General features: G+C 39.3%; 1 protein-coding gene across 5 annotated transcripts; it reads left to right on the top strand.

The window, feature by feature from the left end:
* Positions 1-107,662: 107,662 nt before the first annotated feature.
* On the top strand, positions 107,663-243,557 carry NYAP2 (neuronal tyrosine-phosphorylated phosphoinositide-3-kinase adaptor 2). 5 transcript variants are annotated; one of them, XM_027650571.1, is made up of 9 exons: positions 107,663-108,912; positions 115,523-115,765; positions 168,438-168,736; positions 184,630-184,683; positions 188,509-189,606; positions 206,787-206,996; positions 215,576-215,679; positions 239,505-239,778; positions 241,826-243,557. In XM_027650571.1, exons 2-8 carry the CDS (start codon positions 115,560-115,562, stop codon positions 239,730-239,732), a joined length of 2,199 nt encoding a protein of 732 aa, XP_027506372.1. In that variant the 5' UTR covers positions 107,663-108,912; positions 115,523-115,559; the 3' UTR covers positions 239,733-239,778; positions 241,826-243,557. The 5 variants fall into 5 exon arrangements, with proteins under 5 accessions (XP_027506372.1, XP_027506371.1, XP_027506370.1 ...); XM_027650570.1 differs by having other exon boundaries at positions 107,663-108,168; positions 239,505-243,557; XM_027650569.1 differs by having other exon boundaries at positions 239,505-243,557.
* The last annotated feature ends 44,801 nt before the right edge of the window (positions 243,558-288,358 follow it).

The following is a 288,358-nucleotide window of genomic DNA, read 5'->3' as shown; positions in this document are numbered from 1 at the left end:
AGAAGGGAGACTACTTGCAAATAACGTTGTGATAATGCACCATTGACATGAAGAAGAAAAAATAATAGACTACTGCCTTGTGTGCCCAATGTAAAAAAGAGAGGACGGGAAGGAAGGGGTGGGAAGTGAAAAAAAAAAAAAAAAAAGAGAAGTAGAAGTAGAGAAAACCTTCCCAGCTCTTTTTTTTACCTTGTCCTTGACCAGGTAAGGGATATTGCACAGGATATTAATGAAAGATAGATTTTTGAGTGTTGATTCATGAACAGAGTTCACAGGTAAATTTCAAATATAAACAAGTTGTTTAATACTTCCACATTGCACTACATTCCCAGAAGGTTGCTAACATTCTAAATATGCCTGGCAAGTTGTCTGCCCTGAACAAACCAAACCAGTGCAGCACACCTATGTACAAGTATACAAAGTCTATTTTGTATAGAGTGGTGTACTCACTGTCTGTATAAATGCCTTACTTGGGTTAACCCTGGACAGTAGACATCAGAACATCCTCAGAAGAAAGAGAGCCTTTCACAGCCCGGTGTCTGTCTTTGAAATAGCTCAGTTAACATTGTACCTTCACAACAGATGAGGTTTTCAGCGTCATTTCTTTCACAACATGAAAGTCCAATTCAAGCATGATCATGCAACAAGAAAAGGCCATGCAACATGGTCCTACACAGTATGCAGAGTCAAAGCTCTGTTAAGGCAGTGGTTGCACTTTGTGAGACCGGAAACGACTCTTCTTGAGAGACTACAGTACACCACTGAAGTCACAAACCACTTTATTACCTATACAAAACTAGAAATATACAACTACAAATAGAGGCTTTATTATTTGTAAAGAACATGCTACATAAAATACACATTGGAAACTAAGCAAATTTATTCTTTCAGGGAGGAAGTATAGTGGCCCCAGCCAACGTAAAAAGGAGAGAAACCCATTTTGCAAGGAAGAGAGAGCCATGTAATCCAGCCTTCCACTCGAGAGAGACTGCCAGTACTCAGCCATTGGACACCACTACTCTGTGCTTGGCTGCAAAGCAATGGAAAGAAACCTCTGCCAAAAAAAAGACACGTGGAGCAACAGCCCAATTCCAGACTACTATTAACTTGTTTAACTATGGAAGAGAGATGAAGAGCAAGACCCGCCGCAGCTTTTTTATAAAAAGAGTGTCACAATACTTTATGTAAAGGATGAGGACTGCAGCCAGCAGTACTTAGCCAAATTAATTGAGACCTGGAAATAATAGCATAACATGAAGTTTAGTATTAGCTAAGCAGCTAGCAAGCTGATTTCTAGGAGCACTGACTGGCCCATCCCCATTTTAAAAACTTACAGTAAAACACTGCTGCAGTTATAGACATATTAATTTCCCTTTCTTGTGCACAGCTATTCAGCTCTCCTGGGCAGTGGCAGTGAGTGTTCATAAAGCAACTTTCAAACAAGCGTTTTCTATTAGGAGAGACAAAGAATTTCACAACCAAGTCTCAAAATACAATAAATTATTCACCTTCTAGATGATACTGATCTGTTTCACTGGCTAGTTCGGTGAATTGCCATTCCTACTTGAAAGCTTAGCAAGGCACTTATGGAAACTACCTGAAGTACTGCCACACACCACTAACACCTATTAGTACCACTCCTTCCACCTGCTGAAGAGTTGGGTAATTAATGTAGAATGTGTCACTTATGCCAAAGCACTGCAGTTATGACCCCCTACCAGCACTATACACACATATATTCCACCCTCAACCTCTGTTTCACTCTCTATCTTTCAGGGCCCTGCAGATACAACACCCAATAGCAAACATCCTTACTTTTGCAAACACATTTTTCCTGATTATCACACCTTTTTCTTTCAACAAACAGATTTGTTTGCTGAATACTAGCAACTGTTTTTCCCCTATTAAATGGATAAATATCAGCAAAAGTAAATGTAAAGTACACAAAAGAAGAAGCAATATATATGAAGACAGAAAAGAGCTAAAAGACAACACTACACTTTTCTCTAAGATAGTTTAGACATTTGATCCCTAGGCTCTTACCAAACTTCTAAGACATGAACAACTCCTAGCATGAGTGCTGTTCAAATTCTATTAACAGAGGTCCAGCTGCAATTCAATACAGGGCATATGCAAAAGCAGTACCAGAAAGCTTAATTCTTTACATGTTACACCTTTACACTTCCCCTGCTTTGTAGCAGCCAATTCTTTGCATAGTCTTGACAGCAGCTGTGCCAAATTTCAGGACGCTCCAACATAAGCCAGACTTAATTGAACTGGAATATAAGGTGCTGATACATCCAGGGTAAGATGCGTTCAGAACCAATACACCTCCCTGAATACACCCAATTTTTCTCTTCTGCAAGAATATCTGGTATATTTGGTACAAAAAGTCAGCTCAAGTTCAGCCAGAAATTTCAGGTCCTGTGGGACTTTTTTCAATAGCAACAAAACAATTTACAAAAATGGCTGCACCAACCCAGTGTCCCATGTGCAAGGCACAGAGGCCAGATGTTATGGATCCAAAGGCAACAATCACTGCCCAGTACAGAGCATCACAGCTCTACATGGCAGCCCCAAAACTGCAAACCTAGTTAGCCAAGATATAATGGTTAATTCTGCTCATTCTTAGCTGATGCAGCATGAAAAGATTTAACCCTGAAGGCAGCTGCTTTGTAATCCATCATGAAGCATAAAGTATTGTATAAAACTTTGCCTTTCACAGACAACATTACTAGCAGCCCAAAAAGGTATGGTAAAAAGATGGTAACTTCATTAAGTTCCCCAGAGCCATACATATTCAACACAGCGAGCAACCCAGACTTCAGAACCATCGTGCCTGCTGGTGAATAAAACACAACATCTGGAAGTCCCTAAGTGCTCCCACTGAGCAGCATAACTGAAACCAGAATTTTGCCTGGTATCTTCAAATTTTAACTTCAATATCTTTAAAAGACCATCTTGCAGATCTGACTGCATTTGCCTCAGATATTGAATCAAAAGCCCTGATGAAATCCAGCACCAGTATGTTTCATCACTCAACAGGAAGTCAGACTCTCAGAAGTGGCAGATGACTTTTGTCACCCAACAACTGAAGTCTCTATGTTTTAAAGACAGATGGAATAAAATACAATGCAAATACAGGAGCAGTAATTAAATACTATATTCTTAAGTTAGCAGTATAAGATTTGTTAGCAACACATTAAAACCCCCACTCTTCTCAAGGGAACCAGACCATCAAATTCAGATTTGCTTCATCAATTTCATTCTGTTATTCTTCTGCATTCTTGCAGCAGAGACATAGCAGAGTAAAATATACCTCTAACAGAACTTCATTTATAATATTTTAAGATGCAATAAGACAATACAATAGTTTAGCCAGTACGTGGACCCTCTTAGGGGACAACTACTCAGCGCAGTGTTTGGTAAGAGCCCAAACCAACAATGATGGTTCCTAGAAAGTTTCCACCAAAACTTCATCAGCACAGTATACCCCATTTGACCATGGGCCACATTCTGACCTCTGTGCCCAGAGGGCAGGACCACATAAATCTGTCAGTGGTGCAGTTGAACAGACTTCAGGATTTGACAAGGTATCACATACAAGATTTGTGGGAAGTCAGGAGAAACAAGTAAGCTCTTTTAAGCTTTCACATCCCACAAGTTTGAGAATGCTTTATGAAGACCTTCAAAGCTGACTGCAAAAGCACTTCAAACCCAGCGAGGTAAAGAAAATAACTCACATTTGGTGTACAGATAGCTAGGAACCATGAACTGGCTGCTGTCTCCAAGTGCAGCAGTCATTTTAGCCCTGCTCTTTATTTGTACTGGGTGAGACACCTCAGATGGAAAATGCCCACGAACTTTATGGGAATACAGTTGAAAGTTACTTCCTGTACTTTTACGCAGAGAATGCATTGCATTTAGGCACTGGAGTAAACTTTGGTGAACGATGACCTTTCACTTACAACTTTCTCTCTTTCAGCCTTTTAGTCTATTTCACGAACTGTGTTGCCTGAAAAACTAGAAAAGGAAAATATTTATCTGAATTAAAATGATTCACAGAAATAATATGCTTAATCATCTAAGAAGGAGTCATATATCTCTCCTAACACATAGCTTTAAGTCCAAAGGGAATTTAATACAAGAATGGCTAATAAATGACTCATAAATGCCTAGTGATTTGAAAAGGCTAGTCGATATTTCTCTGTGAACCCTAACAATTCGACGTCTATCCCTATCAGCTAAGGACTTACATACAACTGTGCAAAGGGAAGAGAAAATACTGTGGTAACAGTTTACAGCCCTTTTGTGCTATTCCACTGATGGAGAGACACGGGCTGAACGCAACGCGTTTTAGAAAGGAACGCTGCTAGGAAGAGCGGAGTCAGTGTTTCTGTACCATTTCAGGTTTCCTCCGTGGGGTTTCCAGTGGAAATCACCAGGAGCGCACACGCATCTCAGTAGCGATGGTTACACACGGGCTGTGCAGCACCGATAACTCACGTGACTGGCACACACCGGGGCAGTCGGAGCCTCTGTCCCGGCCCCCGAGCACCGGCGCTTGTGCTGGCACCGGCAGTGCGCTCTCCGGGATTCACCGCGTCTGCCCCTGCGAAGCGCAGCCAAAGGAGAAGAAAACGGGCGCAGCCGAACGGAGGATGCCGGGCAGCTGGCGTTCACCCCCGAGAGGAGCCAGGGCCGCCAGCCGCCGTCCGCAGCATCGGCGCGGGGAGGCGCGGACCGGAGCACCGCAGCACCAGTCGAGCGGCTCCGCTGCCGCGGCGCTGCCCGCGGGCTGCTCCGGGCGGGCCGGGGGGACCCAGCGCTGCGCCCCCCGCCCCGGGGCTGCCGCCGCACCGCGCCCCTGTCGGCTCCCGAGCGCGCTTCGCACCTGGGCCGGTGCCCGCCGGGCGGTCCCGCTGCCCGCAATCCCGCTGCCCGCAATCCCGCCGGGCGGTCCCCCCACACTCACCCGCAGCTGCAGCCGCCCGCTGGCGGCGGCGGCGGCCGCGCTGTGCCGCAGCTCCGCCGCCTGCCCCGGCCGCAGGAGGCTCCGCGTGAAGCGCCGCGTCCGCTCGCCGGCCATGGGCGCCGGCAGCCCCGCGCTCCGGCCGCCGCTCCCCGCCCGGGCCGCGGCGCCGTCAGGAAGCGGAACTGGGGGTTTCCCTCCCGCTCCCCCCGCGCGGGGGAGGTGTGCGGGGCGGGGGCCTCCCGCTGCCGCCGCCGGGATCGCAGACCCTCCCCGGGGGAGCGTCGCGCCCCCGCCGCGCTCGCTGGACATGTGCGCGGCGGGCCCCGGGACGGCGCCGCGGGGATGGTCCCGTGCCCGCCCCGGCTGCTCCGGGGCGGCTCCGCACCCAGGGGGAGATGGGGGCCCCCGGGGGCAGCTGCGGGGCCGGGGCAGGAGCCCGAGAAGGGCCAGCGCAGGTACCCCTCTCTCCGTGCATGTGGTCACCACCAAAGGATGCTCGTTTGGTTCGACAGGGCAAGAGCTACTCGTGGTGTTAACCACTCGCCAAGGTGGGAACCCGTCCTCATCATATGAAACGGGACCCTGGTTTCATGAGAAATCAACTCTCTGGTCACACCCATCGTCCTTGGAGCTGGTAGGAAGCATCCTCCAAGCAGCAAGGGTTGCTGTAGACCCTGCACGGAGTGAGGCTGGATGTCTCCCAGTCCTGCCAGCTGGCGTGGCATGCTTATTTCTTCAGTAGGGAAAACTCAGCCAATTCACAATTAAGTTTAGTCATTTAAGCCCACCGAAGTTATACAATAGTCACAGTTCTGCCCCCCAGCAGAGTGATCACACCTTCTGTTAGTAGGAATACAGCTTTATGCATTAACACCAAGCTGCAACGTGGAAAACACAAGATTGCTCTGAGAGCTGTGTCTTAATGTCTTTGCACAAGAACACTTACATTCTCCTCTGTGGTGCAGAATTTTCCTTATTCGGTTAACACGGGCAGACGTGGGAAAGGAGACAGCCATGAGAGATCACACATCTAAGTGCATGGCAATCCCTGTAAAAAGAAATTGAAATCAAACTTGAAGAACTTCAGCTGTGACCCTTGAAAGGCAATGGTACTGCACACCTGTGAGAGTAACATCTCTCTGATGAAGCTGAAAAGGTGCTAAGACATAACACCCAAGAGGGTCAGTTAACATTTAGTTAGACTGTTGTACTGGGGAATTAAATGTTGCAAGAACTCCTGGCTTATGTCCTGCCCCAGGAGCACACTGCCTGTTTGGAGGTAGCTGGCTGTAAGACACAGCAGGTAGCAGCATGATACAAATTCACTGCAGCTTCTGCATGGTTCCTAGTACTGTCCTCCAAGTTAACTGAAGATACTAAAGGCAGCAATGATAACATGACATCACAGCCCAGAGTTTAAGTATTCCTCTGCAAAGTAAATATTTTCCAATAAAGTGAATTATCTGAAGTGTTAAGTGCCCCAGAATTGACTTAAAACTATTAAAGACATTATTCTAGACATTTCTGTCATTCAACAGGCATTATAATAACTTGGAGATGACATTTGCTTGGAGCTAAAGCTCAGTAAGGAAGTACTACTGGATTGGAAAAGCCTTCTTGCTCTTGAGAAATTTGACCCAAAAAGCCACTGCAAGATGGAAAAGAAGACTCCATTCACTTTGCAAACAATCCATGTAAGGCTTATTTTAGGAAAATGCAGTCTGATGTTGCAAAGAAAGAAAAAAGAAGAGTAAGTAGCCTCATTTACCAGGGAAGAATTCTGCCTCAACACAAGGATGTAATTTATGACAAATTTGACTGCCAATTTGTTGCAGACAGCAAAGAAAACGCACACTGCATTGGTGAGAAAGAACAAAGAAAATGAATGGTTTCTTCCATTTGACATGTGCATGTATGTTCTGGAAAATGATTTTAAGAAAATCATCACCATAATCCAGGTCAGGAACCTCTGGCCGTTCCTGGCTTTGGGCACAGTGCTGTTACTCATGCTCAGATGTGGTCAGGTCTGTGGTCAGGCAATAACAGCCTGTGCTCTACAATGCTTCTCCCTTCACAGCTACTCATGGGCGAGCTAGGGGTTGAGCGAATATGCAGATACTTGTGGCAGTGAGCAGTTGGCTGCTGAAATCTGTTAGCAGACATCAAGAAATTAAAGAGCCAGCTGTTTCTACACCACAAACATTTTCAAGGCTGCAGGAAAGCAAGAATTATCCACAAATACTGAAATAATGAGCAAAAAAAGTGCAGTTGGATTAAATATAACACATTTTTTATCATCTTCCTCTTAAGTAAACATTCGGTGTTAGTCTGGGAAAGGAGCTCTGTCAAAGGTGAGCTGCCTGCTGCCTCTCAAATTGTTACGCACAATGCAAAGCACAAGTGTCCAGGATTTTACATTCATGTGGTTGTTTACCAAATAGCTATTATGCAAAAGTAGTTGTTTTGGTTTGTTTCCCAGTTCCTCTGTGTTTAAGAAGTTTTTTAGTTTTCACATTTCAGTCAGTTGTTACACAAAGCCACTGTACTTACTAAGAGGCTTTCCATTAGATTTTGAGTAACCCCTAGTGTGGTTTTGCTAAAAAAAGTATCTATGCTACAGCTCTTAGTTCTCCACCTTTAAAAAACTGTTAGCTTGATAAACATGTATTTGGTATTAGTAAAATGGCAACAACAGCAGAGTTGTAACCTTGTATATACCGTAAGTCTTGGGCTGGAGACGTGGATTTATAGAAAGAAGTCATTCTTACAACCTGAGTTTGAAGTCTATTCCTACAACTACTTAAGACTGACCCCAAGAGATGGAGGATTGTAGCATTACTGATGGAGAGCAATTTTAGCATAGAATATAATGGCTGGCAGTAACTGTTTGGACTGGGTTTCCAACTGAACTTTTGCTTAAAGTTCAAGAATGTTAGGAAAAATTTTGTTTCAATACCACTGCTAATCAGAAGCAAAACCTTCAATTTGCAGTTGCATTAAATAGTAAGACCATATGAATTTTCTCTGTTTAGCAAGAACATGAAAACTATTTTAATTCACAACTGTGTGTGAGCTCCAATAGATAATAGTTTCACTTTCTCAAAAATGCATTAAAGAATCAGATCCCCCAGTGGTCATTTCCCACAGCCATATAGAAAAACAAAAGATAGTGAAACTCTGGTTAGGTTTACTTTAACACGTTTGGTAATTTCACATTTCTAGTACTGCCTTTTGAAGCAAATTACAGAAATGTGTCATTTTATATACCTGTACTGGCAAGGTTACCGAGTATATGGTCTTAGTTTTCTAATGTAGAGATCTGATGTCATTATCTGGGAATTCCAGTTCATGCCAACAGGTTACTCTCAAGTGTAGTGTTTAAATATTTTCTTTGTCCCTTAAATGGTCATTAATTTGATTAGTGAAAAAGTCATTGTATTTCTTATTCCTCTAAGCTGATGCACACGAATTTCAAGACAAACATTTTTTTCATTGACATAATGTCTTCCCCCTGCTGCTGCCTCTTCTGTTGCTGACCACAACTGCAGTTCTGTCCTATTATCAGTACACAGTAACTGTAAAATGAAACTAACTGCTGTGGCTTTTTATTATCTGAGGTGCAAAAACCGGAAATGTACTGTATAATGTAGCTTCATTTTCTCTTAGGCTTTGAAATTTTTCCTGTGTGCAATGAAATGCATCTTCCCGTCCCTATGGCCCTTCTTAGCTTATAGTACAATTTTAATTTTCACTATCTGCTGATGCAGTTATTTGCAAAACATGGAATTTAGCAACTTCCATTGCTACTGATACCACAAGAAAGCTGACTCTTTCAACATGATTCTAAATGAAAGTGCCTTTTAGATCAGTCCAGCAATTTAGAAACTTTTAAGACCTTGCTATTCACTTCCCAACCAATTCCCACTCCGTCTGGTTTGTTACAAATGACAGCATTGCACAATATTTAATGATTCTGCTACCTGCATAACACAACATACAACCCACTCACAGGCACCTGCCCTTACACTTCGTGTAACAGTGGATCTATTTGAAGTTTAATGTGTCACAAAATAATAACAGAAAGAAATAAAAACAGGCAAACACAAAATATCTCACTAAATACTCAAAAACTACTGAAGTAATAATCTTGCAAATGTCTCTAACATCTACATGCATAGGCCCACTTCACTGCAAAGGTTATACTCAGTAAAAACAGGCTTATATCATGAAGGATATTAGGAGAAATGTTTCCATCCCTTCAGCTAGCCCCTCTCTAAGGGACCAGGTGTGGTGTAGCTGCCTGATAGAAGCATTGTTGGCATTGATAGGGCTATTTCAGCAAGGCAAGTAAGAGAGTTACAAGGTGGCTCTAAATATTTCAAGCTTCCTGCTATGATCTACTCTATGTATGCTTTCTATATAAATTTTACTGTTTCTGCTAGATTTTTAAGGATGTAGGTTCATCATTGAAGAGCTATGACTGACTGAGTGGAACTGTTTTTGTTAATCAATTAACATATGTGTGTCTTTAATGAATCAGGATCAAGTAGGTGATTAAGTGTAAACCTCAAACACCGGGCAAACATTGATCCTCTTTATAAAGACTTGTTACTAGAAAACACACTGCTTGTAGAAGACAGGCTTTGTAGGTGTTTTACAGGTTCAGCAAGGTCAGAATATTTTTCCTCAACTACAAAATACTAAATCTAATGTATTTATTTACATTGCAGGGGCAGAATTCTGGTCTGTTTAGAGTGCTAATTATAAGAAGTTGAGAAGAATAGAACACTGCAGGGGAAAAAAATCTGCTGTGTTGAAAGACCACCATAGTATTCAAGTACACAATTTCAATGGAAACAATGGATACATATTCATGGTATCTCTGACCAGGACATGAAATCACATAAGTAGCCAGAAAAATTGAGTATGTCACGTGGATCTGACCTCATTCATGTTTGAACACAACACACTTCTCTCCCATCCTGCACCTCCAAATTTTGTATGACAAGAAGTATTTATTCATCCAAAACAGTTTCTTTTGGGAAACGTGGCTTTGCTTCATGAATAGGCATAAATTTTACTGACAGTTTTTATGTGGCACTATTAGACTGCTTTTAAACTTGTATAATGCTAACTGTAAAGAGAGCACTACCTAATGGTTAAGGCAATAGTCTGGACACCTGAGTTGATTCCTATTCTGCAGAATTTATCTTTGTCTGACTTTCCTCTGGAACATGGGAAAGACTACATCCTCACCATGGATGTAGTTTAAAGGTGTTCAAATGTTTAATTCATAAGTTCCAAATGAGTAACAAGGGTAGATAGGGCTTTAGGTAAATCTTTGTAAGAACAAAAGGAATTCATACTAATTTAATGATTTAAATAATTTTAAACTGTTTATCAGTCTCGTTCAGATCTGGAGTTTCACTAAGAGTTTTCATTTAAATACTGTATTCCATTTTGTGATCAGCTGTGTAATTCCCACTAAATCATTCTCCCAATAAATGATTTCAATACTTTCCCCTTCAATATGGTACAAGTGTAGGAGCAATACTGTTTATAAGACATTCAAACATTGCATTAAGAACAGCATTACAAATACCTAGCTAGAACATAAAAGAATTGTTCTTTTCACTTCAGCTGTGCAAAACTAAACCCTTGAATTTGTGACAGCTGTATTAGCCTCTTAGGAGAAGATTCACATGTATTTAAGCACCTTTATGGAGCAGAAGCATTACTCAGTGATTCAGAAGACACTCATTCTGTAAGTGCTCTGGCACCCACAAGGCTGCAGATATCTTTAAATTCAGAGTGCTTTTTTTAAGTGTGCAGAAAATAACAAGTTTGGTGTTTAAACCTTTCAGTCTGCAAAGCTGTTATGAATTCTCAAGCATGGCAGCACTGAGCACTGCAGCCCTTCTAAGACTCATTCTTCACGTCCTCTCTCTGCTGAGTCATTAGGTTCATTTTAGAAATTCTCATAAAATTCTAACATGGAAGCTGCAAGGAAAATCATGTCAAATCAATTTCAAGTTTAGCTTAATCACTGGATGACTGATATGTTCTCAATTTCAAAATATTACTCCATTATCAATTACATTAAACATACATTGCTGAGAGACTCCATTTGGTCTGACTGATACAACGTCATGCATGATTTAATTGCAACACCAACCCATTTGTAAATAGGCTGAGGTCCATTGTCATGAAAAGCAGACAGCTATGTCATATTTTGCATTGGTGAAAGTGCATATAAAAATTAAACTACAGGTCAAGCAGGCTTTTCCGTTTTAAAGTAGAAATCCTACCTCTTCCATGTAGCACTTGACAAGTGTGCACCATTAGAGCCATCTCTTTTGTTCGAAAAAGTTAAATATAAAATGACAGAAGCTTAAGGTAATTCCTTAGACTGTGATCACAGTCCTCATTTAGGAATATTCAGAGCGACTTGAAACTTTTAGTAAGAGCTCCACCTGCACATTTTTCACTGTACTTATAGATGATACTAAAGGCAAGATTAACTGTCTTCACGCTATTAATTCTCACTTTTATGTCCCCCACCTCCATAGCACATACTCTTCTTCCACAGTAAGCATATTTTACCATTTGTGGAAGTCAACCAGGTCAAAATCCTGACCTTTCCATTTTTAAATGCTGTTTTTCCATGATACTCTATACAAAGTGTACTTGGCATTGAGGATTGCATTCCAGGAGCCTTCTTTTTCTTTTCTAAACACACAGTCTGCTTGATTTTTCTACTGCCTGAAATGATAAATAGGATAGGTCTCATGACCTCTAAATTTTATTTTAAAATGCATTTGGCCTGCTACCTCACAGGTACAAATTCCCAGTGGAAATGAACTGAGGTGAAACATGAATGCAACCATAATTGAATGGGTAATGCTCTTGGGTGAAAGCTGCATGCTTTGTCATATCTTCCTTTTTTACAAGCAGATGCTGCGCAAATGTCTTTTCCTTCATGAAAATGCAGAGCACACAGACTATAAGGTCTATGGTATAAAAATAAACAGCAAAACCAGCCAACCTGTTTTTACCTCTGCCAAACCTCTTGGGCACTGCAAATGCTGCCAACTCCTATGAAAAGGGAGACAATAACCATAACCAAAGAATGAAGCGGGCAATGGAAGTAAGGCAGAAAGCCCAGGATATAGTTCAGACATTTTAATAAAGGTTTCAATAGAGTAGAGGTCCAGTTCAGAGCAGCAGGAAGTAATGGCTGAGCCTACCACTGCCTACTTCATGTGGTGTTTGCTTGGGATGCAGAAAGATGCCTATAGTGAAGTATTGCTGCCCTAGTGGGAAACAACTGCCCTGGAGACTGGAAATTCTGCATGGCTGAACAGGAGTGAAAAGGATAAATGTATGGGACAGGATTCAGTACCTTCCTTTGTGGAGGAAGAATATTTTTTTTTTCTTGCTCCACTTGAGCAAAAAACCAGAAGAGAAGATGCAAATCTGCCTGCTGGAGTTTGCTGTCAGAGCACTAAGCCTGTGGGAGAGACTGAACAGGGAATGCATCCACCATCTCGCACATCCCTAACTACAGCCAGAAACTGCAGCCTGTGGCTCCTCCCTGTATCTTTGCCTTCTCCTCACCATTGAATTCTACCTGTGCAGGTGAAGGAACTGTCCTCAAATGTCACAGGAAAAGCAGAGGCTTTTCCTCTGCTCCCTCTTAGGCTGCTTTTCTACCACCATGCCAGAAAAATGACTGGGTATCCCACAGTACTAACCCAAGCCCCCAGGACTATCTGGCTAAGCCACATCAGGCTCTGTGCGTCCAGTGCAGTCTAGTCCCTGGCACAAACACTCACACACCAGCTCTTAAACCCTGTTCCTCGGAGTAGAAACATGGTCACATCATGTGGTTTTGGGGTAAGTTTTGTTCTCTATTTCTCCTCCTGCCTCTCACACAAAATAACTGAAACCACTTTTGGTTTAGCTACACACACAAGCGCTCAGTGAGACCAAGTCTCCCCACTCACTTGGCCACCAAAATGCAAAACAGTTTAAGATGTCTCTGACAGCCCCTCTGTAATCTCATCTGGACACTGCAAAAACACTATTGCCAGAGCTGGTTTAGTTGTGGAAAACACTTAAATGGATGTAATCTGGCATTCTGTGAAACATCCACAGACCTGCCTTTTTCAAGCAAGAACACTCTTGGTCCCACCTCCACTTCTGAGTCAGAAGAATTGAACAAAGTGCTACACCATAAACATGTGTCAGAAAAAAAATGTAAACAGGCATTCTGAAATCTACTTTCTAGGGTTTATTTTGCCAAAGTTTACCGCTTTGTTCTCCCCTTACAGAGGAGCTTGTAGAATAAAAAGGGAAATAATTATATTCCCTGTCCCCCTCCTATTCAGTCACAAACAGGTAAAATATATATAAAAAAATCTCAACAACTCACGAGGATGCAGGAAACAGTCGTCACTGAAATATAAACTCTCTGCCTAGAAGCTGATTATAACCAATTTATGTAAGCAAAAATCCAGAGTTTAATCTAGTTTCTGTAAATATAGAACATGCCACTGTGTCTGATTTTCTTGCACCACATAAAGTTTGTACATCTTCAAGCAATCACTTGATGTTTACAAACAGCAACAATAAATTGGCAACGGGCTTAATTTTAAATTAAATTTAGATACATAATAAACTAAAAATAATTTTATTTTAAACAAAATTCCTTTTCACCTATCCAGCAATAAGGCCAATTTGAAGTCAAGTTCAGATTGTAACTCATATGGTGCAAATGAAAGCAGCAGGCTGTGTGAGCATATTACACATTGGAGAATCAAATGCCTTCTGATGGATTTCTTGATTTTTTAGGGTGTATGGTAACATCTATAAATAAAAGTTCTTAACAGTAACAGAGTACAAAAATACTAATATTAGAAAGTAATTTTTTATAAAATGAAAGCACAGATGGGCACCATAGCTACATAACATCTTATGGAGACAGCTACCCATGGAGACCAACTGAAAATCTGAACAGGAACTTTTGCCAGCATCAGACAATGTAAAATAATTCTGCCCCATGGACTGTAACAATGGCAGGTGCCAACATATCTCTCCTTTTTCTGTACTCATAAATAAACACATTCAACAAGATGGAAGAAGAAGTACTCTGCTTAGGGTAACTATATACTTCATGTAATTAGAGAAGAGTGTTAAAACTGGCTTGCAACTGTACTCTGAAGCTGTTATCAGATTCTTGATTTTAGTCGATAGTAACGGTGTTACCATCCACACGTAGTCGATCATGTTATTGAGACTGACTAAATCTCATTAAAGTTAATAGGACTAAATCCACTAACTTCACTGGACTCTCCCTGCTGCATAAGCAAAAAGATTCCAACTTACTTACTACTGAAGTATATTTTCAATATGAGGGATAAACTCTCTCCTGAAATGTACACACATTTGACTTCCACAGATGTTAAATTAAAGTGGCGGGGGGGGGGGGGGGGAGGGGAGGGAGGGAAGATGCAGCCATAACATCTAAGAGAAGATTTTTACAATAATTACCATCTCCTTTTATATATATATATAATACCTTTTACTTTACAATCTGTGCAGTGGAACACAGAGTCCCTCATTTCCCCAGGTGCAGAAAACCAAGTTTAGAAGGAGGCCTTCCATGTTACCTCCTACAGTGGAAACAGTCATGCAGAATGTTCTTCGTCCAGTTTTTGCCCTCATAATAAACCCATTTTACCCATAATAATAAACCACCTGTTTTTTCAAATTTACTTACTTTACCCTTATTATTAGCTGTGACAGGTCACTGTAGCATCCAAGCCCAAATGAGGTTCCATTACAGACCTACTGTTGCTCATGAGTTTATAAGTCAACAAGCTACTGGGAATGACTCATGGGTGGATCAGAGACAAGGAAACAGAAATTCTTCTACCCACATTTGGAGAGCTGATGGGACAGGAAAACTGGAAACACTTTGGCACTACAAGCTCTACAAGCAGCAGGTACTGTTCAGAGAAGGTACTATTTTCATAAACAACAGTTCTTAAAAGAAGACTACATTCAGAAAGCTGAAAAAAGACACAGCTTTAAATGGTAACACCTAAAGGAGCCCTAAAACCATCAGAAAATACAAGTATTACAGGCTGCATTAGTGTACTACCTGGGACTTGATACTGCATATGCACACAGGCATTTACTGTGTATGTATTTCTCCCAGAGCAGCAGGCTTAGTAGCCAGATATCAAAATCTAAAAATAAGTCTCTAGCATCAGGATCTGCCTACATGGTACACTGTCCAGGTGGCTTTGTCTGCACCTCTGGGCCCATCACAATTAGACTGCTGCTCTGTTTTCTCAGTTGCTCTGTCTTCTTTAAGGTCATTTCTTCAGCTTTAGAATAAGACGTTTCTTCCCTGCTCAGCCATAAGATGATGGGAATCTGTGATGCTTATTAACACCTTTGAGAGATAATAACAAAAACATCAGGGGCTAACATCAGGATTACTTTTACGACTAGAATGTAATTATTTATGACTAATGACACATTAACAATTATAGTTCTCTGAATTCCCAGTTTAACATGCAGGGAGTCTCCGACTGTGTCCTTGAATGTTGTTTTACGTGGACCCCAACAGCTTAAAACTTCTAGGCCCACTGTCTCATCAAATCACACTTACATAGAAGTGGAATGATGCATGCAAATCAGACATAACACATGCCATAAACAAAACCATGGATATTACAGTCATTCCCTCCCCATAGGCTCACACTGTAAAGTCCCTCTTTAAAGCTCTCTCCCTACACAGATTTCACTTTGGGGGGTGACACTTGAATTTTTGCCAGCTGATTAGTCACAGGCGGGAGAAAAAACTCTATCCCTGTAAATGGTTTCCCACCTATAGTGAAACTTACAATTAGATGATTAAATCAGAAAGAAAATTAACAATCCATTAATACTAAAACCCCAATTCACTTGTCATTATTTTTTCCATTTTATATTCTCTTTTTACCTCAACTTGCCTCAGATTGGGTAAAGAAGCCTTTGTGTAGAAAAGGCACTTACAGTCATAGGGGTCATGAAAGTTCATCTAGTTTACCTTTTTTTTTTGGAGGCAGGGCCAAGGATATCTCCAGGGGTTGGTGTTATGTCCCATACCCTCTGCCTTTTTTTCTCCCTGGACTAAACTGTCTAGATTTTCTCATCACTTGGAGATTTACCTTTACAGTAACATCACCATCTTGGTGCTCCTATCTAGGTACCAGACACGCCTATATCTTTCTGCTGCTTACCTGGTTACTCTCCTGTTTTGTATTTGGGCCCCTAATTTCTCCAAAATGCAATGTTTTGGACCTGGACTGAATGCCAAGTGGTGAGTTTCAGACCATTCCTTAAATGTCTGAATATTGTTATTTTCTGAATCTAAGCACTGCAACCCTTTCCTGCACAGCATCGTCTACAAATGTTAATAATCTTTGTTCTACTCTTACATCAGCAGTGAGGATGTTAGTTACAGTTAAGCTGAGGACAGCTTTCTCTTGAAGTGTCCTTCTGTTTTAGCCAGCCAATTGACACCTAACCTTTGGACAGTTTTCAACTGGTTGTGTACTCAGCTAACGATGATTTCATCTAGAGCCTGCTGCCTTAGTCTGTGCATGAGAATGTCACGTGGTAATGTGTTGTGAGTGTGCCTCATATCAGATATAGCACGACCCTGCTCTGGAAGGTCAGCTGGTCTGTCAAAGAAGAAAATTTCACTGCCTGAATGCAAATGCTTTGACAGATCTATTGCTCAGACAAACTGGGTTACACAGTGCACAGAGAAGAAACAAGATGCAACACCCCCCCAGATTTATATGCCTCTCCTCTTCTGAGTAATTGCCAGTACCTCCAGTTTTTCATGCCCTCTCTGTCTCAGTTCTTATTTGATTGCTGCACACACCTAAAAGGCAACAGTATTCCAGTTTTCTATTGCTGCAGTCTATTGCTTGGGGTCATATGCTCCCATCTCTCCCATGTCCTCTGCCCAGCCTGTGCCCATGTCCAAGTGCAGCTCCAGAACCCCACTGCTTTTTAGTGACAGACACAAAGACACACAGTAATAAGGGACTGAAGAATCCCCAGGAAAAGTGGAAAGGTGATGCAGACTGTAATGTCTTACTGTGCTGCAGACACTCTGGTCTGTAGGCTGAATATCTCAACCCGTAGACAGAGATTAGGGCTTCATCCTGGGAGAGAGAGATTCATATGAACTCCTGAACAGAAAGCTGAGCTGGGCTTTCCAGCATTTCAGATGCATGTCCTAGCCATGGAGCTGCTGGATGAGGTGTGCATGCTGTTTCCTTTCGCTGCTGAGGGATGCTCTCCACAAGAACCATGATTCAACCTTTCAGGCAGACTGTGCTCTGCAGGTGAGTAAGTCAGAAGGATGAAGGCTGTGAATTCTAAAAGGGTCTAAGCATTACTTTTGTGCACTGGTACATAATACTGCCTAAAATGGGAGACTCTGGGGCATCTCAAGAAGCCAAAATGTGATCACTTAGGGCACTGGTATAAGTTTAGACAGCAGCAGGAGACCAGCAGAGTCAAAGTCTTCTGAATGTTAATTTTGTAGGGAAGTAGCAGTCAAGTATTTCAACTTTAAGTGGTGTTAAATTCCATTGTTGGTCAGTGAGATTTTTATGCTCTGCTGCTTTTGTCTCATTTGCTGAGGGCAAATACAGGGTAAAGGTCCAGAGTGGAAGCAGAGGCCTGGAGGGGAGAAGAAAGTTAGGTTCAAAGTAGTAAAATGGGCAGAAACATCTAATCAGTGATGTACCTATCCAAAGTAGCTAAAAAAGGAGATAGAGCAATAGACAAAACAATTTCTGTAGAACTGTGTTAAGGAATAGCATCAAGGAACAAACAAAACAAGTTTGTTATGTTCCTGTTAAGGTCAAAATCTGTCTGTTTTACAAGGAATATTGAGTATGTCACCTTCTGAGACCACCACATACACTTTTCTCCAGTTTGTAGCCAAAACTCTATTTGTCCATGAGTGGAAATGGCACAGAAGGGCTGAAAGGAATCTAGCACAGCTCAGCCACTCGAGAGCTAAAGCATTGATCATACCTATGCTTCAAGTTAACAGGTGTTCAGGTTTCTAGAGATTCTATATTTCTGTGTCTACCAATTAATGGAACTTAATCTACTGGTTAAGGATTTCCATAATAAAAAAGATTTTGTTGAGAGATGAGGGCAACAGGACAACAAAAGGCCTGGAATGAGACAACTTCTATTGAAAATGGAGAATTCAGGATTATGGTGGAATCATATCAAATACAGAACTCCTGCACACTTAAATGCAGGTATGAGATCCTGCACTGCACCACCAAGAGAATGGGGTCTGTTTCCAAAAGAGTTTCTACCATATGATTCTGTATACCTGCACTGTTACCATGCAGTTTGTAGAGTCATGGTAGAAATCGGTGTTTGTACATGTGTTATAGCTGTAAAACATGTAGCTAGGATGTTCCTACTGTAGCATTTCACTATTCTTGTATATGGCTCCTGGAAGATCAAGGATTTTAAATCAGAGCCTAAAAAATATACCCCTCTCCCACACACATTGTCCTTACGTGTATATAGGACAGCAACATTCAAGAGTTGTCCTGCTGGCAACACAAACATTGGAGATTAAAGTAAAATGCAATATGCTGGAAATAAATAAAAGTTTAAGAGTTCTTCCCAGTGAAGGCTTTTCAGATAGAAGTATCATACACTTTAAAATTCCTTTCATTTAAAATCAGAAGGAAAAAGTCAGACTTCTTAGAATTTGGAATGTTCTGCAATTATTATTTCACATTAAACTTGGCATATCATTGGGTAAATTAGCCCTGTTGATATCATCTTGCTGCTGAGATGTTTCATGTCTAGTTTTACATTAGACATCACATAATAGTCACAGTAGCCCACTTCCAGTCTTACTTACGAGTATAATTGACTACATTTAGTCTATATTTAACTCTCCATATTGTTTGTTGCCCAACCTATAGATACAAGTTGCCTTCCCAGCTCTTCATTAATGTTTTCAAACTTTCTTCGAAGTTCTGAAGCTACATACACATAAACACAAATGCCATATGCACACATATGCAGCAGAAACATCAGTATTTAAGTCAGAAAATAACACTAACAAGGTGAAAAACAAGTGCATCAGTGGGGCATCTCCTTTTAACATGGATTGATAAGAAAAAAGAAGCAAGATATTACTTTTCAAATAGTCAATACTGGAATACAATACTTTCAGGTATGAAGGGAAGAATTTAAGGCAGGAAATTTGGTTTGGGGTTTCAGCCTTGGCATGGATTTTTATTGCAAAAACAATAGTGAATTACTTTAGAAAAGATCAAAATCCAGTTAAAAAAGCAGCTGTACTATTTGACATAGAATACTCCTGCATTCTTGCAGAATACCAAAATACAAGGATATGTTCACTTTTTTTTTGGTGCCTGTTCTCTTTTCTGTTTTTCCAGAGATCTGAATTGGTTTTGTACAATAGTAGGGCTTCACCAAGAGTAAGAGGAGTTCCTGCTGCTGACAGTATAGCCAAAGGAATGGGAAACATGGGTTTGAAATCTCTCAAGAAGGGAAAAGACTTTTCTAATCCACTATTTTCTACACAATCAGTCCAAATGCAAAATACCAACAGGCAAAATGGTTTAAAGAGGACAATTTAAGACAAGGAATTTCTGAATACCTTTCGCTTCAGAAAAGTGTCTTGAAACAAACACTTAGCCACAGTTGACTCTGTTCCTAGGCACGCCATGTGCTCTGAGGAACTGGTTATTAGACCCATTACCCAGTTGAGCGGGGCTGGCTGTGTTGCTCAGATGCTTCAGCAGCAGTTTAGCAGGGTTTGCAGGATCACAACTTTGCACTTCAGTCACCCAAGCCCCCCTGGTTACATGCTGGGTGGCAAATCCCTTTTTAGGCAGTAGTTTTAAATTGGTGCCGTGTTCAGACACAGTTGATGGCCAGCAGACCCTCCAGGAAAGCCCATAGGCTTGGAATTTAACAGGCAGGGTGGTGACACTTCCTGCTAACTCTTAGTATCCTCCAAACAGACAGAGATTTTAAATTACTTGGCACTCTGTTTTCAAGAGAAAAGATGGGAAAGAAACAATGGTCTGTGGTACTACAACTGCTTTTTCAGAAAGGCAGACATTAGAACGTTTATCTAGAGTCAGTGGCCTAGAAAAATGCATACATCATCTTCTCTGCCAGATTTGCTACATGTTCTTAAGGAAGGTGTAAACCATTACCAACAGTCTATCCACAAGCTTTGCTTTTTTAGGACATCTTTTTCCTCCCGTGAACAATTTGCAGGCATTCTTTTCTTTCACAGACTTAAAGTCCTCCTTATTTCCAAAATGAAATTCAATCCCTCTCTCAGCTCTTCAGTAGAAGTCGAAGTACTATATAATTGTGCTTACAAAACACGTAAATCACACTAATTGGGAAAGCTGGGCTGGGTGCAGGGTGGCACAGGGGGGAAAGAGAAGGCCTGCTGCTTCAGAAGTGGGAAGGAAGAGACATTTGGCACAGCTGCAGCCATGGGCTGGCACTACTCTGTGCCTGGTTGTGACCTGGGTGTTCCCATAAAAGCAGTTATTTTATAAGGAAGTGAAGAAAGACAGAAAAGAACAAAGGCATAAACTATGAATTTTAAGGTCTTTCTTTAACTTCAAAACTCTTATGCCTCACACAGTACATATTTTACTTCAGATTTGATCCAGCCATTTTCCCCCTTCATAGTCTTAAAATGCTTTCCATATGTTTAACATTCTTCTAATGTATTTTCCATCTATATAATGCATTGTCTATCCTATTTCTATTCAGCCATTTTGTCTAATCAGCAGGACACTCTCTCTGATCCAATAACTAATTTGCCAGCGTTAGGCTCAAACTCCTCTGTTATCTAGGAGTGCTCCTATTACTAAGAGTAATTTGCTAATATACTAAAGGTAGCACTGCAGATGCTGGTGTCCTTGCTTTTGCAATATTAATTACTAAGAATCATATTCCACAATGCTCTAGGTTACAGCTGCCCCAAAACATATGCTTATAATTTCCTCCTGGGTTGAAACTTCTCCAGCATAAATTATTTTCTTGTGATCCCAATCTGTGTAAGTGTTCTGGTGCCCAGGACAGTCTGAAGTATATTGGATTGCATTTGTTTCAATTTAGCAGTCCTTGTTGATTAATAGCTCTTAACTCATCTCTTCACACAATTTCCTCCAAGTATTCAGATAATCCATCTTCCACTGCCAGTGCTAAATTAAAGCATCATCTTCCCTTTAGAGAATATCATGGAGAGGCTCCCACTCCCCAGAACTAATACAGTATTTCATACCTCTGTATCCTAGTTCTTCTTACTCAAGCCATCCACAGCCTATTGAACTTCTATTGTTCCCCTTTGGGAGTTTTTAATCCTCCAGACCATTCTGTGCAGAACAGACTCTTGGAGGTCCAAATGGGGAAATAACTGGTTTACTTTGGTTTGGTTATTGGTACCAAAATGAGCAAAGAACGTCTCAGGCTCAGACATGTAAGCAGGCAGCAGGGTATGGAAGTACTGTGGGAAGAACAGGACTTTTCAAGCATGTCCTGCCACCTTTGGCTGCCTTCCAGACCCACAACGATCCTGCAACTACACTCACATGAGCTCTCCCTTTGGAGCACATGGTCTGTAAACCACTTCCTTTATGTTTCCATCCAACTTACTGCTTTCCACACTTAACACGATGCCAGACAGACTTCTTAATATAACTCCTCAGAGAGATACAGGCTGCTGGCTTCAGCTCCTTGAAGGCAGTCTTCAGAAAAGGAATAACATTATGTGATGTATCTTGAGTGGGCTCAGTGTGTGGGCTGAGCCAAACAACAATTAATAGCAAACCTATCACATTGGGCTCTTCCCAGGAAATCACTGCTGGGCTGACAGCAAGGTCTGATCAGCAGAGGTGATTGTGATTGGTAAGTCAAAGTGTGCCAGCATTAGGTCTTGAGATGGTGGGGTGGACCTGTATGAAATACTGAGCACCCTCATCTCTGACAGACCCAATAATCAGGGAAAACTAGTGCAGGTAAGGATCACTGGAAGGAAGTGTCCATGTCCCCTCTCTGGTGTGGAGGCAGACTGTTGCATTCTCCTTTCAGACTAAACCTAAAAAATGCTTCTTCCTTCTTTCTTTTCTGATGTCCGTTATAGGAACTACAGAAGCATATTCTCATTCTCTCACTAATGCTGAGTGTGTAGGAACATCAATCAGCTCCAGATTGGGCTCTGCTATTCCAAAGGACTTCACACGACGGCAGGTGTTACTCAATAACACTGTGATGGATTTAACATGTAAAAATTAGACATAGGACAGAGAACTACAGTTAAGATTAGTGATCTGTGTGGCCCTAAAATGAGAAATTTTTTTAGTTCGAATGTGAAAGGCAAAATAAGTTACCCAGTAGAGTACTTATGAGCTCCCTCTTGAGGTCTGAGACTTGAACTTGAATGTGACTCAGTAGACTGGTCAAGTCAGAACAGGAGAGCAACACTTGTCTTTCGAGGTTTTCTCTATGCTATTTTTTTTTTCTTCGGCTCCCATTCAAGTACACTGGATTAGAAAGCATGAAACTCTCTGGAGTAATTTTCATAGTCTATAATTTGGGAGCTGTTTTAAATGAAGTACACCAGGACAGTTTCTGGGAGATTATGAGCTTTCCCAGATCCTTTGACTAACACTGACTTAATTTTGAAGAGTAACTGGTGTTCTAGGCTGATCTCCAGAACATGTGATTACCCTCCACTAGCAATGAGTGTGATCAGCTTGGTGACTTGCAAACTGGCATTTAAAGAGACTTGCAGAAACACTGGCTGTGTCACTACTTCCTGCCAGACCCTACCTGTCCCACTGGACTGTGGCAATGTGATCCCAAGGACCTTCCATATGTGGCACTAATAATCCACATAATTAGTGGATAATCCACAGCCCAAGACCTACTAACAACCACCACTCTAGAGTCTGCCCTCTCATCAACTCCTTCCCTTCCCACTAGGGAGAGCCTTGATTCAGGGATGGACTTCAGTCAGGTGAAACATGCAGACAGTATGTAAAGAAAGACACACAGCAGTGATGCTCTAGTCATTCAAAAACACACCATAAAGTACAACTACCAGGGTGTAGATCCAAAGCGCCAAGTCCAGAGTTACCTTTTCCACTTATTTAGTCACCCTTCTTTAACACATTTTCCTTATAATCACATGCTTCAGCTCCCATCATCCCCTATCATCACATATAGTATAATTTGAAAGTTGAATTTGGATATTTCCTCATCTACCTATCATATTTGTAGAGGTATCTGTGGTAGATCTTTGCTAGACATCCTACTTCTTAGTCTTATCCTAACACTTACCAGTCATATTCTTAATCACCCATCACTTCAGCTGTCCAGCCAGAACAGTTATCTTCCTGTCTCTTGCACCAGCTCGGTGTTGGGTTCCCCATTTCTGCTAAAATTAACAAGGCTTAGCAGCTATGTGCCTTTGAGAATTCCAGTCTATCTTTGCACAGCTTATGGAGACAAACCACTAACAGGGCACAAAGCAATTGTCATGCTAGAACAAGTAAAACCCCCAACACCTCAGTATTAAGGTATCTTAGAGAGGAACTCTGCTAACCTTCTATACACATTATCATTCTCAGTAGCTTAATAGAGCAAGTTCCTCCTGCACAGTGAGTGAGTGCTTACTAACTGTTATCAAAGCTGATTTTATTAACTGTTCTGCATAAATTCTGACAACTTACTGAAGCTCTGGAAAGAACGTAACAGTGAAGGAAACAATTCTGTGTGTTAGTGGCTTTACAATCTGTTCATCCTGCTGTGCTCATCAAACTTGACAGCCATTTTCAGAACCAGTAACTCACTGTAAGTTTGCATTATAGGAAACTTTCAAATATAGAAATGCCAAATAGAAGAACGTTCCCCTCCAAATAATGATGGCACAAGTGCTGAAAATGGACTGTTTCAATTGGGTGGGGTTGAGGATGGATTGCCCAAAATGTAGTTCCTCGGAGCATCAGTAGGTTGCAGCAGAGTGTTAAATACAACCTGAAACGAGGGTGTTAAAGGACAGGAGCACCACTGGATACTGCTGTGACAAAATGTGCATGAAGTCAACATGGTGATACAGAGGCATCTGGGAGAATTTTGCTCAACAGACTTGAACAATAAAAAGGTGGGCTTAAAATTACCATATACCCAGATCTTGTGCTTTCTTAGGATGTCAAAGTTAGTCTTTGCGACTCATCATCAGCCAGGGACATGATGGGTTGACATCACTGATTTGGAAAGTGATGCTTCATTTCTGTGGTACCAGCTCTGCAGTATGGTTTTGATTAAGGAAGGGGAATGCTGGGTTTAGACTCTTTTCATTTTAGAGTACCACAGTGATATCCAGCAATTTATGGGAGAAAGAAGATAAGAAAAATAAAAGCAACAGATTAATATGAGACAGTAGATGTATAAAAGGGAAAACAACATAGAAAAAAAGTAAATTTTGGCAAAGAAAAAACGTCATAATCTAGTACTCCAATAATAAAGCCACCACACAGTATTGTTTCTCTCTTGATGATACATTTGGCTATAAGAAAAAACAGTGTTTCAATCAAAGCTCCCAGCAGTTATTAGTGGGGTCTCTGTTCCCTTCAATTGTCCTTTTTCTCTGATTTGATTGTAAATAATAACTCCACAGCTGTGTCTTCTGTAACGAGTTCCATGTCTCTGGGTTCCTATATTTAGACTACATACAAGCATGCGCAAAAAGTAACAAAGACATAAAGAGTACTGCTTAGCCTTTAGCAAAATCATACAAAAGAGCTAATGAAGCTCACTCTAATAAGCTTTACTGAATGACCAGCTGTAAACCTTCATTTGTATTCCATAACAGGAATACTTGGTGGTGAGGAGAATGTTACTCTTCCTCTAAAGGTATCCAGTTACTCCATTTCCAAGTATCACACTTCAGTGAGCAGCAGAGATTTCTCACACACTGAAACCATGCCACTGCAAGAAATGATCCTGTGCAACTGCTCATACAGAGAAATTTCAGCTGATAAAATTTTCATTGCTTTTTCTACTTTAAGCCAGCCAGCAGGCTACCTAAAAAAATAAACATAACCATGTTGGTACAGATAACAGCATCATGCCCTCCCCTAAAGCCACTACTTCTGTGCTGTTGTGCTACCAATGAAGACAGTGGGCAGCAGTTATTCCAGCTGCAAGGGAAACAGTCAAGACTTTGGGACTCATGCTTCTCTACTATCAAAATATGGAGCCTCTGGCCAACATCATTTTATAGAAACCTTGGCACATCCCCTGTCCCAATAAACAAGTGGTATCCAAGAAGCCAGGTACTGTGTTATTCAGGAGTTTACACAGCAGTGTTACAGCATTAACACTTGTCTGAAAGCAAGGCAAATACAGAAAGATACAAATTCCTCTAAGAAGCAAGTTATACCTGTCCACTACCAGTATTGCCTACTCCTGACAGAGCATGGGACCAGAGCACACCAAAGGAATGAAGGCAGAGGTGATGGCTGCCCTTTTTCCAACCACCCGAGGGAGCAGCTGTCAGATACAGACATCTGTTCCCAGTGCCAATGTGGCAATACCAGAGCACATTTATATTGTACCATGGAGGGCAGACACACCAGTTAGCCAGACTTGTTACCTGTAGCTGGCTAGGAGACCAACACAGCAAACTAAATACACTCAAAAAATGAAGTGAGCTTTGCGGAAGGCCACTAAAATGGTCAGGGGGCAGGTGCGTTTCCTTCCTCTATGTTCTGGAATTGAATGTGGACTGTTTTCTGGAGCAACAAGAGGACAATAATTGCTGCATATTTGCACAGACCAAGGTAAGAGTTAAGAGACCTAAGCTAACACACTTCTGTTTGCTAGTTAGTAATGCACTTTGCAGAGGACAATCCTGGCCAGGAGCCTACCAAGACACTCTGTGCTTATTAAATGCTGAGGCAACATGGGGAAATGAAGTACAAACCCCTTAAATAAGGCAGCTATATTTAGACAGTAGAAGCTGTATTACTGTCCTCCACTTGGAGTTATTCCAGTTGTGCATAACAAGAGCTGGAAAAGAGCCCAGATAGACAGAGTAGAGAATTTACCCCCTCACCCCCTCCTAGTAACATACTTCTCTGGAATTTTCATCAGCTTCTATGGCAAAAGGTGTGTAGTCATGTCCAAAGAGGCTTGGAACAGTGGTTGACTGAAAAGTACCAGTAAGTAAAAGCTTCCATCCACACAGGTAACCTACCAAGCAAATACATCCTGGGGGAAATATCTAATTACTTTCTTTTGAACGAATAAAATACTTTTTTTAGGCCTTCTATACAACTGCTAAGATAACTAATGTGTAATTTCTGTTTCTGGTTGAATATTGAACTTTCTTCCTCTGGAAAATGCAGGCTCTCCAAAACTAGAATTTCCCCCTTAAAATAATAGCCTGGTGGGAAGGAACATGGGAGAGAAAGGTTCATATCCCCTTCTGTTTAGGTCAGTGTCCTGAATATGAGTTCACACAATTTCCCTTACCATACAGAGGCTCTTACCTGTGTCTGTGATGTGGCACTTAGCAGCATGATTAAGTTCAAAGGCAGATTAAATGGTCCATTCCACATAGAAACAGGAACAAAAACTACTCTTCTCTGTGAAAGGTTTTTAGTGTGAAAGCTAGAAGGGACAGAAAACACATAACTGGCATTTGAGAGGGAAGTATCAGACCTTTGTGAGTCGTGGTCAAACATATCTTGTTACCAGAATTATAAATTCAGTGTATTTTTTTAAAAGGAAGCTATAATATTAGCAGTAGACTTTATAGAGTCTGCCTCTCTCCTGCTAGAACTGTTTCATTTGGGTATGTAATTAAATATTCACTGAGCCAAAGAGGACTACAAAGAAAGAGAGAATTGTGAACAGGAAAACCAAGGCAGAAGAACTCTTTTCAAAAAAAAAACATGCTAAAAGAGTCATGCAGAATTATGAGAGCATTTAATTTTATTTTTTAAACCGAAGGGCTAGCTTGGCCCTGGAGTCCTCATCTGAAAGCTTTACATTCTTGAAATTCAACAGCCACAAAAAAGGTAAAGAAACAAGGGGAGCAGCATAAATTTAGTCTTAGTAGAATACTCAGTTCTGGTTACCATAGCAGTATCTACGGTATTTTTCTGGATTTAAAGTACACAGAGAAGGAACAGCTAGCTTCTCTTTTATTTTATATAAGTCTTTAATAATGCTATACTTACTAACATGATTTCATTGTGAATGCTCCCTGTACCACATTTCAAACTAAGAATAAAACTGTCCCCAATCTACAGGGTAATTTGAATACAGTAAAGCTAAAACAAGCCCACTCCCTTTCATTATGAAAGGCAAAAAAATAACAATATTAATAAATTGACTACAAGAGATGAAAGGGTTTTATTCCATTTCTTTCCAAAATAAATGCTTTATTCAAGATGTGCATATTTTCAAGATACATTTTTTCCCTTGATGAATATTCCAGCATGTTTCTCAAAGTCCTGGTTTAGTGAATATGACAAGATGTTCACACACTTTTTATGGTAAGGAAGAATGCCAAGAATACAGCTGAAGAGGCCAGATCTGTAATATGGTAGGAACAGTCTGGGAATTCCGAATTTCTGTCTTATTTATTGGCAAGCAATACCCGATTTCCAGCAGAAAAGACCTTTCATCCAGAATTAAAACAACTCTGCCATAGCTTCATACTGAGAACAAATTTGTGGCTCGTAGAGGCAACAGTAATTCTTCAAAGGCTCCTCAGTACCCACATAGATCCTTGGGAAACATGAGGGGTTCACTGATGTTTAATAACTACATGAGTTACAAGGAAGACAGCCTTATCTGGGGGCCCACGCTGGCCACGTGCCTCTCAGGAGAGACACTGCTGTAGCTCAAGAAGAAAGCCTGCATGTTGGCAGGCTAGAAAATGAGAGAGGAGAGTCAGATTCAGAACAGTGCAGGTCAGAAACGAGGCTCCAGAAACATAAATCAGATATTTGCCATTAAAATACCAGATAGGAAAAAAGGGACTGAAAACTAGTGAACCACATCTCATTCTTAGCTCCAATAATAATTTGAAGTTCTAGCTGTTCACTCCATTTGCCCTGGAAGCTTGCTTCCAGTAATAGCAACACCTAGCTTAGGATACCCACTGTTGGAATGTGCCAAGTGCTTTGCAGTGCACATTAATACCACTGTAGTTACTTTCAGTACTGGAAAAGTACAGCCTGAGACACAGAAGTGCTTTGCCTTACATATGGGACAAGTTACTACAGCTGGAGTTCAAGTTTCCTGAGCTGAACCTATGGCTCTCTTCCCTTGGCCTACCTGCTCTGTGAGTGGAATTGCTTTGCATGTAGAGAAAGAAGAAAAAAATTGACAATGAGTTAAGCGTCACTCCATCTATATCCACGTTTGTGGGCAATTATGGAACACTGAACTAGAACACACTGCCACAGGCTCTCTCCAGGTTCAAAAAGGTAAACTGATGCTCTGTTGTCTGGCATTGAATTCCTTCTCTGCCTCATGCAGGATCAGTGTAATCTAAACCACTGGTACTGAGCTCCTCCACAGTAAGATGTTCTCCCCCAAGAACAAAACAGTGCAAAGATCCCAAAGACCAGTCCTTGAATGGCCAAAGGATATCTTGGATTCCCTGTTGTTGTTTTGTGCTTGTGAGCCTAAGGCTTCTATACAAATACATACTTGAAACCAAGCTTGAGGAGAAGTAGAACAGGGATTTAAATATCACATTATATTATTTGGACTGCAGGACACTGAATCAAATCACAAATGCCTCTAAGCAAAACAAATCAAAAGCAGATACTGCAGTCTTTCAACCATAGATAGCTTTTACCCAGGTACTGGCACAAAGTTTCTCCCACTGAAGTCCTCACTGTAGCAGTTACCTTCAAAGGGAGATAAAACCCGAAAAAATACATAAAAACTAACAGATCTTATACTGCTCTGTAAAGAAAAAAAAAACATTTTGTAGAGAAACATATTTCTCCAGAAATAGCAGGAAAATTATTAAACATTTTTGTACTGTATAAGAGAGAAGGTGTCACACTTGCTCTAATTGTTGCAGGTTCTAGATAAGGCAGTATCTGCAATTCACAGCTGAAAGTCTGGAAAATGTAGCAGCTGAAAGTCAAAGGTCTTATTCTAATAGTTATGTGCATATTAGGTGTATATAGTGGAAGCTGGCATACAAATCTTGCTCAAATCATTGACAAAATATAAATCACACTTTAAACATACTGGGCCAAATGAACTCTGAATTTAAGTCCATTTCACTACCTTGTTCAAAACAGTAGATATGGAAGATATGTGTGATAAATATTAAATTAGACAATTATTAAGTCCTGTTAAACTCTTTTGCACCCTTTTATTTTGCACCCATATCCTTTGTACCCTTACCCTTTTGGATACCCAGTCACTATCTAAGTAATTTAAAGTTGCTTCTAATTTGATTTTCCTTTGTATGCTTCATCTGTGTAGTAAGTAGTAGAGTACAGAAGTAAGTAGTAGTAGAGAATCTTGCCACAGAATTCTGTTAAAGTGTGATTTCACAAATTTATATTAAAACCTACTTTTTGCCAGTACATTTGATGGTGATTCTTTAAGCCACCTAACCCCTCATTCACAACAGGAACACTTTTATAGGTGTTCCCATGTGAAACAGAACTAATTTGGTCCTCAAAAATGCAGTTGTAAGAGGCTAGAGGTGGGATTACCCTATATAAGTTCTTCTATGCCCAGTGGGTTAATTTTAGCCTCATTTTTTGTCTTTGCAATAGTCTGCATGATATAAGAAGAGTGTGTTGGGCACTCAGGACTCCAGACTAATACCTGACTTCTAATCACTTGCCCCAAGACAGAATTAATCTTAATTCTTTCCAAGCTACCTTCCTACTCTTTTCCCTCTCGAGACTACTCAAATTCCAAGATTTGTGTTTTCTAGAAAATGTCTATTAGTAAAACAGTGATTAATAATCATCTTGTCCCAAATCTTGCCTTTTGCACAGCATCTTCATTTACTTGGGCAAGTATTAGTCAAGTATCTTTGCAAAACTCTAGCATTGCAGTAGTTTGTTGTCTTTTTATCATGTTTTGAATTATGGATGTCTGACAGGATTTTTTGAAAAAAGCCAGTGTTTAGTGTAACTGACAGAACAGATCTCACGATGATGAACACTTGCTCCATAAACTGGGGCTGCAGCAATCACAAAGGTCAAACTGTAATAAGAAAAATGAGGAAGAAAAATATATTTTTTTCCTGCCTCTTTCTCATCCTGTGTTCCTAACATCAAAGAGTGTATGGTTATCACATCTCCCTGCTCTCTGAGAGAAAATGATTTTTGGTTTGATAGCTGAAAGAAAAAAAAATATTCTGAAAGAAATTTGATTCAATGTTAAACATTTTAGATGCCAACATTATTTTGGACTCCAATAAAAGGAAGACAGTTAAAACAGTTAATTTGACTCAAACATAGGTGTTTTACTTATAAATGTACAGCCTCATTTACCTACTGATATTATTTAAACTACACATTCAAATGACATCTCAGATGTTAAAATCTGTTCTTTTGTCAGCTCCAGAATGAAGCATTAAATCTAACATTTTAACATTCCCACTTCTTTTTCTTAAAGAAAATGTTTGCCACATTTCACAAGTGTAGTTTTGGTTTTCCGGAATTTTTCTGCTTTTTGAAGTATTTATTTAAAAGTTACACCTGGTATGACAACACAAACAACTTTTCATTGTGTCCATGGATATAAATAACTGCAATCAGATCAAACAAACAAAACAAAACAAAACAAAAATGGGAAAGAAAAAAAAAATTTACTGCTGGCCTATCTCAATCCTTGAGTTTTCCTCCCTCTTACAGACCAATCAAACAGCAAAATCTAAAGAGCAGCAGCACATGCACCTGAAGACAGTAAGGTTGGTGCAAAGTTTGCAGACATGTTCTGTGTCTGTAAATCTCAGCAACCACTTTGGAAAAGAATCTGATTTTTAAACTGGTAAGGAAATAGGAGTGATGGTCTTAGAGCAGATGTGGTCTGTAAATCACAATGAGTATTTTTTTAGACATGGCCTTGGTTTCAGAAACAACATAAATTTCAGGTGAATTTTAAGTTGACATGAAGAAGATGTATTTCTCCAAGCTTTAAGCTTTTTATTATGACAATTCAGATACTCCATCTATAAAATTAAGTTTACTAATAATTAAAAAAAACATAATATTGCCTAGAATGAAACAAAACTTAGCATAAGAATATCCAGTGAGGCCCCATCTGTTCAAGAGGAGAATGCTAATGAAGACTGAAAAAGGCAATTGCACTTTTATTTTGGTTTTAGTTGCTCTTTTCATCTATTCATAAATTGTAAATGAGAGAATTGGAATAAACTGCCAGTATAGTACACTCATGTCCAAGACCTCCCCAGCCAAGTATCCCACTTCTCCCTATGGGTCTTTCCAGCTCCTAGGAAAACCCTCTTAATATCATTCCCACATTATCACACTAATACTTTGCAATTTGGCTTCTGGCCCCACTCCCTGTCTCTCAGATGTCTTTATCTGCTCTCCCACCTCAAAGACAGCACATTTTGTAACACTAATTAGGACTGGACTGTGGCAATACAAAAACTGCATCTCCTCTAGGAACTCTTCTATGCCCTAATAACCATTTGTTTGGGAGATTTTGACTGCCCAGCAGGAGCACATGGCATTTGTTGGCATTGGGGCTCTGAACTGAGACACCATAAGGCAACAGTCTCCATACACTACAGTCCTGAAAAGCCCTATTGGAAACAATTTTGTCTCTCTAGAGTGTCTTTCACTACAAGATATTCTTCTTTTTTCTGATGCTCATCTAGCAGAAATAGGATTTCTACTGCTCATTAGAAGTAATTTTTGCATCCAATTCAACTCCACATTTTTATGTCCCATTGCACTGAAATCAAGGGAAATAACTGAAGAATCCAGTGAATATTTCAATGGCATAAGGACACAGAATAAAAGAAAGATGACAAAGCAACAACTTTACACTGTCACTCTCAAGTTTTTCACATTAGTAGTAATGCCAAACCTTTCAGTTTAACAAAATATAGGCAGAGAGACAACGAAGGCTATAAAACTGTGAATTTGCGTTTAAGAGGGAAGGTTCACAAGTCCTGTGGAGTTGGTGGAGGGCACATTGACTACTGTATAATACCTGATCATCTGAAGATATGCTGTGACCAGCAGCAGGTTTGGGAGCTGCAGCTGCCTGTTCTCCTTTATATTCCTTGTTTCTATTGCCTGCTTAAACTATGACCTGTGCCTGTCGGGAGCTCTCTCTTCCAAGAAGCTCTTAGGCCCAGCACATCGGATTCCAGTCTTGGGGAAATTTGCTAGAGCTTGTTATAACTCCGACAATAATAATATGCTGCATTCACAAGATTTTATGTTAATGAAATGGAAAAAGAATTAGGTGCCTGTCTTGATTTTAGCCCATGGCTTTGCCTCAAGCTAAAATGCACGCTAAGTGCGCTTGAACTAATAATGTCATCTCTGTGATTGCTAATGATTTAATTAAATGACTATAGTTACATTCAAATAAATATCTGAATCTCATTTTGTGAAGTACAAAAAATTGGTTTAATTAAACCTGATTACAGAAGTCATCGAAGGAAGCATTCTCTTTAGTACTTCTGCAGTGAAATGGAATCCATTAATCACTTTGATCTCCACATTTGAGATACTACAAAAATAAGTGCCTGTAAAGGAACTGTTGTCATGTTCTATAGAAACACAGTGGTACAAAACCCTATCTTAATGGGAAATTATAGATGAGAAATGAAAGACTACTGGAGCTCAAAATTCCATAGTTCTGTTCCTTCAAAAATATCTCTCTCACTATGCATGTGAAATCACTCAAATTTTTTTACAGACAATGGTAGATTTTCAGTTTTAGAAGAAAATTAAGAATATTGTTGTGTGTTCTGTGGTGGGACTACTGTTGCTGTGGGAACCACCACACTGAATTTCCATACAGCTGTGTTTATATCCTCAACCAAACAGTAGAATTAAAATATTTTTCAGCATTTGTATATTTTTTAAATAAATAAATAAGAAAATTCCATTAGAGTAGAATCTCAGATTCAAATAAACACACTACTCAATCCTGACAATTTGAAATTTTTTCACAGTTAGCAGGTTTTCACCAAAAATAACTGCAACCAAAAAGAATTTAATTTCTTTGACACGTTGACCTAAATAGGCTTATTTCAGAAAGCTCAGTTTTCTACCTGGACTGACATGCCTCAGTGTATTAAAGTTACTGGAAAAACATATGGCACATGTTCTGGAACAGTCTGATTCTGCTGTGGCTGCTTGATTCCTTTTACTGCCATTAGGAAAGTCTGAGGAAAATGCAGTTTGTAAGATTTTAGTACCAAACCATTCCAAACTGGAACAGTATAAGGCTTTAGCTTCTGTACAGTCCCTTTCCTTCAGGATAAATCCTGAAGACAAAGGCCTAGAAAGCTGCATACAAGAATTGCTAGTAGGTGAAAGTATGTTTTATTCAATTATATGAAATGGGTAATTTCTGGGCAGCTTACCCCAAAATTTTCGGATCTGGACTGCTGCAGCCATGATCTGGCTGTGTACTAAGCATAGTTTGCTTTATGATCACATCATCCTACAGTTTTTATTACCCTGTGACATCCTACTTGCCTGAATTTTGAGTGCTCTTCCCGTGCTGTACATTTTATGGTTTTAGATCTGGAAGATTCACATTTTCCCCAAGTAACTAAAAGTAAATATGCTCCTTTCCTTGAATTTTGCTAATTTTTTACTATATTTACAGTTATAAAATTGTATATACACAAATATACATTTCCACAGTTACAGACCATGGTTAGGTGCTAGATAGCCACACTGCATCTTCAATGTACACCTCTAAAGGTACAATCAACTGTAAGATCTTTATATTTGTAAATTGTAATAAAAACAGCTGATGATCTTAGACAAGCTTAATTTTCTGCAGATACAGCCAGGAGAATGTTCTTTCAGAAAAAAAAAATAAGAAAGAATAAAGGATTTCTGACATGCTAAAAAATTTTAATACGAAATTTCAGACTTGTGGGACAGGATCTCAGCTGGTAAAAATCCCTTCTGTTGACCTTAGTCTAGACAATTCGATTTAGGCTGCCTAAGAATCCAGACCAGGGTTTCCTTCTCTGATTAATAGCTATCAGATGCAGTCTTGCAAAAGGATTGATATGTTCCTACTGTTGTCCCCTTGTTTTTTGTATCTGTCATTTACAATCTACACTGACATATTCCCTCCAACAAAAAGATTCTACTTTAATTTCCTGTACATTGCCTGATTCACCTGGATTATACACAATTGCAGTTATGAAGGCTAAGAAATTGATAATTAGAAAGATTGGTAAGGGAGACTTGTGATGATTACATCTTGAATACTTCTTTTGTGCTCTTTCTATTCTAACTGGGTGTGGGGGTGCATCACCCCCTTCCCTTGGGCCACTCTGTGATCTTAGGCATTCTCATTAGGCCTTGGCCTTGATTAATGGCCCCTGGGCAGTTAAGCTCCCCTTGAGTTTATCAGAAACACTGTCTGCACCAGGAACTTCTGTTGCCTAACCAACAAAGAGGACAAGAGATAATCAGTCATCCCTGGATAGCCTTGGAACATTACTTGCCTGAATCATAGCTCAAGACGAATATACAATTGTTACTGGACTTCTGGAAAATTCCAGTAATTACTGTATTGCATTATGGCCAGGATGGACATTGACTGATGACTAATGTCAATCATCCTGCAACCCAACAAACAGCAGTGTCAAGTGAGGCTCTTTGAGCTCTCCTGGGCTGTGGCAGCACTCCCCTCTGAGTGGGAAGGCTCTCAGAGCTCATCAGCAGTCCTGTTTGCAGCACAGGGCCGGTGCCAGAAGCTACCAATGGAACCTGCCATGTGTGGGCTCTGGGTCACCCCACCAGTGCTTGAGGCTCTACCCTTGCCTGTTGAGAAATGCAAAGGCATCCAAACTGAGTATTTCACTGAACTTGATGTGAGTTTTAAAAGGTACCTTTGTACACACACGCACACACACACACATATATATATATATATGCACATATACAACCCTGTGCCTGTGTGTTGCATGTGTAAATTGATTTAAATGCCTGGTAGTGAGTATAGTGGGAATATTGCCATCTCAGATCTATAGTTACTGCTGTGTTTATAGTAAATCCTATTGAATCATTTCACAAGTGTTAAATTAGTCATTGAGTAAGAATTCTTAAATCCTTTAGATATAAACTCTTGACCAAGCTGGTGGCTAAGTCTGGGCTCAGACTCACTTAAGCTCCATCAGGGGCACAGAAAGCAAGGGGGTCTATTCTGAACTTCATGACTCAACAGGAGAGTCTCTCACACCCCTTTGCATCCTAACCAATTTGTGTCCCTACTCCTCTGCATCCTTACCCTTTCGCATCCCCTGTCTCTCTAAATCATTCTAAACAGATTCCAATCCAAATTTCCTTTGCATGCTTCATCTGTGTAGTAAGTAATAGAGTGAACTGTGCCATCAAACTTTGTTTCACAAAGTTATATTCACTTTCACAAATTTATATTAAACCTGCTTTTGCTCATGCCTTTTATGGTGATTCTTTAAGGACCTAAACCACTCATTTGTGATATTGGGTCCCTTTGATAACACTCTTGGCAAACATTTAAGGGCTTTCCTAGTATCTAGCTGATATTTATACTAGACAACACATTGTACTCAGACAAAACCCAAAAAAGGAAAAGGCTCATTGAGAAACAGAATCAAACCTCTCCAAACATACATCTCCTTCTATGTCTCCTCTACTGACATCACCAAGCGAAGCTGACAGACATAACAGCACAGTAAAATTACATAACATATAATTTTATTTTAGGGATTCCATTTGACCTGCTGGCTGCTCCGCACTGAAATAAGAAATGAGATAAAATAACACAAACCAAGAAACTTTCATTCAGACAGCATCTTATTGACAAGCTATTTAAACTTTTTCCTGCATTTCACTGCTACTCTGTTGCCAGCTGCCTGAACACATGGCAGAAGATGCATCTAGACATTCCAGGGCCCTTCTGCTGACGTTTCCATTAGCCTCAATCTCCTCTTGACAAAAGCTTATTAGCCACTTCACCCCCGTCCAACCCAAACTTTAACTTCCGACACTGCTGTGATTCTGAAAATTTTTCCTTTGTCATTACTCTGCCTTTACACTGAACCTTGTTAATTAAATCATCTTTCTGATACTTTTAAAAATTGCAGGTTTGGCCCTTCCCACCACAGACTGAAAAGCCATATGATGTTTATTAGCATGCAGCATGTGTTACTTTGAGTTGGCTGTGAGGTTGATGGAGTTAACTTGAATGCCATACTGGTATTCACGCTGGCAGAGCTCCAGCTCCTCTTTGCCACCTGCAAACCACATCCTCCCTCAAACAGAATGCTCATTTCACCATCCCCTGAGGGAACACCAGCTTCTGAACATATTCCTGTTTTCCTTTATTTTGCAGGTATGGAAGGTGCTCATACACAGAAGCAAGGCCTTTGTAGAGCTTTCCAGATGAATGACTTTGACCTGTTAAATAGTTTACCCCTCATTTAACTCAGTGCAGCCTCTTAGTCTTTTTCAAGCGAGTCCTTTCTGAAGTACTTTTTACTATAATTCAGTATAAGTAAGGCTACAGGTCTTCATTCAGCTTACACAGGAGAATCAGTGCTTCATCTTGTACTGTAAGTTGAGAGAGTTCTTTAAGAAAATTATGGTTTTGTTGAAAGACAGATTCAGGTTGGCCAAAGTGACTGGAAATTTGCATTTGCTGAACTGTTGTGAAGTTACTGGGGAGACAGAGTATTAAGAACATTTAGGAAATAAAATTGATGACAGTATGACAGTATAGTCTGAAAAACTTTAACAGAGACAATAGGGGGTATTCCAAGCCAACCCTAAGACTCATATTTTAAGGGTTTTCTGTTAATTATCACGTGATTTCAGCCCTTAATCTTAGTGGCATTTGTTAAAAACTAGTAAAATGGCAGTTCAGCTAGAGATGTTGCTGCATTGGAGTTTGGCAAGATTTTGTGTGAATAGGAAAGCAAGAATACTCCCTCTTAGAGGACAGTGGAATAACCTCTATGATTCAATTAGCCTTAACAAAAGAGGTGCCTAGAATTAGAAAGAGCTACCTGAATCTTGAGTTTAAACAACTCTTTATAGGCCAGTACTGCACTCTCAGGTTAGTGTAACAAGCAATTATAATTATTGGGAGACCAGTCTCTCTATTAGAAGGTCAGGGAAGGAACACTACAGTTTCAGCTATGAATATAATTGGATATTTAATGAAATGTGTCTACCCAGTGCTCTTTTCCTTTTTAACAAATTCATTTTAGAATTAAAATGCAGGACAGCAGTGCACCGAGAGATATTTCTAGGAGAAGGATGACTATTTTATGCTAAGCTGATTTACTTTTTAAAAATCTGACAGTACAATTAACAACATCTAAGAGTTAAAGTACAAAGCAACAGAAACTAATATTACAAACTATGTATAGCACAACTTAAATTTTAAAAAATGGTGACTAAGTTGATCATTCTGTATTTGAACACTCAGACAATCTGAAAAGTTGGAAAGTTCCCAGTATTGGTAATTTACTTATCTCACTGAAATCTACCATTTCTAATTTTAGATTTACAAAAGTAGAAGTGCTGTATGCTTCCAGAAGTTAGGTGTGCCGGAGAAGCCTTGGCCATTCTCAAACCTTTAGCAGGAGAATTCTAACACATGAGATTCCTGTCTGCTGCAAACCAGAGCTCTGGCAAGACCCTGATACTCAAATAACCAGACTTCTTAATTAGTATTTACACAAAGGTTCTTAAAATTTCTACTCACATCTGAGTCTTTAATCTAATCTAAAGGAAACAAGCATAAATTCTCTGAGCAAAATTAATGATTTACTGTATCTTAAATTGTGTGAGAGGAAAGCTAATTCATCCTTGGAATACAGTGATACATCTTTGCTGGAATTTGCCACTTTCAAATGAGAAGGAAGAAACAAAAGAAATTGTTTGATATCTGTTTGAAATACGAGAAACAGAGTGCTGGAATCATTTGTTACCCTAAGTCAATAAAAAATAAAATTTATATGTGGTCTGTAGCTAAGGCTAGGCATAGCTCCCTCTATATGGAGAGGAAGGGCTGATACATATGAGTGCAGATTGCTGTATCCCAGATTCAAGGCAAGTTTTTTTAATAAAGCATGTTCTGTAGTAAGGCTAGTTTCCCATTTTCACTGTGATTCCATTGCTAATATGTATGGTTAGAAAGGGTGAAGAATTGTATCAGTTTCTCACGTGGTGGAAAGAATTATTTTCATATTTTAAAAGTAAAATATTTAAAGCTTGTTTGATCAAAGTTTTCATGGTGAAGCAGCTATAGCAGATAGTCTGCTACTGTCATTTTTACTCAGAGATATCCTTGAAATCAGCTCTGAGTTCAACGGGAGTTCCAGGACCTCTAAAAGCCAGTGGTCAGAGACATCATGTGAGAGGACCCACATGGCTCCGCTGGGAGACAGGGACAGGCAGGAGAGACTGGGCAGCAACAACAGCAACAATTCATGCCCAGGGCCAAAGGTAACTGAGCTTGCTGGGGCACCATCAGACACCCCCCAGGCTGCTGATTTGACCCCAGCACACCACAACAGGGTCCTGCCCTGAAGGAAGGTTTCTGCTCTGACTCCAGCCCAACTGGGAAAACACAGCCTGGTTGTAGATCTTCAGTTTTCTGCGAACACACACAGAGATGGAGAAGAGAAGAAAAATGCCAACTACAGGAATGGCAACAAAAGAAATGGCTTTTGTGTACAAGTTTTTAAGGACATCTGCAAATGTTTTTAATCAGCATAACTGAATGATCTTGCTACATCTTCTCTTGAAGGATGCTTTTAAAGTAATCTAATAGTGTAAAATAGTGTTCAGCTTTCCTGAACAAGACTAATCTCAAACCTGCCAAATATGTCACTCAATATGCATTCTGTGGAGCCTATAAATGTGGTTATTTAAAAAAAAAAAAAAATCTCTTATTTTGAGTCAGTATTATGAACTCCAGGCTGGATCCAAGAACAAATAAAAGAACTGAATCAAATTCTTTTTTTAGCTATTTTCACATACTTAGTGAAGACAGAATAGATTGTCATTCAGTCTAAATTTAGCAATTATGTAATGTGAGACTAAAAAAACCCCAAACCTGTACTAGATCTGTGCAGAACCTGATTTAGGCCTCTACACTTCATGCTGAAGTGGATTAGTAAGTGTTCCCATGTTCTGATCTGCTGGTAGAGCTGTGGACTGAATGTTCAGCTAGGAGTTGTTTACTGAGTTAATGGGTATCTGTTGCTTAATGCTGCCCCTAATTAATTTAAGCCTAGCAAAGTGAATTAATTTAAACTAAATGAAGTGTACTCCTGACTTGGGGCATAAACCTGATACTTAAAACCACCCTAAACAGAAAAGTCTTCACAGAATTACTATAACCTTTTCAAATATACATCATTACTAATAACTGAGAACTGATCCTAACATAAGCTTTCTGCATCTATGGGCAGAATTTTCCCACCATCGAGTTAATTTTAATACATTACTTAGGGGTAGACAAGCATTAAAGAATAAATCAGACTGCAAAGTCATATTAAGCTTGAAGCATAGGAATGAAACACCTAGTTACTCTAGACAGAACAGAAGATTCTCTAGCAGAATTGAAAAGGAGATGGCAGAAGCAAAGAACTCCAAACTGGCATTGCATAAACCAAGTGAAACACACAAGTGTGTCCTCAAGGATGGGGCCAGGAAGAAAAGCGGAGCAACGTTCTCCTCTTTTGATCAAAATATGAAAAACAATGAACCACAAAGTTCAACAAATCCCATTCTCCATGACTGAGTTACAACATGCTCCCTTCTCCTTTTTCCTTCACTTCTCCCCAGCACTTTAAGTGATCTACTAACTCAGGTTTAGATCCTCTGGGAAGGCAGGACAAAATAATGTCTCAGAGGACAACAACTTTATTCCACCTCTGTTGTTACAGGAGGACAAATAATAAAACCTGTCTTCATATTTGAAACCATAATAATATGGATATTACCATATTAACCAAGAATGCTACATAAATTAACAAGGGGTCCTTTCATTTGTAAATAAAATGAATCAAAAATTACTGAACAACACAGAACACAATGGTAAATAAGATGCTTTTCTTGCTGGGAGTGATTGACTCAGTTAATGAATTTTTTTCTTCCTTAACTAAGGCAAAACTCTGTCTGTGATGCATTGAATTATTTTGCATATTGCTATGAAAAAAGAAAGCCTTAAGGGATTGCATTACATAGTGTTATCTAAGGATTTTCTTTTTGTTTCCTGTTTGGGAAAAGAACTAGGATGCCATCCAGCTATCTATCAACAGGATCCCTTGCAGATTTAACATCTGGGGTATAAAAGAATTACAATTTTGTGCATATTTTGGTGAGAGGTTTTGTTTAGGATCATCTTGTATTTGCACATATAGAGCTGTTTCACATGTACACCAAGAAACCTACCCTACCTAATCTGTGTTTCTAAATTACTGTCATTAAAGTGCATGAAAAAAATGTTGTCCTATACCTACCAAAGGAATAATCACAGTGAACAAAATTTGGATCTGCTGTTGTGGTATGTTAGGAGAGTCAAACAAAAGAAGAAAGTATTAATATTCATTTGTATTTATTTAGCTAGGAAAAGAGGCTGACATTGTTAAAGAAAGAGACACTGGGTTAATGAAATCTATAAATGGATTTGATGACGTGTGGGAGGAAATCAGCTGGGGCAGTAAAGTAAGGAGAAAGAATTTGATGTTTGAATCTTTCACAGATGAGAAAATTCCATCTGATGCTGGGAAAAAGGTCTGTATTCTTGCTTTTTTTCATTCAGTTTTTTTTTTTTTTTGGTAAGAAAATTTACATATGTTTATAATAACAAGAGATAAACTTTATCTGCTTCTGTAAAAATTCTGCACATTAAATCTTGTAGCACCAGCAGCATTTATTTGTTTGTCTGATACTGACTGCCCTGGTGTAAATGTTAGCTTTCTGGAAACTCACAGTAGGTTCTCACTGGTTTTTGTATGTCCAGGCACAGTCCTTTGGCTACCTTGTGACATTTGGGGCTCTTACAGCAGCGTCATTCAAATCCAAGATCTCTAGAACCATACAGGCAGAAAATTTTACAATATCTAGATTTTCTTCTTGATCTAGACCCCATACAAGTTTTCTCAGTGCTCTATGATTATATGCATGACATCTGGCCTTTAATGCCTTTATATTTCTAGGAGTCAGATGTCAGGCAGTTTGAATGATTATTTCCTGGTCTGTTGCAGCACCCAATTAAGTTTCATCCCTGACAACCTTTGAAAAGTTGCTCTGTTCTGCCTGAACAGAAAGCTCACAATCTCAGGCTCCATTAGAATTCTCTTGTCGAGAGAGTCAGTGGTGTCCTACACAGTCTTCACTTCAGCTGTATTAAAGAAACCTGGAAAGCATCCAGTTCACTTGAAAACCACATTTCACGATTTCCGTTTCTTTATGTTCACTGGCTGCAGGAGAATTGGCCTCCAGCACCAAAGCAAAAGACTGCAGTGCTTTTTGATACTAAATTGTTTAATAATGAAAAATAACTTTAAGGTAAGAAAAATATGTAAGTTTTGAAACATGATGGGTTTTAATCTGGTCAGACATCAATTCACTCATATCTTAGTTTTCCTTTTCTCACCTTTTATCTTCTCTTTGAGTATGACTGCATATTACCAACCCTTTTAAAGATCAAAATAGCATTAATATTTAAAACTGAAAAACTGGAAGTTAAAATTGAAAAATCCACTACTGTTTCTTCAATCATTTAGAAGGAACTGTTTCAGTCAAGTTCCACTCAACATAGTTTTGGTACCAAAATATTTCCTAATTAATACACACAGACTTTATACACAGACTTTTAAAGACAATGCTGAATTTTCTCTGCTTATGCTCCAACCTTGGTGGATAAAAGGCAGATATGAAGTGCTGTGACTTCTGTATCAAAATGTGTGTCTCCATCACTTTTTCTACCAGAAAAGAAAGCTGCTTTTTCTGTCAGTTCTGACTCAAGTCAGTTCCTGACCAACCGGGGGACTGGCAGTAGATGCACATTTTAACTGCATAGGAACACAGCTCACATGAGACCAGCCAGTTTTTACACCAACAGGTCTCACACAAATGGATCAGGAGCAAACTCAAGTGGAAGAAACATTAGCCATGACTTGGACCCGCAAACATGTCAGTGAGTATTTGACTGGGTCTTTACTCAAGGTACAGAGTACAAGATCCTGGTGACAGGAGTTGCAGGTAACAAATAACCTTCCACTTTTTGACTACCACTGATATGATTTTCATTTGCCTTTGGACACATACGAGATAAGAATCACTTGCAAGAGCAAATGCTTTAAAATTTCAATAGAGAGCTACAGGGATGTAACAAAGGAGAAAAAAATTAGGCTTTTAGAACATTATTTTCCACAAGGGTACCTCACGGTCCTTGGCTGCAGCTAGGATACATTTGTTTTTCTGGAAAGGACATGTACTCTGTTGTAGCTGATTACTTTTCCAGATTTATTGACTTTACTCTAATTACAAAATTATCATCAGCTCTCTAATGTCCATAACTGGAAGATATTTTCTAAATTTTTCATGTCAGATATAAGGCCTTGATTTTCCTCTAAAGTGTTTTTCCAGTATTTAGGTTTTCATCACTGGTTCTTTATGGCATCCTCAGAGCAATGGGAAAGTAGAGATAGTAGTAACAGTATTAAAGAGACTTCTGAAAAATATCCAGAGCCAGTATGTCTATGCATTTGGCAAATGGATTTATTTACTTTTGTCCAGAATGTCTTGGAATGCTTTATTAGGTCTATGCGAATATGAAGAATGATATGCAAGCCCAACCTGGCTTGTATCCAACCTCTTTACATATCTTTGCCTTATGTTTCCTTCCCTTTCTGTTTTTGAGATTCATACAAGCACAGTCAGTGAGGTCTCTCTTACCCAACCCAATAACCATACAAATCAGCCATGACCCTGGCAAAACATAATGTGTTCTGCAGTTCTAGTTACTTGTTCTGTTGTTGTGCATTACACCTTTTTACCTGTCTCTTTGTCCTGACATAGCCTTTATCTCGATTTAAGCGGGCACTTACACTTGGGAGGGATTAAAGAAAAATTCTGAGGATAGTGTTAATCATTATTACAACAAACACAGTCTTACCTCCTGACCTTTATGTATCTCCTGTTCTGGAATGTTCTAATCAATCTGAGAAGATTTGATAGTTCTCAAATTAAAGAAGCTTGGCAAAAATTCAGAATAATTGTTTCACTTCAAACAGAAGCACAATTACTCTTTTAATAAAACAGTTTAAAAGGCAAAGTGTTAGTGGGACAAAATGTTTTACACTCACTGCTATTATTGTTTTTTAATGTTTTGTATTTTAAAATTCCAGTCCACGTCTTCTTCATTTTTTTATTATTTTGTATTTTTAAATTGCAGCCCATGTGACTTCCTCATTTTTTCCTCAATATGTCAAAATTTTTAATCATTTTTATCCTGAAACAGTGCTCAGAGTGCATGAAAATGCATCATGCCCACAACCATACTCTCTCCAGCTGTGATCTTGTCAGAACTTATAAGAGAAGTGGGTCTTTGAGTGGCAGGGCTCTAAGAGCAGTACAAGTTGTACTGATAAAGCAGTGGGTGACTCTCTTTTCAGAGGGATGCACTGTGCTCTGCTGCACACTTTTTGCAGATCAGTTGCGCTGCGTAGGTTAAATTTGGTCATGCAGGTCAGCAGACAGAGCATGCCCTCAAAAGACCATCAGTCATATAAAGCTGACCAAAATCTCAGAGTGGCAAGGCCAAGTTCATACCTGAGTACCATGTGTGTTACTGTAGTTAGGGAGCTCTGCTTCCATGGGATTGGAAACTAACCTGTTGGACTGTTTGCAGTCATTAAAATCTCAGAGTATGATTGTTACCCTCAACTTGCTACAAAAGGATGGTAGTCCAGAGGTGCTGAATTCTAATGTGGGCAAATCTTCTTGCTAAAGCCTATTACTTTCAGATCACCTTGCTACTGTGCTTGAATATATAAATTGCTAAACTTAATTTACTGCTTTGTTTTGCCTCTGATTTGTTGCAGAGTGACTTCTGTGCATATCACAGAGTTTGTATAAATCATAAGGTTAAAACTGCAATGAATTTTGGGATACCTGTTGATAAACAATGCTGAAGAACATGAGATATTTATCACTGTTAATATTCACTGGCTAGGCTAATCCATATTCATAAATAACTACTTAAATATGTGAAGCATTAACATATATAGTTTAGATTTGTAATTATCCCTACAGTTACAGACAAAAACAACATCTCCTTTGCTATAATAGTGCACTAACCCAAGGACAAAAAAGGAGAAGGAGACAGGCTGTTGTCCCTGTGCTGTGTTTGGTTTGTAAACAGCTCAAGCGCTGCTCATCACATATGCCACAAGAGCCTGTGCACACAGTGCTGCGATGGATCCTGTCAGTCCCTGAGTTGGGGGTCATGACTCTGGCCTTCCATGACAAGCAAGTCTTGTTGATACTGTGCCTTGAATAAAGTATGTGCTAATAAAGGAATAAAGTTTTGGTGGTTTTGTTTATTTGTTTCTAAACTTACACATCTATAATCCAGTGCTTATTGTCATCTTCTCCTCACAAATGTCTAGGACATGGAGTTATTACACTGCCCTGGCTGTAAACCACAACCACCCCCCCCAAGGACTAGAACACAGCATCACCCTGGTGTCCTGGTCTATAAAAATCATTGTATCAATTATACCATGCTGTTTGCCACAAGAAGACTTTCAATTTATCTAATTAAAAAAGTCAAATATCACTCAATAATGACAGAAAAGAAAATTCCTAAATGGAAAAGAATATAGGAATCAAAACAGATTGGCTAAGAAACAAGGGTATAGAAATGATCAGGAGCTGTATGGAAATAAAGGTGAAATGAACGTATTCCATTGAGAAAATGAAACAGGCATAATTGAGTTATTTCCAGCCCCAAATTCTGAGTGGATTGGACAGGAAATGACAGGCCATATCAGATTAGTTTGGATTCATCTAGGATCCTTTGATAACTGATTTTCTAACCCAAAGAAAGATCTAGACTATCTGGAGTTCAGCAGAGCACCAGATAGGAGTTCATTGGCTGAGATGAAGAAGGTGAAGACTGTAAGAGAGCAGGGGAAATGGATAAATAGATGATAACAATGAGATTTATTTAATATTTTCAATGACCTTACCACAAAAAGCATACTAATGAAATTTGCCAGTGACACAAATTTAGGTTGTATCAGCAACAGAAGACTGGAAAGTCAGACAGAAACAATTAGAGTAATAGAAACAGAGTGAAATTTGGTATCAAAAAACATCAGGTCATAATGGTCCAATAGAAAAACCCAAACCCCACAAACAGGGATATAAAATAGGAGTTCATGAGGACAGAATTGACTGAGAAGTATATGGACATACAATCTGAATGTGAGATGACAACAAGCTGCCACAGTGACACCTGTGAAAATAACAAAGAGATATCATCATCTACTTCATTAAAAGCATGCAAGTAATGCTTGAGGGAAGAATACACAACATTAAACAGCTTTGACTACAATACTGCCTGTAATTTTGCTCAAATGAAGGGGACTGGCGAAGCCTGACTTACTTGTGCTAACAAATGAAAGCTGAGAATGGATAGAAGCCCATTAGTGTCTATAAATACATCGCAGGGATAAATGCCAGGAAGGGGAAAGATCACTTTGTGTGAAAATAGAAGATGTTGGCACAAGAATAAAGCAGTGTGAGCTTTCCCTGAATAAACTGAAAATTGGATGTCAACAGAAGGTTTTTAAGCAGAGGAATGAGTTTCTGTGAGTAACAACCTCCCTACAGGCACAGCAGACCCGCTCCCCAGTACTAAGAGCCTGCTGAGCTCCCAGAAAGCAGTGACAGGAGCCTGCAATGACTGGGAGTGTAACTTCCTCACCTCCAGGATCCTCTCCAGTTTTCTTATTCCTTCAGTGCAGACCTGGTGAAGCCCTTGGAGTCGACATAATAAGGCAAGATATAATAAGAATCTGCAGACATCTTAGAAGCTGAATGTGTGGTCTCAGAGATTTAGTCTTCTCATTGCACAAGTATTAGCATTAATCTGTCTGGCACATGGAAATAGTTTTGTAAGACTAATAAGAGACGTATTTGCAAGATCTCTGACTCCCTCAGACTTCTGAAGTGACAGTATCACACAACACAGCATTGCTACCCAAATTCTTCCTAATACCTCCTATCTCAATGTTAATAACAGGAACTAAAGCTGGGGCATGTTATGGAGGCTTGCTGACATTGACACAAGGCAGAAAGTTGAGAAATACTTACAGATCTAAAAATAAATCTGAACAGACATAAGACAGTGAACTTTTTCCACAGACCTCTTTGCTTTCACTGTTATTTCTATTTTGAGTGGTCTTTTTATTTTAGAAAAAAAAAACCAGAACAAAAACTCATGTGTAAGTGAATGGAAATTTGATAAATGGGAGGAGGAATACTCCAAGCACCACCAAGGACACCCTGCAGTCAGACACTCCCATTTACCTTGCATTTCTGCTTTTGGCTAAATTGCCTTCTGGACATTAAACAATTTCATCTTTTTATTGGAAAAGAAGGTGAGTGGATCTTAATTTTTTGGACACAGATGTATGATACCAGTGCAGTTAGCTCAGTTTGGGGAGGAGATCCTTCCAATCTGCATTCCCAACCAAAGGAGAGACTCCTTAAACCCTCCCAGTACCCTGTCAGGGGCTTCCAGCCCCACAGCACCAGCACGGCCACCCTGCAGCCCACCCACCCACTGCTGTCCTCTCCCAGATGAATCAACTCCACCTTTAGTTTGAATCATATCCCAGAAAACACTGTCAGCACTGGAAATCACGCCCTATTGCTCATCTTCATGAAACAAAAGGACTGTAGTGGCTTTTGTTGGAAAGCAGTTGGAAGTTTAAGGAACTATGATTTAAAAGCTAAGCACAGAGCTCAGCAATTTCTGTCAATAATTTGCACAATAATTACAATTATATGATGTTCTTTGCAGAGAAAGCTTCAATATAAACAATATTTAGAAAAACAAAGTATTCATTTGATATGTGATAAGAGGAATTGGGTATATCACCTGTTTTCAGCTGAAATACGAAAACTAACATTTTGTAAAGCAAATAAGCAGACCTCCACCTCTGCTACATTAACCTTTTAAGGTTTTTGAAGCCAGTAATCTTTTACAAATGAAGTACAAAGATAACTATTTTTATTGTAAAAGAAACCTGGGTCTGTATTATAAAGCCAACATTCTACAAAACCCACTTTATTTTTTCCCAGATAAGAAGGTAGTTGCCCTTGGGAGAGACACAGCCTTGCCTGGCACCTCCTGCCCACACTCAGCACATGGCTCCCACTGCTCCAAGGTGAGCCCCCATCTCTCTTGGAGCAATCCCCCCAGGCACCACTGAATTTATGAGTCCCTCCAATCAGACATCCCCCTCCCCCAAAGTCACTGCCACAGCATCTTCTGTCGCTCTCCCTGCCTCCTAATCCTTTCTCAGGGATGTCCTTTACAAATTTCCACATGGCCAACAGACTGCAGGCTTAATCCTCTGAACTAGCAGGAAAAACAGTCACTGATGCTCACCCAATCTGCATTTTGCCTGTTGTTCTTCAGGGCACGATGGCAGGCAGCAATGCAGAGGGAAAAGTCATTTTCCTGTGCACTACCCCTTCCCATTTCTAGACAACCTTTGTTTATGTAGCAGAGCAAACCGCAGTGCAGACTGTCAGAAGAAAACCACACCAGGGTGTTCTTTCAAGGGGACATTTTTGCTTGGTTTGTTGTTCTCTTAATCAAATAAACCTAATTCACAGAGAAACTGTCTGTTTGCTATTTGTGTCTGGAAAAACATAAGAATTACAATGTTAACATTTCCAAATGGCAAAAAATGAATTTCAAATAGCTGGCAATGAAAATGCTTGATAAACACATGCTGGCTGAAATACACTTCTCTTTCACACCCACTATGCCTGAACCCCATATTAACCATATGCTTTTGCAGATTAAGTTTAGTTCTGGCATAGTTTATAATCTGCTTTGTTACAATGCAGCTGTAATAACCTAAAGTTCCTGAAAATGTAAGCTAAAGGGAAAAAGAGAGCTAACTGTGAGATTTGCAAAATCATGCAAGAGACGGAGTATTTGTCCTGTATAACAAAACACTTCCAACACTTCAAGTAAGTATTTAGTAGTGGCAGTATTTTCCTGTGCTTGTTGCTGGCTTCCATTTCCCTGGTAATTTTGTACTTATGTTTATATAAGTTCTATGTTTAATAGTATGGAAAATTAAATGTCCATAGAAATGAAAGTTTGATAAAATTTCACATTCAATTTCACCTTCAGCATGTGTCAAGAATTCTGAATATGTACCTTACTTAGAGAGTTGCTTCATGAAGTTGATGGTTCTTTTTGAGTTGGGTGACACTGGCCTGCTCTGATCAAGGAGTTGGACCAGATGATGGCCACATGTCCCTCCTGCTTGTCAACTTGTCAACAGCAACACTAACTTGCTGAATTTAATTAGAGTCCAGTGCATTACACTGTATGGGTTATAATTGTAACTCTTAAATCACTGGGCCTCTAAACCACTCAATTTATTAAAGAAAACCATTTCCACACAGTTTTTAAAAATTCTTTCCCCCAAACATAATTCACAACTTTGAATGCAGCAAATAAATTAATACCACAACCAGGACTGTAACTGGTAGTTTTCATCCTAAGCCCACTTCCACTAGGACTACAAATGGGGCACTCCCCTCCAGGCTCTTGGCCAGGGTTTGGCTGGGCACTGGCAGAGCTCGTACACTGAGCACTGCAGCAGAACCTCCTGTCAGCACGGGGCTCTGTCCTAACACAGCCTGGATATCCACAGAGGAAAAAAAACCTCTACACCAGTGGCCTTTCCATTTTAACCCAGAAATACCCAGCCCCCATGTAAATAGACAAATCACATCTGTAGAGTCCTGACAACCTTCACCGCTTCCTTTTAAAATAATTTTCCTGATCCAATTCCCCATGACTCAGTCTCTGCTTGCACAATGAGAACATCTTTCTGGCCCATTGCTTTTAAAGGTAGAAGGAAAAGAGTAAACCTTTTCTCCCTCCTCCCCTTCCCTAAAACATACTTGTGAATTTTTTGATGGAACATTCTTTTTTTAAAAAATAAAGGTTTGTCAAAACAGAAAAGTTTTGAAGAGCAGTGTCAATTTTGTTGACTCTTCAAACCTCAGTTTCTTGCCAGTTCAGCTTCTCACAGGCTGAGAAGTGCCAGGGTCTTAGAAGGTGTGGCTGAATCAGTCTCCTCGAAATCTGTTGAACTCTGAGCTGCTTCTTAGCCCACCAGACAAGCAGCCAAAGCTCTGAGGTGCAAAGTGAAGCTGGACAATTGAATTTAGCCACTTTTGCTCTACTCCCATTAGATAAAAATGTCTGTTTCCAGGAAATTGAGTAAGATTCACTTTGATGCAGAAAGTTTTTTTGGTTTTCTCTTTGTACATGGAAATCCCAACACGTCAAGATCTTTCATCATATAAGTAAACATGTGAAGTTATGAAAATGTGATCTTCTAGCTGTCTACTCCTCAAGGAAGAAGGTGATAGGAGACCATTTGTTTGAGAAGTCTCTAAGTACAGACTGTGCTCTTCAAGCACGCTTCCCTTCTGCCTGGAGAGAAAAATCTCGAAGCATTTATGAGGTCTGTAGGTCTAATCTTCCTGCCTTTAAACAGAGACTGCTGCTGACATAATAATCTTTCAACAGAATGTTTTTCTATTAAAGCTTTTTTCTCAAATGTGCAGTATCCCTTCTCTACATACCTGAATAAAATAACAAATAATTCACCTAGGATGACATTCTCAATACACTAACATTTTTGATATCATCGGGACAGATTTCTACAGGCATTACAATATAACTTTGTTCTGAATTAATTTCCAAATGTAACTGTACCACATATGGTAGCCTTAGTCTGTGTTTGCAGAGGCCACAGGAAACATCCCATCACACAGTGGGTAACATCCATAGCTAAAGCCATTTTGTCCCCTCTGTACCAATGGCTGGACAAGCTAATTTGCACAACTAGCTTACTTGAACATTCAAAAAGGGACCTGGGCTGAGGGAAGATGCCCTGCCGAGCTCCTATTTGCCTCCCTGGCAGCAAGCACAGCTATTGTTTCTCACATTATTTCTGTTACAATAACATCTGAGTTAGAATTCCAGTCCTTGATGGAGACTCCATTGTTACCCAGCATACAAACACACAGCAAAGACCAGTCCCCTTGTTGCAATGGAGCCTTGCTTCTGAGCTTGAAGCAAACAGACAAGCACAGATTTTCCCTCTTATATTGATGGTAGCTCCCTGCTGACAAACACAGAATCCCGGGAATTTAAGGTCAGATCCTGTAGCTGTTTTTACTAACTGTGTAGGAAGGTCAAAGACAGACAGCAAGTAAGGAAGAAGAAGTAAGATGATGGCTTTCCTGCTTATGAACTGAAAGGGATTTCTCAGCACTTCCACAAGTATCGGGATAGTTCTGAATACTTGCAGGAAACAAATAACGTGACCTGGCATCTTTGTTCACAAATCACTGTGCACTGCAGGCAGGCAGCACTACCAAATGCAATGCCATGTACATCCCTAGTGGGAGCTTCAGATTCACTTCTTGAGTCTGAAGGTTTCTATTCGCAATATTATAAAGCAAGACACCTAGAAGGCCTTTTGATGTGATTAGAAAGGAGATGAAGAGAGAGCTGAGCATGAAAGAATGACCAACCCCATGCTATTTATTTAGTATTGTTACTTTAAAAGATTTTTTGGACGTGCTGTCAAATCTGATCCAGAAAAAAACTGTCTTGAGCACACCTGAAATTGGCTAACTGCCAAGGTCAACTGACAGCAGGGAAAAAGCTTTCAAATGACCAGAAGTATTTAGGAATAGAATAAATGAACTGTTTTCAAGACTGTTTTAGACCATAATATTTACATCTAGACTGGTACAAATACCTCTACCATACACAGAGCTCTTCACTGAGAGACCTGTTTTTGTTTAAAAGGATTATGAAGTATATTTGATGTTCCATTGCTGTGTGCTACCCAAGGCCTTTGCAACCACAGAGACAGTCAATATTTCCACCTGATTACAGCATATGAAAGTTGCCTGAAAGAAGCAATTTTCTGGCAATGAGCCCTGTGAAAATGGAGTCTTGAATCTGCACCAAACATCTGAGTTTATTAAAAAAACCCCAAACCATAAGGCTGCTTACAATACAAAAAAATACGGGGCACACTGTGTCGAGAGTTGGTTTAATCCAGCAAGTACAGAATTAAATTACATCAGCATCTTCCCACGTTAAAGGAACAAGTGTCGTCAGCATGGAGCAGAGCACTGAAACAGGAGTGACTAGGAATTGGAAGGAAAACTGATACTGCACTACCCAGCCAGTAATTCAGTGGACAATACCAGACGATACGACAGCCCGTGGCATTTCGCCTTTATTTTGTCAGTTTGGATCTATCTCAGATCAGCAGTGGCCAGGAACAGTTGCTGCTTCAGTATCAACCTGAACTTCCCTGTCTACTTAGCATGAAAATACTGATCCTGTGAACACCCAAACTGCTGAAGGCTAATACTGTTTGGCTAAACAGTATTAGCCAAAACACCCCACAAAGCAAAAGTGCTTCTATTTTCTTCCTCAGAAAATACAGTTTTGTTGGAGGTTCTATAACTTTCTATTCTGACATTGTTATTTTGAAGCACTCAAACTTACAGAGATGCATTTTAAGTTATTAAAAAAATTATTACATAGTTCCAAAATAATATTTTTATGAAAGGAATATTTTCTTTCTTTCCACAGAAAAGAAAGCCCTATCACAAATAAAAAACAAGTGTGAATTTAAAACTTTCAGAATATCACAGAGATGTTTTGTCAGCTGTAAAAATGCAGAAATTTCACTCTATCTCAGGCAAGATAGGTTGTCTGTAATATGACATCGTTGCCAGATGCACTCAGTGTCTTGGATGGCAGTCAGGTTTGAATAATTATGAACTGAAAATGTTACAGTCTTTGGTATTCCTTCATCTCCTTACAGGTCAAAACTGAGATCTGCACTGCCATTTCACAGGCAGTTATCTGCTTTGTGGCTGAAAAGAGGATTTTGTTCTCCGAGATTATCAGCTGGGCACCTTTTCAGGCAACAAACTAAAAAAACCAACAAAACCCAACCACACAGCCTAACCTTCTTATCAAGGGCATTGTTAAAGTGAAACAAAAGTCTAGCAGCTCTGCAATGGTTAGTTTTGAAGCAGGAACGGGTAACTTAGAGTTTGATTTATGGGAATCTTGATGCAGATTATGAAATTATTTTTACAGTTCAGGAATACCTGCAAGCAGTGAGGTCGGGCAGGGGCAGCTGAAGCTGCTCTAGCCCTGTCCCTGGCCCGTGCAGTGCAGCCTCCACAGCCACACAGACTGAACTGCCGGCACAGACACAGGCGAGCAGACTTGATGTGCATTTTGTTTGGCAACTGAAAGAGCTGACATCTAGTCGCAATGACACTTGTTTCTTGCACTTGCTGAACGGCACAGAACTTCATTAGACTCCAACCTCCACGGCTGACCCGAGTCTATCCTGCACTTGAGCAGGGCGACTGCAGGGGGTGCAGACACGTAGTTATCTTCCTCACCTTGTGTGAGCAGCACAAGGATGACACACAGCCCTGCTCAACACAACTCACTGCCCAAATCCCTCTGGGAATCAGACCTTTAGTACCTAATCCACTGAACTGAACTAGGCTGAGCATGACTGCACAGGAATCATTGCAGGGTATACATACTAAGTATTAATTTGTTTTGCTTTAGACTTGAAGACTGAAAACAATGCTAGAGAGTGCCCTCTCTATTCCCAAAGAACAACAACAACAAAAAAAAATCTCATTCATAAAATTTAAGCTCTGATCATAATTTTTTCAAATAGATAGAGAAGCTACCACAGTAATTTTGACACTTTCAAGTTCTATTTTAAAATTTATTCTTCTGAGAGTGGTAATTTTTCTTAATGTTACTTTATATTTTCTTTCAAAAATATTCTGCCCTTGTTGCTGAGAGAGGAATGCTAGCTGATAGTACAGAGAAATTGTTGCCTCCAGACAAATTGGCATTCGTCATTCAAGTAGAAAAACAAATTAAGTGCAACATTTAGGCACTCTGCATTAGGTTGTTAGAAAAAAAAAATCAACAAAGGGAACACAAATGTTAAGTCAACTATTGGCTGTAAAAACAGAATAAATAAGAATTTCACTAGTACTTATATATCTGTGTAATTCTCTGTGTACTTAAAAGTATGAAGGCTTTTAGTAGTTTTGTTGGAACCAGCAATCAAATTTACATTTTTTGGATAGAAATACGTGGCCTTGGTAAATCCTAAAAATTACACCCATCCTTTTAATATTTCAATGTGGCATTTAAAACAACTGTTAGTAGTATTATTACTATTAAGAATTTTTAAACATGGTTGTGATTTTTTGCAACAGTGTGGAGGACTACATCACTGCTTTACCTTGCTTTCCAAGAATGTATTTCTTCCTAAAAGACTCAAGGGTGCTTACACATTTTAAGATGCAGAAAGCAGACTAAAATCATTTCATGCAGCAGGAGAATGAGGCAGAGAATTTCAATTTTACTTTCCTCCAATACTGTAGGACAGGAAAGGGGATGGAAAAACTTGAATTTAATGGAGTTCACTACTGGGATATTTGCCACTTGACAAAAGTCTTATCAGCATTTGTTAAGGACCACATGCTCCTTGTCACTTCTATCCCATGAAAAACAGGTATTGCTGCTGTTGGACATTTTGTAGCACAAAAAGGTGTCTTGGTAAACTTCTACCATGCAAAAAGGTGTGCAATTTGACAATAATTCATGTACTTTTGTGTCCATCACTACCACTCTGCCAGAGGCACAAGCATTCTCTAAGATTTCCTCAATCCCTACACTGGATTAACTTAATTTTGCATCACTAGAAAAGTTTTTCACCTTTCTACTCATCCTCTGTCCTCCATTACTTTCTCTTTTCCAATTCATTGTGGAGTCCCGAATTGATTAAAAAAAAAACCCATAAAGAGAAACTGGGCCAAAAAGTGGCCTTAAAAATATGACAAAACCCCCCCAAACTCTGCAAGTGTATGGATATGATTTGTTCTCTCCATCTGCTTCCTGAGATCTCTTACAGTGAGACTATACTTGCAAAGTCCAGCCACATTTTTACCAGGTCAGAAGTACTCATTAAACATTCAATATTCTGTAAAGGGAGACAACAGGTGGGAAAGTTGCACCTACCAGAATGTAATATTAGCATGCAAGGAATTTGGATGGATGCCACTTTTTGGCACGAAATAACTGAGAGAGATTTGCTGAGCTACAAAACCATGTCGATGCGAAGACAGTGTTGTGTTTAAAGGTTGTCCTGATGCTTTCATTGATTTTCTCTTTTTAGCCTTACATCACCATTCTTCTAGTACTACCTTTTGCTGAAAGCCTACCCTGGCAATTTCTCTACCACTTTTCTCATACATGGGATATTGCAGACTGCCTCCATGTTTATTTTCCCTGTGCATAGATACATGCTCATACTTTGCAGAGAGATTCAGGAGTCAAATGAACAAAGTTCAGTTGTTAATTCTTTCCTCTTTTGATCTCGGACAACTTGACACAGACTGTACACAACCTCCCTATATCAGGGGAGAGATTACTTTGAACTAGAGCAGGTAGAACAAGGGTTAAACTCACACTGCAGTTGTACTTGAAATTTGCTATGTTTTTTTAAATGAGGAGAGTCCTATAATTTCCCTGCTTCAAGGTGAATATCTTGAAGTAATGCATGGTGAATGACAAATATTTGGTTGATGAATAATTTGAGTGTTTTCCTTTGCGTGTAAATCTGACCTTTATAATGAACATTTCTGCATTAAAAAAGATTCTGCATAATCAAAACACTGTACAGCCAACATCTGTTATTCAAAAGACCCGAGGGGTAGGGAAAGAAAAAAATCACAGTACATCATTTGACCTAAATATGTTTTGCTCCGTGATATAAACTATACTTTGACTGTCTGAGTTGCCAAATCCTTCATGCCTTAGTGTGACACTGTTTGTTAACAGAAGCATGCAATTCATGTAACCTTTATGTTTAATGTTGTAACTAATTGTTATTCTTTAATAGTGTACACGTCATTTGCCACAGTGAACTGTAGATGCTGAAGACAGATGGACCAACAGATGGACCCTGTGAAGGATTGGTTAAAATGTCAGTGATAAGCTAACAAAATGAAACACAGTAGACTGAAGAGACTATTCAGCTGAAAAACCTGTCTGCAGAAGTAGGTTTTGTATTATTCACATTCATTAAAGTGCATTTCAGCCGTGCTGTTTTGACATGTTTTGTTTTGTGACTTTTCAAAGCAGCCATAGCTTTTTTCCTTCCCCAAATACTTGTTTGACAATATAGACTGGCAAGAGTGACCCCCAGTTTTAGAGGTGATCGCTTTTGCCATCGAGGAGTTCAACCACGGTTATATTCAAACTCACAAGTGCACCAATTCAAAGCTTGAACAACTATTCAATGCATGCAGGAGTTGTATTGACCAGAAGAGAATGATTAGTTGCTCCTGGTAAGCTACCATGACTTAGATTCCCTGTGTCTGGTCATGTATATGCTTTGCCACACTAATTACTATAACTTCTTTGGTCTACCTATGAAAATTTCATTAAATAAATGGAAAAATCTTCAGTGGGATCAGGATATTAGACACAATGTATAAATCTTCTATGTATAAATCTATAAATATACATCTATCAATGTATAAATCTTAGCATGAGGGAGTAAGCTAAGACTGGTTAGGAAAGACTCTAAGCAGAAGCAGTGCTGTGAAACAGAAACACAATAAATACAGGGATTTGCATATTTCCTCATTTCATAAGGTCATTGTTTGAAGAAAGTAGCTTTTTTTGCAGAACACAGGAAAAAACAATAATCTCTTGCAACCCTGGCTGTGATTCTTTACCAGTGCCATATGTCTGATCTATCTATGCCTTCACAAGGGGTATTTTTATGATTCCAAGCACAAATCAGTTGTCACCAGAGAAATATGAAACTCTCATTTTTACTGAGTTACTAGATATCTAGCAGCTACCATGAGTATTACCATGTAAGTGAATCAGGAAATGAAAACAAATTATGGAAAGTTTGGGAATTCTGGTAATTCTCCATTTTGCTGGAATTCAAAGCAATCCCCAGGGTTAAACAAACAGTTGTTGAAGAAAAGCTTTTGCCTTTTAATTTTTCTTGCTTTACATTTGGCATTTTTTGAAATCAGAATTTTTTTAACCAAATATGTTTTAACATTGTGAAAAAACCCACAAAACTCTGTCATGTTTGTCACTTGATCTAACAAAGTTAAGGCCAAAACACCCTAGAAGCCATTTCAAAGCAGGACAATGAGGTAAGCTAACCTTATGGATCTCTTATCCAGGGATGCACTGTTACTTCCCATCTCCTGAGATCTTTAAGTATTCCTAAAAGGCAAGTTGCATCTACAAAAAATAATAATCTGGATAATGGGGCAAAATAAGTTCTGCAGCAGTTTAAAAAAGATTGCCAGAATAGCTGTAATATTCTTTTTTGTTAAAAAGCACCATTAATCAATCTGACATTTTCTACCAGCAAATAATAAAGCACAGAATGAAGTTACATGCACACATGTTCATTGTCATCAAAATGATGGAGAGTTACAAAATGCTGATAGAAGACTGTGCAAAATCTGGCAACATAAAATGTGTATCACTCTCTGTCCAAATATATGGAAGACCAAAAGGATGGAGGGGGTTTCCTCACCATTTAAACCAATTATGAATCTCAAAATACTAGCATTTTTGTTTTCCATGTGTTGCATGGAAAACTGCTCCTTTGGTTTTTTGTATTTAAGTTGTCATCATATGGTAATGACATTGTACCTTCTAGGTTAAATAATATTAGTTACCTTAAATGGCAGGAATCTTTACTACCATCCAGTAACTAAAACAACTGAGGTTAAATCCACTGACATCAGTAATGCCTTCTAGTGCAAAACTGCATTTTGCTCAGAAATACAAAAATGGATTCAGGGACAAAGATTAAGACTACAGAGTTAATCAAATCAGACTCTCAAACAAAACACAAAAAAGGTATTTCCCATTGCTTTGGAGGTAGCCATGAAAGTTTAGAGCACCAGCCTCAACTCACTTGGTGGCAGTCAGAAAGCCATGTGGATATGGTCCCAATTTGTCAGTATTCAGCTGAAAAGCCACCTTGGGCAATTCCCTGCTTCTACCTGCTCGTTCCTACTCACAAAACTGCAACAAACAAGATGAACAAACACTTTTGAAAGTGTTCCTCGTTTGATTCTGTGACCACCTGGAAATCCTGACCCCTAATGGGACAGGTGAAATGGCAGTAAACTGGGTCAAGGGGCAAGAACTTCTTTTATAATCTTATACCATTATCACTCTAGAGGATACCTCAAAATAGAGAAGTTTTGTTATGGTGACACAAGAGCAGGACATTATGGTTTTCCACATGGAGAAATATTCTGAAGAGATACTCTGTAATTATATCTCAATTTTATCTGTTCACTCTTACCAAAGTGGCTTCAAATCAAATCCTTATCACCTCAAAAGAATTTCTACAAGATTTCCTAATTGTCAGTATTCAAAATTATCAAAGTAGACTCCCCACATTTCATTTGCCATACCTGAGATTAATTCAGATCTATGAAATTATGTAACTGAGTAGACTGTATTTTTCACTGAATGTAGCTTGAAGTTAGTGGCTTCTCCACAAGAAACTTTCTGGTATCTCACATAATTCTCAATTAAATGGAAAATGCAAGAAATCGTGATTTTCAATCAGTAAATCAGTCGTATTAGGGGAACTAATAGGATTTGAATATGACTCACGAATTGCAGTTTGAAGTTCTTGATTGCTGTCTTAAGTGTCAGATTTTTTTGAAGCAGAAAAGGAACTAAAAACTTGAAAGTCCTCTAAGAACAGCTTCTTCTAAAGAAATACCCAGGGAAAGTTTAGTATGGTGTGAAGATTACATTATTATCTCTTAAAATACACAATGGAAACACTTGAAAAATCACAAAAAGATTTACAACAAAAACATAGTTAACGCAGCTTTTTAGCAATAAACAGAAATGGTACAGACTGATACTGCAGAATTATGGCAACAATAACTTGACTTTTCTTTCATGTGTTAGAAAATACTTCACGGTGACAAACAGTTCAGTTTCTATCTGTGTGTTTACATACATGGGCATGGGAAAAGTTACCGAATAAATGTGCATATACACATTCATGTCCTCATACAAAATCATCCACCATGATTCCAATTTACTGTACTGGCAATGATGGTGAGCAGCAGCTATTCATAGTCACTGATAGTATGATATAATACTACGGTATATAATACTATACATCACAAAAATTATTTCCTAGTCTTAGAAAGACAGAAAAAGGATAAGAGTTTTAGAGATGCATAACCTATATATACCCTAGTGGTGTGTGCAACAGCTCTTCAAAGGAGATTCTACATCAGCTGCAGATTTTGAAAATATAAATTCTTCTGGTAAGTTTGTCACATTTCATTAGCAAAGATAATTATAGATTCATCTTTCAGACAACAAAAAGTTACTATATTTGAAGACGCTGAGATCAAAAAATTTAAAATAAGCAACACTTCAATACTCCTCATTGTTTTCAGTGACAACCTAACAGCAACAACTACATTCTCACTTTTTCTAATCCTTAATGGTCTACCATAACAAATCTTTAGAAGATATATCAAACCAGTTCTGTCCTGGAGAAAGTTAGTGCTCATTTTCCTACACATTTCTGTCAACAAAGATACCATAACATGTAAGCCACAATGATCTTGGGTCTTGGCTTGCAAAGCATCAGTAAGAGCATTGTTTTGGTGCTTTAAAGCACAGACACAATTTAAAAACTGCTTTGGTTCAAAAAAAGCCCTTAAATGCACAGAAGTAACTTCTGAGGGTATGAGCTAGATTATTATGTATTATAATGTAGATCTGACTTTCTGTATTAGAATAAAAATGAAACTCAGTAATAGCAGAGTTTTAAAAAGCTTAGCTTTAGATCTGAATATTGATCTAATTTCACAATCTCCAGGAATTCAACTTATTATGCAATTCCCTTCTTCCTCCAGAGAACACACTTCTTTTATGATCATGAACTTTTCCAGAGTATTTATCTACCACCTGCAAATGGCCAATGTATATACAAAGTGATTAAACAATACAAGCAGTTTGTCAGGAATAGTGGGAGAATAAGGCACCAGGTGATATGATACCAGAGAGGACTTTTTACATAAGCACAGTTAGTATAACTGCCAAGACTGAAAGGCAGTCAAGAATATAAGATTAGTAGGATACTTTTAACATCAGGTAGTCAGAACATAAATTAATTTACACACAAAGTATTAGCAATATGCAACCTTTCCTAAAGCAAATTAGGATTCATATGAAGCATTTATGGATGCACACATACTTGGGAATAATTGAGATCCAAAATATAAATAAGATGCAACATAGAAATCCATGGAACACTTTATTTCACCCCAGTAGACTTTTTTTTCTAGGCTCTACTGACTCTACCAAAGGCCAAATGGAAGAGCCAGCTGCCCTTCAAACTGGCAGCAGCACAATACTGAGATATGAGAATGCATGTCCTGTGCAAGATCTAGGCTCAGAGTCCTCAACAAGGTTTTGTTGCTGTTTCCATCCATATCTCTCTGACTTCCTTTTTGAAAACTTATATTGATGTTTAATACACTCACCACTTATCTCAGTTATCAATCCACTTTGTACAAGCAGAATAAAAATCTCATTGCTTCTTCCTATTAGCCACTAACCCAAACAAATATCTGGGCATTCTCTCATTGTAAAATAATACTTGGGTAATTTCTGAAGTTGTCTAGTGCTTTTTACATCTTAAATGTATAAATCTGGGATCAGGTCTAGTCAAGAGAGTGAGATAGTCATGTTTATTGCAGGCTGACACCCTCAGATCAGTAAAGGGTACAGTAAAGATACTGTTTCTAAAGAAAATCTGTGCACTACTTTTACTTCCTAATCTCTAGAAAATGCTACAAGTTCTGCCACTCCTAGGAAACAGCAAATTAGAATCCAGTTTAAAATGAAAATTTATAGCCTAAGATTAAAACTTCCTCTGATAGCATCTCTAAAAATTTACAGAATTTTAGGTGGTATCCCTAAAAATAGCATCAATAGCATTGCTATCTTTTGCATTAGCTCATAAGATCAAATATATTATAATTCCATGGAGAGTTCTACATTTGCAATTAGTCTAATTCTTGGAATGGAAATATAGTAAAGCTTTAACAAAGCTCAGTAAAAAAATACGATGAAGTCAGTGTGTGATAGTACAGCTGCTACCTGGGCTGGAAAATAAAAAAACCTGGATAGTAAGTTGAGACGCTGGCTTTCCCTTACAAATATCAATTATTCTTAATTTTTATTATTTATTACACATAAATTGTAGTGCATGCAGTCTGCAATCATAGTAAGCTCCATTGTACAAGGTACTTCACAAACACAGAGGAAAAAAGTGACTGTCCTAAAGAGCCTCCTGTGTAAAGGCACATACAGGTGGTATTTTTCAGATGGAAGTTGTGAACACGTCACACTTCAAACTGGCCATTGTACCAAACCCAAGCTAATGAACTGTGGTGAAGGTTAAGAAAAAAAAGCCTTCTTAATGCAAGCTTATGCCTTCTACACAGGGAGTTGGCAAATCTTGCTTACCCTGAATAGCCAAAGCAGGAAAAGCATGGCAAAAAAATTGGCAGTGCCAAGCTGAGCTACTCAAATTCATTCAGTAGGGGAGTAGCAGTCACAAACAGAGCCAGTCTTTGTTTTCCTACCGTGCCAAGCTGCCACTGCTGTATAGTGAGACTAAAGCAACATTAAGGAGAAGCATTTTACAGTAGTTTACCAGGTCTGGTTCCTGGACATGTGGCCTCGTTGTCCCAGACTGCAGAGGGGATATTCTTGTCCCGTGAGTAGCCTATTTGGAAACTAATGGGGTACCCACCAACTCTCTACCTATCTCATGTTTTCTGCAGAAGAACATACAGGTATACAGAAGAACACAGTGCCACTCGTTCTGCTCCCATCACTAAGCTGAGACACAGTCAAAGTGCCCTCAATGATAGGTTGAGGTGCAACCACTGAAATACCCTTTTCCCTTTTTATAGACTCTGCACCCACTCACGGGAATGCTGTATCTCTGCATGCATCATACAAACAAATACAGCACCATTTTTAAACACTGACTGAAAAATTTTCTCCTATATCTATGTTCCCAGGATACTTTAAACATGCTCTTATGGATTATAAGACTGAAGGTCCTTCAAATTCAGCATCCTACCTCCAACAGCTGCCAGGTATAGACTTCAAAAAGAGCATAAGAATCAGGACAATCAAAGTGTGATCTTTTCCTTATTAAGAAGGTTTTGCCATCCACTGGAAAAAAGATTTCTGCACTGCACCACGATAACTGAAGCCTACCAATTGCTAATTTATTTTTTTCTTATAAACTCATTACATCTTGTCTTTACTATGTTGATGAGCTCCAAGATTTAATTACCTGGTGTGCATAAGAAGTACTTTCTTTGAGTAGTTAAATCTGATACCCAGTCATATCATTGTTCATTTCTTTGTCCTCAATATTGTGAGAAATAGTAAATAATCACCCTCTCCTATTCACCTCTTATTCTCCTATTCACTTTCTCTGAATACAAAACCAGATCATTCACTCAGATTTCCATTACTTTAAAGTTCAGCTATCATTATAACTCAGGGTGAACATTTTTTTTCTGAAGTTTTCTCATGCCAGAAACATTCACAAGGATTTTTAATATCCTTTGTGAGATTGTCTCCGCATATATTTGTAATTCACACGTTTTGACTTTTAATAAAAATGGCTAAACCATCCCATCTGCATAACACAGATATGGACTAGTTTCAGTTCTCATTCATTATTAACAGAGAGAACTCAGTTATTTATGAGAAGTTTCTTATTCAGTTCTGTATGTGCCTCTTCAGCTTTTTTATTAAAAACAACCACCAACCAAAAAAACCCTAATTCAAGAACAATAGTTTTAGATTTATGTTCAAGAACTTTAATGCTCTTTGAAAAAATTGATTTTGATAACTGCAAATATATAAAAACATTTGTGGGTTTGTGGTGTCAGTTTTGTTTCTCTTGTGCTCTAGATCTTAATCTATACTCCAAGATTAGGAAGAGATTGCATAAGATTAGACTTCTGTTAGCACTCGTACCCTGCTCAGTTGTAACAATTGTAATTTCAAAAATTTCTAAGTGTTGGCAAATCATCTGTCTTGCACACTGTGTGATTCATCAGCGGACAGAACAAGCTGCTATCTGCCATAGAGGAATGTTTTTCCTGCCTTTTTTTTTTTTTTTTTTTAAGGGAGTACCAGATCTGCAGTTCTCATAAATCACTAGAGATTCTTGATATCACCAAAGCCATGCCATTTTATAACCTGGGACATTTTGGCTCTGCAGGGTCTTTCAAGATTCTCAAAAGATAAGAGTCACTGTAGTGAAGATGGCTGATTTTAGGTCTTCTCCAGCATGTGCACCAAGGAACTATAAAAACATACATGGTTAGATAATTCTGCTCATGATACAAAAGAGAGTTTGCAATAGTTAGGTTTCCAAGTATGATGAGTTTCTGCTTTCAGCTTCTCAATAAATGTCCATCCCACAGTTGACTTCCCTGACTTTGTTCCTGAGAACTGACCAATGTGGTCACTCACAGATTATAAGAACGTAAGACTACCTCAGTTCCTCTAGGTCAAAGTCCTGGCTTCAGCTGTGAAGTGAACAGGATAAAACCAGCAAATATATGTATGGAATGTTTACCAGAAGTGTTCTCCCAACTTTCAAATCATTTTCAGACTCAGTAGACTTTCTCAGCTCTAGTCATAGCCTTCAACTTTGGGGTCAATGCAGCTATTCAGCCTGCACACATTTATACCAGCATAATGAAGGTTTTTACTGATACAGATAGGAGAAGAGAATGGGATTCACAACCCACTGTCAATGTCACAATAAAACCTATAGAAAGACTTAAGTTTTTTATTTGGATAAGAAGAAAGGAATCATGAGTTACAAAATTAAAGGAAAGCATTGATTTATTATGGAGTCCTGACAGTTTCAGCATCAGAGCCATCAAGTATAAGAAAAAAATCTGTTGGCCCTGTGAAAACCTGAACAAGTCAGCCATCACCTTCATCAAGCTCCAAACCTTGAACAAGGTTTACAAATCCAGCTTGATAGGCAGAACTAGTGGTAAATATTCTGACAAAGCATTTTTCCCCGTGAGAAAAAGTTGATGAGTTGAAATGAAAACATTTAATGGAAGTATTGATCGTAATAAATTATTTTGGGGGAAATACGTCCTTAGCCCTGATAGGATATTAAATTCAGAGCCAACAATACATCTGACCACTAGAGCATCATGCACTTTCTAATTAACCACATTACTCTAGTTGATTCTGACTGGAAAACTAGATCTGTTTTGCATATCCCAGTAATTATCCCCTCATCCTATTAACTATTCTTGCATTGTTTATTTTCTCTTCTGGTGGAACTCTACTGCTTCATACAGATAAATATTAACCCAGAGAAAGAACAGCCCCAGATGCAGTTCAAGATGGGACACAGAGGTTCAGCTCAGTGAAGGCTTGTTTGTATCCACTAGGAAACTCAACATGACATCCATGGAATAGCTGAAATAGCCTCAGGAACTCAACCCTCCATCCTGGACTTTGGCAACCCCGGGTCAAAGTGTCAGTGCAACTGGGCCAAACAGGGGTTTGGAGTGCATTCTCTGTGATCCCAGGGGACTGACTTGTCCCTCAGGGCTGTCTCCACACAAGCTGAGGCAGGACAAGGTTAAAAAGGGAACTGATAACAGCAAACATTCAGTGAAATATGAAGTTGGTGAAGAAGGGAGGAAAGAACGTTCCCCTGCGGGGAATGCTGCATTCCTTGGGGGCACTGGAATTTGAAATCAAATGTTCACAGATTGATTTGATATCAAATTTCTGTCCAGGCACTTGTTTAAAAGAATCTGTAACAAACTGACCCCTGCAGGGCTCACTCAGGTCATGTCTTAAGACTACTTTCTTTCTTTTGTGGCTTATTCTGAATATTTTCAGGTCCTGATTCCATGAGATTTTGAGGCAGTTCCTTGGGAAGCTCTAACCTCTTTGAACACACACTACAAAACAAAAGTGAAGGTACTCAGTATCTCTCAGAAACAGGCTCTTAAACATTAAGGGCTGCAATCATTTCAAAGCATCAGGGAGTTATGTACTTAGTTCACCTGCATATTGATGCAGAACATAGACATTAAGTATAAGGCAGCTAAAGGCAATTATTCTGATCATTAAAAAACCTAATCAGAATAACTTTGAATTTTGTAGAGACACAATCACAGAACTAGTCACCTTCCCATTTTCAAGGAGACTCGTATATTTTGAAGCTCTAAATACTAACCTTTAGCTACCTTGTGCAATGCTTAAAGCACACAGGTTTTGTTTAGAAAAAAACCCGCGGTGTGATTACACATACCAACAGAAAATGTTGCAAAATATAAAATAGTATCGCAATGACATTTCTTTCTCTATAGGCCTAAGGAAGCAAATTCTTATAAAAAATGACCACTGTTTTTCAGCGTGAATATTATTAGAGAGGAGGACAAAATTTTGGCTTTAAACATATCCCTTGTCAGGTAGCCCTTTATAAACATCTTTAATGATGAAACTCATTTACATAACTACATCCTTCCTTAGGTACTCTGGTCCCCCCTTGGGTTGCTTTAGGGCAAATTCCTGTGTTGCTGCACACTGGGGAACAAAGTTAGTGTGGAAGGTGATCTCAGAAACCATCTGCTGAATGAAGAATCAGAGGTTAAAAATCTGTTCTACCCATCAGGGAACATAAGACAGGACAAAGCTGGTCACTCGAAGTGATGTTCTGATGACCTCCCCAGGGCTGAGTAACCTGTACCAGATGAGGATCTGACTAGTTATTGACTTAAGACAGGGCTCATAGTGTGCAATTCATATCACCTTACTGTGGCAGGCCTCAGTGAGAGTGACATGCCTTAAACCTCATTTTCCCTTCTTTCACATATTAGATTGGAGGTCAGGGGAATGAAAGGGGCGGACAAAGCACTGCTCTCACCCACTGAAACTCAGCTGAAAGCCTGGCTATCTCATGTGATAGTTATCTAATTGATTCAAATGTCACCTTCTTATACAGAGCTTGTAGCTTTCCCAGACAGACTGTTGCAGTCTCCTCTCTCATTTATATTTTTCAGAGGCTGTTCTTTTAGTATATGAAAGGAATAAAATATTATACAAATTATCTCACTAAATTATTCTCTTTAAATGTCTGCCTTCCTTTTCATGTTTGTCTCTGACCTACTGTCGATCCCATTTACATGAAAAAATTACTGGAGCACTTCTCCTATATCAGCATTCATTAGCAGCTCCAAGTGCCTGGCACACAACAGGGGTTTTGCCTACTGTGCAGTTTGAGGATGCTCTTGTCAGAAATAGGAGCAGATAATGAGGAAAGAACACAAATCTATACAATTTCTGTCACCACTGCTCTGTTTACTTCAGCAAGCAGTAATGGGGATATCTTTTCATATGCCAGCTTTTCTCCTGCAGTTTGTGCAGTCAACGGCACTTTTAGGCCCATTTTCTTCCTTTTCTGCCATTGTTTTTTGCCCTTCCCCCATCCTGTATTACATATAGCAAGGTGCTCTGAGCAGCAAAGTTTAAACACATATGACTGTATATTTGTTTCAGGAGAGCCAAATGTGTGTGTTAAGCTTGGAAAGACTGCTTCAAGGGTCTGCACGAGAGAGTGTTATCCACTAAAAATGAAAGACAATTGTACTCAGGATTCCTAGAAGTCTCTACAAAAGTCAGATCATCTGACTGGCAGAATTATTGAAGATATTTCTCTACAAATAATACATATTTTTCTAAGTGCTGGCCGGTGGCTCTGCTGCAGGAACTTACACAGATAGCAGTCTGCTCTAACTGAAACATTTGAAATTTTGACAAATTTAAAAATCAAAATTTTCTAAATTGAAATATTCAGTTTTCTTACTGCAGATCCTGTGCTTGCCTCCCTCTTATATCAAAACCTTCACTTGAAGACTCACTCTGTTATGATTTTATCCTACTTGTGGCTCAAGGAGGCTAGTACCTCTAGGATAATTTTTTTGTTAGCTGTCATTATGATTTGACTATATTTTACACATCATATAGTTATATATCTATACAACCTTATCCAAAAATAGAAGAGGTATTTCTGATGAAAAACTAGCCTGGGGAAAAAATTTCCCTCATGTAGGGAAAGAGAGAAGGTTGAAGAAAATACATACTTATACTTCTGGGAAGGCTTGGAAGCAGATACACACAAAGTCTATTCAACTGTCTCTGCCAGAGGGGAGAAAAGGAGAAAACAGGTATCAAGGGAAGCAATTGTTTCACTAGTCTTTAAATTTGGTTTTTACTCTGTTCAGCATGTTGGGGAGAAACAGACTCTTCAGGAAAAAAAGGTAAAGAGACTCTGTATAGTTGGGTCTCAGTTCCCATCCTTCTCACAGATTTGCATTGATACCTAAGCTTTCACTGTGAAGAGACAAATCCTGACACACAAAGCTGCATCAGGGCTACCCTGTGGCTTTTCCCAGCAAGGTCAGAGCAGCAATTTAACTTGCTTAATAGTCGGTTCTTAATTGGAAAACTATATACTGTGACACTGTGAAGTAAGCAAGTTAATCACCACACTGGTGGTACACAGCACAAAGCAGGTCCTGCTGAGCAGACAAGCTGCAAGCCTGAAACACAAAGCAAGCAAAGAAGCAGAAGGCACACCCAGACACTGCAAGAGGATTTCTATGCCACTGCAGCTTGGGACTGTCAGGTGTCTGTGGCTTGTTGAGGTCAGTGGGAGCTGTGTTTGTGTGAGGATTACAGATCAGCAGGCCTTTAAAAGAATTGCAGCTTTCTTGCAACAAAGTCTTGCACCCCTTAGGAGTGTCACACCAAAATAACATTCAGTGTTTGACTCCTGTTTGCCTACCCTGTGCACAATCCATACTGGTAGGTTATCACTTCCTGACATCTTCAGGCCCTCTATTTTACAAAACTTCACATTCCTTATGGAGCTGGCTCTACTCTCCTTTTCTCTACTTCTCTCTTCTGGTTTAGTTCTTTTCCTAGAACAGAGCAAGAATGTCACTGATGAAATGCTCAAGAAAATTTCCTCATCATACCAATCAGCTTTTTTTTTCATATTCTTATAAAATAATATTATGGACCTTTTGTAGATTCATTCCAACACCCTGATTTCAAAGTGACTATCAGCTTGAAAAATTAGCCTTACTTACTGTACTTTCTACACTGGTAAGGAAAGCTGACAGGTGCATCAGCAACAAGCATCCAAGGGTTTCTCTGATTAAACACTCAAGTTCACATGAGAGCAGATAAAAGGATTTAAAGACCTAAATTCTTAACTTTTTTTTTTTTTTACTCCTAATGAACTAACTTTAAATATTTAATGATTCTTAGAAAGCTTTTGAGTACCTAATTTTTTTAATGGTACTTTAAGGAAAAAAAATCCCAAAGTAATCCATTTCTATTTCATTTTCTGGTTGATTTCTTTGCTTTATCTGAAGTGACCACTTACCTACTCAAGGAGAAGTTTGTATAAAGTTTATTTAGGTTCTAAAAATAATTTTAGGTTAAAATACAATTAAAATTGGCATTTCCAGGTTTCCTTAAAGGAATGTCCTTAATAATAAAAATAATATATCTGCCTATTATTCATTAGTAATCAAGACAAATAAGAAATAAAAAAAAAATATCTCTGTTAAGTTATTTGGAAAAATATTTTTTTCTCTTGTACATTCTTGGCTTCCCTAGTTACACGGCATTGTATAAAAGACTTCACAAATAAAGTAGCTGTATAGGACTGTTCATCATGCATTGTAAGCTTAGACATTTTCTTTGATCCATTCTCGATTCTAAGGCATAGTGGAATTGGCTGGAAAGTGATTTCTCCTTCCCCTGTGTTAAGTTATTGCACCTGAAACCAAAGAAGACAGGATCTAACTTGAATCCTCTTAAAAACCAGTGAAATAATTCACCCATTTCTATGATTTTAAGACTGAATCCTCCGGATGCACTATCAGGTATCTCTGTTAGAGTCAGAATACCTTTTAAGAGAGGTAAAAATCCTGACACTGGTGCATGTTCTGAGACCTTGGTGCCAGTACCAAACATGAATAATAATTCCCTTGCTGAACAGTATTTCTACACAGGTCAAGTTATCAACTTGCATCATCTTAATGCTACTGCAAGCAGCAGCAGGGGAGACTATACAAGAGACAAATTCATTTTTATGCAAGACAGTCTCATTTAAAAATAAAAGTATATAATAAAATAAACTTGTATACTGAAACTGATGCCCAAATTATTTTCAGACTGAAGCTCCTACCAGACAGGATACCCTATTACCCACATGTCTGTCAGCTGCAAAATGCCTAACTGAAACCAGTGGTCCCTTTCTCCCAGTTTGAAAAGGCAGTTGACCAGTGAAACCCATGATTTGATAATATTGTATATTAAGATGGAATAAAAAGTAATGAATATTGCCAGAATTGTCAACAACCACTCCTCAGAATGTGTGTAGGCACACATCCAGTTAGGATAAGTGTGTTTTCCTTCTATCATTCATTTTACAAATCAAACAAGACAGGAAACAGCCAGAGCCCACGCACACAACCTGCCTGGCTCTTATGGGGCTTGCACCTGGTGTGAAAACTCTGGGCTTTGCCCATAGGACAGCAAGACCCAGGTGTCAGCTAATGGAGAAGGCAGAAGGTTTGGCCCACAGCAAATCTTCTGTGAGGACAGGGGTCTAATGCAGTTTCCCTCCTGCTGGCGCTGCCCACCGTGGGGCACACACTCGGCATCACGCGGCACAGTGATCGATGATTCCCTCCCTGTGCTGCAGCTGGTTCACTCCCAGGCTGGACAGGAGAGAGCATTTCACATGGTGCAAGGTGGCCCATGCCAAATGTGTTATGCCACTAGAAAAGCACAGCAGATGGGCCAGAGCATCTGCTTTGCAGCACACATACAATATGGCTTAATTTCAGTGCACTTGTGCTCTTTAGGTTTCCTCCTTGGGTTTACAGGAAGCTTTGAGTTGTGCTAGTTATTGTGCATCTTGAGAACCAAGCCCCAGAATCTGCACAAGCCTTCCCATTACCTTCAGTCCTGTCTCAAGTCCAGCTCAGACAGAAAGAAGAATTAGGGGGGAAAAAAATACAATGGAAAGAGTACCCAGGCTTTGAAAGAAGCAGCACCACTCATGAGGCACATAATTACATTCCTCACATAATTACTTTTCTTTTATAGTTTTTCTCCTTTTCAATAAAATAAAGGGTATGCATTCAGCCAGAGTAATTAGATTTCATTTAATAAAACATTAGAGTTTGATTTTGAAGGGGAAAGAATAGAAATGTGGGAAGTGAGAAACACCAGCTGTTTTTGCAAACATAAAATCAAACACGCAATAGTGGCTCAACATTTTTTGAAGCCCCACCCCACCAAGAACTCCAGACCCTCAGGAGTCATGCCCACAACCTCCCACAGATATGCAGGAGTTGTCATTGACTGCACTCAAGTCTTCATCTGTTGACAGACCTGGAATGAAATTGAACTCACCAAAAACAAGCTACAAATGTAAAGAAACTGTATCTCACAGGTCATCAGTCAATCTAATTATTTGTCTGAGACAATGCAATATTCCATCAGGAAAACAGCTTTTAATTAGGCTGGCGTGAACATTATAATCAGAAGTAAAATGGAATTCAAATGCCATATATGTGTATAACCTTCCCATAAAAAACAACAATTTCAATAGTATAGGTAATTTGTCAAAATGCTATCACCTACATAAATAAAGGAAGAAAAAGTAAAGTTATACTCCAGAAATGCACTTTTTCCAGGGCCCAAGCCTGGGAAAATCTGCAGGAATTGTGGGTCAGTGGTCAAGCAATAGGGAAGGGGCAAGAAAGATTCAAGAAAGAAGGCAGCAGGAATCAAGTCCTGAAATAATTTAATGTTCACAACTAAAAAACCTGTGGGGAAAATGGGTGGCAAAAATCAGCCAGATTAATTGGGCTAGTGGCCAGCTTTGGCTCACAGACTGTAGGTTACGCATTCTCACTCTAAACCACAGGGAAATACAATGTACCTTTCCAGTTTTCAGACTCAAAGACTGGATTTTAACCCTAACTTCAATATATTGTGAGCCACAAAGCAGGCTCTTAGGAAACCATGTCTTTCCTCAGCATTCCTTGGTACCCCATCCCCAATTCTCTACTGTAGTGATTAGGTTGAAGAGCTTGCTCTGGTTGCTATCTTCTAAGGGTCTCTGATTCTTTGATTCCCTATCCTGCTGCCCTTCCTCTCTCTCATTTCTCAAGGTCAGATCTGGCTCTGTAAGCAGGGTAAAAATAAGTGACAACTTGAGAACAAAACAAAAAAAAAAAAAGAGGATTGGGTTTACAGCCACAAAGTACCTTGCCCTGAGATAAAGTCAGGCCCTGAGATTACAGACAATCATAGGTCACAGCAGATGGAAGAGCTGCAAAAGGTCACTTGCTGGACAGTGGATAGAGGAGCTGCAAAAGGAGAGAGGGGACCTGTGAATGCAGCAGGGCATGTTGTTCTTGATTTTCTTAGCAGGTAACACCTTGTCCTCAGAGGAGCTACCCTCCACTTACACTCATGCAAAAAAGAATTGGATCCTTTAGGCACTGCCAAGTTCCAACAAGCAAAGATAGATGAGGTGCTCAGAAGCAACAGCATTTTCTAAGTACAGTATCCAAGCAACCCAATGAGGAATACCAACTGTGCTGCTTTTAATACACAAAAATTGCAAAGGTAGGGAAAAATAGGAGGAAAAAAAGGCTAGCAGAGGCACTGTACTCCCACTTGAAGCCTGAACCTACCTCAGAGGAAATTATGTAGCCAATATGAACAGATAACACAAGATCAAAGTGTAAGGAACTCAAAGAAATACCTGAAGTCACCTGATAAACAGGTGAACAGCTCCAAAAGTAAACATCCACAAAAATACAGAGATAAGTAACCCAAATTCATTGTTCGTTTACAGAACAAAATCGTATGTTTTATTCCCCATATGCCAGCATTACCTAGAAGGTGTTTTCTGGAAGCCAAACAGACTGAGGAGAAGGATCCACCAACTGAGAACTTGGGGAAGTGGTCTGAATCCTCTGAGACTGACTCCTTCCTTCCCACTATTGTGGTTACCATTGCAGGCACAGGACCAGCACTCCTGGGCTCAAGCTCCATTTTCAGACTCATTTGATCTTCTCTTGTCTTCACAAATTTCTATATGGATTATGGATATTTCATACTCATACAAAACATGAATATTTATAAGTGCAAAAATCAGGGTTGTTCAACATGCAAGATACAAAAAACCCTTCTCTCATGTACTGACTTCATAAAGATGCCTTTAAGTTCCTCATGTTAAATTAGAATTGTGCAGCTATGCATGTCCAGGTTACCCACATCTTAAAATACACAGTACTTTACTATTGCAGGAGTGTTTGTCATTTCCCTTAAATCATCCTTGGCTTTTAGTGTCAATTATCATTATGCACAGCTGCAAATGACTCAGTTGTTGTAGGAGATAGATATAGTCATGATTTCATTTACAAATGATTTATTTCTATATAGTACATAAAAATGATCTTGAGCGTTTAGGTTTAGTATTCAAGTGGTACAGCTATGGAAATAAAGGAAAATAGTATCAAAATTTCTGTGAGTAATGAAAAAGACAATTTTGTTTTATAAGAACTACTGATAAACAGTGCCCAGGCTTTCTCATATTTTTAAAGGGATCATATAATCCGATCACTGAAGGGGGTAGAGGCAAAGACTACTATGTCAGCTTAGACTTGCTATCCATTATGTCTGATGTTTGGTGCAAAGCAATCAATTCTTCATGATTAAAAAAAGGAAATTTCCTATCTTCTAAAAAAGCCAAACAAATCTTCAAGTCCTGCTGTAGGTCTCCACGCACCAAGTCATCTGGAAAAAAGTTGTGTTCTACTTTTGAGATAATAGAACTAGATTAGGCTTTGGACCATTTAAATGGTGTGAAAGCTTCACTGTGACCACTAAGTTAGTTCTTAGTAGCTTATAATTCACCCATTTCCCCCTCCTATCCTTCGGTTTCCAAAACATCATCTCTTTGGACCTTATCACCAGTTGCTGAATCTAAATGTAACTTGAAGACAATGCAAAATGATTTCACTTTCTGGCCAGAAAGAACTTTCACATGTAGGCCACTTTTGCTAATACAAAAATTTAGTTCTTGGTCTCAGATCTTTCAGGATCACTGTTACACAACAGAATCTGATGTCCCAACTTTTACTGTGCACCTTCTTCAAATCCTCAAAACCACATTATTTTGCTTATGAGCTGAGCAGTTTACTGAAGGAAATCAATAAGTAATTACTCATGGTCTACTCTGCCAAAAGCTTGTGGTGAAGGCCTGGAAAACTTCCCAGCCATGAAAACAAAAGCATTTCCCTTATAATAGAGTAGAACATTTGTCACCAAGGCTCCTTATTTCCTCTAACCAGGTTTCAAGTCAAAAGGTGTCAGTTTGACACCTTATGCAAAGCTGCTAGCTACCTAGATTGGAAGTTAGCACTTTTATTCCCTACAGACACAAGAAGTACACATAATGGTTAGAACAGATGGTGGGGAAGTCAGGAAACATATGTTTTTATCTGGACACCTCCACACTAAGAAATGAAAGAAACCATCTTTCCTGTATCCTCTATTGGTTGATGCCACTCTTTGTTTCATATGGGTTCAAGTTTGGCAAACAATGAGAGTTCATTCTTTTTACATCCCTTGTTTTCACCAAATACACTGGTTCCACCTCTTGGAGCAAACTGAGCAAGCCCTATCCCTTCTCTGCTGATTTCCATTATCCTTTGGAGGATGTAACAAGCAACCGGGGAGGGATCTCTGCAGTTATATGCAGTGCTGCATGAAACTCTCTAGCTGCTTTGCAAAATTGTAAACAGGAAAAAGAAGAGCAGATGAATCAGAGATTTTGCCAGTTATTGCTTTGAGTTTTAACTGCTCAAACACCAATTTACAGAGAGGCCCAAAAGACACATAAGCCTTCTACTAGCACAGTAGTACTGCAGATAGTGAAGGGAGATTTCCATTTTTGTCAGTCATATATGTTTTGCCTTGAATGAGATGAAAAATTTAACCCCCCCGTGTACTTAAATTACAAATGATTATTCTAGACCGATCAGTTTTGGTCTGCTGTTCTTATAAAATTACAATATTTTATTGAACTCAATCACTGTATGACTTTGATTCAAAATCATATCACAGAACTTCATAGAAATCACAGCAGAATTGTTCCATTTTTCTGTGCAGGGGCATCTCTGCACAGATTCTGGTCGTTTTACAATATACCAAAGCTTGTGGTATGTCACCCTTCCTCTCACCTACAGAATGAAAAAAAATATGGTAGTGTCATAAAGATTATTGTCATAATACATTGCTGCTAATTCCACTCTGTGTCTGCTCCCGCCTCTGGAGGCAGACAGACAAAGGTAGGAGTGTTTTATTTTAGATACACAAGGGTCAAGCTGTAAAATGGCTTTAGATGAAAAAATGGGGAAGGAAAAGAGTCTCCCTAAAGGACTACAGGATTTCCACTGCCCATAATACACGCTAAGAGAAAAACATTTCTCGTCTCTTCCTAACGGTTCATAGAAGTCTGATTCCGTTTCCACAGTCCTCTTCCCAACACAGTAAATGTCTCAATATTTTAAACAGCTAATTTGCTTTCAGGTGCTACTCAACTTGAAAATACCCTTAGACAACACTTAGAGTCTTTCCTTTGTCACTATTTAGTTGTTTTATAAACACTTAATCTTTCCTTGCAATGTCATCCTGGTACATCATTTATCACTGTCCCTCAAATCTTTCTTCACCAGGATGGATCATGAATTCTTGACAAGCACACACTGCTGTGCTTTAGAAACACTGTAATGACAATGCTCTGTCTACCAATTAAAACCCAACCTTCTTAATGACCATAATGGGATTTTCAAAGGCAAAACTTTCTGGAAACACATAAGAAATCTTAATTTCCCAGGCAGACAATTGATTGGGATGCAGGCAGTTTACTGCTGCCCAACCAGTCTGCAAAGGGTTATAGACAACTAACTGGAGGTTAGCCATCAAATCAATGACACTTTCCAACCTGCAGGTTTGGTGGTGAATTTCATAATTCTGAGGATGTTTGAATTTATGAAACTATGCAAAACTTATCTCTAAGGTCAGTTTGCAGTCTAGCTGGTTCTGCAAAATTTGAAGCCTTCCAGTGTACCAGTTTCAGCTGGACAGAAGCCTCCAATCACCAGGAACACATTATCTAAGAGATGCTCTAAAGCCTAAATTCAGCAGGGGACAGTGAAATTCGAGAAAAAGTACATCCCAAATCCTTACAGCATGAATATTTGCCATGCTGGGGATTGCTGTGATTATACTGAAACTGAGAAAGAATTTCTTGTCTCTTCTTACCATGGCTTCTAGAAAACTGGATGTCTCCATCAATAATTATGTTGCGTACACATCCAGTACAACCATGCGACAAAGATTAAAACAATTTGAGAGTCCCAAGATGTTTTAAGATCTTTAAGTCCCAAGATCTCTGTCCTGAAATTTAAATACCTCTAAAAATCACTTAATGATTCAATGATCATTGGGGTTTTTTTGGTTTTTGCTGTCTGTAGGGAAGAAAGTGAAGCTTAAAAAAATCACTTATGAGTATGGGTTACTCAATGTTAGCTGGAGGAAAATAAAAAATCTATTGATCACATTTTGCTGTTACTACAGCATGAATAGGTGTGACATTTCATTCACAGTTGTATGGAAACAGACATTGTTATCATAGGGACTTCTGAGTACAAGCTGATTAAGAATCTTAAAAAATACATGAAGAAAAGGGAGTACACATCCCTCAACCAGAAGTAAGTTTCTGGGTGAAGGGAGTTCTGCCTGCACTTAATGTTTTGACTAGCTAATCCCTGAATGATTTCTGCACAATATTTTGTGAGGATTTATTCCCCAAAAAAAGTAATGGTTTTCAATTTTTCATCACTGCCTTTTGACAAACTAAAGATAAATTAAAAGTATTCCCTCTGATGCATTAAGGTAGAGTATGATTCTTTATGCTCCAGTTACTGGGAAGACCAGAGCAGTGGAAATAAATGAACTAAAAAATTCTATGAAATATACAGTTCCCTTAGCTCTGTAACCTGGGCAGCTTTTCCAAAATCAGTAGCTTCAAAAGCTTCTAAAAATCCTAAGAAGAATAGAAGATGATACTCAGAAAAGATAATGTTTTAATAGGCTGCAGTGGAGCTATTGTGCCCATCTTTTTCCAAGCTTAACTGTTTGTTTGGCAGATAAATTGTTAATTCCTACTTAAAAAAAAAACAAACACAAAAACTTGCAAAACCCCAAAATAGACACCAAAGCCAAAAGTCAAAAATATATAGAAGATACAAATTTAAAAAAAAAAGAGTTGGTATTCTCTGTGGAATAGATGCAATCCTTGCTGAACACTGGTCATGTAAACAGGTAAGTTACAGCAAAAAATGGCTAGTGGAGCACTTCCTCCTCTCCCATTTATTTCTGCCTAAATGGCCCATTCCGACATTTACTGCTTTATCTTGAAGGCACTGCTTAGAGAATATCTACTGGGAATAATACAGATATGTAAATACCTCTCTTCTTTTTTCAGCCTCTGAGACACTTCTAAAAAATATCTAGAAGTTGTACTTAGTAACAAGGGCTGAAAATCTTTCAGTAGTAAAGGAGTAGAGGAGAAAAGGGAAGGCAGAGTTTACAGGGGGTACAAACATAAACGTCAAGCGGGGAGAAAAACATTATGTTTGGATTCCCTGGGACAAAAAACTACTATTCCACTTGAAAACCTGCCTGTCAATATATAAGTGGGACAAGGATTTAGAGTATTAACTGATAACAAAACTGGACAAGAGCTGAGGGCAAACACAGACTATAAGCTAATCAAGAGCATGCAGGAATATTCACACAAGCAAAGGCAGATGTGATTCCGGGCTGTACAGGCAAAGCCCACTACCACCAGGCAAGCACACAAACCCTGCTCCACATGACCCAGATCTGACAAGACTGACAATATCATATCATCGTAGCCACTGCTTCCTCAACACAACAACCAGACAGAGAAAGGTTTCTTAAAATTAACAACAGAAACAAGTGAAGGGTTAGTTTCCCTATGAGTGGATGGGAACTAAAACTTGCCAAATAAAAGAAACATATTAAGCAAATAAAATAAATGTATTAAACAGCTAAAAATGATCCCTACAGGTATATTGCAGCTCAGCTCATGCTAAACTTAAAGGCTCAGTCTCTCAAAGAACTCAGCAAGCTTATGCTGTGCAAGGGCAATGCTGACAGCCAACTGAAAGGCATGCATATTTCCCTGTGTAGAATATGTCCTCAATTCCAATGAAGAAAGATTAAGTGTACTAAATATATACAGTTTGACCAAGTGAAGGCTAAAAAGCAAAAAAGACTGCCTAAATGAATGTTTATTTAAAATAAACACCATGCTGGAGAAAGAATTTAATTGAACATAATAGCATTAACAGAATGAGAACAAACACATATTTGAAATAGCAGGTAAAATTTAGAAATCAATAAAGTTATGGTTTCTGGGGAAGCAACTGAAACACAGTCACTTCAGTCTTACTGGACTAGGCTGAGAAGAACTCTCAGTATCACATACTAGCAAAGTAGTTCTCTTGTTGGGCATTCAGGAGAACTTCCCTACCTTTGACACCCCTAAGTCTGTTACTCTGCATTCGTGGAAAGGAATTACAAAAGCCCCCAACCTCAAAACCCAGAACACGTGCATGAAATACAAAGAAAAGTAATTACTTTAAACTTGGCCTTCAATTCTTGGAACATAAGTTTAGGTGGCTTAAAAATAAATTTTTTAATGTTTCTTTTAGCAATGTAATTTCATAGAATTATTAAGGTGTGAAAAGACCTCCAAGACTTCGTCACTTTGTCAACTAAACCATAGCAATAAGTGCAACGTCAAGTGGTTTTTTGAACTCTGCCAGGGATGGTGATTCCACCACCTGCCTGGGCAGCCCATTCCAATGCTTAACAATCCTTTCCATGAAGGGTTTTTCCTGATATCCAACCTGAACATCCCCTGGTGCAGCTTGAGGCCATTTCCTCTTGTCCTGTAGACATATGTAGCACCAATAAGGTACTCCTAAGACTACACATCTGTTTGTTGAGGATTTGTAGTATGTCTGAAGTTAATAAAGACATATATGAGTGAAGGCAGGGAAAAAAAAAAATCTAATCACTTCTTATGCATCCAGTCATGAAAAGAGCATTTATTACTGCTATTTCTCAATACATTACTAGAGCATAAGAGCAAAAATTTGCAACTACTATACACCCTATATAAGAAAGAGGAATAAAGTGTCCCAATTTCTTTTAAGATACAAATAACAATTATGTATGTTAAGAAAAAAATATTATATATTATGAAAATCTTCAAGAACTCAAATCAACAATCTGTTTATCAATACAAGTAACTAGTGACCTGCAATATACAAAGTGAGTTGGTGCCATCACAATGATGACTTTTCAGCAATCAAAAGGTATTAAATATCATTGGTTTCTCACAAGGAGATTGCACAGGGTTTTACAATTCAATAGCACTTTCACCCTTTTGCAGAGCAGGAAACAGAGCTAGAGCTAAAAAATGACTTCCTGAAAGTATTTGACCAGGCCTGTAGTAAAACAAAGGTGCACTATGCACAAGCAATGCTCCTACTGCAAACCACAACAAAAAGGCTAAAGACAGGAAAGGAATGAAAATTATCATTGTCAATTGTGAAAAAAGCACAGAGAGGGAAAGTATTATTAAGTTGCTGCAGACTAGAGTGGGTCAGAACACACTGCTCTTTTTGATTCATGCTGTTCAGAATGCTGTTGTGAAAGACAAAAATTTTCACATATGTCAACTTTTCAGAGACTGGTTCTAGATGTCTAGGACCCTGTTCAGCCTGACTTATTATGAATCACACAGAGCTCAATCCTCTATACACCCAAAAGTCAAAAGAGATCTTTGCTAAACAGATGTTTTGAAACCACACCACTGAAAACAATGTTTAGTGGTTTCTGGTTTTGTTTCATAGGAAAAGAAATAGATATTGGAAAAAATCTAAAGTGCTCTAAAGAAAACACAATTGTTACTCTCAGCCCCCAATAAGACTAAAATCTTAAGACATGTTTCATGCATTTCTGGATTCTTGATTTCCCTCATGTGGTTTAAAAATCCCAGTGTTTATAGCTATAAACCTGTCACCTTTTATAAGCACTCAATTCACTCTTAAAATAATTAGAAAAAATATTCTCACAAGACAGGCAGCAACATGTCCCACAAGTCATAAAAACTGATCAGCCAATTTTTAAGCAGCATGGACAGACATGAGGTAAAATGCCTCATTAAAACGTTCTACTAGAGTTCCACACCTCTCTGAGATAAATCACTGGTCCCCAAGACCCTTTCACAAAAGCGTCTTTTCCTGAGAACCTGCCTTACAGCAAGAGCAGTGGATGGGATGCAGAGGAAGACATTTTGCAGATTGCAATACCCATGATTGTTTTTTTTTAACAAAGATAAAGTTACAGTTTAAGAGAATGAATTCCAGGTCTAAAAAAATAATATATTCTATCTGTATGGAGCATGAGGGCATTCTCTTTCATCATGTTTCCTCTAAGAGGCCTTCCTACATAAATAAATAACATCTGAAAACATTCTAAGTGCTTTGTGTTTATATGTTTGTAAAAGAAAGTGACTGACTACATAAATATCCAAACTGTTTAGGTAACTTATTGTGCGCTAAATGCTTCGAAAAACCTATTGCTGTGAGTATTAGAGGAATGGTAAGTTTACACTTTTCATAACTGCATTCAAAGAAACTCACACTTTATCAACAGAGGGGAAGTGGACTTACCCACTTAAACTCCAAGAAAGAGTCCTGATCGTTGCCCAAACCCTTTTGGACCAGTAGTAAATCCTGTTGTCCATAATAAGTGTGGGGTTTTTTTATTTTGTCCATAAAAAGAGTGGGGTATTTTATTTTACTTTTCTTTTTTTATTAGCACACATAAAACTCTATTCTTGGGGTCCCTGTTATGTTATATTTTTTATTTATACCTAGTCATTTCTGTTACAGCTGCTTATTAATATATGCTACAGAGTCATAAAATCCCCCACATTTTTTCCTTAACCTAGTGCTCCACATTTGCAGTTTCCCTGAGGAAGCACGACATGGTAACAAGCTTGTTCCCTTTCATTCATGGTTACCAAACCTTTCAATTGCATTTATTGCAGCTTCTGCATTTTTAAATATATTGAAATACTGACTCTGCAGTCCAGCCCACAGCTGCTTACAGGAAAACAGTGTCACACCTGAAGCAGAAAACAAGGCTAATCTTCTCCACTTTAACTTCTATGGAGAAGCCAGAGGCAAAGAGGGTTCTCAGGAAAAGGATGTCAGAATCATCCACTATGCCACCAAAAAAAACAGTATAAAAATACATAAAAGAACAGTTACTGTAATACTGTGCAGAAGGAACCATGAAAACAATTGCACAGCCCTAACCCATATTCTTTTGTCAATTATTATCCTCAAATGGTCCCAAGAAATGAAGCAGAAAAAGCCCTTAGCAGAATAACACTCATTAAGCAACTCAATTTTCAGCAGTGAGTGAGGGGCTGTCACAAGCGAATTGTTCTTTGTATTCACTCTTGGGACATTCACCACCTGTTCATTCCCTCCTTCTTTGAGTCAGGGGAAGGCTTTGAGTCACTAAAAAAGCAGCAGCCGACTGGTATTACAGCCTGCAAGCACACAGCCTCAAGCTGTGATCCCATAAACCGCGCGGGATGGGGTCGGGTTGCTTCTTGGGCAGGTCATGGTGAGGGAATCCCCCACCAGCAGCACATGATACTCACTGTGCCAACACTCTGGTGCTGCAGAACAGGCACATGACAGCCAGGCCTTGGGGCTGGGTACCCAAGAACACTGCCAGCAGCCCCCACAAATCCAGACAGTGCCAACAAGCATCCAGCTAGTGTGACATCTCCTCTGTGTGGCCATGACCAAGGGTGCACATAAAGCCATAAGTGACAGGCACACACAAACACCTCACAAATAGGCTTCAGCAATCCCATGGAGCTTTTGAGAAGGAAAAAGACACGCTGACTCAGCCGCCTGTGAACCTAGGTAACTGCACACACTGAAATAAGGCTCCTGCTTCCAGGTGTCTCTGCTGATTGCTTTCCTTGTTTCCCAGGGCCTGCTCTGCAATGCCAATTACCTGTGCTTCTAAGTCCCATGTTTCCACCCTGCTCCTCACACATTCCACAGGGGCAGGCACACTGGACTGAGAGGAATGGTGTACATACCCAAAAGCTCCCACTTTTCTTTTAGGCCACTTGGTTTGATATGAGTCATAATCTCTCCACAAACCTTGTCTCCGTTATTCCTTCACAGGCTTTCTACTTCTTAGTGATGGCTCCTGTTGGATGTGGAGCTGCTTGAGAACAGACAACCCTTTATAGGGCCACAAAGGACAGCAGCCATCCCATCACTTGTGCCCCCGCAGACTGCACCCAGCCAAAACCTCTCCCCAGCTTAGCGCTCCAGGCTGAGCCAGAGCTCGGCACTCACGTAACTGTATCCCTGCAGAAGGCAGCGGCTCCTTATCGAGCTGCTGCTCGGGCAGGACCCGCCCAGGCTGATGGCACACACCTGTCCCATCGGATGGCACACACCTGTCCCATCCCGCCGGAGCGCTGCCGGCACCTGGGGCCGCCCCCGCGGGAGGGGCCGCCTCCTGCAGCCGCTCCGGGGATTTCAGCCCGGGGGAGTGCAGTCCCGGGGTCCCGAGGGATGGGGGCTCTGGGGTTGCGGTGTTCAGGTAGGTTAGCGTATCGGGCCGGGAAGTAAGTAGTATTTGATGCATCTTACATTTAGAAAAGTGGTATGTTTAAGGGAGAGGAGTAGGAGAGGCTTGCAGTTAAAAAATCCCAGCCCCCAGAGCGGTGCTATTCCACTCACTCTGGGAGTGTGAAAACAGTTGCTGCCTTACAAGGAAGTGCCTTTGCTGGCCCAAACTCTTAACCCGCTTTCTGGACTGTAGTTTTTGGTAGCTTTTAGGACCAAAAGACTCAGTTTAGACATTATCATATTTCTTTTTATTAGAAGAGGCTCCAACCTATTTTCCCCCAAAGCACGTTGTTACTCCCTCTGCCGTTCAGTGTGTCCCGTGAGTAACAAGCAGCAGATCTGGAGTGAGCAGGAGGTGGAGGCTCAGATGGGGTAGTGGAAACCAGGACAGGTTGGCTGCCCAGAGCTGGAGCTTTGCTCTGAGGAACAGCAGTGCCTTACAGGTAGGGACTCCTGGTGTAAGGTATTAGCAGCTTTTGTGAATGAGCATTTCTGATGGCCTTAACTGTGTTTTTTGCAATTTGTTAGTTATCCTTGTAAGACCACAGAGCACCTCACTGCATACTGCTTTTCTCCCACTGTCTTGAGAAGAAATGGGAAGTCTGTGATATTATTACCCTTTTAATTAGTTCTCCATGTATCCGTTTCTGTTTTATGTTTAAAAAACCTCCAAAACTTGTAAGGAATAGTAGGTTATGTCTAGCTTTTTTTTTTTTTCCCCTCTTTTTCTCAAATTCTGATGGGCAGACTGCTGACGACAAAGGTAATTTCTTTAATCCTGTGGATGAAGCTAGATAATCAAGCTTTAAGGTCAGCTTGGACTAGAAATAAGGGTTTGACTGTCTTTGAGATGACAGAAGACCACAGCACCTACATTTCCTGGTTTGGAAGTCATTTCCTTATATAAAGGTCTCTGTAAGGGAAAATGTATCCCCAGCCTCTTACAAGTACAAACTTTTGCAGTGCATCTGCACCCCTGACGGTGACTTGCCTGGGAAGGATCCAAGATAGCTATTCCTATGCTCTAATTCAGCTAAGCACTTAAACAAACTGTTTCTAATCCTCTATTTATCATACTGACCTGAGGCCTTCATGGAGACGCTCAGTGAAAAGATTGCTCCTTTTTCAGTAGTTGTGAATGTCATGCTGCGTGTCCCTTGCCTCAGGTCTGTGAATTACTTATTGTAAACACCGTTTTTTCTGTCTGTTTTCTTCTCTCTTTGGTGCCTTACCCTTCTACTTTCCAGTATTTCTCAAAGACTGTGCTGCTATGTGTTATTACATATTATTAAAAAAAAAAAAAAGCAGTGGTGGTTGCTGGCTGAAATACCTGGTAAACCTTGACAAAAAGGGACGAAAAATCCAGGCTGGAGTAAGACACCAAATCAGTTTGCTGTAGGTCATGCAGGTTTAATGAGGAAATTGTCCCTCCAATACAAAAAGTTAGTGCAGACATATACCATCTGGAGGGTGCCATTCTGGTGAGAGTGCATTTGTGCATTACATTTAAATGGGAGCAGGAGGCAAATGCTTAAATGAGCTATTTGGGGAGCAGCAGGGGGCCCAGCCATCCCACCTCTCTGGATGCAGAGCTCCCTCTGGAAACTGATGAGGGAGCATCTTGGAAAATGGATTCTAACTGTGTGGATTCCTCTTTCTTGCCTTTTTTCTGACTTCACTATTTGGAAATTTCTGTTGCTGCTTTTCATGCTGTGTCATAGACTTAGTGTCTGATGCTTCATGTTGAGGCAGAATTCTCCGTCTTGGGAGGCTACCATCAAAAATGGGTGTGAAGAGAAGGGGAAAGGCTGTGGAGGGTGAGAATGGCAGGTTCTTTCTGTGATGCAGCTGTGTCACCTTTGTATTTATGAATATGGTTTCTTTATATCTGTTGAGGAGGTGGGCAGTCTTCCTGAGGGAGCAAGTGAGGTTGCAGTTTTGCAGTGAGAAAAATGAAATCTGACTTCCCAGAGGAGGCTGTTTCCAAACACTGGCTGTGTAAGCTTGATGTCTGTGATGTACTTTCTGTAATTGAGCACCGGGAACCTTCTCAATTCTTGTTGCTCTTGAATCAATTGTAATTGTGCCTCAAGAAAACCCCATAAAATATGGACAAACTGGACACTGTTCATTATTGGAAAAACATCAGGAGAAAGATAGACTGGTTGGGAGGATTGTTCCATGGCTTTCCTGAATATTAAATGTCATTACAGAGGATCTATAGATTAGTGCTCTCAGAGTATATCTATGTCACTGAAGGAAAATTCTCCAGTGTAGTTTAAGGTGGGTTTTTCTAAATCACTTTTTTTTTTTTCCTGGCTCAGGAGAAAGAAGGTAGAGCCTAAACTTCAAGTCAGAATTTCAAGTAGGGTTTTGGTAGCTAAAGAGTTCAACTCCTATTTTTTTTAGAACACAATGACAGAAAGGCAAAGGACTTAGGAGCAAAATTTTAGCTGTTGGGCTGCAGGTTATTTCTAGTATTTTATGTGTGATGCTGTTACTGTTGGCATAATTTCCTTGTTCAGCAGTTTGGGTGGAGATGCATTATGGATAAATGAAGATGAAGAGCTGGAGCTAGGAATCATCTTTGTTTCCTCAGAGACCACCCTTTAAAGAGTGATTGAGGTTGGAGCCAAAGGCAAGACATAGGCAGGACCTGTGAAGCCAATACAACTGTCAGATGAAGTAGTAACAGGAAGAGAATTATTTTCACCAGGTGAAATTGGCAGTTGTTGTCTCCAGTAAATTGCAAGTCACTGAAATATTCTGGTAGTGCAGCCAAATTTAATTTCAGCATATGTTGCATATTTTATCCACAGTTTTTATTTTCCTTTCTTGTTTGCACTGAGTTTCAAATGAGAAAACTAGTGTTCATTCTGAAGGAATAAAATTATCCAATGTGTCTTCTAATTAATAAATGACAATCCATACTGTATTAACCTTAAAGCATACTTTATGTGGATGACATGTTAATGCAATGTACTGTAATTGTTAATATACGGATTCATCAGGCTGCACTGACCCTTACAAGATATCTAGCCATGTCTTTTAGTAGAAAATTAAAAATAAATCATCAAGAGAAGCCCTTTCTCATAGTTCCAAGTGCAGAATATGCTGTAGAGTTATATAGCTGCAGCAGGGATGGTCTAGAACAGATACTAGGAAAAATTTCTTCCCGGAATGGGTTGTCAAGTGTTGGAATAGGCTGTCCAGGGAAGCAGTTGAGTCACATCCCTGGAGGTGTTTAAAACACATGTAGATGTGGCACTTGGGGACATGGTTTAGTCGTGGACTTGACAGGGCCAGGTTAATGGTTGGATTTGATGATCTTAAAAGTCTTTTCCAACTTAAGTGATTCTGTGATTCTTTGTATTTATTAAATAAGCCTTGCATTGATTAATTGCTTTTCTTTGTATAATGCTTCCTCTTAAAAAATGTAACTGTGTTGGACTCTCTTGTAGCTCTCTGACTGTGTGGAATACTTGAGCATTGTAGAGTAACAGTCTTATGCCTTCCAATTGGTAGACACACTGTGAAGGGAAACTCAGGAATCCCATGGTCTCTGGAGTTTCATCTTGGCTTTCTAAAGCTTGGAGGGGTGGAATGAATCTCTGGCCTGTGCTGCACTCAGTCTTTCTCTCTGCTTGTGGGTTGGCATTCTCAAAGTTTGATCCCTTCTCATTTGAAGAGCTTACCAGTCTGTTACTTTCCCTGCATCCATTGTGAGTGATCCTCCCTAAAGTCCAGCAATTGGAAGGCTAAAATTTGCTTGTGGACACTTAGCAGCTCACACAAAGAAGTGTTGTATTCTAGACTGTGTTTTTAACTTTTTCCTTTTTAGACAGATGTCATAGTTTAAGAACAGCCAAATACTCATTTCCCACTTCATTCACTCTGATCCTTTACTGCATCCTTTTCAAGCTTATACACCCTTCCCTGGAGTTTTGCTGCCCAGCCCCTCTGCTCCCAGTTGTAGTTCCAGAATTCTGCTTTGGGACTTCTAAGGAAGCATATAAGATGTTGCATCCTTGAAGGCTGTGTGAACTGACATTGAGATTGGTGTTATGAGCCCTACAAGCACTTTTTTTCCTCCAGAGATGTAAATGAGCCCTGTGCAATAGCTGACCTCTACCAGCACAGGAAATAACATCATGTAGTGTCTTCTGGTATTTCCAAGGGATAGTACTGAGAATTTGAGAAGGTTTTTGCTTGGTAGATGTAATTTTCTTAAATCTGACACCAGAAATACACAATTTCTTAAAATGGGACAGATATAGCAATAATAGGAAGTCAGTACAGGTCCCTGTATCTGTGTACATCACTTAAAATTACATCTTGTTCTAAAGCCTTGTTTAAGGAAATGTCAGAGTGGGTTTTTTTTTTATTTGGTTGGGGTTTTTTGTTTCATTTTTTGTTTGGTTGGTTGGTTTGGTTTGGGGTTTTTTTAAGGTGTTCACTGTTTGATACACTTGGTAACTTCAGGGGAGAAGCCTTCCTGTCCTCATCAGAGACATGAGATAGCTATGAAAAGACAGGAGTCATATTCTGAGCAGATGTGTGTTGCTTTTGAAATCACATATGCAGACATTCTACTTGCAGTGTGAAGGGAACATGCTCATCTCTAATGAATATGGCTCTAAGGCTGCAATTAAAACTGTGACTTGTGTTCATTTCTACTAACTGCTTCAGCTGTGCTGTTGTTGTTCCTAATAGGCAATAATACTTAAAATGACATTAGGATATTCAAAGCGTGCTGCATTTGCAATTGTTTCCTTTAAAGTAAATTTGCTTCATTGTAAATGTCCAGCATGATTATTTGGGAGTCACTGTTAATAACTGAATGCTTAGAGCTGTTATGAAGTAGAACCTAATCAACTTTAAGGAACAGATTCATTGTGCGATAATAAAGTATTTTCTTATTCTGGCAAACTAAAGCAATTTCACTTAGCAATAATGATCAAAAATATTTTTAAAAGATTTTTAAATGAAATGAACTTGGAAAAAAGCTGCTGAGAAGAATTTCCTGTAAATTCTTTCATCTGCAAATTTCAGAGCAACCTCTAGGTCAATCACTTTGCAGTAATTTGTGGAAATATAAATGCCTTAATTAAGCAAGTTTTAAACAGAAAAGGGAGATAGAAATTGTTGGCTTTAATGTATTTAAACAACTATTCTCTTCAGCATATGGAGGGAAGTGTTTTAATCTCAAGTCAAAATAAGATAGCTATTATATCCTCAAAATTTCTGTAGAAGTTTTCACAAATTCATCTGCTTTGTAAGCACTGCCACATGGTGTTAGCATAACCTGATGGAGGCAGATACTCTTATCTGAGGCAATTTAATCAATCCTGATGATTGTTATCAAATATGATGTTTTCAAGGGGCTGTGTGTTAGCCCAGATTGTACACTGATGGGCAAGGAATCTCCTCGTGGAGTACATTGCATACATTTAGTCAGAGAAAACAGCAGATGTTGGCTGGAAGCAAGATATAACTCTTAGATGTTTCAGGTGAATGCTTTGTCTGTTAAATGAAGAAGAAATAGTACTTCAAATTTTACAACTAGTTGCTGTTTAAAAATTTTTTTTACTTTAAAAGATAAATACTCCAAAGTACTGTTCTGCCCTGATTTTTTTTGATTGTTAGAGTATTGAAATGTGCCCCTTTTCAATACTCCTACCCCAAAAACTGGTAACGTTCCTGGAATAACTGTGGCAGATGTCTGAATCTAAAGCATGAACACAGATCTAGTTATAAAATTTCACAGAGCAGCAAGATAACCAAATAACCGGTCTGCTGTTCTTGTGGTGTTTGTGAGAATATAAATGAACTGGGATAATGTGGGTGAACAACAACATACACACCCAGCTTAGAAGCAGGTACAGGGATATGTAACCAGCATGGGCAATTGGATAGAAATGTTCTGTGCCAACTGTGCTACAAACCTTCAGTTGGTCACTGAAGTGCCATATTACAGGCAACAAAACAAATATTTGTACCTCTACTGTGTTGTCTCTGAAATGAGGAGGCAGATCATCCTGTTTTATGATCCTGTTTGACTCCATGTAAGCTAACAGTATCCTTGGAAATATAATAGACTGAGTCTTCTCAAAATCTGTAATGATGCTTCAAGGATGGAAAACTCAGTAGCTACAGTGAAGTGTAAAAGGCATTATTTCCTATTCTGTTCACAAGGTCTAAATCTTGATTTGAATACACTTGACGTACCTCTTAGTGTCTTCTTTCTGAAAGGACTCTGTGAAGCTTTCAAATACCAACACCTTTGGCATCATCAATTTACTTGAGTGGTAAATGCAACCCCAGAACAGTGATTTATTTTTCTATATTTGGTGAGGGAGGGGAAGAGGAGGAAACTGCACTACTTCATGGCTTTGGTCAAAAGCAGCTAATGTTTTGCCCATGCCTTTTCTGGGTTAAAGCCAGCCAAGGTCTGTAATTGGCAGAAGGCAGTGAATTGCTGTAGTTAGCATCATTTCCAGTCACTTTTGATCTTCTGTCATGAAAGACCTCTCATGTGTTGATAGGGGAAGGTTTTCAGTGTGAGGTTTGAGCTCTCTTCTCTGTGCTGTTACTTTCTTCCCTTTGCAGTTCATGGTTCTCAAGACTCCACTGCAGCACTATCAAGCTATTAGGCAATGTGGATGAGGCAAGTTTTTAAACCTTGTGTAATGCTTTTGGTTCTTGCCCAGTGGAAAACTCAAAGCTTTTTTTATTTTTGAGGCTTCTGCATGGATGCCAGTTTGTTGACTTAACTAGTTTGGTTATATACACAAATATAAATGATTGACTGCAATGGGCTCTTGTCTCAGTTTGAATAGAGTATACCCAGACTAACTATCCTCTGAAGAGCGGAAGTGACAGAAAATAAATGCAGTATTTCCTTTTTAGTGATTATTCCAGAATATGGTTTATACTCTTAGAACTGCCAGCTCTGGCCTTATCACTTTAATGTGTCCTCACCATCTGCTCAGGGTTCTGTTGGTGAAGAACTGAGGCTTAATTGGTGCTTAATATCAATTGAACAGTGATAATAAAGGAAAAGTCATTAGTAAGGCTAATGTGAATTAGTTGTAAAGTTATTGTGGCAACAGCTATTACTGCTGTTTACTTGATTGTTTGGACCATTGGCTTCTGATATAAAGTAGGCTATTTGTATAAAAGACCTGTTTACAAGAATAGTAATTTCCCACACAACATTAGAAGGGAATCGGTGAGTAATGATGACACATCCTCCAGATTCACCCAAGCTCACCGAGGTGATACTGCATATAAGAAGAAAAACGCAGATTAATGATCAAATATAGAATGAGGAAAACTTGGGTAGGCAGCAGTACTGCTGAAAATACTTGCTAGCAGACCACAAACTAAATGTAAAGCTTAAATACCATGCTGCTGTTTGAAAAAGGCAAAAAAATTGCTCTTGGGTGAATGAATAGACTCACCGTGTGCTAGATATTATTACAGGAAGTTCTCTTTTAGGAGCTGTTCTCCAGAAAGATATGCACAAAAACTCAAACTCTCTGTTTGGTCATTGTTTTCTTTTAGATAACACAAACTATGAGGAGAATTGAGGAGATTAATATCTAGAGTGTGTGAAAGTTTGTTCTAAACAGAAAGGTGAATTTATGATATTCTGTCTCACTGAGAGCAGAGTAAGGTTGTTAGCTGAATTTTCAGGCTGGGGCAGGTTTCACAAGGACATGATCTGTTTTCCATCACTGGAAGCCTTTAATGACAGGTTAAAAGCACCTGTGTGAGTTGGATTATGACTTGGGGCAGGGCAATGGATGACATAGTTTTTTCTAGGTTTATTTTCAGTGAATCATGTAGCATGTGGAATGTTTTAAAGTGATGATCTCAATGTCTAGCTGAATTGTTTGTGCAGGTTTTCAAATCTTAGCTATAACATTATTAAGGAGATCAAGAATCACTCAGGTTTTTTTTTCCCAAAGTTTAGATCCTTTTTACAAGCATAAAAAAACAGTCTAGATTTTGCATTATTTCAACTTTGATTTCTGGCTTCATTGACTGAGCAGATGGGATCAGTCCCATCTCAGTGTGCTGCAAGGAGAATAATGATGATTGCAACTCTCGGTTGAGATACTTGGAATATTTCTCATTGAGGGCTTAAATTAGTTTCAAATTGTTGGTAAAATTAGTGTATGTTATCCTTATGTGCAGCTGAAGGCATGTTGTTGATCCTACATATTTGTTATTATTATGGCACCTTTTTTTCAGCTCAGCAAATACAAGCAGAAATCCTATTCTGTTGAAATGTGGAAAGTAAGCACACTGACTTCAGATGCTCCAGGATTTCAAAGTCCCTTCTTCCCTATCATAAATGCTGAAATCTTGAGAGCTAAATTTAGCCCAAGGCATTTTTATTTCTTTTTAGTCTGGAAAGATCTATGAGCTCCTGAAATAGCAATTTCTTTTGGTACTGATGACACAGTAGTTACACTAATATAGTTGCTGTGAAGTTAAAGATTTTTTTTTTTAGGAGATAAGTTACAGAAAGTAAAAATACACAAATTCTAGTAAATATTTTAACAGATATGAAGGGATTTTGTTGATTTCAGCGTGACAACTGAAACATGGGACTTTTGTTCTCTTTCTAAACACAACTCTGCCATACCATCCAGAAATAATTTTAATCCATTAATAATTTTGTTCAGGCTTTACCAGCATGTAAATCATGCCACAAATGGAAAAATTCAGTACCCAAAATGAAACGGAAGTCAGAAACACCTCAGTAGCAATATATGATGTGTTGAGCATTCACAATGCTAAGCTATTGTCAAAAGTCTAAAAAGCAGGTTGGCCAGCAAATGAAGTGTTGTGCCAGGCTGCTGCTAAGAGCCCTGACAAAAGTAGCTTAGTGCTTGACTAAATTGGTACAGCACATGAATGGGTGGAAAAGAGAAAGGGCAGGTTTTGTGCCTGCCTGCAGAGCCCAGATGTTAACTACCCCCTTTGTTACATGGGGCTGTCAGCACAGTTTTGTACAGGGAAGGCCACAGCAGGAAGAGTGATGCAGCCTCTGCTGCTCCATGGACTAGGAAGAGGTATTATGGACCAAGCCCCTCCAAAAGCAAGGCTTGAGTTTAATGTATTTTTCCCTTGGAAATACCGAACACTGCACAACCACCAGAACACCTTTTGGGTCAATAATTCAGTTTTTAAGGATCAGGGATTCAGCTGAACAGAACATTGGAGTTTTTCCCTTGCCTCCCAATCCCTTTTAAACCATTAAAGCCTTAAATGTTTGCAGAAACTCATGTTAAATCTGAACAAAAACAAAAATCAAGTATTCATCTAGTTTTTCATGGAGTGGGTTTTGTTTTGCTGTGTTGCAGCTTATTTCAGTCCTTTCTAAACAATCAGTGCAAACTGTGACTGTCTCTTTGCTTTGGGTTTCTGCAGCACCAAGCACAGTATATATAGTATCACACCAGTGGTTCTCGCTTCTTCTCAGTACATATTAAAATTTGTACATGTTTTGATATCTTAGTGGTAACCTCATTGCAAAGTTCTCTGTAGGAGTAGTTACTGAATGAATATTTCTGTTTTCTTTGTGCTCTCACATGATGCCTTTTTGAGACAAAAGGTCCTAGTGCTTAGATTGCTGTGGAAGATCAGGTGCCTTGCAAGCTTTCTCAGATATTACAATGTTGGTGTTTGGAAGAGTTCATAAAATCTTTAGGTGCCTACATTTTCACTTACAAGCTAATGTTTCTTAAGCATTTTCTAAGGTGGTGGCTAGTAAAATAATAAGCAAAATAGTAAGAAAAGGCAATCTGCAGAGCTAAAAATAATCCTAACAACAGTAATAAAAAGACAAAATCCACCCCCCACAAAGTGCAAACAAACAAAAACACAACTCCCCCCAACAAACCCATCTCATATCTGTTTTTCTTGAAAATGCAAAACCTGTCCAGAACTCCTGTTGCACTTGACCAGGACTGAATTAGAAGTAACAGCCTGGTGTTGAAAGCATTTATATCTTATTACTTGTCCCTTGAGTTGTGCAGTTCTTCTGCCATGGGAGTTTCACAGAAGCAAACCTTCCAAAGCAAATAAATAAATAAAATCCCAACTGACAAACTAATATAAATGGTTTGAAACAGAAGGGCAAATGGGAGGGGGAAAAAAAGACTGATTTGACATAAACAAATTAGAGCTGTTGACAGTGTGGGTGATTTTTGAGAAGTGCAGTTCCATTAAATTCGCAGATATGAATCCTGACAAATAACAAGCCATGGTAATTTATATAAACAAGGAAAGGAAATAATGAGTGGATGTGGAAATTTAACAAGAATTTGGTTGTTAGTACAGCACAAAACATTGCAGCAGTGTGGATAGAGAAAACTGAGAGCCCTGCCACAATGAGGCAGTGCTAATATGCACTGTCCCACTGGAAATGTTCACAATACTGTGCCAGGGTGAGAAGATTGGAGGAATTACTTTAATTCTCTGCCTTTCACAGTTGTTATAGCAAAACCAGAAAGCACATTTAATCACCGTGGTGAGATTGTAAAGTCAGACAAAAAACCGAGGTATCTCGGTGCTGTGCTGTAGACTAATGTTTGGGTGCAGATGTCTCCAAGGCGAATTCAAGCTATCAGATCCTCTGCACCGTACAAGATCTGTGCATGTGGTTTGTTTATTACCTGGAACTCCTTTTAATTCTTTGGGTTTTTTTATCTGCTTTACACTGAACTTTCTGTGCAGACATGTGGTGCTTGTTCAGTGGGAATGGTCAATATCACATACAACCTACTGCTTCCTGCCTGCAGGCACCTCATGTAGTTCATATCCCTCTGTTCTTATTTTAGAAAGAGCTTTTTTCACCTTTCATTGAGGGTTCTTAATGGATAAATCTATTAAATATTCAAAGCACTGTATTTATTTAGATAAAAGCTGTTAATTATAAATGTCCAGCCATATGGCCATTAAGACTAACATTTAGTAGGATAAAGAGGGAATTAATATTTTAAATAATAAAGGACCGTTTTAGAAAATAGGAATTTTCTTGATGTTATGTTTCATGTAGGTTTAACAATGCAGCGGTGGTTGGTAGCCTGCAGTGGTTCACACTAAAGAATGTGGTTTTCTTTTCTTTTATATTTTTAATGCCTTGCTATTGAAGAGTGTCTATTAGAAAGAAAAAAAAAAAAGCCACAAATTAAATGCCTCAAGGAAAGCCAGATGGCTGAATATTGGCGTTTGAAATGAAAATAAAATATTCAACCATACATATGTACCTTAAATACACTTACTGTAGTCCTTTGTTTGTTAGCCAGAGTCTCTTTTCTATTGCTTTTACACTGGTAAATCTGAACTTGCTTTGCATATGTTTTAGTAGATCAAAGTTGAGCAAAAATGTGGTTAAGGAAGTTTTAGTACTTATTGGTCCTAGCCCCAAATCAAAAAAAAAGGTCAGATTTTGGCCAGATGTCCTAAACTGAAGTCTGGCGGGTTGGTTGGTTTGTTTTTTTTAAAGTTCTGCACGGGGATATTGTTAGCAATATTTTGAACGTGCTTCAGCTTTTCTTGATGGCACTGCTGATGCCTGAAGTTTTGCTGATACTGAAACTCTTTCAACTTCATCTGTAGTGATCATGTCCTTGTTGCCTGGACTCATGTTGTGAAAAATGACCAAAAGTTCAGGAAAGCTTGTGAGTAGATAAGTAGATTCTACCAGCAACTGAAAAATATGGTGGAGACGTGAAAATTCAGTTCTTCTATAGAAGCCCAGCCAACTCCTGGAGCAATCTGCGAAATTCCCTGCAGGCATTCAGCATTTTTCATCTGATACATAAAAGGGTAACCATCGTATTGTTCATGCATTGCCAACCTCCTACTTTCGTGGAAAAATTTCCTTTTAATATTTCCTGTACTTTCTAGTTTTAATAGTCAGGACACACATTTGAAGGAAGCGATTGAAGTTAAGAGCAGCATCAATTACTGCCACTGAAAATGGAACTTTGGAAAATGTGTCCGTCAGATATCCAGGGATGTGAATGGTGCCTAAACAGAACCTGCTGTTTTATTTCTACCATCTTGGTTCACAAGACTCTTGATGGAAATGCGCATGGTTTATGTTTCTCTGAGTTATGTGAGAAAGCTGAAGAGGTTACAAGTAACTTCAGTCAGGCCTGTTTCCTTTTTTTCCTACCTCTGTCTCAGTTTGGAGATGAAGTTGAGCTGGTTTTTGTGTGCTCTTAGCCTGGGCTTGCTTGCAGAGTCACTTTGCTGCTGCAAGAAACTAGTCACTCCTTCCTGTCTTGATACTGATAATTGAGTTTAAAGTATCAAACTGCCAGTGCTTGAGATTCAAAATGTAAGGAAACTACATGGTGTACAGTAAAACCAGCATGCACAGTCTATTTCAGGCTTTTTTACAACCCTCATCTTCTGGCCCATCTGCCCAGGAGTGCTATGAACTCCTGTGGTATGTGAGACAGTGTAAATACATTTTTGGCAAGTCACTGTGTATCTAAGGAAGGCTGTGAGTGGGTGCAGCCCTATACACTTTACTCCTGTTGATGTAGAGAGCAAATAAGGCATGAGCAGAAATGAGACATGGCGGGGGCTGGACTGGTGGTGTTCCATCAGGTCTTCACTGTCAGAGTTGCTGCCTACAGCACTATATTTTTAGAGCAGTTATATATTACAGCAATACCAGATGCTGCTCTGAAGGAAGACTTGGAGAGTGAAAAACGGATTAAGGTTTATTGTAAAATTGCTAAATCTGTGTGAAGACATGCAAGATCTGATTCTTGTTCTTCAGTACAAGGATGACTCACCACTCTGACAAAATACTACGAAAGAAATAGGCCCATCTAACAACTTTAGATTTATGCTTCAAATAGATGACGGGTTATTAAAAATTGTTCAGTTTTGAAATTACTTTTAAATAAGCACAGAGTTTTCACTTGCTCTTAGTTTTTGACCTATGCCAGTTGTCTCACGCCAGCAGTAGCCTGCACTTATGGCACAGAGTATGGTCACTAACTTCATCTCAACACCACTGTCTGTGTCTCATCCCATGCACTGCTTTTTTAAGTGGCTAATAGTAGTATTTGAGTACATCATACTGACCAGTGGTAGAAAAGAAGGGGCTTTCTTGAGCTGGCTGTTGGAATTTCTGTGTGAATCCACCATGGAACTGCCAGTTAATTCCCACTGCTCAGATTTAGTGTAGATGCAGAGTTCTGTACTGTATTCCTTGCTTCATTTGTTGAGACTACTGTTGGGGAACCCTCTTATATTCTCATTTATATTTGTAAAACCCTTCTATTTTAGCAGATGGAAATGTATTCAGTGACTCTACCTTATTTAATGTGAAAGTCAGTCTGTGTCTGTTCCATGTATCCCTACAGTCAAGTCTGTTTTGAATCCTTTGTGTCACCCTCCCAATTAATTTGTATTAAATTGTACAGTGACAACATTTACTGTTTAAGCAAAAATCCCTTAGCCCTTGTCTGTCTCTATTGCCTTTTTTTCTTCCTCCTTGAAGCTATTTGCAATTAAACCACAGTAAAATAAGAAGCATCAGAAATGTTAGACTATCTTGGCAATGAAGAGGCATGAAACGGATGAATAATGAGAAGCAGAAGATAAGAAGCAGTAATGCCACTTTCATTCTGGAGTGCCTATTCTGGAAAAAAGTTCACATCACCTTTTACTATTTTGTATCCTATTTATGAGTCACAGGAAAGATTAAGGAAAAAAATCCCACACAGATAAGAGTCCTCAGAGTTGTTTAAATTATGGAAATGAGAAACTTCAAGGCCTCTTTTGCTAAAGATTAAGAATTAACTCTCTGAGGTTGCTAGTGCACTTTAACTTAAAGAAGTGTGCATAAAGGAAGAGGAAGAGACTCAATTTTTTTTTTCTTGGATGTGCCCATTTTGAGCAGCGTGTGAGTATAGCTGACATGATATCACAAGCTGTTTCCTTTTTATTGCTTCCCAGATATTGGCCTGGGACAATTCTGTGTTCATGGATAATGTATGTTTGTGACAAATATAAAAAGCAAAGCTCAGTGAACAATGAGCACAAGATCTCAGGGATCTGGAGGCTTACCATGCAGCTTTCTTAGCTGGTGTGTGTTTTTCTATGTGAGAAAACCAAGTTGGAGCTATAACTCAGTGGACCTCTTTCTCTTCTCCTTTGCTTTCACTGAATTTTGCTGACAATTGTGAATACTGTGAATATGTAGCGTTGCTAATTTCATACTATTTATTTAGTGTTACTTTTAACAATCTGGACAGCAGGAATAAATATTGTATTAAATATTCTGCATGGTGTGCTGAAGGGGCAGGTTTATGTAAGTCACTGTGGACAGGGATGCAGTGAGAGAGAAACATGGAGGCATTGGTTCTGACTTCTAAACACTCAGGTTAACCTGGGAAGGGCAGAGGTATTCAGCCAAAGAAAAATAACAAATTTGGTGCCTGCTGCCACCTTGTTTGCATAGCTCATTTTGACTGCATGTTGTGGTTTGAGTAAGTGGAATATAGGAGACTTATGTAATGGAATGTTTTTAGGAGCTACACCGTTGTCGCTGTTCTTGGGTTAGAATGGAAGCAAGTTTTCCTCTTCCCCTTATTTTTTTCTTTTTTTTTTTTTCTGGTAAAGAAAGCTTTTTTTTAAAGTTTTGCTTTGGCCACTAGACAACCTGAAACAGTATTAATATGGAATTCTCCTGATAATGAATTCATTGCATTCCTGCAAAATGTGTAAGTTAAGATCCCTCAAGAAAAAAGTTGTCTGAGGGTTGAATCAGAATTATCTATGTAGATCTGTAGGCAGAAGCATGCAGTGCCATCTGTTTTAAGAGGATTTTGAATGTCTCTAGATAATAAAAGGCCTAATTATCACTGTCGAATTGTGGGGATGTCCTGCTTATTTAATCATTGATGTTGATCTTTTAGTGGTCAAAAATGGTTAATGGCACCTGAGAATAAAAAGCTCAGAAATGCCTGTAACTTCTGCCCACTGCTCCACAGTCACCAGCTTTAAATGAAAGATGTCCCTCATAGAAAAGCAGGACATCTCATTCTCAAGTGATATTCCTGATTTCCTATGCCTCATGTAAGTTGGATCTGGTTGCGATTTTAATTAAATGCCTTTTCAGTTGGAAAATGTTGATTCACGGAAGCCAAAACATTTGGGGTAAATGTGCTGATTTGTAATTTCTTTCATCATGGTGACTGTCTGGCTTTCAAAATGCTTCTATTTTAGATCTTAGAAACTTGAAATAAGTTCAGGCAAGCCACAAGTTTACTTCATGTTTCCTTTTGATCCTCTTTCCCAGGGATTAATCTGCAAAGGATTAATTATTTAAGGTTAATATATATTCTCTGAAATGTCTCATTACTGTCTTTGGGTGACAGGATCCCTTTTTCTATGGGTCTGTTCTGTTCCAAGACAACAAATACTCCAAACTGTGCTTTCCCAGCCCTCTCCTCTTCCCTTCCAGGACAGAAGCTTTATTTCCTCTTTCCTTTTATAAGTTGCATATCAAGAAAGATGGGAAAATTGAGTCAAGTCTGCATTTCATTTTCTCCCTTCTAGCACACTCCTTCTGGAAATGTTGATGTCTTCTCTTTTATACCCCCCCCCCCCCCCCCCCCAGGTGCAAGAGCAAGGCAGGGCCATTTCTCACGGAAAAGTTTTCTCACATGGAATTTCTCATTGGCTCTGTTTGGTGCCCTCTTAATATTCACTTACCCTTTGACTTGTTCTCACAAGTAAGGTTGTGTTTCAGTGTCTTTGTACTGGGATAGGTAACAGCAGTTGCATCAAATTTTTATTTTTAATTTCACCAGCAGTTTATTCACCCCAGTTGCACAGTAAGTAAAATGGCACTGATAGCACGGGAGAAAAAGTCTCAATCTCATTCAGAGTTAATTGTTGGCTTTGTGCATGATGAAGCCAAGATAAACATATTTGTCTTTTATTTTTACTGCCCTCTCCTCCATCTTCCCTGGCCTATGTCTTAATTGTTTGGTAGGTTTTTACTTTGATATATTTACAGAAAAGACAGTAACTGGCCCTTAAATGTGTAAACTCAAGGCTGTCAAGGTTATTCCTGTTTATTTCTCACATTTACCTTGGAACAATGCTAAACACACCATTCTTGATATTATGTGTAATGCTGAATATTTATGAAAAAAAAATATTTTTCTTATTGATATGACTGGGCAAAAACTTGGTGTTTCAGGACTGTTTTACAGACAGGTGATTGTTTTACAAAAAGATGTAGTTCTGTGGTTGGCCTTTAGTGGTGCAAGGCCCATTTTCCAGGGAGTTGAGGACATTCAGTTTTAGAGGAGTTTTACACTGGAAGATGTGAACTGGAACTTCCATTGCACTTTTGCTTATTATTTTCTGGATTGGAGTAGTTTAGCAAATACTTGATCGAGTTTAGATGATAAAGAAAAAAACTTTGATGTTCAACATATGCTACAAGTAGTGGAATTCTTATATATAGTTTGAGTAGAATTGGCATTATATATGTACAAATGGTGTGACCTTCAGCAGCCTCATGAATTCAGGGTACTGTAAATTCAAATAGTCTCTAAAACTAAGGACATCTTTGCATGGCTGCCCGAAAGCAGTGGTTCTAGCACTTATGAGTGTGGTGGCATTGGTTTGTATGCTTATAGACACAGTTTTTCCACCAGCATTTTATCAGCTGTAATATATAAAATGTGAATCATTTTCATTTAGTCTAATTAGAGTTTGCAAACAGTAATTCCAAACAAAAGCCAGTCACACTGTATTAAACCCTTAACTGTGGTGAGCAAGAGTGCAGGTTTTGTTTCTGAAGGGTAGTCTGTGTACAAGAGGTATTTAATTAGTTTTCATCAACGCTATGGATCCCGTATTTGGGGATTATAAACAAACCAGGAAAACCTGGCATAGATGAATTGCTGTTTGCAAGCACATTGCTTAAAATAGTGCCAAGATGCATATAGACACCAAACAATACCATCATAAATTTACTGAGAAATCCTGTGGTGAAAATAAGGTTTAAAGTATAGCTTTGGATTCATGCTGCATACATCTCCCTTTTTCCATCTGGATATCAGTTAGAGTTCTTATTCTTCCTCATATGACAGCTCTTTAACTATGTATTGTTGATCATGACCATACTATAAAATGCTTTGGTGTATTTTGAGTTGAAAGGGCTAACAAATGCAATATATATGAATGTGATACATTTGTAATGAATTTGACACACACGCACACAGAAATACATTATGATAGTGTGGAGAATGTGGTTTGACCATAAGGATGCCAGGGGATCTTAAGCTATTAAGGCTGGAGCTTTGTCCTCAATTCACCCTGTCATTTCTAGGTATTACAGTACGTGGCACCAAATGTACCATGCTGTCTCACATCTAGTGTAAAAAAAGGATGGTATACTGTGAAGTACATTGGGCAAAAGGAGTCTGGTGTGAACTGAACCTCACTCCATAATTTTCACACTGTATATTTAGGACAGGGCTGTGCAATTAGTTGGAGTTTTTTGTATATGAAGTATTTGTAACACTGGAAAGAAGAATCCTGCAAAATTATACAGTGTATTCAGAGTACAGAGTATTTAGTATGATACATTAGCAAACAGGTACTTGGGAGAATTTAATGGCTCAAGATAACAGAGAAATCTATATTTTGCCTCATCGGAGCTGTGTATATGTATTGTGTAAATCCATAGAGGTATATTCAAGGTGATTAGCTAGGATTTAGTTCTGTGTGGGAGTAGGGGGAAAAGGTCTAATGGAAATGTTGACAGACCATTAACTAGAGTATCACTAATGGGTGCTATAATAGAGAGAGATATTTTTAATTGTAAAGGGGTTAATTGGTATTCCTCATTTGCATTCCTTTCTGCCTAAGTGGTGGCAATTTGAGCTCATCCACTGATAGGAATGGGTTTTATACTGATAGAATATGAAGGATCATAATATTTTCTCCAAGAATATAAGCAGGAGGGAAAAACAGAAATATGTTAACTGACATATGATGATTAGCCAGTTATAGCTGAGGAGAAAAGTGATTTTTCTAAGAATTTATTTAGGGAGTACTTGCAGGAAATTATTGTTTCCATAGTAATTGGAAGAATTTGATTTTTTTATTTTAATTGTTTTATATCTGAGCATGAAAAAACAGCTTGCACTGGTCAAAGCGTTCACTGTGACTTACATGTTGCAAACTTCAACCCTTTTCTCTGTGGAGATAAGGATTTTCTGAATATAGGAGTGAAGCTACTGGTCTTTCCTTTTGCTCAGTCTGAGGTGGTGAGGGGAGTGCTTACGCAGCCCATGTCTAGCCACTCAGACACCTAAAATGAGGCTTATTTATAAACTGATGGGAACAAATTGGGCTTCTGTTCCCTGTTGCTCTCAAAGGGGTTTAGTTGGTCCATGACCAGAGGAACAGCTCGGGCTGCCATGTTACCTCTCACTTTCTTACCAGCCTGCTCTGACAGTAAGATCTTCCCCTTGTGCTGTTTAACCTTGGATCACTGCACAGGGTTAAAGCCAGGAGCAGCTAATGAGGGCTGGGGGAGCCTGGCCATGTGCCACCTCGGCAAGCTGCCTGCACTGACTTCTGACTGCATGACAGCCAGTCTCCATCGTCTGCCTGCAGCTCTCCATGCTTGGACTGGGCTCCAGGGGCTGATCATCTCCTCAAGCTGGCTGTCTACAGACCAGAAGGAAGCTTAGAGCCCACCCAGTAGCTTAGGTAGTTACTTCCTCTCCAAGTGTGGCTCACTGATTTGGATGATGTGAAGAGCTCAAGGTTACCAGCCTTCCTTGCCACTTAAAATCCCCTGTATGAAGCCTTCCTCTTTGAGGTCATTGTTTCAGCTCCAGAGTTAATGAGACAATCTTTGTCTCATTAGGAAACCAAGAAAGAAACAGATATCCATGCCTCAGTCTCTTCTGCTGTGGCCATCTCTCTGTGTTTTGAAGTCATCTTCCTGGCATTCTCAAATTTCCTTTTTTTCTTTTTTCCTTCTTTTCTCCCCCCCCCCCCCCCCCCCCGCCTTTTTTTTGGCCTATTTCTCCTTGGTTCTGTTTTTCCCTTGCCTTCACTGAGCTGTGCAAGCTTTCTCATGCTAAAACAGCTTTTTCGTCCATACTTCACTTGCACTCCTGTCTCATCCTGAAGTGTGTAGCAAAAAATATTTCATGTGGATTTTTATGAAGTACTGAAAACAAACACATTTGAAAAATACATGATATAGATGTGTTGTTTATAAGCCTTAAGTATATTTTATTGTACAAATAACATCTTTTCATTTCTTTTTGAAGTTAATGCCTTAAAGAATTCAACCAACAGCAACCATTTACTCTTAAATACCATCTTAACATACATAACATAACTACATGTTTTAATAGAGGAATTTACTGATTTGTTAGTCCTAAAGTACAAACTGCAATTTCTTCTCTGAGTCTTTTCATCCTTTCAGTATTTACTGTGCCTTCATGTAGTGGTCCAGATGCTTTTTTGGTGGAAGTGAAAAACTGACTTTCCCTATCTTTGCCCATTTCCTAATCGAATTATGGGACTGATTTGCCTGTAGTGCTGGGGAAAAACTGCAGATTGTATCAATGAATGCAGATAGGAGACTTCAGTTTCAAGGGAGTTTCTCATCTCTCATTCCACAACCTCTTGTTCTAGACATCATCATTGGTTGCTTTTACAGATTTTGTACTCTGTGGGGTTCCAGGCACCCTTTTTTTCAGAGTTCAGAAATGCTTTGAAGCTCACTGGAACTCCTTGTTCACAGCTGAGTCTCTGAGGAGCTTGGATGAAAGCAAGAAGTTGGCTGTTCCTGAGAGAGACCCAACAGGCCTGCCTTCCATCTGCTGGCCTGTGCTGGGTCTCTTGCTGCCCGCTGATTGCACAGGCAGGGTGGTCCTCTCACAAATAACAACATCCATGTGGTGCCAAAATCCCAGGCGAGTTCTCAGCTTGATCAGTTTCCCAATCTGCTTCGCCACACGGCCCTGTGGCATTTGTGCCAGCATAAGGCCAAAGGAATAGCTGGGGGTGGGGGAAAAGCAGAGCTGCATTCCTGGGTTGGTTCTTTTTTAGCTGCAGTGCTGGCTTACACAAATTTGGAATTCCTGGAGATTTTCAAGTGCTCTGGTAAAGCACTTTGCAACTTGCATCCGTGGCCACATTTGTGTACAAACCCTTCTCTACCTGCCTCAAAGCAGCTGAGCAGTTGCATGTGCTTGTTAGAGTTGTGGAGTTTCTAGGGCAGTGAGCACTGCCTGTCAGCTCCCTGACTGCCTGCAGGATTTTCCTTTTTCCTGAGGCTTTAGCAGGCCAAGTCCCAGTGCCACAGCTTTAGCATGTGTGCTGCCTGGGCACTAGAGTCAGATTGAAGCTTAAGCTCACTGGTAGTGTCGGTAGCATGGGGACTTTTCACTTCCAAAGTCACGGACCACCTTGGCAGAGGGACCATTCTCACGCTGTGAAGTGCCCTCTGCATTGTGTAGGGCAAGGAAGTGATTTGGCTGAAAAGAACACCATCCTCTTTGTTTTTTTTGGATTGTCCCTCATTCTCACCCAAAATTATTTCTCTTCTGGATCTCTTCCATGACCCAGTTCCCTGCAAGGCCTCGCAATAGGAATGAGCACCAGGGTGGGGAGGTGACAAACAAGCTTAAACCGCCTGGTCTTTGTACTCCATAGGAAAAAGAGTGCTTCTTTGGGGCTAGAAAATTGAGGCTACTAGAGCAGAAACAGAGCATCGTGTGAGTGCAACCATACTGACACAGCTGGCTTTATCCTGGAATAACAAACCCACCTACTATCCCCTGTATGAGATGAACAGTGAAAGTACAGTTTTACTAGTACAACTGCATCTACATTGGGAGATTTTACCAGCATCCACTATGCTATAAATACAGATGTCTGTATATGGGACCTGACCATAGAAATGTATCTTTACCAGCTTTAATTGATTTTAGCTAGGAGCTAACTGGCTCCAGAAGAACTACTTATAGCTTAACATTTCTGTGGAAAATGTACCATTTAGTAATTAATGGGGTTGGAAAGCAGCCAGAATCTTTCAATCTCATCCCGTTTAAGAAAAAAGAATCAATTGACTCTTTTTTTGAATGGTAAATATCATGAAATATTTTACAACAAATCATGGTTTAAAATAGCCCAGTTGCACTAGCTGTCATGTAGGATAAATCACTTGCGTCAGGGTATGATCTTTGTGATTTGTGGTCTATGCAAATAAGTGCAGGGTTTTGCTCCATATTTTGTATTCAGGCAAAGTTCCCCGTGGACTTCAATAGGAATTTTGCCTAAGCAATAACAGCAAAATTGGTCCCATGTGAAAAAAAATTGATCACTGGGGAAAATTAAGAGATTTTTCTTAAAGGCACAGATGGCAGTTAAGCATTTAGCTTTAATTGGCTTTTCACATGAGTAGGGACCCCTCTACTGTTTTACCTTTAGAAGAATCCTCCTCAGAACTCTGAAGAGAGAAATGTGCATGATGGCTGTGGGAGGGATAGAGCCAGTGTGCTGCAGGGAAGTGAAAGTTCTACAGAGGGATGTGAAATACCTGAAACAAGTGCTGAGATGAAGTAATGAGAGCTTCCTTTACTCTCATTGTGTTGGTAGTTTTACTTGTTATGGCAGCAGTGTGTGTGTGTGAGGAGGGAGAGAGGGGCAAAAGGAGTCAAATGTGGATGGGAGAAGGAGCAACTGCAGAACTTTCAGGGTTTTAAGAATGCTTGAGGGGAAAAGGCGCAAACATTAAAGCTTATCTAGGGTGTGGCATGAAATTATTTGGGAAAAGCAGCCTTGAAGGCTCAACTTATTTCAACATGTCATGTTGAAAATTAATTACAAATAGATCCTTAAGTTTTCACTTTGCTCAGCATGATGGTAGGTGGGTACTAAGAGCATGCACAAACAAAATCTGAGACAGTTTCTTAAGGTCAAGGTTATGGTGAGGACTGTGCTTGGGTTTGGATGTAGTTTGTTTTCTATGCACTTTCCTGGAATTAACCCACTTCTATTTAAAAATATTTATTAACTCAGGTTTAAATCCAAATAAAAATCTAAGGAGATTTTGTTTTCATTTAGTGCTAAAGGCACATCACAGTGATTACTAAGCAGACTTAGAATGAAGCATAGGTAAGACTCATTGAAAATTTCACTTGCCTCACACATGAGACGATGATAGTCTCTGTGAGGAAACTATTGTTTTATTGTGAAATTAAGACACTGAAATGGGTCCTAGTGGTTGGGACTGACTAGAACCAGATGGTAGGTGCTAGAATCAAGAAAAGCTGAATGCAGCTTCTGGAAAGGTCAAGAATAATAGCAAGGTCTAGGCTAAGAGATGTGGCCAGGGGTCAGGCAATAAATCCATACTACAATGGGCATGAAGTGGTGAGAGCAATTGCAGACTGGCAGTAATAAAAATTAAGAGCCAGGACTAAGCACATAGGAAACGGGAAAGAACAATCGAAACTAAGGAGGCAGAGTAAAGGAGAAATAAGCCAACCAAGTTTAAGTTAGCTTAGCCAAGCAACTTGTTAATCAGCCAAAGTCAGCATCTTGATGGCCTTGTATTTTTAAGGGTAAGTAAACTACCCACCCTTAGCTTCCACTGTGATGATTGTGGCTTGGTGAGCCTTTGGTCTTGGCAAAACCTGACTGATAGGAACCCTGTCTCATTTGGCTGCTGCATGGACAGGTCTTGTTCAGTAGTCTCTCTATTCCAGTTCACTGGGATGCAGAGTTTGGGTGCAGGAATGTAAGTTCATATCATTCTCCCCTTGGTTAGGTGCCAGGAATCTCTAGGTTTAAGTCCTCAATTTCTGGTTTTTATTTCAGACTTTTTAAGCCCCTGTGGAATCTCCATTCTTAGAGCTCTTCGTCTATGGCCTGCTGTTCAGATATAAAAATCTGTCATGGAACTGCCTTCTCTGCAGAAGCTTTAGATGATGTGTGGAGTGGTGCATTCAAAGAGAAGAAACCTGTCCTTTTTGAGCCTCATAAACATAAATAATTACATAACAGTCCCTGCATCAAGTCAGGTGTTACCAGGTTCAGGCCTGGAAATGTGGGGCTTCCTTTTCTTGGGGAGCCTTCCTTCTCCATTCACAAACCAGGATAGAGACTGAGTCACTGGCACTGAACTACAATCCATTTGTCCTCAAGCCTCCCTTCAGGGACAGGCAGACTGTTGTTCTCAGTCAATAAGTGGTCTGTTAGCATCTTAAATGAATATTCTCCTCCTCTTGAAAGCCCTTTGTCTCTCCACTGCCTGCAGTCTTGAGCCCTGTAAATCCTGAGCATGTCAATTGAGCCTGAAAGGGCTCCTCCTCTCCAGGACAAAAAAGCCTCCTGCAGCAGTCTGCCCTCTCCTTGTTACATACTGTGTACTCCAGCCTACTCACAGCCAGGCAGAGGCTGGGGGATCCCACAACTCTTCTAAGACTGAGTAGCTGCCAGTGTGCAGCTCCACATTGTTCATCTTCTCTTTTCCTGGTGTGCAAATGCCAGCCACAGGTCAAGTGACATCTCTGTCTGTCTGTATATTTGTTATATATGTGAGCATGTACATACACATATATAAAGTAGGTTAATCTATATGCTATGTAATGAAGCTTTGCACAAGTTTTTCAGAAATTCAAAGCAAGTGCAACTAATCTACATCTACTGGAGTTATGTGTGGTTGTGAGCTCCAGGGGGGATGTGGAGCAAAGGAGATGGGGAGAGGGGATTGACAGCTACTGTGAGGAATGAATAGTTCTCCACTGGTACCTCTTTGGAGGCCAGGAAGCCGGGTGTAGTCCTCTGCAACATGAGAACACAGGTAATAATTTGTGGAGGTGCATAGACTTGTACTGATTAGGATTCCTTCATAACCTAGGAATGAAAGCCAGTCATGGCTTCATTAGGATTGTCATTAAACATATTTAAAGGTGATCATAGCACTGTGCTGTAAGAAACTTGGGAATAAAAATGAATGACATAAAACACGCTACCTGAATTTTGGTCCAGCCCTTCTGTTGTTCACACAGGAAGTGCCATGATCGATTCTGTAGGTGCTTTTTCCTGGCTTGATTTTATCTGACTATGGAAGCAAATGAGGGACTTTTGTGTGTGATAACCAGGAATGGAACTGCCAGCCTTGCAGAGGTCATGATATAATCCCAGTGCCCTTTCCATAGTGCTACTGGAAGAAAAAATGGACATTTCCTCCCACAGCTGATGGAGATATGGTCCACAGTAACCCTGGTGCAAGAACAATAAATGTGGACACTCCCTAAGGTGTAATAACATGTAGTCTAGAAGATGGTTGTATATAAATAAGTTCAGTTACTGGGATGAACCATGTGGTGAAGACATAGCCAAGTGTTTCACACTTTCAGATTAAAATTACTAGTTCTTCAAGTTGCTTATGAAGTTGCAATGACTTTACAGTAATGTTTTTGTTAAAGTAACTTGGAAAGAAATTTAACTGTGCAGTTTCTCTGTTTTTAGTGCATGATTTGGGGCAGAGTTAGGGTCCTGGAGAAGTGTTGGAAAAAAAGAGGATATCATGTAACAGGAATCTCCAGTTGATGAAAATGAAAGTATTCCCCAATTACCACATGGCCACAGCTGCTTTTAAGGTATCCTTCAAGGAAGGAAAAAATCAGAAGCAGAGCTGCAGGCTTGCCTCTGGGCTAGGAAAAGAACTCTCTTCCCAGGACTGCCTCCAGTTCTACATTCTAGGTACTTCCCTTCCAGGTCTTTTTTCCTGACACAAAGGAAAACCCTCCATATCTTCAAGCCCTATTCTTCTGACTTTGTAACCCTTCTTAAGGGTAACCCTTTTGAAATGGTCTCTTGGAGATTTAATGTGGAAGTTTCAGTGTCCTGTTTCACAGAGTGGCAAGAGGTGTGCTGGGACATGCAATTATTACAGTGAGTAGGGAATGAATTACTAATGAATATGAGAGACAGTTTTAGAATCAGGCTTTTTTTCAGGCTATGCTTTCAATGCATGAAGGTGGTCACCATGTTTTGCAATGTGTCTTGGTGGCTATCTTGAAGGCTGTTGAATGTGAGGTAATATTGATATTCCAGCTGGGGGGAAGTAAATCTGCAGGAAGTTCTCCCGTGCTCTGTAGGCAGGGTTTTATTTTGTATCAGCACAGCTTTTTATGTGAACATGCATTACTTTTGAAAGCATTTCATTCCGTGACTATAATTCCTGTTATTAGTTTTAGAAATAAATTCAACTGCGATTGTAACATCAGAATCAAGATTTATGCTGGAGAAAAATATGCCTCTAACTTAAGAAAGGAGAATCAAATAGCATTTAACAATGGGGTAACACAATCTGTGCACATTCAGCCATTGCCCCTTTCCTGGCTTTGGCACAGGGAGTGAATGCTTTTGCTTTGTGTCCAGGCTGCAGGTTTGGGGGGAGAGAAAGCAAAACTGCACATATTCTGCAAGGAGGAGCTATAACACAGATTGATCCAGTTCAGAAGAAAGGAAATGTTTTCTTCCAAACCATTACACAAATTCTGGATGAGCATTAAACTGTGTAGTTTCACCCTGAATGCTTTTCAAACAGAGTGCTTCTTTCCGGAGTGTGCATATCAATATAAGTAAAACGGCATAAATGTCACGCTCAGTCTGTCCGAGCGGCGTAGTTTTGTTCTCGTGCAATGGGAGCAGGTGGTGGGAGGTTGTTTTGATGGGTTGAGAAGCTCCTCCCCTCCTTCCCCAAGCAGCAGCAATCTCATCTGCGTCAGCAGTAATTGTGTGCCTTGCACTGCTTTTCACTGAGGGTGAGTGCAAAAGATACATCAATATGAGGTATCAAACTGAGGCGTAGATGTTCCTTTTAAGTGGCTGCTCATTTCCTTGAGCCATAATATGGGCTAAAGGTTAACTTACACAATCTCCGTGGAAGAACAATTTCTCTTTTTTTTGGGAAGGGAGAAGGAGGGGGAAAGGGCGTTGTTTCATATTCTTTCCCACCTATAGACTCCATGTGATGTACAGTGCTGCTCATGCAGATTTTTTTTTTTTACCCCCCACTGGATTATTTGCTAATCAGACTCCAGTGCAGCGGAGATAAGAGCGAGACTGTTGCCTAGCTCCCGAGCCCGGAGCCAGGACCGCCGCCGCTGCCGCTCTGCCGTCCCGCCTCTCCATGGGCCCGGCGCGGCGGAGCTGTCCGAGGTGCTAGGATGATGCTGGCTGCGCGGGGGGTCAGGGCAGCCGGATTGCAGCAGGAGAGGAGCCCCACAGTCCTGCTGGCACCCGAAGGTAGGCTTGCTCTTTGTTTGAGAATTCCTGATTAATCAACAACAGCACCAACAGAGCCAGGCAGCCGGTGAGAGCAAGCCTGCCTGTAGTCACGGGGGAGAGAGAGACGATGCCACAAGCCAGACTGCTTCAGACCTTCTGTATTTGAGTGGCAATGAGCGAGCGAGCATCTTTCCTTGCTGCAAGAAGCCATTCGGATAGGATATTTCTTATATTCCTTTCTTTTTGTCTCCACGGAACATATTCAAATGAGGCACCTTAGAAATCTCTGTGTTAGTGCATATGATGGTGCCGTAATCGTCTGTGTTGTAAAGTGGGTAAAAATCATCCAGTTTCTTCTCTGCTGGACCTCAAAACAGGGTGTTGTTTATACCCTCCCATTATCCGTACCCTCTCATCTCTGAATGTGGATTTAAAGAAGCAAGCACTTGTCTTTTCCTTCCACTGCGTTTGTTTTTTTTTTTCAAAACCAAACTTTCCATGCCATTTTAATCATATGTTAAGAAGATCTGTAACATAACGCATTGACTTGTAGTGATGTCGAATTCTACAATCTGGGCAATTCTGCCAGCAAGATTTAATGCACTTTAACTGAAGAAAAAACTGAGCCTAACTGAAAATCTGTTTCTTATGGTGCTGAAATATCCCTTCCGACTGCACTGAGGTAACCACAGGAAAGGGCTTTTACAGGCAAAAGTCACCTTTGATTATTGCACTTAGTGGTCCCCGTGGACTTAGATTTTGGTACGTACATATTTTAATACATCCTATGAGCATGCTAATGAAATATGGTACTAATTAGAATGAAAAAATAATATTACGAAGTGAAATAATGGATAGTCAGAATGCATAATGAGGTTGCATGTATTTTTAGACTGTATTAATCAAGCCATTGCTAAACTAAAGGCTCAAGTCTATTTGACTGGTTTTGTGTACTTCACGTGTTGATTGTGCTTGTAATAGAGACATTTTGTAGCTGAATTTTTTTTTTTGTTTGTAAAAAGCCCTGTTAAATAATTAAAACCATTCTTTTATATTTTCTGATTAATTAATTGAAATAATTTCCAACATCTATGATAGTTACTTATCAGACCTGCTGTACCATTAATATTTTACAGCATATGAATATGATGCTGGTGGTAGTGAAATCTCCATTTCATTTTCTTAAAGAGGAGGAAAAAATAAGTCCATCAGCAAGAAGCTCATGATTTCTTCTGAGTTCATATGCACTCCTGTTTGCACACAGAATCTCTGTGTATATGTGTGTGTTGTGTGATTTTGTTTCTTCTTGTTGTTTATAAGTCTTCTGCATCATATTGGGAAGTAAAATGTCATAATTGCACTTAAGTGTTGGCCATTCTGAACCTAGGTTTGTAATTGTCCAATATCCATGTGGATAGGAGGATGCCTTGTTTTCCTCAGGGGATAAAAGTAATAAAAGTGTTGCTGTATTGCAAAGTAAACAACGGCTTTTTACATCCTGGAGTCATAGAGGAGTCATTGTTAGCAAAGACCTTTTTCCTTTTCAAGAGGCATCTGCAAGGGAACCAAAATTCAAGTCTCAGGGTATTTTTTTTTGGTTCTTAAAACTATAGAGAACACAGCTCTTCCATAGGAGGAATAGCACATCAACAGAAATGAACTATTTCTTTAAATCCATGCAGTAGCATTCTCAGTCTACTGAAGGAGACTCTTTTAACCTCTTGAAGTGAAGGGCTCAGCACTACTTAGCTTCAGTGATTTTGCCCAGGTGCTAGAGCTCGTGCTGTGCAGTACAATGAGGACCAGGTATATAATCTGTCCCAGTCAAAATATAAAACGTGTTTTGTACTTCCGAATAATGGTAGTGGTTCTTTGGTTCTTTTTTTTTAAATATGTGCATATATAGTTGTCAAATTATACACAATAGGAAACTTGCAGCCAGTTTCAGAAGGTCTTTTCTCTTTGACATTGGAATTTAATGCGTCACCGTGTGTGAAAACAGTAAAGCCATTTCATTGTTAGGAATGACCAGGGGATGTAACTCTAAGAAGCACGTCTTAGCAATTTGTATCATCACATTCAAGTGCTTGGGTATTTCAAATCTCACTTGATATAAGGCACAGTTATGATAAGAGTTCTGCAAACTAGTCTCTAGTATATTTTTACATCACCAAATTTTTGTTGGTCACAGCAAAAGTATTTTTTTTGTACATCCAATACCATTAGGTCCTTATTAGTGCTGCTGTGGTCAGCAGTTTGTGAAAACTGGATATGGCTGGCCTGTCTACTTTGCTCTTATTTTCTTGCAAGCAACTAGAATGCAACAGCTCAAACTTGAGGGTTGATAGGCTGATTAGCATCCTTGATTTGTGCAGAATCCTTCTAATATACTGAATGTAGTGGAGGGAGTTGATAGGTAATGTGAAAGCAGATGTGTTTTCAAGGAGAGGAAGCAGTATTTGGGAGGGAATCAGGCAGGACTGGAGAGGTGTGTAGTAGGTCTTTATAAATTAGATATTGGATTCAGGACTCTGGGCAACTCCCCACTTGCTATTCCAGGCTCTGTTCTCCTACGTTAAAATTTAAAAAAAAAAAATCCTTCTGCTTTGGAAGAAGGCAATCAGTGCCTTTGTCATTACTTCAAAAAGCTCCTTCAGTTTAATGTCAGCATTGCCAATTTTCAACGCAGCACAGCTGCAGCTTATGGCTGTCAAGCAAGCTGAAAAGCAACTGATATTTTGGGGATCCTCATGTGAATAAGAGGGAGAATGGCATGTCTGAATCTTCACGTGTGTAGCACTACTTGAATACTGTGATATTGGGTCGATTACTCCTCATATTCTGAAATCAATATTTTGCACACTGATCATATGAAAAGGAGGAGCTTTGTGCTTTGACCGAGAATGTTGTATATTTGGCATCAGAGCAAATAGTTAAATTAGAAGTGGGGTATGCAACAGTCTTGTGAAACACAATGCATTATGCTCCCATAGAAACTGTGTCTGAATCAATACAATGATCTTGAATTTAGTTATGTAAATATTTCTAAGCAAACCAGGAAGGGGACCGCTTGCCCTTGCCAGTAAACCAGATGCACTGGCAGGAAAGGAAAAAAAAAATCTTTCTTGCTTTACTCCTCCCACACTGACAGCTGAAAGCACGAGCCAGGGCAGTGTGAGCTGCTCTGTGCTCCTTTGCCAGTGTCCCTCTGATTTAGGGGTACCTGGAGGGGCAAGTGTCAGTGAGTATGAAGGGGTGTGATTGTGTTTTTTCTCTCAGAGAGGTTTCACATCGTGTTAGTTTGACCTTTAAGAAGCAAGGTGAACATGATTGAGAACTCCTTCTTTGTCTCCATGTGCTCAGGTGAATTTTCAAAGATGTTCATGTTCAGTGAACACTCAGAACCAAGTTCCTCCAAACAATTTTTGTTGACTTTGTAGTTTGTTCACTTCCAACAACTGAATTCCAGTGCTTTTCCTCTGCCCCGCTGTCTCCTTTTGTTCCTTCACAATGAGGAGGAGAAAAAGAAAGGAGTGTCTAAACAATTTTTCAAATGGTGCAACTCCTAGTTAGAATTTTCCAGGGCTGCTTGATTTCAGAAAAAAAAAATGCACTGAAAGCAATTTGATTGCAAATACTTAGGTGACTCTGTATGGCACTTGTCACTGACTAACAAAATCCCTGACCACAGTGTGCATGTTAGGGGCACTAGAATGGTGGTGCCTCACCTACAGCTTGCATTACTTATTTAACAACTTGCATTTGCATAGTTTTAATCAAATATAAATGTACTCCAACACAACACTTGCCTGGACTTGTATCTGCCCTGGCAGATGGTTAGGAATTGCTCACTGCCTGAGTTTACAAGTCAGCAGAACCTTTGATCAAAGGTTGATCAGTGCTGTCTGCCATTTTCCAAGGAGGGGGACAGCAGGCACTGCATGGGACTCGATGGGCCACATGTATTTGTTGCAGCTTATTGCAGTTGTTATGCACACTTATTAGGGTAACATGGTATCTCTGCAGTGGCATTAATACCTGTAAATAAAATTGGTCCCAGTGTGCCTTGCAAGGAATACTAATACTATAAAAATGTTTACAGTAATTAGTTAAGCTTTTTGCAACAGCTGTTTGCATTTTTAATCCCTGTTTAAGTATAGTATGCACAACTGTAAATTATTAGTAAATGCAGTGAGGCTGTAAAATACCATGCATGCAGGAGGCACAGGGGGTTTGATCCAGAAAACGCTTGCTGCTTGCACAGAGGCTTTTTGGAGTTGGTGCCATACGTGCAGGTTTAAGGTTCTGAAATATGTGTCTTCCCAACTACCTCCAGGAAGTACCCCAAACTGAATTTGGTGTTATGAACGTGCAAGCATCACAGTCACGGGAGGAGCTCAATAGCTACAGTTGCTCAGTATGTTTGCAGGATTGGACTTCGGTTAGGACAAAGAATATATCTTGATCTATCTATTAAACAGTGTTTAAATTTTGTCATTCTGCATGAATTTAGTAATAGAAAACATCAGCAATAAACTAGCACATAAAGAATCTCATCAGCGCATGCAGCAGAATAAAAGCTTTTTATTTCAGTCTTTTTGAATGACTTTATCTTCCTGTTCAAAAAATAAACATCATAATAAAAGGATATTCGGTATATCCTAAGTGGTAGCTCATTTTTGACTTAGAAAGTGAAAGGAAAACAATGAGGGAAAAATATGCAGTATTGTTGTCACGAAAGAGAATGTGAAGCAGATGAAGTTCTATATCTTGGGGAAAAATGAATCAGAACTGCATTTATTTAAAGCTTGTTGAAGTTATCTTCAGTATATAATTTTCTACTATATATCAGGAGTAAAATCTGGTCACTGGAGAAATCAATGACAATACTGCCATTGAGTTTACTAGGGTGAGGTTTTTCTGTTGTGCAGGTTTATTTCAATTTAATTGAACATATGCAGAAACAAGGCTTTGTTAGAAGTCCAAAATGGAAAATCCAGTGTAATAGCCATCTGCAGGGGGGAAATGGCCTGGGCTTGAACCATCAAAGAGCAGATATCATATAAGGAGTTAAGAGACAGTGGAGTTAGAGCTGTCTATGCTGTTAGCATTGGTTTTAGTCAGGTAGGTGTCATGCTGTAGAGACATACTCCTAGGAAGGGGCTTTGGTAACTGGACTTACTTTTGGTAACTGGACTTACTTTTTTTAATCAGCAAGGTTGGGAATTGGTCTAAAATAATGTCTGCTGAAGCACGAGTAACATTGGTAGAATCTGTTTAGCTCATTATCAGCTTTCCAATTTACTCCTTTGCAGATAGTGTGCCACTTATGGTGAATATATGGAATGGCTGAGCACCTGTTCCAACCCAGTGGAGTTCTAGTCTGTTCCAATGTCAAAGCTGTGTAAAATGCCATGCATGCATGTTGGGCTGCACTAAGACCTCCTTCACTGGTTTTACCCTGCAGGGATTAGTAGGAGATGCTTATACCCATGCCTGAAAATGTTTAAAGATCATTTCAGTGACCCTGAACATCAACCTTATGCTTATGTTCAGGTTTAGTTGATAGAAGAGGTTGTCTGTGAGGCAGAAGAGGTAATAGGAGCAGACTCTTTGCATTTTCTGAGTCTTCATCATTTTAACAGTCATGTCATCATTGTATAGATATAATTTTGATATACAGACATGGGGAACAAGAGAAAATTATTGGTGTACTTTTAAGGTATTAACTGCCTGAAACCAGATGCTTGTTGCCATTGTCACTTCAAGTAATCAAAAATGGGGGAAAAACATTCAAGGGTGGAAAAATATTTCTCTGTTTTTTTCATCCCTTGCATTCTCATGGTCAGGGCTGTGCCTGATAGCCCACAGTGGATTGCTGGAATCATGAAGAGCATTTTATTTATTTATTTATTTATAAGCAATGCCTATACAGATCAGAATTTTACTTGTTCAGCTATGTGATAAAGATTAGAAATATGACATAATATTAGGAAATGGGGGAAAGATTTTTGTCGCTGATTACAAAGGAACCCTGTCCCTAAAAATCTGTGTGCAGACTGGATTCTTATTGTCTATTCAATAAGATCACTTCTAGTTGTAGTGCTGGCAGAGTTCTCGGGCTGATTCCGAGAAGTCACATAATCCTTCTTCGGGGAAGGGAGGAATTCTCTAGGAGTGAATAAGCAAACGTACCTTAGAGAGCTGAGTTCAGCTGCCAGGTCTGCCCGTGGGTCACTCAGTCCCTCCTGCAGCGACTCCCTGGTTGTAAAATGAGGACCCCACACAATACAACTCAAGGTTGTCCTGTCTCTGGACCTTACAGGACTCAGTGTTTAAAATAAGATGGCAAAACTATTTTTTTAATTAAGTTCTATTTTACTTATCTAGTAAGTAGTTAAGCCAATGCATAGACTTTAGAGAGAGACAGCATATCTCTTGAAATTCTACCTTGCCTTTAGTCTCCTGTAGTATTTACTGATGTGTCAATCCACCAGAGTTCTTGCAGCTCCCAGGATGTCTGTTGATGAGTGGAAAACCTTTGGGGCCTTTCTGAGAGCTTTTAGGCTGCCTGCCATAGAGCCAGGAGTGACCTAAGGGTCTAAGTGTGTCTGCTCCTTGCTGCTTAGCTGGAGGTGCTGTGAACCCAAGTGCCTGTCATACCTGTGGAAGAAGTATGGAAGTCTGGAGAATTTCAGGGCTTTAGAGTTCTGAAGGACCCAGCTCAGCTGGGATGTCTTGTCCATTTTTGAGCCTCAAGCTAACAAGCTGTTGGGCAGCAGATGACATGGGTATATGGGCTCATATCTACATTACTAAGAAATACAGGAAACTATTTTACGATATTTCTTTCTAGATTTTGTACCTGATGAAAATTTTTTTTTAAAGAAAAGTTTTTTGTTTCAAAAAATTGAACAATGTTTTTCAGCTGAACTTTGGAATATCCTGAATAATAGGAATTTTGTTTGGTAATCTGCTCTGGTGCAGCCTCATCTAAACTGCAAAAAACACCTATTGTCCTGTGATGAAAGCCTTCTCAATCTAATTCAAACTGAGATTGGGGGATATCAGTGTCAATGCAACTGGTGGGTATTATAAAAAGGGAGAGCTTGGGAGGAAACTTTTTTGGGATTTACAGTGTGTAATTGGATGGATCTGCACAGCCTGGAAGAAGAGGCTCTTGATTTTGTCTCCTCTTGTCTTGAGTGATGTTCTGTGTTCTGAATTGCTTTGTTTATTATCCTTTAAATAGGAGAAAGTCTGAAAAATTGTCTCTTATGAAGATGTTAATTACAACTGACACAATCTCGCTGTCATAAACCATAAGCTATTTTCCTACTGATTAAGGTATTATGTGTTTTTCAACCTGCAGGAAACGTTGCTTTCCTTTGTTCATTATCTCCTGCAAGATGATGAGTTCTAATCAGGAGGAGGTCACTTTGGGCGCTTTTCTCCAGTATATTGAAGATATGGGGATGAAGGCCTATGATGGCTTGGTTATACAGAATGCATCAGACATTGCTCGAGAGAATGATCGCATGAGGAATGAAACAAACCTGGCTTACTTGAAAGAAAAGAGTGAAAAACGTCGAAAACAAGAAGAAGCAATAAAACGGTAAATATTTTGATAAAAAGATGAGTGGTCTGGCAGAGTGAATGAAAAGTGAGGGACTCAATCTCAGATATGGGAAATATGTGTAGACCAGTTGATTTCCAAGCAGCTTGCTGGTAAAAGCAGTGCAGACCACTGACCCATGTCAGGCTTCTAATTGCACTTTACATTGTATAGACATGATGGTGAATGGTTCTTCCTCCCTCAATGGAAGAGAGTATTCCCATCTAAATATATTCAGTTTGAGCTTGTGTGGTATCTTGAACAGGTGTGATTTGTAACAAAAAGTTTGGGTCTGAAGAGTAAGAGATGTAGATCTAGCGAAAAATAGGTTCTCAACCTCTCAGTGATTTTAGATGGACAGTTTGTACTTTGTGCAAAGGTATATTTGTGTGTGAGCAAGACAGGGAGAGCCTCACAGGTCACAAACTCTCCTTTAGCTGATGTTTTAAATCTGGTAAATTTTCAAAGCTTTTTAATAACTATCTGAGGTTTTGCAAAAAAAAAAAAAAAAAGTCTATTATTTGTGATTTCCTTTCCATTCTGCAAGCTCTGAAGTCAGTAACAATCTTGCAATCATTTAAAGGAAAATGGATCAAGCCCCTGATGGGCCATACCCAATAATGGCTCTTCTTGAACAGTTCCATTGATTTTAATTGACAGTTAATTGGAGGAGCACTTGCCTGACCTGGCCTCTTGTGCCAGTGGATATCAATGAAATCTCTGCAGCCTCTTGGAGAGAAGAAGGTTGAATGGAATATATATAAATATTTATTACATACACATTTGCGTTATTAAAAAAAAATGGGTTTGCTTGAGGTGAGGTTAAAATCATCCATCCAAATACCATACTTTTATGTGGAAATGGATGGCTTGAGCACAAACTGAGAGACCCTTTGAATTTTTTCCCCCAGCATGAGTCTTCTGTATTTCAGTTTAAGTGATTAAATTTTGTGCTATGTCTTAGGTACTGTACATCCAGGTATAACAGACATGCTGTGCTGTGAACATTCAAGCACCGCCTCAATGGTCTGATTATTTTGATGGAATATTAAAAAGAAAAGAGCAGCACATACAGTTTGACAGAGGAGGGAGATAAAGGAATGTACAGCAAAAATATGGCTGCTTTAGGTTCCAAGAAGTGGAGCTTTTTGGCTTGTCAGCAATTTGGTTGGAGTGATAAGAATAATGTAAAATTAAGGTGAATACAGCTAACTAGGCTGTACTCTGGCTAGCCTGTTTGCGTGTACTTTTGTATGTTTGATCATAAAGGCCACTAAGTACCAGAACAGGGTTTTTTTGAAGAAGTTTCTTGGGACATGAGAGAGAAAGTTGTAGACTGACCTGGTTCTTTGTAGTCCTCTAGCCAAGTTCTCTACCTAACTTGAATGGTGGTAACAGTATTTCCTACATTGTGGTTTGTTTGTGTGGTTTTGTTTATTGATCCTGGCAAAGTGATCTGATGAAGAGCTCTGGACAAATACAGATTATTTAGGCTGAGCCAAACCATGAAATTCTTGCTCGTGCTAAACTGATATCACTGAGGACAGAGTTCTGATCCTCAGCTGAAGACAGAAGGATTAGGACCAGCAACATAGTGGGTTTATTAGAGGAACAGCATGTATCTGCATGTGGATTGGAGGCATCAACATTACCTGAATATTGGGCTTTTCTGCGGGAAACTGTGTTTGTAGTGGTCCCCTCTGATCCCTCTCCACCTGTCTTATCTCAGTAACACTGAGGGGATAAACCATATCTCTCTGAGGAAAAAAAGTTGGAAAAACACCTTAGGAAATCTTGAAAAACATTCTCTTCAAGTCTTGTTCTCTGTCTCTTTCTTATGGAAACTTGTAGAGGTAAAAAAAAAAAAAGATACTTGAGATCCTTGATTAGAAAGTCTAAAAGCAATGACACACCAAGGGAGAACATCTGATCTGTCTAAAGCAACCATGATGTCTGAAGTCACTTAGGCTGATTGCAATTGAGTCTGTTCCCTGTAGTAACCTCCAGAGATTCATCCAAAACCATGTTATCTATTGAAACATAGCAGATAGGAAAGGTAAAGTAGGATTATTGATTTCTTCTTTGTTCTCTTCTATATTCCTTAAGTCTTTACCTTATCTTGATGGATATTTATATTATCCCTAATTCCTGATACTGTGGCCTAGATAGAAAGTGGTGCACATGTGCAGTGATAACAGTGCTACCAGTCTGGAGACTACCAAGAGCTGCAAAAAATCTCCTTAGCAACAAGGGAGTCATCCCCTGTGATTAACTGCAGGTAGATTTTTGAGCAGGAGCAGGAGTTCCCACAAACACTCTTCTTTGGCATGTGGGGATGAAAATAAAGCAGCTGTGAGTCCTTTGTACCTTATGAAAATTATCTGATAGTCCAATTACTGAATTGTTTTAGAAGCGAGTTTACCATTTTTGTATTTAGAAGGTATTTTAGTGTTCAGATGGTCTCTCTTAGAAGAAGGCTGGTTGTGTATATTAAAAACATAATAATGAGTAATGTATTAGCTAATAAAGTGGTGGTGTTCACACACAACACTATTTGGAAGCAGCTGTTATTTACCTAAATCATCTCATAACTATGCTGAATGACTTAAGTTCATTGAAATGCATTAGTCTGAGCAGTTTGAAAACAAGATCTGAAAAATGACCTGAAAAAAAAAAAAAAGATGTTTCATTGCACATTTTACCTTCCAAAGAATACACTGTGTTGTCTTTCCTCAGTAGCACTAATGTACCTTCAGTGTGACTGCTGTCTCATCATGTGTGGCTCTGATAGGTTAATTGTGGGGAAAAATGTATGGATCTATTTTCAGGAGATAAACACAGTGTATTGGATTGGAAAAAAAACCCAAGCAACTAGTCTTTGTCTGATCTTGCTGGGCTGAGTCAGCTGATCTGATCTGAATTTCTGACCTAATTTTAGTATGGTACTTAGCGATCATGCGGAGAAAATAAGGTTAATGTGCTGATTAGTAGCTGAGAGTAAGCCACAATAAATAAATATATATATCACCTAATGTTTAGACCTTCTTCTTCCATCTTTTATTTGTCTGGTCTCATTACATGACCATGTCTATTCAGGCAGCTGTGTCCAGACCAAGAGAACGTACTGGCATATTTCCCACAGAGCCTATAAATTGCAAATAAAGTTATGGAACAGTATCATTTTCACTGGCAATAAAGTTGCAGTACTGTGACATGTACATTTGCCATGATACAATATCTGCCCTAGGCAGCATTTCTGGGAACAGAAGGTAGATTTGCCTCAGCTATTTTGGGTGCCAGGAAAAAGGTGAGTATTTGGAGTTTATATAGGGCATCTGTTAGAATGAGTAGTTGCTTTCTGAGTCACCCATAATTGAAATACATATATTTAGGTACTTTATTATACATTGTTTTGTGTGGATACTTCACCAATGCTTTTCTTAATTGCACGAATACCAACTCTTGTAAGGAACAAATAACAAACCCTCCTTCCATGAAGGCTCAGACATGTTGCAGTAATAAATACACTTTTAAGAGATGTATTTTTTAGGCATAACTGGAGCTACTGTTTCTGTTAGGGAAGTTGTTGTTTTGATTTGTATCACTGTGAAGATGTGACTGCTCTGGTGTAAAGCTGGTGGTGTTAGTGGGCATGAATTTCCACCTGCCAAATCCTGGACTTAATCATCAAAATATTTACTTCTGCTGGTTTCCCTTACTTGTAGCTCATTCCCAGGACGTAAATGGCTTTGTGGGAAACCTTGTTTCTGCTTGTTGAGGGAAGTATCCAGGCAGATCCTGTCAATAGGAGGAGCTTCTAGGAGCACTGTTCTGTGCTAAAGCAAACAGAAATGGGCCAGCCAGCCAGTAGCAGAGTTAAGCTCTTGTAGTAAAGAAGGAATTGTAATGAACAGCTGTCATCTTAACCTCTCCTTTCTTTGGCAAATCAAGTATTGAAGACTAACCCATCAGCAAAAGTAAGATCATATTTTTCTCTTGCCTTTTTTTTTTTTTTTTTTAAGTTGTGGAAGTAATTGAATTCAGGTATTATCTGTCTACAGTGTTCTGTAGTTCCTATCCTTAGTTTCCTTCATGAACAAGATGAAAATTATGTGTTCTTCAGCTAAAAGTCGTGTTATCAAGCGTGGGTGACAGCAAGCAAATATAAAAATATTTCTATGCATGGGATTATTCACTGCCAAAAGCTCTGTTCAGCTGAGAAAATGTGTGTAATCTTAGACTATATGGACATGCTGAAGTGTTTCTGCTAGAGTAAAAAATAACCTAAATAAAATAATTTCATTATGAACTTAATGTTCTTAATAATGTCTTGAAATCAGAACAATACTCTGGGTGAAAGAATTCTTAAAGCACTATTTCTTCTTTTTTTCTGAACATTTATCTGTAGTTGAAAGTCCGTGTAGTAAATTACACATTTCTAAGTTTTTAGGAATAAAAATTCAGGCTTGCTAGAGTATAATATACTTATAGCCTGACATCAAGAAAAAGATGAAGGAAGTGCTGTAAATATTTTGGATCATGGTGAGAGCCTTGATTGAAATACTGCAAACACATTATTGAGATGTTTTATATTACAAGCTTGTAACCTGTTTTTGTCTTGGTGTGTTGGTGAAGGGGTTTTTTTCTTTCTGTGTGTTTTTGTTTGGTTTTTTGTTTGTTTTTGGTTTTAATTAAAATCTGAGTTCACTCAGTGAACGTGATTTTTAGATATGAGGTCAGTGGTACATGCTCCTTTAATCAAAGGGGTTTGTGTTATGAAGAAGCTTAACTGGGGCACTGGTTGTTTTCTTTATCTTCCTCCTGGACATGTTGCATGCTCATTTCATCCTAGATTAAGTTATTGTTCTGATACCACCATTACAGTGGAAGTGGCTGATAAAGTGTGATAGAGACTTATTTTACTATGATTTCAAAACCTTTTTCTCATGAAAATATCACAGGGTTGCTTTTGAGGTTGGGTTGATGTAGAAAGAGTAGCATTGATAGCTTTTTATTCATCAGGAGTAAGTAAAATGGTTGTGCAGTCAGTGACCTCCAAATGTATTTTTGTTGCATTTATAAGTAAACAGATGTGATGATCTAGCCAACAAATCCTCCCTTCCAAATGCTCATATCCATATGGCTGCCTGTATTATTGCCACACAAAATAAACAACAGACACAATGCATACTATATTATATTGCTGTTGCTGTTATTCTGAGAAGTTTTATTTTAGAACAGTCATGCGACTAATGTAATTTAAAATTTACCATACAGACTGATAGCCAGCTTTGTAATCCAAAGTACCAAGGAAATAAAGCAGAAATCATTATCAGTTTGCCATTTAAATATTGATGTTAGTTTCGATAACTCTTCCCAGATTTTAGGGCTTCTGCTTACAACTTTTACTTTCTTTTGGGCAAGTTACGTGACCTCCTCCCCTTCATCGTTCCACAAATTGCTCAGACCTCTGCTGGCCCACTATGTAGGTGGGTGCATTTTTGCTCAGGATTCATTTGCTACATTTAAAAGCATATTAGAAGTGTGGGGTCATAGAGAGTCCAGAAGACTTCTGAAGGGGTTGCAGCCCCTTTTTGTCCTTGTTAAAATCCAGTCGAAGTGGCTCTGTGTTATGGGTGTTCTCAGGCTGTCTGACCACCTGTGTAAATGAGCGAGCTGGCCCTGCTCCAGTTCCATTTGGGCGTGTGTTCCCATACAACCTCCAGGCTGGTGCCGCCTTGGCACTCTGAGTCATCCTGGAGGAGTTATGTTGTACCTCCGGAAGACAGTCCTTGGCACACTGTTTCTGAAAGATGCTGGGGGGTGTATGGATCTTAACGACCAGTTTGCAGTCATTTGCTCCCATTCCACTTTTATTTCTAGTCTTTTTTTCTCGCTATTTCTTGATTGCTTGTTAACTATAGGATGTGTAATTCTAACTTCCCCCTGGTAGTTAAAACTATCCAGCATTGCCTCTAACTGAAAAGTCCCTCTTAGCAAGAGAGATGCATGTAGAGCTATGAAAATGTAGATATTTTGCATGATCCTGTAGAGTTCTGGTGGTGCCAGTATTTCTAGTCAAAGGTTTGCATTTGTATGGAAAATGTCTTCAAGTATATTATGAAATTGAATAGAGTAGAGTAGAATTGAATAAAAACTATTGTTATGAAGACTGGATAAAAAATAAGGAAGGCTTTTCAGTCAAACCCAGATCGAGTCTTTGCAACTAATCTAGGATAGACTCCATTAATGGAGAAGTACATTCAGTAATACACTCAGCACAATTCATATGCAAATTAAAAGCATTGATCTGTTCTAGTTCAAGGTTTCCAATAACCAAAAAGTACTCCATGCTGAAGTTCGCTGACACTTGACAAATGTTGTAATTGCCTGTGACCTGAATTTGGCATTCATGTTACAACCTGAGGGACAAATACTTGTACAGAAAACATGTAGAAAGAAGTCTCATGAGCCATTAGTAGCAAAACTGCAGCTAGTCAGAGTCCTGGACATGCATACATGCATATTCACATGCATTTTGGAAATTTTACCAGAATTCTCTATATATTAAATGCTGGCAATATCCAGCCCCAGTCTGAGAACCCAGCAGAACTGATGCTCTGTGCTAGCATTAGAAAAATAAGAGTGAATCTTTCTGTACCTGCAGGAAAATCCATCATTTAACAATAGCTGTTCCTAAAGTTGAAGAAAAACAAACATTTTCTTTCAGCAAAACAGCTCAGTGCATTGCTCTTTTAAGGGCCATAAATCACAGCTGTTTTTGGCTGGGTTTAATATTAATAAAGATTGCTTTAAGCCTCATCCAGCTGGCAGGCGTCTGTGCCCTTTGCATGTTCTCCTCAGCACTGTTCTGACAGGCTATGCATGCTTCTATTTATTTATTTATTTATTCCTATTCTTCCATAGGAACACTGTATGGTACTTGATTATTTAATTGGGATGTTAATTTTCTTAGCCCAAAGTAGAGAGTCTGCTCTTGGGTATGCCCCTGAAAAAAAAAGAATGTCACACTACTTCTGCAGCAGAAGCATCTGGTGAAGGGTGTCTTGTTGTTGAGTTATGCTAGATCAGTGGCTAAAATTTGTATGAAAAAAGGAATGTGTATGTGCATTGCTTAGTTTTTTCTGCAATTGAATTAAAACAGGAGTAAGGAGAGATTAGAGAAGAAATGGATTGCAGAGTTGTCATTAGCTGTGGGGTTTATGGTTAATTTGAGACTCCTTTTATTTTTCCTTCTGGCTTTCTACTTCAATTTGAATTGTAATTATAAGCATAGTCAGTTTAAAAATATATAAAAATAAACAAGCACACCACAAAACCCTGATAAAACCAACCAAACAAAGAAAGCCCATCACGTGGAGTGTGTGCTGAGTACAGGGCCTTCACGAGCAGTACAGAGCCAGCAGGCATCTCCTGTGCAGCAGCCGTGGTGGATCCGGCGTGGGTGGGCACAGCTCAGCCCTCTGGAGAGCCCCACTGGGCCGGGGGTGGATGCTGCAGCTCCCCATGCGAGCTGCTGTGAGCCTGTGAATGAGCAGAGGGAGCTGCTGCGGTCCCACAGAAGGCAGTCATAAGTGAAATTGTTTTTTATTTCACTCTTTATTGCACAGTACCCAAGGACCCCAAATGGAAATTAGTTTCCTCTGAAACACTAACCCAGTGCACGCTGAGCAAAGACAGCTCACAGTGTGAGCTGAAATTGTACCCAACAGGTGACTAAAGGGACAGCTGAAGAGTTAGGGGACTGCTCATTTTCTTCCCTATATTAGTAGAGCAAAGAATAAATTGAAGTGTATCCCCGGTGTTTGTGATGAATTACATCCAGCAGTACTCTCTGAAAGCTGGAGAGAAACAAACACTGTCAACACTCAGGCAGGTGCTTCTGGAACGTGTCAAGATTGAGGAGAGCACAGCCATCTGAAACTCACAGAAATATTCCCGCCAACAAGCGTGTTTCTTGACAAAATAGTAACATTTTAAAAGAACAAAAATGAGAGTAGCTGCAGGGTTTTCCATAAATTAATAAGATTTACCTGGGTTTAATCCATTTCTCCTTTTGGTGGATTATATAGGGTGTATCTCACCAGCAGATCCTCTGCGAGCTGAGGGCACTTTAGTTATTAAGTTGAGATCACATGTTGGAGCCATTAAGTGAATTGCTTTTTACAGCCTTTCCCTGAATGCTGGGGCAAATGCCATATTTCATACCCTTAGCTAATTTTATGCTGTAATTTAATTTCTGAAACATACTTTTAATTGAATCTTTAAAGACAAAAGGAAACTGCTGAGTCCTTTAGTATTGCAAAAAGAAATTGTTTAAAAATGTAGCCCATCTAGAGAATAATCTTCTATAATTAAACTCAAAGTTTGTTTTACTTCTCTGCATGCAGCTACGGAGAAGCAAATTCCTGTTGTCTGCAGAAAGCTCAGGGCTGAAACAGAGGTGTTTGGAAATGTGGGAAGTTATTTATCCTATGCTCTGCTTTGTAACTCTGACATGAGACAATCCTGCAGCTCTCCACAATACGCGTGCCTGAATAAGTAAACAAAGAGAGGCTAATTAAAAAATTAGTCTGCTAAGACCAAAATCATGTTAGTAAGAGCTCTGACTAGTGATCTCATTTTTCTGATTTTTGTTAATGAGATGAACTTGAGAGAGATATCAAAAATTTTGCCATAAAACTGAGTATTACAACAAATTCAGTTATTTGCACCTAGTGACTGCATCTGATATTTTAGTGGTTAGATTTTGATATTCATCTTACATAGGGAAATGGATTCAAGGTAGTTCAGAAAAAACCCTTATAATCTGTATGTTATGCAATTTTGTTATGGGAGAAACATCTTGATTGGGTCAGCAGGGATGCCAGTCTTCAATTTTATGGACATCTGATTAAAAATAATAGCAATCAATGCTAAATGCTGCCCACTCTAGTGGAGAGGAAATCCTGGAGCATCGCTTTGTATTTTAGTATCCTTTAAATCAGCAAGAGGTTTTTAGTGGAGATTTTCCCTTTTATTGCTACTACAGAAAAACCTATGAGCACATGGTGGAAGTGAGACATGTATGGGGACATGAAGAATGTAAGTGGAGTAAGAAGCATAAGGTTAAAAAAAAGAAGGATCTGAATTCAACCCATGAAGCTCTAGCAGAGTATCTTCTAATAAGGAGAAAGAACAAAGACAACATCTTGATCTTTATGTGCTGGGAGAACTCTGCACTTTAGATGCCCTGAGTTGGTAGCAATTACAGGTGTGAGTGGTGCTGTTGGTTACAAGAGCAGCCCATGTAAATGATGGACAGACTTAGGAAGCCAGTGTAGGGGTGCAGGGAATCTATTTGGCTTTAGCTAAAATTGAATTTTTGTTTGGTTTTCTGGCTGGAAGGAAACACTGAGAGAATCAATTATCTTTTTCTATATGGGTTATCCATTTTCGGGTGCTTCTACAAGCATGAAGACAAAGGGTTGACTTTTATTAAAAATGTCAATTACATTGGGGTCTGTCTGCTTTTACATATTTGCTCAGAGGCTTGGGTACTCACTCTTTATGATTAGGCTCCTTATAAATTTTTGCTTAAAGGCTGTTCTGTATCTGAAATTATTTCAGGACTTAGATATCTTTTCTCTAGGAGCAGTAGCACACAAGAATACCCTCTGTATGTCTATTAAACACTGAAGGCCAAGGTATGCCAGAAGTCTTTGGGCATTTCATGTTAGATTCTGGAATCATAGGGAGGTTCCTGAAAGTACAGAAACAAAGTACCTCACTAGAACTGACATCAGACTGGTAAAACAGTCCTATGGCTGCCCTACAGAGACAGAATCATCTCAATAAACCTAGCTTTGGGTTGCAAGTAACTCCAACTGTATTCCATCACTGGGTTAGGAATGGCAACCCACGTGATGAGGGTCTTTATTAGCCTGCTGTATTAGCAAACTGCTTAATTTTGGTACCAGATGTTCAAACTGATGATGAAACTCTACCTCGGTGTCAGGAACATCTTTCACAGGAATCTCCTGCATTGACTGTCAGCCTGTGCATTACCACATTAAAAAAGGCAATGACTGAATTTTAGAGTTGGTTTGACATGGTTTTTGTTATTTCACTGGAACAGTCATCCCCCATTCCTCTCTCTACCGGTTATGAGAGTTTAGAGGGCTGAAGCAGAAAAACAGTATTCTTTGTATTTCTGTGAAAGTATTCTGAAATTCATGTACTGCAGTTTATGCCAAAATGCAGCTGCTTTTGAAGACTGAACTGTTTTCATTTGTGTTACATGCCCGTTGTTCTGAGATGAAAAGGTTTTAATCAGTATATCACAAATGCCATTTAAGAGATAAATTGTTTCAGCTTTACATCTGAACTGTTAGGCAAAGCAAAGTGCAGCTTTTTTTCCTGGTAATTCATATTCCTGCATTCTTAATCTGAATTCTGCTATGCCTGTGATGAAGCGGATCAAGAACCGCATATGTACTTGCCATGGCAACCCCTGTATCACATGATGCACACACTAGTTCAGCCAAAGAGCTTCATGGCTTATTAAACAGGCACACACAGACCCAGACACACACCATTTGGTCATGTGACTGCTCTAGCCTGGGCAGCTTTTTAAAGGGAAACTGTGTTTGAGCATCATAGTGTTCTCACCAGCATTGTCTCGCTCGTGTTCCTTCCTCTCCTCTTAGATGCTGTGTTGAGCTTTTTAAAAAATGGATGAAGGTTGAAAAGACTCTGCTCATAGGTTTTTTCTTTTGTCTGTCTTTCATTTGGAAAAAATCTATGTGTCAAGATAGTGGGGGTTTTAATTAGTATTTTTTTAATTAGACATTAAGGGGCTCTTTGCAATTGAGTGAGCTATGGTGAACATACTATTTTTCTGGACACATTTTCTGCTCTCACCTCCTAGATTTCACTACATTTCAGGAGAGTAAATGAGGACAGACCAAAAAAAAAAAAAAAAGCCAAAGCCATCCCTGATCCATTCCTTTATCAACAAAGCATTCCCACTTTGCTCCTTGCTGCTTTATACACTTCCACTTGGACCTGTTGATGACAATTCCGTCTCCTCGCCCAACAAAATGTAGTCTGATAAAAGTTTTTCCTATCTTTGCTTTTTTAAGAGATGTCTGACACTTGATTAAGAAATCTGAAGGGCTCAAACCCCAAAGGAATGAGTGGTGGTGTGCAAAGAGAAATTAAGAGATGGGGCTGGAATGAAGCAAGTGTGTCTGACCTTAATGTCCCTGAAGGAGAGGAGAACAGCACCAGTGCAGTCTTGCCCTGATTCCTTTGCTATAGGGCAGGCACAATGTACACCACTGTCAGTGTCATCTCTGCTGCCTGCTGACATTGTTCTTGAGGAGGAGCACACTGCTGTACACAGAAGGGAGCTGCTGAAGCACTGATTCTTTACTAAAACAACATGCAGTGGAAAGGAGTCGCTCTCCCGTTCTGTTTGCCTCTCCTCTGTCAGGTGCCTGATTGAAGCAATATGGTTTTTCTTTCTCCTCTAGTTGAAACCTGAGGTTTTTGTGGCAAGCACTTCATTTGAGCCCAGCTACATCACCAGGTGCTTGACTAAAATGGAGAACACTGTGCACAGCAACAAAATATTGTGAAATACTGCATTAGTCTTAATTAGTTACTGCCAAAAAACACTTGAAGTTATTCAGGCTCTTGTCTGCTATGCAGATGCAATTTATCAAGCGTTATAGAGAGACCAACTCTTAAGTACATGTGCTGAAGTTAATAATTTTTGTGATTTATGATGTTGCTTTTGAACTTGAGGAAAATCTATTTTCAATGTTCAGTTCCAGTCTGTCAGATTTTCCTCTTCATTTCCCAAGTAATCAGTCAAGGTGCAAATACTGATAATCAACACTATTCAGTGAGAGAGTGCTGGTTCCTTGTGTTCTGTTTAAAATGAGTTTATTGTTTGGTTACCATTTCGGGGAAGATCCGTGGAAAAGGAACAATAACCTGGTTTAGGAATTAATTTAGAGAGGTACTTGTACCTAAATTGACCACTAAACAGAGAAGGAGTAATATTTGCGTTATTAGGGACACAGTGAGAAAGGTGCTCTCTTCTGAAGTGTGTGTCCATGCATCTCTGCCAGCAATTGTACAAGGATTTAAATACAAAATCAACCTTTGAGTAAGGAGACATTTAAGGTGATATGCAACAAAAAATCTTTTTGGCAGAATAAGGTATTATAGGTTGCTGGTTTTATTGCATTTTAAGACAGTACAGATTTTTCAGTATCTTTATTTTGTTAATGATACCTGCTCTGATACACTGTTTAAGAGGGAAAGAAAACTTAAGAGATCATTTCTTTTCTTGGAAGGCACTGAACAAAGGCCCTCTCTGCTCTGCTGAAATGCAGTGAAGATTTTGACATGTGCTCCTAGCAGTCTGCTGCTTCTGTGTTGTGCTGCATCTGCAGAAGGGAAGTAGTAGCAGCAATATTTCCCCTTTTGTGAACCAGCTCTTTAGAATTCCTTCATTCCTACAAGTGGGATTGCATTTTCAAAAAGATTACCACAATCATTTTTTTTTCTGAGAAACTGACCCAAATCTCTCTTCTTTTCCAAAATTTCAAATTTTGTTTATTCAGTTAATTAATGAGTTTTGCTATCTAAAGGTTCGTGTTTAAACCTCAGGTTTCTATACTGTTTGTTTGCAGTTGTGGCAGTGGAAAAGGCTATTTCAGCTCGTGACAAAATATTTTGACTAGCCTCTTCCTACTTAGTCATTTGTTTGTCCTCAGTGTATGTTTATTGTGAATTGTCTTCCCAAGAGATTATAAACAAGATGGTAGCTGTCACTAGCTGATCTTTGCTGTCATTTATTGGTGTGCTGATCCAGGAGGTTCTGTGCGAAGTGGGTTTGTCAGACTGGGTCTAAAATTTGTGGAAATAATGTCACATACCAGAATACATCAGAAAAAAAGCCCAGTAACTTCATTGCAAGACATTTAGGGTTGCTAAGAGACAGAATGTAATTATCTACCAATTTGTTTACCATTTCCAAACACTTGGAAGGAGGAGAGCTGTGGGCTGCCCTGAATTTTAAGCTATGTGCAAAATAAGCTGAATGCATTTTCTTGTCAAATGCAGTTTTAAGGGCATTTGGAAGTGGCACGAGAACTCTGACCTGTATTTTTTTTTCGATGTGTAAATATCAGTTATTTTAATTTCCCTCTCACTCCCCATATCTACATACATTGCATGCATTTGAACTAATAACACAAAAAAATGTGAAAAAATGAAATGTATAGCTATATGCAGATTTCATAGTAAGAGAATTAATGGCTGTGCTTGATTGAAAATGAAACATTCTTACTTTAACTGTAGCAGTGCTCGGTGTTCCTGTGTTATGATTCCATTATTAATGTGTGGTGATGTTAATGTGAGGTTGACCAGTGAGTCATTCAGTCATTTTATGTTTCTTTTTCTAAAATGTTTTGTGTTGTGCTTGCGCTTCAAAATAAGTACTGCAATTTATTTTGGGTGCAAACTAAGTTTGTTCCACAATGAAGTTTACATTTCTGTGTCACTGTGGCTATTATGGAGACAGTGTAAGATTTATGCCATCCTAAGCTATTCATTTGGTTGGTTTTAAAGGCATGCATCTGGTAAATGAAGTACAAACTGTAAACAGAGAGAAGCAGAGGTTTCTCCCCTTGTTTTCAGAATGGGAGCATCTTCCATTGCTTTATCTTTAATGGAAATAAATATTCATTTTTAGCCAATGTGAAACCCTAGCTGTAAAATTGAAAAACTCACCACAGTACTAAAGGGATAAGCACTTCTGAGCATTCTAATAGTAAGCTCAAGTCTGAATTCGTGTTCAAACAGTATCTCTGACAATGCAGTGCTGAAGTATGTCCGTACAGGTACATTACTGTTTTGTAGGATGTTGCTCTGGGAAGGCTGGGAGACGTTGTCCTGGTATTTGACCTCTGCATCTTGCCTCAGCAAGGGCTATGAGCCTTTTGGTTCACTGGAGTTCATTGGGACAGATGAAGGTAGATGTTTTTACCAAGCTTCTGCAAAGCCAAACTTCAGGTCAATTCCCCAGAAAAATTGTCCCAGAGCAACTTTATCTGGCAAGGTTTTTTTTTTTAGTAGAGGCTAGTAACCTCTCACCTCCTATCCACCTCTTCAGGGATGCACAGGGGAGATTTAGGGAGACTGTATCAGCCCCTCAGCGTCACTCAAGCTCATTCTCTGATCCTTGTGGTCGCAAAAGGAGGCTTGGTTAAGTTCTGATGAAACACCTCTTTTAAAGTCTGCATCAGTAACACAGAGGTACAGGCACATTGGCTTGTGTCACAGATGATCATTCTTTTAACTTCTGCTAGTAGCAATCCAACAGTAGAAGTCTGTATTGGGCAGCCAAAGGGTTAAATCCCAGTTTTCCCCCCAACACCTGCTGACTGCTCTGGAAGGCTGTGTCTTAGGCCATAGGAGCTCAGCAAGGGCTTTCTGGTGGTTGCTCCTCCTTTCTTTGGGGTGCCAGTGATCTGCTGTTGGCTCCCATGTGTAACACAGACCAAACCACACGTTGCCTAAAGGGAGGGAGCTGAGTCTCTGCCAGCAAAGTCTGGGAGGGCAAAGCTTTGTCACTGGGTGATCTGTTTTGACTTCACTGCCACTACCCAATGCTGTGTCTGGCTGCACAAAACCCTGAGGATAAGGGCTGAGAATAAACCCCCATGAAGGGGTTTGCTACAGATATTTTATTTTGTTGTTGTGTGGCAACTTTTTTCTACTTCACACTAAACGTATAGTCAAGAAGAAATAGGATCATTTAAATAATATTCCTTTACACATTTCAGCTTCTAGAAGCACAGTTGTCAAGACAAAAAAGAATTTAATCAGAAACTTTTCCCCGTCTTTGTACAGAATCTTCTTTTTTTCTTTTTGTCTTTCATTTTTCAGAATTGTTTTGGGGTGTTCTTTGAGAGCAAATGAAATTCAGTGACCAAAAAAAAAGTAGAAAGGGAAGTTAGTTATTTTTAACATGTTTTTACCCCTTTCATGCAAATAAGGGAAGGAAAAAGCTTTTTCAGTCTTTAATGGCAAGATCATCAGAACTACATATTTATTGCAGACCTTATATTATAAAGTACCTTGTAAAAGACTGGGATACAGAGTTGTGATGTTGTTGACACAAGGAGATCTTGTGTGTACCTTACTGTTTCTCTGGCACACAGCTTTTCCTACAGAATTTGCAATTTTGCTGTCTGTAATCACCAACTCTCCACCCTCGTGTTGCAATATGGATATAGTATAAGAAAAGCCTAAGAAAGAAACTAAATGTCTTTGACACTGAAGTTCTTCGAATGACTGTTGAAGAAGGAAATTTCCCTTGATGTTTTCTGTGTTTTGAAATACTGGTGATAGTCCTGCCTTTTATAATTTCATTCTGAGGACCAGTGATTTTAGTTGATAGTATTTGCAAAAGAGACTTTAACATTTTTTTTTTTCCAATATGGAATATATGCCTTTTTTATTGTTATTTAATTAAGAAACGTAAATAATTGTTCAGTGCAAATTAGGAGTTAGTTTACATATATACTTGTTAACTACAGTAGTCTAGTTCCTGAGATAATGCATAACTTAAGTAGTGTTTTCTTCTGACGTGTTCCCTACTGCTGTACATGGTCATGCTAAACCTCCTACTGCAGGGTCAATTCCATGTTTAAATGGCATATAGGACATCTGCTGTGTTAGTTAAAATAAAAAATACCATGCCATTATTTTTTGTATAATTTTTTACAAAATCTTTCATCATTCCCTATGTTCATTTATACCATGATCTCCTGTATTAAGACAGAATAAAATACTTTTGTTTTTGGTGGGAAAAGTTGCCAGTGTACCTGATGGCCTTCAGTATGTTTGACACATTAGTACTTTTTTGGTACTTGATTGTATCTGTTTGATTTCACAAAGTTGTACTAACCTACCTTGAGCGTTTCAATGGCTTGAGGTCGAATTCCACGTGATCTGCAGAGGTGCTTGCAGAGCTCAGGCATCTATGCTCTCTGTCTCTGTCATTGTCCTGAGTATGTTACATTTTATGGGGCAGAGCAGCCAACTGCTGGGATTTACTGCCTGTGCAGTAGCTGGTCTGTATATAGATAATGTAGTGGTGCCTCCTACTCCCCAAGCCGAAAAGGAGGGAGCTCAAGGGACTGCAGAGGCAGTGATCTGGAAGGGGGCCTGGGTGGCAAACTCTGCAGCTGGGGTCCTTTGTGGCAGCTGCAAATCCCACAGTGCCAAACCCAGGGCACAAGACAGAGCTGTTTTTCTCAGTGATGCAGCCAGCATTTATACCTGTGTGCAACTGTTTCAGAAGAGAGCTGCTGTCACCTGCCGTGGGCCTGTGTCTGTTCTCCCTGTAGCACCACTGTTAATCTGCCAGATCCCTTTGATGCGTGCTCTGTCCTGTGAGTTTGCTGTGGTTTCTGTGCTGGTGACAGCAGGAAAATGTGACTGTGTGGGTCTTTCAGTGAAGAGCATAAGGGGCAGTCAAGCAGAGGTTTTTTAATTAATCTGATATAGAAGTCTAGAAGCAGTAAAAGGGGGCCCGGATTCAGATACACCCCATAGACTAAGATCATGTGGAGGCCAACAGTGGTTGATCCATGTTTATTTCCATGTGCTTTCTGAATCATCAGTGATTTAAGATGGTACTTGTTCCATAGTACTCCACCACCAGATATAACCATTTTCAGATTTAATTTTGCACTATATCCAAATGTAAATGCCTCCACCTGTATGACCCAGGTGTCAAAGTTGTAACAGAAGTTGCCTGTATAAGCAGGATTGCCTGAACATTTACTGTATGGCTGTAAGTAACTTAGAATTTGCAAGGGGATACCATCTCCATACAGTGCAGACCTACCAGAGCTTTTGGTTTAAAAGGCTGAAGTAGCCTTAGGATAGCTGAGGTGAGTGGAACATGTTCAGAAGGGTGAGCATGAAATGACATCTTGAGAAAGAAATACACTGACTGCTCTTTTTCTCTCCTTCTCTGTGAAGTCAAAGCATTGATCTTTTTTTTTAGTTTGAACTAAAACAAATTTCAGGTTGTTTGAAAATGATTCTTTGCTTCCTCAGTGGTGTCTTCAGTTTGCAAGAATTTTCTGTTTCTCCATTGGGATTATGAGACCAGAGGATATAAAGATATCAAATCTTGCTGGTTTCCTGCTGTGTTTTTTAAAGCTTGTGTTATTTATTAGAACCAGTCAAAGACCAGCAGAAGTAATTTGATGAATAATTTGTTTGACAAGCAGTGGCAAAGTTCCTTAGATGATTCATACTCTCCGATTGCCTCACCTTTGTAGTTGCTTTGTTTTCACTGCTGTGTCCTCATTTGTCTCCTTGCAATACTTTCTGCTGAAAGTGATGCAAATCACTTTTCCCAGTCCTTTTCATCTTTCTCTGTGTGTGCGCTTAGGAAACAGCAAAATATATCTGAGCATTTTTGAGTCTGTGGTGGCTGAGGCTTTTACAGCATGAACTCAGACCCTGCTCTGCGCCCGCTCACCTGAACTTAGAAGGGGAACAGGAGATTCAGTTGTGCATTCTTTAGAACAGATGTCTCTCATGACTTTCTGAAGCATTCAGGAGAAAATTTAGCTTAATCTTAAAAGTAGCCAGTTTTCTCTCATTGTAATTTTAGAACCTCATTGCATACATGATTAAATATTTAGTTTCCAGCGTAAAGCAAGTAGTTTTCAGGAGCAGAGTTCTCAGTCTCTGGTATTTTTTTATTATTATTATTATTTTTTAATTTTTATTTATCAAGTGTCTCAAAGCAATAGAAGGAGAGTTCTCAACAGGGCACAATCTGTGACCATTTTTCGTAAGATGGGGTCTCCACTTCTTATAACAACTGTGTTTAGGGCCTTTATGCCTATTCATGGAGGAAACTGTTAGGATGGTTTAGTCTTTCTCCTCTTCCTTGCAGACTGATGCTTTTGGTATGTTTTTTGTTGGTTTTTAATGGGAATGTGTGATGGGTCTGTGGTCAGTTTACATTGTAACCACACTGGAAGAAAAGCATGGGTGGTCAAAAACCTTCACAATTTTGTAATCATAATGAAGGCTTGTATGCCAGTTCTAATTGCTGCAAGTGAACCACTTCCTGACCATGCTAATGGCACATCCTATTACCATAACCATGTCTCAGCCATGGTAGAATACCTGTTGATTTAGGATAATAGTTATAAAGAAAAATAGAATGAAGCACCTACCACTGTAGAAGACATTAAATTTGCTTCCACTTTGATTTCATTGGTTTTGTCTAGATGAGAAGCCAGAAACAGATTCCAACTGGATTCTGTTAATCAATAAATCTTTAATCAGTGGATCTTCAATCAATGACTTCTCCCACTTTTCCCAAATCACAATTTGTCCTGAAGCAGTGAGGGGTAACATCATATCTAATACAACTTCTTTAATTTACTGGAATCACATTTGGGATGAACTTATCCTGAACTTTATTTGCAATAAACCATTGGTGAAATGCTATTTTTTTTCATCTCTGCTTGGTTTATTTCTGAGTAGCCTGTTGCATTTTAATGCTATTAAAATAAGAATGCTGATGTAGGGTCCTGATTGGGCTCCTATTCATTATTCATTTGTACTCCAAATAAATAGTTCAGTGCTTGCTCCTTGCTAACAGCCATCATGCTGCTGAAACTACTAGAGATTGCAGTAAGCAAAACAAAAGGTCACGAGCACTCCAGGTCTTTTAACACTACTGCAGCAATCCTTTCTTACAATTGCATAAGCAAGCAACAAATACAGCACAATCAGTTGCCTTTCTCAGCTCAGCACTGCATGATCATTAGTGGCTTTCCACCGTGTGGAGTTGTTCCACCCCAAGGGAGATGAAATCCCACCTGAGAAGTTGTTTCTTCTCAAGCTGATGCATGTGCCAGCTCTTTCACATCTTTCTTTGAAGGTGTGACAAGCTGTGAAGGAGCAGCCGAGGTGGCTGCTGACATCGCGTGCGATGGAGAGCGGGCTCTGCATCCCGGTGTTCACTCAGCAAATCAAGGGCATTAAATTAGGGCAGTAGGCCCCACGTGCCATTTGACAGTAATGGTGTGTTAAACTCGCTACTGTCTGTGCATTTGAGGGTTTACTTGTTAAATCACCGTGCTTTTTGATAGGATGGTCCCTGATTTGTGCTCAGCCAAGATTTTTCTGACTCTATGGGATGCTTGAAAAAAGAGGACACTGAGAGGAGTTTCATTCTGCCTCGTGACTGTTGTGAAAGGGCCAGAGATAAGCAGTGCCTGAAATCTGGAGGGATGTGGTGATAACACCTCCGTATGCCTCTGGCACCTGGGAGGAATTGAGTCAAGAGGAGCAGCTTGCTCTTCTGATGTTTGTGAGCATGACAGAGATCTCGCTGCCTGTTTTTTACAAGTTTTTGTAAACCTTGGGTGTCATCAAAGACAGCAGGCTAGCTAGACTTTGAGTCCAACCAAGTAGGACAGTTTTTGTGTACCAATGGTACCTTCCATGTGGAAATTTTTTATAGGTACTGATAAATTACTTTGATTCCTTAGTTAAACAGGCTGTAGAACAACATCTTCAAGAAAAAAGGCTATGTTATGAACTGACAAGTTTCAGTTAATTTCCCAAGCATTTTAAAATAATTTTAAATTAAATATTTTAAATTTCTGGTCATGTTCATTCACTTACTGTAGTGTTTTAGTTATTCTCTCTCTCTCAGACAACTCAAAAATAATGACTCCTTTTAAAGGCACTGTGATTGGCAGGAGTGTTCCTAAAGTATTATGTGGTAGGTAATTTCCGCTCATATTCTCTTTTCAGACTTGGGATTGATAGGATAGGTGCCAAACTGTCACATTATAGCTTTCGGTAATTAAAATATAGGATGGCACTAGTATTGGTTCTGGATAATTACTTGTTTTTAGAGCAAAGCTTTGACAGACAATATTATGGAGGGTCTCTAGAAATTTGGTTTAAAAAGCTTTTCTCATGCCACAGAAAGCATGAGATTATATTTTGCAGGTAGGGCTATTTGGAGACCAGTTGGTACCATTTAATGTAGGAGATGGTTGAATGATTTGTGGAAAATAAGGTTATCTGACAAATTCAGCCCATATTTCACTTAATAAATAATTCATAAACTGATCGTGACTTCCACAATGCATTCATTATTCATAAGGGCTCACTGAATAATTTGTGCAAACAAATTTCAACCTATAGAGTACCCATGAGTTGTTTTGTGCTTGTTATTCTTATTGTGGGATGATGGTGTTTGGTTTTATTTTCTTACTGTACACAACTTTTAACTTGGAGGGTAGTAGATAACATTGAATAGTTCCCAAAGCAAATAGAATCCTTTCCTGTATGAGACAAAGAGTATTTATGTCATGCTTTGCCACTGCTGCTTTTAACACAAAAGCATTGTTGGGGCTGGAGTTGTTTACATCTTCAAGCAGAAGCCCACAAAGATGTGGTTCAGTTGGGCTTAAGAATTATAAGTCCAAACACTCAGAGTCGTCCAGTTCTGCATGGATTTTTCTCAGGAAATGTTTTTATGCCTAACTCGCCTTCTTTTCTTCTTCCTTTATTTTTTCCCCTTCAAGAGAGTTTTTGCAGGTGCTTCTTTGCTCCTTCCCTTTTCATGAAATTTGCAATTCATCTGTTTTCCAGGGTAGCTGGATATTGAGGAAGGGAGAAAGGATGAGGAGTAGGAGATAGTAATAGGAATATAAATAATGATAATAAAAACATCTCCTGGAAGTTATATATATATATTTCAAAAATCTCCAATAAGAGAACTTGAACTGATGTAAATAAATCCTCAGTGCCTTATAAATAAGACAAGAGCTTAAAGGGGAGTATCCTGTTGTCCAGAGGAAGAAGGCTGGAGAGACTAATTTGATCTCCCCTGCCACAATCAGCACTTAAGAGAGCAAAAAGTTACCAAAGTAGGGCTTTGGAGAGAATGATTTTCTTTTCTCTCTGCTATTGTTACAAAATACAAGCTCAAGAAAGTCACTAAACCTGTTTTCCTTTGCTTCCCCTCTCTTTGCCTGCTTCCTATATTCAAACCATGAACTAATTACAGAGCTAACTGTGACTCTGCTATGCACCAGTGGGACAATGGGATGCTGGACACAGCAACATTGGAATGTCCTCCCTACAGACACTTCACTCAGCCTCAGAGGGAGTGGTGTGGTGTATCCTGTGTACCACTTGAGTAATGCTGCTTGATTTTTTATCTTACTCATCTTAAACTGAAATAGGTTGTTGATCATTTTAGGAGACTCAGACTGTTTCTTCCTTTATGTCTTGCCATGGTTTTTTTTAAATAATGGAAAAGTCTCCACATATAAAATGGAGGTAGCATTCCTTAATTGCCAGTTCTGAGACAGACTAAAGTTCAGAAGCTATATAATTCCATTACCTGTAGGAAAACAACTGGAAACAAGTTTTCAGTTTTCATTAGTGAGAGTTGATGAGTTATGAAAAGGAGTTGATAAGGTACTCCTTAAGCAGCTGTGGAGATGTAAATTTTGAGGCAATAGACGTTTTATCAGTAGCTTGGGTTAATAGCTTGTTAACTCCAGTCTGTTTCAAAGTGATACTGAACTGGTTTATATTGAGGGGAAGCAGAATATAGTATAAAACTGCTACTTACATCTGTATGCTTAATGTCCCAGGTTTTTGTTATTGTGAGCACCAGGTGTCTTTTGCACCAGACATCTGGAGTGATAAGCAAGCCCCCCTTTTTTGTGTACAGACACACAGGTAAACGTGGTGGAGTCCTGGAGTTACTAATGTGCATCTTGCTGAGGAAAACGGTCACACACATCCTAATTATTCCTGTTTGGAAAGCAATAAATAATAATGTTGTCTGATATCTGTACAACTGGATCATCCAGAAGCTCTGAGGAAGATTAAACTAGCCTCATGCTCCATGCTAGAATGGCATTTCTGAAGGCCTGGGTATTGAGTGCAGCTCATGAGAAAATCTGAGGCACTATCTGAGATTATATTTGGATGCTGGAATTAAATCAGAGAATTCCCATGAGATGTGTGATGCTGTTCAAGTTGCATTCCTCAGGCAGAGTCTCTGTTTCTGTGTAGTATTTGTGATGTTGGGAGGAGAGTCTGGATGACTTGTTCGTAGGGTCTGGATGCCTCTGACCTAACTAGGATGAAAGCTGGAGACTTTCAGCTACCACGTAAAGGTGTAATTTTGTAATGACAATACCTACTTGGTGTCAGACACAACATGGTGACCTCTTATCATCATTGCATCAGACAGCAATTTTTGTAATAGAACTAGTTCCCTTAATTACACCCACTGGCTCTTCACTGGGAAAGAGCAGAAATGAGCATCCTCATTGTCATCACTGGATGTTAGCCCAGCCTCTGAATTAAAAACATATCCCATATGTGAGTTTAGGCACTGAAGCTTGGTGTTTGGCCTTCAGTCATAACTCCCTGGATCCAGACAACTCTCAAAAATTTGGGAAAATTTAACTCAAGATCTAATTCTGGATTCAAATTTCACTGCCTATTAGATGCTTTCATAAGCTTTGCCTGTCTGTGAGCCACAGAAACAAAGCTGTGTTTTCCAAATAATATGTAACCAGTCATTCTGCTGGTGTGGGATTGGATACTTATGAGAAATATTTGCTCATGTCCAAAAGTTCTTTGTTCAAGGTAGGAACAAAGAACATTTGGAGTAGTTTTGAAAAGAAATTTCTGTTCTGTCTCCACATAAAAGGGTTGTTTTTAGCCCAAACTGTAACATGAACACCACTGAAGGACTTTTGAGCTATGAAAGAAGGGGAGGTAGAACTTCTTAAGCCAGTTTTGCTGCCGAAAGTACATGCTTCCTAAAGCTGCATTCCCACTGTAAAATGATGTATACCATCGTGAATAAGGTACCATCACTTAAACTACTCATTTTGTTTGAAAGAAAAAGCAAACTCTCAGTTCACCTTCAATACTTTAATATGTACCACTAATAACCATTACAGTTGAAGAGATGCTATTATGCCATATGCCCTTTTATTGGTCTCTAGGGAGTATTTGCAAGTACACAGAGATGCGTGTAAGTTATTGCTGTGATAATCAAACCATGTGTGTCATATGTCACTTAGAAATGATATATTATTTAATAAAAAAGCTTTTTTTAAATTAAACTATACTTCATTTTAAAACATGTAGGCATTTATCTTGCATGTGAGATTAAATAAATATATGTGTCGTGGAAGGGGCCAGAATTCTGTAAGCAATAGAATCTGTGATTAGCTTTGGAGCCCTCAAGAAAAAGTACCACTTCTTATGTCCTCCCACGTATTGTGCTCAAATTATCATGTTTCCCTTTTCCCTTTGCTTTAATGCATAGTCATTGGCTGTGTAATTTAATTGGCAACACTTCCATTGCTTGGTTATCAGTCTGTATTTTTTACTAAATTCAGCCATCCTTATGTCTAAAAAAATAAGAGTTTTGGAATAGAGAAATTCACAGCCGGAGATTTTTGATCACTTAGTAAATAACAGAGAGTGACATTAATTTCATTTCTTCTTTGTGTTCTTGGTCTAGATTTTATCTTTTATAAAGATTTGTTTTAAAGTTCATAGTTTGCCTATTGCGAATACAGATTTCTAAAGGGGTTTAGTGGAAGGAAAAACACTGCCTTCCCTGTTCAAAAAGTCTAAAATATATCCTTTTGCCATATTTGGGTTCCCATATTTGATCAGTTCAAGACACAGGCAGAATTTTCCCTCCCTGTGATTACTCCTAAATATTTCTGTAGCTGAAAATACAATCTTTCTGTAGCTAGAAGGAGGATATTCCTACCTACCCCAGACCAGAATATCTTCCTTGAAATAAGAAATCCCTCATGAAAGAACTCCAGGTCCTAATCCTGGACATGGAATAAGGAATCACTGTGCAGCTAAAAATTAGACTCTAATTATGCATAAGTTGAATAAAGTAGGAATTAGCTAACTGACACCAAAGCAAAGTGCAGAAAACAACTCAGGGCTGGCTCCTGCAGCATCCAGTTGATGGAAGGATTCTCATCCACAGAAATAGAAACAGCACCAAACTCCAAACAACTCTAATATTTTAGCTGCTGTTTGTTTGGGGCTTTGTGATCTATCTTTCTTTCTTTTCTCTCCTCCTGACAACGTAGCTGTCAGGAAACTAACCTGCTATTTAATCTAATGATGTGTTTACATTTATTAATCAATTTGAATATATATTTTCTTCAGTGTGACATTCTTCCCCCTTGTCTCCTCCCCCAGATCTAAGCTGGCATCATTCAAAGTGATGAGTGTCTTGCTTCTTTTTTCACTTGAGAAAGTGGCACAGAAGTTAAAGCACTTCAAAGAGATTGTTATCTCTCCATAGCTATTGTATAATTAAACATCAGCCTCCCCATAGTGATGTACATTCTCCTTGATCTTTAAGCAGGAAAACAAAAAGAAGAGGCATCTCCTGTGTTGGTCTCTTCTAACAGATGAGCATTAGCTTTTCACCTTTCTGCTGTAAACTGACTTGGCTTTGTCAGAAAGGAGCTGAAGTAGGGCAAAAAGATTTGCCTGCTGTTACAGAAAGCTACTAATATAATCTATCTAACAATTGATTAAATTGTGAGGATGTATGATTAATGATAGCTTGGTCAAATGTGACCTTTTAAATGTAGGACAGGATGTGTGCAATGACTTGCAAGATTTAATGTGAAGTTTTAAGCTATGGATGAGAGGATGCTTTACTTGTCTGTTTTGCTCAGCATGTCTCAAATAGGTTTTAGCTGTAGCAAATTAGGTAGAGCTAGATGAAATGAAAACCACCTCCGACTGAATTATCCAACTTAAAACAGCTTTAGCATGCTATTTTTAGATTTAAATATTCCTGTTTCATGGTGAGAGATGCCAAAGTTAATCTGCTTATGGAGATTCAGACTTCTAAAGTTTTCACATGGGGTCTGTTGAAGAGGGAAATATATTTTCTGGTTTAGTGTTTTAAAGAAATTTAACTTTGGATTTTTTAATTTAGCTGGAGGAAGCTAATTGCTATCCAGGACTACATTTTGGTATGGTAGATAAACCCTTACTGAGCCAAATTTTCAAGCACGTAAACTCTCATTGTGTCACCAACTGTGATGAAGTGACAGGGTTTCTGCTGTCAGCCAAGGAATTTGTTTCTCTGGAATCAGTCAGTGAGAGTGGTAGGTAAGGGGACAGGATGACATGGCACCAGACATTCCTTATTTTCAGCTCTTTCCACCCAAAAAAAAAAAAACCAAAAAAAACCTGATCAAAGGTGTTCAAAAATCTCTCTCTCTTTACTTTAGATGACAGTAGAGCGACTGTCTAGGACTGTAACAATCAACTCACATGAGACAGGTGACAGCATCTTGCTTGGTTTCAGACTCACTGCAGTATGGTCTAGTGAAAGTATCTGCTAAAAGCTTGTTAATGTTTGAGCTCTAATTCATTGTTATATATAACATAATGATAACTATTAGCGCTGCTGATCTACGGCAGAGGGCTGAATGTGCAAATAGCTTTTCCTCTAGTCTGGAACTAAATGGTGCTGGCCTGGCCGCAATCCCAACTGGCTGGTTAAAGAAATGTGTCAAGGGATCACAGGAATATAGACATCAGTGGTGCATTTAGAATTAAAGCTTGCTCTGAGCTCTTGATTTCTTTACTCTCCTTAAAGATTTCCAGCACAGTGCAGTGTGGATAACTCTTTTTAGCACAAGAAGCTGTCCAAGCAAGTGTCTGAAGTATGGTTTCAGATGAGTTTTCTCTGAGGAAAATATTTGCCTTTAAATCTTTCCAGCTCTAATTAAGCCTGCATACCTACATTTCATGTCTGTGTGAGCTGTAATTGCTAACATTTGCACAGAGGAGCAAGCAAGGAGCTGCCATGGCTGCTTTGTAAAATGTGAGCAAGCAGAATCCGGCAGTCAGACCCAGTCAGTTTTAATGACTGACTGACTGACTGGCTGGATCTTGCAAAAAAAGGATGGAGCTCTGCTGCATTTGGAGCATGCTTGAAATAAATATGCCTTTGCTTCAGAACTGGAGATTGCAAAGTCTTCTTCCCTTCAGGGATAAGGCTGCTTTGTGGCAGCACTGCCAGGGGAAAAAGGGGCTGCAGGACAGGGGAAGCTCGGGGAAGGGCTGTGCATGAGGGAGGAACTGCAGCCACAGGACCAAGGTACCTTCACTTCCCTCCCAGTCCATCATGTAGTCACCAAAAGCGTAAGGCTGGGCTAGCAGCTTAGGGTAACAGCTACAAAAATAAGTAAGAGAGGGAAGAGAAGTAGTTGTACCTGGCTGGCTAAAGGAGAACTAATTAATTTCTTGGCTCCAGTGCTGCTGTGCCCCACTCCTGCCTGTCCTGTTGGTGCAGCAGGTAGGTGTGGGCGTGATGGAGTTATCCCCATTTTTCTTCTTCCCTCGAGGCAGTAGGAGCTGCTTGCTAATAGGCCTGTGGCAGAGGGGATGGATCTTAACTCAATTATGCTGTGGATCCAAGCCTGAAGCAGAATGTTTCATTTCTTCTATTTCTGGGTTTGCTTATTCTGGATGAATGGACTGAAATGAATCTTTCTGCAGAGCATGGATATGTGGGAGGTACGTGCCTTTCTGTCTCTGGGCAATAGCTACCTTGGTTCTAGGATTGTCTTTTTGGCCTGATTTTTCACCTTGGCCAGCTATCAGTGTAAGTCAAGGCATAGTTTCAGAGATGGAATTATACTACTGAAATGTTACTGCTGTGCGAAACTGGTGTGCAATCAGACTCTGGTTACCCATGTCAGCTCCCTGGGAGCAAGGAAGGGGCTGAATGCGTACATCCAACAGCATGAGTCAATGCATGCAAATCCAGTACCTTGTCTGAGACTTCAGCAAAGACTTCACTGTCTGCAGTGAGATACCAGGTGAGGTATGTGAATCTCTGCTAGTGAACCAAAACCATGAGTCTGTTGCATCAGTTTTATTTACCACAGTTAAAATGGAATTTATTCTCTGGGGTTATTACTGTCACTCATTATTAAAGGTCTAGTTAATCCTGTTGATTCTTTATTATTTGTTTAGAATTAATTTCTTATTTCCTATTTCAACAATGTTAGCTATGTAAAAACAAAGACTTTAATTAATTGAATTACTTAACTTTTCCAATATACATTAGCCCTACTCCTTCCTACACATGTATCCAGAAGGGCAGAATAAAAATGACACATGGTAAAATGAAACAGAGTGTCTAAGCTCAGGTCATTAAGCTCATTGTAATAATAAAGGCTTCACTAAATGGAAAATACCACCAGTACTCCAAACTGTCTTGATCAAAACTCAATTCATTTGTATTGTTTATAGTGTTAATTATTTTTAGAGGAAAAAAGTTTGTATCAATTTAATACATAGCATGTCTGTTAAATTGTAAATAACTGAAACTGCTGAAGCTTTTCTTCTAATAAAATTGTAATTGGCCTTTCAAAGTAACTGCACTAATAATTTTTCCTCCTACTACTACTTAGCAGAGATCCTCAGTTGCCATAAGTCAGTGTCTTTTGGTCTCATGAGGTTCTGTAGCCTACCCAGCTGAGAATCTGGCCCAAAGCAGGGCTGTGACTAGAGAAGAGAAACATCACCTCCAAAGTATTCGTGTATAGCATTGTTAGTGTGGCTGAAGTCAGTGCATTGCTACTTACAGAGGAGAAAAATAGAGCATTACAATTATTTGTGCTCACCGAGATGTTTTATACACAAAGTGTATAAAATATGGAGTAAAAAATATGGTTCCATTTTGCAGTTGCTGATAGTTACGTGTTAAACTGGTTTTATTAACTTGAACAAAGGGAAGCTGTAATGCACCACTTCTCAGGACATGTAAGGATCTATGTGCTTCTTCTTATTGTAGTACCTCTGCACCTTCTGATCCACAGTGTACCTGATGTCAATAGTGTGGTTGCAAAATGGGGCTAGAAAACCTAAATTTGTCCCATCTTAGTCCCATGAATCAACAGTACTATGTATCTGAACTGCCTGTGCACCTGCTGTGGAAGGACAAGGGCCTCCAAAGGATGAATAGTTCAATAAATGATGGTATGAATCATTAAGCCAGTCTTCTCAAGCAGTCTGTGTGGTGAAGCAAAGAGATGAATGAAGGTCTTCCAAATTGTGAATGACCTGTGACTTCAGGAGTATCCTCTCCTTCTCAGCAATCTTAGTCTGTTCTGATGTTTGGTTTTATTCACTGTGCCATTTCTGATAGCAGCCATGCCTAGTGATAATTTCTTTCTTAAAATCACCTTGACTATAGTAATTCTTTTGTGCACAAGTGTGCTTCAGGAATCTCTGTTTACTACTGTCAATATATTTCTGGGGTTTGGATGTGAAGTGTCTCTCTTCGTGGTTGGTGTATTTCCAGACCGCTTCATCTACAGATTCTGCATTAAATATTGAGGCTTGTGCGTGTAACCTTTGCAGTTTTGCATGTGTACAGAAGATTTTATACATGACAATACACATTTTCAGGTGCAGTGATCCCATTCTGTTGGGTTTGTACCTGAAAATTCAGTGTACCTTTGCTTTCTTACAGCAGGTGTGTGATATTCTGGCAGCAATTTGCCCTGTACAGGAGTGTGGTAGAAGCCCCAGGGTGGAGCACAGTCCTGGAACTTGACTATGGTTTCGGGTGCTGGGTTATGCAAGTGCATAACCATGTTCCTGCACAGGATATAAGGCAGGGCTCTCCCTCACACTGCCAGCAGCATCCCAGCCCCCCTTTAAGAGAGTCTTGAGAATGGAAGCCACCCAAAATGCCATGTAATGATACTGTGGCATCTTCTGTCTCCCGGTTGTATGCAGAGAAGTGTTCCTCCCATTATAGATGTGGGAGTGTGTGGACACACCAGAAATCAGCCCTTACTTGTCAGGTTGCAAGAAACCTGCTCTGGTTTCTAATTATCCAGAGTCTCCAGGGCAGCTTGCTGATTCCCTGTGAATAGCACTTAGTCTAGTCTCAACCTGTTAAAAGTGTACAACAGTTAACATTTATTTTTTTCCCCGAGTATTTAATTTTGACAGCACTATAAACAAAAGCACTTCCACGCATCTTTCTTTGCTGAATTATTTATTTGAATGTAGATATGAATCATCGTTATTGCGGAATACAGTGAAGTCAGGTTCTAGAATGAAAACATCAGTGCTAATTAGCTGGAAATAAAATTGTCAAAAATACTTGATTCTAATTAGGGTCTTTTTAATGTTTATACACTGTGGACTTGATCTTCCTCTCAATGACTGTGTAAATCTGGAATGCTTTCATTGCCTCTAGTATGGTATCCATGCAAATAAGATGATAACTTTATGGCTCATTCTAATGGTTATTATATGCTGTTAGCTAAATAGAAAGCAGTTCAAACTTTAAATTGTTTGATTAAGTAAAATCAGTCCACGTCTTACACTCCGTATCTAAAGCATAGCAATATTGGTAGCTGTGCAATTCAAGAACTATAGACCTGACCATACTCTGAAAAATAACCACATGCTCTCATCTATTTTACATAAAAATATGCATGTATAATTAACTTATTCCACTTTATATATAGCTGGGTGGTTTTTTTTGTATGGTGGAAGTATTAGAGTTGATCTGCACAATGAGTGATAGTGACTCATATGTGTTAAGAGTTATTTAGCTTCTCTGAGGTTTCCCCAGAGTTCATTTTACCACTCTGTCTCTTTCCCTTTGAAATCAATTATTTGTCCTTTTCTTAAGTGAAGCTCAGCTACTACTTCTGTGTAATTCCTCAGTTGTTCCTCATCTATTTTCACAATCTCCCTGTTCGTCAAAACACTCAATCCTGCAGTATTGCCTCTGCTTTGTACTTCTTTCTCAAGAGTTTTCTAGAATAACCTTTTGATGGTTGAGCCCAAAACTTAGGATAACTAGATGTGAAATGGGTTTGGATTTAGTATTTTACTCTATGTTTTCACAACTGAGACAAAGTTTAGATGTGTCTGAACCTCACTGAACTTTGAAATAGGTCACATTTAGAGAACTTGCAGGATCTTATCCTTGATAAGCAGGAATTTTGAATCTTGAGTGGCCTCTCACTGACTCCTGGTGGTCTGTTTGGGACCTCCAGAGGTACTTCTGCAATTCCTCCAGTCCAGATTTTTATGCTGTAGTCTCTTCTCTCTAAGGTCCATCCCCTCTGCTTTATAAGTATAAAACAAAAAAAAAAGTATATTCTTTGTTTTTCTGAAGTGAAAGCAAGCTTCAAAAATCATAACTTCTTTTTATTAAGAGTTAAATTCCAATGCAGTTATGCCAAACCAACATGGTTGCAGACTGTTAAGCTATTTATTTTTGCAGCTACTTAAGTAAAAGCTAAAGGTGAAAACCTTTTTTGCAGCAAATAATTGACAAGTTATTTTTCTGTTTTATAAATTGCTTAAGGGGCTTATGATTTTATTCATAGATTAATAAATTTGTTATAACTGTTTGGATAGTTCTGTGACTAACTCTTGAGCTGCTAGTTTATAAACAATTTGAAGATTTTTAATTCAGAATTCAGGGGTTATCAGTAGTTGGTTTCCTGTGTTCATGACTAACTCTGGGTTCTTGCTTTTTCATGGTCTATAAGGTAAGTGTTTTGTCCCTATGTGGGACCTATAAGGGCAATTGCAATAGCAAAGAAATAATAGTGACTTTAAGTTGGTTGATTTAGCAGTGCAGAATATTAAGTTTCTGGTATGACCATCACATTTTGAATCTTTTTGTCTGGGAGTATTTTCTAATGTCTAGCCCTAAAATAAGCCAGGTCTGAACCAATCCCATACCAGGGTGACTTACCTCAGACGTTTACTTGGGGATTTGCTCACCCCAGGATCTTTTATGTCAGGAAAGAATAGAAATGGCTTTGCCATTTTAGCTGAGAATTAAATTAGAGAGGTCTTCTGAAGAAATGGATCATTTGTTTTTCCACATAGGTCCTGAATTAACAGCCAGATGAAACTGTTTCTCTGTACTAGCCTCCCTTGCTGTCCCGAGTTCTGCTTAATGGAGACTTGAGCCCTGTTCTGTTGTGCTTCAGCCCCATTAATACAGTCTGGAGAGGCCATCGAGGGAGTTCAAAGATGTATAGTGACACATACACTTGTGTTCAATGAAATATGACCCAATAAATGGAGAAATTTCATTTATCGCCTGTCTGAGGAGGCTCAGTAGGAAACAGGAGATGCTTAGGAAAGGGCTGTTCAGTGTGCTGTTCAGTGTATCTCATTTTGTTCCAGAAACTCCAACTCAGTCAATTCTGCTGAATTCGAGATGACTGTAATGAGGGATGTAATGTCTCTCTGAATTACATGAAAATATTTTAAAAGCTCTGTCACTATTCTTTCCCTTGAGATTAAAGACTAATCTTGGGTATTTGCCATCTAGGAATCTACCTAATTACCTGAGGTTATATGCTGGTCAGTAAGAGATACTTTATGAAGGACAAGGGAATTATTCTAGTGTTTGTAAAGTCAGTAATTAGGCACATTATTTCCCTGGGGATTGATTTGAACAGACAAATGCAGGAAAGTCCTGATCTCCTAACAGGAAATTCCTTTATCATGAGATGATCCATCTCCTCAAGTGGGTCATCGCCTCACCTGTGGGGCTTAGTTGCACAAGGACTTCAGACTGGACAGAAGACAAGGCTTGAAGGATGTATTGCTGGGTCCCAGAAAGTTAGTGGCTGTTCATAGATCCAAAGGTATTTCCTCTAGTTACAAAGCAAAATTCCCTTTCTAGTCTAGTGAGTATAAAGTGTAAGGATACTGTCAGCCCTCCCTTCCACAGGGACACTGTCACATACTGTGGCAGCAGCTTTCCCTGCCTCTCCCAGGCTGCACCAAACTCTGCTCCTTGACCAGCTCCCAACTCCATCAGAACACTTTAAGGAGCAAAATATAGTTACTCATATGGAACAAGTACTTTTGTCATTCCTTGAAGTTCTGTGCTGTCTACTTGGCCTGCCTCATTGACATTGCTCACTGGCTGGTTCTCCTGGCTCTTGTTTGACACAGGCTGGAAGGAAAGGATCTTGTTCCTCCGAAAGCAAGGTGAGGGCTGTGGCTTATGTTTGCAGGCTTGAGTGGGTTATTGCACCCTTCTATTCTCCTTGACTTCCTGTTGGACATGCCTAAATGAGATGTATCCCCTTGCTAATTGCTGCAGTATGCGATCAGGCCTCATATTAATATGCTGGGCTTTACAATAATTTATTGTAATTTTTGAAGGCAATGAAAAGACTTATTGTGCTTTAGTCTATCCTAAAAAAACACATCTAGAAAATATTTTTAAGTACTTTGAAGAAATATTATGACACTTTGTTGACCAGGTAACTCCATCTAGAAGCAACATGAGGAAAAAATGAAACGACAGGGATTACTTGACTTCAAAAATAGAGTAAACAACATACTTCTAACATTATTCCATGACACTTTTCTGACCTGAAACTGATGAATAGAAAGTTATAAAGGCTGGGGATTTTGATGCTTTTTACACCATATCCTAGGACCATGAGTTCCACCAATGATTTTAATACTAAGTACTTCCTTTTATGTATTTTGCACAAAAGAGTCTTATAAAGTACAGGTAAAATAGAGCAGTTGTTTAATGGTTTCTGCTAGGTAATACTTTATATCAAGATTCTACAAGTAGTTTTCTTCTTAGGGTTGCTAAAGCACAGTTTATCAAGCCTTGGTTTTATTTTTAAATTATAGAAATCTATGCTTAAAATGTGATTGTAATCCAAAACTCATCTCAACCTGGCAAGTATGAGTAGAAAAAATGAATTGGTTTTCATACTGAATTGTTTGTATCATATTTTGCACTTAAACGCATACTAGTAGGAAAGACTTGGCCTTGAAAATGCTCTGCTTATACATATAGGACTCCATAGGCTGAGGTTCTTCACTTTTTACATAGAATAGCCAGCATAGAATTGGAGGAATTTCTTTGTAATAATTAAATAAATTACCTGGAGATAATGTAGATGTTAATTTTAACATTTCATTTGATACTTCCTTGGGCCTTCTAGAGTTGGGTAAACCAGAACTGTGATTTGTGTTTGGATCAATGAAATACTCCCTTAAATAATAAACTTCTTGTTTATTCTTGGTGGTAATATCACACTCTCGCCTACTGATTTTAGGGTGATATAGTACATCCAAGATAATGATCAGACTTTTATTCCTACCACAGAAAATAAAGATTTATTTGACTCTCTTCATCTTGGAAACATCTTAGTGCATATGAATCGAGCAGAGAAATACATAAGACATCTTTATTGATTTATACATACAATGATATTTACAGTGTGTGGTTGCCCAAAGTAGCAACATATATTCATGCTTAGATCAGATTTTAAGTTCTTGGGCTCAACCTCAAGAATAAACAAAACGGCAAAACTGGAACTCAAGGAAATGATGATAGACTGAATCTTCTGAAGTAGTTCCAACTCATTTTACGTGCTGTTTGACTTAAAACATCAGATCATCTTTCTGTATCAGAATGGCCATTTTTGTTTTGGAAAACTGCTTGTTGCAAATGAGTTTTTTGAGGGGATGAAGGTTGCCACAAAAAAAAAATCAACAGTTACATGATATGGTATCTAGAACCCTGGAATGATTTCCTTACTCCAAACAAAGAAATTTTGAAGAATACCATTTTTGTGCCAACAAAGAGAGCCATGTCAGCAGATCTAAATCCAAACTTTGAGTTTGTTTGTAAATTCAAGACTCTCATCGAGTCATGTACAAAGGTAGGCCTCTGTCAAAATACAGTAGATAAGTACATTTGATTCTGATGTAGGTCAGACGTGTTGCATGCTACTGTACCATCAGTGGGCTTTATGAAATATGATGCAAAATCTTAGATCTGAGCTGGACCTGAGCATTACAACATCTTCCCAAATAGTATCATCGCATTGTCATTGTACTTGTGTTCACTTGGGTGATTCTGGAGACACACAGAAGGCAGAAGGCAAACATGGTTTTACGCCTTTACTCAGTAGTGGAGTTGAGAGTAGAAGAGAAGAGAGTTCACTCTCTTTAACAGATGAATTTTATATCCAGTCCAGAGAGAGAATAAATGTCCTCCTATATGGAATATTGCCAGTTTGAATCCTGATGGAAGGATTAGTATCTTTGGATCTGAGCCCTGGAAATGCCTGCTTTAATACTATGCCTTTTACAATTTATCTTGCCAGCTGATGTTTTACCAATGGCACCATGTGTTTATATACAGAATTATGGAAAGGGATGCCCACGACTTGTGTAGATCATGTTGTTGTAGTGATGTATTCCCAGTGCCAAAGTGGACAACTACTTTCCTAAAACCTCTGTCTGTCATCAGCTTATATTCCAGTTTCCCTACAGTGCATTTGGGCTGTGCTTTAGGTTACGTATTTCTTAAGTAACTATTGGTAATTTCAAGAGATCTTACTATTGTATCTCCACCAGACTTTGATTCCAAGGCCAGTGTGCTGTAAGAGCTGGAAGGCATATCCTGTAGCACTTATATGGACAATGTCTTCTGCAGGGAATGTGTTGCCTGTTAAAAGACCACATGGTTAAACTCTTACAACTGTTACTTGTGAAAGAGAGAACTGAATGTGACTGTCACTTCTCAGGGTCTGACTTATAATAACACTACTCTTCATTTCAAACCAAGGAATTACTCTTATTTATTCGTTTCTCAAAGAGATTCAAGTGGACTGGAAATAGGCTGAGGATAGGCACTGCAGAGTCTCTCCTTGTATAGCTTCTTCTCACCTGCCATCATGAGGCTAAAGGTGCTGTTGTTACCAGCTCATCTCTGCATTTTAAGTCCTCCGTGAATGAAACCTCTAACGTGTCAGGCTGTTGGGAAAATATTGCAACCAAAGTACAGTCCCAAGAGCTCTTAGTTTACTTAATAAGCTATACTAAATATAATGGCCAACTGAAATCATATTCATGACTTTGACTGTAGCATATTTTAAGTTAAAGGGATCTCATTGCAGGACAGGTGTCACAGCAAAACAGATTTTGTACAGCTTTATTAGAAAGCATTGGACTATTTCCATTTCCATGTACAGTACTAAGGATGTTACTGTTAACTATGCATTGACACAGTATTTTGTGTGAGGGATCCAAGTTTTAATGGTTTTATACTCTCTGTCAATGTGATGTATCATAATTGCTTTTTTGGACGAGTTACAAACTGAGCATAAATATTTAGTATTAATGAATTCAGGTTTATTATGTGTAAGTGTATCTGCAGTGCAGCAAATAAGCATCCATCCATGAAGCATCTTAGCATGTTCAGGGCAGGAATTTTCCCTTTCTCTCTCATCTTCCTCTTTCTGTTTATTTGGCTTCTGAAAAACAAAATGACTTTGTTTTTTTCCAGTTGTTACTTGTCCCCTCAGCATTGGCACTTCACCACATATACTGGACACACTCTTGCATTTTTGTCTGTCATGTCTTTTGTTATGAGCAGATTGTCCAACCAGTCAAATCCATTCATAGGTTGTTGTCTGAGAGCTATATCATATTGAAAACATGAGGAATTTTGTTTTGTCCTTTTTGTATATATCATGTATTTTGCATGTCATCAGACTTCTGCTTCTCCTGCTAGTGTGCTGGGGAACTCTGGAAAGCAAGGTGGGAAGGAATGAGATGGCAGTTGTAGATAAGACAAAAACATGTTCTGCCCTTGCTTTCCAGGTCTGAGCCCTCACTGCAAACCACTTGTGTGCTTTCAGGCCCAGTGCTTGGTCTTCTCCTGAGAGACTGCCATTGTCAGTTGTGTCAAAAGAGAGTGTGTGTGTGTGTAGGGGGGTTCATAATGTCAACAGCTTCTTCCTGAATTGAAGTGATTTGTGGTGTCTGTGTTGCACCCCTTTCTGAGGCTCTCAGGCTGTGTTCTGGCATGGGGCACTGTGTTCAGACCAGTATTTCTGTGCATTTCAGAGGTGACATTCTAACCACGTGGAGAAAAGCAGAAGTGTGATAGGAGGTGGTGTTGGATCTGAGATTGCAACTTGGGAATTATGGGATGTGAATTCAGGTTTTTGCTCAACTGTATGTCCTGCATCATCTGCCAGCCTTTGAAGTGGAGCAATAGCAGTTCTCCAAGAGTAAATGATTAGGAGATGCCAAGGTCCTGTAAGTCAATGAGACTGTGTAACTATACAAGATAGCTGTACAGACTGGACCCCGTGTTCTCAGTGGGTCTTCTGCAGTCCTTGCCATCCTCCTGCCGTGTAGCTCCATTTGTGACCTCAACTCTGCTTTGTCAAAACGAGCTACATCTATCTGTGTAGGCTTAAGGGTGACCTCTGCTTTCCCCAGTGCTTCTCATTCCCTCCTTTTCCCTTGTTCCATGATGAAGATCCACTGTTGTAAATGTCAGAGCAGGCATACAGCTGCTGACAGCAGTGATGGTGCTGGGCATTTGCACAGAAATGCCATCAGTGGAGTGGAGTGTACAGGATGACTGGTGGTTCTGCAGTAACAGGCAATGTACAGAAAGGAGAAGAACCATGAAAAGATGAGACTAAAATTAAAGGCTGAGAGAAATGAGAAAGACAGCAGTGGATGTTTCTCTCCAGAAACTCCCTGTGAATCTTAAGGTTTCCTGCTGCCTTCCCACATTTTATAAATGGACTGAACAGATGACAGTTTATATTTATAAACCTAACGAGATACTGCTAGTCTTCTGTGAAATTGGTTGAATACCTAGTGATAAACTAATACTTCGTAGCAGTTTTTCCCCTCATGACAATGTGAGTTCCTAAATATCCAGTTTTATTTGGTGTCTTTTGTAATAAGGCAGATGATCTTCTCATTAAGGTATGACTGGGGTAGAGCCAGACTCCCTCTGCTCAGGCTGGCTGGTCTGACAAGATGCTTCTGGGCTGTTATGGCTCTTGTGGAAACAAGAGCCTCCCCGGGACCAGGGCTGGGTGTGATGGTGATGGTACTGCCTGCTGGACACAGGCACAACTGGTCCTGCCTCAGGGAATGAGAAAAAATAAATGCAGGGGAAGGGGAAAGAGGGTGTTGAGACCATGTTGTTCTGGTAGGAGTGGCTGGCCAGTGATTCAATCTGCATTTCTCAGTCCTCTGTTTCCTGTGGCTTTACAGTTTCATACGGTTCTGCAACAGTCTGTAATTGCTCTGTGTCTGAGATGACCTGTCCTGTGGTTAATAATTTACACATAATTCACAGAATTGCCCAGAAAGTGGTAGGCATTTTTGGAGATCAGGATAACTACTTCTCTAATGCTAGCAATAAAATTGCCATTTATATTGAAAGCCCCAGAGTGCTTAAAATTTAGTTGGAAGTAGTAGATGAGACATTGCTTAATTTTCTCCTGCCCCTGCAATATCATAGTCAATTTTTACTACTGTTTTTAATAATAAATTGGATAAAATGTGCATGCTATATGCTTTTAGCTATGATTATTTAAACTCTGAATTTTGTTTCTTTTTTCATTTTCTTTGTTTTAAGTGTTAGGAAATAATTTTCATGTGTTTAAAAAAACGAAAGTGGAGACAAGTAATGAGACCTGTTTTGGATAGCTTGGAGGCCCAGCTGTTACCTGATGGAAGGCCTTTCTCATGTAATATCTTGTAATTTACTTAACATTGCTAATATTTTATAGCCATAGCTGCAGTGTAGTGAGAACTCTACAGTCATTCTGGAGGGAACTCGGCCCTCAAATTGCACATAAACGTTCTGTGCTTCTGGAGCTTGCTGTAGGCCCAACTCACTGACCTACTCAGTGGTTTTATTAGCAATTTTAACTAAAAACACCTCTTTGCCTGCTCTTGGAAATTTTAAAGTTGCTTTGGAGAATTCCAAAATGGGTTCCATTGTGAAAGAGTCATCAGAACAAGCTTTTTCTGCCGATTGCCACATTTCCCTCTCATATGTCTAACAGAGAAATGCTCTAAATTATTTTACCTGTTGAACTACTAGTCACTTCAAGCCCCAGTGGAGACAAGCTTTTTTGAGGGTCTAGATCTACATATTTTTTGTTCAACCTTCAAAGTATAAGTTAAAACTTTATAGATTACTTTCTCTTTGCCTTAATACAATGAGACACAGTCTATCAAACACATCACTGCAAGCTCACCTTAATAATCTGAGCTTTAGACTCACTCAACCTGAAAATAATTTGAAACATACTGAAATTAGGTTCTTACAGGAACATTTTCTACCACAGGAGTTCTAATGAGCAGGTAACAGGCAGACTTGGCAAGGACCTGAATAATAAAACACATTAGGGATGGAAGGTAGCAAAGACAGAACACACAGCAAAACAAAAAGGAACAACAATGGTCATTATTAGCAAAGAATACCAATGAAATTTTCAAATTATATGTTGCAACATTGTCATTGAAAACAGCACTAGGTGGGACAGAAGCTTTCTGCATTAGATGTGTAAATTCTATGTGTGTATAATTCTGTCTCTAAGGGAAATTTTGAGGAGCTTGAACCTCAAGAACTTTGTTTTGTGGGTGATTTAGTCTCTGTTTTGGCTCTCAGTTACCTTGCACTTTGCAGTTAAAAGGCAGGACAGGGAGACTCCTCTGGCTCTCACTCTTCTCAGGCACAAGATGCACTAGGGCACAAAGTGCTCCTCTCCAGGGACAGCCTTAGTCATTTGTCCAGCCATTCATATGCACTGCAGTCACTGAGGGTCTTGGGTTGAGGAAAAAAGTTGACATTTGTTTATTTCTATAGAAAACAGAGCAGTTTGTTTATAATCCTCTCTAGCTCTGTAGTCCTGACAGAGCATATAAATTATTAGTGGGAAGGATCCGAGCCTGGCTTTGACAAAGGATGTGAGGAGACTCTCCATGCAAATGGGGCAGAGGGGACTAGGTAATACAGTCCTGCTCAGGTTTCTCAATTTTTTACTTTTTTTTTCAAAACTGGATGTATAATGATTAGAGCCTCTGCTTTCAAAAGCAAAATGTGAGTGATTTGATCAGCTTAGATATTTTCTTCCTACTAACCTGCATCTTTGACAGCTTTGTGACTGCAATCAGACACTGTCCAGCTGAAATAAGTAGTCAGTTCATATTCTCACAACCAATGTAAACCTTTTGTAGAAGAAATACTGATGTCTTTTAAAAGGAATCTTCAGTTGCTTTCATCGTACATAAGTATTAGTACAGGAATCCAGTCTTTCATTCCCTGGCTGTATTTCTCTTTCATTTTATCATTAAAAAAAATAGTAATCCATAGCCTTTCAATTTTATTTTTTTTTTCAGTTCATCAACCAAATTTAATGCTCATGAGACTGAAAAATGTAGGGAAATAGTCAATTTCTAGCTGTCATACTATGTGTGGTGTACAAAACTGGAAAGATAAAATAACAGACTTAGGCTTTTCTTTTTCTGCTATGCACTACTCAGTTCTGCTGAAAGCGAGGAATTAAGTCAGTGTTGTTCATTTTCCTGTAATTTGAAGCACTCCGTTTTCTCCTAGCCTGCAATTCAGGTTATTTCCCAATCCCACTGTGTCTAGAATGTGAAGGAAACACTCATCTGTTCAGTCCTAAAAAAGAAAATTCAAATGTGGCTTTAACATGTCTCTTTGCTGATGTAGGCTCCCTCTGACACACATTGATTGCCTGTCATACTCTTTAAATCAAAGCTACATATCTACATGCTCCATGGTACTATGGCTAATTGTTCCTCTGTTCGGCTGGAAGGGCACTAAACACAGATTGGTAAGCATATGCATAAATAACTCTTATGTATTATGAAAGGTTATAATTTACAATAATTTTTATCTGCATTTCAAGAATTATAGATGTTAGCATCCACTAGACAACCCAATTTTGTCACTTTCACAGGAGGGAATCTCTCCCTAGGAGGTATTTTCTTTCCTTGGCACTATTCTTTCATGAGCCCTCTTGAAGTTGTTTTCAGACTTGAATCAAAGCTATCCTACTTTTAGTGGATACATCTGTGAAATATGATCTCCTTTTTAATATCTTAAGGTAGATTAGAAGCTTCAACTTGGATCACTAACAAACATCTGGGAAACTGTAGTTTTGATTTCCCAAATTTTTTCTAGTGTCTTGCAACCTTAGATTGCATTTAGTTTTCCGTTCCAGATTCCAATAGCAATATTATGAAAGAGTGTCATTTTAGGAATGTGATGTGGATAAAGAAAAACTTGCAAATATGGCGACAGATAACTGTATAACTCAAAACCTTAATGTGAAAAATGCTGGCTTTACCCTTTACCTCCATGAAGTTTCTAGAGGGCACTTTAGACCTGCAATAATGTAATTGTGCTGCCTCTATCTTTTCTCACCTCTAATCATCTTCTTTTGTTGTAAAGCCGTGTATCCACTGACTAAATAACTATGTGCTCATAGCCTTTATTTAACAATTGTCATCTTTCACTTCTTACTGAGTAAAAAGTAAAATAGAGATTCTAGAGACCAGAATAATGAGCTGGTCACCACCAGAAACATTAACATTTCTGTGTGCCATTCTAGGTAAGCTGGAAAATCATTTCACCTACAAATTCACAGAAGTGTGTGTGTGAAGTCCAGTACGGTTCACCCTTCCTAGACCTGAGGACATGGTTTAGTGGCGAACATAGTGGTGGTGCTGGGTTGACAGTTGGACTTGATGATCTTAAAGGTCTTTTCCAACCTTAATGATTCTATGATTCCATTCTTTCAAGCTCAGTAGCCCATTACTGCATTTATTAAGAGGGTGACAGTGCCTGTTAAAAGATAGGAAAAAGGTATGTTGCCGTGAACTCTCTGCAGGACTTGAAAGCCTACCTGTTCCAGTACCATACAGAATGGCTCAAAATGTTTGAGTTGAGGCTGCTCTGGTTTAATATCCTTACCATAAGACCATCTTGAAGGAAGTTTTTTTGGGTTAGCATTACAAAACTGGAAATTCTGGGGTAGCTGGTGCAGTAAGAACAGAGCAAAAGGCTTCTGTGTCCTGTCCAGGCACTGGGCGGCAGGGCAAGGTAAGGGTTATCATATATTCTGGAGCAGAGAACAACAGTATTTTATTGGTTTAAAATAAAAAAGCAGAGTTGAATTGCTCTTACTAGAGACAAACAGATACTCTTTGTGCTGCCTAGTCTGCAGATAACTGATTTGGGCTGCAGTGCTTGGTGCTTACATACAAGGTGTCTCTGAGGCCCTTGCTGGTTTAAGTTATTTTAAAGTAGGCTACTGCCTAAATGTAGCTTTGGGAAATGGAAAGACAGCTCATAATTTTTCAGGGTTATTCTTCCTAGATAGAAGACTTTTCAAAGGGGTTTAAGAGACCTGGAAATGTACATACAGTGCAACTTACTACCAGCAGCTTTTAATAGTAATTCTTAAAGCAAAGCAACAGCACATTATTTCTGATGTCGTCTTTATGTAAAATTAGGTCCAGACTTTGTGTAACCCCAGTTGCCACAGCTCACCACCTCAGTGCACAGAAAGCACTATTTCTTGCAAGCTGTGATACTTCGAACATGCTCCTCAATAAATGACAGCTCTGAAGAGTTGCCTGAGGAATAAAGGGAGTTTACACACTTTTAGTAGGAACAGCACAGAGCTGATCACCTCTCATGCAGGGAACTAAACTAGTACATTCCCCACTTAATTTAGCATTACGCCATTGAATACAGGTTAAAAGAGTGTTTGCTCTTTGTTTTAATGTTTTAGCTCCCTAAAAGATACTCACACAGACTGTCACAGCTTGGAAAACAAGCTGTTGCTTTAGCAAAATTTGCAGCTTCATAGGCTGTAGTGATGCCCCTTTGGGCAATGTAAGTACGTGTCCATAAAGGAGCATTTAACTACCACTTTCCTTCGCTATCAGAACTTGTTGGATGTAGGTTCTGCTCAAAAATTTGGCAAAAAACTACTCCTGCAGGAAAAAAAAAAAACATAACACAGCAGTGCCCCAAATTATCTGAACATCCCTATTTGCAAAAGTAATTCTGAGCGTGATGAAAATCAACATGTGCTGACTTTTGGCAGCTTTGGCAGGTTATTGGCAGCTTTTATTGTAGCTAGTTGTCTCTGGTGTTAAATTCTTATATACATAAATACCTTTTAGTAGTCTGCTGGAGTTCCTGGGTCTGGCCCATTAGCTCTGTGCATAGATATAGAGAAGAAAAGAATTTCTGTACTTTGCATTTGAACAATTCATCTTGATTTCTAAATGGAATGCCTGGAGATACAATGAATATATTGGAAGACCTCAATATGGAATCTATTCAGGGGCACACTGGGTATATGTATGCATGGGGCAAGCTATACTTTTGCTGACTGTCCTCTTTCAGTGGTCTTAACCACCTCTATGCCCATTACACTTGCTTTTCACATGCTCTGACATGCAATATTAAGCCAACTCTGTTTCTGAAAATATAATGTCCTTTTTTATTTATTGCTCTGAGCAAATAAGCAGCTTCTGACAACCCTGGCTAAGAAACTGCCATCCATCAAGACAGAGTTGTTTTATATCATTTCCAAAATTAGGTGTGAAGCACATAATTATTCTGTTTTGGCAATAATGATCCCATTGCTATGCATAGAAAAGTGATATAAGCAGAGAGATTTTCAAAAGGACTTTGTACCTTAATGAACAAGCTCTCCAGGGTTTGACGATAAGGACTGCTGATACTGACGTACAGGATTTCGTGTAGCTTTTTTAGCAGATTGAGGCTGTCCAAGGAAGAAGCAGGAGAAGAGAGAAACACCAATGTACACGTCTGTGTGGAGTGATTCCCTTTCCTGTTTTCTGGGTTTATCACACCTGTCAAAAATATTTCACTTACTTTTTTGAGTCTGTTTCATTTTGCAAAGGACAGACACTCGCTGCTGTCCACTTAAATCACAAAGTAGTGATTGACAAAAGAGCTGAAACCTTTCCTCCACACATCAGAAGGAAGAGATAGGTTAGTAATGCTAGCTGTAAAGTCAAGGCAGTTGTCTCAGGCATGGTTCTTCCAGTGAAAAAAAAGGATTTTCTGGTGAAGATTTCTACAAGTTCGAGAACCTGTGACAGCAAAGTGATGCATCCAGCAGAACATTAATGTAGTTAGGTTGGAGTGAGCTACAGTGAGTTAAATTTTTTGTTTCTTGTGCAAAGACCAGTCCAGCACACTGAGTCACTGTAAGTGGGGAAAATACCCAAGTAAGCCTTGTACTGTTAGTAGGAACTTGCACTGTGCATTCCCCTTAAATAAAAATTTAAAAATACAATTTGTAGATTAAAATTGGTCTAGTTCTATTTAAATAGCTAAGCACAGAATCACAGAATATGCCAAGTTGGAAGGGACCCACGAGGATTATCAAGTCCAATTTCTGGTCCTGCACAGGAGCATCCCCAACAGTCACACCATGTGCCTGAGTATATCATCCAAAAGCCTCTTGAACTCTGTCAGCTTTGGTGTGTGACTCCTTCCCTGGTGAGCCTGTTCAGTGCGCAACCACCCTCCGGGTGAAGAACCTTTTTCTAATATACAACCTAAACCTCTCCTGACACAACTTCAGGCCATTCCCTCGGGTCCTGTCACTGGTCACCAGAGGGAAGAGATCAGTGCCTACTCTTCTTCTTTCCCTCAGGAGGAAATTGTAACTGCAACAACATCCCCCTTCAGTCTCGTCTTCTCCAGCTGAACAGACCAAGTGCCCTCAGCCACTCCTCATATGGCCTCCCCTCAAGGCCCTTCACCATCTTCATTGCCCTCCTTTGGACACTCTCTAAAACTGCCACAATATTCAAGGTGAAGCCACCCCAGAGCAGAGCAGAACCCTCAGGACAGGCTGGCACTCCTGGCTGCCAGGGCACTGCTGACTCACATTCAACTTGCCATTGACCATCTCTCCCAGGTCCCTTTCCTGGCACAGCTTTCCAGCATCTCCTTCCCCAGTCTGTCTGTGCATCCAGGGTTGCCTCGTCCCAGGTTCAGAATCTGGCACTTTCTCTTGTTGAACCTCGTGGCTCGTGATTGCCCAGCCCTCTAATTTGTTGAGGTCTCTCTGCAGGGCCTCCCTGCCTTTGAGGGAGTACAGCTTCTCTGAGTTTGCATATGCTTTTTTAGCAACTAAAAACTGACACGAATGTCAGTGAAAGCAGTACCTAAAATATTACTAAAATATTCAGATATATACCTGATCAAAAGAATGTAAATTCTTGAATTTTGTCATGTGCTGCGATTTTTGGAAACAAAATTACCTTATATGAATATAACAGGTCTAGAGTGGTGAGGTGCCAGAAGACAAGCCATTGCATAAAACTGTCCCTTCAGTGGAACCTACATCCCTGTTATATCCCTTCTGTGACTGTGCTACTGAGACCTTCTCCCACTGTGCCAGGAAGTGCCTCTCCCTTTCTTATCTACTCACATGGCATTTATAAAAGAGGTAGGTCATTTATATGAAGAGGTAGGTCAGCTCAGGGAGTGTATTTTGAACTGCAAGTTATGAATGACAGTATTATCAGAAGAATTATGTGAATAACTGGAGTTTCAGGTCACTAGTCTAATAAGAAAAATCTATATGTTTTGCTACAGATCACACTGAAGTGAAATTTGTAAAAAGTTTTCCTTCAAAATGATATGTTGCTCTTCCTGTTCACTGCAAGTCAGGATCGAAGGGTCCTTTCAGAATCCTTTCTCTTTAGAACTGGATACCATAGGAAGCAGTTATTTAAAACCGTATTTTCTTTGTATTTGAGCTTGGATTTTAAAAGGAAAGTAGAGGCATGTTTACTCAAGGGACTCAGAAGGGCATCTGTACAATCAGTGTTTAAAATAAACCCAAATTCGGAAAGGGCAGACCCAGTATAAAATCTCAACCTGCATCGAGCACTTGGTTTACAGGTCACCATTCTTAGAGTCAGCACATTTAATTTAGTTCTCCAAGTTTAAACTTTTCACAGCATCTGATCCATGAAAAGGCTTTTTTTACTTTGTGCAAATTTTATTTCCATTACAACTCCTTGAGTCAAAACTGAAGAAACATTTTATTATGAAAATGCTCAAAAGTGATTTTGCATGTTAATTTGTTCCCATATCTCATTGAAATATTTATTTAGCCACAGTTGCTCAGGCAGAGTGGAGTCTGGGCCATGTGGTTTTTCACTGAATGTGATAAAAACACAGCCTTGTTCTAGCTCCACCCATTTTTGACAGGATGCAAAACCTCACTCCATTAATGCGAACATGCATTTGCACTCAGTTTAAACCATTGCATATGGTTGATGTCTAATTCTAGGTGACTCTGAAAATGTGAGCTTTCATTTGCTGGCTTTTAGCTCTGCATCCCCCAGTGCAAAATTAAAAATAACTGTAGCCATACAAAAGCAGAGCACATTTCACTCCCGCCTGTTAAGTGTTGTCTGTTCACAACTCACAGACCTTCCCATGTGCGTCAGCTGGGTCACAGTCACACGTGGGGCTGGAGCACTGGGCACCCTGTGCCCCAGATACAGCAGCGAGTGTTGGTCTTTGAGGAAAGCACTGTCAGGCCTTTGTGGTTGTTCAGCCCCATGTACTCATCCTCAGTCCCGGTTTTAAGAGGCAGCCTACTATAGGGAGAAAGAATTCTAGTGGAAATCAGAAGTAGTACCTGCACTTCTGTTCAGACTGTTGGAATACAGTTTTGTTAAGCTCTCTGTGGATCCTTACTCCTCAATTGCTCCTTTCCAAGCTGCTTAGCTTATGTTAAATTTGTTGTAAAAATAGCATACGGAGCTTTTATTTATCAGTGTTCCCTATAAACTGTTTTGGGTTTGTTTTGATTTTTTTTCCCCAGAACTATTGCTATTGGTAGCATTTTCAACCTTTTGCATTATAGAAACAGTTCACTTCAGAGCATAGCAGATGATCATTTGAAATCAGGTTTTCTGACATTATATGGAAAACCTGCTGTGGACAATCTTGGTTAGTTTTGCTTTTATTGTCCATCGTGCACTGCATAGGGATTACAATTGTCTTTTGGTTGCTCAACAGGGACTCAGTTAATCTTTTGGTACAGCTACAAGTTGTGATTTGGTTTCATCTGGGCAATCTTCTGTGAGCAAGATTCAGTCCTGTTGGGGGTGGTAGAGCCAGAGTCTCTCAACAGTATCCCAGAGTGTTCGAAGAAATAATCCAGTCTCAGAATACGTGGACACACATCTGCAAGTGCTGTTGCTTACAACAGACTCACGAGTGACAGGTGATTTCCACAAAACTTCCTGGGTATTTCAGGCACTCAAAGATGGGGTGTCAGCTCATTGTATATTTGCAGGATCAAACCCTGGGCCTGTGGGTTTGACAGGTGTGATAAAAGAATAAATTTTATTTTATAGCAGTAATGTATTATGTATCCTGAGAAGCCTGACTTCTTAAGCAGCACCTGATCTCCTACCTCAAATGCAGAGGCATATGGCAGAGGTAAGATGTTTGATGTGCATAGACATGTCTGTTGCTCACTTTGAATAGTCCTCCAGGTGTACAAAATGGCTCTAAATTTGACCTTTGTCATGACTCATTTACATTTTATCTTGTATCCAAAAGGATGGTAGTATTATCCTTTGGATCTTGATGTAAGATCATGGTGAGTCATTTGAAGTATTTCAGAAAAGTAATACAGAGAAAAGAAAGTATGCGTATTCTTTGGGAATAAGGAGGGGGACCTCTGAAGCGGGATTTAAAAAAATAGAAATGTATGTAATTTATATGTTTAATTTTTGTAATAAAAATTGTGTAGGTTTGTGTAAAAGCATACCTACAGCACAGTTCCTGAATCCATGATTGTGAACCTGCCCTTATTTCTTCAGTATTACATTTCATGGTCTGCTGAAATTATGTTTAGGGGATAAAAATAGTATATCTTCTGTTTTTTGGCATCCAACCTCTAATTTACAAATATAATTTATGCTAATCTTGAAAGTGCTTCTCAGATAAAAAGTAAAATGTGTCATCCCTAGTATATGTGTGTATAATTTATTCTGATGGGGAATAGACATTTCAAAGCCATTTCAGGCCTTCATATGCAGAATATTTGATATGAGCAGAGGAGCAGGGTGTTCATTGCTCTAAGAGTAAGGAAATGGTTAAAATAACAATAACTACTCTCTTAACCCAGAAAACACAGATGCATCATGGGATAAATTGCTGTTTGCACAGCCAGGCCAGCTTATATAAAATGCTTGAGTTATGTATTTGTATTTCTTTTGTGGTTTTGCTGTTGTATAGTAATTTCTATGGAAAATTCTTCCTATATTATCACATTTAATTTTTTTGTGACTATTCTTCAGTCTCTGACTCAGATGGTTTCCGTGATGGATTAGAAGCATGTCATGGGGGGTTAGCTTCGTGTGGGCTTGCAGCTCCCCAGAGGGAAGAAGCGTGGCCATCCATGTGCATCATTTGCCCTGTAATTCATAGTTCTCCCCATTTCCACACAGGAGCCTGCAGAGACTCCCAACTCAGTTTCTACCAGCTAACAAACCAGTATCTGTGACTGAGTCTTCTTCAAGCACAAGAGGAGCTGCTATTGAAATAATTTCTCTTGGTTCTCTGGAATTTTAACATTTAGAAGGACGGTGACCTTTTGTGGTCCCCGATTGGTGTGTATCACAGCAAAGAATGGCAAAATACCTTCAAAGATGCCATGTCCCCAGCAGAGTACATTGCCCCTCCTCCTGCTTAAGAGGTCAAGTCTCATAGTCAGTGTAGCTCCGGTTTTGAACTTGTAGCTAAAAAGTCAGAAAATCTCATGTAAAGAAGCACAGGAAGAAAAATAGAAACTGTACAAAGATGAGGGGAACTACCAAAAGGTTCTTGGTGCCCGAGGCATGAAACTAATCCATTGTAAGTCTGAACTGATAAGAGAATTTTTGCATGAATTCCAAGAACAAGAGTAGATAGATGGCTGGGAGGAAAATGTACCTCTAGGGTATTCTGACTTTATGGGACTTAGGTAGTCCTAAGATTTCTACTCCTTACAACTGCACTGAGGGATTTAATATTCCACATTGTTTATAGTTAAACAAGTAATACCAAGTAAAACAAAAGTTTTCGTACAAGTATTAATTTCTTTTCCAGGAATTAATTCAGTTTCTACTTGGACCAATTAATGAAACTGCACAGCAAATTAAATTTGTTTTTCAATGCTGAGTAGGAACAATGCAAACTAAAAAGACCACACTGACTGAGGCAGTCAGTCTCTGGATTCTTTTTCTTTGCTACGTATTTTTCAACAATGTGATGAAAACTTATTTATGTTAGTTTTCTAACTTAAAAATATATTCATAGTCAATAGGAACACTATGACTCATGACAAAGCAAGGTGGACATGACCTTGCCCACGCTGTGTCCATTTAGAGTACTTACTGTGTTCGTTTTTAATGTTTAGTCTTCCTCTATAACTTGCCCTTTTGTGATGTGTAATAAAATGAATAATAAAATATTTCTCCTTTGTAGTTCTTCAAAGATGTAAACAATTCCATTATTCTCTGCTGTAGTTAGGTCAATGCTGCAATATCTACATGGTAGAACAGAGTAGGCAGAGCACCAGAAGCTGAACTGTGATGTGTCCAGGACTGCCATGATTACAGCCTATGTGCCAGCAGGCTGATAACACAGATAGGAGCAGCAAGGTCAGTGTGATTTAATGACAGCCCAATTCTGACCTCAGCTGACAGACAAAACCTGTATTGGAGATGTAACAGGACTCATCAGATCCATCAGTTGGATCTCTTGTTCATATTTTAAAAGTGAAATCTGAAATCCACTGTTACTGTTTTAAGGCAGATCCAATAATATTGATATTTTTGTAATGATTTAATTCCAGTATTGTGTGGAAGAGGGAGAAGGATGGGAAGCTTGCTTATTTTGCAGTGCACCCAGGAAGAGAGCATGTAATCTGGCAGCACTCAATGGTCTACACTGGCCTTGTTAGGAAGGCTTTGGAAAAGTCCAGTAATGTAGTTTTGAAAGGAGAGATGCTTCAGAATAGTCTTCTTAAGGGTGTCTGAAACCAACCTCATTGCACCCTTTTCTCCACTGGCTGCAGCACCAGTCACTAGACCTTGGCAAACACCAAAGTGCTTTTTCAGCACAAAGTCGGCTTTGATGTAAGTGTGTAACGTGAGTGATCATATGATTAATTTTGTTGTTATATAATTCATATTTCTCTTTGGAGACAACTATCTTGCATTTTTAACAGTTATTTGAATGCTGTGCATAATTCTTTGTCAGGGAAGCAGTTGATCCTGGCCAAGTTTGAATTGAAACTTCCCAGAGGAATAATCCAAATCTGTATTTCCATATATATTAATAAACTATGTAATACTTGCAGCAACTCACCTAATACCATTTTGAAATGAGATAGAACTCATTATCAGTACAATGAGGAGCACAGACTCTTCCTTGTCAGAAATAATGGAGTGAGATTACACAATTATTTTCTCTCACTGTCTCTTTAGTCATTTATGTAACAAGGTGTGTGTAAATGTTTCTTGGCTTGTGCTGTAGTGGGACATACTGGTCCCAGCCAATTCTTATGGTTGTAAGCAGGAGGAGTATATAAATAAATCCTTTAATTCTGTCTGGTTTCATGATGTAACATCAGCAGCATTTTGCATTGCACAAGTCTAAAAGGAGCTTCAGCTTCCTGCTACCTGAGGGTAGGGGATGCCTTGTTTGAAATCTGTCATCCTGATTTTGGACTTTTGCTCTGGCTAAGAGTATGAAGTGATTCCTTTCTCTTTGTACCGCAGAGAATTTTGGTCTGTATTGGGGGACACAGTCTTAAGCTGTGCCAAGGGAGGTTTAGTTTGGACATTAGGAATAAGTTCTACACAGAAAGAGTGATTAGACAGTGGAATGGGCTCCCCAGGGAAGTGGTGGAGGCACCGTCCCTGGGTGTGTTTAAGGAAAGACTGGATGTGGCTCTCAGTGCTGTGATCTGGTTGGCAAGGTGGTGTTGGGTCATAGGTTGGGCTCGATGATCTTAGAGGTCTTTTCTAACCTAGTTGATTCTCTGAGTCTGTGATGCTGGGATGTGAACTTGGCACTCCACCTTGTGTGAGGCTGGCATGTACTAGTCAGGCTCTGCTCAGAAACATCCACTGCCAACACTCAGGGATTGCTACCAGAGTAAGTAATAAGCTTAAGCCTTTTGTGATCCTGATCAATGACCAGGGTCCCGAATCAAGAATTAGAGATTAATCTTCTTCAACTTGGGGTTTACAGTGCTTAACCATCAGCTACAGGTTGGCTCCTACACTCAAAGAAGAATGGGCTCTATTTTGAATGTGGCTGAGAAGGGGGAAATGGTGTCCTGCTGTTTTTTCTAGTAGCTGAGCAGAGGATGTAAAAAAGCAAGACCAGATCTACTTGAACTGTGAAGCAGAACAGAAAGTTCTGTCCCCGTCTGTAATTGCAACCTCTCTCTGGTTGGCTATAGGGCTGTTTATTGTGGAGGAAGTGTAGGAAACAGGTAGGAGGTTTGCGGCCGTGATACTGAAAGAACTCAGTAAAGAAGAAAAAAAATTGAGGGAAGGGAAAGAAAGGACATGATTTAATTGTTTAATAAGACAGTGCATTTGGACACCAGACATATTTTGAAAGCTTTTATTTCTGGAATACAAGATGAAGCAGTTTGGCAAAAAACCCTTGTGCTTCATATAAATGCAGTTCTGTGTCTTCTTAGGAAAAGGATGAAACCTGTCACCTTTGTGGAATTTGTGCAAGTCATTCTGGAACAGAATCTGTCTTACAGTGTGTGGTTTAAACACCTTCAAACTGCAGTGAAGTAAATGCACTAATTAAATAGTGTAACCCGTTAAGAATTCTAATACTGGAAACTTGGCAAAGTGAAATTTTATTTGCTAAAAGTGATTTATCCAATGGACTTAAGGAAGGAAACAGACTCCCCACCTGCATCCTTCAGCATTTTTGGATAGTAATCTTCTTTAAATAATTTGACAGGTCCTTTTTGTAATCCAGTGTCAGAGGATTATATTATTTTCAGAACAATTTATGAAAGATTAGTAGAGGCATAGTTAATCATTTCAACTAGCTACAGCTTTTTTATAAATATTCAAATTAGTGAGTTCTACCTTTTGATCTTTCTGCCTGCAAATCCCTCTGGAATTGATGCCAATTAGGATTTGGTAATAACTTGGTTATGAACATGGACCAGTGTGTGCATATGTGTGGTATGCCTGTGTGCACGTGTTTACACATGTGGGTAGGTGTCAGTGCCCCTGGAGAGTGGCACATGATCAATTAGACCTGTTCAGGGGGACATCTCCACTCAGAGAGGAAATGGAATAAAAATGCAAGGACAATAGTAAGCATTCTGCTTTATCATGCACAAAGTTGTGCACTGCTTGTTGCCAGTCTGATGCTTTTAGGACAATTACATACAGCTTGTACTCTTCACACTATTAAGAAATATTCTTGTTTTTAAAAAAGGAAATGCATTCCAGAACCAAATAAATGGCACCAGCCCAAGGCAATCTGGAATAAGAAACTTTCAGAGAAGCACGCTGACCCTGCTTAGAGCTTCACTCTGTGTGAAGGGGAAACAGTAGCTGAGCAGGGCTTTCTGGGACTTACCAGTTCTTGTAGTAACACTTTTATGTGCCCACAGTAGTTTAATTTCAAACCTTGTTGCAAACAGGCCCATGCTGACCTGTGTATGTTGCTGAGTTTCTTTGCATAGTCACTGAATTACCTTAATTGAAATGTGCTGTAGGCTTACAGTATAAGCACCAGTAAGAACTGTTTTTCAGAAATGATAAACCTGCATGAGTAGGGCAGGAACAATACCAGGTTCTCAGTTCTGCCACCCACAGTAAATTTGGTATGATGGTACTTGTTTCAACTGAAATTTCCTTCTTCTATACCTACATTTCTGAATGGTTGGAGGTTATTTTCTTGCTGGTGTCCCACAGCCTATGGCCTTTCCCTACATTTGTACCTCCCACATTTGTAATTTAATAGTCTGAAGCTGCTTGTGTTGCAGCTTTATATGGATTTCATGAGATGTTAATGTTCAGTTTCCTGTATCCAAGTAATTTTTACCATTCTCTATTATCAAGAGAAATGATTGATTGGACCCTAAAAGCCTTGTTTCCCAAGCTGCATGAGTATCTGTACTCCAAGATGAGTGTCAGGGAGTGTGAATCAATACACAGTGTTGTATTTCTAAAACATTATTCTTTGTCCAACTCACAGTCTATTGTCTTCCTGAAAATTCAGTTCTGATTTCAGATGTTTGAAATTAGTTCTATAGACAATTTCTAGTCACAATGCTATGAAACCTGACAAAAGCTTTCCTTAGTTTCTTCTTGTACAGTTTTGAGTGCATAGCAGTGTATCTGCATCTCAGTTGTTGACCTATGTTGAAAAATAGACCTCTTGTAGTCATCTTGTTTTAAGAAAAGAGCATGGCTTGTTCTCAAATTCAAAAGCAGGATCTGCTCATCAGAGGCAGAAGTGAGACCCTGGTTCCAGGTACAGTTCAGGCAAAGGTGGATCATTTACTTACATTTGTACTTTCTCTTACAGCATAGGTGGAGAAGTAGCAAGAGGAAATGAAGGCAGCTACGTGGGGAAACATTTCCGCATGGGATTTATGACAATGCCGGCTCCTCAGGACAGACTGCCTCATCCTTGCTCCAGTGGCTTTACCGTGAGATCCCAGTCTCTTCATTCTGTTGGAGGAACCGATGATGAAAGTAGCAGCTCTCGTAAGCAACCACCTCCAAAACCGAAGCGAGACCCCAACACCAAACTCAGCACCTCATCTGAAACAGTCAACACAGGAACAACAAGTAAAAGTGGGAAACTACCAGACCGGACTGAAGGTAAACAGTGTAATTCTTTGGAAAAAAAGGGTTTTGGTGAACCACTGTTAAGATCATCCAGTTGATAATTTTGCATTTAAGAATCATGTGTCAGTGCCAGCACAGGTATCCTAGATCACTGTTGTCTAAATTTTGGACCAGTGGATAGTTTTGCCTTTGACATATGTCACAGAACTGTACCACTTACATGGTCTGATTGTATACTGGGGAATGAGCTGAATTTATTCAAAATGAAGAGGAAGAGAGATTGCTATCAGTTGGCATGTAGGACAATGTTATCTGCCCACCAACCAAGGTACACTGACCATATCACTAGCACTGTGCAAACCACAGCTCTGAAAAGGGTCCTCCTTAACAAAGGAGTGAAGAACAGAAATTACTGAAAAGGATACTGCATGGCCCTGAAACTCCACAGCAAGGAAACATCATCCAGCAGTAAAAATTGTACCTGGGATGATATAATGTATTGCCCAAAGCTTCTGTTTGTGTCTGAGTCTACATTTTCTCTTCCCATTCCTCCCAGTTACTTTTCAACCAGTGCACCATTCAGAAGAAAATTAACAAATGGACAGAATAAGGATATTGCTTCCTTACTCTGAACTACTAAAGATGAGCTAACGCTATAGACATCCTCTCCTTCCTTTCTTCCATACTTGAAATGCATTCTGTGCAGCAGTAGGACCAGCTGTACTCCCTCCTAGAAGCTATCAGGATACTCTTTCTCACAGTGTGAATGGTTTTGGTCAGTGCTGGTCTTTCCCACTGCTGTGTTACATATCAGTTTTGACATCCCATGCAGTACATAGTGCTCTTAGCACATATCTCTTTTGCTTGGTGGTGTGGCCAGAAATACTTCTTAGCTATATCTGTGTTATGACCCCTTTTAAGCAAATCTGATTTTAAAAAGTTGCCAGTTTATAACAAAATTGCAAATGAATATGTAATTCAGCTGGTGACATGTAAGTCTATGATTGTGAGGTTGAACACAAACACTGAACAGAACTGTGACTTTATTTATGCTGTTGGTAGTTGTTTTGCATGTGAAATTTACCATTACTTCCATAGCTTGTCCTCTACAGTGATCACTACATCAGCTCCACTGCAGACTAACACAGCAAATGCAAGCATTAAGTAGCTGTCCTTAATAAAAACAGTTTACCAGAATTTCACTGGACCAAAGCATTCACAGAAAAGATCCAGATTTAAGCTGCATACAAATTTAAATTTTCATATCAGGAAGTCTTTCAGTTCTTTAACTTAATACACAAGGAGAATGTATGGCACAAGCTTCATGATTTTTGAGTCCAAGGAAGGAATATGTAGCTATGTCCCTTCTGACAGATTTCAAATTTTGAAATTGGTTGACATTTCTGTTTCTAAAGCCACTTTGCATCCTCCACACTGTGCAAGTTGAGCTTGATCTATCCCATCACTTGGTGGTTGTGAGTCACATGCGTGGTACTATAGCCATGTTCACTTTGGTTAATCTGTATGACAGTGGTACTACTATACCAGAGTCCTAAGTATTGCAGAGTGCCTTGAATTTGTTATTGTAATCACGAGCTGAATATTCATAGCAAGATCTCTGGAAAGAACTGATGAGTGAGTAATACTGCATCATTAGCATAGAAGATAATACCTAAATGTTACCTTTCAGTGTGACTAAATGCCTTCATGGAACATTGAGAATCTCTATAATGCTTAATATATGACTTGTATTTTATTCATTCTACTGCTTTGTATGTGGAGCAACAAAGGGTACTTTTAGGCTAAAATGATGATGTTCCTGGAGATTTTGAATTGGCACACTGTGGTTTTCATGTGTTCAAAATGTCTGCCCTGGTTCTGTGTCTTTGGTTACAGGGGTTTCACCAAAGAGTTTAATATACAAGAAAGATCAGATTGTAGGGTTATTTTTGAAGTAAGCAGTCAAATTTTTAAGGCTGAGATATACTCACGGATGGTACAACATGATGTTTGGATGAACAGGCTGGACTTCTGAGATGTTTTGCTGTCACTAGGAGAGGCTTTGTTATCACTTGTGCACTCCAATTTAACATGTTGTTTTGATGAAAGAATTTTCGCATTAATCTGGCTAGCATAGGAATGTTTGTATAAAGACTATGGTCATACACTGATGAGAACATCTAAAGATGAGCAGAACTAGATGAAAGTCAAAGTTTGTATCTGCGATATCAATTGATAAAATATTAAACAAGCTTTGACACCAAATACGAAATCGTTAGTGTTACTCTAAATGAATTCCTAGCAAATTTAGTATCTGAAATTGTGGCTAGCTTAGAGAATCACATGAAACTTGGATTCTGCTAGTCTTTTGTTTGTGAGCAAAGGTTGTGTTTTTCTCTATGTAGCAGTATCTTTCCAATTTCAGGTGAGACAGTCCATAGGATACAGTATTCATGTTCTCCTTGGGAGGTCTTTGAAAGCTCAAGTCCAAGAACACACAGGTTTAACTTTCAGTCAGTGCTGTCCATCTTGTACCTGAATATTTGTATATGCATCTCACACATTTGCATGTATTTGTGGTATTTGCAGGCTGAATGACTACAGCTTTTCCAGGAACTATGGAAAATAACGATGAAACCTCTGTTGTTTCTCCATCAACTACTGTGGAATCTCTACAAAGGAGTTGTCACAAAATTGTTCCCAGCTTCATTTTTTTATGACAATGCAGAGTAATTCAGACTATAATGTCTATTGTCTGACCCTGTGGCTACTTTGAAAAGTAGTTTGCTGCGTTTTCTAGACAACCAGGGACAGTCTTACCGTTCATTTTTATTAAACATGTTTACTTTTTGCTTTTTGATAATGTTTATAGAAAAAAAAAAACCCCGAACAGTTACTGATAGTAAATTTGATTCTTTTTCTCATCATGGTAAAGTCAAAATATTGAATTCATCCCATCATAATAACTGCTATAATATTAGGTTGGTTTGATTATAAATCTGCCTTTACTGCAGAAGGGGCAGAAAAAATTTGGTCGTGAGCTTGAAAGACCTCTTTTCCTCCTGAAGCACAAATAGCGTCAGTGACGCCCACACCAGTCCTGTACACTTTTCCTGTAAATGCTTTTGCTTCCATATTTGTGGGAGTGCGAGAATCTTTTAGGCTGCAGTGACACATATTAACCCTGTCTCATTGTGCAGCAGTGGGATAACACCTTGGTTTCTATGTTTCATCCCGGTCTACCTTGGCTCTGCCTGAAAGAGCACTCTCCAGCCCCAAAGCCTCATTCTCCTTAACCTGACTTTGCTGCTGTGTTTTCATGCTTTGTGTCCCTTCTTGTGCTTTAATATTCCATTTTTTTACTCCTCTGGCTCCCTCTCGTATGCACCCACTGAACGCCTTCCACCCAATGCGTTTCTCCTCTGTGACAGATTTCTAGAAAGTTGTTTTTAAAAATGTGGATTGTCTTTTCTTCAGAGTTTTCAAACTCTGGTAGGAACAGCAAACAAATGGAGCTGTGCCCCATACATCACACATTGGAAGTGAGAAGTGAACTGAAAAGGGTAATTTAAAATTACATTTCAGCATGGAAGGCATATCTAATCTTGTTCCTGAAAGGCTCTTTATTGAGAAAAAGCAGGAGCATAATTAATTGATGTGTTTTGGTGCCCAATCTTACAGAAAAAGGAAGTAATAAAACAGTATAATTGGCCAATGTAACCAGCCTCAAGCAGTGTTTTTGATATGATCACTGCATGTCCACAGGAAAGGCTTACAGATCTGCTGCAGTACAAACATAAATTAGAAAGTATAACTGAATTGCATTTTGAAAGTTAATGTTTTGTTAAAATTCTACTTAGTAATATGGAGGAATACCTTATAAAAATAAATGCACATAGAATATATGTAATATAATTTAATTTATGTATACGTGATTTACACAGGTATAATGAAAATGCAAGTTGCATGTGCTTGCATTGTACATACAAATGTGCACACAAATGCAAATTAAAACTCAGAGTAGCATTTTTAAAATTATATTCATGGTTGTAATTTTGGTCCTGACAGAGCCAAAGGGAAATATACTTGCGATATGGGAAAATACTTGCAGGGGACCCACCTTTAGAACCCATTCAGTTTGTTGAGTATTTTCCTTCCAAGTGTCATGTGGAAGAAGATATCGCTCTTGCTGCTACCTTCTAAGCCCATACAGTGGGCTCAGCAATTCCTAAAGGTGGGCAACTTGTAAGGAAAACTTTCCTCTGGAGAAAAGCAATTAAGGTAACTGCAACTGGGGTTGCAGTCCAGCTGGTCTCTCCCATAACTCTAGTCTTCTGTCAGCTAGACTGGTGGCTCTTAATTGTAAACTTGAACTTTTGCTACGCTCGTTGAACAGTGCTTGGAGTAAAGGGATTTAATACTTTTGCTCATTTTGCATAATGATGGCTTCCTTTTATTTCTTACCTTGGTGAATAATGTATTTAACCTGAACTTTGAAATAGTGTCCTCTGCAGTAACCACGTCATGTCTTTCCTTATAGCCAGATCTTATTCCCAGATCTTTTTATCCGTGCCTTCTAAAGTGAGAAATACCATTAATGAGCCCTATTCAGACCCAACAAGTCTAAAGGGACTGAAGAGTTCTGGTGGGTTGACCTGCGTGTGGGTAGTTTAAGATGCTACTGCTCTGGGCTATCTACTTGGTCTCCTGCCTGTAAGACAACCCAGGGCTGACATAGCAGAATGCAGTATTTTAGGGACACGTCTTTGAGACACAGGTGCTGCTGCAGGGCAGGAACTGTACCAGAAGCGGGGCAGGCAGGTCTGGTGAGCAGCATCCTGCAGTGAAGTCTGTCAGAGCCCTGATTAGCGAGCGTGAGAGTTGTGCGATGGCTCTTGCGCTGTGCTGCCTCTCAGCGAGGGCCAGGTGCCACTGGGGTCTGCAGTGCTGGTGCGGTGCCGGGGTGTGGGTCTGGGAACAGGGGGAGGGCAGGCTGCCTGGCTGTGGCAGGACAGGGTGGTGCTGCCTCCTGAGGTCTGGCCTCGGAGCCGTCCTCCCCTGAGGTGCTCAGCTGGAACTGCATTGTGCCCGAGAGACTGGAGTGCTTGCATGTTGTGCACCGTTTGCTTTTTAGCTCATTTTCCTCTTTCCTACAGCCTGCACTGTGTTTTGAGCACAGTGTTTTGCCCCATGGGAAGCTGCAGCTAGTGTTCATGTTAACTATATAGGTATAATGCAAGCTGGTATTGAGCCACCTGTAAAGCAATGTCTGCTTTCCTTCACATACCTTAATCTGAATCTTGATCTCAGTGCTGCCTTGCCAATTATTTTTTGTACACTGTAATGTATCTCTTGCAGCCTGTGAGGCTTGAGAGAGCTTAACTTGGAACTGTGCACGTTGGGAGAAGGCATCTGGCAATGATGGAGGGAAAAGCCAAAGCCAGTGGCAGAAATCACAGGTTCTGTTTTCAACAGAGTGAGGCTCTGTTATCATACATGACTCCGGAAAGGTGCCCTGTGTGTCCAGATGGCACGAGTATGCCTTCAACAGTGTTAGAGCCATGCAGTTTGTAATAGAACCCTTTGCTCAGCCCTGCCTCTCAGCTTCCATGCTGCTGCAGGGATTGGGAGGGTGGGGGGCACCGCTGGCTTGACTGTGCCTTGGGACTCTGCTCTGTGTTTGGTCGCTTTGGTTGCTGAAGCAGCTTGTTCCCACTGACCTGCATTCCAGCAGATAGGACATGACAAAGATTTTGGTATGTTTTCTATCATTTAATAGCTTAGAGATTTTCAAAGGCTTTGCTTTTGGGGATGATGGTGGTGCTAGCTTTTCAGTGCTTTGGGATTTGGTTTTCTCTGCTTTTGCCAAGATTTCAGTTTGGCCCTCCCTGCAGCGAGCTGGTTTTCAGACTGCAGCTCCCAGAGCTGGGTTACTTTCCTGCAGGTACCACCTCCTTCAACCATTCATCTTTTCAGGTCTGTTTTCTGGTCCCTCAGATGAGGGAGGGCAAGGGGAAAGGAAGGAATGAAAGCAACAGTTCCTATAGTGTTTATAATAGCTTTCTGTGCAGAGGAACGAACACAATGTGATTTTGGAGGGATTTACAAACAAGTTTTAAGCTGCAGAGGGAATATGTTCTTACCCTCAAGGCACATATGCATACTCATTAACGTTAATGGAAGCTGCAAGCACTGAACAGTAAATAGACCATGCAGTGGTAAAAGACACGAAGCTCTAGTTACCCACTTGGGAATCACATAGTGCCCAAGACTTGGCAGTTGGTACTTTAGCTGTGTTCTGCTAGTCTATCCTGTGTACTTAGTGTATTTTTTTTATTCTTCTTAATTTAACAAAGTTGCTTTATGTATTCCTCCTCTGTCTTTTCACGATAGCATGTTGCTCATTTGCTGAGAGTCACTGCACCTTTGTGAAAAAGCACAAAATTCAACGTGCAGCCCCCCTGTGGTACAGCTATTGCTCTGCTCTCAAGGGTGATGGAAGCTGTGATGTTCTTGATAACAGAAAAGCCTTAATAATGCAAGTTCAGGGAGCGTTGGGCTGATTTACCAGATTGACTGCAAATGCAACCTGTCCAGGAGGAGCTGCCTGCCGTAAGCCAAAGCCAGCAAGCCCTGCTAAACACTTGTGACTCCTGCTGTGAGCATGTGGGCTTTTCTGCACTCTTTACCACAGTGTATCAGAGCTCAGGAAAGTTTATAAGCCTGGTCACAACCCAAGGCCCAAACCGTGCTGGTGAATGCACATCATCTGCCCCGGAATTAGCGAAACCATCTCAGACCTAAAAGCAGTCTCGGGTGTAATGCAGACATGCTGTATAAGAGATTTTCTCAGGCTGCTGCTAGCCTGAAGTCTGCTGACTATATAGGGTCATTGTAGTCCCTGAACACACCAACAAGGCAAGGAAATATCAGCCACTTATTCATGTAGTCAACTGGGATCTAGGAGAGAGCATTAGCACAGGTTTCATATCATATGAAAGTCGCTATGCTGCTTTTAGAGCCAACCTGGCCAAGAAAGTACTTTAGATGTGCTCTTTGAGGTGTCCGAATCAATAATCTTTGCCAGAAAGACCACAATGAAAAGAGAGTCTCTGAAGGAAGCTGTCATGTGGGTGGTCTTGTTCACTGCATGGTTAATTTGCAGCCTCAACAGACAGCCCCTATGTAACTGTAAGGTTATAGTGTCAAGAAATCCATTTATTATCAGCAGGTCACTGTAAGTCATCTTATTTGTGACTCTATTTCATTTTTTATTTTGTTTATACCTCAGGGAACCATAATACTGGACCTTCTCAGCATTTCCACCCATGAGTTGAAATACTACGAAACACCAGATTCTTGCTTTATTTTGCTTCACTGAATGGCTCTGAAGTCAAGGCCAGGAGAGGAGGGGAGGAGAAATCCAGGTTAATTCTCTTGCCTTGTTTTGACAGCCCATCACAATTTGTTAAGTAAAATGCCTGTGAAACTACAAAAATAACAATTTGAGAATACTCCTACTATGCTTCTGTTTTGCATACTGTCTTTGGCATTGTCTGTTAAAGGCATTGTGGACAAATGAGTAAGGACTTGAGGGATTAGACTGAAATCCTAGAGCCTCTGTTTACTCTCAGAGCTGGTCTATGATAATAGAGATGTGTGCAAAACTCATTTGGAATTAAAGGAAAAAACACAAAACAGCAGCACTCTTCGTTCTACAGTAAATACATTGGATTTCCACCTCTTTGTCTTACCTTATTTTTAACTGGTGCCCTAATTTTGTTCTCACTTAAACAATCAAATGAGACAAATCCTTATGGAGTGAAGCATGACTGAGCTCTCAAAGTATTTTGTGCCAAGAGGTTTGTGCAGGTTACACTCACATTGGCTTTACTGGGAATGCACAGTGCTTACAGAATCACATCACAAGAGATTCAAGTCTAGCTCCAGGTGAGATCCTGTCATGGCTAGCCTCTGTTTCATTGGTAATTTCTTTCTAATGACTGTTTGAACATAGTAGTCTTGGTTGGTGCACTGGTTTGCTGCTTTCATCTCTTCCACTTGGCTTAATGTTGGGTGACATCAGGCAACATATGCCTGACATGCTACAACTGTGTTTGGCACTTCATGATTTTCTGTCCATCCGTGTGCAAACAGTGCTGTGTTGGGATAACGTGCACAGCAGTGACAGCTCAGCAGAGCACAGCTTCCTTTTTGCAGTGCCATCAACTTGCCTGGAGGTCACGGTGTATCAGCCTGAGCTTTTCGTAGATGTATGAAGGGGAAAAAAATAAAACTGAGCACACAATTTTGGGGCTAATTTTAGTGGCCTAGCTTCTGGCATGTCAAACAAGAAACGCATACCCCAAAGTTCATGGAATTTACAGCTGACTGCTAGTTCAGGGTGAGGGGAGGCTTAGATATGGGCATCTAAATGAGACAGAGCACAGTGTCCTTGGCATCAACAAGAGGCATAGCTTAATATTAATTTCCAGTGCAGTGGTATAATATTTGCCACGTCTTCCATAATTTCTCTGTGATGATCATAACTAATCATAAAAAATACTCTGCTTTGAAATTCAACCATCTTGCAATAACAGTTAGAGGATTCTAGCTCTTCTTATGCTTAATAGTGAAACAAAACCAGAACTGCAAGTACAGGACTCTCCGAGCATAAACATGCGTGAAAAAATTCAGCTGTGTTGGGAGCAGTGTAACCTTTGGGTTGTTGGTCCTAACAGTGCTTTGTGGGGGTAAAGGAGATTCCTCTAATACTCTCCTCCATGCATGGCTGCAAATGGAGCTGTTTCTATTTCCTCTTGGTGGAATATTGAAGGATGGCTTGGCTATAAACCTTGCCTTATAATCAGTGGGGGCATGCCAGAAGTGCCCTCAATTGGGAAAGTTTCAGTGGAGTTAGGTTTTTGATTGTGACAATGGACGTCTCTTAATATTTGGATTTTGATGAATAAGATGGTAAGTAAACTTTTGATTAAAAGAAAAATCAGTGACCAAAAAAGCAAACATACAAATGTGTACCAAGCACAAACTTGAAGATATACCACTAGTGAGGATGCAAAAACTTGATCATACGTATAGCCTGCTTATTTTATTATTTATGAGGGTTTGCAAGCAAAAACATGAAAACTCAGTGTTCTGTGGTTCTGAATTTGTTATTTTTTGTTAAAGGCAAATAATTTTTACTGGCTCTGTGGCTGAATATCTGCAGTGACTAATTGCTATATGATCCTAGTTCTGAAAATGCCTGCTTGCATGTCAGAAAGTGTTATGGCAAATGAAGACTTCTGTAAGTAATACTAACCATCATCTCCCAAGGGTGTAAGTGGAGGAACAGGCCCTTCACATCTCTACCACCACTGGTACAGATGACCTTGAGCATTTCACTTGGCTCTCAGTGTCACAGATTCCTCCTTTGTAACGTAGGAATACGGACAAAGGCTTTGTTTAGCAAAGTGGTTTGCAATCAGCTTATGACCAGAGTGTTTCTGTTCACATTCAAAGCTTGAGCTGATGGGACATGTGTCAGTGCTTTTGTGAGCAGCACTGTAGAAAGAAGTAGAGAAGGGAATATGCAAAAAATACTGTCCTTGCTAACGTGAAATTCTGCGCATCTGGCAGGGTTTCATTTGTGAACTCAGGGCAGTCACTGTGGAAACCAAGACTTCAAACAGTTACTCAGTGTAGGAACTGCTCAAGTTCCCTTTCCCAGCCTCTTAATGGTATCACTGATGCTACAGAGCGTGAATAAGGATGGCAAAATCTGAGCTGCCATTATGATCCAGATCTGTGAAATGCTGAATGGTATGGGTTTAGAGAACAGATAGTCCCATGAGATGGTAGGCAACAACCTGCCTCAGAGCTCAGGCTGTTCTGAGCTGTGCTCTACCACAGACTGTGCCTCAGTGGTGTGGTTGAATTCCTGCAAAGAGCTTTGCTTCTGAACAGCAACAAAATGAAACAGGCTGTAAACAGGTCGTTCCTTTGTGCGCTCCATCTTTGCCTTTTCACCCTCCATCTTGCTTCTCAGGTGGAACAATGAGGTCAAGCCTGGCATTTGAAACAGGAGGTGGCCTTCCTAAAGCTTGTCTGGAACTGTGCACAACACTGTCAAAATGGTGCTGTACACTGCAGCCATACCAGGTGAATTTATGGTGATGAGACTCGGCTGCATGACCCTTGTAGATCAACACTATTACAGGCTCTACTAGTTTCACTACACCACTCTGCAAATAAATGCAGGAAGAAATGATGGATGCCAGGCACACAGAGAAACTCCAAGTGGAGGCAGCTGATAATGTGTGGCTTGTCTGTAATTTTGTCAACACTTTATTTAGACTTGAGGAGGAGAGAGAAGTCAACCCTATGGAGATGGAAGTAAAATTAATAGCTGTGAGGCATTTTTCCTAAAGCTGATTACTGTATTTCATACCATTCAGCCTCTGACCATAGTGCTTCTAGTGTTACATCTCCAGGCCCTGCTGCTGCCTGTGAGCTGCTCTGACAGTGCTCTGTCCACCTCAGCTATCATCATATTTACCCAAAAGATGCTCAGTGACAACCTGCAGTAACTGCCTCTGCAGGGTCACCTTGTGTCCTTTTGGCAGAGGAAAGAGTGCCCCTTTAGATGAACTCTTGTTCCTTGTGGCTGGTTTGCTTTCTTGATGCTCCTGCTGTGGTGACTCATCTGACCCCAACCATCAACCTTGTGCTGTGTTTTGAAATGTGAGCTCGGTGACAGAAAGAAGGGCCTGCCGGATGTGTCAGTCAGCAGCAGCAAGAGGCTCTTTATACAACAACCAAAAAGAAAGAATTGCAAAAATCCCAGAGAACTTCTGGGGAGCGAGGGGATTTGTGAAATCTGTTGGTTCCTTGTTGCTGGTGGGAGATGCCAAGGACACACAGGAGCCAGTGTGGAGCCGCCGTGCCTGTGAAATAGTTGGACACAGTAAACCTCATGTTGAAGTCCCCAAGAGCTCAGTATTCTGCACACCACCACCTTGGTAGGTCTGCCAGCTTCATTTAATGGGCTGCAATTATTTTAGAAGCTCAACAAACAGATTGTTACTTATATAAGCAAATAATGCATTTGACCTACTTATTGTAGCTGTAAGTAGAAGATAAGCATTGCTGTGATCTGAAAAATGAAGTGTCCCATATCTCCGGATAAATTATTCAAGTCTTTGCATATAGTAACTGCTAGTGTTCTGGTCTAGTTGCTTGTGAACCAGAACAACAATTAAATCAAGGAAACAAATACAGACTATTTTTCTAGATAAATAAAGGAGTTGAGTTAAACTTACTGTTTCATTAAGCATTTGCTCTTTCTCTACCATTTCCTCAGTAAATAATTTTGGAGTTCACTATTTGGGTGTATCTCCTGGTTTTAGAAATCCCCCAGAGCAAGGAACTCTTTCAGAGATCAGTTTTGTTCAGTGTCTCTATGAGCACTGGGTCAGAAAGCCTGGGTACCTTGCCTTCTCCAAGAAGTTCATGAAAGTTCAGCAAACGATTTCCCACACCATCGCCCTCAGCTACGGTAGCTGGTAATCGATAGCAGTGTTGCTCCTGTGAAGCCAGGAGTTGCATTGACTGGAGTCTGCCTTTGTTTACATGAGCATTGCCAGATGATACCACTGAGACCTTCAGTGCCCTTTGGGCAGCAGGTAACATAGGAATAAGCAACTCAGCCCTCAAAGGCTTACTGGTGTGATAGTGGTGTCCTCTATGTACCAAGCTCATGTGACATAGGTGTCTAAGGCATGTGTTGGTGGGACTTAGCTCTTTAGACATACTCAGAAGCATCCCTTTCTGAACAGAAGGGAGATATTTTCTTTTTACAGGTCAACAGAAATGCCGTTGTGCTTGCAGTCATCCCATGGCACAGTCTGTAGAAACTCATAGAAAATGCAGAGCCTCACCATCTTCTGTGTGATGTTCAGGGAATAGCTACAGGGAAACTGCAGAGAGGGAGAAGGGGCAGCTGAGTGCAGGGTGACAACTCTATGAGAACTGCACCACATCAAAAATGCTGAACTGGGGGGTGGTGGGGGTTAGGGTTAAGGTTAGGGTTGCCCATTGTTTTCCATCTAAAACTCAGTCAGTTTGTGGGGAGCTGCAAAAGTAGAGCAATAGCAGTCAGTTTACAGTAAAACAGCAAACTGTCTTCCAAGATGACAGTTAAGATTCCATAAATGCTACTATAAACTGGAAGGGCTTTACTCATATTGCTGATCTGTGGCTCTTTCACTGTACTCTGTTGTGATCATGGGTAACTCTTCACTGCTCCAGCTCTGTACATGTTTCTGCAGTAAAGACCAAAAAACAAGCACATACACTTTGTAAATTAATTTCTCTGCCAGCATGATTCAGTAATTCTGTTTGCACACTCTTCATTAATGATGCTTGTGGCAGATAAATTCCCATGACAATTGCCTTTCTATATCTAGAATTCCTTCAGCATATATAGAGTTACAAAAATTTTTATTGCCACTGGTACACCATTTGCAAAATCTGATTTGCATATTGCAGACTTCAGGCTGTCTGAAACAGAATGAACCAGCACTTTGAAAGTACTCGTTGCATGTGTGGGCAGTGTGAGGATCCTTGAGGATCCTTCCCCAGTCATCCTCCCACTGCTCCCTCCTCAGAGCCTCTCCCGCTGGAACTGCCATACACCCATGTAATGTCATAGATCCTGGCCCTTTGTGTCTGGGCATATTAGTTCAAGGATTTTTTCTGGATGGATATTCAGACCATAGCCTAAAAGAAGTTATGTGAGATTTTCGTTTGCCTCCTTTTGCACTCCGCTCATCAGTTTTCCTGTAAAAGGAGAATGATTCAAATTGACTATTCTTTTCTTACTTATCCAAAGTCTTGCTTTTTCTGCCTTTCCAGAGCTGTGCTGACTGACAATAACTTTTAGCCTCAATTAATAGTACAGAACAGCTTGATTGCAAATAATTTGTAATTATTCCTCAAATACTCTTTTCTTTTTTTCTTTGCTTATTCAATGTTATCTGGAAAAATCAGGGACATCAGTTACTCATTCTTTAAAAGAGCTAGGATGTGAAGTTCAAAATATGTGAGAGCACAAGGCTGGGCATTCAGACAGAGGCTTAATTACTTTGTAATTTTTTTAAGTTTTTGAAGACCTTTTCACTGTAGGAAAGACTAATAAGCGGGATTCAGTGTGCCAGGTGGATACACAGAGAAGTGGAGGTCTATGGAGGAGAAAACCCAGAAGCCAGTCTGTTCTGGAATGTGGCCGTTTGGGGAGGGACTCTCTCCAGCATGCTGATAATCCAAAGGTTTTGGTGTATCCTGGCATCTCTGGGTCTGCCCTTGTCTTGATGCTGCAGAACAAAGGACTGGCAGCCCCTGCTGTGCTGGGAGGAGGCACTGGCAGCAGGGAAGTCAGTGCCCTAGGCTGGCTTTTGGGAATCCCAGGTAGGTATGGCAACCTTGGCATATAGAGTGTGTTAGAAGCAGGGGAGTTGGGGCTGAGAGTTCAGCTTTGTGGCCCAGATACACACCCCTAAACTGAGTCTGGCAGTACAATGACTTCAAGCACAGCACCTATCAGCTGCAGTAGTTGTATTGTTGGAGTAATGCAGAACTGAATTTAACTGCAGGGCCCAATTCTGCTCTCCGTTGTACTGATATTTAATTCTGGAATATCACTCCCAAAGCCACTAGCTTTCCACCAGTTTGAATTAGAGCAGAAATCAATCATTTTAAAAGGCAAAAGAAGTTGTAGCCAAAATAAAGGGACCTGAATACTTTTGAGGAAGTCTCCTTAATCATAGCCTTGAGACATACAAGTAGCACGTCAATATTATTTTATGACATTGACTTTTAGTCCTTTCATTTTCAGTATAATTTTGTCTTCTTTAAATGCCCAAATAATTTCCAGTAAGAGCTAATAGATTCAGGAGCAGAGAAGAAATATGTACTGCATGAAGTCATTGTGCTGAAACCACCTATTACCTATCTGAATTAATCAGATGGCTCTTTCTTTCCTTCCATGTGCTTCCCCTCTTTTAGAGGATCTTTTAGAAAAGGAAGAGGTAACCTGCAGGGAAAGGCCTTGTGTCCATGAGGACAGTGCTATTTTGAAAACCAGGGTTTTTTTCATGACAGAGATACAGTCTCTGATGTTACTTCAATCTAGTGATGATGTTTCTATAATCACTTGTTAAGATGCATCTTTGTGAGTATATTTTCTGACTGTTCACAGTAGGTGAATGTTTGTCTTCAAATATTCCTTGGAGAAGAAAAGATACATGTTCAACACTGCATGTCTCCAATAACTACATTTAAATTTGCTTTAGTTTTCTACTGTTGCTTTCCAATGATAGGAAGCTCCGTGCAAGTTTTGATGTAACCAAATAAATTAAAATAAAACCTTTGTGTTAAAAAACCTTTGAACCTTAACTGGTAAAAGATAGTGAAAGGCAGCATTATGGGGTAAAATGACAGGCAAGGCCCTGTGGCCTGTGACAAAGAGATGAATTAAACTCAGGTCTCCTGAGTTCCAGTCTTTTGCACAGTTCAGAGGACTCTGCCTTTTTAAATTCAGTTTCACTAAGAGTATTCAAACTTCACCCACAGAGATAATGAAATCCAACCCAATATAAGCACTGGTGCACAAATGCACTTAAAATGATGTGCAACTTTGAACAAGCAGTTCATTTCATTAGAACCAGTGGGGTTATTCAGTCTTGAACTTGGATACACATATGTATACATATAGGCTCTGTACTACCCTAGAGCTGGATTTTCTCTGTTGAATTATGTGATGTGAATCAGAATCTGTGTATCTGTGATTCAGTATCCAGCACGTTCAGGGTTTAATTAAAGAAATTCTATTTCCTTTCACTCCTGGAGGCTCTTTTTGATAGAGGTACCCCTCAAAATACAATGAGATTAATTCCTTCCGCATTTAAAGTCACATTTTTAAGAAATTTAAAAATTTTTAGGGCCCAATTCATTCCTTCAGTTAGAAATAATGTGAATCCTATAGCCTCTTGTAGAAATTGAAAGGGAGGAATGTTCCTGTTACATCTGTTTATTCTGTTTTTTACAATGAACAGCACAATTCATCAGATTGGTCTGTGAAATTTAAAAGCTGGAAAACATCCAAACGACAATTAAAAAATTAATTTTAATTTTTAGATGTTTTCACTCATTCCTTACACAGCGAGCAAACAATAAACAACGGTATGACAACACATTTTCATATTTCAGTCTCTCCTTAAAGAGTAAAAAAAATACTTCAGAAGGATAATACCAGAAGCATTTTGTATTTCCAAAATTAACTTTGAAAGGCAGATTATCTGGGCATGTCTGAAAGCGATGCGTAACCTTTGCGCTACATATATCTCATTTCAAAAATGTCATATTCTCGGTAGGGCTTCTGTGAGGCTATTTTAGGCATTGTGCTACTTGCTTCGAGACAAGAACCGAAGTTACTAGAGCCTACATCTCTTGTTTTGCTTGAGGTTTCTTAGAGCTGGATAATTAATTGCTTGGTAGTAGGACACTATTAAACATGGAGATTTCCTGCCCAAGCAACGTAAACTTTGTGAAGTTCACTGTTGTTTGCAAGGATTATTGTATCTCCAGTTTATCAGTTATGGTAATTTGGATGGTTCTGATGCAAACAAGGATCTGCTAGCACAGCATTCTGAGCTCCCACAGCCGCAGCAGCTCCTCTGAGGGCAGAGGACCACAGAGCAGATGCTGAGTTTTCTTCCTCTGAGCACCTCCCATCTCTCAAACTCCTCGCACTGGTGGTCACTTGTGTTTGTGTGTGTCTGTGATAGAAGCACTTTGAGATGGATGTTTAAGGAAAGTTGCACCTGGCAGGGAAAGAAATAGTTCTCACTTTCATTTCTTCTATTTAGCTTTGGATCAGGACCCACATCCGCTGATGTATGAGTGGCAGAGTTTCAACACAGGTTAGTGGCAACAGTTGCACCAAGGACATAGTAATCCATGTTGAAAAGCACTTAATTACTCCATGTTTAGGGCAGACAACACAGTAGTATGTATACCACCAATATGTCAGCATGGTTTGCTTTTCATAGGAGTTTATGTTCTCAGCAGGCACTGAATGCTTTTTCTGCCTGATAAATGTCAAGTACTTTAAGCAATCTTGCCTATTCCTCTCTGGAGATTGCCAAATAATCCCCTTTCATGGAGTATGGGATCTTGCCAGGGCTTCTGCATTCATGCAAATCTATCTCTGCCAAATGTTGGTAACACAGGAACTGCACAAATACTCCCTGCTCCTTTCATTAGCTTTGCACAGCTCTGTTTAGCTGCAGGATTCCTGTTTTTTTCTCTGTTCCAGGCTGAAGCAGTAGTTCATGACCCATATTCCGTTATAAGGTGTCCTGTAGAATTCAGCCCTTGCCATGGAGTTCTGTTTCAGAGTAGAAACCTTTGCTAAATAAACTGAAATATCTTGCATCATTAGCTTCTTAAAGCTAATTCAGTTTGCCTTCTGAATGTCCCCCTGCATCCAGGGGGAGTTCATGGTAGATGTTGAACATTTCCTCTGTTCCCAGTCATGATTAAATGATTCCTTTATTATTTATCCATTTACCTGTGTATTTTCTCTAGGAAGTCTTATAGTTCATACTTTGTGCAATATATGGGAGGTAGATACCTTTTTACCTTTTAAAGTTTATAAAATACTTAAAACATTTAGTTCAAAATTGTAATTTGAAAAGTCCAATTTGTCACAGAAGGAAAAAGATCTCAGTAACACACCACCTCCTGGAAATAGATGGTTTAATAAAATTAACTATGGCAGAGGAAAAATGCTTTAGAAAGAAAATGGAAAGTAAATCACTTTGTCATGTTTTACTCTGTCTCATACAGCAAGATTGGGTCATTTGACCTTTTTGTTGATAATGTCACCAAGATATTTTAGGCTAATGCTGCATATCATGCAACAGCAGATGAGGCTCTGTGTGTCACTTGGTACTTAGTTTCAACCCATGCAAAAATACAAGACTAGATGGCAGAATGTCAATCATTTTTCCTTGACATTTCTCATTTCCTCATTTGTAATGTAATAACCTGTGAATGTTGTATATGCAAACTACAGCACCTCAGGACAGGTTTAGACCGTGTGGCAGAACTTAATCAATTGGTTAAAAAACTGTGAAAATGGAAGGAGGGAAGAGGAAAATATGCTTTTTCGAGCAATTTTTTGGAAAACACAGTACTTGTAACCACTTTTGGCTATTTTTCAACAAAAATATCAGCTAACACTATCCTTGAATGACCACTGACACAAGAGCATCCCATGTTTTTATTATTTGTCTGTCCTTAACATCTCTGCATATAAAGAGATGAAAGAGTGGGAATGCGGCTGTGAGGCAGAGCATGTTCTCAGTGGGACACTTGTGGCACAGAAGATGTAGAAACCAGGGCACAGAACAGGGGTTTGAGGACAGCAGAGGATCAGGAAATGTTTCTATCTCAGGTAGTTATTAAGGAGTATGAAGCACAGGGAACAGAAGACTGGAAGAAGCCTCTGTGTACAATTTTCAGATGTAGCTAAAATAGAGTTCAGGTCATGTGCAACACATTCACAAATGATCAGACAGTTTGTGCCAGTCATTGACTCTCTTCATTTTAATGACAGCAATCTGAATAAGATTGCTTTTGACAGGGCTGTAAATCAGATTAACAGAGGTGTGGAGAGAGGATTGAGATCAAGTTAATGTCAATAGAATATATACAAATATAATTTACAAATAACAGACTAAACGGAAAGGAAATAGTAATTTAGCTGGAAGCATGGCAAGAAAGATATGCCAGCATTGTCAAATACATCAGGAGTAATATTTTCTGCAAAGCCCAAAAGATTCTGGTAGCCTACATCTCATTCCCAAAAGTCTAGCCTAATACATTCAAGAAAATTAATTTAGGTTAATTAAAAAGACAAATTTAAAATGCATTAGGATATATCCACACAGTGAAAAATTATCAAGCTACCAAACACTCTTATCTGTGGTAGCTTTTGCATGTCCCTAGCCTACTACAAAGTGGAACACATTAATTAGAATCCTCATGAAAGCATAATATAATTTTTCCAGTGTTATTTTGTTTCTTTTAATTCTGGAAAGATTTCTTTTTCTTTTTACTTTGTTGTACCTTTGTTGTATGTTAAGCTTAAACAAATGCTGCTGGTGAAGAGTGGTCTCATTACTTCATATATGTACACGTGCATATATGTGCATTCGCAGCTCCATATTCCTAAACAAAACTTGTTTATCATCTGCCCGTACTGCTGTGCCTTCTGGGAATTGAACAGAGGTTATTTAGCAGATAAAAGCAGAATTGTGACGAAGTGATAACACTGTGTTTGAGTCTTCCTCTGATACTGACCAAGTCACCTTAGTAAGGTGCCTTAATGCAGGCGTCTGCCAGCCCTGCACCAGAGTCCTCACAGGTACTGTCCTCAAAATACTGTCTTTGAGCTGGCAGAGCAGAGCCTCACTGCTGGCTTTCATAATATGTTTAAGGCTGTTTCTAGCAGAGGATTTTTGACTCCATGAGTACTGCCTGCTTGGTTTAACGTCAGATGTTTGCTGGCTGTTTGCTGATGGTTCAGCAGAAGGTGTCTGGAAATTTCTCTGAGCACTGAGTTCACAGTGGCAGATTTGGAGCAGTGAATTGCAAGGAACAACAAAGTTTGGAAAGGGGGGAAAGCTGCCATTCAGAACTGGCCTATAGTATAGGAGTTTTTTGGGGTTGGTTTGTTTGTTTTGTTTTTTAATTGGGAAACTTACTAATGAGGTGTCAATCACTTTATAGGAATATAATTGAAGTTTAATGTATGTGGTAACTTTCGTTTCTGAATAAGTTTGTTGAATCTGCTTTGGATAAAAATTAGCTTCACCTAAACATTTAATGAGATGTTTTATTAACCCTAACATTTAATGAGATGTTTTATTAGCTCTTTATGCAAAGTGAACAAAATGCAATTTCCATGAATTTCTTTATTGTTTAATTCATAAAGGATAATTTCTAAGAAACCCTTGACCTCTCATTTCAAATCAGTTTCATCACAATGTTTTGATTTATAGCTTCAAACCTCTGTGGAAAGTATCTGAATCTGTGAGACACTTTGTTCCTCCTTGACTTTGCTGAAATCTTGTAATAGTAGGATAGATTCCAGATAAATTATTAGGATTATCTCAACAGTAGATTTTATAGTTTGTGTATGAGTATTTCCTTTCTGGGTCAGTGCTGAGAGAATTGTTGTGCTTTATGCAAGAAGTTACTATAAATAAAAAGGTTTTGCTTCATCACTGTGTCACTTCAGAGTTACATCACTGTCATTCCAGTATGAATGTCCAGGATCTTAATTGTTCTCTTGGAGCCAAAAGGAGTTCATTTTGAAACTTAGTGTTATGTCTTAAGCAACTTTTTGGATCTTTAAAATCCCACAGTGATATTTGAAAAGCACAATACTTAAAAATGGAAAGTCCCCTGTCCCAAAGAATTTGGGAAAGAACAGATGTCTCGGAGGAAGGGAAGTGCTCACTAACTACTGGAGTGTCAGAGCATTCTGGGGGAAGTCTAGGAGTGTTTTGAATAGAGGGTTATTTTTATAATGTTCTACTGATGTAATACCAGAGAAAACGAACAACAAGCTGGTCCCAGGAAATTCATTCCAGAATTATGACACTGTAATGGAAATCTTATGGTTGACAAAGTGTGTTACATGCTTCTGATTAGTTTATATTTTGTTCTGTTTTCAGTGTCAGCAAAACCAAGACCTCACAGTGATGAATACACAAAGAAGATTCCACCTCCTAAGCCGAAACGAAATCCAAACACACAGCTAAGCACATCTTTTGATGAAACGTATATCAAAAAGCATGGCCCTATGAAGACAACACTCACTAGGGATGCCTCTTTATCGCAGGTCAGCAGTCCTGCTCCAGATACAGAGGAAGAAGAGCCTGTTTATATTGAAATGGTTGGGAATATTCTCAGAGACTTCAAAAAAGATGAGGATGACCAAAGCGAAGCCGTCTATGAGGAGATGAAATACCCTATATTTGATGATGTAGGCCAAGATTCAAAATGTCAATGTGAATATGACCATCACACTTGTTCTTCTCAGTGTGCTACTCCCACAGTGCCTGACCTAGATTTCACCAAGTCTTCAGTGCCATCTACTCCCAAGGGCTTGCTTTGTGATATACCCCCACCATTTCCAAATCTGCTTTCTCACAGACCTCCACTGCTGGTGTTCCCACCAGCACCAGTGCAGTGTTCCCCAAATTCTGACGAGTCTCCTCTAACTCCACTAGAGGTCACAAAGCTTCCCGTTTTAGAAAATGTGTCTTACATCAAACAACAAGCTGGAGCTTCTCCATCTTCACTGCCACCGCATACACCAGGTCATCAAAAACTGGAGAAAGATCAGACAGTATCTCATGGAACTAGCACCCCTGGGCACACCTCCTCACCTCCTCATCCTTCTACCTTATACAGAACACAGTCTCCACATGGTTATCCTAAAAGTCACTCTGCCTCACCTTCTCCTGTCAGTATGGGTAGGTCTCTCACCCCCTTAAGCCTCAAAAGACCTCCACCTTATGACTCTGTACATTCAGGAAGTCTCTCAAGAAGCTCTCCATCAGTGCCTCATTCTACAACCAGAAACACATTGCAAGAAGGAGGAAAGATGGTGAATGCCTCTGTCAGTACCTACGGGTCATCCTGTCAGAGTGGTTCCCGTTCTCGGACACCCACCAGTCCTCTGGAGGAACTAACCAGCCTCTTCACCTCAGGACGAAGTCTCCTGAGGAAGTCCTCCAGTGGCAGAAGATCTAAGGAACCTGCAGAAAGTAAGTCCTTGATGTAATTTTTCCTCATTTTTCTTTTTACAATATATCTTTCATTAGATATATTAAATATGTTATATATATTAGATATCTCAGAAGTCTGAATTCCTTATATAAATTTCTTGTAACAAAAGGAAAAATTATTATTGTCAAAATCGCTTTAGTCTTCATATTGTTATATTTTTAAGGTTTTTAAGTATGCATACTGCACTGCAGAAGTACAGCTGATGACTTGGTCTTGCAAAAGAAAACAATTTTCGTTAATTTTCCACAAATGTAATGTTTCCATGTGAGTTGGGATCTTCCTACCATGGCACACCCTTCCTTTCTTGATGGATGCTAGGACACAGTCATTGTCCAAGCAGTTTGTAGCAAAATAAGCAAATAGTCCTTGTTTGAGTATTTTTTTACCGAGATCCAGTGATCACCCTTAACTTGACCAGTGATCCTGGTAAGTATGATACCAACCAAAGGTACCAGCTTAACTTTGTTTAAGCCTTGGTCAAAGGCTGGAGTCCATGATCTTGGAGGTCTCTTCCAACCTAAATGATTCTGTGATTCTTTATAAACCATTCCTCTCCTTCCCGCTGCCTCCTTCTGTGCTGTGACACAGAGTATCTCTTTCAGCTGGGCTAGTGGGACTGGTTGGGAGGTTGTGCTGTGAATTGATCTGAAAACCAACATGATCTATAACACATATAGCCTATAAACCCACACAGAGAGAAAAGCACAGGAGGAAATCATGCAGGAAAACCTTAAGCCAATATTGACTTGTCATATGCTGTATCATAAAATCACTGCCCCACATACATTCAGGTTTACAACATGTTCACTTCTGAGCTAGTGAAATGTGGAAACTCCTAATGATATCAACAGGAGTCCCACCTGTGCATGAACACAGAACCTGGCACCCGTATTTCTGTTGCAAAACCTTTCCTATTCAGTGGTGCCAAAGACAGTGTCCCACGGTGGAAGGTCACCCTAGCACCTCTTGTCAGAGTGCAAAGTGGGCTCAGGACACTTTCTCCTCCAGCTTCAGTAAAATCAGTTTATGACTTTGAAATCTTGTCACCTGCATAAAGGAAAAGCTCCTAAAGGAGAAAAGCTCCTAAAGGAGAACAGCTGATCTCATGTTTGTGTAGGTACTATATTACGCCTATTTGGCAGCTGTAACATATTAAATATGATATGATAAGCTACTCTAGTTTATACCTGATAAAGGAAGGTACTCTGGTTTCCAGGCTACTGCATCACTACTGAAGAGAAGTGAATTCCACACTGCCTTTCAAGTTGTGTTTCTGCCCCTCTCTTACATTACTCATTGCAGTGTGGTCACATCACTTTGGGACAGGCTCAGGAGGATCAAAAGAACACCTCCTCTGGGTTTCCATGGCAGAGGTTGTTTACCTTGCACCTCTGCAACTTAGTGAGTAGATGCCAATGTGTAAGTATCAGGGGAGCTTGGTGGCAATGGGGTGGGTTGGCCTACAAAACATTCCTCCTGACTCATGGACTTTGCTGCCCCAGCCTCAGCAGTATTATTCTTATTTATCTCTGTGGGCATCAGGAATAATGACTCTGAAATCAGAAGGTGGAGGTGAGAATGGACTTAGCAAGATACTGAGAATACTACTTGGCACAGCAGTTTGCTTAATTTGGCTTTAATATTTTCATGCCTGCAACCATTAATCCTGTTTTATGAATATCTCAGCTCCATGGATTTCATTAATTGATTGCAGTAGTAAAAATTCAGTAATGCTAGATTTGTGTGCTGTATGGGAGCAAGTTTGTGGCTAAAAGGCAAGATGATTCTTGTAATTGTGAGGGATGTGATGTGACATTTTTAAATAATTTCAGCGAAGCGTTAGAGAAATTCTGGCAAAGTGCATGTAATATCGAACATTATTAAACATGCTTCTTATACAGAAGTGAGCGGAAATCCCCTGTAAACCCCATGCTACACCACATCTTCTAAGTGAGCTTTATAAGAAGGCTCTATGCTCACCAATGTAAGCAGGTTTGGAAACTGTAGAAATTCCTGCAATGAAGAAGTCCTGGGAAATTTCAGCATATCTGTGCTGTTGTCTCATATCTACCTCCAGAAAGATATTTTCTATATTTCATTTGACTGAAATTGAATGCAAACCTTTCGAGAGACTTTTCACTAATAAATTTAGACTAAATCTTGCCCTGCAGATCTGTACCAAGAGCAGCTTTCTTGGCCTCTCAAGGAACATTCTGTTTGCTCCTTAGGAAGTAGAAATGTGCTCCTTATTGGTTACAAACAGTAAGACAACAGAGATATGAAATGGAAACTGTGTTCATTTACTTTAAGAAAAACACATTTGTGCTATAAATAGACACCAGTGGTGAAAAGACTCTGGAGTGCAGCTGTGTTGAGTAAATGAACAGACTGCCCACCTAATCCGATTGTAATTTGTCTGGTATTTACAGTATGACTTAATCCTGTGGGATTACTGCCCTGAGCAAGAACAAGGTTTGTCTTCAGATATTACAGAGGTAGAAGACACACTAAGATTTATAGAGAAGACATATAGGTCTAACATTTTATGTCTTGAAATGATCCACCATAAAGAATCTAAACTGGGGGATTTGAACATAGAATTTGACCAGACTGTCACATTTACATGTCATGATTATACATAGTGATAGCAGGGGAGGCTGGACTACTCATACAATATGTTAATGAAACCTTGTTCCTGCAAATCACACTGGAAGCCTAAGGCATTCATGCCATTCTGGGTTAGGTTTTTAAAGCAGTGTGAGAGCAAATGCATAGAGTAGGGCTAACTGGGACTGCCATGGTTTTATAATTGTCATGTCAGTGTAATTTGCTCTTAGCATACAGAAATATTTCCAGAATCTAGAGGATAATAAACACACACACACAAAAGAAGGTATATTACTCTTACAAAGTCATGCTAGGAAATTAAGAATATTTGCCTCTAAAATATAAAATTATTTTGACCACATCTAAAGCAATTTTCTCATTGAATCCTCCAAAACTCAACCCTCTGTGACTCGTCTGAAGCTCCCACTACCATATGCTAGTATTAAAAAAAACCACAAAAATAAATTTTGTATTCAGCTGAGTGCATTTGGAAAATATTGCAGCAATTACAGAGATAATTCTCTCCTTTTTATTGTTAGTACAACTGACTTTGTAGAAGTTTGGCATCTGAGTCCAAACTCCCAATGTATTTGCTGGCTTTTAATTTTGTAGCATTTTTGAGTGGTTTTTTTTTAGGAGGTGGGACTGTACAAAAATTATTTCCAATCAACAGCTCTAATATACAAGCGAAGCTGTCCTTTTAGTCTTCCTGTATTATTTTATTCACTCTTCTGCCATTTTTCCCTTTTTTTCCCCCTCCATTTTATTTCTTTGGAGTTCTTTTGCATTAATGAGAAATTGGGATCCATCATTAATACTAAGGAGTCTGTCACCTAAGGACCACATTTTTGAAGGGTATGAGCTTCCATTGAAGCTGCAGACTTGTTGCTGAACACACTCAGCATCCACTGGCTGTGATGTGTGTATCTGGATTTTATAAGCAGCTCACTTATTGTGCTGTGTTCTCCTAAAAATCCCCTTGTGTGCTCTTAGCATCTTAAATATGCATTACAGCGGAATTATGAAAGTGGGGAGAAAAGAACAAAGAAAAGTAAATTGTAAGGCCAAATCAGAAATTAAAAAAAATGTGGTACAAGATGATAAAAAAGAAAGGCAAAAAAATGGAGAACGCCCTACAGAAAACTGAAGAAAGGTGTAGGACATGAAAAATGTGAAAGAGTGGAAAAGATAGATACTATTAATTGTCACTGACTGTTCCTTAACCTTCTTATCTTTGTGTAGGATAACACTGGTAGTGTGCCCTAACACTTGGCTGACGCCTGTGAAATATAACTTCAGTCCTCAAAGGTTAGAAGGAAACAATTTAAAGGGTACCAACTCTGCCAGGTGTCCTTTTCTGATGTGGTTGGAAGGTGTTTGGGAATGACCACTCAGTCCAGCTGTGTTGAATGACACATTCCCTTTGTTGTTACTGTGAACACTGAGTGCCTGTGTTACCTGTGTCCTTCAGTAAAGAGGGAACTATGGAGGGAGAGGGAGGGAACGGTCTTGAGGTTTTCTGCAGCTGTATTTGCTGCTTCTGTCTTTTCTGCACCATAGAAACACGCAGTACTCCATGGTAATACAGCACTGGAGTCATGTGCCTAAGGCATACCCACATCCTAAAGAGCAGAACAGAGAAGCTGCTGTGCATCTGCACTGCAATGGCTTTAAGGCTGTGTGTGGCTTCAAGGCTCTCTGTGTGAGATGCTCCTGTAAACCCTTGTTAGGACCAGCCTTTCTTTTTGTATATCGGTTGTTTCCTTTTTTTAAGGCTTCAGTTTCCTCATAATTTCCTGGGAACTTCATGCCAGTTTTTAGCAAGTATTGCAAATATTCATGGTAACTGCACAACAGAATAGGTACCTCAGCTGTGTGCCCTGACTGTGTCTGTGCTTGAGGTGTGAGATCAGGACACACGACACACAGCAGCTGGTGGGATTTTTTTCCTAAGCTGCTCTGCAAGACTTTGGAGCTGCTTTGGCTTTTGTCTACAGAGTTTCACTCTTCAGCTTCTAGTCACATATAGAGAGGAAGTTTGTAAACGTGCTACTTTGCAAAAGCAGTTAAAGTGATTGAAAATTGGCATAATTATTAACATTTCCTGTTCTTGGCTGGTATACACTGAATTAGGAATCTAAACCTGTCAAGTAATGGGAGAAGGGGAGGGATGCTAAGTGTCTCACTTGCTACAAAGGAGCTCAGGTTGATTTCAAGAGGCTGAGATTAGAGTGGGATATTCTACTTTTTTTTTGTGGTTTGGTTTGGTTTAATGCTGCTGCTTTCCAGGAAGTGAGAAAGCCCATACCATAGAAGTTGTGGATGCCCTGCCCCTGAAAATGTTCAAGGCCAGGCTGGACGGGGCCCTGAGCAACCTGATCTAGTGAATGACATCCCTGCCCATGGCAGGGAGGTTGCAGTTAGATGATCTTTAAGGTACCTTCCAACTCAGGCCATTCTGTGATCCTAAAGAAACTTCTGATTTCTTGTTAGGTAGAACAGTATGTTGGAAAAGAGAGTTGGGGAATTGCATCAAGTGAAAATGCAAAAGTACCAGGAGGAAATGTGCGAAAGCATTCATGGCAGCTCTGTGGCAGCTTGCACATCCCTAGGTGCTAATTCTGTGCTGTGGCTACACCATTGCTGCCCTATTTTTCATTGCACACCAGTAATTCCATTCTTTCTTGACACCAAGGATAATTCCAGGTTTGAGAACTTGTTTTCAATGGATAAATCAATAGGCACCTGTTCCTTGACTGAAATGCATGCTATGTTAATGGTTGTCTTGCTGCTTTCACAGAAAAGCCAGCATGTGTATTTTAAAGGCTTTTAGTCATTCAAGTCACTGATGGTGGGATGTTCCCTCCATTTTTAAGATGAAGGAATGTTTTTGTTAGAGGCAGTTATTAAAATAAAAAACAAGTTTTTTGAGATTATACAAAATACTTTTGCTAATTGGTACCGTGACATCGTCTCCTCTTCTAATTCAGCAATTTAGGCTTATCAGGAAATCAGGTCCTCCTGGGATTGTGACGATATACAGAAGCATTGAAGAAGACATAATTTCATAAATAATTGCTCAGGTTTTTCTGGAAACAGCTGCTGTTTCTGATTGATGTATACAGATTTATTTATTCCTTCTGTTTATACTACTTGACTGTAATATATATTCTTTTTCTGAAGAAGAAATAAAATTGTAAGGGGTAAAAAAAGAAAAATTAATAGAGATAAAGCTATTCTCACTTATTTTTCAAGTAAAAGTTGATTTCAGGCAAAGAACTGAAATAGGCATTTTCTCTTTATGTTTAATGTACAGTAAGCTGTGAGATGTCTGAGAGTTGTTAAAAATAGAAGGGGAAAAATGCCTTAAATTCACTTAGTGGAACCTACTTCACTGTGTTGTGAATAAGCAAAGTGACACGTGCTGCACTTAAGGACGTGGATAATGATAATAGGTTCTCAGTTTTAAGTGCCATTGATTTTTCCCCCTTCCCTGAACAGAGCTTTCTAAGCCAGAGAAATATCTTGACCTTTAGACCAAATCCTCAGCACTTATAAATCACTGCTTTTTATTTGAAATCATGAGAGGTACTCCAGTTTATACCATCTGTGTCTCTGGCTTCAAGAAAATAAATGCATCCTTTGTGGCTAGAACAGCTTGTATTCAAAATGGTGTAGTGATACAGCAGGACAGTGAATCAGAGAGTTTATTGCCTTTTTTGTTTCAAACAGGACCACACAATTTATGACCAATTTATGGGTGCTCAGCCTTAATGGTAAGAAATACTTAATGTGGTGATGTTTGTCATAAGCATATATTAACTTCAAAAAACCCCTGCTAAATACAATTTCTTAAATTTTCCCACTATGTTTTTTTAGGCGAGGTGGTGTCAGTGTAGAGTATCAAGTCCTCCTGTTGTGAAAGAAATATGGGGGTAAAAAAAAGAGGATAGGAATGGAATTACTTTGATTTAATAGAATGGTTCAGGATTATTTATGTAGCTTTCACTCAGGAAGTTGGTGCATCTGCCCTGGATGAAGCACAGCCAGGATGGCAGTGCCAGTGGTTTGAGAGGACAAGCTACTCAGTCTTTCAGAACTTGTCTTTATAACCGAATACTGTACCCTGAAATGCATCTTTTTCTTAATTAAGAGTCAGATTTTTCTTTGCATTAGGATTCAAGTGAATTTTTGTTTGTTAAGTCTTGAAAGTAAAACCAGAGATTATTGGTAGGAAGGCCTTTGTTTTTAAGAAGCTCCATGTTCATACAGCACTTTGAACCACACAGGTTCAAAGAGATAGTACTTAAGTTTCTTTGCTTAAACTGAATCACAGGGAAGGAGATCACAGTGTTGTTTAGGAAAATTAATCAAAATCCCACAGACCTCACCACCACTACCAAAATAGGATGGTGCAAGTTTCAAACACAGCAGAACATAACAATTTGCCCAAAATTATTAGTGAGAGGAAAAAAATAATTTTGCAAACAAAACTCACAGTTTTTTTCTCTAGGAACTGGAATATCTACATCAAATCTAGAGGAGCTACTTGAGATCACTGTTAAATGAAACAGTTTAGCAAACTTATGATCTAAAACCTGATTCAGTGATCTCTTGAGCAGCTGTCATTGCATCTTTACAAGAGACGGAGTTTAATTAATGCCTTATCTGCACTTACAGTGACACAGCTATAGCTGTAGAACCTCTTGTGTTCTTTGAGGGGAATAAAGGAAAGAACAAGGTTTCTTCCTTCCATTCCAAAAACCTCCAATATTTATGACTATTTCTCCTCTTGATATTTCTTAAAATGCCTTTATCTCACTGATCCACGTAACAAACACCGGCAATTTCTTGGGCTAAGTAGTTGATATTTCCGTTTTTAAAGAACATACTCTTTCTGGCATGACTGATTTGATTCCTGGCTGAGCAAGCTCAATTTTTAAACCCCATCATTAAAAACCCAATCCAAAAGTCCTTGAATATGAGCTAAGATATACATTAAGGGATCCAATTATAAATTATGGCAAGAGGGGTCCTCTCCTTATCTTAGACTGCTGTTCCTTGCAAAACCACTCTGCACTTAGGTTTCTTGAATGTAGCAGTGAATAATATAGAGTGACTGAATGACCACATGATATGCTACACATTTTTGTCAGTGCATTTTCTAATCTGCCCATGGAATCATTAAGGTTGGAAAAGACCTTTAGGATCATTGAGTTCAACCTTTGACCAAACAGCACTAAGTTTTGACCAAACCAGCACTAAGCGCCATGTCCAGTCATTTCTTGAACCCTTTCAGGAATGGTGGTTCCATCACTTCCCTGGGCAGTCTGTTCAAGTTCTTGACAACTCTTTCAATGAAGAAATTATTCCTGATGTCCAGCCTGAACCTTCCCTGGTGTAGCTTGAGGCCATTTCCTCTTTTTCTTTCGCTAGTTGCCTGGAAGAAGAGATAATATTCTGAAAAACAGTCTTAGACCAGTCTTAGACTGTTAATGGAGAAAAGGTGGATATATTTCTCCTTAAGTTTCTCTAAACCTTCCAGGACTTCATCAGTAACAGGAAAATCAAAGAGTTAAAAATAGCTTTATTTGGGTTATACATGTAAATGATTCAAACATCAAACCATGAAATTGCTGGGGTGTACAAATGTGCAAGGTATAGATAAGGTGAAAAGTACAGGAATGTTGAGGAAATAATTGTCAGGATAATCATGCATATTAAAAAATTAGGTTCCTTTACATTCGATTTGATGTGAAGGTTCACATTCCTTTTATTCCTCTGTACAGAATTATCCATCCCTAATAATTATTTTATTGTTAAAACAGTAACATGCAATTAGCACTTTATCTGGCATTTAAGAATGAGTAAGGAGAACTATTGTTCTTGTAACTACTCATCTGAAAGAAAGAAGCTGTGTGTTTAATTTTACTGGAGATAGCAATTACTTTATTTTTGTCTTTGAATTCATGATTCTAAAAGTACCTCCTTCCAGGAAATCTATAGCTATTTAACTGCTCTGGCAGTATTTGTGTAATTTGTATGTAGTTTGTGTGTGCTGTAACACATACAGAGACCCTTGTGCCAGCCACATGAGCTGCTCTGCTCACTTGTGAAGGCAATAATAGTAAGGCCTTACAAGCACAGGCATCAGCCAGAGCTGTACAAGGCCATCTGCAATTCTGCTTATTTCCTCAGGATCGGAAGTCTGTGCTGGCATAGCTTCACAGTTGCTTTGCTAGCGAGAGTAAAACCAGTTCACAAAATGAGACCTCTAATTAGAAAGTGGGGAGGGCCTAAAATAATTAACTTGTTAAAAGGCATAGAAAGCCAGAATGACATAAAGGTTTTTATTCTGTGACTGGAAGGAACCCTGAGCTTTAACTTGCAGAGTAAAAAGTGCCTGGGACCCTGACCCAGCCAGGCTTGGCACAGAGGCTGTACAGAAAAGTTCATGTGCTTGTGCCTGGCTCTGTAAAACAGAGAGCAGAATTCAGCTGAGGCCAGTGTTGAGACAATGTCAGGATTCTCTTTAACAGGTAATGTATTGCAGTAGAAGGGGAGCTGTACAAATGGGATGTGTGTTCCAATAATGAAAGGCAAATTTTCTAATTCATTAATGAAGCCAATAAAGAGAAATGCATTAATACATGGGGCTTTTTAAAAAAAAGGTAGTTAAAAAATAGATAAAATAGTCAGGAAAGAATTCGTTTTCACACCAACTTCGTAATTGATTTTTTTTATGTGAACATATGAAAGTGAGGGTTTCTGTCTCCAGTTTTCACAACTATCTTTGCATTTTCTAACATTTACTACTGAATGTGGAGGAAGACATACAATTTAGAAGAGATGAAAGTGGTCAAACAGCGGAAAAACCATATGTTCAAACTGCTGAAATAGTTCAAGGGCTATTTTTCAGCAGAAAACTTGACAAAAAAATGTTGACAAGTTTAATATAGTCAGGACTTCTATGAAAGATGGATGTTTCTGAAGTGAAGCTTTGAAACATAAGGTCATGAATTTACCACAAGAACATTTTTCTTGAAGTGTCTATATACTTAGCTCTTTCGGCTCATTCTTACCCTCTCGTTTCTTGCCATACTGTGCTAGGACATGTGCAGGACCTATCAAACCATCATGTCCTCAGCCAAACATGAAGGGTGTGTTTTAAGAACCTGAATAACAGAATGAGCATGCAATGGACAGGGCTGAGACAGAAAGCCTTTAAGAAAGAATGGGCACCATCTTCTCTTCAAATTGAATGCCTAGTAGCAGTTGGGCAACTTTTTGCAGTCACTGACTTCCAGTTTCATTGCATGGTTCATCTAACATTGTTTTCTTCCGTCAGTGTGGAGTTTAGGGTGGCAGTATGTTCTTGTGTGCATACATGTGTTGCTAAGTAGTCCAAGGCTCATGTCAGTGATACCAAAGTTTCACAAGATTGCCACATTCAGACTTTTCAAACTAGTCCTCTTCCTTCTTCTCCTACTTAAATGCTATTTGCTTCAGACAGTCACAGACCATGTTCTTACCCACCTATGGATCTGAAATATATGTGCAAAAATTTAGGTGCTTGACTGAAAGGGCAGCCTGGATAATCAGGAGGAGATCTGGATGTACAAACTAGGTAAGAGAAATGTTTGCAGCTCACCAGGATCAGCTGTACTGTACATTCATGTGAATCAGCATGGCTGGCTGGCCTCTAGTAATAACTGCTGGAAGGAAAACCCTTCCTCTGTTGAAGTCAATGGCAGAATTCCCTTTTACTTCCTGTAATTAGGCTTTTGCCCAAACAGGCACTGGAGGACACAGGCTTGTGATGAGGTTCTTCTAAGTGAAAGTCACCAATTTCTAGGATTCCCAGCTCTGAAAGGAAAATAAAATAAAAAGTGCAGTGAAAGCAGAGAATAAAGTGTTCTGCTTAATTATGTAATGGTGACTAGTCTGAGTTAAATAGAAAACTTGTTTGTAGAGTGCCAATAGAGTGTCATCCTTGTCAAGATTTTAATGTTTGGATAATGTTTGATTTAATTTTGAGAGTCCCAGGACATTGCTTTTATTCTTTTTAGTAGCACATCTGTACAGTACATATCTTCCAGATGTGGCTTTTTCAGTCAGATGATGAGACTGTGGAGTGATTTGCAGCAGAATAGGCACACTTGAAAGATCAAGAATGGTTAAGAAATAATGATGGCCCCGTTGGAAAGAGGATGTATTATATTGTCATCGCTTCTGTAATATGTATGTAAAATATATATGGTCATCTTGGATCAGTCGCAGAAACACAGAATTGTTAGGATTGGAAAAGACCTCTAAGATTCTCAAGTCCAACTGTCAACCCAGCACTGCCACCCTGTTCACCATTAAACCATGTCGTCAAGTGACGTATCCACACGTTTTCTGAACACTTCCAGGGATGGAAAATGGCTCTTTTTAAACAATACTAAAACTATGTTTTCCTTTATTCCAATCAGTATAAAAGAGAATTTTTCCTCTTAGGCATCAAACAGTGTTGAATGTATGTCTTACCATGCAGAATTTTTAAAACTTCTTCTTTTAAGTGACTGATGGTGCCAGCTGGAGTTTTTTGAAACGTAAAGAATTCTCTTCTGTTTTTTCAACCAGATTGTAACAACTTTCATTGAATATTTTTATTCTAAAGCCTTGATTGATCTTTTGGTGTAAATCTATCCTTTCTTTCATTAGTCTTCAGTTAATTGCATTGTGGCTTTTTCTTTTCCTGTCTTGTTTTCCTAGCCAGGATTGCACACTTAGCAGGTTTGAGAAAGCCGCAGAAAATCACCTAAATGCATTTCTTCAGCAATCCCTCTTCCCCTCCCTTTGCTGTCTGCAGCAGACAGATGTGATCTCTGCTGGATAAAACAAAACAAACCCTACACTGCTCACAGAAACATGTGCTCCGTGAACGCCGAGAAGCGTTTCAGCTGTGTCTTCTTAAATGTTAGATGGTTTGTGAGACTCTTTCAGGCTTTATATTGATTTTGCATGGAACTAGGTCAGAGCTGCTTTTAATTGAACAAGCTGGCTGCTGCAACTCTCACTTAACTGTAAAAAAGGGGTATTAAAAATTGATATGCAAAGCAAACTTCTGCTTAATTAGCAAGCGGATGAAGTCAGAATAGACAAACCACCATAGTTAATAAAGATGAGGATATGGGTTTCACTGACAGTGTAATATACTCTTCTTTTTTTTTTTTTTTCCTAATGGCTTAAGCACTGAACATTATCCATGTTTCTTGCATGCAGCATTAATAGCCGATTATTTTTCTTTGGGAGAGGTTAGGAAAAATTTACAGCTGTGCAGATCAGACAAAGCAACACACATCAAGAAATCCATTCAAAGACAGCTCTAATTTTTAAATGTGCAATAAAGGCAAATAAAAAGCCCAGGTGTGCAGAAAGAAGAAACTGGGATTCACTCAAGGGCTGAGTCTTGCTCTACGTCCAGAGTCTGTGTAAGTGGTCAGTCAGACGCGTGCAGGCTGCTGTCAGGCTGGCAGTGTCAGAAGGGACACTTGTGGAGCTGTGCCCAGCCATTCCCCTGGTCAGGACCCTGGGTTAGACACAGCTCACAACTCAGAAGCCCTGCCCTAGGTACAAGGGTAGGAACTGCAGCCTGGGACATGACTCAGGGAGCTCTGATGATCACACATGCTGGCTGCAGTCTAATCCTGCATCTCCACCCCTCCTGATGGCCACGTGTGCCCTTGGGGATTCTCTGTGCTCCTGCTCCTTCAGCCAGGTTCATTGTGGCTGGATGAGGTGAGATCTGACATGTCGAGGCTGGAGGAGATCAGGAGTTCTGACTCACATCTAAACTCCACCCAAAATGACTTAGTTTGCTTTACACCTGTATGTATATGCTGAATTTTAGATCCTGTGAGTAGTACCGTTTAATTCCCCCAATATGCAAGTTCTGCTTAGAGTGATGTATTATTTATTTAGGTTTGTAACAAACACATAGGAAAAAAAAGGAATAAATTATTAATGTATGGATTACCTTATACATTTCAGCTCATAGCTGAGAGAGATGGCAGACAGCAACCCTCAATTTAAGTTCCTTAAGACAATTGCTTTTCTTTCTTCCCCCAAAACCCCAAGCAGTGATAAAGGTTCTGCAATTTATCACTTAGCATTGCACTAAGAAGCCACCTGGACCTGAAATTATTTTGTGTTTAAAATCAGTGGCAGACTGGCCGCAGTTTTACACTGATTTGAATGATAGCTTTTTAGGTAAGATGATTTCTGTAGTTGTAATTACAGTTTTCTTTGGTCCAAGTTACAACTGGCTCAGTTTGTTTCTCACTTTCTTCAGCATTTCCAGGTTTGCTGGTACCACAGCTCACGTGCCAGCCTTACCTAGTATGCAGCAATTCGGGGACATGTCATAGAGAGGAAATTTTACATGCCAATTATTTGTAAAATATGTACTCCATCGGAAATTTTAACCACCATCTTATTCTTTAAATGGAAAAGCCTGAGATTCAGGTGAAATAAATAAGAAAAAAGCATATCCTTGAAAAATGAAATACAATGACAGCTGGAAGTGCTTGAAACATTTGAATGCCTTTATGGTAGTTTAACCAACTGTGTCCATAAATATTTAAAGAAGTGAATTATTTCTTGAAATTTACATTTTTATGTACCATTTGGGTGGAAGAAGTATTGAACAATAAAGATGCTTTCCATAATAATCTCAGCTTTCAAAATATAGCACTTGACTGCGAAAAGATTTGCCGGTGGCCATCATATGATTCACTGAGCTCCCAGCATAATACTGAGCTTTGATAGTTCCTAACTCCAAATTAAGGTTTATAACAGCACTAGGTAACCTCGATCCCATCTTTGTTTCTGCGCTTCTGAAATGAAAAATGAGAAAAGAGCTGTGCAGCAGCTACTGTTACCTTTCAGCACTGTGTCTATGTGTATATCTGACTGGTAAGAGTTTTTGTTTTCAGTATGGATCAATGTGAATAAATTGGCCATTTAAATCCTACTGTAGCTGTTATAAAAGGTCACTGCACTGAAACTATACTGGTTTGTTTTTCAGTCCATGATAAGGTCAGCACCCTATAGGTAACTATAGCCATCAGCTACACTCGTGCTCTGCCTTCTGTCCATGTCTTGTGTCAGGCTGTAGGAGCAAAAAGGTGGAGTAGTGAATATGCTGTTATGAGACACCTTAATTTGTGCCACTGAGCTTGCTCCATGGAGGCACACTTGCAGCAGGTAGTTGTTGACAGTATAAAATGATCCAAGTGACTGGGACAGTCAGCAAATATGCCAGTAATGGGCTGAGACCTGGGAGGGGAGCACTCTGCATTTCTGGAGCTGTCCTGGGTGCATCAGAATTGAGGTGCTCTTTCAGTCAAGCAAGAACTAGCAAAGTGATTTATTTTTTTTAATTGAATTCGAATATGATTCCCACTGACATTTATTAAGGAAGCTGAAATTATTATAAAATCATCCTCAAAATATTTGAGTAAAAGTGAGGTAATAATTTTTTTTTCATTTTTTTTTTATGTGTTCACTAGCGAGCAGGAAAGAAGTATTACAGAAAACTATATAAAACATTGACATGTTGTTTTACTGTCTGTGTATCAATGTTACTGATAGTGATCACCAAATAATAATGATTCAGGCTCTGTGATGGGTTACACGACATTATAAACTGATTCAATCTGCTTTTCATTTTTAGGAAATATTAGTTTTCAGATAAACTGTGAACTGAAAATCCCCAAGAAAGGATAGTGAAATGTAAATTTACAAAGTCTAGACAGCCAGCTGAAAACTGATTTTCTACACCTTATGAAGAACAAGACTATAAACCAAATCTTTATTTAGTCTAAATATTTCCATAGTTTCCAGCTGGTTGCAGAGAAATGCTGTGCTTTGATTCAGCTGATAATAAAACTAAGAATGCACAAATCATTTTTATCAGGCAAGAAGTACAAATGTGTCTCTGTTAAATAAACTGAAGTGGATAAATCCTTAGTTCTGCACTCAGCCAGAGCATTTCCACTGTTACAAGGGCTGACTACATGAGTGGGTGACATTTCAAAGGGTGGTGTTCGAGTAGTGTCAGTGGGGCACACACAGAGAAGGTTTACACTAATGTAATCACAGCATTTCCAGGAACAACTGAATTACACAGTAAATTAACTCTATTGAATGATGCACTAAGTTGTTAGGGTACTTGCAGGGCCCAATTCTGACTTTTAAAAAGCATATTCTTGTCTTTTTCTTTTTGTTTTGCTGGAAACAATAAGCTGCAATCTGGACAGCATCCTGTATTGGTGGAAAAGAGATTTGTGTGCACATCCAAAGAATTTTGAAACTTTGTTCATAGCCCTCCTTTCCCAGACAAGTAGTAGCTTAAAAAAGTGAATGTTTTTGGTATAAAGAAAAAAATCAGAAAATCAGATATAACTGTATGTCTCTGTTACATGAAAAAGTACATTGCTATTTTTGGTAGCTCAATGCTCAGAAAAAAATATAAGAGCCTTTTTGTTGATAACTGAAACAGTTCAAATCTAGTAATAATTTGGGCTCTCCAACTCTTTGCACAGCTCTTTGTATTAGCAAGTCTCTCTATGCAGTCACAGGCAGAGCTCTGTTACAGACATCTCATAGCAAAGGTCCCTGAAAGATGGATGTCATGTTATATTGATACAGATTGTTATTCAACCTTGTACCCTGCTGGGGTTACCAACTAGGAAAAACAAACAGTTCAGATTTTCATTGCAGTGTCTTTTTGCATACATTGAAGTAGGTAAGTGACCTAGAAGTTCATGGAAGAGGTTTGATTTTTGAAGGTCTTTGTCACATGAAGTGTCACTGAATTTTATTTATGATTCCTAAACTGGGGTTGTTTGATCATTTTCTCATGAAGTGTTATTACTTGAAGGTTGTGGTAAGATATCCTTAACATTAATTTTTACTGTTAACCAGTAATCATTCACGTTCATTGAGGAAACTCCAGGCTGACTGTGTTGTTACTCATTAAGTTCATCTGCAGACTGGAATGTCAGAGAACCCAAAACAACGTGAGATTTTGTCCCTGTTGGGCACAAGTGGGATCTCTACCTACTACAGATATCCAGTAGTGCATCTTTCACTGTTTGCTGTAGCACGGGCAGCAGTGTGGGGGGTTTTGAGCCACAGGCAAATCAAAGCGGTTTGAATGTGGTTCTTTTTCTGGACTGTATCATCTGAGTGGAAATTCCTGTTGGATAGTCCTAGTTCCTGGCCATGGGGATATCCAGGAGAGGAAATGGCTGCTCTGACTGACAGTCCTGCACAGCCAGGCCACTTCCATTTGGCATAGGTCCCCTGGGGAGCTGTTGGCATCTCCTGCCTGTGAGTTGCTTCTGGCATTTTCTCTTTGCTTGGCTCTCTCAAATCTTTTCATGTCCCTTGTAGCAACAAAAAGTTTTTGAGATAGGGTTCAAGGGAAGATTGTTGTCTCTATCAAATATGGATTCCAAGCCTGTATATACATACAGAAATTAGATACATACAGAAATTAAAGGTACATCAGGGGATTGATTAATAAACCCCATGTGACTAGAACTTGCGTCCTTACGTGAGAGTATCATGTAAGGATGTCTGTGGGTTTAAATACAAAGTATAAAATTCAAATCTCAGGTTGGTTTTTTTTTTCCAAAAGAGGTAAATGGCAAACTTCGAATAACTGACTAGCACAGTACTGAGCTCTTACAAGTAAAGAGCCGTGTAATGTTTCTTCTGTATCTAGTTTTCCATGTGAATCTTTAACAGCTACAGAAGGAAAAGAACAGGAATGAACTGATCCTCCTGTATTGCTCAATGTGCAAGAAAAGAAATAAGGGTCTTGAGAAGAGAACAGAAAATCACCAACCATGAAGAAAGCAGACATCACTGCTTTATTGGAAAAATCGTTCTGTTGTGTTTTGAATTTCTCCTTTTTACATTAAGTCATGGAGTTGCAAGCAGAAAGTAATTTTCTGACTCCAAGGATTTTCCAACCAAGTGAAATTTCATTTCCTAGGTTATGGAGCTGGGCACACCCAAAATGGGTTTTTGGTCTTTTGTTTTGTAGGTTGTGTGCTTTTATTAGAGCTTCCAAGAAATACATATATGTAGCTTGCACAGTATTGCCTTAGGAGAGAGCTTCCTTAGAAAGTGCCTGAAGAAGAACTTGTTCCCAAACAAATGACAGCTGAAAAGAATCCAAGTATTTCTATAAATTTTTAATAAACCACAATTTGGTAGGGTACTATTTTCAAAATTATTTTCATGACATATAAAAGTTGCAACAGAAAAGTTACATTTTATCCATCTGCTGCATGGTGTATGGTTTTAATAATTAAAAACTGTATTGAAACCTACATAAACTACTGGGTTTTGGCCTAGATGATAAAATAATGCTATAAATTGTCCTTAAAAGATTTATGATTGGTATATATGGACTATTGTGCAAAAGACTGTTACGTGATATGGATGATTAGCAGACACTCTGTAACAAAATGTTCACTTGTGTATTTCATAGAACCACTAGATGAGCTGAAGATCAGAAGTCACAGCACTGAACCACTACCAAAGCTGGAAAACAAAGAGAGAGGATATCATGGGACAACTTCCTCTAGGGAGCCAGGGAAAGCTCAGGAATGGGATGGAACGCCGGGCCCGCCTGTGGTGTCCAGTAGGCTGGGGAGATCCTCTGTCAGCCCAACCATGTTGGCTGGAAGCAACAGCTCAGGTAAGTCACATAGCAGAGCCAGGAAGATCAAATGAATCTCCCTGTGAGATGGAGGATCTCTAAAGATACACAAATGTAGGTAAGCATCCAGGTTCTTTAGACTTCCAACTATCTTCTAGGATCTGGCCTGCCCATTGACTGCTGTACTGGTAAGCCTTGTGCTGTCTGCCTGTGCTCTGTGCTGGAACAGATTGGGATGGTGGCAGGTAACACAAACACGTAAACATGCAGTTCATCTATTTTGAAAGAAGTAAGGAATTCCACATGACATTGAGAGGGGGTACTGTGGCAAAGTCACCCCAGGATGGCACCTCAGAAAGAAGTTTGTAAATTCAGGTATTGCAGAGAGTAACAAAAATACACTGTGCAGAAGCAAGGCTGTCTTAGTGATGGGCACAGTGACTGGACACATGCAACCTTTGACTTATGCTGGTACAAGAAATTTCTAGAAAAGTGACTATGGGTTTTAGAAGTCTCAAATTCACACCTATCCATTATATTCATCAAAATTATATATATATTAAATAGTAAATTGCCATAAACCATGGCATTATAATGCAGCCTTGTTTATACATTGACCAAGACAAACAGAACTGATGCGTGAATGGACATCTGTAAACAGATATCTATGACTCTTGCCTGAGTACTGCATTGTTACTTTTGAGATTTGACAGCTCTCATAAGAAAGTAACTTCACTGCTTATTAGTTGGATTGGGAAAAATATCCACTTTAAAAACAGTTGGCATATATAGTACTGAAGCCTCATGGTCAATGTTCAGTAAGCATAAGAGCACGAATGAGCTACTCTAACAAGAAATCATTCCTGCAAGAGGGATCTGCTGGGCAGTGAGTGGCAGAGATGAGTCTTCAAACTGCTGAGCCAGCAGAGATGCTCACGCCTCACCCAGAGCATCGCTTCCCTGTGTGATAATGGGAGTCATATTGTCTCTGAATCGTTGAAAATGACACCTAAAACTCAGTGTATAACTTGAATAGTCTTTGCTGATGTGACATATCATTTGCAGCAATCATGTAGTCCAGCTTTTCTTGCTACAGACCCTGCAGATAGTCCTTCCTGGGGCAGCAAATGTGACTTTTCTGCTGATCTTATGACTCTAGCGCAGGTTATTTGGGTATTACTGCCATTTTCTTACTTGTCTGTTCTCAAAAAGACTTCTGGTAGGTAGGAATTTTCCAGATTAGCTCATAGCTTTTGGCAAAAATTCTGTTCCCAGTGTATTAGAGAGTCTGTGCTAATGCAGGTAGAAGGGTGGGGTTAAAAGCTACCACATCAAAGTATTGGGACATCCGATAATTAGACCAAAGGTGTGTAACAACCTTCTCAGTTCTACGAGATGACAGTATGGAGCAGAGTAGTAAAGAAGTTAAAGAGTAAGTTCTTAGCAAAATATTACACTGCCATCCAACCTTTCTGCAGCAGTTTTATTTCAAAGAGTTGGTTGATCTCCAGAAACAGACAAAACATGTTGGCCTCAGCCTTCATTTGGCATCAGAAAACTATAATAGTTGTTGAATCATGCCTTGATTTAGTTAACTGTGACTTTGTCTTACATTGCTAGGACTGTCAGAGAAAAAAAATGTATTTTCTTGGCTGAATTTTGACTCCTTTTTGTGATTAAAATCTGAAAGCTGATTATGACTTTTCTTTACCTGCAGTTTAATGCTATTTCATTTGATGAATATTGCCTCTCATCTGCCCTGAATATTTTCCCCTGTGTCTCTCACTGTTGCCTGAGCAACCTGTTTTACCTTTAATCGGTGGGGCATTGCATTCAAAGCATACACAGTTCTCCTCAGTGAACTTGTACATGAGCTGTAACAGTTCATTCTTTGCAATTAAATTAGAACTGTAACAGAATGCAAGAAGAGAGATTTAATACATCTGTATGAATACAAATGTGTTTTGGAGTCAAGGAGATAAAGTAATTCTGCGCTAGGAATTAGAGCTTAGATTTACCACAGGACCGTAAAAAATCAAGGTAGTCCCTAGTACAGTCGTCGTTGCTGTTGCTCTCTTTCCAACATCATAGATAACAGAAAAAAAGGCTACTTTTTTTTTTTTTTGTGTAGACATGTCCTTGAAATACCACAGTTTGCTGCCTGCCTCCTAGCTCACACTGGTACAGGCATTTATTGGGGCAGTGTTGGAATAAATTAAAGAAAATGGGGTTGAATTACTCCACTGTAAAACAGAAAGTGTGAAAGGACTTCTCAAGTGTGCTCATCAGGCAGCTTTGCTGAGGCACAGATGAACTGGGAATTGGGGTGGCCTGAACAAATCCCTGAGTGGCAATACTGATTTTTTGTAGGTTCTCCCCGTCTCTGAAACTGCTAGTAAGGTAAGAGGGAGAATGAACCCTCTCCAAACAGAATCTTGAACTTTCTGTCCGTTTTGTTCAAAGAGCCTGGACTGTCAGCTGCACACAGGTATCATTGTGCCTGATTACTCTGTGGCATCATTTGTCAAGGCCACTTTCTATTTCTTGGCATCCTATCATTTCTCATGGAAAGCAATGTGATTTGGGGGCATGCTGACATTTAGGAAACTCAGAGCAATTGTAGTGAACAGCCAAATGGAATCTGTAAAACAGAAAGTTGTACAGTTTCACTCCAGGAGAATTGAAGAGTATTTTCTGGAACGTTACTGCTTTTTTCCTGACTGCAACCATGAAACATTTTACATTGCCACCTGCTGCTGGAGATAGGCACTGCCTTGCCTTTTAAACCTCACATACTCTGTTGTATCCTGTTTTTGAAGCACCACCAGCTTGTCACTCAGCCGGCCATTAGTATCCCACCTGAAAACACTGTAGATAATCAGGAAGGGAGTAAATGCCCACCCTTCACTGGAATTACTGGCTATCATTTTGGATTTGCAAAAGTAATGAATATTTAAGTTCAGCTCTTTGGGAGTGGAGCAATGCCTGGGAAGCCCAAGATGCAAGTTGCATCCATAGGTACAGGAAGGGAGTAGCAGCAAAATACCAGTTCATTCCAGCTAGGTCTGCTTCATGCAGAGACGACTGAGTGCTCCCACCAACCCTAAATTTTCTTCTCACCTGCAATATCAGAGTATCACTGTGCTCCTAAATTCACAAGGATTCTCCAAGTGAAGGTAACTTAATGCTGGAGGTCTATGTTACTGGACAGCCTGCTTGGTGAGGTCCAGACCTTGCCTGCAATGGTCATTCGTGTTCTCTGCACACAACTCTTCCCAAGCAGTGCCTGTCACCTAAAATAAAAGGAGTAGTACTGGGAGCTGTACACTGAGGGCATCTAGCCAATGACCACAATCCAGGTGTGTGACCTCCAGGCTGTGGGATCACATGGATCCTTACTGGAGTAAAACTATTATCTAGATGTGACAAAAACACACATAAAAAACCTGAACAAAAATACCCAACACCTTCTCGTGTTACAAAGCAGCCAGGAAATAGCAAACAAACACAGCCAAATCCTACAACAAAAACTTTACAAAGAAAATAAACACTCATACTCAGGATACAAAGTATATTCCACTAATAGCTTTTCCCTCTGGGCAAAGTATCCTCAAAACTTGTATAGAAGGTTCCTTTCAGGCATGGTTTTACTCATTACCTGACTTGGCTTTGAGACTTGCTAAGCTTTTGACCTATGGATATATCTGGTAACACTGAGGTACACAGGTTCAGTGCTCCCTTTGTGAAAACATTTCAGTTTGACGTGCTGCTGTGCTATTTCAGCACTAATTGGCTTCTGCAGGTGAAGTCCTAAATACTTTTTTTTTTTTAAAGTAACAGTAGTTTATTCCACCATAATGTTTCATAACTTCAAATAATGTTTAAGCTTACTTATCTCTTTTTAGAAAACCAACATGGCTAGGCCAGTATGAAGATAATATTGTGATTCATTTTTCCAGTATGCATGTTTTCTTTTTCTTCTTTATTTTTCTTTTTTTTTTAGCATGTGATTGCTCTCAGCCTGTCACGTCGCCTTGTTTAATTCAAAACGCATTTCTTGGCAGCTGTAGCAAATAAGCAATATTTCTCTTTTCATGTGCAAAGAAGAGACTGTGACAGGATAAGAAGCTTCTCCAATGTAAGTGACAGCCAGAGTATTTTTTTGAATTAAGATTAGGATAGGCAGAATGAAGGCTTCCTTGGATGAAAATGAACTCTTTCCATTAAGATCCAAAAATAAAAATCATGCAGAGTTGTTGTACTTCTGGAGAATATAGAAAACCATGGCAGACTGGTATTAAAATTATTGAAAATATTTCCATAAATCTTGTCGCATTTCAGTACTGTGCTTTGTTGAGGAAAATCCTACAACACCCTCTGTCTCAAATGCAGCCAGCCAAGCCTATACATCTTTAGTAATGATGACAGCACTTGCACTTTTGGAAAACAGGCCATTTATGTGAGTGCTTAAATACATGATTAAGAACACAACTTTAAGGCAATCCTATCTGTGACTGGAAAGCCTGTATTTCTGCGTTGGAGAGTCTCTCCTAAAATTCTCATCCTTAATGCTGCCCTTTGGATGTGTCCACTTGCTTATGTCCATGTGTAATCCTACTGGTGCTGCTGGGACTCAGTTTAAACCTGAGGGTGCAGTAAAGCTCATCCCACTGCACTGACTACATGTGTGGGGCTGCCTCACGTGAGGTTCCTGTAGTCCCAGCCACTGGCACGCTGGGAGCATTGTGGCTACTGTGGGTGATATAATAGGAGACTGAGGCACAGTAGCCCACCGTCCTCTACTAGCACTCCACTGCCTCTGCACCTGGCTCCCAGAGGTGAGCAGTGCATTTTTCCTGTTGTGTCACAGCGTGAGAGATGCGTCACTTGAAGTTGTGCACAATAATACCACCAAAGTTCCATCAGTCAAATATAGCAACTGAATTTGATGAGCATTTTTGTGCATAATGTAACATTTTGCAGCTTCTTGGCTACTCCCAACAATCTTCTGAATTCAAATTCATGCTGCCCATTGATTGCAAGGGGCATCTCTAATGGATGCTCACATGCCCTACGTCCTCTGGCCCCACGCCCCAGAAGCACTTAGACATGTTCCTGTGAGCTCCCTGGCTTGGCACTAGGCTGTCAGCCCTTGTCTGCATTGGAGTTGCTTACAGCAGTGTTAGAGGCCCCTGGCTGAGGATGCAGAGAGGGTCCAATGTTTGGAGTGGAGTCCCTGGAGCTCCCTTTCAGGCAGGTTTCATTAGAAAGAGAAGACCCACGTGCACAGCGAAGCTCAGTGCAGAGACGGGGTGCCATGCTAACTTTATCAGGATGGAGCTAGATGGATTTTGAGTTTCCACAGACCCTGAGCAAATGGGTCCCTTTGGGACAGATATTTACAGAGCCTTCCCTATGTGCTTATCAGGATTGCTGATAGAACTCAGCTTCACACCATGAATTATTGTCACAAAGAGGACTTCTGAAGACTACTCATTTAAGATGTTAATGCAGAGCTGTCTCAATATCATTCACAAGAGATAAACATGAATTAAACACTAGAAACCATCCTGAGATTTGTTGGCAGTAGTTGTTCTTCCTTTAAGATTCTCAACAGTAAATAGGAAAACCTATTTTCATTCCAGACTCAGAATTGGTGGCAATATTCAGGCCTTGCAGACAAACTGAAATGACCATTGAAGACATGAAAACCAAGAGATAAAGATACAGGCCATGATGGGATGGTGGACTTATGTATGCAAGAAGAATTCTTGCTAGTTTTTAGATAGCCCGAAGCAGAAGTATTTATTTGAAGTGACCATTACTTAGAAGTAATCAAAACCCAGATAGCCCCAATACTGTAAATGGCTACCCATAGCTGAAAAATAACATGCTGCAGAATACAGAGCAGTGAGTTATGTTGTATCACTTATGCAACAATTTATGTATGTGTTTTTTCCCCCGTAGTAGTGTGCAGTGTGAATATGTTACTCAGACCACTAACTACAGTAGAATATAGTATTTCTTTGGTCTAAAAATATTACCACTGAGACCAGTTGATATTAAAAAAATTCCTCCCAATATCCAACCTCTGAATTTTTTAAAAAAAATAAAAGCTAGACGAAGCCACCTCTGAAACACCTTTTGGTGAGTCACCATGGAAATTACAATAGTTTCCTTAATATTATAAAATATATTACAGGGAGATAAAGGAAGTTATACTTCATCTGTGTGTGATAGGTTTTATTTTTTTGATGCCAGATGAAAGGAGTCTCTTTGGCAAGAAAATGGTAATCTCTTGTTGTTGCACATAGATCCAAATTGGAAATTATGACACTTCTCCCTGCTTTCCTAAAGCAAAGAAAATAATTCAGAAGCACAGGCAGACAGTGCCTTGGAGTTTTTTATGTGCTGGGTGGCTGATTCTGCTTGTCACAGCAGAAATAGAATCTCCATTTAGCAGTACAGAAAAACAACTGAAAAAAGACCCAATTCTTGTCCTCCCTGAAACCCCAGCAAAATTCCAGGAGATGAGAGATGAGATATAATAATGAGATCCATTTTTTTTAATATATGTTACTGAAAAGAACTGTCAGAAATCTGGCACCCAGACAGTGTGAAATCAGAACAAAAACAAATCTAATCAACCTTCAGAGTAACTGCCCAAGTCCAAAAAAAGCAAACCAACAGATTGTGTACAAAAGGCAAGGTTACAGACGAGACCAGTCTGCTCCTTTCTGTGCCTGTTGCTGTGTTGACTCGTGGGATGTTTACAGACTGACTAGGAGTGAGTGGATTGAATAATGCATTCGATGAACAGCATAAATATTTTTGCTGCTCAGCCAGCTGGATGGTAACCAACCTATTAATATTTAGTTGATGAATATTCACCCATACAGATGTTTTCATTGGTCTAAGTGCTCTGGCATAAGTGGATAGCTCTTCTCCACACCGTGTTGAATTCTGAAATATCTGAGGAAAATAAGCATTTAAGGTGACAATGAGAAATTATCGGTGAGATTGGAAGAACCCCTTTCAGCATGTTGCAGGTATGTGGAGTAATGTGCCAGCTGTCCTCAAGTTTCCAAGGTGTGCCAAGTGACCTTAAGGGTGTGCTGGCGATAGACATCTTCTTCCTTTCAAACAATGGCCCAGACAGTGGCTACTGATGATACTGGAGATCCACACAGGAAATAGAGAAAATAGTGTGAACAAACATAGGCAAGGTAGCAGTGTAAATGAGGCAGGAGAAGATAAATTTCAGACAGACATAAGAAAAAGATGTGAGAAAATATGTACTTCAGAGACAAATGTGCTAAACCAGGATTGCACAAGGCATAGGTCCTTCCTCTGTTCTTGAAAACATGAAATTGAATAGGAGGAATTCTTTGAACCTTACTTAAAAAAATTAAAAATTCTTTAAATTCTAATGAGGTATGGTATTATAATTACTTGTTATTCATGGTAAAGCAATACTATCAATGCTAAAAGTGAGAGTCTGTTATTGTACAGAGTGTGTCTGGAGAATGCAAATGTTCTTGGTCTCAGTGTTTGCCTACTGAATAGAAAAAACAGGTGCAGGGTTGGGAGGAAGGTTTATGAAACATGAGGAGAATAAACACTTTGATCCGAGCCAAGTCATGGGTTGAGAGGTGTTTCCTCAACCATATAAAGGAAAGGCAGGGACAAAAGAATTTCTTGGGCAGACACAGGCAGACCCTTTTCTCAGGAAAAGACAGCTGTGGGGTGTTGAACGCTGGGGTAGCACGTAGGTGTCAGCATGGTTTAGATAAAAAACCTTCATCTAGGCCTCCTGAGCTGTGTGGTCACCTCATGTCAGCATGCACAATAATAACCTGCACTGGAAATCAGTGGGGAACCTTCTTAGAAATGCTTTCATGTAAAACAGCAGAAGGAAAATCAAATAACTGTGTAATTTCTGTGCAATTCTTCTCCGAAATGGAGTTTTCTCTCAAGGTAACCTCTACTTCTGTTATCACCTTCATTCTGGGTAGCTGACTTTGCCACTACTGGTGTTTTGATTTGTCTCCATTCTTCCTACATCATGTCTCTCAATTTACTGCCACTGACATCAGATTTCCAAGTATTTTTGTTGTCATTCCAAATCCCCAAGTGTGACAGTATCCTCAACACTTCATACACTGCCTCTTTCATTTTCTGGCATTTCATGCTTTCCCTCAGCACAGTCAGTCTTTGGGCTACCATGTCCCTCAGCTCTGAGAGGGACAGATGAAACCAGAAGCCGCTGTAACTCCCTTAATCACTGCTGTATTATAAGAGGGGTGGAAAAGCTACTGGGGGTGAGGCAACAAGAATGCTTCTTTTATGTTCTTCCTGTCTGTCTGCTGGTTTATGCTCTATACTTCAGCTTCAGAGATGCTAGAGCAGAGAGGCCAGGACGTGGAATGGGTTCTGTCTTAATCCCTCTTCTTCTGATCTCAACTTCTGTTCATGATTCAGTCAAATGCCTGAGATTTTAACTAGTAACCAAGCCTGGATTCTTCATTTCAAGGGAATCCTGGATCTGGCGTGTTTCAGCTTACAGCAGCAGTAACCCACCTCCTGTTCACTGGTGTTTCTACTCTCTTCCTTTCCAGAGTCTAAAGCAAGCTGCAGATTAGGTCGGTCTGCATCCACATCAGGTGTGCCTCCTCCCTCCGTGACACCACTCAGGCAACCCAGTGACCTTCAGCCGAGCCAGGTACCATCGTTAGCCAATCGTGAATGACTCCATGTGCTGCAACATGCCAAATGTTTCTCACCTCTGTGTCTGTCATTTGTTACAGTAAATGATTTTTTTGGGTTTTTGTCTTTATTTTCTGTGCTTGTGCGTGCATCTGTGTGTGCGCATCTCCCATTGGCAATGAAATTCCACTGGCCACAGCCAGCAGAATTTTCTTTGCTCTTAATTCCTTATATCTTTTTCTGTCTTCATTCTGTAATATAAATGTAGTAAAACTGTACTGTATGAACTGTCTGGGCTTTTTATTTTTTCATGTTTTCTGTACTTTTTTACTGTCTTGAAATTTATCAAACTTTGATAAATTTAATTTATGTTTTTATGTAAATTTCTTTTAAATGTCTTGTCTAGAGCACTTACACCAATGTTTGTCAATGACTTGTACATACTTGACTTCTGCTCAGTTATCCTTTAATATTTGTGCCAGTCTCACATTTGGTTGGAGCTTAATGCATGATTGTATTACACTGTGATTTATCACTGTCCTGAAAACTGCTCTTACAGCAAGTGATTTTGTTTAGTTAAGGCAGCTAGCCTCTCTTCAGCTATAGACCATGTAATGCTTACAGGACTATTAAATAGTCCACTGTAGTTATACTTATTGTATATTATTAGGAATCAGAAAAACTAATCAAAGGGGCAACATCTCCTTTTATCTTAAACAGAGATACTTTTTTTTTTCCTCATCAGAAACAAAACTATCACACAGAAAGAAATGGAAGTGTTTGAGTTTGGCAAGTTTCTCCAATAGAGAGAAAATGGAAAAGAAATAAAGACATGGGAAACCTATACTTACCTTTATTTTATATGCTAATACTGATATTGTAACATTTTGTTGCACAGACCTGTATTATTGGTTTGACAGAACTAACTGAGAGTAGCAACTGAGAGAAGAGGTTTCGCTTAAACGTAATGTGAATGCCTTCTGTCAAAGCACTCTGGTATCACGTCACTCGTATGTGCAGGCCCTCACATCACTGCATACGTGGGGGGGTGTATGTGTGCACAAGGACACATGAACATATATGTATTTATGTGCACATGCATATATGTATATGCACACACACAGGCACTCTTATTTAGATGGCGAGTTTTCAGGGAATTAGTCCCCAAAATACTACTGAACGTCTGTGAGGTTTGAGTGGAAAACTCCCTGAGGACTGCTTTGCAATAATCACATATTTGCATTATTTGTAGCTGGGCGAGTTGCTTCTATAAGCAACTTATCCAAAGTAAAGACCATAAGAGTAAGGTTGATTTACTCACTCCAGACAGCCAGCTACTTGTTAGGAAGGTAATATTTAGCCAGCCTAGTCCATAGAGGTTACCATTCTGTAACCTGTATGAACTGATGCTATTGTATTACTTCTGAGCACTGCCGGACACGAAGCCTGACAGAACCATGCACATTTCTAAAGCATGTTGTACATAAGCAAATCAAATCCATAATGGATATTCAAAGTGACGGCCCATTTAAATAACACGTCAAGTGTTCCTTCATCTAAGGAAGAAATTAGGGTAATTGCACTTCCAAAGGTTTTCAGTGTCCCAGTGTTCATGTAGTATATATTTTTGATTAAATGGGTCTTACAGCGGAGATGATGCTTTGCTGTTTACTCAGTGGGAAAGGCACCTTGGGTGTTTTGAAGGGATTTCAGTCTCTCATTTATACTAAGAACTAAACAATAAGCCTTGAAAGCAGAAGCTGATGTGATAGAAGAGATAATGAGCCTCTTAGAAGCTGCGGCCAGAGTTCACTGAAGCTGTGGAGGGAAAATCCACCTCAATTCATACAGAAGAAAGGAACAAAGATGATAAGAAGAATTTTCAAGTGACTGTAGGAGGGTGATCTTGTTAATTGAATAATGTATGGTATGGTCATGACTTCACGAAAAACAAGAAAAACTAGTGCAAGCTTTCCCTCCTTAAGTCTTCCCTTCAAGTTGACAATATCTTACAGTCCATCTATTATGTTGCCATTTGTTATGATAACATCATTTTTAAAGGTGTTGATTTAACCTTGATTTCAGTGGAATGGCAGAAGTCCGATTACCTCCGGCATATAAAAACATTACTTTGATTGTCCTCTTTCAACACCTATTCCATCCAAACGAGCAAATAATCTGTGAGGGGTGAAATGTGTTTCAAATGGCTGGGTTGTTAGCCCATCCTCAATCTGACAGATTGTGGCATACAGGGTATCTATTTTCGTGTGCTGTGGCTATTGATTGTATTGATACTGGTTTCCTTAACCACATTGTAGCAGTTAGACTTTCCAAAAGATTAAAAGGATGTATTGTGTTATCCACCTCTTTGTCGATCAGATGGATGCAGCTGACATTCATACAGGGATTCAAGATCTGGGAAGGGCAGATGGCTGTGAATTGGTTTTCTCAAATCTTCATGGATACCAAGCTGATGGTTTTCAGAATGTTTAATTTGGGGAAAACATTCTGGAACTGAGTTCTCAAAGCCTATTGTTTTTAAAACAATAATTCAAAGTGGTGAGGATGTTTAGTAACTAAAAATAGATTTGATCTAAGGAAACCTATATAATATTCCAATCAAATATTGGCTAACTATGTAAGTATTGACATTAAATCCCCTATGCCTTATTTTCTTATTTCTTGTTTGCTTATTGATGTAGGAATTGTGAGGAGTAACCAGTGAGTATTCACAGAACTTATTTATGGTGTATTGATGGTAAGCATTAGAGGGATCACTTATAAATAAAAAGAAAGGGCTTATGATCAGAGAAGAATTATGTAGCTGGTCTCTGATGGACAATACTTTAAAAATTCTGAAGGTAGTATCAGAGAACAGTTACCAGCATGCTGAGCCAGATAGAGAGCCTGCCATTCTGTCCTTAGTTCTGGGAAATGGGGAGAGCATTTGGAAAGAACTGATTGCAGGAAGCAGCCTTGGATGAAATCCTGAATTGTCTCAATTTAAACTGAAAGACAAGCATAAGTTTATCTTGGAACTGAATTTATTGATTTTGAAAGGACAAAGTTTAAGAAATTAAGGAAGTAGCAGAGGAAGTCAGGTGGGGAGCTTGGAAGTGTAGTATGGCAGAAGCATGAAACACTTTTGAGCTACAAAAGTAGCATATAGCCGTATTTCCTAATATTCTTAATATAAATATCCTAAAGAGAGGAGTTTAAATAGCAGAGAAGCATTCTAGATATCACCTATTGCCTTGTAAAGAAAGGAAAGAAGGAAGAAAATGTTAAAGGTGCAGGAGCAGGTCATGCTCATGCGCCAAACAATGAACCAGTGGGGAAGATGACCTGCCTATCTGAACAGAGTTTTAGCTGGAATTCAGGAAAATAGGAGAGTTTATGAAGTTTGAAAGAAGAGACAGGCAACTCAGGAGGAGAAGGGTGTCATGAGGTTATGCAGGGAAAAAAATCAGAAGGGCCAAGGCCCAACTAAAACTTAATCTGTTGACTGCCATAAAAGACAGTAAAAAATGTTTCTGTAAATACATTGGAAACAAAAGGAAGGCTAAGAAGAATCTCCATCCTTTATTGGCTGTGGAAGGAATCATAGTGACAAAGGATGATGAAAAGGCTGAGGTACTTAATACTTTCTTTGCCTCAGTGTTCAGTATTAAGACCATCTGTTTTCTGGGTACCAGCCCCCTGAGCTGGAAGGCAGGGACAGGGAGCAGAATAAAGCCCCTATAATCCAAGGGGAAATGGTCAGTGAACTGCCACACCACTTAGATGCACATATTAGGATACAATGTGTTTATATTAGGAAAAATTTCTTCACAGAAAGAGTTGTCAAGCAATGGAACAGGCTACCCAGAGAAGTGGTTGAGTCCATCCTACCATCCCTGGAGGTATTTAACAGATATATAGATGTGGCAGGGGACATGGTTTAGTGGTGGACTTGGCAGTGCTGTGTTAATGGTTGGACTTCATTATCTTAAGGCATTTTATAACCTAAGTGATTCTGTCATTCTATAAAGATTCTCTGGTGTTCACGGAAAGCTTACAGGGAATGGAAAAATACTCTAGAAAGTACAGCAAGTTATATCTTAGAGATAAGAAATGTCTGACTAACATTAGAGTTAGTAAAAGTCCATTTGTGTTTGGCCTTTATATGGGAATGAAAACAGTCTTTTTTAGTCAAGTAAACGTCTTTTGTAGCCATCTAAGTGGATAGAGAACAGTAGAATTTAACCACATGTGAGGTTTATAAAGTACAGTAAACATCATGGCCCACAGATGCCCCAATAAATAGCTGCTCACCCATATTGCTGGAGCCTCTGTGTTGGTGCCTGAGGCTTCTGTACCAGGTATGGTCAGGTGTTTGCCCCTGTAGTGGTATATGCTCAGTCCTGTCAGGGGACCCCCACAGTGAACAAAACTGTTCATTTGCATAAAGCAAGTAGGATTTGGAGTCACAGGCATCACTGTGATATGGTTTCCTTGGCATCCTATCATTCTTCACAACATCACCTCAGGGTAACAAAGGATTACATTCTGTCGATGGGCTCAGACATTCCTGTCGCACACAGGATTCATGTGCACTGAGCATGTCTGTCACAAAAGAAGAAAATGTTGCAAGCAAGCTGGGCTGTGGAAGTCCCTCTGCTGGAGAGCAGAGCATCTCACATCCAGAGTTCTAATGTACATAAAATCATCTCTAGGTCATTGCCATGCTTCTCTAAAACAGTCTTCAGGACAGCAAAAAACCCACTGATTTCCATTTTAAGAAAAAAGAGATGATATAACTATACGGATTTTTTTCTGCAAATGAATTTGCAGAAAGTGAGGTTCATTTTCATTAAGATGTAGACAGTGATTGGAAAATCCCCTGTACTAAGCTGCATAGCAGCACAGTAGTGCATGTTTATAACAAAGATCCATGGCCTGAAGGAAAACACAGTCTTTGAAAACAAAACTGCTGATAGCTAGAGTTTGGTATTTAAGCTTGTCTGCAAAACGGAGCCTATTTTCAAACAGATTTCTACAAATCTGTGTACCTTATCTGCAAATGGGCAGCCTCTCTTCGTGCTGCCTATTATTTGCCTTTCAGTGGCCAGACAGCACTGTGCTTTTCTAAGGTATGCTATCTTAATTCTGAGGATGTGTATGCCTCTTAAAGTCTGGTGTCTTCTTGTGGGGAAAACCGGGCAGTGATATCTAGCTCCAATTTAAGCAAGAAAAGAAGATTTAAACTTCGCAGTGATGATCAAAGTAAAACCCAGAAGCCATGCTGAGATTAGAAGGAATAACTCAGGAGAGGGAATGAAGATACATGGACAGTTATGACTTATGGAGTTTCAACGTGCATTGAAGGAATGAAGAAAAAGCTAGAAAATATATCAGCATCAACACTGAATTTTTTTGTGGCTTATTTGAAAAAAAAAAAAAAAGTGCAGCTCAGTTCATTACTTCTGTGGTATCTACCTGAGCCTTCAGCAAGTTGAGATAGTACTTTTCTTTCCCCATATGACCTACCTACCTCTTGAGTATTCCAAATCAGGGGTATAATACAGCTTCCCCATTGATGGTATGAAGAGAGGTGCCTTTAGAGCTGCTTGTCTGTTCCCTTGGACAACCTGGTAATTCAATGAATTAACCTGGAAAGCTTGTTGGGATCATTCCTGCCCTGTGTGTGTTAGAGGCTCCTGGACAGATAACAGTCACTATGATTTCCATTGCTGGTTTGTAGGCATTTATAGGTTTTCACACTCCATCCGTGGGCACTGGGAGAAACAGTATGGTTGTGGCTGGATCCTGCTGAAAGGTACTCTTTGAAACGACACACTTTTGGCACCTTCCCTCCTGCCCAGGGGAGTAGCCTTGGCAGTGGTGCTGGGAGAGGCTGGTGTGTGGTACTGGTGTTTGACCTCACTGACGGAACTGTGTCCCACTGGCCTGGGACAGGTGTCATGCATGTCGAGGTGTGTGAGCAAGGACAGGAGGGAAGCCCCCCAGTATTGTTTGGGTCCATGCTGGAGGGGGCCTGGGCAAAAATGCACTTTAGTAGCTGTTCAAAATGAACAATTTGGCTGATGCAAAAGGATTAGGGAAAGTTTTGTTTATCCTAGAGCCAGGGAAGAGAAGCTGGGTGCTACCGGAGCTTTGACCCCATCCCACTATGGACAGGCAGGCTCAGCCCTGGGCTGAGAGGGGGCCAGGCCCAGTCCACCAGCCCACCCTGCCCAGTGCAGCCCACTCCATTCCACCAGGGCATCCCACATCCCAGATCCTGTACCTGCAAGGAGGGCAGTGGCACACTGCCCTGGGCTGGGAAGGCAGGGAGGAAGGGAGAAGGAGGAGACTTGCTCCAGACTCCTTTATTAAGTCCCCATTCTTCCACACAACAGCTTAGATAACATTTTGTTTAAGACTCAGGATTTCAGTGCCAACCAAAATGCAATCAGAAGGCACACAATGAAAAAAAAATTCTAGCATTAAAACTGATGTGAGGCCTTCAGGGCAACTATTATTTAATTTTGTACTCCATCTGAAAAATCCCAAACACCTATTCTAATTGTTCCATTTTAAAACAAAATCATGATGGAAGGGAAATACAACAAAGAAAAAGCTGAGGTACATATTTGGCTGCTTTCCACATGCTCAGTAGAGCAATACCTTGTAGTTTAAGTGCAGTTTAAGGTCATTGTAAGAAATATACAAACTTTAGAGGAATAATTTAAAATTGAATTTTGACAAGTACTGAGCATTCTTCAGCAACACAGCTACGTATTTGTCTCATGTCTAAGTTAATTAATAACTCTAAATTGGGTCAACTAAATATCACAAGCAAGGCTCGTAATGTCTCTAGCCTTAGTTGTGTATATAAAGCATATTGTATTCTTTGTATGCCTTGTAAGCATTGTGGTCACCCTGTAATTAATGAATGCAAGGAGGGTAAATTGTTACCATTATGGCTGTAATTATTTTTGAAGGCACCTAGATAAGGTACTTTTCCAATGAATTGACATTATCATGCTTTAGTTGGCAAATGTGCATCTGAAAGCAAATACTCTGTGAGCATAAACAAAGCATCTGTGCTCTTCTATTGTTCTCAGCTTAAAGTTGCCATTTTCCCCAGCAGTAGTGTACAAGAGTTCAAAGAGTCAGCAAACACCCTGCAGTTGTCAGGCACTGTAGCAGAGCTGGGTTCCTGATTGCTGCAGTTAATGAATTCTGCTGCTGAGAAATGAGCACCTATAAATTAGGATTCACTGTTTCATATCTGATCACAGTAGTCTTTTTTTTAACTTTCGTTATACATAAGAAATACAGTCATTGCACGTAGATGGAGAACTCTGTGGACTGAAGTGCTCCTTCATCAAGTTTGAATGCTAGGGAAATGGTAACACAAAAAATAAAAGTGTTCTAGTAAGAGAACTTGTATGTGTTACATAGCATGAACCCACGTCAGTGCTCAGGACTGTAAACCTTTGCTAGATGCACTCCTTGATGAATCTCAAACTGGAACTAACATCAAACTCTGGTGATTCTGCTATTGTAGCTCTTGTAATGCACAAGGATTTGCAATGAAAGATCCAGCTTCTAACATGCTTGGTCTCTTCACCAAAGGGAAAAAAGATCCCCTTGGGCTGCTGGTTAAAGATCTCAGGGGGAAGACCGTCCCACATTTGCATTCAAAGGGTGTATCTAACTACTGTGCTAATTACCACTTTGATGTGACTGTCCCTCTTTTCTCCTCTAATTTTCCAAAGTTCTGAAAGTCTATTGTGTGTTTTGGACATAGAATAGCAAAACATATGAAACAATTCATGGAACAGTGGCAATCGTTTTCTTCTCCCTATGTGTAAATGCCAAGTGTTCCCCTACAAGCCAGTGCAATGCCTCTGAGACGTCTGTTTCTGTGCTCCTGGAGCCAAGGTTATGGTTGTTCCTTTTTGATACTTGATCTTTTTCTTTATTCAAAATATATGTCCACTGTGTGGGAAGAGTCCCATACCACTCACTCTGTAATCAGAGCCCTATGGGGTTTTGGTTTGGACTTTCTATACACTATTTATTACTTTAGATGGAAGCTTCTATTTTTGCCAGAGAAACTATTCGCTTAATGGGACTTAATTGCTCCTTATGTTTAACCATCCCATTTAATAAGGCTTGGGATAGTCACTGGATCCAAAACTTTCTTAATGTTGGACACCAGGATCTACCACAATAATGATTGCAGTGTTGTCTAAAAGTCACAGTCATAAATAAGGTCCCTATGTTGGTAGACAATATGTGTAGAACAAAGACTGTTCTTACCCCAAGGATTTGCAAGGTCAGTGTAATAGATGAGAAGGCAGTTGCAGGTGTGAGTAGACTGGTGTGAGGGTCAGGAATTGTTTAAGGTTTGGTTTTTGTGAAATTAGAAAGTGCAAAAACTGTTTGAAGTGCAATCTACTGTATCTGTGACAGTGATTTTACATAGTTTTATATGTCACCGATACAATGAAATGCTTTTGAATGTCTAAAAGCAGAAAACAAGGTACATTTTATGGGACACTTTCCAAATGACGTCTCTCTCTCAAATGGCCCTCTCATGGAGAAGTCCTGCTCCTCCAGTGGAGAAGTCTTTGGTGTCTGTGTAGGTGAAGAAAAAGGAATGTGGGCATAGACTGATTCTTGTGGATGTAAGTTTTGCAAATAGCTGGGAGGAGGGAAATCCTCTGGGTCCTACCTGGGAGGATGGACAGCCATGGAAGAACCCACAATGGGGTACAGAGAGAAGCCCCTGGCACAGGCACTACACTGATGGGACAGGGGTCAGCTTTTACCTTGAGATGATGTCTGGATTTGACCAGTGTGTGGCCTGAGGGTATTTGAAAACCTGAATCACTCAGGGCTGTAGGATTTTACTTTCTTGTTCAGGCTGCATGTTCATAAGCGTCAGGGATGAAACACGCTGACTGCCACGACCTCGAAAGAAGTTCCAGGGCATGAGGCATGAGCTGTGTCCTACAGCATCACACAGTTGTCTGGGGAACTTGCACTGCTAAGAACCTGTGAGAGTCTGGACTTCCGAATACGCTTTTGTGCCTTTCTAAAGTGCAGCAAAGCCCCATGCCCACGAGAGGGAGCAGTTGGATTACTTTACACAGTTCTGGGGTTTTTTCCTGCAAAGACAAATCTCTTGCACACAAAAGCAAAATTCTGCTGTCGTCAGTCCAGCTAAATATGCTGTCAACATTTTGGATGAGAGTAACAAGAAGAATGTTAATGCTTTGGGGAAGGCTCCACATTGCATTGTGTTGAGTTTCAGCTTGAATCTGGTCTTACATAATAAGTGCACGGGTCCAAAGCAGTGCAAATCGTTTCTGAATATGCAAACTGCAAATAAAGAATGCTTATTAAAAAAAAAAAAAAAAGAAAGAAAGAATGAAAAGAAAATGCAAACCTTGAAGTGGATGGAATTGCCACATCTATCATCCCTCACCTCCAAGGCACTCTTGACTGATTGGCTTGAGAAGCAAATGTGTCAAAGCTGTCTTCTGCTGGCAGACAAGTCTCCTGTTGGTCCCAGCATCTTTTCTTCCCATTCAGCTGGGTTGGTTGTGCAGCAGAAGCAGGTCAGTGCATTGCTGGGTCCTGCTTTGCCAGGACTCTGATTTCAAAGTGCCTGCCCAGTGGCCTCGCATCACCGAAGCAGCCTCTGGTTCCCAGTGCGGGGAATGCCAGGCAGAGGTGGATCCGAGCATATGCTGCTGTTGTGGCTGGTCTCAAGGCCCAAGCCTGGCTTTGGTGGCTCTCTCCTTCTCTGTACAGCTCAGTAGCATGGTCTTTAGGCACAAAATAGATGTGTTGGAGAGAAGCAGTAGTGGGTGAAAGCAGGTCAGCTGTAGAAAACAGAATGCCACAGCAAGAGGGTGTCAGGCATGGAAATGGAGTGACTGGTCTCTGAGCACCAGACCCAGAGTCTGTCTTCATGCCTTTCCTCACTCTCGAGTGCCAGCGTGGCTGCCACTATTTCGGCTGTAATTGAAGAGAGGGGTAGGAAGAGTATTCCATTCCTTTACTCTGATCTCTTCGTATTCTTGCATGAACTTTGTAAGCTTACCAGCAGAGTAAAGAAAGAGGTGAGATCCCTCACAGAAGCTGTTGAAACCTTTCAAATATAACAATATTCTGACAAAGAGTGAAATACAGTACTTGTGAGGTTTTTCACTTCCTGCTTTCACTACCGTCTTTACCAAGTTGTTTCTCAGATTGGGAGTTACAGTTTCTTTAAAAGACACAGGACAGGCATAAGAAGATCTCACCTGCATGGTCTGTGGTTTCAGGGGGTTGTTATGATGCTTCTGTTTTTGGTAGGGTTGAGATGGTGTGTTTCAGCACTTTGAACAACAGAGAGATTTATGGGGAAAGGTGCTGCAGCCAATGCAGCACAATGCAGGTGGTTATTCCCTGGAAGGTGATATACCCTCCAGAGCCCCCAGAGGTTGGTGAGAACTGTGTGCTTCTGCAGCCTCAGGGCTCAAATATGGGGCAACAGTCAAGCATGGCCTCTGCACTTGGACCTTTCTTTTGAGAGTCAGACTTGAGTACAGGCATGTAGAGTGGCATATATAGAAACTAATATTTCCAATAAAATACTTATGCAGGTCAATGAGATGGAGAGATACATGCCTTGAAAATCTTCTATAATTATTGACCAAGTGTGCCTGAGCTGTGACTCTTTTGGCTCAGTGAATCAGTGAGATCACTGTCCTGCCTACTAGAAGAAACTAGAAATTATTTGGAACTTCTTAATCTCATTTTTAGTGGATCTAACAGCATTGTATATGGTTCTACTAATAATAGGTAACAAGTTGCAGTAATACTAAACAAATATATAATACCATTTATGTGGAATAATTTCAGTCCAAACATGAATAAGTTGCCTATAAAGGAATTTGATTCAGTAGCATTCCTTTCTCTTCAGGGAATCTCTCTTTAAGGCGTTTCTCATAAATTTGCTTATTCTCTCTTAGAACTTGTAAATTCACTTCAAAACTTGTTCTGAGACTTTTGTGTGCAAACAATTAGTTTAGTCACAGTACCAGAACAATAGCAATTGCTAAGTTTATTTCAAATGGTCTTGCAACCACTATTGAAGACATTGTGCCTTGGTTAAAAAAATTATTTAAAAAAACCCAGAAGCATGCAATTTCCTTTTTCCCCCTCCCCTTTTCTGTGTGCATTTATGTTTAACTCAGGGCAAGAATTTTATAATATTCTTAAAGGAAAAGATAGAAATAAAAATGGCATGAATTCATGAAAGCATGGGTTTATATATAGGCATTCTCTGTAAATGAACCAAACATTCTGTATCCTAGGTAGAACAACCTTTTTGTCTGCTCATACGCATTTCAGTTGCCTCCACGCACTCCCACTTGTCCTCCTTTTTTGGTATATGAACTGAATGTATTGTTCCATGTTTCTGTTTGAACTGTGTGTGCCTGATGCATAAAACACGACAAGGAAGGGCGAGGTCGTCCCCACCGTCTGCATTCAGTCACAAACCATCCAAGCTGTGTCCTCATGGTTGTCACCACCTCACCAGACTCTCTCGATGTTTGTATAGCCTTATACAGTATATTGCACTTACTGTACCTGTATAGTATCTTGTCTGTATACTGTATGCACATAAATATGTATATTCACTCATGTATGTATGTATAGTACGTTTCTATATCTCTGTATATGTATGTGTGTTTGTTCATAGACTTTCACTAGAAATGTGTGGCTATTCATATACATTATGTGTATGACAATTATAAAAAGGTATGAATGCCAGCACCCACTTTTGATAACCTACTTTTATTCTCATTTTGTCTTGTTAAACAATGAAAATAAAAACATCGTGTATTTTAAATGAGAACTTTAAAAGATTATTATTTTTACTAACTTTAAGCTTTCTAGTTTTTCAGAAAAATTGTTTGAACAGATTCAAAATTGCAAATATATTGGTGTTTCTCCGGACAGTTTTCTGTAGTTGAAAAATATTTGGTAACAGCCCACTCTGTGTAGTTTTGGTTCTCTGCATCTTATGCTGTTCAAGTGCTCCAAGATTTAGAAATGTCCTAAACCAGATGGACTTTTGTGCTGCAAATCCCATCTCTATTCACATGAGGGACCTGCTGTCAATCTAGGGGTGACTCATGTCTATGACTTCTTGCATGATTAAATACTGTATATAGAAGGGCCTGAGGCTGAAAAGAATGTTTTCTCCGGTGCAGGTGAGCCTTAGGACTGGATAAAACCACCCAAATTTATTAGTCAATTTTATGGGAGCATTATAGACACTATTTGTCAGACCTCTTATGCTTTGCACTCCACAGTAACATATAATTGCCAATTGATTAGGCATTTGTTAAAACAGCTAAAAATCATTTATCAGCCCTTTGTAAAATTAATCACCACACAGCTGTATGTAGGCTCAGTTATCTGGTGGTGAGGCAGCAAAGCACTGGCTTATCTTAAATAGCAAAATATCTTGTAAGTCAAGGGGACGACTGATACATATTTTCTAGTTGAGCATGTGTTTAAGCTATTTATTGAATTGGAGCTTAAATGATCATCATCTGTGTTTCTCTGTGAGATCTAGGAGTTATAAATTTGCTCCCTTTACAGTTAATTTTATCATTGTACTAGATTGCTCAGCTGGGTCAGTCTCAGTGTGGAGTTAGTTACTGCAGCAGAGTGGCAGCAGCTACTCAGAAAAATCTAAGACAGATCTTTATACAGGAAATACTGAGAAACTTGTAGGATGACAGAGACACTGTTAGGAAGAGCCTTCACCCCAACTGAAATTGAATAATAGAAAAATAGAAAATTCTTTACATTTTTTAATTTAAAGTTACAAGGTTAAATTCTGACTTCACTCAGGTCAACAGCAAATTCCTATTTCATTCATAAGCTGTAACTGGAATGCTTTTCCTCAACAAAACACAGGATGGAGAAAGGACATATTCCACTAATAGATCTCAGAGTTTATGGGCCAGTGGCCTGATCTTAAGTCTTTGCAAATCAGTGGCAATTAGTGGACTCTTGGATTCGCTTGGCCCATCTCTTTTTTTACAGTCTGGAAAAGCACATTTGCTATCTGGGGGTTCTAATCACAGTTGTATAATTCACAATAGAAAAGAATAAAAATGAGAAAAGACAGCAGTAATAGGCATTTTTAAAATTAACATTGTTGGGATCATGACTCTTGTTTGATTTCTGCACTAAAATTTAAAACACAAATATAATCAGAGAAAAGCAGCATTTTTTTGCTGGTTGACAGTTTGTCAATCTCTGCACCCATTGAATCCCCTTTTCTAAAGCATGCAGATGCCAATCTGAGTCTCTTGTCTGTATCTCAGCTATTTTGTGTGTCAGGAAATCATGTCAATATTAGATTTGGGCACTATATTTTTTAGCCATTCCTGATATAAATGAAATTGCATGATCTTGTTGTGAGGTGACATTAGATGTGGTATCTATACTGAGGCAAGCTCTTACATCCTTGGATTCTTTAAAAACTCTCAGTACAGTTTTTAACTCTAGCAGCTGTTAATTAACTGAATTTCAAACTGGAGTTAGAAATTAATCATTAATGGAGATCTCTGTCTTTTAATCATGTTTTTATGCATTTTTAAAAGGACGATGCAACCCCCTACAAGAACAAGATCATCTCTGTACATTCAGTGTTAGTTTTAGTCATGTTTTCCTGAACTTTTTTCCCTCCATACAATCAGTACAATTTTTGAGAAATGGCATTTAGTCTAAGAAAATTATTGACTCAATTTCACCATCCAAAAAGGAGAAATGGAAGAGCATATTTCAAAATTTCTCATCTGTAAAACAACTTTAAGTAATGAAACTTCAAAGTAACATGGAGTGCTGAGGTATTTTCCCTCCATATATTATTTTGCTAATTTTATATTTCTTTTATTTTAAAATTGGTCTCTTGACCATTTTTTTGAAAATGCTAGAGAAATATACAGACTTAGGAGCTTTGCTGGTAAACTGGTGTGTTGGAAGTTCTTCATCTGTCCCAGGAATAAAAGTTAGTTAAATCTTGGATTCCAGTACTGACTTCAGTAGAAATAGTGCTGAAGCTGATCTGTGTATTTTAGCTTGGAAAAAATGAGGTCCAATGTAACAGGGAGACTAATGGAATTTGTGGTGTCACATATTTGTAACTTTAAGATTGGCCACAATGTCCACTTTCTCATATTTCTTAGTTCTTACAAAGTCGTGGTCTTGTTTCCACTCATTTTCACTCTTCCACATTCAATTTTTTGGCCCTTCTTGGTAGAAGCAGTATCTAAAGAATGCACCCTGCTGCCTTCAGCTCACTTGTACATGAGAGCTTCTGCAATCTGCAGAGGTTGGATCCAGAGGAGGAAAGAATCTTGCCCACCAGCAGCTCTCACTTCTCCATGCCACCTCTTAATGCAAAACGGGATGGGCTGTTCATCTCTGTATGAGATTTGGAATCTGGCAGTTTTCCAAAGTTGTCATGATTGAAAGTAAGAAACCCTGATTACAGGTGAGTTGTACTGTGGACATGGTCACTCAGCCATAGGCAGGGCCAGCTGCAGTGGTCATTGAGGTCACTGCTCAAACCATCCTGCTGTTTGAAGTCTGGTTCAGGAGCATTTAAGCACACATGCCTTAACCAGCAACCTCCAGCAAGAGGAAATGCTGGAGAGACAGGGTTAGTAACCTTCCAAGGAAATCCGGGACATGAGAGTGTTGCCCTGAAGGTGCTGCACTGCGAAATGCGGTACACAGGAGATCCCTGGATCACTGAACTCTAGCAAAGTATCTATTCTTTGTCCCTCCTGTGGCTGACCTAACACAATATTGAGTTTTCCTTTCTATTTTACAGTGAACGACAGGATGTATAATGGTGGGTTACTCGAGTTCTGCATTTATTGCTTAGCAAAGGCATAGATGAAGCTTTGATTTTTCATGAGTGATCTCAATAGGAATGCACTTTGCGATGATTGACTGCATAATTGGGATGCATGAGATGATTTTACACAATATCTCCAATATCAGTTACTTTACAGGCTCTTATTTTGAATGTACTAGCATTTCCAGAATGTGTTAACAGTGATAAAGCAGTACATTTCAGGCAGCTTTTTGGTGTTTAAAAAAAAGGCTTAGATGAAAAGAATACATGTTTCCAAATAAGATAGTGATGCAAGGTCAGGAAGATATATATCTAGACTGATTGCCAGCATAAAAATGGAAAGCAGAGCAGTGAATTTATCATTTCAAATTTGCTTTATTGGTAGCCTCAGCAATAATCCAAGGGTTACTGGAAAACTCAAGGCACAGGAGTATGCGCAAGGCTGGTTGTGTATAAAGTAGCTGTGACATTTAGTAATTGGAAGCAATGAATCATGAAACTGGAATCAGAGGTGCTGAAGGTTTACTAGTCATTTGCTAATTAAATTTTAGGATAAGTATTAATTGCTCATAATCTTGAATCTTTGGGAATTCCTGGAGTTCCAAAGATTCTTGTCAGTCATTTTTAAGTGGTGGATTAGCCAGGCCATAGAGTGCAATACAATATAGTCAGATCTTTTAGTTCTATGTTTGAAAAAAGGTGTTCAGAGTTTTTTATGATACTGTATCATGTAATTATATTAAGTGATAGTGTAGTTCTTATAGGGACTCTAGTTTTATAGTTTTTGCAGGGACTCTTTTCATTTTTTTCTGTAGTAGCACCATTTGAAATAAAACATATTTCCTGAAGTTTAGAAATTCAGAGTAATGTAAATCAAACCATTAAACACAGCAATTTGAAAGTTACAATAGCCCTAAAATGTGCTGTGTATGCTGTTTCATAAGTTGAAAAGAAACGTATCAGTGAATTCTTTTAATGCTAAACATACAGGGTAAGATTACAGAGTGCTCTTTCCACCCATTTTGTCAAAATTAAGACTAGTGTTCTGGGGAGATGCTTTCCCATAAGGGAAAATAGAGATCTTACTTGTGTCCCTTAAAAAGAAAAATTTGTGAAAGATCAGAAAGGGCAGTTTGTGCAGTGCTTAACGCCTTGTGTGTGCATTTGTGCTTGTGATGCAAGTACCTAAATGCACAGGATCATTCTGATCTGGTTGCTGGCTTCATAGGAAACCTTCTAGAAAACACTTGAGGTGCTTGTAGGGAAGAATTTGCAGTTACACTGTCCACTGTCTCCAGGGAGCATTACCATGCACTCCCATTTGCATGGAGAGTGTCTGCTTTCACAGCTCACCTTGTACATCCCATGTGTTCCTGAACATAGTGTTACTTTTAATAAGCTTTGTATTAATAATCAATTGTTGTTTTGAATTTGACAGTAACAGGAGAATGGGTTAGCAGTACCGAGCTATATGAACAACTAACTATCTTGGGCCAAATTATACTGTCTTTCATGTCAGTATTACTCCAGAATAACTCTGTCAGAGAGAGAAATGACTGCAGCTTTAGCTTGTAGTTCTACCCTGACTTACTGACTTTTGCAGCCATTGGAAGTAACAACCTTCAACAGCAGTGCAATGGTTATAGCTCACGGTTAGCAAAAGAAACTTGTCCAACGTAATTTTCCAAGCACCCTCTCCTGAAGTCTTTTAAAATCATTTTTATTGAAGTTATTTTTACTGTTCATTCGAACAAACTGTAGTCAAATTCTTGGACCCATGAAGTCAGCCGGTACATTCCTGTTGGCTTCAACTGGGTGAGGATCTTGCTGCTCAGATTTTCTGAAACCTGATTCTGGCTGAACTCCTTCCTGCTTTGGACAACTCCCCTTTTGCGAACATGTGCTAAGAGGACCTCCACGTGGAGCTCAGAGTATCAGATAGCAGATCATGAACTGTTGCTACTTAACATAGCCCTCCTCCGCTTGCACCCGTGGCACACGACTGCCTTCTAGGAGTGGGATTTCACACCCTCCCAGTGGAAATACCTTACCCAGCCAGGGGGCTGGGAACCATCTGCACCACAGAAAGTGCCTTCGAGAGTTTCAGTGGGAAAGAGAGTTTGGAAACTCCTGTCTCAGAACAGGCATGAGGGAGGGAGTACCTTTTCCTCCCCGAGGATGGTAAGTGGCTTTCAGAAAGCCTTTCTTCTTCTCTTGCTGTAGCCTGCCAAAACAAACTAGCATGCTTGGCTCTGCTGAATGATGTGTAGCACTGCACACAGATTGCACTGTTAGAGACCGCTTTGTTTACACATCCAGGAGACATTTCTAATAATCTCCTCCAAATGTTGCTGCTTTTTTTTATTTCATTGTATTTTGTGTTAGTTTAAGATCACTTTGTTTTTGCCTCACATCAGCAGTTGGGCTTTAATTTTATCTGTGATATGCAGTTGTGACAAAGAAAAGGGTGTTTGTATGGGACACTCATGATCCCATATGTGTGATGTAGTTTTTCCCATTCTTCAAGAGTCAGCCCTTCTGCCCACCCAACAGGAGGGGGAGATGCTCATGAGGGCCAGCATCTCACTCAGCCCCATAACCTCTGGAATTTGAGCACTGTAAGTGGTAACCTGCATCCTAGGAAAAAATTATAGAAGCACAACTGAATTATGGGGCTCCCTTATTGCCCAGAGCTTCCGATTTCACCTCAAACAAACCAACAGCATTAAAACCACGCAAGCCAAGAACTTAACAGCCGAGATGTCATGAGGAGAAACAGCTGAAGGGGATATGGTGTTGTCTAAAGTCCTCATGTAGGCTATAGTGGAAGATATTTTTTTAGGTCATCAGAAGTTCATACAGCACAAAAGAAGCCCCAGAGCATGAAATATCATGTGGCCACTTCAAATGATAAAAACATTTTCCCCAAAATGAATGAAAATTGATAACATTTTCTAACTTAGTGAGTAGTATTGGACCTGCATACAATATTTCAAATATTTCTTCTGCCACATAGCATTTTTAGCAGCACATGTTTTCACAGGCACTTGTGTGAAAAATTGCAGTGCACCTTTCAATGACAGGTTTCCTGAAACACCTCTTAGCACTGGGAATTAGCATGACTTTATCCTCCCTGCACTTCACCCTGGTGGCCGGACTTTGGAGGAGCAGAATTGCTCCCAGCACTTGCTCTTCTCTTGTCTCCTGCCTGCCTGGTTTGCTGGGCTAAAGTTGCATAGGGCTTGGTTTGAGACAAGAGGATATGAGTGAGACTTATGTAGCACATAACATCTTTTTACTAAGAGAGAGCATTATCGATCCACGTATTTATGTAGCTATTTATGTCACACATAAGCAAGTAAAATCACAGCTAAGAAAGAGAGTCCCAGGCCTGGTGCTCAGGGTGTTTCACTCTGTATTTTCAGTCCTGCTCACAGATTTTTCTTTTCCCAGCCCTCATGTTTTTCATTTGGAGAGGCTATGCTACATGGGGTTATTTGGTTTATATGTAACTTACAGGTATCACCGTATTTTTTTCAGTAGCATCCACGTACTCAGTAATTTACCCAGACCTGCTTGTGCACTGTACCAATGCACTTTACCTGCTGCTCCTTATAGTGATAGTCCAGTTCCTGAAGGGCCAGAAAGTCTGATCTTATATTGTGAATAGTCACTCACAAAAAGATACAAGATGCTTCCTCCACCTGGTGACCACAGCTAACTGGTGGGAAAGGTTGTGTCCATCAGTGGCTGCTTAATTGTATTATTGGATAATATTTTCTTCTGTCTTTTTCCATCTATGACTCTCCCTGCCAAACCAAACTATCCTGCTCAGTTAAGAACTATGTTCATTTACATTTCTCCTTCTTGCTTTAAGCACCCATATTTTGAGCGCTTTTGTGGGTCTGCTGGTGCAGGCTGCCATGGCACAGCGTGGGCTGGAGCTGTGCCGGCATCATTTTGCGGTCAGTGGTGGAAGTGCCCAGGGCCAAGGCAGAGCCGTGCCAGGGCAATAGAAAACAGAAATACTCTGCTCTGACACAGGGGAGTTCCTGGCAGCATGAGTCATTGTCTGTTCCCCAAAGCCTGTTCTGATTTTTCCTTGGGATTATGTACTTTTCTCGGTAAATTTTGATGTGGCAGAGAGCTACAGCATGTACTGACCTCTGGCTTCAAGTCTTGGCCTCTAAGAGCAAATGAACTGGACATGTTCTGCCCATGAAACCTCTGCTCCAAGACAGTTTTGTGGTCTAGCTCAGTGCAATCTAATTTAAGCAATACATGCATTTGTAAAACATCAGGACTGCTAATTATTTTTCTGGAATAATACAAAATTTCAGTCGTATGAGATGTGAAATCAGGCCCACTGCTAATGGAGTCACCTACACACAAAAATATATTGTTTTCACTTTGCAGAGAAGGGAACTACTTTGTCTGTTTTTTTTCTCTGACCTTCATAAAGCATTAAAACACTCACCATAAGTGATCTTTTTATACTTTGAAAGATTTTCTTAGGCAAAAGATTTTACATTTTTTGAGGATCTGTAAAGATGTTGTTTTTTCTTAGTTGAAGATGGGTTTATAATATTACTTCTTGTTTCACGGCACTGCCAACATAGAACCCAAGAGTACATAACAGATCCTAATAAAATTTATTTTCAATGTTTTCAAATAAAAGTATTAGAAAACTGAAGACAAATAGTAAAAGCAAGGTGGCAACACAGACTGGTTTCTCCTAAAGCCTTCAACAAAGCAGGTGATTAACACAGAATAGAAGAATTCAGTTTTGTATAGTGGAGGACATTTCTTACTTTTTGTCATCGATGTTCAAGTTTGGCATAAGTATTTGCTTTTAAGAAGATTTTTGAAGGAGAACTGGAGACCAATGACTAATCAAAGGTCTACTGTGGTAACCAGGAACTTGTCAGACATCCTCATTTAGTCTTGCACTCAGTCATGTTCAGGTGAGTGAATTTATCCAACCACTCTATGTTCCTATGTTCTTCCTACACATCAGGTTATCACGTAGCTTTTACTGCCTGCTTAGCATCGAGGATTTGAGCCTACTTCCAACCCTTCTATGATGAATGTCCAAACTTCTGGGCTTTTGCCTGGTATTTTCCTTCACTCTCTTGCTCTGTCTGATTTAAAATAAAACAAAGAAAAAAGTTTCTTAGATGCTGGATAATCTAATGAGCAAAAATTCCTTCAAAACAAAAACTGATGTACAATTAGTAAATTCTACTATCTACTATTCTACTATCTACTGTTCTAATATCAAAGGATATTAGGTGACATAGTACCTGATACACATTCTGGAGTCTCCAGAAGGTCCCTCCTTACAGTCCTAACATAGGTGCTGGTTCTTTAGTTCCTCTTTAGTAAGAACAGGCTTTGGGCCAAGATTTTTCAGTCAAAACCAACTTTGTCTCTCCTGTGCTGTGTCTTGTTGGCTCTTACTTCCAGTGCTGATGCAGTTTTTGCCTGTCTGCCTACATCCACATCTGCAGCCAAGCTCTGACATGCTGCAGTATGTGTACCATTCCTCAAGAACTATGGGATCTTTCCCAGGAGAGCTGTATAGCTGTGAAGTCTTTTCAATGCTCAACTTTTTTCCATAAATTATCTTGTAACATCATTATTTTTTGTGCCTCTCGCTGAAAAAATTCCTTGTTATGATTTAGCAGGGGTATTAACAACCTGATGCATGACCAGAGGAGCAGGCTGAAGCCAGAAAGGAGAGAGGATATGAAAAAAAAATAGTGCTGTAACTAAGTGTGAGTGCCATCATTTTAGTCACAGAAAGGATTAGGCCTAAGTCTGTAGTGTTAAACACATTAGCTTTAGACACCTTGGTAGCCCTACTGAAGTCATCAGGGGCTTTTGCTTTGATTAATCAGCTGGGTTGAGTCCTGGCTTGTCCTCAGCACCTGTTATTTGTCTAGGACACCCTGAAAATCTAGTTAACCCTCTTGGACTTTGTATCATCAACATGGTTATTGCCATATCTGTAGTTCATTGATCTACAAACCGGGGATTTCCTCTTAGGTCTGTTCTGCAGCTTCAGGAGGCCATGCACCCTGTTCCAAACATTTTTAATTTGCTGCACTTAAACACTAGACAAAACTATCAAACAAAACCCTTTCATATTTGTTCTCACATTCAAGCTTTTTCCCCCAAGCCTTCCCGCATTATATGTGTTCACTTGGTCTATTTTAGCAAATGACTTTGCATGTACCAGCTCTGCACATTTTTCCTGCACACACAGTTACCTGAATGCAGGTACAGAGAGGACTGTGCCATGTGGACAGTACACTCAAGAAAATGCTAGTGCGAAGGACTTAGACATTGAACAAAAATAGCATTAAAAAAATCACAAGTGGACTTGAAAATCTGTGTCTGGGAAAGTGGAAAAACTCAAATTCTTCATAATATATGATTCACTAACTGTAACAAAATACAGTGGCCAATATAAAAAAGGATTTTGAAGCTGCCTATTCTTGGGCTTATTTTAGGGGCTGTTTTGCATGGGGTGGCAGAGTGGCCGTGTAACTGATACATTCTACAACACCATCTCTGTCTTTGGGAAGTTGCAACTGGTGTTTTAGAAATTAGCATGGCCAAATGCTTCTTTAGTTGTGAAGGAGGTCAGCTACCAAAAGACATGGTGTTGGCAGTACACTGCGTGTGGTACAGTAGTGAGTGTGGGGGCAGTGTGGATGTGACACCCTCACGGTGACTGCTGTGTGTGCTGTGTGTGGTGCATGGTGACGGGAGCACACCTCGTTCCGTAAGGGATCGGCATTGGCACATGCTCTGTTTGCTTGCCTGATGGGCTATAAAAGAGAAGGTATTTCCCGATGCCTAGAAGAGGAAACCTGTACTCAAGCGCTGTTGTCGTCAAGTCCAGCACAGAAGCTGGTGTGCTGGTGAATATTTTGGGTAATGAATTGTGTGCAGACTGTGTCCCTGTCCTTCCCCACGTAGGAGGACCCAGCCATACTGAAGACATTGCTGCGTAAGTACTGACCCATCACTGACGAGCAGAGGGGCAGGAAATCTGTGTCAGGTAGAGCCTCATCCAGACATCTGTGGAGTTGAGCCCCGGGTGGGGAGGGGAGAATCTCCAGTTCAGTCAGTGAGTTTTGGACCGAGCCTGGGAACCCAAAGAGACAAAGTCTCATGGCTGTGGCAGATGATGTGCCTCACACCTGCCTGCACCACAGGAAATGTTAGATCACTCCTGAAATGAAAGATAAGTATTCAATTAATAAAGCAGGCACAACAGACTTCCCGAAGAATGGCTCGGCTGCTCAGGAGGACACGTTGCAGATAAGTTGCCTGTGTAATTCAAAATTCATAAGAATATTCAATATTGAGATTCATATTGTGGTTTAAACTTATTCTACTCAGAGTACTATCTGGTGTATGAGGTAAGCATGGTTTTGTATTTGTATAAAGAACGGGAATTTTATCTAAAATGATTTTATCCTGTTTTGTTCCTTATTTTTTTTAACAAAAAAATACACACATTTTTGTATTCTCTTTATTTTTCTGTTTGATTACATAATTTATTATTACTTTTTCTGTTAGGCTTGCTCACATTTGTTTCTTTTGCTTTGTTTCCTGGTATGAATCTGAATATTTTCTTTATCTGTTTATCCTTAAATGCTGACTATTCCTTAAGCTGACCACAAAAACTACTCAGAGCAATAGAAGTTTCTACAGTAGCTTCTAAGCAAACCAGTCCCCAGTTCTAGGAACATGGTGAATGCCCACGCTTGGCATTCTAAGACTTGTGAACTAAAGGCATATGCACAATTAAATGCACTCAAATACCTTTAATAATAAGGATACATTTCCTTCATGAATCATAAAATGCTGCTGAAGTATTACTGTACATGTGCATTTTCATGACAGGAGCAGAGATGGATGGCCCTTGTGATCGTATGGTGTGCTTACACTTAAAAATCCTTAATTCATGACTAGTATGGGAAATACATGTTGGGAGAGTCAAGACATCCCTTTATATTTGCAAAGTTAATGGTGAGAGGAAGTTTTCTGATTTGCAGGTATACAGTGTGATATCCAAAACCAATTAGCCCTTTCAGGATAGTTTACTATTAGTGATTTCGGTTCCAATCAAAAGCCTTTGAATGCAAACACGTTTTCAATCGTGAACAACCCACTGAACTCCAGTTAAGCTACATTCTTGGTTTCAGAGGGGCTGTGACATGTACTTACAGCTAGACACATGCTAACCTCAATTTTTTGATCAAGATCACATTTTCAAACATTCCACATGCATGAAAACATGGAGATTCTAACTCTTAGTGCCTTCCAGTTAATGAAATATCATCACAGAGTAGGATAGGTTAATCCATATAATTCACATGGAGTTCATAAAATCATTTTAACAAAATTAAAGAGAGTTATATTTAGCTTGATACTCAGAAGTGTTAACACCCTGCTTTTAATGTGACAAATTGGATTTGGAAAGCAATATAAAACATGGGTTTCAGTGTATAGAACTTTTTCTTTCCACAACTTAAGGATGTTGTTAAGATCCATGTTCCTTTTTAAGATCTGTTCCATCACTTAAAATCCAACCAGTGCTAGTTAGCCAAAAACATTTATCTTTATTAGCTTTCAGTGCTCTGGAGAAGTTAAAACAGGGACCTTTTATTACCCATTTTTCTTAAAGTAGTTAGAAGTAAAGACTAGCTTTGATTCTGTTGTTGGCATAGAGATTTTTTTATTAATCAAACAAATTAGAGTTTCAAATAAAAGTAAGTTGACCTTGCAAAGAAAAAGCACATTTAATCTATGACCAAAATAGTTATTTGTGTACTTTTTTTCCTCTTTTTTTTCCTTCTTTTCTTTCTCCCTCTGCCCCCCTCCAATAGGTCACGTGTATGCAGTGGTTGCAAGGGGACCATACAATGCTGGATATGATCGAAAAAAAGCGTTGCCTCTGCAAAGAAATAAAAGCTCGACAGAAATCAGAGAAAGGACTCTGCAAACAGGACAGCATGCCTATTTTGCCGAGTTGGAAAAAGAATACCGGGACCAAGAAATACAGCCCTCCTCCTTATTCCAAACAACAAACTGTGTTCTGGGACACTGCAATTTGACAGGCCTGTGGAGGATGCCTTCTCCACTGTGTTGCACCGAGCACAGGTAGCCTGCTTTCTTAATAAGGCAAAGGCTCTAACTTAAGACTTATCTGCAGGTGGTGAACTTCCTAGGAAAAAAACCCACACCGATGCAGTGCTCACCTGTCAATCAAGAGAGAGATTTACTTTTCTGACTGGATTAAGGCATACGTATTTATCCAGGATTTTTTTGGATCCAGAAGATATCAAAATGTAAATATTTCGCCAATATATTGAAAACATCCAAACTAATACACTGTTTAAATATATATATATATAAATATAAAAATTCAAAAATTTATGAAGAATTTTACTATATAATGTTACTGTTATACTGTTTTATTACCTATTTTCTATGTTTTCTTCTACTGTTCACCCCCACCGCCACCATTTTATTTCTCTGACCTGCCTAGATGTGGCCTCTGTACAAAAGCATGTGGTTGTACATTTTGTTGAAGAGTACAAAAAACATGGTGCTAGGGCTGTAGAAGATAACTAGAGTTGTACTTGTTAGATGTCCTTAGCTTTGGGGGAGGGGGGAGGGAGAGGATGGACAAAGGAGAGAGTTCTGGTGGGAAACAGTGAAACTGCAAGCGGTGAAAACCGAAGTGCTTAATGTGGATGCCCGAGTTGCATTTAAAATATTAATTGTTCTGCATCTGTTTTCCCCATTACGTTAATCAGATAAATTGCCCTTGGTTTCATATGAATCAGTTGCTAAAATTATTTGGCCAAGAAGCTAAATTTTCTGCAGCAAAGCCTGCAACAAAACTCTTCCTTCATTGCATTCAGTTTATTAGCAGAGACCATGGTTCACTGTGACTAAGCATTGTACAGCCCGTGACGGACAGACCCGGTCGCTCAGCAGGTTAAGGCAGTGCCACTGCAGCCACCGTTCCTGTCCACATTTGTCTTTGGTCCAGAAAAATAAAGGCGACAAAAACCTGTTTACATTTTTATTGTTTTTAAATCCAGCAACACATCCTTACTTACGCTGTGTCAGATTTCCTTGTGTTGTTTATAAAGGCTGGAATTCAGACCCCTTGAAAGCCAGTAGGGAAATCCCTCTTGATTTCATGCGGTTTTGAAGCAGAGGCCCACGTAACGTGTTCTCCCGGCTATGCCGCTTCTTCTTCCTGGCTGCTTCTGTAATTGGCTTGCAATCCTGTATTATATTACACCCATTTTAACAGAATATTATGTCATGACCAAAGAATTATGACCTCCTGGTTTTAACGGGAGAAAGAGATGGCTTATACTGATTATGAGGGTGAAATCCATGCGATGAAATATCTTCCAAAACGATCTGTTGAGAACAAGGGAAACTTGTACTTCTGTGGAGTAGGGAAAAGAAAAGATCTATGGCATATATTTTGTATATTTAAATTTCTATCTATGTGTCTGAAGTTTGGTAGCACAAACGTCCCTCTTTAAAACAATCATTTTAATATTATATTTGCCGAGAAGAAAAGGTGTGTTGTTTGAAACTTCTTGTTATATTGGCTTTTCTTTGAAATTATATTGACAGCATTGCCACAGCTGTAATTGCTGATCAAAAAAAACCAAAAATAACAAATTTTAGACGGTTTTTGTAATCTATATTGCTAAAGTTTGAGTTTGAGTAATGCTTTATCAGTAGTAGTTTCTTTTCAGCCTCTGAAATAAAGTTTTTAAATATTTTATAACTAATTAACTAATGTATATTTTGATGTCCAAACTGAGATTTCTGTAAAAGATGAAGTGTGTGTTTATATGTGTGTATGTATATTAGCATTACTGTATATGTATATATGCATATGTGTACACACATATATATGTATATATGCATGTATCTATATATACGCATAGATGTGTGCATACGTATATACCTGCATACATTAAATATGGGTGTGTTACGAATATACAGTGGCTGGAATGGGTACACAATTGAAACACGGATTTAAAGAGCCCTTCACAGCTGAAATGACAGAAGACATGAAAAAAACACAGAGGCTGTGAAGGAATCTTTGGATACATGTTACATCCAAAAGACACCAACTGTATATTCTGCTTATTCTCTTTTTTTTTTTAAGAAAGAAAATGGCAGAAGAAAAACTCCAGAGATCTCGCAAAGTTCCAGAATCTGCTGGAAAGAAGACAACTTGTTGGTCATGAGAAATCTGTTGAGATAACAGGTTCATTATTCAGAAAGTGTTTGTGCTTTGTCTTCCTTGTAATGTGGCAAGAGAAGAATTTTCCATAACCATGTTAGCTCAGCCCTTTCCCCCAACTGCACAAGGTCTCTGGTGACAAAATGAAAGCTGGCCTTCAGTCAATCTTAATAGTCCTTCTCCACACTGGTCTCTTCCCGGAGTAGTTCCTTTAAAACCCCACTACTGAAGCAGTTTCACAGTCCAGACCCTTGGGCTGCAGCGCCCGGCCCTTTGGGGGAAGGCAGGTGTTAATGTGAACAGTTACGTGTTTGACAGTGTTTGTTCATATCGTGTCCTTTTCATATCAATATGTAATAGGAATAATGATCAGGGAATTGAAGCATTCTTGTCCTAAGCAGACTTGCTTGTACACTTAACCCACCACAAACCACTCCTTGTTTTGCTTTTATTGCTCAACACTGTTTGTGTTGTCCTTCCTAAATAACTGCCCATGTGCTTCCAGACCTCCATTGTATCCCATGGAAACAATGGCTTTTTGTTTCAAAGCGCGACAACATGATGAAGTAAAATATAACTTAGCACTTACCTTCAAAGCACTTTAGAAATGTGAAGTAAACCTCACGCTTGCGAGAACCGTTTTACAGAGGAGGGAAGTGAGGATCGGGTGGAGTAGTTTCCGAAGGTCATGGACAGAGCCAGGACAGGACATAGGCCACTGACCTGTCCCGTGATTGCTGGCCCACCCCATCCCTCAAGTAAAAGGCACATCGTGCTGCCGAGAGCTGCCGTCACAACGCTGTTAAACATTCCCTACACCACCTCTTGTCTCAGCAGCTTCTGCGTCACAGGGTGAATGACAGTGCTTAGTTACACACGGTCATTAAAGCTGTAGTCTGTATAAATATGCAATCTGTATATACATACAGATCACATATATACACACACTTATGAAGACTGTATATATGAAATTGTTTGGTATGCACTTATTTTGCTTTAAACTCCTGAAGGTAAACATTATAGTGTAGCAATTTGTGTAAAGTGCACTGTGATTTCAAGAAAGCACAGTAAAGTCACAGGTCTTGTTATTCTTGCACTAAAAATGTGTTTACGTATATTAGCCAATGTATGTCTACTTTATCGCTCCTTTTGACAAATTAAAGCAAATGGTATAAAATAGTATGGGGTTTTTTTTGGTTTGGGTTGTTTATTTTTAAGTGGACAATGGCACTATGTTTTTAAATGACAGGGTTTTTAAATAAAATGAAATCATTCTGTGTTCATTCCGATGTAATACATTTACCAATATCTTGAAATTGAATGTCATGTTGCTTTTTTTTATATTTCATTAGAAATTGTCAGGTATGTGCCTGAGATTGTGTAGGAGTAAGGAGTAGCTAGAGGCTAACTGTAATCATATATTATTAGCCGTTTCTATATACACAGTATAAATACATATTAATTTTCTTTTCATTTTTGTACTTGATTTTTTTAGGTAAGATGTAATTAAATGTACTTTGATACTTCTGAAGTAATAAGATGTTGTTTGAAGATCAATTCTGCTTTCTTTAGTGCATTGACAATATTTTACAATAATTTAGTGCTTATTTATTTGTGCTCCAGTGTAATTATAATAAAAAGCAATAGTTTAAAATATTTGGCTGTTCATTTTCTTTTGATGGTTTAGGAGACAGGTTATTCACGAGGGATTAGCCAGAGATTCCTGGGAAGAAAAGTCAAGTCATAGATGTATATTTATAGCATTCCCTAGGCACATTTTTAATCGCACCATTTGTTGGAGGAAATGAATTAATTACTTTAATAGGTTAGTATTTGCAAGTCATGCCTAGTTGCATCTAATGCCATGAGTGCCATCCTCAACTTAATCCTTAGGATAAGATTTCTCTGAAGAGCAGACAAATTTTTCCCTAAGTACTCTTCACAGTTTGGGAAGGAAGATGCTCACTTGAAAGACTCCCCCTTCAAAGATCTCCATTTGAAGAATATCCACAAATGGGAGAGGGACTCATCACACTCTCCATGAAGCTCTAAAATATCTACTTAAAAGTAAGCATAATCTTCCTATTTCCGAACTGAATATTTACATCCATTGGGATGTAAAACCCAGCCCTTGCAGAGGAACTCCACAACTTTTTTAAGAAGACATTCCCCTAATATTTTGAAGAAGACATTTTGTAATTTAAAAAGGTTTCCAAGAGCAAGTAAGCAAGTAGTTAATAAAGAATCCAGTAAGAAACAGTAATTTGTGGCACTGAGACGAAATTTTTCTCCCTTTGTGAAAAAAAGCTGCCTTTAATATACGAAAAAGGTACTATCCATGTTCGTGTAGACCTGTATGCAGAAGTGCACCAGCGGGAATCTTTTGGCTGTCTTGAGCAGGAGCTGGTTCTGAGACAGGTCAATAATGATCCAGGAAGTGCTTTCCAAATGCTTCTCTGCCCCAGGAGTGACCTGCTTTCCCTGAGGCACAGCCTCTCTCTCCTCAGCAGTGACCCCATTGCCAGGGCCCATATAATGGCTGAAGAACTTTGCTACCTCTTCATGCTCCTCTTCCTCTCCCCAAACCCTGGCATGGATGTTCAGGGTGACTCGTCCTCTAAAGTAAACTCCAGCCTTTTCTCCCAGGCTCCATGTTTCACACAGAAATACTACAGGGGTGGCTAGAAATGAGCAGAACACTGTTTTACAAGGATTTTTCCAGACAGAGATTCTGTGAGTTTGTTGCATTGATGGCTCTTCAGTGGGATAGTTCATGAAGTCCTGTGTCCTAGCTCATTTCTAAAGACTTTCCAGGTTGACTTCCAACATCCACCTCAGTCCACATGCCATGCCTGACCACTGCTGGAGACAGCAGCACCTGAACAGAGAATGAAAGGGAAGGATTGCCAAATGCAGCAGGGAGCACAAATCTGGGGCAAATTCAGATTTTTCCCTAGTTAAAATAGGTATATTCTCTTTCTCTGCCACTGCAGGAACACTTTCTATATACCATTGTTTCTTAAACAGAAGAGGTTTAAATTAAAGGAGACAAGACCGTAAAAAGCAATGGCTGAGTTTTACACTTGTATTTGCTCTAAGTTTATTTAAAAGTGGAAAGGTGCCTGCAGTGCTCTATCTTGGGTCTCTGCTCCTTTTGCATTTTAAAAGCCATCACAATACCTCTGGCTGGAGTTTCTGCTGTTTCTCTGCCGCAGTCACTCAGGGTGACCTCAGCTGGTGCCAGAGTGGCTGCGAAGCAATTAAAGCACAGAGGGGCCTGTCTTGCTTGGGAACAAGTAAAACCTACCCTGAGCACAGCAGGGAAGTCGAGCAGCCGTTAGAGGGGAGATCGGCCAACATCTCTCAGATCTATGGCCAGCGCTGACAGAGCTGGCAAGGGAACTGCAGGAAACTAAATAAAATTTACAAAAACAAAAGGCAACTGAAAAGAAACACTGCTCAAAGGCAAGACTGAATGCATTTGACATTTATTTTCTAAACCTGCCAACATCTCTTATGGGGCATTTTTTTCCCTTCAAAACAAAGTAACACACCTGTCACCTTTTAATTGAGATTTTTGGCACTGAGGTGTGTGGCGGTTTCAGTGTTTTCACCACCTGTGGCATATTTTCATCTTCCTTTGTCCTCTCTTTCTGTCTCATTCCTTTTTTTCATTATGTGCTTTGGGAAATATATTTGTAGGTACAAGAAGTTCCCCTGTCATCTTTTGTTCCCGTTAATGTTGTTCTCTACCTCCCCTGTTTTCAGCTGGCTCTGTGCTCTTTAACCCTCGCGAAAACATACGAGGACAGCAGAAGGAGGAACCACCATCAATTTTGTTTTAGAGGGTAGCATTTATCAGTGTTACTCTCCATGTATACACAGCAAGTTTCACAGAGGGCTGGGGAAAGAGACCTGGCTGGGAACGTGTCAGGAAACATTGAAGTTCAGTCTCCAGCACAAGGGTGCCCCCAAGGCAGCAGGGCCAGGCACAGTGCCCTGCAGGGAGTTGGGTCTGCTCTGCCCTTTCCAGGCACAGTCCATTTTCCAAACATGGCATGGTGGCACCTTGACCGCACTGCTCTTGCTCTCTCTGGGGCTTTCCCACCATTTTTGCAGTTGATACCCTCCACCCTCAGTACCCAGCTCTGCCCTGAGGGAACTGCACCTCTCCAGCTGGGGAGACCAGCACTTCATTAGGTCACATCCCTTGCTCAGGTGCACCAGGTGTGCTTTGGGCTGACAAGCTCCATATTGGGCCAGTCCTGGCTGCCATAACTTCCCTCTGTGCTCTCATTCCAGTGGAGTGCAGCAGCGTGGCAGTGCCCCATGAGGACAGAGCCCGTGGCTGGGGTAGTAGCAGGCAGAGCACCACGGGTCTGCTCAGAGGCACCGCTCAGGGTGGAAGGGAGGTCATGGAGACTCAGCTCTCCAGCACGTGACACCCACCCACCAAAAGGTAACCTCCTCTGAACAGCTTTTGGTAACCATCGCGGCGTGCCCCTGCAGAAAGGCTCCTGTTTGGGAAGCAGGGGAAAGCCCCCGGCTGTTATTGCCCTGGAGGAGAGGAGCCTGCGCTTCCTCAGCAGTCGCTCTTAATTGAATGACTCTGGGTCCGCTCTCTATGACCTTAATGTTCTGTTTAGACATTAACGCCTCTGCAAAGTGGGTGTTAAATGGTTCTGTTAGTGTCTGTAGCGTGTTTTTACATCCACTTGAGAAGTGTAAATGATTCTACAAGGTGCAGGGTAGTGGAAAGTCAGCTTTCCCTCGGCTCCAGCTGGCTGGGGAAATTCAAATTAACTCCTGTGGAATCCAGCTCCCACCAAAGAGCTTTTCTTTCCCAGATTCTTCAGGGCTTTTTACTGTTCTTGTAAACACAACAACTGAATGGCTAGTGTGTTTATTTTTCTAGTTTAAAGAGGCTGAGGTGTCCTTGGCCACGAAGGCAGAAGCCTCCACTTTCTTCCTGGATTTTAGGTCCTTCAACATTTGAGAATTTTGTCCCAATTTCTACTGAAGTATGTGGCCCATTCAAGAAGTCTGAAACTAGCACTTTATTTATTTATTTATTTATTTTCCTGGCTGTGTGGGGGATATGGTGACACAAGTTGCATATGGAATAAGGTGACAGGATGAGTTTTTCGCTGTGGTACATATTTGACTGACCAGGCATCACCTCGAGAGCGTTGCTTCATCCTCTGAACTGTGTCAGTTAAAATTTCCACACGCACCATGGGTAAGACTTCGGCCATGTCTCTTCCTGGCCGTGGTGACAGAACATTTGGCCTAATTCCCAAAAAGGTATCTAATCTGGTGGTACCACAGAATAAGAGAGCAAATTTCCAAACTAACTGGTATCCAACATATTCAGAGTATTCAAGCTTGCAAGCAATGCCATCAGCCTCAACAAAAACTAGACTTCTACTCCTTGTGCAGCAGCAGTCAGCAGGAGACAGGAGAAAACCTGCAGTACTGTGCATAGGGTCAAAGGATTGAAAATCAATACCTGGAAGGGTAATCTAAGCTCACTTGAGCCCCCAGTACCCATTTAGTGCACCTTGCAGCACCCTTTGGGGTTTGCAGCATTAGAAAGAGGTGGTGACCTTTGAGGGAAAGCCCAGCCAGGCATCTTACCTGAACAGCAGCTCAGGGGCAGCCCTGACAGTGCACACACACCCCTGTGAGCACGTGTGTGCCCTCAGGTGTGACCAGGGAATGGCTGCAAGCCCTGCAGAAACAGGTACTGCACAGTTGCCATAGTTAATGCTGAAATGATCTTGCCAACAGCTGTGGCAGGGATTTACTGCTATGGACTGACTGAGACTGTGAATTTGACCAGTTGTGTTTTCCCTTGTAGTTTTGTTGTGTTTCATTTATCCTAGGAAGCTCCCCTCTGTTTCATCACTTAAGTCTATTTTCGTAGACGTAGGCAGAAGTACAGATCTCCAGTATGCTGTCTGAATTAATCCTCTGAATCTGTGTCAGAGAGAAGTGTTGAAAGCCCTTTGTAACAACAGGATTGGAAATGAACTAAGTACCATGTCAGATTTTTATTTTTGCAAAAAGTTTCAGATTCCTTTACTTTCCACCTGGCTCACGAATTCAAACACACATGGTATTTTGAAACTTGTTGCCAAAAGAAATTTCAAATTTTGACAAGTTTTAGTCCAATAGAAAAGCAAAATTCAGCTCAGGCTTTCTTTACTTCCATAAGAAAGTTTTCTTACTACCTGTCTAATTTCCACAGAGATACTATTGCTTATGTTAACATGTTTCTGCCACATATAAATCACTTTCTGTCCTTCTCTTCCTGAGAAAGAATGAATAGGTAGTGCTTTTCACTCAGGTTTTTTCTTCTCTGTATGTCCCTAAGATAAATGAATGCTCTGTCAAGTGATGTTAGTGGGTTTAAAGGAGGGAAGGATTGTTTAGTGCCTTGTTGTGGTGAAATATAGCATTTAATGTACATGTTCTGCTAGTTCAAGGCATGTTTAGGGAAGTTTTATACTGTTTCCATTCCAAACTGATAGGAAATTTGACAAAATGCTGACTTTGGATTTTTGTTTGTGACAAAGTATCCACTATCCTTCAAACTGATCTTGACTGAAGAGCACTAGATAATACAACCAAGAAGAATAATTAATAATGCATTTACCACTGTGCTGGCATAGAGAAATACACTTTTAGTTTTACTCTGGACTGAAAATATTTTATACACTTTTGATTTATCTTTGGGTAGATTGTTATTGTCTGATACTGTCAAAAGGTAAATCAAAACCTTAATGAGGGACCAGTGTCAATTTGTCCCACTATTTCAGAGAACATTTTAAAACTTTGGAGACCTCAGCCTCGAGTAGTCCCTTACCTCTTCTCCTCATTTTTTAATCTAGTCTCATTTTCTACGTTGTGCACCTTGTGGATGCTTTTCACATTCCTGCTCTTATCTGGTTTTCTGTGGGTGTTTTGGCTTGGGTTTGTGGGTGTGAGTCTTGTGATATGTTTGTATTCTACTGACGCTCTCCTGTAAACTTGTGAAATAAGGAGTAAATTAGTTTGTTGTGACAAGGTATGGACATATCACATATATTCATGTGTGCATGTATGTATACCTTAAAAACTTGATGGATGCCTGATTTTAAGTGCTTATATAAAAAAAAAACCAAACAAAAACCACAAGAAAAAAGGGTCATGTGCCTTTTTGGCATTCAGGGCCTTCACATTAAGAAAGTCTCATACTATGTTATGACAGCTCTGGCTTGAAATCCTAATTTGAAGATGTAATTTACTTTGCCATAGATTTAGGCACTTTTTTACTTAGACATGTAACTTTCCTTGAGAGAGTACAAGAAACGACATTACATGCTCCCGCAGAATCCAGACAGCAGTACATACTTTAACAAATTATATTTGTTTTAAAAGAAAATAGTTTTCAGTGTCACATTTGTCAAGTGCTATTTGATAGATGTAATTCTGTAATGGAATGTGAAACTTGAAGACAGTGCCTTCTTTTAAAAACTCTTCTGAGGGGCATTAAGCTCTAGTGTATCTAATTAATGCTTTAAATATTCTTTCCTACCAGTTCAATCTTTATCTATCTCTGTGCTGCCTTGTTACCCAATATGAACTGCTTATTGAAATCGATTGTTCCTGGTCTTTTCATCCGTTGATTGTTCTTTCATGGCTGAACATTTTAAAATAACATTATTGATTTTTCTTACATTATAGCCCTCCTCATAACTCCTAACTAGATAGTGTCACTGTGGTCTAAGAACATGTGAGGACAATTACCAGTTCTGAATTTACAATGAAAAAGGTATGTTTAGTGCGATATTCATCCAAGCGTGGATCTTAACGCAGTCAATTCTATGATTCTATCTTAAAACAGCGCTTTCGTTTATTTTCTTTAAAAAATGGTGAAAATATTTACTCACAGATATGAAATAGTATGACACAGATCTTAGAATGTGCTTATTGGGATGTCTTGGGTCTCCACAAGCCTCTCGTTTACTGAGTTTCAACAATTTCATGGGATGAGAGTAGGACTACAGAAGAGTTTCTGTTCTCCCTTCTTCTGCTGAGTGTGTACAGTGGGCAGGGAATCGATACCATCTCTTGCACCTCTGATGGCCCAGAGCACTCCCCATGTGCTTGGAGGTGACTGTCAGGTTGGTGATCACTGGTGGTTATTCAGGAAAGGAGGTTCACATCTGCTCTCGGCTGGCAGGATTAGCAGTAACATGTCAAATTTTGGTCTGATGTTACTGTACCACTCAAACTTGGCTTTAAGGAAAATATTAATTGGTCTGCTTTCCACTTTAACTGGAGAAAGAGGAACAAACTTCTTCGTATATTATAAATGTTAGGACATATCAGGAAGATAAATGCAAAGAAAAGGAAGTACAGCTGATCAGAAAATTCAAGAAGGAAGACTTTTTTCTAGACTTTTTTAATGGCAGAAGATGTTAAAACTCTGGTTTTGTTTAAAAATATGAAGTAATTTTTGAATGTTTTCTGTCATATAATTCATTTTGCAAGTGGAATGCTTTTTGCATTTTGAAATGCATTTTTAACAATAAGTAAGTTTTGTATATAAATCAAAAAATCAGGTGAAAACCATTTTTTTCTGTGGTGTTTACTGAAGTTTAGGACTTGGCAATAGGAAAGACAAGAAACCTTGTTCCTTTTGGAAACAAGTTTCAAAATTATTGGACTTTCCACAAAACAAAAAAATCTCATAGGAATTTGGAGCAGCAGAGCTTGACATACTGACACATAAGCACTAGGACAGTGACCACAGTGTGGTGTTCAGAAGAGCTGACTGTGGGCATAGTGTCAAAGGACAGCATGAAAGTTAAGAAAACTCTAAAACTAGCCCTCAGAATCATGAGAAGTGGTTGTCTCTGTGACCACACAAAATGATGTGACTCTGAAAACCGATGCAGAAAAAAAAAAGACTTTTTGGTGTGGCCTGTTCTCTAAGATAGAAACTCTTTTTCTGCAAGGGGGAGAGACCATCTGTGTGGTTGTCAACATCTTCCAGTTCTCTCCTTTTGCAGTATTATTTACAGCTTTCCACTCGGGGTTTGCTTCTGACTGATATAATGGTCTTTAGAAGGCAGATGATTAATAAAGGTACATGAATAATCCAGAGATCATGCTGTGATGAAGAGTTTCATTAAAGTCTTTGCCTATATACTGACTGAGATCTCTGCAGGTTAGTGTGCCCAAAAGAAATCTAGACATAATTATTTCCATGTGTTAGGAATGTTGAAAATACTTGCAAAAAAGGTCTTTCCTTATATGTCATACATTTTGAGACTATTTTGTTGTTTTCATGCTGGAGAGGATTCTCACAAGTGCTTAGAGAGGAATCCCCCACTATATACCCAGGTGAGAATATGAGGTGATCCATACACCTGCAGAACACTTTTCCATCCTTTCTGGACTAGCTGTCTTTGCATCCCTTGCTGCTATAGACTTGCCTGGTGATCAGAGTTGTTACCTGCACCCCAGCCTGCTCTGCTTTTACTCATCTCATCATTGGAAACTTAATAGTTCAAGTGATGAACAGGAATATATAGAAAAGGACAAAAACAAGATAGAAGAAAAGATGCAGCATTTTGAACAACCACAGAAAAGAGAAGATATGACACTGCAAAATTGGTAGCCTGACCCAAAATATGTGAAATAATGAAGAATAGACTGAATATGCTCTAGTGGAGGAAGTTAAAGGGAGAAAACAAACATTTACCAGCGTCATAATTAATGCAGTTAAATAACACCAGGAAAACAGCCAAAGATACTGTTAAAATTTAGGGCTGACACAAGGATATTTGGCATAATTAGTAAAAAAATAAAATTTACAGGGATTAACTGAATAAATGGGAAAGAATTTTCGAGTGTTTTTAGCACCCTGCATCACCCATTTTTATGCCTGGTCCTTGTGAAACTGTCCTCAAGATTACAGTATTGTGAAGTCATCAAGGTAGGTTGTAGATACAAATATTTTCATCCTGAAAACAATATACAGTTTTGGGATCCTTTTTTCTGGTTTTGAATACTTGGTCCATTACTGCCAATACAAACATGGTGCAGGAGCCGATTGCACCAGGGTAATGCTGTTAATACCCAGCATGAGACATGATCCTTGCATCTTGGGTCCCAGGTATGGATATTTTGTACTTAAGGTATTCCTCACTAACTTCAGAGAGTTGGAAATGGTCATGGGAGTCGTCAGGTTTTGACTCAGCTCTTAAAATTAAATTGTTGTTGTCCTATGGTTAGTGAGCTGCTCTGGTTTATTGGCTGTTTGCGAGGCACTGTCAGACACTTCCCTTGTGTGCCCACGTCGGAGAGAAATGGTGTCAGCAGTGGCCATGGTATCAGGGGACACACATCTCCCCAGACCATGGGCTAAGGCTGAGCAGCAAGAAAATATCGTCATCAAGTCTTTTCTCTGTGAAAGGGTTTCTTTGTATTTCAGGGAAGACTTCTTAGCATCATCTTTAAACCTTTTTCCATACAGTTGTTTTCCAAGCTAAGAAAGCACCGTGGAATATAAATGTCAATTACACGAAAGGACTTGTGAGTTTGGCCTGTATTATCTCCTTGTATTTCTCTGTGTGACTGTGTGACTCTCTGGCCCTTCTTTGTAACTTTTTTTTTTAAATTGTTTATTTTAACAGCATGCAGTGCAGCAAAGCCTTCAGTCATGAGCAGGGCTCCTGGTCAGATTGATTTTGGGCAGGTTACTGAGGTAGGTCTGGAAACAACTGCTGGCCAGGGCTAACAACATCAAATCAAATTCCCAGAAAACTTGTGACAGCAACAGCAGGAGAGGAGCCTCATGGGATAGGAAGCTGCAGGCAGGGTGGCTGCTGCAGGCACTGAGCCAGAGGACCTGTGTGTACAGTGGGGCTTGATCAGGGCAGCCACTCAACTGTGAGGTGCTTTGCTGGTGGTTGGTGGATGCTCATGGATGCTTCCATAGTAATCTTTGAAATACCCTGGATTTAATTTTTGTGTCAGGCTGCTTGTTTCTGCTGAGAACAGTTTATGGTGGAGTTTTATGTTTACAGAGAGCTGTTAGGCTGCCCTTTAAAGTGTTTAAATAATATTGTATCAACACAGTGTAGACTGATATGTATCTTAGCAACCGTGTCAAGTTCATGATGGGCTAAAAATCCGAATGGGAATCAAACAATCTGGAGCCTTAGAGCTTGAATACTGAGAATAAAGAGAAAATTGCAAGGTTATTCTGGGTCCAACCAATGCTGCTCTTCAGCTTTACACTGTGCTAATTGTAGGTTAAAAGTACCTTGAAACTGTAATTAAAATTAAAGATACACATGGTATCTCAAAAAATTATATCCATAAACAAATGATGTTTCAAGGCAAGAAAAAAAATTGAAATAACAGAAAGACAATAGAAGTTTGAAAGGACTGAGGTCTATAATGAAGCAAAATACAGCTGCTGGGTGTTATGTACGCTTTATACATCCATTGGTTCTTAAGTCTGGAAAACCCTGTATTTGAATACAAGGCTGAATGCTGTATGTTTACCCCAAGTAGTATGTGAGCAAGAATAGAGATGCAGCTCCTGCTGTGAGCATGAGCAAATACACATCATCTATTCTGCTTTTACAAAAAGACGTGGAGCTCTGAGCTGTGCAGAAACCAACACCATAGAGAGTTTGCAGGTCTCTGGGCCCACAGGTTAAGTGAGTCATAAATTGTCCCAGAGCTAACAACAGTCACTTGGCATCACATTTCGATGATCTACATTCATGGTCACCCCATTTATTGTGTGACTATTTTGGATCATTCCTGAACATACTGTGTGAGCAAATCTTTTTTGACTTGAAGAGGCTGAATTGGTCCTGTCTGCAGTACCTGAGCTGAGCCTGCAATGTCCCTTACATAAGAGAATGAAGTCTCCTCCATAAAGCACATTTCAGCTTTCAAAATGTATCACGTAAGAGTTGTTCAGATTTTCCAAGTGCTCATTTATACAAAGATCTATGACTCAACTGTTTGTATGATGCTGGTATTTAAAGGCATAATTAGTTAAGCTCTTTAAGTATCTTGAGGATGATTATAGGCCTGACAGTTTCTAGCTATCAGGACTTTTAACTCATCAGATGTCTCTGCCAGGATTCTTACAAGGCAGGATTGTGCTTCTTCTTCTTGTTTTTCCTTTCAAAGAATAGATTTTCATAATTCTCATTGATTCTTATAGGAACAACATTTTCTACGAGGAATAGCATGTACAATGCTCTCAAAAGATCACAGATGCCTAAAGTATCTTATTAACGAGGGATGCCAGATCTTACCTTCAGAATAATTTATAAGCTAATTTACACTTTTGCAAAGCTTCCTAGTTTAGGGTGGATGTTCCTGAGGTGTTCATGAGACAAGATAACCACAGTTTCCAAGTAAATTATATAGCAAACTTGGTGCAGGGTGGACTTTTTATGGGTTTCGATCTATTTAGGGGGTTTTTTTCCATTATTTGTCAAAATTAAATTCTCATGGAATTGCTGGCATTTATTCTGCATTGAGTAATTGGCAAAGTCAGAACAGATGAGTTTTCAAATGATGCATTGGACAAAGGCCCACCTATTTCATAGTTTAGCTCCTATGGAACAAAGGAAATAAAGACATCTTGCATTTTCATGTTCTTCAACTAGAAAGGGATGGCCATAATGCATTACTTGCAACTAATCACAAATATTTTTCTGACTGAATCTTTAAAAGCTTGTTTGTCAAGAAAAGTGAGATGGTTTGTGTATCATGGATTTTATAGAACATTTTCAATACAGTTCTTAAAAAATATAATGAAATTAAAAACAGACCTAAGAGAAAACGAAGAAATAATAATGACCCAAACCAAAACTGAAAGAAAGTTTGTTTTAGGTGTTAATGGTTATGCCCTTGTATTTCTTGAATGTGCTGGGTAAATCACTGCAGAAACTACCAGGGGGTCTCAACAAAGAGTGTGGGCCCCTGAGATTCCAGTTGGGCTTTGGGAAAGGATGTGCTTTGTGAGAACAAAGCCTTTGGTTGGGCACATGGAGATTAAAAGATCAATTTGGCAAGATGGAGCAAGAATACAGAGTTATCAAAGTTAAAAGGACCTTGAACATGATTCACCATGTGATGTAGAGGAGGCACAAGGGGTTTGTGTGATTATGCTGTTTGTTGTACTGTGTGAATCTCTGAAGAGGGGAGATCCCATCTAATCTCTAGTTACTTCGTCCTTCCCAGTTCTTGTGTCATGCTTGAGATGTGAGATTTTATTGACTCTGTATTCTCAGTAACTGAACCTCCCAGCTGATCATTTGAACCTTTCCCAGGAATCACAAGGGACAGTCTAGGCATCTCTGCATTTTAAGACCCTGAGAACATTTCACCATATGAGTTTGAGGACTTCTTGAATATCCCAGTGACTCCTGATGAGCAACCGGAGTACTGGGGTATTGCAAGAAGAAACAGAGATGAGAAAGAACAGTAACTCCAACATAAAAAAGAAAACTTATTTCTGAGAATTATTTCTTTGGAAGAAGTTAATTTTTATTAAAAATATAAAGTATGAAGATCTAAATAGAAAGGCAATGGAGTGATTTCTCAAGAGCTGATAATCTGTTCCTATCAAATATTTTACAAAAATTTACTGTGAAATCAATTTTATCGGATGATAAAATCATATGGGTCTCTTCCATCATGCAGATTCTCTGAAATGAAATGCCTTTTTTGGTGAAATAACTTATCTTTCCATGAGAAAATTAGGATTTTACAGGAAAGAAAATATTTTCCCCTCAGGAAAACTTTGTCTGAAGAGAGAAAATGAAATTGAGAAGCTTTTTTTCCTCTGAATATCTTACTGGGAGATGAAGATGTTGAGTACCCTGCAGCCTCACTGCCTCTCCAAGCAGCCAGTCAAGGGATGCAATATATATCTGGGAGCTTGGCTTCTCTCTCAAACTGTGTTCAGGTTAAGTTTATTCCTATGAAATTACCAAGATCCTTTTCAGTAGACAGCAGGAAGAGAAAATTCATTACGGTTCTTCCAAAACATTCCTTTTTTTCCCGAGAATTCTCTTTCTATGAAGAAAAAAACCCACATTTCTAAGGTTTTGCCCCCTCCTAGAAGGGAAGAAATCTTTCAAAACTCTATCCTTTTGAAGGAATAGATATAATTTTCCAAACTTGAGACATTCACTGTATTTTGTCCAACATCCAGTGGGGATATGGGAGCAGCATGTAGGGAGTGCTTTGTGGTGGAAAGGAGCACTGTGACTCTGACATTTCAGTGGTCCTGGCCACAGGATTGATGATGTTTCAGGATAAAGGAGTCTGCCTACGAGGGCTGTAATATCTAGTGGAGCTTCACAGTCAGTATTGTTTTAAATTCTGAGAGCTATCTAGTGAAACTACTTTTGTTAGTCAATCCCTGGGGTTTTTTCCATGTGTTCTCCCCCATTTATCTTTCCTCTGGTTTATCTTTCCTTGCCTTCTGTCACTTTTCTCATTATGTAGCACCTCTCTACTTTTCTTTCCATAGAAATTTCCTTCTTGGGAGTGGGAGGACAAGGAATTTGTTGTATTCAATGCCATTTTCTCCTGATAACAATACTTTTAGTGTTCATGATATCTAAAGATAGTTTCAAGATATGAGAGAAGTAAAGAGCTAGACAATGACACGAGCATTTCATCTGGTATAGTAAAAAAAATAAGATTAAATTGCACAGCCTGAGTGTTTCTGCCAATAATAATTATAATAACAACATGCATGATCTTAATGATAATGGCAAGGTAGTAATATGAATGTAATTCTTTGAAATGTGTTCTTTTCTTTTTATCTAAAATATTGTGCTTTTTTGTCTTGTTGACTTGCTCCTTATTCTGGAATTAATGATAATGGCTCCTTTGAATTGATACTTACCCAATACTTTCCAAATTACTAACAAGTCCTTGGACTTCAAATAAGAATAGATCAGACTTTGCTTGAGAAATTCAGAAAGAATTATGGCATGTACACATTTGTCTAAGTCTACCTGCTCCCCTGTTCAGCAGGTATGTGTTTGCTTATGTCTGTTTGCAACTTTAAATAAAAATTTTTAGTGTAAATTAATAATTTCCTGAGCAGTATGTCTCTTTCAGCAGGGTTTTTTGGTATTTTGTAGTAATAACTTCTTCCATCAGAAAAAGAGTAAATGTATCTATTTCCAACCAGGCTGTGTGAAAGGAAAAAAATAATTTTGTAGTTGGAAATCCTTTATTCTGCTTTTAGACAATTTAGAGAAAGCATTGTAGTTTTTTGTAGCCTATGATGCACTAAAATGACTTCAAGAGCTTGAAAGAAATATTAATTCTCATTTCAACCTTTATGTTTAACTCTAGATCATGACTCTGAAAGAACTTTTGCCTCTTGCCCCTCAGTTACGGTATTTGACACTTCAGGTACCACATAGAACTCAGATATTCTATTACAGGAGGAAGTAGTTGTTTATCTTTTCTAACTAGTCTCCTTTAAGCAAAATTGCTTCTTTAAAAGACTGTGTTGTTCCCACATGTTGTTTAACATTCCTCTTCCCTCTTTTGGCTTGAACCATATTGCAATGTTCTCATTTGTTTTGAGATTAGCTATGGTTACAGTATTTGACTCCGGCATTTTGAACACTTTGGAGTTAATAACATTTAAATCCAAGATTAATCATGTTGGGTTTTGCCTTTAAAGAAAGAATTCCATCTGCTAAATTCAAAATTACATTGGGCTGAGTAATTTCAAATATTAACAGCAAGGCATTTCAGCTTGAGCTTGCTTAAATTCTCTCTATTGTTTGAAATCAAAACTCTTCCTTTATACTTGATGTCAAATCACAACATAATATTTAGAAGAATGTTTTGTCCAATTTCCTTAGTCACAAAGACATAACAAGATGACATTCTACTTTTTCATTCAGTACCTGAAAAACTTTCATTTAAACCTGCCAAAATATATAATTTTTTATTCTTCCTAAAATTTTTCAAATGCAAGAACGACACAGTTCTGCCATCCTGCTGGTGATCACTTTGTCCATGTCTGGTTACTGTGCTTGAGTAGAGGGAATTACGTGCCGATAAAACACTTCTACGCCTCTCTCACCAGCAACACTTGGGCTGGTGCTTCAAAACAGAAATTACAGTAGGAACACAGGCTTCCCTGATTTCATGGAGACTGGAGATGTGCCTAGACATTGTTCTTGTCTCTAGGTTGTAGACAAAACCACTGAGCTCTACACCCTGGGGAGCACTGCAAGCACAGAAGAAACTATCCTGGAGCTGGTGAGCATCTTTGTGGAGGCGAGGATTAGCTGTCATGATTAATGATCTCAAAAACTAGGTCTTACTTATTTACTTTATAGGAGCTTATGAGAAAATAACCCTTCTTGGGTTTGTTTTGACTTTTGTTTTTGTTTGTTTGTTGGGGTTTTTTGTTGTTGTTGAGTGGAAGTCAGATTGGAGGTTCATGTCAAGCAGTTATTTTTCAGTGCATTTTGTATGAGTTTTCTCTGAAAACAGTAAAATCTGACTGAAGCAAATTTCTATAAATCATGGCTATGCATTTATTGGGTCATATTTCCCAGTGTTCCTGCAGAAACAGGAAAACTTCACCTTGATTTAATGGCTTCTCTGAAAATATCTGTTGAAGGCAATGTTTCAGGAAGAAGAAAATACATGGTACAATGCCACTACCTTTTCCTCATCAACATCAACCTTCCTTCATGTTCTGTCTTTCAATTAGGGGTTTTTATGTCCCTGCAGTGAAAAATATCTATGACTAGTAGTGTTTACCTTTTTTTTTTTTTCTATCCTTCTCTCATCATAGGGGTATTTTTTCCTTTATATCCTATTTTCAGACTTGTTATGTCACCTACCCTCTCTCTTTGTTTCCAACATGGTAAGGGATTAAGAAAGGAAGGGTAGTAGATGAATTCCTAAGAGCAGAGATTTCAGGAGTGTATTTGATTCCTATAAAGCAGACAACTTTCATCTCCAATTAAAAGGAATAATGAATGAATCTGTTTTAAACACAGGTTCAGTCACCAAATGATTTCATTTTACCTATACTGCTATGGTTTAAAATTTTCATACAACCCTGTATCTAGTGGAAATTCTTCTCTGAATGATTAGGAACATAGTCTTAAGATATCGAAGTTTAAAATAGTAAAAAATACAATTAAAAACATTCATTGTGAGATAAGGTATGGCTCATAAAATTTTCTGCTTCTTTTTAAAAGCTGGTAGTTATCTAGGAAAAAGGTGAAGAAACTTCATTCACTAATGCATAACTCTTTTTGTATCTTTCAATGGATTTTTAGCATCTAATATGCTAAAAGGGAACAAAGTATTGCATTACTCTAACCAACTTCAAGAATCAGTCAAAAAATAATTTCTTATCTTTGTGTACTCTAAGCCACACATATATATATATTTATTTTTCTATGCAACAGAGCAAATGTCAGTACGTGCATGGATATAAATTAAGGCAAGTTGGATGAACTAGAAGTATTCCTGGGGGGGGAAGCAAAAAAAAAAAAAAAAGTGTAAATTTTCTAAAAATTAATGTAAAACTTTATCTATTAATCTCTTTCTTTAAGATCATTGAGTTTTACAGAAACCACATAAAGCTGTAATTACAACAATGTTTTTATTAAAAAAGTACTTTATATCAGCACCAAAAAATTTAAGGTCACAAGGTAGATATTACTACTCAATGAAGGCACATTTGCAGAAAAATACAAAGCTGCATAATGATTTTAAACTAGTGATCAGTTTTGTTGGCCTCCTCAAAGTGGATAGTAGTTTTTGAGTTTTATTATTTGTCTGTTAAAGAGGAACACTGTGCATTAAAATAATAAAGGAGAGAAAAATTATATACAGTGACATTTACTGTGAATGTGAGTGTTGTAAAACTTATTTCAGAGGAAAGAAGAACAACCATGGATCAAAAGTGTCTCCATGCACAGCATTGTGACTTGTCACACCTACTATTTCTGGTTGAGCAATATTAGCAAACAAAAACCAAAAACAAGCCAAACAAAACGAAGATCCACAAAAAAAAAAAACAAACAGAGGATTTAAAACATTTTAAATGTTTTAACACCTTTTTCACTAATACCAGGGCCACTAAGTCAAGTCAGCAACTTGAGTTGCTGATTGGAGAGGGGCAGGGCCAGGCACAGACACAAAGCATCTCAGGTAGGGACAAGATAGAGGCTTGAGATGAAAAGCAGCTGCTTGAGCAAAGGAGGAAAGGTCCCCAGTGCAGCATCTCTCAACTGCCTCACACGAGCCCATTCCCACTTGCCTGAAATGGGTTACAGCTGCCCCACAGCAGAGCTGGCACTGAGCACAGGCAGCAGAACACCTCAGGGGGGTGAAGGATACTTTGACAGTTATCAAAAAATCTCCTGCATTGTTCAGGCTGTGACAGCATCAGCCTGTAACTCCTTTGTTTCCAAAAAGTAAGCTCCTGCTCATGCATGATTTTCTTTTTAAATGAGAAAGGAGAAGGTGTGCTGGCTGTGTGCACACCTGCTGCACTCCAGGTCTGGGACCAGTTAGTGTCAGGTAGTGCCTTCCTGCTGCTGGAAGTAACAAGGAGAATTTTCAGTCTTGGGCTGATCATTGAAAAAGCTGAGTTAGATCTGACTAAGGATCCTCTCATCTCAGGGAGTAGAAGCTCAAAGAAGGGAATGGGCAGAGGAAATAAGCCTCACTCCAAAGACTTAATCATCCTGTCTCAGGAGATCTCAGCCTTCTTGTCAGAGGCAAACATGGGCATCTGGGTAATTTAAAGAAGTTATTACTAACAATTGAATTTATTGTTTTCTGTCTATTTGTTACTTATTTCAGTCTTCTGTAAGTTATTGAACTTATAGCCAACCAGTCAGTTTTGAAGTATATTTACTTCTTGATCTTAAAAAGAAAAAAAACAGTCACAAAAAAAAGGTTTTGTGAAAAATACTTCTTCTAAATCAGTTCCAGAAACCTCAATATTAAAATCAAACCACAGCTATATGTAAAAGGTATTTCTCCTTTGCTAGTTCAAATGTACTCAAAAACTCTTTTTGCAAGCATCTAACTGTTGCTTCTTCACAAGACCGTGTTTTGTCAAAGCAACTTCTAGCAGTTAACTTGATGCCAGCCCCAGCTTCTGGAGTGGAAACACAGGAGAATATTAATAAATAAATTACACTTAACCTCCATCAAGCACTTGATAAATTAAGTCCTAGATTCACAAGGGTATTTAAAGACGGGACTCATACTTGCCTGAGGGAAATTGAAACAAATGGGATTTAAGTGCCTGTGGAGAAGTTCTGGATCTGGGCCTAAGTGAAAAAGGCTTACCTCAATTTGACTTAGAGCTTTGCTTTTCTCTATCACATACCAATACCAAGATTGTATTTTTAGTGTTCATATGTGGAAGTTTGGCACGATGCCATTGTTTACTACTGAAGTTTAGTACTGACCTCTGAAGGGAAATGCAAGTCATGTTGCCAGTGGTACTACGTTTACAGAGTACAAAATTAAATTTCAAATTCTGCTTTGTTTTCATAGAATCATAGAATCAGCTGGGTTGGAAGGGACCTCTGAGATCATCAAGTCCAACCCTTGATCCACTACCACCGTGGTTACTAGACCATGGCACTAAGTGCCACATCCAGTTTCATCTTAAAAACCTCCAGGGACGGAGAATCCACCACTTCCTTGGGCAGCCCATTCCAATGTCTGATTACCCTCTCTGTAAAGAATTCCTTCCTTTAGGAAGGAATTTGCCCAGGCCTGGCCATTCAAGATGGGTCACAGAAGAAATTTCTTCCACAAAGGCTTCCAGACTACTGCAAGTATAACGCCCATTAAAACACTCAGGAATATTAGAAATACAAATGGAAGTGATGGAAGTGAGATATGTGCCAAGTTAATTTATTTTTGGTTACTATGTTAATGAAATTTTGTTGCGGTTAACAAAAACTAAGATACATTTTCTTATTAACCTTGCAGTCTGTAGCCTGACCAGCAGAATTTTGATTGGTGAAACAGAAGCAATGCCTTGATCCCAGCAATCCAAGAACGACAAAAAAAGTGCCTTATAATGGTAGGAGAAGGTTCCCTGATCCAGAAGCTTTTCCAGGCTGGCTAGTGTGGTTATTTCCATGCTACACTTTGCATTGCTATTTATGCATGGCTCAGTACTGACTTACCTCAGAAACTGAAGTGCTCTTAACTGATCTGAGACTCGGACATGAAGCTGTATGAGTGTATAGACGTATGATTGTGATAGGTACGTGTTTGTGTAAAGATGGTGAAGAGCTGCATTGATTTACCCTTCCTCTTAGCAGTTTTGCTAAGCATGCTCTACATAAGTGGAGCTACAAAGCCAGTCTCAATTTCTGAGAAGTGGTGGCATTGTACCTGTTTGCTTCTGCTTTTGGATGCACTTATTTCACATAGATTAAATGTTAGGATGGATTTGATATCACAGTCAAATTTTCATAGAATCTGGGTAAAGACAGTGGATACAGTGATGAAATCTAGTCAAAGTAAACTCTGTAGCAACTGAGGCCTGCCTTGGATGCCTTCCACAGTTTGCTCTGTACTAGAGCTGATTGATTCCAGAGTACAGATGGATTCCTGAGCTCTAGAGGTTAATTGCATACCAATATTACCCTGGCATCGTATCACAAAAATAATCAGCAGTTTAGTTCTGTATCTTTTTTTTTCTTAGTAGTCTTTTTCCTGGGTTTGTGATAATCCCTCTGCCATAGCCCTAATTTCTGTTGCTTTGCGGCTTGTCTGAAAAATCTGATTTTTGCATCCATGTGTACCACCTGGCTCACCAGAATGAAACTCAATATGAACTACAACAAAGAAAATATAGTTAGGTTTTTCCCTGACAAATCTTTATTGTAGAGAAAACTATTCAATCCCTTAGGGACTAAGTGAATGTTTCTTCTTGTGCTGCACTTATCTTTTATCAGTTTGGGGTTTTTTTTCTATTATAAATACCTATTCTTACATGTGCTGTTAATAAATTGTTTTGAGGAGTGCTGAAAGGAAGATAAAAAGTGTGGAGTAGTATTTTTTTTTCCGTATTGAATATTTCTAAGTTCATAGAATCTAAAATACTGTCAATTTTAGATTTGAATGACTTTACATTCACTTAATACTCAGGATTAAAAAGATGCTAACTACAAATGCTGCATTTAGAGAAATCCAATGCATTGTTATGCACTCAAAAATCAGGAAATCATAACATTAAGATTCTCTGTCTAACCAAATGTGCTGCCTTCATATTGTCATAACAGTACAATACTTAGGCTGTAATAACAGACTGCGTGTAGTACTGCTATTATATCTTATGGGCTCAAGTTTGACAGCATAAAACACACATCTGAACTAGAAAACAACACTTGTACTTTGTTGGTTTTTGTGTTTTGGGGTTTTTTTAAATAATATGGTATTTTCATGTTCCATCTTGCCTAGTCTGAGAATTTTCAAAATCCTGGGGAAAAATCTAATCATGACAAAGGAGCCCCTTCCCTGGCAAGGCTGGTTCACCTGGCAGTGGGGGCACCCCTGGCACCTTATCTCTCAGCCCTTGACCAACACTTACATCATGGAGCAAAAAGCAAAGTATTTTTGCAATCACCTGTGCACTTCAGGTAAAAAAAGGTGTTGTCAGAAATATATTTGGGAACAGTCTTTCAGAATTGTCAATATTGCATACCTCCAGTATTATAATTGCAGCATTTACCAGGGTTAGCCACAAAATATCCAACATAATCACGGTTTCTGCCTCCACTTGGAAACAAAGATACCGATGAAAAATGGTTGGTAAAAGTTTCCACAGGATAAATTTTACTTCATTTTCTGTTTCTCATGCTATCAACAGATCCACAGAGTTATGTTGTAATAAAGCTTGGGCTTCGTGTTCGGAGATGAGAGATGTTTAAGGCATTATCAGTATTCTGGCCCAGATCTTTGTGGTTATATTTTCTGTCTCTTGTATTGTTCAAGGGTCATTCATGAAGGAAAAAAATTCTCAAAGTCACTTCTGCACCATTTTGGCCCAGGAAAAGATGGTGTGTTTAAATTGCATTTAAACCCTGACCATTAATGCTGCTACATTGCTGCTCCAGCACAGGGTCATGGGCTTCTTTCCTTTCCTGTGCTACATGAATGTTGGCTGCCAGGAGTCCCCTGGAAAGCAGCTACATCCACCTGCTTAGAGCAGCTTTACCCAACACAAAATGTCTACCCAAATGCACAGTAAGATCCCACTGTGCAGGGAGAATATACTACTAAATAAACAAACCTGGACTGTTCTTTTGCACAGGCTGTATCTAACTCCCTCTTTCACTGAGCACAGATAAAAAGGAAGTAACTTAAAACCAGTGAAAACCAGACTCCCAAGTGAAATGAAATAGACTTGGGATAGGTCTTGCACAGTACAAAATATATCCTTTTACCATGCACCCTTGAAGGCTGCAGTAAATATGTTTCATTTAATGTAGTGGTTTTATGAGCTGAGAACACAGTCTGCTGAATTTTTTGTCTCTGATAATTTAAGATTGTATCATATCTGAATTTCTACTTTCAATGAGATCTGCTATGATTACTCTGGGGATGTGAAAACCAAAGAACAACCTTTATCATAGAGTCATTTTAAATAAATATTTGTTTTGATAGGGTTGTTTTCTTTTGCCTGACTACTCGCACCAACTGTTTAGCATCTTCTCTCATGATAAACAGATTGGTGCCAAATAGTTAATGAGGAGGATGTTGAGTTTTGGGACAGCCTGGTAAAGGGTTCTGGGAGAGGGAGAAATTGCTACTCACAGGAGAAAATCAGAATCTTAGTTTATGGGTGGCACATGCAATGAAAACCTGGCAAGTCTGTCAGGGCATATTTGCCACATTCCTGCTGTTTGGATCTGGCATATTTATACCATTTCTTGACAGAAGTAAGGGAAGAAACAGGGGCTGCTGGATTTGCAAACCAGTATGGGATGTCCATGCAGTATTGCTGAGCATAAGTGGAAGAAAATGAAAAGTGATCTTGTTATAGTGGGTTAATTTGGCAGACTTTCTCCCTCTCCACCTTTCCTCAACCCATTTCCTACTCTCCCTTGACCTTGTCTTAATCTCTCATTTCTCAAAATCTTGAGTCTCTTGTCTCTGTTCTTCCTTCCCATATGAATAATCAGTCAGTCAAATGGATAATCTGCTGTAGGCAGATCATAATCTTTCAGTGAGAACCTGGAGTTGGGAAGCTGAGATGTGCAGGAAGCAGCCTGTTGTACAGATCACTCCCTGGTCAAGATGTGAAAGAGGCCAACAACTGCTGAAATACGCTTTGCTGAATTTGTTGTTACTGTGTTTAGACATTCCTTCTTGCATGCATTTTCCAGTTCTTTCTAGTCTCTAGCTTTCTAAAGAACTTCCTGTATGGTTTCAAGCTGTGGGGATATACATGGTCTCCTTCCATGGGCTGGTTCTGCAGAAACCAAACATGTCCAATCACTCTCCAGACAGTGTGGTGGGAGCAGGCTTTCTGAAGGATAAGTCAGCTGTGGCAAAGTAGAATGACTCAGCCATAGTTTTAACCACGAAGGATTGTATAGCTACATTTTTTCAGACAAGAAAAGTACTAGAGAGTAAATCAGATGCGTTTTTAAACCACAGAGCAGAATGAAAGTGGTGGTTATGATACAAGCTGTTTTATCACCCTAGCAATTTTCCAGTGGTCTCAACTATAATTTTAGTAAATCCAGCTGTGGTATTTAGTCAAAAAAGAGGTTTAGGGTTGGTCTGAGGTTTTTGGTTTGGCTTTTTTAGTTTTTGTTTTCTTTAATTGACTGAGTTTTCACATACTGTAAAAGGTCAGGGATGAATGGGAAAGGTTGTTTCATTTCTCTCAGAGCTCTACCTGTTTCTTTAAAAACTATATTTTGTTGCTACTTTGGCCTGAAGTTGGCAATTTGTCTGTAACAGTCTGCATCTTGTGGTCTAAATCAGTTATTCCAGCATATAGAGGCAGGATTGGCATCTTTGAACTAGAGACATAAAAGTAGCAAGGTTGTTCTTTTATAATTCCCAAGCATACTTTTTACAAGCCTGCCCTTTAATTGTGGTGAATATGATGGCCACCCTCCCTTCAGAGTACTCTTACAAGGAGCACATCTTTTTATTTCTGGCTGGGAAATGAGAGGGATGGCCTGGCAGGGAGCAGCATTGCTGTCCCCGCTAGCAGTGGCTCCCAAATGTTTGTAAGATCATTTCTGAAGCCATGATAATCTAAGCATAAGGCAGGCAAGATCTGCAGGCAGAATTAATAGTTTTTATTAGGTTGATATTCTTGGAAAAAGACGTACTTCAGGCACTTAGCCTGTCTTCATGTCTGAAATTGTGTTCTACATGGCAGACCATGGCCTGACAGGCTGGGTGCCTGCGAGCTACTCCACTTTTTTTCCTCTTTTTTTCCCTGCTCTTCTAATGAAGGCTATTACCTCTTCCTACAAATGCTGACTCTATAATGTTGAGCCTTCAGCAAGTGGCAGAAACTAAACTAGTTTGGATTTCTTCATCATAAACCTGAGCTGGAACAAGTCAGAGGTGGCCCATACTGAAATGAGTGTGTGTGTTTCTGTCCACCTGTGTAAGCCCAGGATTTATTTCTCACTATATGCTCTGCCTATGACAATGACCCTGCAGGGTGACAGACACTGTAATTGAAAGAACAAAGTTTTTGGGCAATATGAACTTAGAGAGGTTGCTACACTTTTTACACAGATTTGGGGTTTTTTTGCCCTTTCCTTAATGCTGGACATCGTTTTACAGCAGGTCCTTTAGTCAATCCTAGAACAATCATACTGTAGCTGAACAATGTTGAAGAGTCATAGCAGTATCCTTCTCTTAAAACTCCTAATAGTTTAATTAACAACACTAGAAACAACAATGTGCATATTGCAATTGCTTTTGCAATTTGCATATTGCATATTGCAATTGCTTCTTAACTTCTGCATATGAATATCCAAACCAAAGTATACCTGACAAGTGCAGATGAGATCATTTGTGTTGCCTGTTCTTACTCTAATTTTTTTCCTATATTTTTCTGAACAGCAAAATATAATGAAATTAACTTATATTGCTTGTATGTCTAATTTGGCTCTGCAGCAACCTTGGCAATTGCCAGGTGTTTCTGCTCAGGGTCAGCCACTCCTCACTCTGGTATATAATGCTTTGGAGGTGACAAAGAAGTTTCTTGGAAGTTTCCTGGGTTCTTGTTTGTGCCTGCTAAAAGACCTCTCACTAATTACCAAATGAGTCACGCAATCCTGCTGAATTACAGTATATGCACCTGTAAAATGTTCTGCTAGATAAAACAATCTCTCAAGTAGAACCGAATGTATCAATGTCAAAGTCAGCTTTGTCTGTGATGGGGTGAAAAGCTTTATATCATGTGCAACATTTATTTAAGTGCATCCACAGCTTGTCACTAAATTAACCACACCCAGCTGTGATAAACGTGCCAACCTCAGCACCTGAGTCTCCTTTGGAAACCTGGAGCTAGTTAGATGAGGAGGCTGAGCTGTTCTGAGAATCACTCAGCTGTTCTGGGAGTGGTCCTCACCAAGGCAGGTGCACAAAAGGAGCCATGGGAGTGCTTTTGGGGCTGCTTTTGTCTTGGTGTGAGAGTGGGTGCCTCGGAGGTGAGGAGGTCTGGGAAAGGTTTGCAGTATGACTTAGAAGACTGATATTACAGAAGTGCTTTTTTTGAATGTGGTAAGCTAAAAATCTCCTGCATTGCTAAGACATCTTTCTCTCCCCTTTCAGAGAGGGCAGCATTTGTGGACTGAGAACCAAGTAATTTTTTCCAGAATAAGAGACTTGTCCTAAACTACTTGCAAAACAGAGAGTAAAGGTAAGATAAAAAACTTTCAATGTGTCTCACTTCAGGCACTCAAGATTCCTATCTAAAAAGCTGGTATTATGTGTACGTGTACCTTGGATTTAGCATTCATTGAGGGGCATACATAATCATCATCTGGATGTCTTGTGCTTGGACTATTGGTGATAATGAAGTCTCCTAGGGAAACAGTTTTTATCAATATTGTTTGCACTTCTCAGAAGGACACAGTCTATTTTTATTTTTTTTTTTGTACCTTTCATGTTGCTTTTGGTTTATTTTGGTTTAGACTCTTCCATACTCAGTTCAGAATGCAAAGGACAATGAAGCTATATGTTTTCAGTTGATGTGTGTGCATTTAAAAATATATATCACAAATTTAACAAAAAAAATCAAGGCCTTTTGCAACCTAAATAGTTCTATGATTCTAATGAAACCTTCATTATCCAACCACTTTAGTATAACATGAAAATTCAGAAAAATGGTTTTCTTACTCATTTGATGAAGTTGAAGGGGACTACTAATGTTACAGCTGTTTATATCATTAAATACCTCTCAACTGTGTGGGCTGTTCCACAGCTCTTTTCATCAAGACTTAATCTGTGATTTATAACTCATAGTAATGAGTCAGACTTTTGGTGGTTTCCATGTCGCATCTGGAGGAAACATTACTTTGAGCTAAAACCTTAATTACTTATAACATTAGAAAATCCTAAAAGTGACTTAATTTTTTCCAGCTCAGCATAGCACTGGGCCTTTCTTGTTGCTTCTATATAGCATCTCACAGTACAAATTAATAAGAGGCAAACTCTTTTGTTAAAAATAAATTTTACAGAAACTTGAAAGACTTCTCTTTTTTTGTCAAGTCAAGGTTTATATCACATTTCTACTTGGTTCTAGCTGCATAGAAAGATGATCTTTTATAACTGTCTATCAATTCTAAAAATTTGTAAAAAGAAGTGCTATGAAATTTGAAGTTTTTTAAATTTCATTGGCTTAGGTAATTTTCATGTGTCTTACGGGTTTTTAAGCTTTGAGTTAAAATAACTAAACTTTACAGAAGTCCTCATTGCAAAAGCAGAGCACCTAGCACTTTTCATGCTATCAATATCTCTGTGGCTTGCACTGATAGACATCTGGATAAAGACATAGTTCAGTGTCTTTGCTCATGTTCCTGGGTTGCTTATCTGTCTAACGGGCAGGAAACAATGAACTCACCTCCTATTGTCCACCAGTGACTCCCTCTGCTCCTAAATTTCCCATGTATAATAGAACAATAAGAATGAAACTTTGCCCTGCTTTGTAAAATATCATTGGGTATCTGACTGCAAGTCTTCTCTAAGAGCTGAAATTACGTTCTGATGCCTCCTTTGTATATGCATAAGAACAAGCCACTAGTAGCAAAAATAGCTGAATCCTGCAGGATATAACGTATGGAAACTCAAGAGTCATGCTATTATGTTCTACTTTCACCTGGTAAAACTGTACGACTCTGAAGAAGTGATGACTGAATTGTATTCTATTTCAAAACTCCTCACTAGTTCTGGAAAAGACTCAAGTTCATTGAGATCCATATGGTAAAAGAAGCCTGGAACCACAGAAGAGCCAAACATATAGACACTATCAGCACAAAATAACTGACTTGAAAGAGATTAATAGAACAAATAGGTAGGATTGAGAACTCTAATATTAGATTGTTTTGAAGGAAGCAATCAAATAAGAAATTTGCTCTTCCTAATGAGTTCAGGCCTCTTCTAGTCACAAGAACAAGGTTATACTGATGTGTTTAGATTTTTTATTTTAAAACACGTATGGAGATTTCCAAATGTAGGGTTTTATACAGCCATATTAATTTTTTTTTGCTTTGGTGCATGAATAAATAATAGACTAGGAAATGTGAAGGTTAAACTAAGCTCAAAACTACATCAGAGAAATGAACCATATAGCAGGAAGATAACACAAAGGAGATCTCTAACAGCTTTAGCTGTTAACAGAGTTCCTAGTGCTGTACTGGCCTCCATGGTAGCTCTATACTTGTGCTTCTTCACCTGGAACAGAGAGGGCCTGCTCAGCAAGGCAGGAAGGCCAGGTCTCTTTTGTGCTGGTCCATCACAGTTTCACCCAGAGGTCCAATGGGCCACCAGTGACGTTGCTGAATGTGTATTTGAGAATGGCAGAGGCACCTACTAGAGCAAGGCTTTGTCCTATATACTTTCCAGTCCCTTGTACATGGGGTGCTCTTTAGCAGGAAACCAGAATCTGTGATAGTTGTGCAATGCATTAAATATGAAGAAATGTCTTGCCAACTCTGGTGCCTGAGGCATGGGTTTCATTAAACATACCATCTTCACAGTGTGCCTAGCTTCTAATTGTTAATGCTAGTAATTAAATTATCCAGGTTTTTAATGAAAGCCTTGACCTTAGTTGCCCTGGATCTTCATTTAGTATTGCTTCTGTTTTACAACAGAAACCCCCTAACCCTCTTTGCTGTAGTAATTGCCTTATCAATAAAAGAAGCAACCACCTGGGTGGTCATGTGTCTGGTACATGATATTACTGCTGTAAAACAGTCAAAAAGACAGCATTGTCCAATGCATAGTAGGAATGTGGATAGACAAAGTGTGCAGAAATAGTATATCACATCTCTATCAAATAAGTTCAGTTTGTCTTCAGTGATTCTCTAGTGCTGGCTGTTTGTTTTTTGTTTGCTTCTTTGTTTGTTTTCTCAAATGCAGTGCAGTTGCCTTGGATTCAGAAGTCTAAGTTACAAAATGTAAAGAAGAGCTCAGTATCAAACAGCTGTTTTTAATCAGGCAGCATAAATATTTTATAAAATTTGAGTTGATTTTTCTCTCTACTTCCATGAGATGAATGCCACTTGTGTCTGTGAGGTACACATGTGTATAATTTTCAGAAGTAGTCACTGAGCCTCATGCACTGTAGCTGCATATAGTAACTGGCTTGGCCTAGGCAGAGAACTGGCACATAGGCCAAAGGAAAGCTTTCTGCACAGCCAATTCTCCCCATTAAAAAAATAAAAAATAACCAATTCAGCTGGAATACATACACACACATATGTATGTGTGTACATAAATAAATGCATGTGTATGCACACACTGAGCATAAACTGATCAAGAGAAATCAGTGGAGCTCCCCAATAGAACCAGAGAGAAGAAAAATTGGAAAGTAGGGTACACAAATCTGTGGGGAGTTGAGAAGTGACTGCTTTCTCTAGTTTCCTGGGAGACAACTTGACATAGAAACAGAAGAGATCCTGGCTCAAGCTAAGGAATGGGTTAGAAGGTGCTCTTTAGAGTGCTTGTTCCCACGCATAAGCTTTCAGAAGTTTTAGGGCTCATTTAACTGCATGCCACTTCTAAACAGCAGCAAGTAGAACTAATTACTTGTTTATATTTATTTATTTTCAAACAATACAGACTTCACTGGCAAACAACTTCTTTCCTCTCAAAACTGACTTTGTAAGTGGGGTAAAAAAATGTCAGAAGTTTGTGGTTTTGTTGTTAGGGGTATTTTTCAAAGGTTCTGTGAGCTGAAATGCAGCCTAAAGCTAAAAATGACACACCCAAATATGAAGTTCAGATAAAATCAGATATTCTAAACATACTTGGAGTTTATCTTGCTTCTGTTAAGTAAAAGGTAGTTACAAGAAATTCTTGTGTTTGATAAAACACTGAATCCTGAGTCATGTCCAGTACTAGATTTATACTGGATCACATATTTTCATCCTGTCAGAGGGAATTATGTTTCAAGATTTCTATAGACATCTTTAATTTCTTATTTGTTATCACTTACTCTAATGTTATAAAGCTTTTCTATGTAAGTAATTTGTCCTAGTTTCATGAGGGCACAGAGGTGTGAGGGTTTGTTCACTAAGTACAAGAAACCATGTAGTAAGAAAGAGTCTCAGTGCTATAGAAATGATGTGGCCCCTTTTGGGATGAAATTTTTAAAAAATGCATTAAAAATAAGAGCAAATGCAGAGAAATACAAAATTAATTAGGGTAAAAAAGACATGGTGTATGTTGAAAAATGTCTACTTAGTTCATTAACTTCTCAAAGTGAAGGTTATTACTTAGCAGTGGTCAAGTATCTCTGTAGGAAAAAATAATAGATAGCTCTTTTATTCATCTGGAAAAGACAAAGAAATCCAATGATGAGAAGGGAAGTTATGTGAATTCAGATTAGAGATAAGGCAATCTCTTATCAGTAAGGATTATTCATCACTAGAACAAGTTACCTAGGCATGTAATGGTTTCACCTCCACTTAAACTACAACTGAAGATCTTTCTAAAAGAGATGCTATAGCTCAAACACAAATTATGGTCTTAAAGCATAAATTATTGGGTGAGGTTCATTGGCCTGTGTTATGCAGGAGAACAGACTATACTGTCTTAACAGTCCATTTTGGCCTTACTGTCTGTGAGTAAGTAGCTGCCAGCAGGGTTATTTGGAAGCATAAGTCTGTCTTAGATGAATATCCCTATTGAGCCTGATGAATTTTGTATACACACTTTATGGATCAGGCAAAGAAATTAGTGTCCATAAGCACTTGACTGGCACTGCATGTAGGAAAAACTTAGTCTTGTGGATTTTCTAAAGGTCTCCTCATAGTCAATTCCAGTTCCTTTGAACAGTAATGGTAGGAAAATATCTCTGCTATTATCAGGATTGTTTGCTTATTTCCACTGAACTATCTGGGGAAATCCTAGTAAGGCTGATGGTATATTTACAGCTATCTGCTAAACTATTGTAGGATGATGGAATCTGAAGGACAGCTTGTGATATCAGAAAAAACATCAGATGTTACATGCAGGCAAATGTAATGAATTAACTGACATCAGTTGCAATTGATTGTTAGTGTAATAACCCAAATTTGCAGTTACTTTAATAACAGGTGATGTATAAATACGCTTACAGAAATCAATCAGGCTATTCATATTGTCTAGTAACTTCCAGGAGCCTTGTTTCTTATCCTGATGAGACCTTGTATCAGCTTGTATAGATTTGTCATATGTTTAACAGCTTGTCCCATTGGACTCCTAGCACTGATACAAGATTCCAGTACTAGGGGTGAATGCTTCTGGAATCAGAGCTCAATTGTATCTGTATGCTATTGTAAACAAAGAGTACAACCAATACTGCCTCTTAGTCCGTGATAAAGCCACAGCTTTCACCAGCTAAGGATACAGAGGTCTCTTTAGTGAAAGAATTGTTGACCCTGTGAGTGACTTTTCTTTAAAAAAAAAGAATCTCAGAGGACATCGTGTTCTCTTCAAGGTCAAACTGACATGAGCAAAAAAAAGTCAAGATGAGTTACAGCAAAAAAACCTATTATGCTCTTTGTACAGACTCCTTAAAGGAGCATGCCAGGTTTGACATCACAGAATTCAAAACAAAATCTGACTCTTATTAACTGTAATTAAAATATGCTATTTGTGTCAGCTAAGTACATAATGCCCCTAAAAGATCATTATCTTGGTATCTGTCAAGGTTGAAATGTCTCCATAGAAAAATCTGAGAACATACTTCAAAACTTACTAGATTCCACTGGAAAACCATTAAACTTTAGTAATTTAACACATCCTGATTGTCAAATACCACTGAAAATATGTATTTATTTCCCTAAAATTATTATAGTCTATCCAACAGGAGTCATATGCTTTGGTTTAATTTGTGGCTAACTTAACTGTGTATTTGATAGCTACATGTTGGATGGTCACACAGGCTACAGAACAGCCTTAGTTTTGTATGTTCCTCTAAGGATGGGTTTAAACAGACTTCTCAAGGAAACCGTTGTGGGCCCCGGTGTCACTCCTCAGCAGGGTGACATTAGTGAGTGCTCTGGACCCCGGCAGGGTTTGTTCTCTTCTCTCTGTGGTGCCTGCAAGACAGAACCCTATGGTGCAGAGGAGGGCAAGATGTTTCTTGTGGCTTGAGGACTTCCTTGGCTGCTGAATGAATCTCTGCCAATACTTGCCCTGTGCTCTCCTGGCGTTGCTGAACAGGAGAGAGAAACCTGGAGAAACCCAAAGGGTCCACCAGTACTATGGGTGGGAAGATGTGTGATAGCTCTTGACCAGTACATCAAGCCTATGGGTGCTCAAGGGTCTGTTTGAACCATTCTAGTCTTGACTGTTGCAGGTGTGAGTAGCCTCTAATATGGTTTCCATTGTTACCTGGCTTGGTTTTATAAACAAGGGTAAAATTTAGTCCTAAATAAATCCTGTTCATTGGGCTGATCTGTAATCTGGAGCTCATCTCCATCAAAGCTGAGACCAATTTATATCTGTTCAAGGCCAATTCTGAGTGCATTCCTAGCACACTTTTCTTTCACTTCCTTCGAGAACAATTTTCTGTTACTAATTTAAAAGTAATAACTGCATTGATAGATGATGTTCAAATGTTCTCAAAAACTTAGGAACAGGGACCAATTGCAGCAGTGTTAGAACTTTGGCCAGGGCTTTTTATTGAAAAGCAAAGTACATTCTTGGACTGGGTTGTGGCAGGCTCATGTATTTCATGATGGAACATGGCATTTGAGGATGCAGACAGGTTTCCTAATTAACTCTTGTTACTAAACTCTACACTAGGATACTAGTCATGGCTTGTGGCAGCATTCTAACATGTTGTTTTGGCATGCTAAAGTTGTCTGTAGAAACAGTCAAAAAAGGAGTTTTACTGTGGATGAGCCCCTTTGGTGTAGGAAGGAAATTATCAGTAAGTCTCAAGTCAATAAGAAGAATGTCCAGGTGGCTGTATGTTCTTAAAGTACTCTCCTGGCACTCTTGTATTTTTCAATGAATACTTTTTAATAATGCAGTCTCTTTCCTATTTCCTTTTAAAATCGTGGTTAAGCATTGCAAGAATTTTAACGACTTGAAGGATTTAAATTGTATTTGAAAAGCTGGCTAGTGTGGATTTGATATCGTTTCATGTAACCAAAATAGTTACCTGCAGATAGTGACAAGTGTTCAGAAATACAAACCAGATTGAGGCAAACTTCATTGTGGAATTTGAGGTAAATAGAATGTAAATAGAACACTTGGAATAAATGAGCCATTTCTAGAACAAGGAATTATTTGGCCCTTCTTTTTCTAATAACTTTTTATTAAACTCATTCTTAGAGATGGAAAAAAATCTTTATGCAGTATATAATAATTCTTAGAAGAGATTATATCACAAATGTATTTAATAATGTTTATTGTTGCATTACACATTTGGAGGACAAATGGCTCTTTGTGACAGATTTCTGCAACATCTGGTGCAGCAAGACAGGACATGAGCAAAAATATGTTACAGTGAATGAAGGTGAAAGACGTTATTAAGAAGAAAATTATGATTAGTGAGTATATGACCCTTAGACCACAAGTAATTATGTTCATTATCACTTCCTTACCTGCTTTCTGGAGAGATGGGGAGGGAGGAACCATTACATTCTCTCTTCCAAAATGGCTGTTGAGCAGGTAATCATATTATCTCTTGCCACTGTCAAAATTCTGATGTAACAGGGCTCAGTGCCCACTTTAAAGAAACAAATTAAATTCATGGGTTAACTTAGCATGTTAAAAGAAAAGTCCCTGACAAAACAAGGACTGAAATGGAACATAATACAGTCTAATTTAAGAAACAATTTCTAGAAACAGTCTTGCAGTCACTAAAGCCAAGGGCAGCATGTTGGTTTTATCTCTGCAGAAGGAAGATCAGGCAGTTAATCTTTTGATACAGAAGGTTAATTTTTCATTACTGTGGTTATGTAGAAATTTGGTGAGAATTAGATAAAGGTTTGAGCTGCCAATTTAAACAGAGCAGATATCCAAAAGATGTCATTGTTACTTTAAGTTATTTACTACTTTTTTAAAATAATGCAACACTGTTTTCTTGATGACTGAGGAGAAATGTTCCTACTTAGCGTCCCACGTGTACAATTTATCTCTAGATTAATGTTTGGAGGATTAAATCTACTCATCTGAAAACTTTAGTGTAAATTAAGCTAAAAATCACGCTTAAAGGAATTTTTCTATTTAACAAATATTATGATATTGTCTCAGTGTTGCATAACCGGGTAGTAGGAAGAGAAAAGTATTACCCACATCCACTTTTATTTCACTTTGAACTTTTTTTCCACCAAGAGTGAAATGTGTGGCATTCCTATACAGTCTGAGTAACTGGGCTGCACTGTGCAATCAGAGCACTGTGTGGCTGTAACTGGGGCAGAGGGGAATCCATTATACAACTTCTAGAGAGGTGGTAAGGACAAAGAAAATCTGTCTTTAAAGACCTTAACCAGACTGCAGGTGACTCCATTCAGAAAAGGATGATGAGCAAGGAACATGGTATTTCTCTTCAAAAAGAAATACAAATTAAAAATAGATAATAAAAGAAATACATAAATGAAAATTGTTTCTTTTCTAAACTCAATTAGCTATGTAATTCAATTAGGTGCTTTCAAAAGCTGGACACGTGCATCTTTATACTTCACAATGCTGAAGACTCACTTGGATGATTTGGGTTCCTTGTTTTTTGTTTGAAAATAGAACACAGGTATGATGTGGGAATTATCTGAAAATTCTACTTGTGACAACTGGAAGACAAGGTGTTGTTAAATTATTATTCTTTGTGTGATACTTGTTTTTAAAAGTAAGTTTTGTAACAGCTGGAGAGTGTTGGTTCCTTTCTTTATCCAGACAGGCCTTTTTGTATGTATGTCCCATAAATCCTGACTTCCAACTCTCATATCCCTCTACTTATTTGTTAGTAACTTTTGCATACAGATAATTTCTAACAGAATATCTCCTGGTAATCTCTTAGTCTCCTAATTATTCTTTAGATGGATTTGAGAGTTCCACAAATATTCACTATGAATAGAAAAACAAAATTGTCATTGGTAGATCCGAGGAAAAGCGGTGAAGGAGGCAGTAGAGGTAATTTTCAAGGAAAATTTTTGACTATTTGGGGTGGGGTGTAAATATTGCCTGAGACCAGGAACCGAATGCTGCCACTGGACAGCTTTTCCCCCTTTTCTTTGGTGTCATTTCCATCAGCTGAAACCTCTAAGCCTCTAAACCTATCTACTGTGGGAGTGGAAAGATTTCCTTTCTTGCCACAGTTCACTATGTCTGTCCTTCAGTATTTTTTTTTTCCCCTAAGATTAAATAATTCCAGTTCACTCATTCTTTCCTCATCTCCTGTATTTTCTAGGCCTTGAATATTTTTTCATTGTTTTCCCTTGCTCTTTCTAATTGATGTAGATCATTCTTACGGTTTAGTGGCCACAGTGGAGGCAGTCCTTACTCTGTGACACCTGCATGATCAATAGAACAAAGGGACTATTTTATGTAATTCATGCTTGCAATCTGCTGCATCTCCCTGATTTGGTTCTGTAGATCAACTACTTCTACAGTCCTATGTTGTTCTTTTTGTGTAAGAATAACACTCAGTTTGTTCAACTGTTGACTTGAATCTATGGTTTTAATATTTTGTTTGCCTATCTAGAATACAAATTAACTTTGACTGTCCAGCTTCCATACAGTAGGTAGTACCAGACCCAGTACAGAACTCTTTTTTGATAAACTCTTCTCTCTTGACAGTGAGCAGCTGACAGCTGCTCTCTGGATATGATTTTCCAACCACTTTCAAAATCCTTACTGAATTTCAGGGTATGACATCTCTTGCTTCTCCTCTGTTCATATCACTTGTTACCTGAAACAAATAATGTCAAATCAATCCAGTTCCCTTCTGTTACAGTGTAATGTCCAATGTGGATGTGTCAAATGTCATGTTATCTTCTAAGTATTTCTAAAGAATCTGAGTATTTTACTGGATTTAAAGTTAAGCAAGCTGGAATATTTTCTTTCAGCATCCTGTCTGCTAAAGCATCTGCTGACATAACTGAGTACAGCTGCAGTAGCACTCATGTTACAAGGTATCTGGAAGTTTCACAGCCAGTGATGCAAATCTTTAGATGCAGTGATGGATATTTTTGACAGCAGCATTAATTCAGTGACTGACTCACTCGAAGTCCTTACTGTAAGGACAGAGCTGTCCTTACAGCCACTTCACATGTAGAACTTTCTACAAGGGCCTGAACTGATTGGCAGCAAGAAGAGAGTTTGACCTTCCTTTGAAGCAGCAGGTGCTGGCTACAATTAGGAGGTGTGAAGAAAAGCCTAAGCAATAGTTGAACGCCAGTAAAAGCCATTTAGAGCATGGTACTTTTTGCTAAAGCCTACTGTAAAATTTTAATTGCACAAATATATCATCTGATTTAAGAATGTTTCTTTAGGACTTCTCCCATAACTTTAAGTTTAATAAAAATAGTCTGGTATGCAAAAACTTAAAAGAAATTAGAACACTATTTTCTGAATTAGTTGCTGTAAGTTACTAAAATAAAGGGCAAAATGATGGCAAGAACTGAAGGCAGCGTATAAACCTTGCTTCTCATGTTAAAGTAAAAATGCTTTATTATTAGATTCAAAATATTGAATTCCACAAATTAACAACTGTAGCTTATGTTATATACAGACAGCCTGACTCTGTATGCTTGTCTGAAAGACTTCCATCTGTTTATGTGGAGAGAGGTGATAGAAGTGCCTGGAAATATATTACAGAACTATAAGAGGAGGGGAATCTAATAATACTATCTATATGCTCCAACACTTGGCAAATAAGTATTCTATCATAGATTAAATTTGTTAGAAAGCTTATATAACTCATGTAATCTGACTTCCTAATTGAAGTGATATTTAAAATTGCACTGATTTGGGAGTAGAACTGGGTTTTCTTCAACTATCAAGAGTATTGTATTAAATAACCCACTTCACACTAAGTTTTAAAACATCTAATCTGAGCAATGCTAAATTCAGTAAAGGTTCTGATAGTTATACACACTTGTCTGTTAAAAATTGCCTCAGTAAAATGGCTTAGATCATCTAAAAAAAATGGAACGGATATGGTAAAAAAGTACTGAAAGGCATGACAGGCTGTGAAGGAATAACTAGAGCCAATTCCAACTCTTGGATATGCCTATGATTTTTGATCACGCACATTAGGGAGTAGAAATTGGGCCAAATAGTAAGTATTTAACTAGAAAGTTTGATATAGAGAGGTATGAAAATAATAAAAGAACAGCTGGCAAACACATTCTGTAAAACAAATTGAGAATGAAGACAATACACTCGAACAAAGAAACTGAATTCTTACATTCATGTATTGAGTCTGTTTTTAAGGGAAATTTGAGCACAGGGGGAAAATAATGTACCTTTAAACACTTTCAGGAGGAGGGTGATGTCATTGTTGCAATTCAGCTGTATCAGGGTTTATCATTTAAATATCAGGGTTTCAGGTCATAAAGTGCACTGTGAGACTAGGTCTGCAGGAGAGGAAGAAGTCAAGAAGAAACTGGAAATGGAAAACAAAAGTCTGATATGCAAATTGCTTGCACAGATGACTTATTATAATAGCAGACATTTGTTGCTTAACAGCAATAAAATACAGTACAAATTGTTATAGAGCTTGAGGATAGGATAAAAAGGAAGATCACAGTGGTATATGAAATGGTTTGAACCATGATTACAGGGCAGGTCAGTTATCCTGAAAACATTAAAAAGGGAAGAAGAGCTTAGGAGTGAAAAAGATTGGTGTGAAGATGCCCTGTTTTGTCAACCAAAGAGGCTACATAACTTAGTTTTGGTCACTTTCATGGAGGAAGTAGCAGTCAGTACTTTAGGACAAAATGGAAGATTTTTACTCTTGATTGGCCTCCTTGTGCTCAAAATCCTTGTGAGAATCAGAGTAGATCTATGTTTTGATTGCTCTCTCTGTTCTTTTAATGACCAAGGCAAAATAGCCCCAAGGAAATATGAAGAGATTGACTATTATTGATTCACTACAAAGCAAGGTTTGTGCAGAGAAGCAGCAGAGCAGCAGTATCTCTTATTAGACCAACTTATTCAGTATAAAGGGATGTCCTATTTTGAGCAATTTGCAAAGTGAGGTTATTCTCTTGATCTACTGCACTTGCATCCAGTGGACTTGGCCATACCACAATAAATCTGTCCTAAAGTCAAGCACCAGCTTCATAAGTGGGAGGAAATTCCACTTACCTGACTTTTTACGTTTTCCTACTTTATTCTCCTGCTTAGGCATGCTGAGTGATAGAGATATATCCTCACAGATAATTTGGGCTGGTGTCCATGTGGCTTGTGCCAGGGATGAAGCATGTACCAGGAAAGTCTAGACAACATCTGATCATGTATTGGATTCCTGCCTTCTGCTGACAGTCATTGACTACACAGGGATGAAACACAGTATTGTGTTCATGTATGCAACAGACCCTGTGTTTGTAACTTGTCTGCTAGGAGACTACAGCCTGATACCTGTTAAAGCTGTTCCTTTTCCTAGTAACATTTATCCCTTCACTATCTTCAAAGTCAATTCCTTGGGAAGATGGTGTACTAGTATTTCTTACTGAGGCATTCCACCACTTTGCTGCTTAACCAGGAGACAGGTTTGTGCATCTTGAAGGATGTGTGGCATTCATTCAACTCCTTGCTGTTGGTAAGCAATGGGGGTGGGTGTTGCACGTATCCTCTGGTTGGTCTAGGAGAAAAAGAACACCCTTGTGCTTAGGAACACTCCAAGTCAAATACCTGAATGTGGATTCTTTCTGTCACATGGAGGTACATAAGGGAACTTCTCAGCCTCCAAAAATATGGTGTCCGTGGGCTCTTGGGAGAAACTTGACAGTATTCACAAAGCCTCTCCTTCATAAACTGTTTCCTTAAGATCTTCTCAAAATTCTTAAGTTAGGTATTTCCTAAAATTATTATTTGAGGCTGGGATGGTGCTAATTTTTCTTTTTACTGTGGAACAGTTTAGTTGGACAATTTCTTGGAGGAGAGGTGCATAACCACTAAATTGACTGGATCAAAGAGAGTGGGAGAAAGTAATACACAGTAGGGATGTGTTTGTGTTGTTGTGTTTTGGGTTTTCTTTTTTTAATACTGCATAAAAATATTTTCATTATGGGACACAGACTCTTGAAACACTTTCGTATTGTGACAGTGTAGTTGAAGAGGTCAAGTGATTTTCCTGAATAAGAAGGAAATTCAAATTACAAAAGCTTAAGAATATGAGAAGTATTCCATTAATCTGCTTTGTTGCAATTTGAATAATTTTAAATGAAGTGTGAATGTTCAAAACTTATAAGACCTACTTCATGTGTCTATTTGACCTGCCTGAGTCCAGAACAGCCCAACTAGATTAGGTTAATGGTCCCTCTGAACTAATATCTTGCCTTTGACAGCAACCAGCCAGCAGCACATGCTGAGGCAAGGAATATGAAAATAGGGCAAATGATTCTTGGTGTAGAATACTAGTTTTTGGTATTCTGTAGCCTTTTGAACCCTAAGGCTTCATTTGCACTAATGTTTTTAACAGCCCTTTGAGTTTTTTTTCTATGAATTTGTATAAATTATGCGGAACGTAATTCTCTTTTGTCTCTGGCATTCAATGCTTTTGATAGTGTTTTGCAGCTAGCTACACTGTGTGTAAAAAGTGTTCCCTCTGAGTTTGACTCTCAATATTTTCATGGTTAACTCCTGGTATCAGATGTTAACCTTATCCACACCTCTAATATTTGAAAGTCCCATTACATTCATTACACTCTCTTCCAGCTATTCCACTAGAATCCTGAATTGTTTAATCTTCACATGGAAGCTCTTACAAGTTTCTCAGATTATCTTCATCAGTCTTGTTTTAGTCTTTTTCCCCTTTCTGAGGTGGGAAGACTGTAACTACACAGAGTATCTATGGCTGTGCCATTGATTAGCATAGCAATGGCATTTTCTGGTTAGGTTCATTACACTTCTAATCGTGCTTTCACAGCCTTTGCCTTCTTGAGTGCTGCTGAGCATCAAACTGCATTTTCCACACAACTGTCTATGTAGAATCCAATGTAATTTTCATGTTATAGCTAATTAAGCAACCATGAATTCTGATGTATTTAGGGTTATTTTCCTTGCATATGCAATTTTACTCTGAATTTTGCTTACTACCTTCTTGCATAGATACTCTGGCAGTTCAGTTTCTTTTAGAGCCCTTAATGCTTTTTGTAGTTTCAAGAATGCTGTGAGATGATGCCTTGATATGTCACTTGCTCAGGTAGCTCTTAGACTTGAGCAGTATAATATCCCTCTTTAAAAACACTGTCAGCTCTTGCCCATTTCATTAGTATATTAACTAATTTTATTCTTTATTATTGCTTTAACCACTTGGACACATAACAAAGATTAGATTTCCTGTTCTAGATATTTCTGGGTCCTGTTTGGAACCTTCTGAAAACTTTCTGTTTCTGGTTGTAGTGTAGATTTAGGTGACAAGTGAGGAACAACAGGGTGTTGACACTGTACCACTGACGTTACTTAAGCACTAAATCTTGCCTCAGTAATTCAGCATAAAGGAATCTGCCTCAGTACCTTTTACAAGATAACTAAGAGTCTTTGGGATTTCCATCTTTCTTATCTTGCTTCTGTTGCCCATCTCTATTCACTACTGGGCTTTACCACAGCTTTAGTGTACTAATACTTGTTCAAGCTGAAGTGCAACATTTTAGGTATCCCCCACTCAAGCCATACAGGAGGATATTTGCTGTCTAAGAACCAGTACACTGTGCAGACAACAGGGGAAAGCAGTGCATCCACAGGCCTTGATGTTCACAATAGGAACAAATTAGAAGGAAGGAGACATGGAGTCTAGAGATAACTTTATTTGTATGGGAATGATTATTTCTATTAAGTCACCTGAATATGAATTTTCATGGTCTCTGACAACACGTGTATTTTATAGTTTCTTGCTCATGGAACTTAAAGCATATGTCACATTTTTTGTAAGTCTCAGGTACATGACTTATCTTGTCCTTGGATTTTTTAGCATTTTCACATTCAAAGTGCTCATGCTCATCCTTTAAATAACCTTTCCTCTGGTTTGCTAAGAAATATCTCTGCTTTATTTCTTCTTTGACACAAGTTTTCAAATGTTGAAGTCGAACAGGCAAACTCAGATGTCACTTCAAAGCACTATAGAAAGGATTGCCAAAATGATCACTGCATTTTACCACTCTGTTAAATGTCCAGTAGCAGAATAATACTTCCCCTGTGAGAATCTGGAATTTGAGTTGTTGCTCCTAGAAAGTACGTGAATTTTTAGTGGATGGAACTCTGTTTATATTTGTTACCTCTGTGAAAACTGAAATTGGAAAATCATCACCTTTATAAAGGTCTCGTTTATTTAATTTTTCTGTCAGCATATATATATCTGTATTGTATTAACCACTGTCAATTTTCCATGGTTTCTGCTCACAACTTAAGCAGTTAAACTGATTGGCAAGTAATCAAAGTCTTACCTATGCTAGTGTTTTCTTGTAACTATCACTTGGTAGTGAAACAAAAAAGTCTCTAATGACTGATCATTTTGAGATTATATGTGAAGGTAGAAACTTAGCAGCATCTGGTTTTAATCCTAGATTTTCCAATGGGAAAAACTTCCTTTGAGCTACGGCTTTTGGCAGAGGAGGATGCCTCCTTAATATAGCTGTAAGTCAATCTAATTAAGCTCAGGAGGAAAATAGTTGCGTTTGCAAATTCAGATTAGGTGATGGCTGTTTGCTGTCAGGCTGGCACAGGAGTGCTGCAGAACTGGCTGCAGACAGCAGCTCCTGACATGCATGGGCCAAAGACACCCTCCCTTCTTTGCTGCTCTCTGTTTTCTGAGCCACTGGTGCTTGGTAGGAGGTCAAAGGCTGGTGGCACAGGGTCCCCTCAGCCGTACCAAGGTGAGATGCAGCAACCAGCCTCTCCAGGGAACTGAGCCACGGCAGTGCCCTGGCATGTGCTGACCTCCTAGTGAGGAACTTCTTGTGCCAAGCATGAAATGTTGCTTGTGAAAGAATCCAACTCTGGGTTTTGGGGGTCCCTGGACCCCAGCTGAATTCTCACCTCTCAGGTTGACCTGTGTACTGTAAAACGTGGCACTGGATGCCTAGTCAGAACTCATGATATAGAGTGGAAATTTGGTTATTCTTACCTAACAGATGGTGTTTGTTTAAAAACTAGTTGAGGAACTATAAATACAAAATATACAAAAAATGAGCCCCTCTCTAGAAGAGATTAAAATAATGCAAGAATTCATTGAAAGATGACGTGATCAGCTTTAGTAGTTAAAAGGTAGTATGATAGTTTCAATAAATATGGCACCAGCTGAAGCTTGCCTTGTAAAGTTCATATATTGCTACTCGGGAAGTAAATGATTTTCAACAAAAAAAAGTTTGAGTCAGCTTTATCTCATTTGAGGTCTATTGTTGAGCACTCAACTGGAGAGAAGGCTCATGGAGCCCTTTTCTTCCCCTTCCATCCTCAAACCCTAAAAGGATTAAATTAATCTCTTGTATGATAGTGTAGAGAAGGCATTTTCCTTACTCTTCCTTCTTGAGGTCCCAGGGGAAAGCACGCTCTTTACAGGAATGAGGCACTTCAGTTCTGGTAGTCTCCCCCTGCCTCTCTTCTAAACACTTAAGCCTCTGTGAGCCATACTTGGTCCCTTAATGAATTCAAAGGTAAAATCAAAGCTTATCAGGCATAACATCCCCTTTAACGTACTTGGAAACACCTATCCTTATGTAGTGTGGTCAGAATCCCTACTCTTGGTTTATACTTCTGCAGCAGAGAGAATTGCACATTTTATGGGTTTTTTTAAATGTTTTATGTAAGCTGTTTTATGAAAGTTCAAGCAGATGTTAAGTGAAAATTCCCACACGAGATGTTGGGAAAACCAAAGAGCTCTTTAATATGAAGATTGTTAAATAACTAAGTTCCTTTTCTTTTTTTTTTTTTGATCAGGTGTGTTTTAAAAATAACTCTTGAACAACATTTCAGAAAGAAACTCTATAGCTTATCAGCAACAATATTTTCAGTTGCACAATCCATTTTGCTTTGGGCCATGTTATTGCCATTTGGCTACCAAACAATCTATATTTGAAAATTTGTTCCAGTTTCAGCCCATGCTTACTATTGTACAATTCTCAGTCAGCAGTCAGTTGTAACTTATGCAAGTTCAAAGTAGGTTTAGATGCAAAGATTAAAATACTGCCTTTGAGAAAAAGAATTAAGCTCTGTCATCTTGGCCATAACTTCTAAACATTCTATTTTGGAAAAAAAATATTTTGGAGCATTGTCTTCTTTAGGTTTATAAATCAGTGCTTAGTTGTACTGCTTAATATATACCTAATAATTATTTGGACTGAACAATATTTGCCTTACTGGTATCAACACAAAATGCTGCTCAGTCCACCTAGAATCAATAATTGCACTCTCTTCTTTGGAATTAATTGGGTGCAGCTGGCAGTACAACTTGATCCAGTAGGATTTTTGCTGAGCTCCAAGTATTTTAACTTGCAGCTTTTGAACTAAATCGTCAGGACATACATGAACTACCTACCACATAGATTTTTCAAGGTCTGTTTTATTTTATTTCTTGAGCTAAAGGTCTAATTTCTAAGACTAAATAGAACCAATTAATTTGGAAATGTATTGAAAGATATATGACCATGCTGAAGATGCTCAATGCCATTCAAATGGAAATTTCGCACATGCAGACAGATGTAAGATACTTTTATATTGTTCTTTTATACATAAAACCACCCCCCTGCTCTTCTGAATGAAGCCCCTAGCTCTTTGTAGACATCACCTACAAGTTGAAAGCAGGAATGATTGCTTTGAAAGTAGTACTTGGCATGTGAAAACCATATGTCAGGTCTGCTCTTGAATGTTACAAGCTCTCAGGGCAGCACCCACAGGAAATAGTACAAGCTAAGAGAGTGAACAAACTGCCCTAGAGTATCTGGGCAGAACTATACTGTGGTAAAATATTAAGCTTCTTTTTAGTGGGTATATTTAGCATTGTTTAGTTTTCTCCCCTTCTGATGACAAGTGAAAGATTTTATTTCAGTCTGAATCACACTCTCATACATTCAATATCCTGGTTGGCTCTTTCACTCACAAATAGTTGCATGATAGAAGGCTGATTTTATACTAAAATATCCCAATTTTTCTGAGAGTATCCCCCAAACATATGCTCCTCTGGGGCAGGGCCTGGCCTGTGGTGAGATCAAACAAGCAAAAGAATAAAAAATACGTGGGTGAGCTATTGATAGGAGAGAACCCCTTCCCAATCTGCGGCCTTGGGATGCTTCACTATCCCCTTGTGCAAAAAGTTTAATGATACTTGGATGCTTCTTGTAACGGGCACTGAATTCCTCAAGTGACATGCCTGATTGCTAGCTGTCAAATACTCCTGTAATAAAGCGAACAACCACAATTACTAAGCATTCCAGCCAACAAAAATCTGATTTTAAAATAAGAATGCAAAATAGCTGGATTTGACAGAGCATTTAGGTATGTGCATAAATCCACAAGATGTGATTTTTGCAAAGGTTTTGTTCAAATGATTATATTTTTGGCATGTCAAGTTTGATTGTTTCATAAGGCCGCAAGGGTCCACTCTGACTATCTGGGCCACCCTCTGACATAAGGCATGACACAACTTCACAGAAATCGCTGCAACCACTCTTGCTTGTGGTTGAGGCTGCATGTTTATTTTAGAGTGAGAGCCAGTGTGGAACCCTGACCCTGCTGAAGTCTTCAGAAATAACATAACAGCCATGGCCTTCATAAAGGCACAGCTTTTTCAGAGAAGCTTAGGAAACACAATAAAAGTCAGACATTGAAGGCAGCTGGCTCTTTGAAACTTTAATCTTCTAGTCTCACATGTGAGATACACATTATTATGTCATTTATGTCGTGGTTTCTGTAATAATTTCCCTGTAGGAGAATTACCTTATTTTCCCATAGAAAAAAGAAGTTACATTTTGTATTTTTATAAGCTCGTGCTGAAGCCCTCAACTGCCAGATCCTTCCACTGAGTATAAGGGCTTGGAAGCACTGACCAAGCTGTCTTACAATGCTTGGGTCATTCACTTGGAAATTTTGGTGCCAAGGCATCATGCGAGAGAGCTGCAACCTTTCTCATGCTTTCCTATGACGATCACTCTATCCTTTCTCTCCTATATGATACAAAGCTCTACATACAGACCAAACCAAGTATTTTATAGTATTGGCATTATGCATTTATGTAGTATATAATTACTTATAATTTTAAAAGTATATAATTGCATAGCTTATAAAACAAGTGGGAATGAAGAACCATCAGGGTATAAGGATGCTTGAATGCAAGAAACTTGGTTGTTTTAATAATTTATGGTCTGGAATTAATTTAAACTAAAGTAAATTGACTATAGTGTACTCAAAGGTCCCCGTTGGTGTGTTATCACAGATATAAGGACCTTGAATATCCTCTCTCTCTATCCACGAGTACTGCAAGTTTCCTTGATCAGCTATTGTAGTTCCATTAAAATATTTTAACTATGCTGCTGGGGAATCTTGATCACATTGTGTCTTGCTACAGCTGTCATATCACCCAGATCTTTTCTGCTTCAAGGTTATCATTCCTCCTGGTGAATATGGAAAGTGTTTAAGGACTGGTATTTGCAACTGATACTTGTTTCTGGAAGGTTGAGAAACAGAGATACTCTGTTGGTAAAATTCTAACTTGTTACAAAATTTTCTCTAGTAAGCCTGGTTGATCGTGTCGTGGTATCAGCAACTTCTCACTTAACATTAATAGGGCATGAGATTTCTAGCCACAGTGAATTTGGCCCCAGGAGACCAAGACAAGTCTCATATTTATCTAAGTGTTAGCCCAGAGGAAAAACTGCTGAAAATGTAAAATCATGGCTAAAATTTGGCAAGACTTCCCCTGAAGTAGCCAGCTGAAACTGACTACTGTGCTTATCTAAAAAATATCCACAAAATCATATTTAGGAACTAAATTCTTCTTGATTTACCAGAGAAAATCCTTGAGATGCAAATCTGAGTGTAGTTTAATATGGTGCATCAGTGACTCTCCGAGAATCAGAGATGAGTTAAAGGGAGGATCACTCAGCTTTTTCAATACCTTACTCTTGAAGGTGTTCTTTCAAATGACTTTCCAGTCATTTCTGCAGGTAATATATTTGAGAGTCTGACAGTGTCACAGAAGAATTGTGTTTGACCACTACTAACATTTGTTGAGGCAACTCCTCTGCTCACTTATGCAGCCATTGGCATGCTCAGTCTTCTAATGAAATAAAAAAACCCACACCAAAACACACTAAAATTATAATGATTTTAATCTTGTTTCTTGACAATGGAATGACAAAAAAAGGCAACAAAATCTAACTGCTCCAAGGGTTGCAGGACTAAAGTCTGGTGTTGTACATCTGCCTCCTGTGTGTATTATCTGATAGGTAACAAGGAGTGAGCTGTTTGCCATGTAGCCTTATCTAAGCCCTGATACGGCCTCTCTCTTCCACCCTTCTTATTTTT

The sequence above is a fragment of the Corapipo altera genome, unplaced genomic scaffold (genome assembly GCF_003945725.1).
Source record: "Corapipo altera isolate COAL_440 unplaced genomic scaffold, ASM394572v1 54, whole genome shotgun sequence".
NCBI classification, from domain to species: Eukaryota; Metazoa; Chordata; class Aves; order Passeriformes; family Pipridae; genus Corapipo; species Corapipo altera.
The sequence above is the reverse complement of the archived record's forward strand: the minus strand, read 5'-3'. Positions and strand labels throughout refer to the sequence as shown.

Bases quoted from the DNA above. Each gene is read 5' to 3' on its own strand.
- NYAP2 (XM_027650570.1), top strand. From the start codon at position 115,560: ATGATGAGTTCTAATCAGGAGGAGGTCACTTTGGGCGCTTTTCTCCAG. The intron at 189,607-206,786 runs GTAAGTCCTTGA...TGTATTTCATAG, and splicing joins ATCTAAGGAACCTGCAGAAA to AACCACTAGATGAGCTGAAG. The intron at 206,997-215,575 runs GTAAGTCACATA...CTTCCTTTCCAG, and splicing joins GGCTGGAAGCAACAGCTCAG to AGTCTAAAGCAAGCTGCAGA.